The sequence below is a fragment of the Pogona vitticeps genome, chromosome 1, assembly GCF_051106095.1.
Source record: "Pogona vitticeps strain Pit_001003342236 chromosome 1, PviZW2.1, whole genome shotgun sequence".
NCBI lineage: Eukaryota > Metazoa > Chordata > Lepidosauria > Squamata > Agamidae > Pogona > Pogona vitticeps.
The window spans coordinates 342,167,561-342,455,918 of NC_135783.1; the positions used below are offsets into that span (position 1 = coordinate 342,167,561).

The 288,358-nt window shown below is 43.8% G+C and overlaps 1 protein-coding gene, 2 long non-coding RNA genes and 1 other non-coding gene across 6 annotated transcripts; 2 read left to right on the forward strand and 2 right to left on the reverse strand.

Annotated features, from left to right (window-relative positions):
* Positions 1–8,457: 8,457 nt before the first annotated feature.
* On the forward strand, positions 8,458–237,283 carry KIF26A (kinesin family member 26A). Of its 3 annotated transcripts, none has more exons than XM_078383833.1 (16): positions 8,458–8,757; positions 17,173–17,499; positions 99,456–99,971; positions 135,281–135,438; positions 175,401–175,584; positions 195,520–195,729; positions 200,921–201,014; positions 210,176–210,438; positions 210,704–210,887; positions 212,445–212,604; positions 214,278–214,440; positions 215,775–219,090; positions 224,399–224,580; positions 225,084–225,107; positions 227,467–227,611; positions 233,590–237,283. In XM_078383833.1, the coding sequence occupies exons 1-16, from the start codon at positions 8,623–8,625 to the stop codon at positions 233,766–233,768; spliced, it is 6,240 nt and encodes a 2,079-aa protein (XP_078239959.1). In that variant the 5' UTR covers positions 8,458–8,622; the 3' UTR covers positions 233,769–237,283. The 3 variants fall into 3 exon arrangements, with proteins under 3 accessions (XP_078239959.1, XP_078239958.1, XP_078239957.1); XM_078383832.1 differs by having other exon boundaries at positions 8,478–8,757; positions 225,087–225,107; positions 227,467–227,617; XM_078383831.1 differs by having other exon boundaries at positions 8,483–8,757; positions 227,467–227,617.
* Positions 17,760–22,144, forward strand: LOC144586111 (uncharacterized). The gene is made up of 2 exons (XR_013540849.1): positions 17,760–19,035; positions 19,918–22,144. It is a non-coding gene; the product is annotated as an uncharacterized LOC144586111 (long non-coding RNA).
* On the reverse strand, positions 74,951–75,066 carry LOC140703602 (U5 spliceosomal RNA). The gene has a single exon (XR_012082909.2). It is a non-coding gene; the product is annotated as a U5 spliceosomal RNA (small nuclear RNA).
* LOC144586110 (uncharacterized) lies at positions 204,060–209,067 on the reverse strand. The gene is made up of 2 exons (XR_013540848.1): positions 205,848–209,067; positions 204,060–204,351 (listed from the first exon to the last, which is right to left on the reverse strand). It is a non-coding gene; the product is annotated as an uncharacterized LOC144586110 (long non-coding RNA).
* Positions 237,284–288,358: the final 51,075 nt, after the last annotated feature.

The following is a 288,358-nucleotide window of genomic DNA, read 5'->3' on the forward strand; positions in this document are numbered from 1 at the left end:
CATGACATCTGTTTGCCAACAGAAACAAAGTGGATATAATTGGGTGAAAGAGTTAGTGCAGTGATGGGATTTTTGGAGTTTTTGGATGATAGATCTCATCATTCTCTGTTCTGGAAGTTCTACCTGATAGAGAGACATATAGGAGACAGGGATCTAGTGGTCTTATGGGCTCCCAGAGGCCCAATCAATCAATCAATCAATCAATCAATCAATCAACCAACCAACCAACCAACCAACCAACCAACCAACCAACCAACCAACCAACCAACCAACCAACCAACCAACCAACCAACCAACCAACCAACCAACCAACCAACCAACCAACCAACCAACCAACCAACCAACCAACCAACCAACCAACCAACCAACCAACCAACCAATCCCATCTCTAAGTTAGTATGCTTCTAGAGTAACCTTGTCTACTATGGTTCTTCATGAGTTTGTCTCCTGCCCTCATGCTGAACCTGCAATAGTTTTTAGGACTGGTCTACTGAACTGTAGCCATTTTGCATCTGGGGAAGTGGCACCATCTTCCACTTATTCTGACCTGAGGTGGGTGCCCTAGCTCTGCATGAAAAAGGAAAGCGGGAACCACCCTAAGTGAAAGGAAAAAAGTGTATCTTTTTTTAAAAAAGGAAACTGATTGGGGCTAGGAGTATTTTCCAAATGTTCACCAGTAGACTCCCCTCTAAATTTCAGCATATTCTGGGGCAAAGCCTGAGCTGCTTCACCCTATGTACAGTCCCACTGGTTTAAGACTTTGCTTGAGCTTGAGGAGAAGATATCAGACTCCTCTCCCCCAATTCCAGATGCAGAAGTTGATTGGACTACCAGTTAGTTACTAGTATAGGACAGCATGCATCACCAAACTGTGGTTTGTGTCCATCTCTATTCATTGCTCCGTCCTCCAAAAGAGGGAAACAGGCTGGAAACACAGGAAGAAGGCAGATACATACAGGATGAGATCATTCTTCCTGTAAGCAAGATCAAGCCATCCTCCTCGCCATTCCTCTTTTCCTCACCAAGGATGGTCCTACTAGTAGGTAGACAGAGGCGGTTACTTCAGGCAGCATATTTGCAGTGTCATGAAAAGGCAGAAAATAATTCAATATTGAGGTCAGAACTGGAATTTAAGGGGGTTACATATCTCTTGCAATTCTCTTCCAAAAGCATGCAAAAATGTGTACTGTATCTCAAGAACCAAACTTGCAGACTAAACCCGTGTTTACTTTCCAAGGATTAACTGCAAAATTATGCATACTAAATGCAAGATGCATTGGAAAATCACATTGTGACATAATGACATTTTTCACCATTTTGGTGGAGCACCCCTGCAAAATATACTAATTTGTCACCTCTATTCTGGCCCTCCGTTTATTATTATCTATATTAGAGATGGGTTTGTTGCTCAGAAGATTGTCTGCCTCCTGAGTCAAAGCAACTTGGCTGGCATTGGTTCTCTGTATGTAGATTTGGGTGGGTTGGGATTGCCATTTGCTACTCTATCTCAGGCAGCTAAATGCCCTGAGGTGGGCTTTGCTCCTGACTAGGCTGCCTGTGGATGTTTTAAATTGAAAAACACATCTGAGTCTACCAGGAGCTGAGCATAGAAAAGTTGCTCTTTGGGACTACATATCGCAGAAGCCTTCACCTAATATGGTCAGAGTCCATGCTAGCTGCAGGATTCTGGGAATTGTAATTCCAAAAATGGGTAGTTTTTTTCAAGCTCTGAGCAGCAGGTTGGTACATTCATTTGCAGGGAGACATATAGCTTGTTCTTCAGTGTTCCTGTACTCATTCCAGACAGACACCGTGAGCCTCAACTTGGGTGGCCATCCTTATTCTTTGATTGCCAATGCAAACTGCCAGTGCCTAAACCCTGCCAGCCCAAAGAAGCCTTTTCTACTGATAAAACGAGGGCAATGGATTATGTCTCTTTGTGAACTTCCTGCTTGCTTTATGGCCTTATCGGCCAATGCTCTGAATAATGGGAAGTCATTGTCCCGGGGAATGATCAGGAGGTGCCAGGGCAAACCGGCACAGAGACCAGATGGGAGGAAGAAGATTTGAGGAATGCCAAAAGGTCTCCATCCATTAGTAGACGACAATGCCCATCATCCCCCAGGCAATGCAACAATTAATCAATTTCATAATGGATAATACTATAGGCAGGCAAAATCCAGCCATGGGCTACATGTGAGCGCCAAGATGATTTTTACAGGCACTTCCAATGAAAACATAAAGCCTTTTTAGGGGAAGACAACATCCTCCATCCCATAAAAATCCAAAATCAAAATTGGAACTCACTATTCACATACTTATAAACTGATTTGCTTGCTTGCTTGCCTGCCTGCTTGCTTGCTTGCTTGCTTTCCCCCCCTGCCATATTTAGTTATGTCTGGTGCAGAGTGATGGATGATGGCAGTGAATATTTGGTCCTCAGACCTGTGTTAGAAACTCACTCATAGGGGGCCCGTTCTATAAGTGTGCACAGATGCTATCAGCCATGCAGAAAAGGATGGATTAAACCCTAGATTCACAGAAGCACAAACAATCAGGGAGCTAATGAAGGGACCCAAGAACAACCTAATGAGAACTAAGCATGTGCAGTAATCATGGAACTACTAGATGGTGTAGAAATGGAATATGTGAGCATGAGAATGAACAGAACTTCCTAGTGCTGGCCATGGTTGACTGCCTGGCTGGGATCCTCCACACTCCAACATTTTGCTGCAGCATGTCCCATGTGTCCATGAAGAAAGCCAAGTTCCTGATGTTTCCTTCCACTTTCCGAACACTTTGTCAAATTCCAGAGGGATTGCTGTGTGCCCTGTAAACCAGCTTTCTACATTTAAGAGATGTAAAGCAGTGGTCCTCAACCTTGGCCCTCCAGATGTTCTTGGACTACAATTCCCAGAAGCCTTCACCACCACTTCTGCTGGCCAGGATTTTTGGGAGTTGAAGTGGAAGAACATCTGGAGGCCCAAGGTTGGGGACCACTAATGTAAAGGATGCTGTTCAGCAGCCAGCATTGGAACAAGATTTAGCTAAAACTGCAAAGAGCTTCCCCAGGCATGCTGTGGGGTTCTGGTAGTCCCCAAAGTGCCATTCTCAGCCTCTGGATATGAGTTGTGCTGTTTTTCATACTTGGAATGGAGAACAGCTTGATTTTCTCTTTTACCTCAGGTAGCAACATATTTTGGGCAGCAGTATGTCATTAACTTCTTAACTGTTAGAGCAGTATGACAATGGAACCAATTACCTTGGTGAGCAACGTTGGATGCATTCAGGAGAAAACAAGACAGTCATCTGTAAGATCTGCACTGAGCAGGGGTTGGAATCAATGGCCTTACAGGCCCTTCCCAACATCATTATTTTATTATTCTATTATCATATGGGAAGAGGAGAAAGAAGAGTCACATGCAAAGAATAGAACGCAGGCTTGCTGTTGGTTCTTTGCTGGGCTAGAGTAATGGCCACAGTGGTAGACAAAGTAGTGAAACAGAGTGGAAGAAATGAGTGAGGTCATTTCTTTGAGCTCCATTTCTTCACTGGCGCATGCAGAGAAAGAGGGGGAACCAATGTTCCTTCCCCACTTGGAGAGCAGGAAATGAGATCTGGTTATGGAGAAATAACAGGTTGAGGCACAGAAAGTGAAAAAAAAATCTTCATAGAATAATGAAGTTGGAAGGGGCCTATAAGGCCATCAAGTCCAACCCCCCTGCTCAATGCAGAAATACAGATCAAAGGATATCTGCCAAGGAAGTTGTCTACGTTTCTCTTGAAAGCCTCCAGTGTTTCACCACTCAGCACCTCTGAAGATAATTGGTTTCACTGTCACACTCTTCTAACACTTAGGAAATTTTTCCTGATATTCAATCAAAATTTGGTTTGCTATAACTTGAGCCTATTGTTGCATGTCCTGCACTGTGGAATGATCGAGAACAGATCCTGGCCCTCTATGACAGCCTTTCAAGTATTTGCCCCTCGGTCTTCTTTTCTCAAGGCTAAACATGCCCAGTTCTTTCAGCCTTTACTCATAAGGCTTGGTTTCCAGCCCCCTGATCCTCCTTGCTGGCCTCCTCTGAACTTTTTCTAATTTGTTAGTATCCTAAGAAAGAAACAGAGGTTCTTTCCCAGAGCTAGTATGAAATGAACTGAAGTGAGGTGGCTGGTAGAAAGAGAGCCTTTTTGGGGGTGGCGTCCAGTCATACAGTGCCATTCCCAGAGTTATTCTCCTAGTGCCCTTTGTTTTAATGCCAGGGAGTCTTCTCTTCTCATGAGATGGCCAAAGTATTGGAGCCTCAGCTTCAGGATCTGTCCTTCCAGTGAGCACTCAGGGTTGATTTCCTTTAGAATGGATAGGTTTGTTTTCCTTGCAGTTCAGGGGACTCTCAAGAGTCTACTCCAGCACCACCATTCAAAAGCTGTGGGAAAATCAGCATGGCTTCTGTAAGGGCAAATCTTGCCTCACAAACTTTTTAGGAGTCTTTGAAAAGTTCAACAGGCATGTGGATGCGGGCAAACCAGTGGCTGTTGTCTATCTGGATTTTCAGAAAGCATTTGTCACGGTCCCTCACCAAAGGCTGCTGAGAAAACTCCACAGTCAGGGATAAGAGGGCAGGTCTTCTTATGGACTGAGAACTGGTTGAGAACAGGGAAACACAGAGTAGGTGTCAATGGGCAATTTTCACAATGGAGAGAGGTGGTAAGCACTGAGCCCCAGGGATTTGTCCTGGGACGGTGCTTTTCAACCTCTTCATAAATGACCTGTAGACAGGGATAAGCAGTGAGGTGGCCAAGTTTGCAGATGACACAAAACTTTTCCGGGTGGTGAAGGCCAGAAAGGATTGTGAAGAGCTCCAGAAGGATCTCTCCAAACTGGGAGAATGAGCGTCAAAATGGCAAATGCATTTCAATATAGGAAAATGTAAAGTAATGGACATTGAGGCAAAAATTTAGAACTTTATTCATCAGCTGATGGGTTCTGAGCTGTCTGTGATGGATCAGGAAAGAGATCCTGGTGTGCTGGTGGACAGCTTGATGAAAGTGTCAACTCAGTGTGTGGCGGCAGTGAAGAAGACCAATTCCATGCCAGGTATCATGAAACAGGGGATTGAAAGTAAAAGAGCCAACATTAGAATGCAATTGTACAAAACGCTGGTAAGGTCATACCTGGAGTACTGCATACAGTTCTGGTCACTGCACTTCAAAAAAGATGTAGTAAAACTGCAGAAGAGAATGACTAAAATGATGACTGGGCTGGGGCACCTCACTTATGATGAAAGGCTACAGCATTTGGGGCTCTTTAATCTAGAGAAAAGGCGTCTGAAGGGGGACATGATTGAGACATATAAAAGTATGCAGGGGGTGGATAAAGTGGATAGAGGGAAGCTCTTCTCCCTCTCACACAATACCAGAACCAGGGGACAGCCACTCCAATTGAGTGTTGGGAGAGTGAGAACAGACAAAAGAAAATATTTCTTTACCCAGTATGTTGTTAATCTCTGGAACTCCTTGGCACAGGATGTGGTGATGGCATCTTTCCTAGATGGCTTTAAAAGGGGAATGGACAGATTCCTGGAGGAAAAGGCCCATCGCAGGTTACAAGCCATGATGGGGAAGTATAATTTCCAGACTTAAAAAGGAAGGTACCTCAAAATGCCAGATGCAGGGGAATGGTATCAAGAGACAGGGATCTAGTTGCCTTGTATGCTCCCCGAGGCATCTGGTGGGGCCGCTGTGAGACACAGAAAGCAGGACTAGATGGGCCCTTGGCCTGATCCAGCAGGGCTTATATGTTTTTATGTTCTTATTGTATTCTTATTGTTTTGAGATTCGGATGGGCTTTGACTATGATTATTATTGTGCTGGCCTGTAACAGGGACACACTATATCTTGGAGTTTGGGGGGTCCCTCTGGCCTCCACAAAACCCTTTGGGGGCACTGCATATGTGGTTTCACAATGCTTGGTGGATGATGTCACAACACTCAATGCTTGCATTCATACTCCTCACCCCACATATGATCCATTCACACACACACACACACACACACACACACACACACACACGCACACACAGAGAAGGGGAAGGAGGGAGGGAGAGGGAGAGAAGGATTCCTTCCCCTATATTCGCGAAGGCTTTCACGGCCAGGATCTAATGGCTGTTCTGGGTTTTTCGGGCTCTTTGGCCGTGTTCTGAAGGTTGTTCTTCCTGACGTTTCGCCAGTGTCTGTGGCCGGCATCTTCAGAGGACAGCAACAGATGCCGGCCACAGATCTGAAGATGCCGGCCACAGAGACTAGCGAAACGTCAGGAAGAACAACCTTCAGAACACGGCCAAAGAGCCCGAAAAACCCAGAACAACCATTCCTTCCCCTCTTTGTTGTTTTGAACAGCAACTCTGGAATCCTTCAGCCAGCATAGTCATTGGCTGGGAGTTGTGTTTCCACACATTTTCCACTTCTGAATCTGGCACCCCCACAATGCCAATGCAGGGAGCTGCCAGAAAAGAGATTTCCTTTCAAAATCTTTCTTCTCCTCCTTTTGGTGAGAGAACACACTTCTCAGGGCTTGGAATTCTGGTGTTGTCAAGTCACTTCTGACTTATGTTTTCCAGGTAGAGAGTACTCAGAAGAAGTTTACCATCCCCTTCTTCTAGGGTTTCCTGGGATTGTGCAGCTTGCCCAAGGCCACACAGGCTGGTTCTATTCACAAGAGGTACAGTGGGGGAATCAAACTCCCAACCTCTGGCTCTGCAGTCAGATACCTAAACCACTGAGCTATCTAGTCAGCTGCAGCTGATGTGCAGGCAAGACCAAAGGTTAGCTTTACATTGGCATGTACCTCACTTGATCCCTCTATATGGGCAGCTGCATATGTGTGAACTGGCTCTGTTGAAAAGTTCTCCGTGTGAGACACCATGGAGGGGAAAAAAATTAGGGAAGATCAGACGGAGGAGTTTAATCTGGTGGTAACTGGTTCACACATTCAGGTCTTCCCTGAACCTTTAGCAATCAAAAAGCATGCCCATATGAATGAAACCAAAGATGTGGTAGTGACTGACTCCTTCCACTAAATTATCCCTACCCAGGTGCAAGGATGGGGAGTTGATTTTACATCCAAGAGATAAACTCTGAAAGGGAAAACAGCTTTACTGAAGTGCTGGCGACGAATTGCCCAACTTAGATTTACAAACTTTGCGAATTCTTGCTGAGCTCTCTGCCCCCCTCCTTTGCTCCTCCCCAGCCAAACGAGACTAAATCTCTCATTCCGCTCACTTTTCCCCATCCCTCTTGCGATCATGCTTTGGGCAAGAAGGATCTTTTAAGGCTGGAGTGGCGGGGGCGGGCGAGGATCAATGCCCAACGCCCCTCCATCCCAGTCTCTCTCTCTCCAGCTTCCAAAGTCTATCGATTCTGCTCTCCTCCTTCAGTGCACCGTGGCGCTGTCAGTCCGTCCGTCACCGCGAGCTGATGTCACCGGAGGCAGCTGCGCTCCGAGGTTGAACGTTGAGGGGGCGGGTTGACTTGGGGAAGGCTGGGGAACAGCCACGAGGCGCTCGCGGGGAAGACAGCCATCTAGTCCCTCTCGGTCTCTCAATTTCTTCTTGCGTGCTCCACAGGAACGTCTCAGAGTCAGGTTGGCTCTGGCAGGGACCGGGTCCCTCCTCCTTCCCGGCCGCATCGACAGCGAGGGCGCGCCAGAGAAAGAAGCGCGTCCGCCGCCGCCGCCGCGAACAGCCCATCCTGGCCAGGCAAGCAGGCAGGCAACTTTGCTGGGCGGCGCGGAAGGGAGAATGGGTTGGGCAGCTTTCATTGCCGCCGCCGCCGCCGCCGCCTCCCTGCGCCAGCCTCAAGGGTGCGCTCGGCGCGGCTGATCAGCTGCTGGACAGCGACGACTCCGAAGGAAAGAAGCAGCGACGGGGCGGCGGTGGGTGGGAAAAAGGAGGACCCGCGGTGGCGGCGGCGGCGGCCAGAGGCAGCCTGGATGGACGGAGGGGCGGCACGCATCGGGCTCCGGCCGAGAAGCAGCGCCCGCCTAGAGCAGCCCCCTTTCCCCCAAGCTTGGCTCTCTCCAGATTTGGAAAGTGCTTTCTTTGTTTCCTGCCGCTCCTCAACTCCGTTCTTACCTTGAACCTCTCACCATCAGCATCTTCGGTCACCGATCCCGATTTCTTGGATATCTTCCCCTTCACTTCCTTAGCCTCGCAGCCTACAACTGCGCGGGGGAGAGGAGGAAAGCAACCTGATTCTCCAGCCGGGCGCCTCCAGAGCGCTCCTGGTCTCAGCCTTCAGGCGAGCTTGATGGCAGAGGGGGTCCTCTTTGGCTTGGTGGATCGGAGCCGGGAGACGCTGCCGCCTGGATGGGACGCTAAGAGGAGTCCCCGGGAGGTGTGCACTCCAGGTGAGGCAGAGCCCGAGAGACCGGTGGATTGACTTAAGACAGATCCGAGGCGAGGGTCTCATCCCAAGGACCATGAAGGAGTGACATCCTCCCGTCCCCTTGCCATCTCCAGGATATTATCATTGCTCGGGGAGAGGGCGGAGAGAAGTCAGCTCCCTTCCTCCCGTTTCTCCCTTCCCAGGACAGAACCTCCACCTCGAAAGGACTAACTCACCATGGCTTTCCAAAAACCAACGGAACCTTCCAATACGACAAGGAAAAACCCCAGTTTGCTGGAGATCGGCGCTCTCTGCTTAGATTCCGAGATCATCTTTGGATTTACCAGCCACCTCCTCCGGAGGAAAGGCAAGGTAAGCCAAGGGGTGGGGAAGGTGGGTAGGCGAGGGTGCCTGGGAGGCTGCTTAGGGAGGAGTCCTGAGAGCTCCGAAAGGCGAAGGTTAGCAGCCGCCACGCTGCTTGGGACTTTCCCTTGCTGGCTTTTCTTTTAAGGCTGCGCACATGGGGCAAAAAAAAAAAAAAACTTAAGGGAGCCGCGGCGTGGGTGATAAAGAAGCGGGAGGGAAGGAACGCTGGGGAGGAAAAGTTGTGGCGTGCGGCGGGAAACGCGGCTCTGGACCCGGGGCGCGCGGTTTCAGCACCACGGACAGCGCTCGGTCCTGGTCAAAGGCTCAGGTTGGGCGGGAGGCGCGGGTGGGTTGCGGAGGTCGCTCGCTCGCAGCTCGGAGGAGGAGCGCACGGGCAGATTGCAACCGCTCCATCGCGGAGGAGAAGCGCGCTTCTGCAGCTTTCTCCCAGGCCGAGGGAGGCTTCGCTCTCCTGAAGACGCAGAAAATATTCAGGTGACCGGGGGACCTGCCGAGACCTCCCGACGTGGCCGAGAGATGTGGGCGGATGGGGGAGGGAGGGGGATGAAAGAAGGATTCGGACACCTCATTATCATGCAAGGCGGCGGTTCTTTTCCATCTCTCAGGTTAATTGCGAAGCGGGAAAGAGCGGGGGGGGGAGGGATGGGAGAGAAGTCATGCTAATGAAGCATTTTCCCGGTCCAGCTGCGCACCGGGCGGGAGGCTGACCACAGGTCGCCTCCCTGGGCTCTTCCTGGGCCTCTTCCGTTCTCGGCTCCATCAGCTGTGCACAGAAAGTTTTCTGAAGCACCTGGAGGGATTCTTTCAGGTCTCTCAAGCTGGACAAAAGGCCCAGCTTTGGACAGAAATACGCCCCGTTGACACGGACATAACAGCTCCGATCTACTTCGTGGTTCTTATTTCCCATAGCTTTTCCTTTAATCCTAGAGGTGTAGTAACCCTAGCTGGGTAGTCAGCTGCGGAAAAAGAAAAGAGGCATGCACTTTGTACATGCTCAGAGGCACTTTTGATCACTACTTTCGGCTTTCAGCTCGGAACTGAGATTTCCCCACTATAAAACCCTCACCTTTAAACCCTCTGCTTTCTCCCCACTGTTTTCTCCCCAACAAGCCTGATTAGGCGGCTCTCACTCCCCCCCCCCCCCGCGCCTGCTGCTTTTGCAAATTGGATCCGGAGCGTCACATTTGCAGGCGCCGCTGGGCTCAAGGCGGGTGGGTTGGACGTCAGGGGCTGGGCCGGTGTGAGGTGGGAATGGAAGAAAGAGCTGGGGAAGGAGCTTTTTGGGGGGGGGGCATCGAGAGACTGAGGCGGGGAAGAGGGAGGGACGGCGAGTCCTGAGTGGTCCTTCCCACTGGGGACACTGGGGGTGGGGTGGGGTGGGAGGCGAGCCTGGCGCAAGCACGCCCGGGTGTTGCAACGCCGGAGGAAGTGGAGCAGAGAAAGGAAACGACAGATCGCGCTTGACAGAATTGGGAGTCTCTCAAAGCGGGATGTGGGGAGAAGGGAGGGCAAGCGGGTACCTGAATGGGCTCTCCGGGCGCTCTCTGGCCCCCACCCACAGGCTGTGCCGCCATGACGTAGTCTATCCCTTCCTCCACCCACGTGGCATCCTCTGGGAGCCCATCCACACCTTTACTCTGGCCTTTCCCCCTCAGCAAGTAAATGTGCCGCCCTGCCCATGGAGCACCACATGGCGGGGGGGCAAACCTCGGGGGATTAAATGGAGACTCGGTCATCTTTCCGTTGAAGTTCCCAAACCAATGATGGGTCTCCTCTCAGGCGTGGCTGAGGCTGGACTGGGTCGATGGGTCCCCGGCCAGAAGGAGGCTGAGCGTCAGGGAGGCCCGCGTCGGTGCATGCCTGGCCAGATCTTTCGTTTGCAGAGCGCGCCTTCCACCCCCCCCCCCGGAAATCCCAATTACAGAAGCGCGGGCAATAAATGACAGGAAGCCTTACTCTCCAGAACAAGTGGATTGAAACGGAGAACGCGATTCCTGGCTATAATCAGCTCGTCCGTGTGTCCATCCATCCACGCACATGCATATAAATACACAAATCGGTTTTCTGGACCGTAAGAACAACTGGGGATCCAGATGATCCTCAGGGCAAAGACCAAGCCCCCCCCCCCACCAGCGGAGCCGATGACTCTCATGGGGATCGTCCGTTGTTCCAGGAGAGGCTGTTCCAGGAGTTTTAAAAAGTGGGAATAAAACTAAGGGGAAGAAAGACACCGCTCGCGCCTTTCCCGAGGCGGATGACTTAATTTCCTCCCGGCTGCCGGTTGCAGAGCAACAGGAGACCGGCAGATGGCGATCTAGTAACGGGCACCGGAGAGTCCCGGCTCGCAGGTTTCCCGACTTCTGTCCGCAGTTGGAAATGTTCGCCTCCGCTCTGCGGGTGTAGCAATTTCCCAACAGGACACCTTCCTCCCCCCCCCCCCGACCCGCAAGTGCAGTTGCAGCAGGTTACAAATTCTAGCACTTTGCAAGCTCCCATTTCCCAGGAAAATGAAGAAAGAGAGAGGCTTGTTCTCCAGAAAGCACGGATCACTCTTGGATGGTTAAGAACTGTTGAGAACCACGTGGGTGCCTCTTGGCGTGCAGGCGAGGTTCACACGTGCCCTTTAAGCGCTCGAGGATTGCTGCGCCCGAGGGGTGAGGGGCGCCGCAGACGAAACACCGCGCAGAGAAATTTTCCGGTCCTTCTGTCTCAGGTTCAGTTCCGGGGGTGTGTGTGTCGATGGGACCGGTTCACACGTTTGCCACGTGGGTCATCCGGGGGACGAGAATTCAAGCACGGCCCCCGTAAACAGGCAGTGGGCAACTTCGTGGAGAGACAAAGGCCTGGTTCCCCCGTAAAAGTAAAAGTAATCGAGGAGGTGGAATATAATTCCCATCACGCCGACTCCACACTGTGCTTTCGAGGATGATGAGGTTTGTAATCCAGACGTGCCTGGAGGGTGCTGGATTGGGGCAGGGATGGTCTGATCCGCGGTGTGGATCCTGATCACGTGGCGAAACTTCGAGGTAAAGCTCCCTAAGTGGAAAACCTGGCCGGCCGTTTCCCTACCTCTCCCACTCCCCCAAAGGGTGGGGGTTTTAAAACAACCTCGCAATTGTCTTCCATAGGAAACAGCAGCTGACTAGGCAATTAGTCCACTATGCTAATTTCTCCAGCTGCCAGGTCAGGCTTCCTCGTATGCAGAAATCATCTCCATCACCGCATTGCTGAAGTGGGGTGTGTGTGTGTGTGTTGTTGTTGTTGTTCCCGGAGGGAATTGGGCAGATCTCACAGAATCAGTGTGACAATGGAAAGGCGGGCTGTACGGAAGTTTCCCTTATCCCAAGACCCCTTTACTTCCGAGCAGGCCAGTGCTTAAAGAGAAGGGAGGCCAAATCTGGTGTGTATAAAGATGGGAGGGGGAGGCGAAACCACTCCACAGAATACATTTGCAAGGCAATATTGCTGTTAAGAAAGGGTCTGCTTTAAAACCAAATATCCATGTTGGTTTTCCACATTTGGGGAAATCTGTCTCCGTTGGTGGAACACTGCACACCCATAAAGAAATGATGGATTTTGTGTGTGTGCGTGTGTGCGTGCGCTATGGGAAGCACAGCCACTGTTCCACTCTAAGTATATCTCTTCTCATTTAGATTTGGCTGCTAAATTGGGACAGACCCAGTTCCAAACTGGATGGGAGATGCCTGGGAACTTGGTGCAGTATCAGAAGGGATGGTAGCTCAGGTAAAGCACACACTTGACAGATAGAAGAGATTCCCAGCATTTCCAGGTAGAGCTAGGAAAGAATCCTGCCTGAAGCCCTTCAGAACCAAGACTAGTTGGAGCTGATGGTATTGGGCTGGGTGGATCAATGGGCAGAATCGGAGAATAGTGGAGTTGGAAGGGGCCTATGAGGCCATGGAGCCGAACCCCCTGCTCAGTGCAGGAATCCAAATCAAATTATCTCTGACAAATGGCTGTCTAATTTTCCCTTGAGTATCTCCAGCATTGAAGTACTCATCACGCTCAGCATTAGGCAGGGGCTTATGTTCCAAAGCTGGCTAAATAGCTCAGTGAGTTAGATATCTATCTGTGGAACCAGAAGCTGGGAGTTCAGATTGTGGTCATCGTTCTCTGTCCAGAAATGAACTGGACTGTCTGGGCTTGTTCAGGGAATGTAGGGCAGTCAATGGCACACCCAACTCTGCTTCTCCAGCAGAGGGAGAATGGCTCTGAGACTAGGGAGGAGTGGGTAGATTGCTGCCAGTGTTGTAAATTGGTGGCAAAGCACTAGCAAAAGTTCTAGGCTTAACTTTTTCCTAGTTAATGATGTGCTGAAACTGTTTGCCAGTCACAAGAAACACCACTGTGGAGCGATGCTACCAGCCAGTGTGGGCAATATTGGTATACAGTATATAGAGAAATAATATGGCCTGATATATATCAGGTTTCTACATTTCTTCTCAAGTGTTCCGTATGGCAGAGGGTGAGCAGTGGATATTCAGTTGTGAGGACGCAAAAAAGGTGGTGGTTTCTGGTGAGTTAAAAGTGTCCCCCCCCCCAAGTTCTGGGGTGGTGGTGCATGTGCAGACAGCAGGCTTCGAAGAGATGCCAGGCTGACACATGCACATGTGCAGAGACTGCAGGCTGACTTCCCTTCTCAGAGCCCGACCCTGCCTCTGCGCAGGGGCCAGCCGGATCAGCTGGACAACAGGTGTGTGGGCAGAGATGGCAGCCAGCTCTTGGAGGGGAAGCCAGGCCTGCTGCCACTGAGAGTAGTGGCACTGGCGGCAGGAGCAGATAGGAATGTCCATCCCTAATAGGGGCTCTGAAAAAATGAGTCAGGATTCATGAATCCCCATCCCTGTTTACAATCCCCTTCCAACTCCATTATTCTTTTACTCTATGATAAAGAAAGAATAACCTTGAGGTCAATCCAGGGCTCAGATACGACATCTGATTTGATTGTTAGTGTTCTGATTTTCAGTCCACGGTATGTTAATAAGTACCATGGACTAATACTGTGTCTGATGAAGTGGACTTTGCAAAAGCTTACATTAAAAATATATAAGTTAGTCTTTAAGGTGCCACTGTCTGTCTTTTTTTTTCACTTTTACTTTTTTATCTTGTTTTCACCTTTAATAAAACAAGGTACTTCTGGGCATTTGGCAACATGTGTTTCTTGCACTGAATAACTTCATTGCAACTACTTGCAGTGTATCTGGAATCAGGACCATTCCGCCATTGGCCTAAATACTATTGCTGGTATGCTAACCAGAAGAGTTGCAAAGAATCTTTTGCTGAAGGGCAAGTCAATATTTACATAAATCCCTTTGATTCAGTAGGTCTCCTCTAACTGGGACAAGCAACGGGATTCAAGCTGTGATAGGCCCAGTCTTAGGTTTCTTTTTACCAAAAATAGTAGTGAAAGCGAAGGCATCTGTTATTCTGTTATTGAGCTTCTGTGATGGACAAATTACAACCATATATCTGGAACTAAGGACATTCTACTCATTACAAAACTAAGTACTGTGTTTTTCCATGTATAAGACTATGCTTTTGTCTACAGTCTTTAGACTAAAAATTGAGGGTCGTCTTATACATGGAAGTAAGCTGAGGAGAGAACAAAAAACAAGTGGAGAGGAAAGCAGGGATCAAAGTGATCCTGCAGAGCTTTTATCCCTGCTTTCCCCTCCACTTGCTAAGCCCCGCTTAGATTTCTTAATTTTGGGTTAGAAAAATGGGGGCCATCTTATACATTGGGGTGTCTTATACACGGAAAAATACGGTATACTATCTACGAGTGAGTACATTCAAGAGTGGGTGTACCCATGGACACCCATGCCTCTGAGGGGGTGCCTGCTGGAGGAGGTGGGACTAGGAACCATTGAACACTTGTTGGACCAACAGACAAACTGGCACAGACCATCAAAGTGGCAGTTTGTGCCCATCTCTAGCTGAAGATGCCATGGGTAAGAGTATCAGACCAGGAGTCAGAGGTCTGGATTCATATCCCTGCTCGGCCACAGAGAGTTATTGGAGGGTTCCTTGAAAATTTCACTTGTCTCAAAGTGACCCGATGGCATGTCACAACAGTTGCAGCTGCTTTTCAGGACCAAGCGGAATGCATAAGAATGCATGACAGGGTAGACACTTCAGTCAATACCACTTGGGGTCAGAAGCATTTCAAAGCCACTCAAGAATGGAGGAATGGGTTGGAAGGAATGGGTTTTCAAGGCCCGTTTGAAGGCCGAAGGGGCTGAGTGTATCAGACAGTTTGATGACTTTACTGGAGGCCACAAGGAGGACAACTCTTAATATGTGGATTGAATCCTACTTTGGGAGCCAGTGTAATGTGATAAATAGAATATTGAACTAGGATGAAGGAGACCTGGATTCAAATCCCTGCTTGACCACAGAAACCCAGTGGGGGTTGGTCATAGTGAACCATTTCATGAACACCTCACATGACTTAGGGTCTCTGTAAACTGGAAGCAGCTCAATGGCCCAAAACAACAGGACCCTAAATGATTAAGACGGTAGATCTAGTGCTAGATCGCAGTGTGCTTTGCACTTTACGATAGATCCACCAAGGCCTCTCACTCCTGGTTGTTGAACACCTATGATCTCCTCCAGTTTTGGAAGGTAAGCAGAGTCAAGTCTGCTTTAGCACTTGGGCTAAATCATCCACCGGGAAATGCCAGTGAAAGGCTTAGAGAAAGATTCCTGACTGAAAGACTCTGGGCAGCTGCTGCCAGTCAGAGCTGGCAACACTGGGTATAAGACAACTTCCTGAGAAGTCCCTCTGAAGCAGCCATTACAGTTCAGTTCTATGGGCATTTGCTCCAAAGCACCATTCAGTTCAAGGGGACTGACTCCTGAGAAAGCATGCAATTTAATAGAGATGGAGCAGACATCAGGACCTTGGCTTAAATCTGGCCTGCAACCCCCCCCTCCCCTTAACAAACGCCAAAGGATGAATTTGGCTGACTAAATGGAGGAAGAGCAAAGTCCACCTGAAAAAAACAACTTAAAGTCTACTAGTGAGCATAGTCATTGTCCAGGCTGACACAGGTATTCTTAGACTGGATAGCTCAGTGGTTTAGGTGTCTGGCTGTGGTACCTGTGCCTGGGAGTTCGATTCCCCCCTCCCATACCTCTTGCAAGTAGAGCCAGCCTGTGTGGCCTTGGGCAAGCAGCACCATCCAGGACAAACACACACCCCCAGAAGAAATTAATGGGAAACCACTTCTGAGTGTATTCTCTGTCCGGTAAACCTTGGCCAGATTTGACTTGGCGGCATCCGATGAGTTAAAAACAAAAGAAAGGCACCGTTCCCCACTCCTGCGCCCTTCCCATAGAAATCTGAGGCAAGAGCCACAAGCGATCCCCCATCCCACAAACCAGAATCATATCGGTTCATGAGCCAACCCAGCCGAAAGAGCCATCTCCGGTCCCTGCTCCTCGCGGTTCCTTCCCCATCTCTCTTCTCTCTCCCCCCCACCTCGGTCGTCGGAACCCAATTTCCGCGTCCCGCTGTCTTGAGATCCCCGTCTGGTTTCTTTCTCCGTCGGCTCGGTTCGTGTGGGGGGGGGAAAGGGGGGGTTGGCCAGGCGGGCGGGCAGGCGAGTGAGTGGTGGTGGTTGGGGGGGGGGGGAAGAGAAGAGGGCTGAAGTCCCTCCTCCCCGGCGCCCTCCCTCCCTCCCCTTCGCCGCCTCCTCCCCCGCCCGCGACTCCGCCGCCTTTTAACTTTGCAAACCCTCCACTTCTTTGCTGCTTGTTCGCACCATGGGGGAAACAGCGGCGAGCAGGAGGCGCCGCCGGAGCCCAGAAGACCCCTTTGCAGCGGCTTATGGGGCGAAGTTTCCTTTCCGCTCGGCTTTTTGAATTGCTTTCTTTTTAAAGTGCCGAGTGGTGTTTCGTTTTTGTTTGTTTTTGCAAAGGGTGAAGGCAGCCGCCGGGAGGAGGGGGAAAAGCGAGACCAAGAGGGGCTGCAAGATTGCGTGGTTCCTTCTGCCTCGGCTCTCCCGGGACCTTTGGCTCCGCGATGGGCCAAGGGGACGCGGATCGGGGCGCGAGAGGCGTTTCTGCAGCGGCGCTGCCCGTCGCCTCCTTCTAGCCGCTGCAAAGCTTCGGATCCGGCTGGTGGGGAAGCGGGCAGGAACTCCTCCGGACCTCGGAGCCTGGGGTCGGTCCCCGCCATGCCCCCGGGACCCGGAGTAAGTAGGGTCAGGCGGCCGATCCTTTTCCCCGGGAAGGGTTTCTTTGCAAGGGCGAGCCGGCCGGGCACTTTTCCCCGGCGCCTACCGAGGGGGGGGGGCGCGCGCGCTTGGATCCGAATCATTAAGGGCGCGTTCACACGAAACCTGATCGGCTCTCCCGCTTCTGCTTTCCTTCCAGGTGGCCGAAGGCGGCCCGCGGCGCGAACCAGCTGCCCCGCCGCCTCCCTCTTCTTCCTCCTCCTCCTCTTCCTCGCCGCCGCCGCCGCTCTCCCTGGAGCTCCCTCCGCGCAAGAGGCTCCTCCAGCCGCCGCCGGCCGGAGGGGAAGACCGCTGCGGGAGCCGCCCCCCTCCGGAGGGAGCCGGCGCCGCCTCCGGGGCCGAGCCGGGCCACCTCGAGCGAGCCGCCCAAGGAGGAGGATGGTGCCGCGGTTGCCAAGCGAAGCTGGCCGAGCTCAAGAGGCAAGCGGTGAAGCTGGCGGCCGGCTGCCCCCCCCTGGCCCTGCCGGTAGGTCTGCGCCCAGGCTGGGAGGAGGACTGGGGTGGGGTGGGGTGGGGTGAGCGTCGGGAGGGGGGTCAGGCTGGGGGCCCCCCGAGAAGATCGGCGGGCCCCCCGACTCTCCCGGTGTGCTCTTTGCCGACCTGACTTTTCGCATGTGGCAAAAGATCCCTCTTCCTCACATGCACAGGATGTGTGTGTCTGTTTGTGTGTACACGTGTATATAAATGCCGGTACCCAAATGCAGCTTACAGTAGCATTGCCAAAATCCTATTGATGCTTGTGTAAAGTTTGCGTAACTTGCCCTGGCTGTTTCCAGCCCACTGAGGAAGTGCATCTCCAGCTTTCATTGCCCAGCCTGGAAGTTCTCCTGCACCCCATCAGTTATCTGTCCTTAGCCTTGTCCAGTTGGGCCGCTGAGCCGGGACCATTGGAAGTGATTTCAACTCACAGATTGCTTCTAATGCCTTCCTTGAAATGCACCATCAGGACCGAGAAATCTGTGGGTGCCCCTTGAAAATTGCTGGCTCTCCCTGTATCCCCTCCTGCACTTTGGGTGGGTGTGTCTGCTCCTGTCCTTCAAGTCCCTGGTATACCTTGTAACTGGTATCTCTCCAAGGAGAGTAAGATTGCCTTTTCCCCATGGGAATGTTGCTGTCTGTAGTCTTGGGAACCCTTCGGCAGTCGTACACATGCCTGCACGGAGTGTGGTTTCTTTCCCGGCTGCATTGATGATTACAAGGTTAGCTATGCTAGCTAATGTGCATTCTGGAGCCCACTTCCTCTTGGTACGATGGTTCATGACTGGAACAGGGCCGGCACTCCTTCTGTCTAGTTTGTTTTCTTGAATGAGTTGGGTGCCTCCTGCCTCAATCCGTATCAAACCCAAACAATACAGAACTTGACATCTTTTGCTCTCTGTAAAATGCAGCTGTGGACGTCTTTGGCGACACCGTGCCTTCTGTTGCATGCTGTGTCTGCTTGCAGAACGCAGCACTCAAATGTGCCTTGGGATGTGCTCCGTGTGGCATTGTTATCTGTGTGCATTGGCTTTACGCTTGTTTTTTTGCATTGCCCTGGATCACTCACCTTTGTGGATTGCTATGTGAGACTCAGGCCTTTTACCTTTGAAGGATTGCTGCATATACCCCTGGGACCTGCTCATTATCTCTGCACATTAAGATAATCGACGTAATGCCCTGGTATGTTAAGAACACTGCGTGGTGCCAGTAGGAAACACACTGCTTTAGCTGCGCGTATCTCTGAACAGGGTCGTAATTTCATTTTATTCTTTCAGTGCAGCAGGGGATCTGTATATTATTGCAGAAGCTGCCTGATTCTCTGAGTGGGGTATCATTAGCTGCATATATCTTTATGCTGCATACTGGCCTACCGTTAGGATGAATGACTGGGTTTTGGGAGAGCTGAGTTCTAATCCCCAAAGGTCCATGAAACTCACTGGGTGACCACAGGGCACTATTTTTCTTTCTCTTTGTCTCTGGCCAACCTACCTTGCCTGGTGTTTGTGAGAATAAAAATGGGAAGGTGGAGACAACCTTGAGCTCTTTTTTAAGAAGGGCAGGGTAGACATACAATTCATAATAGGTCAATAATTGCAGAGGCTGTCTCTAGAACTCTGCATGTGTTCAAAGTATTTCTCATACACCAGAGGAGGTTTGAGCTGTAACTATACATTTTGGCACCCAGGGCTGATGGCACCATCTCTTACTCAAAAAGTTGTGAGACCTAGGCATGAGACACATACCCCACACTGTGAAAAGGGGAGCAGAATGGGACGCCCCCTGCCCCAAGGAAAAAGTTTTAGCTTAAAAAAACAAGGGATGTGAAGGGTGGGTGGGGGCCATACCTACTTATTTATTAACTACGAGATTCACCCCTGGGTTTTGGAACTCTTTGAATTTTTGTGTTAGTTAAAACTGAAGGCAACAGGAGAGTGAGACAGATTGACTCCATAAAAGAAGGCAGAACCTTGAATGTACAAGAGCTGAGCAGGGCTGTTAAGGATAGGATATTTTGGAGGTCACTCATTCATAGTGTTGCCATGAGGCAGAGGTGACAGGATGGCACAGAGCAACAACAGTAGCAACATTTTGGTGCCCTGGGGTTAAGCCGTGGTCACCCTCCCCTACTTTTTGACTCCACAATATACTGTAGACCTCTATGCATGAGACACAAAATTAGGACACATTTCTCTGTGTTATGGATGTTATGGGGTGGGTTGGTGGATTATTTCTCTTAAAGAGGAAAAAGTCTGACACTTACGATAGGTATGTGATGAGATGGCTTGTGTGTTACTTGTAGACACACACTTTGCACAGATACAGGTTGCATCTACTGTGGGGATCCCTGCTTGTGAAGTCTGAGATGGCTGCAGGGTCAAAGATGTTTTGCGGGACTAAACTCCAGGTTCAGTGTTCTGTTTTGCACCTTTGGTCTAGATGGGCGGGATAGAGATCCAATAAACAAAACAAAACAAAACAAATAATCTAAGGATTAATATCAGTTCTTGAGAAGCAACTGAAGGGAAAGGCAGGAATAAATAAATAAAAGAATGATTTTTAAAAAATGTTGATTTCCCCAAGTTAAGGGGTGCTTCCGGCATCAAGAGGCAGTGTAGTGTAGTGGTTAGACTGCTTGATTCTGCCTGGAAAATTCAAATCACTAGAGTCATATCCCCATTTAATATGAAGTTTGCCAATTGATAATCCTGGTGTTTGTTTTAACCAACTTTATAGAGGTTTTATGAGATACAGTGTGTGCGGGAGAGAAGCATGCATGCTACCTTTGATGAAAAGGTGGGAATATAAACATATAAAATAAATATCTGCTGCTGAGGGGATGTCGATAACTGGGGAGTCACCAGGAAGGTGAGGATTTGCCAGCTGGGCAGAGGTAGTGAGAATGGAAAGTAGCCTGCTGGCATTCACATGCCTACTGCCAAGGTGGGGACCTGTGAATGTTGTTGGACTAGAGCTCCCATCATCCTTGATTGTTGGCTGTGCCATTGCAGTTGATGGTAGCTGCAATCCAAGAATAGCTCTAGGGCCAAAGACCCCTCAGCTCTGGGGTACAGACTTCCAGTCTTACGCATGTGATCTGGGAAGGATGTCTCTTGCTACGGCTCTTTCCAAAATGACCTAACGATGCCAAGCCTGGTCTCCTTTGGCAGAAGAACGAGGGCTGCTCCACTTTGGATTGGATGGAAAATGCTCTGCTGTGTTGAATTTCCCTGCCACTAGAAAACTAGCTCATTGGTAGAAAAGGATTCCAAATTAGCATGCGACAGGATTGCATGACAGAATCCCAAACTGTGATTCTTTATGTACAGTAGGATATAATCCATTTCAAAACGTCTGCCAGCTCACCCTTGCGGGGATTGACCTCGCCTCCTGAAAGGCTTGTCCATCTGGACAAGAAAGGCTGAGGGCAGTTATCTCTCTGAGCCCACACCAGCTCACATTCCTTAAACATGAAAAGGGCTCAGGGGACATCCTTAGAGTCATGAAATTGGGGGAGAAAATGACTTTTTGGATGACCACTCCCAGAACAGCCATGCTGGATGGGGAATTCTGGGCATTGTAGTCAAAAATGCCTTAGTGAGAGGACTGTTCCCAAAAGGGCTCCACGTCTTGTGGAGCCCAACCAGGTCCACCTCAGTTATTACCAGAGAAGGGATTATTGTATTTTTTTTTCCTGAACCAGGGGTATGCTGGAATTGGCCTAGCTAGGCCCTTCAACCCTATCCTTTGATATAATTTACAGCTGATGCATAAATGGGAGGAGGGGGAAATCTCTCCATTTCTGAGTCAGAGGAACTGGCATGGCGAGGCTAAGCTTGGTGGCATTTCAAAGTCTTAGCTTTGGTGGTGTAGTTTCGAGGGAGGCTAACTGTGCACAGAGCATAATGGGCAGGGAGAGTACAATACCCCTAATGCTGTGCAGTGTCAGAGAGCTAGGCCTCCATCCAGCCAGTGTGTAGGCCGTGGAACTCAGAAATGGAGGGATTTTTCCTCATTTATGCTCCAGCCAATGAGGGCCTTCCCATTCTTCCTTGGTACCTACAGGAAAGCCTCATTAGCCCATCAGGGAGCTTTTAATGGCATCGGGAACTCCTGTAGATAACAAGGACACAGATCTGTTGGATTTTATTTTGTAAAGGCCGATGTCTGGGGTATACAGATGTTTATCTAGTCATAACTTTTCACAGTGTGCTGTAGTCACTTGGTAAGCTGGTTGTCCATTTATTTATTTATTTATTTATTTATTTATTTATTTATTTATTTATTTATTTATTTATTTATTTATTTATTTATACCCCACCTATCTAGTCATTTCGACCACTCTAGGCGGCTCCATAGCCGTGTTCACACATTACTCATATGCAGAAGACTATCCTATTTCCGATAACCATGTATCAGTGTGAAAGCTAGAGAGTAAAGAAAGCTAACAGGAAAAAATTGTTGTTGTTTAGTTGTTACGTGGTGTCTGACTCTTCCTGCCCCCATGGACCAGAGGCCCTCCTGTCTTCCACTGCCTTCCAGAGTTGGGTCAAATTCATGTTGGTTGTTTCGATGACACTGTCCATCCATCTCGTCCTCTGTCATCCCCTTCTCCTCTTGCCTTCACTCTTTCCCAACATCAGGATCTTTTCCAGAGAGTCTTCTCTTTTCATAAGATAAAAAAAAATATGTGTTGGAGGAGAGCTTAGTGGACTGCCAGAAACGAAAACAGGTGAGTCATAGAGCAAATCAAGCCTGGACTATCTTTGGAAGCAAACATGTTGAAACTGAGCACCTCATGAGAAGGCAGGATTCTCTGGAAAAGATGATAATGCTAGGCTACTTGGAAGGCAGCAGGAAAAGAGGAAGACCCAATATGAGATGGGCTGATTCTCTAAGGAAGCCACAGGCTTGAGTATGCAAAATCTGAGTGGGACATTTTGGAGATCACTCATTCATACAGTCACTATAAGTTGAGCGCAACATGATGGCATGATAACAACAATAACAGAGAACACTCACAGTGAAGCTAGAAGAGGACAACAATTAGTGCCACCCTTTTGACATTGTAGTACGATGCTAGGTCTGCCATCTGATGCATATATAGTGAGGCCAATGCCTGCAGAGGAGTCCATGCACGTCAACAGATACTACTATGCAAGTGTTTAAAATCCTTGCCTAACTGCTAGATAGCTCATAGGTTTAATTATCAGAGGTTAGGAGTTCGATTCCCCACTGGGCCTCTTTGACAGGGGCTGGACTTGATGATCTATAGGATCCCTTCTAGCTCTGGAGTTCTAATATGATTACTGTATCATTGAAAGGACTTACATAAGTAAGTTTTAAGGGATAGGGTGACAAACCAGATTTGAAGATCTTAGTCTTTTATTTTGAAGAAGCCTGTAGTGTTTTTTTTTAAATTATTGTTTCAGTCATAATAGGGGAAAAAAGAGAGTACACATTGCAAGTAACACATTGTTTTCCAAACAATACTGATCCGCTTATTTGTGAGAATGTGAAGGCAGAGAAAGGAGGGGAAGCCAGCCAGCTCCTCCTTGACCTTCATTTTCATTCAAAGAGTTTTGAGTATGATGGAGTGAAATTCCCACACAAGCTAAATATAGTTGTCTTTAGGGGTGGCACTGTAATCCAGTGTCAGAGGGTAGGGATTGAATTTTCATGTTTCAAGAGCTTGATGGGGCGCCTGTTGAGGATGGGTTGGGGGGGCAAGGGGGCGGGAAGTCTTTTCATGTTGGCTCAAGTGAGTGTTTGGATCCCTCCCTTTTTGTTCCTTTCATGTGAAAGGGGGGGGGGAGGAAGAAAAGAAAAGTCAAAGGCAGGATGGCTAGACTTCCCTTTGTCCGGTTATTGAATAGAAAGTTAATTTCCCATTGTTCCCCCCCTTAAGTTACAAGAGCTTTGGAAGGAGAGATGCAAATGTTTAAATGATCCTTGCTCTGAATGGGGGTGGGCTGGGAAGTTGCTCTTATAGCAGGTAATAGCAGTCCTTTCTATAAACAGGTCTTTGTCCGGAGGAATAAAAAGAACAGTACTTATGTTGGAAGTCAATGGCTTTTACTTAGGTGTCCAGGTAAAGGGACCTCCCGGTTCTCTAAAAGACCAGTTTGTGTGGTCTCATTTGTGCTCTCTTAGAGGAACACCCTCAGATAATGACTTGATGAGAGAGAAGTAAATCATCCTCTTTTCTCAGGTTTCACCTGAAGATAAAGGTGCACTCTGCTTACTTTTGAGGACTCGCCACCAGGAGCCCTGAAATCTTCCCAGAGCATTCAGTAGGGTCAGGATGTGGGAAGATTGCTAGGATATTGCTGGATTGAACCAGGTCCTGATGGAAGTGCTCGGACCAATCAGAGGCCTTCAAAAAGCATGCAAGGAGGGCGTGAAAGCAGTCGCTTTCTTCCAGAGGGATACTGGGACTGTATTGTAGCTGGAAATTCCATGCTGCCATTGATTAAATCATTTCTTTATATCGTAAAGAAAAGCCATTGAGAAAATCCTTCTCTCCCATGAAGTGGCCAGAAAAATCCCTCACTTTAAAAGGTCATTAAGGCAATTGCTTGTCCGAATTGGAGTAGACCCACAGAATCAGTAGAATATAGGTAAGTGATGGGTCAATATCCAACAATTGGTTCAACAAATCTACTCTAGCGTTCATTAGTAGCTGGATTTAGGCTAATGAAGCATTGGAACATCTTGTGGCAGTGAGTTCCGTACATATAGACGAAGGTCCCTTAAGCCAGCAGTCTCCAACCTTTTTGGGGCCACGGACCAGCTCGGGGGAGCGAGCTCCATGCGTGGGGGGCACCCCCACACTTGCGCAGTGGCTGTGTCATGCTTGTGGGGTGTGTGACACACCCCGGCGCAAGCGCGACATGCCCCCCCATGTGGGCGCGACATGCCCACAATGCGTGCGAGGGGGGATGGAGGTCCATATCTGCAGCCCAGTTCCAGCAAGTCCATGGACTGACCCCAGACCGGAGGTTGACGACCCCTGCCTTAAGCAATGTGAGGGTAAGGGTCAATGCAATTTCAAGGATCAATTAAAGGTAGTGAGTATTGGGACAGGATCTGAATAACGTTTGGAAATGATACTTTTTGGGCCATTGTGTGGTTGGGGGATTATGGGGGTTGTAGTACAAAAGATAACTCTTGTAAGCGCTGGGTCTGAGAGTAGGTAGTTGAGGGACTAGTTTGCCCTTTGCTTGGGTTCAGACGTTTGTCATGATCCCATCGTCCCCTGACCATCTGGGTGGGGATGATGGGAACTGTAGTTCAGCACATGTTAAGGTAGCATCTGATTGGGGAAAGCTAGAATCTAGATCTGATTTTAGCAGAGCGTTTCTCATGTTTTCTCTCCTTTTGTCCCCCTTTTGCTTGTTCGATCATATTGTATAATCTCTCGACATATTTCAAGGGAGAGATTTATCTGCAATCATGTATGAAAAAAATTTCAAGGTTTTGTTGCTGATGGGATAGCTGTTAAGCTGTTATTGCACTTGGCATGCTTCCTTTTCACTTCTTACCTTTAGCATCATTAGGCCAATATTATGCTAGTGAATGCTGTCAGGCAGAAATTGAATCAGACAAATGAAAAACTTCGGCAGCCCTAGACTGCCGTGCATTGTTTCAACATAGTTAATGCAGGAGAGAAAAAAGCAACTCATGGTTAAATGAAATGCTACCATTTCACATATAAATTAATCTTCAAGCCAGGTCACATTTATCTCCATTTTATACCTTTGGAATTGATATTAAGAGGTACTGGATGTGGTCACTTAGAATCTGGGTGGCGCTTCAAGGTTAGTATTGCTTCTTCCATACCAGAAATTGGGGTAGTATTCAGGAAAGTGGGATGTATTCTTGTGATTTCCCCCGCTTTCTTAACTGTGAGAATAAAGTATGCAGAGATATATACCCCTAGTGAAAATCTAAGTAAGCTTGTTCAGAAGCAATTCTCATGGGGTTCAACAGGACCTGATCCTCCGGTAAATCTTTTTGCAGCCTTATAGTACAGTGGTGCCTCGCTAGACAGTTACCTCGCATGACAGTTTTTTTGCTAGACATTGACTTTTTGTGATTGCTATAGCCGATTCGCAAAACAGTGATTCCTATGGGGGAATTTTGCTGGACAATGTTTGGACCCTGCTTCGCAAACCAATTTTTGCTAGACGATGATTTTGATAGCTCCCTCCGCGCTCCCAAATGGGTGTTTTCGGGACCTAAGCTTCGCAAGACAGCTATTTAAATAGCTGATCAGCGGTTCGCAAAGCGGCTTTCCTATGGCCGATCTTCTCTAGACAACAACGATTCTTCCCCATTGGAATACATTAAACAGGATTCAATGCATTCCAGTGGGGAAATGCTTTTCGCTAGACGATGATTTCGCTAAACAGCGATTTCAGTGGAACAGATTATCATCGTCTAGTGAGGCACCACTGTATAATCCTCTGAATGTTTTCCTTGGAAGGAATGAGTACAGTATGTTTGCAGATGTTAACTGCAGCTTTATTCTTATTTTCCTGTTTAGCTGCTTTAACAACATTTGAGGAAAGACAGGGAAGTAAAAAAGACCCCTTTCCCTTATAAAGTGTAAAGAAATAGCAAGCATAGAAAAGTCAAGATGGTCCTGTGGCTTCTTTTGCCTTTCTGGTGCAGACAGAGTCAACTCAGGGAGGCTGTTGCTTTGAAACTCGTCTGTGTACTTCAAAGACATATGCCCTTTTGCCATGATAATTAAGGGCTCTTTCATTATATGTTCAGAAAGGTCTCTTCACCTGGTCTTGATGGTGGATGAATGCTTTGGGAGTTGAAAGATGGGTGAGTTTCTGCTGCTGATTAGCTTTATTGATGAAAGGAAGAAACTGTTTAATTCATTCATTTCTGACATTTATTTATTTATTTATTGCATTTATATGCCGCCCATCTAGACATGGTCTACTCCCGACATAATGGAAACCACTACACTGGGCAGTCATTACAATAACACGTGAACCTTGACCCAACCCCTCCATTCCACCCAAGGCATAATAAATAAAAATAATACCAAACCAATAAAACCAGTATGCAAACAGGATAACACAATACAGTATTAGTAATTAGAGTCAGATTTAGAAAAGTGACATTTTTGGAGAGCAGTGTCCAGAGAGCAGTGTCCAGTGTTTTTCAGCTACTGGCCATGCTGGCTTGGGGGGATTCTGAGACTTGTAGTCCAAAAGAGTAACTTTTGCAAGTTTTGATATGTTGTAGCAGATCCTACAAGTCACAAGCCATATCCAGCTGCTAACCATGCATTCAGGTGGAGAATACCAGCCATTTGTTTTGGGTCTGGTTAAGTGCTGGGGATAGTGCTGTCTGGTCTCTTCTTATCTCAAGGAAACCGATAAATGATGTTACCATGCATAATGTGTGTAAGACTAAATTCCATATCTTCTAGCTGGTTCTGGGATAAATTTATGATAGAAAGGAGGTGGGGCTTAGTGGGATTTCACTGTCAAAAGGAGATGGAGATGTAACAATCCATATATTGCTTTCTCTCCCAACTCACATCAAAGTACAGTTGTGCCCCGCTGGACGATTACCCCGTTTAACAATGAATCCGCTTAACGTCTCTTTTACGATCACAAAACGATGGTTTAAATGGGTTTTTTTCGCTGTGCGATGATCGGTTCCCTGCTTTGGGAACCAATTTTTGCTTTATGCATTTCAAAATGGTTGCTGGCTGAAGAAAATGCCCCCCCGCTGCTTTTAGGACTGATTTTTCGCACTACAGGCACCAAAAATGGCCGCCCCATGGAGGATCTTCACTGGACAAGCAGGTATTCAGCCCATTGGAACGCATTGAACAGTTTTCAGTGCGTTTCAATTGGTTTTTTTAATTTCGTTTGACGTTTTCGCTCTACATTGATTTCGCTGTAATGAATTAACGTCGTCAAGCGAGGCACCACTGTATACAGTATAGGCAACTGTTTGCTGGTGCGTGCTGAATCCACTGATTTTCCATAAGCCGAGCATGAAAGTGGGAGAGTTTGAGGTTTTGGTGGGGACTGGATAGGAGTGATTTTGGTACCTGGCTGCAGAGGCTCGGCGTTTAGTTCCCCACTGTGGCTCATGGGAAAATAGCTATCCTGTGTAACCTTGGGAAAGCTGCACAGTCCCAGGATTTTGGCAGGGACTATAATAGACTGGATAGCTCAGTGATTTTGGTATCTGGCTGCATAGGCAGAGGTTGGGAATTCAGTTCCATGCTGTGGCTCATGGGAGAGCAGCCAGTTTATGTAGCTTTGGGAAAGATGCACAGTCCCAGGGCACCCCCGGAAGAAGGAATGGTCATCTTCTTCTGAATAGTCTGTCTAGAACACTGGTTCTTAACCTTGGGTTACTCAGGAGTTTTGGACTGCAACTCCCAGAAGCCTTCACCACCAGCTGTCCTGACTGGGGTTTCTGGGAGTTGCAGTTCAAAAACATCCGAGTAACAAAGGTTAAGAACCACTGGTCTAGAAGACTCTGAAAAAAGTTGGCATAAACCAGAATCGATGGCAGGTAATTATTATTATTACTAACTTCTGCAACAACTCAGACAATGGGAATTCTTGGCATTGTTGTTCAAAAAGGTAACTTTTCTTAAGTCCTGCATTAAATACCAATGGACTTGTTTGGGTGTCTTAGATCTCAGATCTTCTCCTAGGTTGTCTAGCTCTTCTGGCTTTATTGTATGATCAGAAGCAACATTAAACCAACCTGTTGAAAATCGTTATAATAGCTGGAGTGCTGTTCCTCTTCATGTAACAGAAAGTTATGCCTGTATCAATTTGCTGGGCCGTAATTACACATAGGCAACAAGGATTATGCTATTCATTGGACAATCAGTCTCGTGGTTCTGACTGCGATTGTTGCACAACGATTACAGGGAAATGCTTTTTGATTTGAACTTCCACTGTGGTATGATTAGAGCTATCACTTGTATAACATAGAGTTGCATAGCTGCACAACAGGACTTAAGACTACAAGTAACTGGATCAGCAAATAGGGTGGATCTTCAGGCCTAGCTCAAAGATGAACAAATTTGACTTTATTTAGGATTCCAGCCTGCAGAGTTGTCTCAGAATTAGGAATTTTTCTAACCCCTGGCCAGTTGCTAATAATTCTGGGAGCTCGAGTCCAAAGAATGAATTTACTACATATTTGGCCTAAAAAGCCTGGATTCCACAGGGTTTCATAATCATTTGTGGTGTGAGTAGCTGCTCTCAGGAGCAAAAGATTTCCCCACTACAAAGAACACTAGACAGTGAGGCGAGACTGAAGAAGGAATGAGCGTGTCGCTCCTGAAGAGGGATGTACATGGTCTATTGCACTGGTTCTTAACCTTGAGTTACTCAGGAGTTTTGGACTGCAACTCCCAGAAGCCTTCACCACCAGCTGTGCTGACTGGGGTTTCTGGGAGTTGCAGTTCAAAAGCATCCGAGTAACAAAGGTTAAGAACCACTGGTCTATTAAACGTTTTCCCCTCAGAACATCACCCTCTTTCTCACAAGCCTTGCTTCTCTGAGTTGCTGCACCCAAGAGGAGCAAGGAATGTTGTCACCAGAAATTGAGCCTTCTCGGTCATGGCCCCATCATAATGGAGTGGTCTCCCAGAAGAAGTATGCCAGGCCTCCTCTCTCTCATGCTTTAAGAAGATACTAAAAACTGCCTTGTTTCAACAGGTGTTGAAAGGCATCTTTGCTTAAGTTAATCCTTGTATGTTACCGTATTTTTCCGTGTATAAGACACCCCCATGTATAAGACGCCCCCAACTTTTCTAATCCAAAATTAAGAAATCTGAGTCGGGTTTAGCAAGTGCAGGGGAAAGGGATCAAAGCGCTGCAGGATCGCTTTGATCCCTGCTTTCCCCTCTACTTGTTTTTGTTCTCTCCTCAGCTTACTTCAGTGTACAGTTTAAGAAGACCCTCAATTTTTAGTCTAAAGATTTTAGACAAAAGTATAATCTTATACACGGAAAAATACAGTATCTGCTTTGCTATCATTTGTGGGGTTTTTTGTTTTGTTTAATCCATTGCCTTGTTATTTAGGGGTGTTCAATGCCGGCTTGGATGAATAGGTTATTGTTTTATTGTCTCGTAAACTGCTCAGAGCAGCCAGCGGTGTATAAACAAGCAAGAAAACAAACAATTTGCTCTCCACAAAAGTCAGACAAGGACCAGTCCCTTTTCTGAGGGAACCACGGTTGGAATGAATGGGAACGGCATTGCACATATTTGCCACGGAGCGCAAGGAATGGGTGCTTCGTAAAGGCAGGTGAACGGGTCTCATTATGCAGCATTGACCCCAGAGGTCAGCATGGGTTCTCCCCGGCAGGCGATCCAGACAGGAGGTAGCCGAAAGACTTCAATTAATACGGGCCTTCCAGGCTGGCAGTGGGAGGAGGGTAATTACCGTTGTTCTTTTTCTTTCCCTGGCTAATTTCTCCAGCACCCTGGCTTATTAGAGGGAAGGGTAGGAAACACGAACCAGTTCAAAAGTCCTGAGGGATGCAAGGGGTGGGGGGTGGGGGAGAGAGTATGAAGAGCATCTGCTCCTGACATCTGAGGTTACTTTGAACCTGTTGAAATATGTGGTAGGCTGCTTTATTGTTCCTGCCAAATGTTCGGCTATTGCGATTCAGAACTTCTCAGACATGTTTATAGCACAGCTGCAGGAGAGAAAGCTTCACCCAGTGTGACTGCAGAGGATTCTCACACCGGTTCAGCTCTTTCTTTTCCAGTGGAAACACGGGAGGTTTGAAAACGCTTCTCCTATCAAAGCTGGGGGCTTTTAAATCTTAATCTTACGACTGCAGAGCTGGGATGGGGGACCCTGTGGATCTTCCAGTCCAGCCCCCATCAAGAAGGCAAGGGAGACACAGTGGCGAACCAAACTTCCAACCTCCGGCTCCAGAACCAGAGACCGAAACCACTGAGTTACCACCCTTCCTCCCGCCTTTCCTCCACACTTCTTTTCTCAAAGATTGTTTGAGATGTGCTTGCTGTTGGGCCTTGTGTCTGAATTAAAGAAATTGATGGAGGGGAGGGGGATTCTTAGTGGCTAGTCCTCATGACAGATTGGCAAGGTGGGACCTTCATAATGAAGCATCAAAGAACATTTCCTGGGGAATTACAGTGGGAGAGGCTGGTTGTCTTCTTGCCCAGAGCAAAAGTTACTTTTCAGGGTAACAATCCCCAGAATTCCCATGCCAGGATTGCCAAATTTTGCCCTGCACCTTTTGGTGTGGTTTGTGGACATGTCTAACATCTTTATATGCCACGTTTGCTCATCTGGGAGTGCTCTTCTAGTCCTGCTGATAACGAAAAAAACAAAACAGTTAACCCTAGTTCCTTCAGTGTACCCAGCTCCATTATCCCTCTCAGTTCTGGGCCAAGCCCCCAGCCTGGTCTGCCTTGGTGCTGACCTGTTTCATGTCCAATGGAGGTTGCTTTTTTTAAAAAATAAAAATTCTGCAGTTACGGCTGACAGATTGCACTTGCCGCCCTGGAGGAAGCGAGACTGGCTGCAGGTGGACCAGCAAATGCTCCAGGAACTATAGACAAAGGCAGGAACCTGAGGAAACAATCGATTGGACCAGTTAAATTGATTTTAGCCTAAATATAACTCTGGCATTTAGCTGCTGCACATGTTGTTGGAGTGTGTGTGTGTGTGTGTGTGTGTGTGTGTGTGTGTGTAGATTAGCAAGTTAGAATGAAACAGGTTGGCGGCTGTAGAAGCAAACTTGTAGAAGCCACACTCATTGTTGATATATTAACATCAATAGATGATAGGTTAATCAGGAACCAGCCCCCCAAATAACTACTTTTTGGAACCAGAGCTTCCAGAATGTTCCTAAGCATGGCCAGTGACCATCTTGGTTGGGGATCATGGGTGTTGTGGTCCAGCAAAAGTACTGTATTTTTTTTCCTAGCCTCTGATGGTCACTAGCTGAAATCCCACCAATATCAGTTGTTCTACTCTAAGTATGTCTGTGTGTCAGTCTTGTTTCTAATATAAGTAGGCAGTACAGTGGTGCCTCGACTTACGACCATAATCCATTCCAGAAGATGGAACGTTAAGTTGAAATGGTCATAAGTCGAAGCGTGCATTCCCATAGGAATGCATGGGAACGCAATTAATCCGTTCCGCCCCCCCAACCCCCCCCCTCAAAAAATTAATATAAAAATACAAACAGAGCAAGTCCCGTGCTGGGACTGCAAAAATAAATAAATAAAATAAACTACACACACCAAAAAACAAACAACACATCACAGAAACATGACCTGCCCCCCCAGCCCTGCAAAACCAACCCAGAACAGTTTTAAAAAACCCGCACCTTACCTTACCAGGCAGTCCCAAGCTGATGGTGCCGCCACTGCTGGTGTCCGATGCTGTCTCCAGCTCCGGAACCGGCACCGCCAGCACCAGCGGAAATTCATATGGTGGAGGGCGGCAAGGAGTACCCTGGCCAGGCTCAGCCTCCCGGTGCTCGGATACCGCTGTTACATACAGCACTGATGTTACCTGTCTGTCATGGGTTTGGAGGGAAAGTTCCATCCTATGGGGAGTGGAAGGCGGGACATCAGGAGGAGGGGCTGTACTGTATAAATATGTGATGCGTGTGTGGAGAAGCTAAGCAGACGAAGCAGCAGCTGGGAAGAAGGAGTTGTTGTGGTAGTCTGTGTGTCAGACAGGGTACTACTGTGTGTCAGAGTACCAACCTGATAGGTTCAGGTGTCTGTTGGTTAGCCAGAACTGATAGGTTCAGGGTCTGGGCTTTAAGTTAAGGTTCTGGGTGAACCAAACTGTATGCTTGTATGAGTGAGAATAAGCCACGTTACTTTATGTTATTCACCTAATTGTTTTATTTACCCTGTTTGTATTTAAAATAAACCTTATTCTTTTATTGTTTGAAAATCCATCCCTGGTCTGTGTGACTTATTATAGGGAATGGTTGGTGGCAGCTTAGTGTAACTGTGTGACAGGTCCCAGTAGGTCTGGGTTTGTCACATTGATTGGTGGCAGCGGTGGGATACGACTGGTCCAGTTGTCCAGCGGTCCAGCAAAGCCTTGGCAAGTGTGCCCAGAGCAAGGGGGGTCTAGTCAGGGACAGTCTGAGGCGCGTAGGTAATCTTCTAGGTGTACCTCACGGGGAGGTGCGCTAGTAGAAGAACGTGCCAACTGGGGAGACTTAGATTAAGGTGCTCTGAGGCAGCCTAGTTTTGGCGGGAAAAAGCTGAGGCAAAACTGCGTAGTAACAGTGAGCTAGCTTGCCAGCTGAGAGGCCCAGCAGAGGGGGGTAGGCTCTGACTCGATACTGTTGCAAGTTTAGTGCTGAAGAACAGCAGCAATCTCTAGGGAGAGCTGGTTCTGAGGCAAGGAGGAAAAAAGTGGTCGTTTTATTTTGAGGCTTGACTTTTAAAGCAGCCTGTTCTGAGGGGGGATTATGCCCTTGACTCGAAGCCAGATGGCCGAAATGAGTGAAGTGAAAGACCCCCAGATTGACCAAGGTTCTGAGGATGAATTTGGCTCAGTGCAGGGTAACAGCACAGGAGAGCAGAACCCAGAACTCAGAAAATTGATCCTAGCCCAACAGAATGAACTGAGGGTAAGGGAAATGGAAATCAGAAGAAAAGAAAGAGCTGAAATCAGTCAGGCAGAGGCAGATGCCAAGACAAGGGGAATGGACATGAGGATCAAACAGATGGAACTGAAACTCCAAATTAGAATGGTACAATTAGAATTGAAGTTCCTAAATAAGTTTATTAACAATTTATCAGTGGAAGAAATGTCAAAGAAAGAAAAGTATGAGGCTCAGGCCAGACAAAGTGAGCAAGATCTTGAAAAATATAATCAGCAAAAAGACATTAAATTAAAAGAAATCAGAGATAAGACGGAAGAAAAAGTAAAAGAGATAAAAGCTAGGGCTGAGGAAGAAATTTTACAGATCAGGGCTGAGTTTGAGGCCAAGCAAAAGGAGCTGGATTTGAGAATAAAAGGGAAAAGCCAGCAAGGGGGAGGGGCCCATGGTGAAGGGAAGCCCTCAGACATGAAACTAAGACCTCAGATTTTGGAGGGAAAACCAAAACAAGATGAGAGAGAATCAAAATACACCAGAAAATGTTATTTCTGTCAGGGAAAGGGTCATCTAATCTCAGAGTGTGAGAAATTAAAGCAGCTAAAAGGAATGGTGCCTCAGAATTCTAGTGGGACCAAGCCAAAAGCTGTGTTCTGTGTCCAGAAGGAGCAAAGCTCATTGTCACAGAGGGAGCCTGTTGCCATGACTACTCAGTCTGGAACAGCTACCTCTGCTGATCAGGCTGAGGAAAATGGTCCTCTTGTGGAGGTAAAGCGCTGCTTGCTGATAAAAACAGATTCTCAGTTGTTTGAGACAGCAGGGGTGGACGTAGGAATACTTGACCGTCAGTATAGGGGGCTGCGGGACACTTGTTCCCAGGTAACCCTGTGCCATCCAGATATTATTCCCAGGGAGTTTATAATCCCAAATGAGAGCATGAAGGTGGCAGGGATTGAGGGGCAGGTAATCTCTCTGCCAGTAGCAGAGGTACCTGTCAACTTTCAAGGCTGGAGGGGAGCTTGGCGGCTAGCGATTTCATCGACTCTGCCAGCAGCCGTGCTCGTGGGGAATGACCTGGCTGAACATGTGAAACGGGTGCTAGTGATTACACGCTCACAAGCCACCACAGGGACAGTTCAGGGGGGTAATGATGAGCCAGAGACGGAAGCAGAGGGGAGTTCAGAAGCTGTGGTGGAAACCTTAACCACAGACAGCAGATTTGGACAGGAGCAAAAGGCAGACGCCACTCTCCAAAAGTGTTTTGAACAGGTGACTGACGCCCAGCTAACACCTGAAACCCCAGTGAGATTTCTGGAGAAAAAGGGGATTTTATATAGAGAGACCCTGAGGAATATCTCAAAAGGGGGGGATGGGATCAGAAGTCAGCTGGTGGTACCTGAAAAGTATCGCCCCATGATCTTACAAAGGGGTCACTCTGACATGTCTGCTGCACACTTAGGGGTGAAAGGGCCCCTTGATTTGATCAAACAAAATTGGGAGCAGATCACCCAGGATGACCCACAAGACGTTGTGACATACATAGACACCTTGATGAATGACCTAAGGAGAAATCTAGAGCTGGCAGCAGAAAACCTGCAAGCTCAGAAGGTCAGACAGAAAACATGGTATGACCACAAAGCTAGAGAGAGGCACTTTGACCCAGGGGAGGAAGTGCTTTGGCTTAGGCCCTGCAGAGAGAATAAACTGCAGCTCAAATGGGCAGGACCATATAGGGTCATTTCCAAGATGTCAGACCTGAACTACCTAATAGAGCAGGAGGAGAACCAAGCAAGGAGGGTGGTTCATGTGAATGCCCTAAAACCCTACTACAGAGGGGAACAGAGGGTTTTATTCGCGATAAAAGCAGCTGAGAGTGAGGAAGCTGAATTACCCTTCTGGGAGGGTAGAGGGGAAGTAAAATACAACCCAGAGGAGGTAAAGATCAGTCCTGCACTCACCCAAGACCAGCAGCAAGAACTAAAAATGCTGCTTAGTAAATATCAACAGGTGTTTTCCAACAAGCCGGGGATAGTGAAGGGAGTGATGCATCGGATCCACACAGGGGATGCACCCCCGCAGGCAGTATCCCCATACCGAGTAACGGGACCCTATAGGGACAAGGTGCGGAAGGAGCTGGACGAGATGCTGAGGGAGAACATAATCGTCCCCTCTTCTAGTCCTTGGTCCTCTCCAATAGTCCTTGTGGACAAGCCTGATGGGAGCATTAGGTTTTGTGTCGATTACAGGAAACTAAACCGTGTAACCACTCCTGATGCCTACCCAATGCCCAGGCTAGACAACCTGATTGAAACCATAGGGGGTTGTCGGTTCATCTCATCATTGGACCTGGTAAAGGGATATTGGCAATTAAGAATTGATCCCAGGGATCAAGAAAAGACTGCCTTTTGCAGCCCTTTTGGTCTCTATGAGTTTCGAGTCCTGAGCTTTGGTCTCAGAAATGCACCAGCCACATTCCAAAGGCTGATGGACCAGACCTTGGCAGGGCTCAGTGACTTTACAGTGGCCTACATTGACGACATAGGGATCTTCAGTAATACCTGGGAAGATCACCTGATACACCTGGAGTTAGTGCTGCAGAGGTTAAGTGCAGCAGGGCTAACAGTAAAGGCCAGCAAGTGTCAGCTGGGTAGCCCAGAAATAAAATACTTGGGTCACATGGTAGGGGGAGGAGTGATAAAACCCCTGGAGGCCAAAATAGAAGCAGTTCGTGATTGGCCTAGACCCAACACCAAGAAAAAGGTCAAATCATTTCTTGGGTTGGTGGGCTACTACAGAAAGTTCATCCCGAGGTTTAGCGAGATGGCGGCTCCGCTGACCGATCTGACGAGGAAGAAGGCTGATGACAGCATCCCGTGGACCAGCGACTGTGAGGCGGCGTTCCAGAGGTTGAAGGAGGCGTTAATCAACTATCCAGTCCTGCGGGCTCCAGACTTCGACCGGGAGTTCATAATCTACACCGATGCGTCTAACAGCGGGGTAGGAGCAGTTCTGTGCCAGGAGGATGAGAATGGTGACCAGCATCCAGTGTCCTACCTGAGTAGGAAACTTCAAAAAGGTGAGAGACATTTGGCAACCGTGGAGAAGGAGTGTTTGGCCATAGTCTACGCGATCCAGAAGGCCAAGCCTTACATCTGGGGAAGACGTTTTATTCTGTGTACTGACCATTCACCATTGCAATGGTTAAAGACAATGAAAACCCACAATAGCAAACTTATGAGGTGGGCTTTAAACCTACAGGACTATGACTTTGAAGTGAAGGTGGTCAGAGGGTCAGTGAACTGTGTTGCTGACGCCTTATCAAGAAGACCTGAAGAATGAAGACGGCGAAAGAACATGGACTATGTGTATATAAGGATGACAAAAAGTAAAATGTACCTGTTTTTGAATTGGTTTGTATGAATAAAGGTAAATTGATGTAATGTAGATGGTAAATGTTTAAATGCCTATTTGCTATGGTTTAACTTAGAGTGTAAGTATGAGTAAGTATAATATGGTATGTATAACTGTTGTTGTGTATTTTATACAGGTTGTTTTTTGGTGAAAAGCACTTTTAGCTTTCCCCCTACAAAACAACTTTTAAAGAGGGGAGGTGTTACATACAGCACTGATGTTACCTGTCTGTCATGGGTTTGGAGGGAAAGTTCCATCCTATGGGGAGTGGAAGGCGGGACATCAGGAGGAGGGGCTGTACTGTATAAATATGTGATGCGTGTGTGGAGAAGCTAAGCAGACGAAGCAGCAGCTGGGAAGAAGGAGTTGTTGTGGTAGTCTGTGTGTCAGACAGGGTACTACTGTGTGTCAGAGTACCAACCTGATAGGTTCAGGTGTCTGTTGGTTAGCCAGAACTGATAGGTTCAGGGTCTGGGCTTTAAGTTAAGGTTCTGGGTGAACCAAACTGTATGCTTGTATGAGTGAGAATAAGCCACGTTACTTTATGTTATTCACCTAATTGTTTTATTTACCCTGTTTGTATTTAAAATAAACCTTATTCTTTTATTGTTTGAAAATCCATCCCTGGTCTGTGTGACTTATTATAGGGAATGGTTGGTGGCAGCTTAGTGTAACTGTGTGACAGGTCCCAGTAGGTCTGGGTTTGTCACATTACTGTGATCTGTCACAACCGCCGCCACCACCGCATCCCTTTCCCTAACCGTTGGGGCGAAAGAGCTACAAAGAAGCAGCCTGTTCGCCACCAACAGTTTGAATTTCCCGTCTTTTCCCCCTGCCTTTTTTCTGTTCAGAAGTCGAAGCTCCGGCCGCAAGTCGAAGCAAAATTTTGTGGCCGGAGCTGGTCGTAACTCGAAATGGTCGTAAGTAGGGGTGTTCGTAAGTCGAGGCACCACTGTACTATTGTGGAAATGTTACATTTTATGTAATTTATTAAAAATATTTTTACCCCTCCTTTCTCCTTAAAAGGACCCAAGGCAGCTAAATGTAAATGTCACTAAAACAGACTCAACAGTTTGACTTTCAGAAATGGTTTGAGGTCAGGCCAGCTCCAAAATAACCATGCATCATCTCAAAGATAAGCCTTCACCTTCAGTTCAGTTGTTTTTATATGCACTATTTATTTGTTCAAAGTAGCTTGGCCTCTTTTGGGGGTCGCACTCTCACAAAACCATCTGCAGTGACAGCAAGGCACAAAGGTTCAAAAGACAAGTTAGCGAGCATTTTGAGCATGCTGAGAAGCCGGTGAGAAAGTCACAAACCCATTGTGATCTTGGTTGAAGGCAGCACTGAAGAGAAAAAATTCCGTACAGAAAGAGTGAGGTTCAGGTGAATTAGAATTCCTAAGCAGAGAAGGTGCCCAGTTTGTCACTGTAACATGACTCTGATTTCACTGGCATTGATGTAAACATCTGGCAATCCCAAATTGCTTGGGAGTACATCTCCCATCATTCCTAACTATTGGCTTTGCTGGTTAAGTATTGATGGGATTTGTCATCTGAAACATCTGGCCACGCACCGGGTTGTAGAAGAAAAGCCTTGGAATAGAGAATCCCAAAAGATGATAGGGTAACCATCGTCAGACCATCACCACCACTATCATCTTAGAACTGCAGAACTGGGAGGGATCTTATGGATCATTGAATCCAGCCCCTGTCAAGGAGGCACAGTGGGGGAATCGAACTGCCCATCTCTGGCTCCACAGCTAGAGACCTCAACCATTGAGCTATCCAGCTGTTCAAAGATGTGGAGCTTTCCTGTGGAAGATGGAACAAGCTTGGTTTTTGTAACACCAGAGAGTACAACCTGAAGAGCAATGGATTCAAATTATGAGAAAAATGCCAGCTGAACATTAGAAAGAATGTCTTGACAGTTAAGAGCTGTTCGTCAGGGGAATGTACTGCCTTTGGTGGGCGTTGAACTATCTTTACTGGAAGTTTTTACACAAAGGTTTGATGGCCAATTTTCAGGGATGGTTTAATGTGGATTTCCTGCTTCATTGGGTTGGGCTCAATGAGTCTTGAGCTCCCTTTGAGTGCTACAGTTCTACAGTATGATTTTATAATTCCATAACCAAAGGCAAAAATCTCTTATATGACTGTGGTTTACTTCTATAGACCTCCATAAGTCCTCCATACAGAGCACGTTACCATAGTCTCTCGAAACTGAAGGATGCCTAAGAAGGACTTCTATATATATGTATAAACTCTTTTTCGATGTACGCGGATTTGTAAGTTTCTCTCTCTTGATTTTTGTCCAGTTTCAGAATACACTGTACTTTAAAACCAGGGCCTTTTATTCATGTTCATGGAATTTAATAACTATACACTAACATTACCATATGCTAGTTTCTGTACAGAACTGATGAAACAGAAGAGCAGACAGCAGGAGGGGAAATGATCAATTTTCATTTAGCTCTTAGCACAAACTTCATTTAGCTCTTTGGCCTAATAGCCTTTGGAAGGATTTCAGACTGCTCTGTGGATAACACATACAAACCACTTTGAACAAAAAGGGAACATGATCTCTCTGTTGAGGTTCACCACTGACGGCTGGGAAGTGTGCCTAAGCTATGAAAGCAAAAACCTTCATTGGAGAGTTCAAAGAATTATGTGGAACTGAGTTTGCTGCTTTAGTGCAACACTCCGATTGTTACGATGCAGCATTTCCATTGCTGCCATGACTCTGGTGGAAGGTGTGTATTGATTGCTGCGAGTCATGTGGATAACATAGCTTAAATTTTTGCCTACACTAGTAGAGATATAATCTTCAGTCCATTTTGCTTTCTCTTTTGGCTATGGCACTGGAATTTTAGTTCTCACAGTTTAAATTGTTAGTATTTTTTACTTCTTAGCTCCAGCAACACCAAGAACCTTATATGTGAAGGTCCAAAGACTGCACAAACAGATTACAAAATCAGACATGATAGAATGGCAAAATTGGTGCAAAGAATATAACTTGCCAGCTTTCAAAAACCCTTGGGAATATCAGGTAGAGAACGTGTCAGAAAATGACAAAGTCAAGATCTTGTGAGATTTCCAGATCCAAACTGATAGATACCTTGAACATAACACACCAGACATAGTAGTAATATAATGAATAAATATCTAGATCATTGACATTACAATTCCAGGGGATGCCAGAGTTGAAAATAAAGAATTGGAAAAACTAACAAAATACAGTGGTGCCTTGCTTAATGAGCGCACCGTTTAACGACGAATCTGCATAGCAACGCGTTTTTTGTGATCGCTAATGCGATTGCATTGCAATGTTTTCGATAGGGAAAACATCGCATTGTGATGATCGGTAAGCGTTTCGCTTACCAATCTTCGCATTGCGATGTTTTACAAACAGCTGATCGGCGGTTCCAAAATGGCCACTGGGTCAACAAAATGGCCGCCCGCAACATTTTCGCGCCCTGCCCTCGCTTACTGGGTGGCGAAAATGGCGGCCGGATGGAGGATTCCCCGCATAGCGGTGATTTTTTTCCCCAATAGGAACGGATTAAACTGAGTTTAATGTGTTCCTATGGGTTCCCCCCCCCCCCCCGCGTAGCGACCACTGTGCAGAGATCTGGTGATCGAAACATCTTGCTTGTGGGTGAAACACACTTCATTGGTCTCCATAGTCATTGGGGCTTTGGGAACTATATCAAGAAATTTCCCACAGTACTATAATCAGTTGCAGATCTCAGAAGTAAGACTATCAGAGCTACAAAAACTGCCAATATTAGGAAGAGCTCACATACTGTGCCGATATTTAACAGATACTTAGGTTTTTGGTTAAAACTTGTATCTGTTATGTCATAACAATCAGTGTTTTTATAATTTTGATTGACAGTGTCTGGTATTTTTGAATAATAATAGTCATAATTATAATACAGTGGTGCCTCGCAAGACGGGCACCCCGTTTAACGACGAAACTGCATTACGACGATCTTTTTGCGATCGCAATTGCGATCGCAAAACGATGGTCTGAATGGGGTTTTTTCGCTTTGCGATGATCGGTTCCCTGCTTCGGGAACCAATTCTCGCAAAACGATGTTTTTAAAACAGCTGATTGGCGGTTTCAAAATGACCGCCGGGTAAACAAAATGGCCCCCCGCTGTTTTCTGGGATGGATTCCTCGCTGCACGGGCTGCCTAGGCCGCCCTATGGAGGATCTTCCCTGGACGGTAAGTTTCAAGCCCATAGGAACGCATTAATCGGGTTTTAATGCATTTCTATGGGCTTTTTAATTTTGCTTTACGATGTTTTCATTCTACAGCGATTTCGCTGGAACGAATTAACATCGTAATGCGAGGCACCACTGTATACTGTCAGATCAATTCTGACTTTTGGCATTGTTTTTTAGTATTTTCCAGGTAGAGAATACTCAGAAGTGGTGTGCCCGCATCTTTCTGGGGTCATCCTGGGACTGTGCAGCTTGCCCAAGGCTGTACAGGCTGGCTATTCCCCTAGGAAGCACAGAGAGGAATAGAACTCCCAACCTCTTGTTCCACAGCCAGATACCTAAACCCTGAGCTATCCAGCAAACTTTTACCTTCCTTAGCTGTAGGAAATTTCAGGGTCATTTTACAAGGTCATTTTCCTTGCTTGTTTGTAGATCAATAGATTGAACACAGAAACGCACCTGCTTCTTATTAGCCAGAACCCCTGCTTCTTATTAGCCAGATTGTGCAAATTACAGCCTGCTTTGTTGATACAGAAATTCAAACTCCACCCTTTTGTTCTTCTTACTTCTATTCTCATTTCCCTTATTCTTGTGGTACTGGTGGTGGGGAGGCAATATTGGAAGGGGTCACATGAGGAAGGCTACTCCTCTATACAAGTCCCATTTGCCAGCGCAACCTGTGGGTGGTGCTTCAGATGTTGGAGTACAACTGTCCTCAACTCTCACCCTTTTCTCTTGTGACTAGGACTAATGGGAATTATAATCCAACAACATCTGGAGGGCCACACATTCCCGACTCCTGACCTAGGCAGAAGAGTGGCTTTTTTCCTCTTGGAATCAGCCCCAGTGTCTCTTAAAATTGGCCACCTCAAGTTAATGGAGAGACCTACCTGCATTACATTGCATAGTGCCATTTTAAAGAGACATTCCAGGGTTTTGACACTCCAAGCTCCACCAGTCTTGGGCAAACAAAGTTGTGCTTTTCTGCAGTATGTGCAAAAATCTACATAAAATTGGTGTCCTTTTCCTTTGAGAAGCAAAGAATACCCAGACAAACAACAAAAATAGATGGGACTGTGTAACTATTCAAGAAGACATAAGAAATCCACCTAATGCTTCTAATTCTTGAAAGTCCCTGAAATGCTGCTACTGTTTGAGTTAAGAAACTAAGGAGGATCAGGTTGGGTTAGTACCTGGATCGGAGACCACCAGGGACTTCTGGAGTTTTTCCAAGTAGGGTTAGGAAAGAAACCTTCCTGAAATCCAGAAGCTGCTAGCAGCCAGAGTTGTCAACAGGGATCTATATCAGTGCTTCCCAACCTTGGGTCCCTAGATGTTTTTCAACTAAAACTCCCAGAAATCCTGGCCAGCATAGCTAGTGGTGAAGGTAGGAGTTTTAGTCCAAGAACATCTGGGGACCCAAAATTGGGAACCATTGGTCTAGATCAGTGGTTCTCAAACATGGGTCTCCAGATGTTCTTGGACTTCAGTTTCCAGAAGCCTTCACCACTTGCTGTGCTGGCCAGGATTTTTGGGAGTTGCACTCCAAGAACATCTAGAGAACCAAGGTTGGGAAGCACTGGTCTAGATCAGTGCTTCCCAGTTTTTGGTCCTTAGATGTTCTTGGATGAAAACTACGAGAAACCTCAACTGCTAGCTATGCTGGCCAGGATTTCTGGGAGTTGTAGTCCAAGAACATCTGGGGACCCAAGGTTGGAAAACTGTGATCTAAACCCATATTGACCTTTTTGCAGTGATATCAACTTCCAGGATTTTAGGAAGGTTTCTTTAGATGGACCCATAGCTTGGTTCTATATAAGACACATTCCTGTGTTTCCTGTGCTCTTATTCTTCCTCCAGCAAGTTGTGTGAAGTGGGCCTGGGATACTGGGTGGGCACCAGATCATGTGTTGTTGAAACCACTGAGTACGACCTGTCCTAGAATGTTTTCCAAGGTTCAAGTGACACATAGTGACCCGCCAAGGTTTACTCCTGTTAGAAGTCTCTTTTTTAGTGGTTTAGCTGGGTTTTTTCCCTCATCTTCCCTGCTCCAGAAGGTTCCCACTGATGGTGCACAGTCTACATGGCTGGATTAGAGTAATGTCCTATAGGAGGTTAAGGACCCAATGTGGGCTTTGTGTCCTGATACAAAAGGAATAATGGGGCACCTAGCATTTTCCTAAGCAAGCTTGGAGTCAGGCCTTTTGCCCGTATGACTGAATGTCAATGAAATTCAGCCTGCCGCTGTTCTTTTGTGGATTTTTCTAAGGAGAAGCAATTTATAATACATCCAGAATCTCAGCAATCTGTTGGGAGAACCGTTTCCTCCAGCAATTTACCTACGAGATAAAGTAAAAAGCATGCATTATTGATACCCGTGTTCTGCATATTGCAGATATTTCTCCCAGTGTTGTTAATTTTTTATCTGCAGCTTTGAAGGAATGTAGGGGGAAAAAGATAAATGGAAGGCAGGGGAGAACAGAGAAGGTGGGATATATATGTATATATATGTATATGTACGATTTAATGTATGAATTCTGCATAATTATAGGATGATGGATATATGGCTTTTAATTATATTTTAATGGTTAGTTTTTTGCATTGGGGGAAAAAATCACCCTGATGCTCTTTAAAAAAAAAAAAACCCAGACAGGTTTTTCATGCTTTAGGACTGGAACCGGTTGACTATATCTTTTATTCTGAAATAGTTTAGCCTACAACAGTGCATTAAAGTGATATAGCAGAAGTAGAAAAAAGTCTTCTGCAGGGTTAAATCCGGTGTTAGTCCCGACGACAGTAGACCTACTGAAATCAATAGGACTTACCTAAATGATTACTAGTAGTCTCTTTCATTTAAACATGCTCCTGTTGGGACCAACTTTGGACTTATCGTTTGTACTACACATTCCAGAAACCTGACAGCAGCCATCCATGCATTATGTTCTGCCCAAAATTTAATAATCACCTGGCTTTGGTTCCTGCTTATGAATGCAAAGAGTTGGGAACCCACAATATATGGTAGAGTGGCTCCATTTGAGATAACAAATTGTGGAAACCTGCTCTTGCTTAGAACTTCTGATTTTATCATCTACTACTACTACTACTACTACTACTACTACCACCACCACCACCACCACCACCACCACCACCACCACCACCACCACTACTACTACTACTACTACTACTACTACTACTACTACTACTACTACTACTACTACTCTTTAGAATCATTGGCCCACTCAGCTAAATAATTCTGGAAGCTGTGGTCGAGAAAATGAATTTTCCCAAGTACTGCTCTGACTCAACAATTTAACTAACAATTCACATCTTCCTCTTGTTCTGTGTAGTCTGCGGTAGTATAGTTCATAGGTGTGATTCTCACTATGAAATAGGTGGAACTGGGAGACTACTCTTTCACTACTTCCCAGTCATGTTCCCCATCCCATCTCTCCCTCTCTTTCCATGAAGCTCACTTTGAAGGGGACGCAAGGCTCATATTTTAAGTCTCTGGGGTCGCCCTCTGACCCTTTGTCCTTGACTGGGAATTCTTGACTGGGAATTCTTCATCCTTGTTGATGGACCTTTAGTTGGCCATATTATACTCACTCTGATTAGCTAATGCTACCTTTTGCACCTTGCTGAATGCAGCTAGAAGCCTCTGGTGGCTGTACTGTATTGGTATGAACAAGTAACATCAGGGATTAATATATCCTGTTAAGGGGGTACAGGAAGTCCATGGTAACAAAAAATCCCAACTTTGGGGCCTCTAGTCATAGTTATGACAATGGCCATTACTGGTAGTGTAGTGAATGGTTAGGCTGTGCAGTATAGTGGTTAGAGTATTAGACTGGAACTGGGGAAGGCCCTGATCTTCATTCAGGCATGAGAATTCACTGCTTGATTGTCTGTTGGTTACTAGCTGAAATCCTGTTATGCTATTATAGTTAGAACTACTGAGCTGGAAGGGACCCTATGGATCATCAAGTCCAGCCCTGGTCAAGGAAGCACAGTGGGGAATTGATCTCTCAACCTCTGGCTCCACAGCCAGAGACCTGATTCAATGAGCTATCAAAAGTGTAACTTAGAGAGGTAAAATGACTCAAGTTAAGAAATCTTCGTAGACATTGTCTGTTGCATTTAGAGTTGCATGACTTGGTCCATTGCAGGTTACAAGCCATGATGGGGATGTATAATCTCCAGGCTTAAGGAAGGTACCTCCGAATGCCAAGTGCAGGGGAGGGGTATCAGGAGACAGGGATCTCGTCTCTGGTGGGGCCACTGTGAGGTAAAGGAAGCTGTACTAGATGGGCCCTTGGCCTCATCCAGCAGGGCTCTTCTTGTTCAAGGGAGAAGAAGTCTACAGAGATTTCTTAACTTGAGGCAATTTGCCTTTCAAAGTTGCCGTATTTTTTGCACCATAAGACGCACTTTCCCCCCAGAAAACAGGGGGGTAGAAAGTCTTTTGTGGAACACATCACATGATTTCAGTCTCTGTCTCTCAGCCTTACCTACTTCACCGGCTGCTCTGAAGGTAAATATGATGAAGGGGACACACATGCCAACTTGAGCTGCTTTAGTTTTAGAAGAGGTAGCTGTGTTCATAGGCATCCTTCAGCCTCAAGAGACTATGGTAACATGCTCTGAATCGAGCAGTGTCCTCTCCAGAGCATGAAGCCCGGGTAAGGTAATATGGAGGATAGGCTGTTACCCAAGCAGCACATCCCCCCTCTCCACATTGCTGAAATGATCCAATGGAAAGGCAAGAGCCAATACAACTGGTTCCAGCAATGTCGCAGGAGTTGGCAGAACGAAAATAAATAAAAATAAAGAAGACAAAAATCTTAAAGACTAACTGCTGTATTTTAATGTGAACCTTTGTGGACAAATCCATTTCCTAAGACATAAGAGTCTTGACTATATTTTAATGTGAGCAATATTTTAATGTGAGTGTTCGTGGACAAGTTGGCTTCCTCAGACGTGAGGAAGTTGACTTGTCGATGAAAGCTCACATTAAGAGGTAGCAGTTCGTCTTTAAGGTGCCACAATGTGTTTGTCTTCTTTATTTTTAATTTTCATTTTGTTTTTGCCTGATACTTAAGGATGAGGAGGATATAATGGGGTGATATTTAAAGACAAAGAGGGAAGCAAATAAATGCATACTTTTAACAGAACTGCTTTTATCCTCACCGGCACTATTATTAAAGGGCCTTTTCTATTGGAATGGACAGGGTTAGCTTTTTTAAAAAAAATTATATTAGCCTAGTGATAACAGACAGAGTCTTCTGGATTTTGCCCCAATTGCTTTTGATTTCCTACCAGTGAAAACTGGTGATAGGCTAGGCTACAGATTGTCTGTGTTCTGTAGCTATCCTCATGTGTGTGTTCCTGTGCCAACCATATGTCTCATTCTGGGTAGCAGTTCCAAAATAATTCTCATCCTCATTTTTTAATGGGTTTTTTTGTGTGTGTGTTGGATCAAGATCATGGTAATTATGACTAACAATATGCGACTGGTAAACAATGACATGCTGCAATGTTGTAATGCTGAGTGGAGGGACTTAAAACCAAATGATTTCAATTGATGATTGAAGAGTTTGTTCACACATAACATTTATTGGTAGGGATCGTTCATCTTTTGCTGTTTGCTTTCTTGATCCGGTCGCTGGACGTGGTTCTTTCATTTTTATGGATGGCCATGTGTTGCCATTTGCAATGAAGAGTTCAGGGAAGCGTATTTCTTGAGCTCATTTCGAGCCAAATGGTAAAATGGAACAGAGCCTATGGATAGCTCATGGTCTGATCCCTTTATTCCTTTATTGATTTCTCCGAAATCAACACTGTGGCAGTCTTTTGTAAAACATGGCTCTTAGGTTAATTAGAGGCTCTGCCACAAGCATGGCGAAGCAGGACAGTAGACACACAGCTGCTGTTTTCTGTGGCAATCACATGCATATTGAAATGCTCTGTTTGGACTTGACTTGCAACCAGGCACCCCCCACACCGCTGCTTTTTAAAAACAGTAGGATGATGGGAACTTTGATAACACTGGAAGTTGGAAACTTAAGGCAGTCCAATGGGCAGCTTTGCAACCGGAAATGTTAACACATTAATCCCTCCAGAGAGCCATCTGTAAAGCTACCAGGTTTGCAAAAAAATAAATAAATCACATTTGAAAAGCCTGTGGCGACCATATATCACATAAAAGCAAGCAAAAGTGCCATTTCCAAAGCTGTGAAAGGGCTTAAAGAATGAGCAGACATACTTTGCTATTTAAACCAGCTCTCCTTCTAGATGCAAAGCTGTTTGGCTGCTTCAGCCCTTCCTATAAATAAAAGCAACTCTTCAAATCCTTTGTTGTGAACAGTACAGTTGTTCCTTCATCCAATAACCTATTGACATCGCTCACTGTTTTCCTTCCTTCGTTTCTCCTTATGCATGCTGTTTGTGAGAGGTCCTTTGTAAAGTCCCTGAGTGGAGAAAGGGACACAGAAACGTCTTTAGGGCATTCAGTTGCTCAGGAAAGATTCAGCTGGAGGCAAGCAACAGCTGCCGTCCCAAATTAGAAGACGGTCTAACTTCTTGTGAATGTTCACAAGGTGACTGAGAAGAAAAGAAAAATTCTCTCTCTCTCTGTTAGCAGAGTAGGTGTGGCATAAACACAGGAGTGGCCAGCCCCACAACAGACTTAACAAAAAGCAGGAGGTGTTCAGAACTAAAAACTAACTTTTATGAAGAAAAGTTACATTTGAGGTAAATGTAACTTTCTTCATAAAATAACTAAACCCCAATCTTGAGTAGATGAGGCCTGTGTCCTAGAAGGCAGAGGAGAGGAGCAGCAGCCTCTGTGCTTCTTAGAGAAGCAGGAAAAGGAAGGTGAGACTGATCTGCAGACCGTCTGAGCATCAGTCTAACAATAGATGCAGGAGGAAGTGGAGGTTAGAGGATCAAAAGGGATAGACAAGCCTTCCTGGCATTTACTCCCAAATCTCCCTTCTAGATACTGGGACTGGAGAAGTAATGCTTAGATGAGGGATGCCCTACATAACTAAGGCCTCCATATTGTCCTGGATTCATATCTCACTCTGTTGCAGAGTTTTGAATTTTGGTCAGATTCCTTTAGCTGCACAGCAGAAGGGCAGGGATTCCCAGAGCTGCTAGTTCCCCAGTTCAGTCCACCCTCTTGTCTCATCAGCTGTCACTTACCGTCTCAGTTACTCACTATGAGACGTAAGTAGAGAAAGAATAAAAAGTTTCATTTACTTACAGTTGAACAGATCTACAGCAGACTGAACAAATGTGACTGCTTCAAGCAACAGGCCGCAACACTCACACAACTGCTTCCAACAGGCAACAGAGAGGGAAAAGAGACCTGAGCAGAGAGGTGGGGCTCTCTTTGAATTCAGAGGCAGAGAAGGAACAATTGGTTACTGCTGGATAGATTGACAGTCCAGTCTAGAAAGCATCTTCCCAGGCTCGCCTCCTAGAGGCAGCATGTGAAGTTGCAACAACTCCAACACACTCCATCTTCTTTTTCTCCACAGCCGGCTGCTATTTACCTCTTCTCTTAGCTCCATATTCCTCTAGTCTTCTTTCAGCCTCTCAGCCTTTGCTCTCACCTTGTCATCGCTCACCAACAAGAGCATGAGCGATCACCATGGGCCTGTGCGCTATTCTTCCTCTGCCAGCTTTTAATGAAGCTGTCCCTCTGTAATGAGTAACAGAGCAAAGCCCATTACTATTATACCAGCTTCTTAAGAACTTAAGGGTAAATAAACACAGAGTTTATCCCATTACCACATCATGTCCTCTTGGGAGAGGAAAAAAACCCAATTTATGCCTTAGTCCGTTCTTTTCGGTACAATATATAAAGGGATATATGATCAACTTATTTTTGGTGGAAATGAGACAATCGAGGTGTACAATTTGTTAGAGATGCAGCACATTCAGACAGGAATTCTTTGCAACCTTTTTTCTTCACGAGAAAACCCACCTCTTCGACTCTGTGGTGCTTGTAAATTGTTCCAGTAAAATGAGTCTTGAAAGCAAATTTATGTCTCCCTGTCAGTCTTTTCTTAGAGACTGGGAGGAAAGGCACAGTATTCCAGATGGTTCTATTTCTGTTAAAAGAGTTGCTTTTTTGGAGCTTCGATTCCATGGTTGTTTTGATTTGTTTTAAGCTTGTGCTTTGTCATTAATGACTGTGGAGCAGCTAGTGCTATGCAGAACAAGCGGAAACTCTGGCTGGAGGTGCCTCTTATTCTGAGGGAAGCTTAGAAAAGATAACGATGCTGCCCTCTAAGCTTACCTTTTGTGTTAAGTTATAAACAGAACTACATTTTAAAAATGTATTCCACGTGTGTGAGGAAATGTTTTATGTTTTCTGTATTTTGACTTGGCCTGTTGGAAGAAGTGTCTTTCCAATCCTGCACCACTGCCGTTTTTGGAAAACGGAATGTCTCTTGACAAATGAGATGTTATAAATGCACAGCTGTCATGGAAAATGGGTAACCATGCACCTGGCTCTCCTTCCTTTCGATAACATTTCAGAAATCCACTTAATTTCACAATGTTTCAACATGTTAACATTTTGTTACCTCCCCCTTTCCTGCTGCTACTTGCCAAGGTCAGCCAATGGTACGGGGCAAGGTTGAAAAAACACAGAACACCATGAAACCGGGATCTGAGAGGTCTGAGGTAGGTTGCCCACTGTGGCGTTCACCCTCGTGGCCCCTGTTTGTCTCACTAAACGCAGAACTCACAAAGGCAAACCCAAAACACCTTTTGACACAGTCACCAGTTGATCTCCTTATCAACTTAAAAGAAGGTCCATTCAGTACTGACTTTTTAATAGAACAGGTTTATTGATTACAGTTGGTTTCCGGAACAATTCATAAGCACAATCTTCATCAAGCTTCAATATTATCCTTCTTATAGGTATTATCACAATTTCCACTCAGACCAATCACTCCTCAGACCCCAAACTATCCTTCTCTCTCTGATTCCTAACACAGACTGAACTCTGACTTAACTAACCCCTCCTCTCTCAGGCTACGCCGTTTAACGTCTCTTGTGGCTCCGCCTCTCAACCACATTAGCATAAAACGTGAATAATACATAACTTACAACACATAACATAGGGTGTTTGCCACACCCACAGATTGGCAAAGATTGGCAGATAAGTAGCCCTCACTTGGCCTGAAAGCAAATGCAACTTTTCAGGGCTGGCCTTCCATTAAGGAAAGCTAGGTGCAAAAGTTAAAATGGCGACCCCCACCGATGTTGTGGAGAGACTTGCTGACCCGTTCTTAAGTGTGGGGACGGTTGTAGCTGAGAAGTACTGGCCTAGCTTTCTCTCTAGTGAATCTGGAGAGACTTGGTAGTAGGCACCTTTCTGCTGTGGTTGGATGGCATTTTTCTCTTGTCTCTTTCCTACAACCTTCCACCAGTTGCAGCTTGGATATTCTATGAATATCTTAGAAAGTAGGGCCTGATGTCTTCCATGAAGGTTTCCTCTTGAATGTCTAAAAGACTATTAGGTTTTTTTGTAATTTTTTTTCTTAAACTACAACATAAATATAAAATACATAAACCAAAATACAAACTGACTGTGTTCCCCAACACCCTAGTCGGGACCTCTTGCAGTAATCCTCTTCTTCCTCTATCTTTCTTCTTCTTCCTTTATTGTCCTCTTCTCCAGAACTGCATTGATTCTTCATTTGGAGCTTTCCCTTTTCCTCTTGTTAGCACATAATCAAGAAATCTACCCCATATATCATAGAAATTATTCTTTTTCATCTCTCCTTTCTTAACCTTTAACTTACAAGTTAACTTATCATTTATAGCAATGTTCCATATTTCATTATACCATTCTTCCATTCGAAATTCAGACTTTGAATTCCAATTCATAGCTACTATTAATGTGGCTGCTGTTAATAAACTGGTAATCGATTTTCTAGTCATCTTATCATATTCCACATTCTCAAATATTGATAACAGAGCTATCTCAGGATTAAATTCTATATCTTTTTCACATGTCATTTAGTTTTTTAAAGATTAGTTTCCAAAATCTTTGTACTTTTTCACATTTCCACCACGTATGAAAGTATGCACCAATTTCCTTCTCACATTTCCAACAGACATTCAGATAATTAGCATTAATTGTATTCAATTTTGTCAGTCAAATACCATCTTAAATCCAATTTGAAATTTTTTTCTCTTGTTCTCACCGACATAAATCGTAAAACCCTCATTTTCCTCCATTCTTCATCATTTATTCTTTTTCCTAAGTCTTGTTCCCACACTAACATCAATCCTTCTTTTTCAGTCTCTTCTTCTAGATCAAGCAGGAATCTATAAATTTTACTCACTGCACCCTTTACTGCATTGGTCATCTGAATATCTTCATATGATAATAGAAATTGTTTATACTTTGTATATTCTCTACCTTTATTATACTTCTTTACCCATTCATTAGTCCATCTTTCTAATTGCATATGCAGTACAAGATGAAGGGGGGGAGCTCATAACCTCTGGAATGCAGCAAACTAAACATTTGGCCCAAATTTCTAGTGCTTTGGTTTAGGAAGAAAAAAAAAACATGCAGCTGACAGTACATCACTTACTGCTGTACAGTGGTGCCTCACTTAACGATTGCCTTGGTTAATGAGGAAATTGCTTGACGATTAGGTTTTTGTGATTGCAAAAGCGATCGCAAAATGATGGTTTAAATGGGAAAAATCCGCTTCACGATGATAAGTTCCCTGCCTCGGGAACTGATTTTCCCATTACGACGATCTAAAACAGCTGAATATTGGGTTTAAAAATGGCCACCGCGTGTACAAAATGGCCCCCCGCTGTTTTCTAGGATGGATTCCGCGCTTTACAGGCAGCGAAAATGGCTGCCCCTATGGAGGATCTTAGCTGGACGGTGAGGTTTCAGCCCATTGGAACACATTGAAGGGTTTTCAATGCGTTTCAATGGGCTTTTTTATTTTGCTTAACGAGGATTTCATTCTACAGCAATTTCGCTGGAACGGATTATCCTTGTTAAGCGAGGCACCACTGTACTCTGCTAACACTTGAATACTGCCTTCTTCATGATAACTCTTCCCTTGATCGAGAATGAGCTCCTCCCAAAAAATGTTACATTTGTGCCCATGCATGCAAAAAGGCCTGATTCATAATATTTTGCACCAGATCATATGTGGTATAGTTTTTAATATCAATTGCAGAGAAGCCTTGGGATTTTTTGTTTTGTTTTGTTTCTTTTGCCAAAGACTTTTGGGATGTATTATGCAGTGGCTCTAAGCACTACAGATGAACACGAACCACCGAACTTCGTTTATCGGCCTAAACTATAGCACTGGGAATTTGGGCCAGATGTTTAGAGTAGTTTGCTGCATTCTAGAGGTTATGAGCTGTTCCCCCCCCCCCCTTCAGCTTGTACTTTTGCACACACAGGTTTCATAAGCAACTGTGCTCAGGCTTGCAAAATCAGAGAGGCTGCGGATATGTACTTTTCCCTCATGATTCCATATAAGTTGGTAAGTTATATGTTTATCCAGACCCTGGAAGATACGTGCATTATTTCTGTTTCGGATATTACCCAGAAGCATGGGAAAAAGGCGTGCAACTCAGTCACACTACTCCTTTTGGGTGTATCTAGGTAATAAACAGGCTAGGTTCAGAAGCAGGAGAGGAACATGTTTTATAGAGTTGGAAGAAATCTTCAAGGTCATGTAATCTGATCACTTTATTAGCTGGAATCGGGAGTCTCAAGCGGAGATCATAAGCATACTTAATTGGGAAGAAAGTTCCATTTAACAGGATTTATTTCTAAACAAATGCTGCCAAGTTTGAAAAATGATATTTGGGGGGTGGGAGGAACCACCCAAGTTTCTTCTTCTTTTTTTGTTTTCTTTTTTAATAGGATTCTTTTCAAATGTAACCCCTGTTGAGATGGGTGAAAAAAAAGCATTGAGACGTTTCTGGTGTATTTTCTGATCCCATGGGAATTCCAGTAATATTGGCTGAAATCCTGTTGCACCGTTACTCAAGGGGCATAGGTTCTGGTGGTGAATCGCTTTAAGTTAAAATATCGCCATAGGCATTACTGTATATTTTGCATGCTGAGTTGTGCAGCTTGGTGCACAACAGATATAATATTTGTGGGAATTTCTTAACTTACGGCAGTTTGCCACTAACTGTGCAATGGGATTTTTTTTTTGCCATTGAGGGTTAACAGTAGGGTTAGGGTTTGCAGCTGGGTTAAATCTACATGTTTCGTATTTCCTGAGCCCAAAAAATACCCCGCCTATAGATTGGGATATCCTGTGGACAACTGGAAGACATCACATCAACTTCTTACCCTTGTGGTTTTCCAGAAAACCACATGGAACCAATAATATATTACGTTTAGGTAAAGGTAAAGGTTTCCCTTGACATTTAGTCCAGTCGTGTCCGACTCTAGGGGGCGGTGCTCATCCCTGTTTCCAAGCCGTAGAGCCAACATTTTGTCCGTAGACCGTTTCCATGGTCACGTGGTCAGCACGACTAGACATGGAACACCGTTACCTTCCAACTGAGGGGGAATTACATTTACAGTGGAGCAAAAATGTACCTAATCTTTGTCTGTCTGTCTGTCTGTCTGTCTGTCTGTCTGTCTGTCTGTCTGTCTACCTACCTACTGACCGACCAACCGACCGACCAACCGACAGACAGACAGACAGACACACACACACACACACCCCACACAGATATTCATATATGTATATATGTATATGAATCTCTGTATTATAGTCTAATTGTGTGTGGATTCTGAAAAAAAAAGTAACCTGGGGTTTTCAATGTCCTGCCTGAGTGATGGGTTAATGTTCTCTAATTTAATCCTTTAATTCTTGATCTTCACTGAGAGACTGTTCATTGTTTTACTTCTTTTGGTAGACCTTGGGGTATTCTAAAACTTCCCCAACCATGTTGACATGTTTCTGTATATAACTTGAACATATTTGCTTTAGTCTTTGGTTTCATCACAGTTGCCATTCTGCTGTTTGCATTTATCTTTAAATTAAAAAATGTACTGTCCAGAATTCTACTTCACTTTGCCAGATGAGGCTTAAAAAGAGTGCAGAATGTTAGGGATGTAGGCTGTGGAACTGGGACTCAGCTGCTCTCTTGCTGCCTTCCCCATGGGGCAGAAGGGAAAGGAGAGTGGAGCTGGGTGCATTCAGCTGATGCTTACAGAGATCATCCACTCTTTCTTCTGCTTGATAACCCTTGATAACGAAGTGTTCCTGGGCTTCATGCAATTTGTGTCCACACCTGATTAAAAAACCCCACTGCTCTTCCAACAATTTCTCCTCGGGAAATCTTGAATTGTGTATTTTAAAAACAGTACAAACTCCATCTTTCCAGCTGGATCTGCTCTTCAGGAACTATTTCGTTTAAAAGTTAGTTGATAGCTTAACTGGATATTTCCAAGCAGGAACCTGTGAACATCTACTTAGGAGTGTCATAGTATTAAACTCCACCTGTGTGGAACAAACTGAAATGAAAAGTAAACCATGCCTCAGTAAGGGACAAAAAAATCAAGGAAAAATAATGAATGTTGTCCCTGAGACATGCCTGGCATTGTCTGAATGGCAAGAAAAATGCTAGTAAGATTAGGACAGAATCTGGTATACCAAGGAGAACAAATGCTGTACCTGGAAAAGCCCTTCATCTACTTCACTGTTTCCTGACTCACCCTCAATGGGAAGGTGAGATTAGAGTGAAATCATGTGATTTCAACCCTCCACTGCTACTGCTTGTCTTCCCAGTTGGGAGGGTTAGTATGGTCTGGTGGAAGGAAAATTCCTTATATTATGTTGGATTACAGCTTAGTGATAACATGGTATCTCCCTACCCCACTTGCATTTAGGACAGGGCAGGCTTTGGGGGAGACAATGGGGCTGCCTCCAGATACTCTGTGGGTCAAATTAGGCTCATGGGCTAGAGCAGTGGTCCCCAACCTTGGGCCTCCAGATGTTCTTGGACTACAACTCCCAGAAGCCTTCACCACCACCTCTGCTGGCCAGTATTTCTGGGAGTTGAAGCCCAAGAACATCTGGAGGCCCAAGGCTGGGGACCACTGGGCTAGAGGTTTCCCACTTATGATTTAGGACTTTCTGGAACACGATTCTTTTGCTAATGCAGTCCCAATTAACAGTTCCTATTTTGTGGAGCTGGGAGGTGGGAAATACTATCGCCGTCATCATCTTGGAACTGCACAGCTGGAAGGGACCTTATGGATCATTGAGTCCAGCCTCTGTCAAGGAAACACAGTGGGGAATTGAACTCTCAACCTCACATACTGTTTCACAGCAAGCATGTTAACCACCATAGTTCTTGAAAACCACATTGGTCTTTAACTCCTGTGTCCAGCTTGGATCTAGAGAGTCTGCTGTAGGTCATCAAAAGTAGCATAGCCCCAGTGAATTAACTTGCATGGCTTTAGAGTAAGTTTCTGGGTTTAGCACAGCCTTGTTGTTCAATGGATGTACAGCAATCTGAAGACAGCTAGGCGATTATGTTCTGAATCTTTTTCTCATGAAGAAAGACTGTCTTCAGGAAGCAATTTTTCAAAACTCGATTGGAACACGTGTTAATTGGGTGCAGCACCTTCGTGGGTGCCTTGCTTGTTCCACGTTCTGCTGTGATGAAAATGTCAATTATTGTCTTGTAATATTTTGAGGACAAGGTGACCATGCGTGCCCCTGCCGATGATATCCGCCATCTGCGGCAAGTTTAGAAGATGTGTTTAGGATTAGCTTTGAGTACAAACACATAATTAAAAAAAAAAGGTTACAGCTTGCAGAATCCTCTGCCTTCTGCTGATGAGCAGGAAAAAGACCAGATGACAAAATATACTCAGGGTTCTGCGTTTTTAAACAGGAAGAAGGCTTTCCCTCCGGAAATGCAAGAACTATGATCACAGATGTGGAAAACATTTTGAGGTTTTTTGCTTTTGTGTGTGGGACTGCTGCTCCCAGAATTCCATAACCAACAACATGTTATTGTTGTTGTTGTTGTTGCTGCTGCTGCTGCTGCTCCTGCTGTTGTTCTCTGCACTCTGGAAAACAGAGTAATGCTGGGCGTGGTGGGAGGCAACAGGAAAAGAGGAAGATGAAATGTGAGATGGATTGACTCCCTAAAAGAGGGCACAAGCTTGAGTTTGCAACAGCTGAGTGGGGCTGTTGAGAACAGGACATGATGGAGATCACTTATGCATTGTTTTGAAAGCATGGTGAATTTGTTTGGTTGGAGTTGACAGTGTGAAAAAGACACACATACACCAAGTGAAATGAGAACATCTTTTCAGTATATTTAAAAAAGTCCAGCAGCTGCACGGTTAATTTTCCTTCTCTCTCTCTCTCTCTCTCTCTCTCTCTCTCTCTCTCTCTCTCTCTCTCTGTTCTGCAAGAGAATGCTGCTTTATGTGTATCATCTTAAACCCAGTGTCTGCTCCATAGTCTGAGCTCTTCATCCCCAATGGCCATTATAAAGTTGCCATATGCCTAAAAATATGCTCCACACAACTGTGACGGTTCAGGCTGTGAATTCATTTTCCCGTTTTATTGCATGATCCTTGGTTGGAAATAAAAATCCTTCCTCTGCTGTGGCTTGAAGGCTATTTAGGTACATATGGCTCATTATAAAATTGAGGGTAGAGCTTTCAAGTATTTAGAACACTGCGCTGGGTTTTATTTGAGTTTTTAACGACGATTTTTGAAGTTTTGTTTTGTTTTTTGAAGGAAATGCTCAAAAGTAACATCTTGTCATTTTCGTCATGATCAACCCATTAAAGTTGCTTATCCATCTCTTTGGTCCGACTTACGAGCGCATAAAACGGAAGCAGATGCCAGTGCAATAACCCAGGTGGGCAGCGTGACATGCTGTAATTGTGGGGTAGCGCATGTACTTTTAAACAACTTCTGTCACTTGCTATAGGCAGAGGTGCTGGAGGTGAAGGGTCTCCAACCATTAAAAAAAATGAAACCACTGGACTTTAGAAAGTTTAAAACGATTCATTATAGTTACAGGTTTGAAGGCTGGAGAAATAGCTAATTATAACTGCAGTTAAAAGTTTACTTTCTTGATATTCAACAGCAACTACAATAGTTCCTTCTAGTTGCTTTAGATACATCTCAAAAAAGCGGGAGATAGGAAATACCTCTGAGTAACAGTGGAAGTTGTTGTTGTTTAGTCGTTTAGTCATGTCCGACTCTTCGTGACCCCACGGACCAGAGCACGCCAGGCCCTCCTGTCTTCCACTGCCTCCCGGAGTTTTCAAATTCAACATTATCAAATTCATGTTGGTAGCTTCGAGGACACTGTCCAACCATCTCGTCCTCTGTCGTCCCCTTCTCCTCTTGCCTTCACACTTTCCCAACATCAGGGTCTTTTCCAGGGAGTCCTCTCTTCTCATGAGATGGCCAAAGTATTGGAGCCTCAGCTTCAGGATCTGTCCTTCCAGGGTTGATTTCCTTCAGAATGGTTTGTTCTCCTTGCAGTCCAGGGGACTCTCAAGAGTCTCCTCCAGCACCACAATTCAAAAGCATCAATTCTTCGGTGGTCGGCTTCCATATGGTCCAGTTACAGTGGAAGTAATTGAAAAAAAATCCCTAGTCAAGTCTGAGTCAAGTTGCCGGTATGACTCAAATCCGACTGCGGGTCCCACGATTCAAGTCCCAATGGCTGCTTTTAATGCAACTTCTTTATTTCACGGAAAGTGGCTCTTTGCTATGCCTGATACGGTGCCGTCAAAGAGTGCCCCTGAGTTTGTGGACCAAAATCTATATGTTATCTGCTGGTAATTTCCCAAGGTTGGAACGGAGTTGTCACGGATAATGAGTTCCTTGAAATTAATCATGGCTGATGTGTGATCTGGCCTTTCAAAATCCCGGGCTCCCAGAGCCCTTTTAGATAGGAAATGAAAAGGCTGATGAAACAATAGGGGCATCTTCCAAATACTTGTGTTTTTTTCTTGAAATCTGTGCTTGCAACCAGATCTAAATCCAAAAAAACAAGCAACATGTATTTGCATATCATGTGCATTCCTAAATCAAACAGAGAGCGTTTCTGACTCAGTACTGCGGGACTCCAGATTCCATGATGCAGTGGAATGTCAAACAACGCAAAAGTGAAAGTTCAGTTAGCCTTCCAGTTGCCAATTGAGTTAAAAATCAACAAGGAATCACACACACAGCGGTGCAATTTCTGCTCCAATATGCAGCTCAGTTCTACCAGTCTTTGGCCACTTCTTGCACCTCTTAGTACCCGCTGGTGATTGGGACAAGCAATCACTTTTTAATACCAGATGCCTCGGGGTGAAGAGGAGTTGCTTTTGTTAATGGCTTCTCCTCTAGGACCCTTTGTGCACGGCAGGAGAGGAAGCTGAACATGTTCCATATGCGTTGCCTCCGACGCATTTTTGGTATCACCTGGCAGGACAAAGTTCCAAATAGAGTAGCCCTAGAATGAGCTAGAATTTTTAGCATATATACATCACTGAAACAGTGACGCCTACGTTGGCTTGGGCATGTCGTGAGAATGGCTGATGGTCGGATTCCAAAAGATCTGTATGAGTGCAGGGAAATCACCCCAGAGGGAGACCATAGCTGCAATACAAGGATATCTCCAAGTGGGATCTGAAGGCCTTAGGAATGGATCTCAACAGATGGGAAACCCTGACATCTGAGCGTTCACCCTGGAGGCAGGCGGTGCATCATGGCCTTTCCCAATTTGAAGAGACCCTTGTCCAGCAGGCCAAGGCAAAGAGCCAGTCCTGGAAGCAGCAAAACCAGGGAGCTGGACAGGGGACAGATTGGATTTGTCTTCAGTGTGGAAGGGATGGTCACTCTCGAATTGGCCTTTTCAGCCACACTAGACGCTGTTCCAAGTCCTCGATACAGAGCACGTTACCATAGTCTCTCGAGACTGAAGGATGCCTAATGAATGAATGAATCTCCTCTAGGAGGACCAGAGTGGATTAAAGCAGTGCCTTCAAGGACACTGGATTGGTTGGAGTGTCAGCACATGAAAATGTTTAGATCCACTCATAAGCGAGGAGCTAGCTGGTAGTTTTTGTTGTTCTTGTTGGTGTGATTAAGTACTCAGTTGTTTTCACTGCGGAAGTGGTTGGAGGAATGGGGTGGGAAGATGGCAAAGTGCATCTCCCGGAGGAATGGGAAAAATGTGATCAGGGTGGTGGCATCAGGAGTGTTTTGTTTTTTAATCATTTTTTCCCCTGTTTGGTTTGTAAAATACATCAATCTTTTGCAGTTTTCCACATGCTGCCTAGCGGAATATTGGGTGGCCCCAAAGGAAGTTCTTTCTGTAAATCAAATTCGGGATTGTAAAAAGAAAACACATGTGCATATGGACCGTTCGCTTCGGGGTTATTAATTGGTATTTAAGTCTGGAATTTCCTTTGCTGGATGTTAACTTCGCCAGCCTGATTTTGGCAATGTGCACGAGCTGACAATATTCTTTCCTGCTTCTGTTGTTAACACCGGAAAAAAGCGTCAGGTCACTTACAGTTACACCCAACTTGCCATGTGTTTTTAATTTAGGAGGACATATTTCTGTTTTGTTTTGTTTTTTTAATATGTTTTGTGCCAAAGAAAATGTTAAAAGGGTAGGTTAAAAAAAAAGGAAAGAAGATACGTGTGAGAGATCATCTTATCACTATGATGATAATCGTAAAATGCTCAACGCCGCACAAGAACAACCCAGTTTGATGCCTGCCTGTGTTTTAAACATTTTATATCTTCTGGCTTCTGTTAGTGCAAATGCTTTGTGAGCAAGGAGAGCAGCATCTGCTTTGCTGGCAGGTCCAGGAGTTGTTCTTCTCCGTGGCCTCTGTGAATCACAACCTGGGTGATCCGTGCCTGCGCGGAGCCTCATCGGAAAGTTCTAGAGCTTCTGTAGTAGCAAAAACCACATTAGAATAAGGCCCCTCCCCCTCGTATAAATACCTTGGTGCCAAGGCTCCCCTTTCAGTTTTCTTTCAACCGCTGTGTTGACAGCCTCATAGTTCTGCTTCTATGAGTAAAAGAGAAAGAGTTTGTTCTTGATTCCTTCCTGCTATCAATCTTTTTTCCTTTAAACTTTTAGATCATATTCATTATCATCAGAGATTTTTTTCCTTTATGCTTCGCTCGACCTCCGGCTGCAGCACCCCCCCATCATCGTTTTTTTCTCCTCAAATTATTTTCTCCTATTCATGGCTCCTTTGGGCCCATTTAAACAAAGCGTGGTCTTTGATAACAAAATGCCACTCTCCGACGGCCACGCCAAGTGTCTTTTTTGCTCGGGAGAGGCACACCAGACGTTCTTCTGCCAGCATTGTAAGAACTTCAAGCGCAGAGTCCTCCGTTCTGACTTATCCAGATTAAAACTCCATCTTTGGGAACAATCCCTTCAACCAACCAAAATGGCCAAACCTCCTTGTAAGGCCACCTCACAAACCAAAGCAACGGAGAAGGCTCTTTCTGAAGCCTCAAAACAACATCCATCGACCACACCATCCCACTCTGACACTCCATCCACTTCGTCAAAAATTTCAAAAACACATAAATCAAAGCGCTCAATACCGAAATCCTTGATATTGAAGGACTCCACTAAATGTCAAATGTCCACTGAAGCCTCTTCGGTTCCAGAGCCTTCTCTGCCTAAAAGACCTAAACAACATAAATCTAAAGCTGCAATCATTTCTCAGCAACCTCAACAAACCGTCGAATCAATCTCTATTGGTTCGCCTTCTGATGATGATGGAATCCCCTCTCATCAAACCTGCTCCCAATCACCAGAATGGGATGATAGAGTTGATCAATTAACATCTTCTCCTCCCAGTCCTCAACACTCTGTTGTTTCAAGCAACACTTCTGTAGTTGTTTCTCCTGACAGGGTCAATTCCGAACAACTAGAGACCATACCTTATTCGGTAACATCTGATTGTCTACCATGACTGCCTCAGAGACATTGGCCCCAACAGTCCCGGGAGCCGACTATTTCATCACATGTTGCTCAGGCCCGCATTCAGCACTTTCACTGAGTTGCCACTGCCCCAACCAGTGCTCGACCGGAGAAACCGCAACCACCAATCAGCCAGTTGCTCTATCCAGCTCGGCCTTACCTTCTCATGGCAGGCCTTGATCTCAACAGTCATCGGTGTTGAAATGACCATATCGCTATGACCCACATGGACTCCAACCTGCTCCCTACCTGGCACCTAAAAGACCCAGGATGGTCAAGCAATTTTCTTCTACATTCGAAGCTTTTACAGCTCCAGCCTCCTGATATTTCTCCCCTAATCCAGATTAGGGAAATCATCTCGCTCAACATCTCCAGCGTCTATATACCCCACTGCTTTACCAGCTTGTCAACAACCTCTGTTTTGACATCACTAAGACACAGGCTCTGATATAGATGATCTTCTATCCATCCTGGTCCAAGGACACTCTTTCTGCCCCTCTATCGATGCACAATTTCCATCGCCTGATAGAACCAAACCATCGAACTCGACATCACTATGACCCCGAGTTTGACACTGGCGTGCAACCATATGAAACAACGTCCATGGACACTCGGATGACATTTCTCGGTATGAAAAATCCACGACACTGACAAATGCCCATGGACATGCCAGCTCCATCAACATTGAGCCACACACGTCACTACTATGAACCTATCGACACCCAATTCGGTCGACAATCCATCAACTCCCAACGTTATCCGAATTATTCCAGTCATGGATCCAGACCTCAGACGCCATCAGTATTACCTCAGTGGAATCCAACCTTGTCGATGCCGACCCACCATCACCGGCAGAAAACTTCTAAACCTATGCCCAACTTATTATCTGTATGGCTAAGTCTCTCAATCTCCAAATCCAGCGTACTTCGACAGAACCGGCTGATCATCTATACAACCCAATCTCTAAAGATACAACTACTCCAGTATACATCTCAATGCTTCTGTCTCTACTCTGCACCGTTCAACAATCCTGGACAAAACCAGCCTCTTCCCATACCATGTCTAAATGAATCGATAACCTCTACACGATTCAATCAACCCTGAATGCTCACTTGAAGGACAGATCCTGAAGCTGAGGCTCCAGTACTTTGGCCATCTCATGAGAAGAAAAGAGTCCTTGGAAAAAACCTTGATGTTAGGAAGGTGTGATGGCAAGAGGAGAAGGGGACGACCAAGGATGAGATGGCTGGACAGTGTCTGCGAAGCAACCAACATGAACCTGACACAACTCCGGGAGGCAGTAGAAGACAGGAGGGCCTGGCGTGCTCTGGTCCATGGGGTCACGAAGAGTCGGACACGACTAAACGACTAAACACACACAACACACACGATCCTGGAGCTCTATTTCTTCAAAAACTATCTGCTCCAAACTCTCTTTTTGTTGAAGCCTCACAATCCAGATATCGACATGGACAAACCCTCATACCACCAAATAAAGACAGTAGAATGATTGACTCAATGGGAAGATGGCTTTATTCATCAGCAGCGTTCACCATGCGTGTTGCTAACTACCGAGTTGCAATGGGTGCATATCAATGTTTCCTTCGGGACAATATGTCAACCTTTGTTAAATCTTTACCAGAAGATAAAAAAGTACTCACCCAAACCTTTCAACAAGAAGGTCTTTCATTGCCGAACAACAGATGCTTTCTGGTAGGCACATGGTAGACGCCAGAGCAAAGTCTATGGCCACTTCAGTAGCCTTATGACATTTCTCTTGGCTAAGGACAGCGGGCCTGGCTAAAGATTCCCACGCACATATCGAAGACCTTCCATTCAACGGGACAGGCCTCTTCAATGCTGAAACTGGTGATATTTTGGAAAACTTGCAAAAGAAAAGATCAGCAGCTAGACATTGGGGAGTTTATCCATCTTACCAGCAATGCCCCCAACAAAATCAGTGGAGACGACCATACAACTCATATCAAAAATTCCAACGTGATCCTCCAAAACAAACATCTTATACACCCTATTTCAGAAATCAAAGAAATAAACCCCACCAATAACCCATTACTAGGTGCAACAACCGCAAGCCCAATCATCACGTTTGATGCTCCCATGACTGAGATCAACACCACTCCACCCATCCTGCCCTCTGGAAATACCTACCTGTCTAGGAATCTATCACTACAGATGCCTGGGTACTGTCCATCATCTGCGACGGCTACCACATCAGTTTCTTCCAATTTCCTCCGGCAACACACGTCATCACTCCACCATCTCCAACCTACCTACAAGACGAAATAAAAAATTTACTCTACAGAGATGCCATACAACCCGTCTCACAAGACAACAAAGGGGTTTTCTCTCACTATTTCACCATACACAAAAAGGACAGAGGTCTTCGACCTATCTTACACCTACGAGAGTTAAACAAATACATCATTACCACAAAGTTTCGTATGGTTACCCTTGAATCAGTTCTCCCCTTACTCCTCAAAAGCGACTGTTTCACTGTCATAGATCTCAAGACGCATACTTCCATATTTCCATACATCCTTCACACAGAAAATTCCTTCAATTTCAGCTAGGATCACAATCCTACCAATTCAAAAGGCTTCCTTTCGGCCTTGCAACAGCTCCAAGAGTATTCACCAAGTGCATGGCACCAGTAGCCGCTTACTTCAGGTTGCAAAAAAATTCTCATATTTCCATATATCGACGATCGGCTCCTTGTAGCTCATTCCCGTCGCAAGGCCCAATGAGACACTCACTTTACCCTTACCCTCCTTTGCGATCTAGGTCTCGTTGTCAACAAGCAAAAATCAAATTTGAAACCTACAAAGATTGGTTGTTGTGGTTTTTTCGGGCTCTTTGGCCATGTTCTGAAGGTTGTTCTTCCTAATGTTCCGCCAGTCTCTGTGGCTGGCATCTTCAGAGGAAAGTGCTGTCCTCTGAAGATGCCAGCCACAGAGGCTGGTGAAACGTTAGGAAGAACAACCTTCAGAACACGGCCAAAGAGCCCGAAAAACCCACAAAACCGTTAGATCCCGACCGTGAACGCTTTCGTGAATACCTACAAAGATTATTCATTATATAGGCACATGCATCGATTCCACACAAGCTCGTGCCTTTCTTCCTCCAGACAAGAGAAAAAAATATCTCATCACATTACTTCAAGTTTTCACCCCTCGTGCTATGGTACTCGCCTTGACTGTGCAATATGTACTAGGCAGCATGGCCTCTATGACTTCAGTAGTGCAGCACGTACGTCTCAAGATGAGATCTCTTCAGTTGTGGTTTCTAGCCCACTTTGACCCGCTCACAGACTCTCTTCACACCCTTTTAGGGGTCAACCCAGAACTCACCTCCCAACTTCAGTGGTGGCGTTTTCCTCCCAACCTATCAGTCGGGTGGCCGGTCCAACAACCATGACCACAAATACAGGTCCCCACTGACACCAGGCTGGGGAGCTCACTGGAAGTCTCCCAAAATCCATGCCAAGTGGTCTTCCAGAGAGAAATTGCTTCACATCAATGAATTAGAGCTGTTGGCAGTTATAAAAGGTTGCAAAGCTTTCAGAAATCTCGCTGGCAAGATGGTACAAATCGCCACCGGCAACATCATGGCGATGTACTGTATTCTGAAACAAGGTGGCACCCACTCTCCAAGTTTCCTCTGTTTAGCAGACGACCTCTGGGAGTGGTGCCTAGCACATCATATCTGTTTCACGGCTTTAAACATTTCCGGCCATGACAACGACTTGGCCAATCTACTCAGCCACACAAACTCTCAAGCTCACAAATGGTAGTTAGACCAATCAGTTTTTCTTTGCCTATGTGAACAATGGGGCAAACCAACTCTCGACCTCTTCGCCTCCTGTGTGAATCGGAAGTGCAAACAATACTGGCAAACACTCCCAAGGAGATGCATTCGTCGGCCAATGGCCCAAGACCCTCACTTACCTTTTTCTGCCATTCCCGCTTCTCCACAAGGTCATGGTTTGCCTACAACAAGACCAACCTGATGCCATCGTTATGATGTCTCAAACTATATCTAGATGGATTGCTTCAACCATTCACTTCGCATATCAGCTGGCATGCAAACCAGTCCCGAAGGTGATCCGCGGCCACCCCACCAGAGCAGTAGCGATGTCTACGGCATTCCTACGCAGCGTACCTCTTCCAGATGTCTGCGCCTCTGCCACCTGGGCACAGCCGTCCACTTTCATCCGGCCTTATAGACTTGATCTTTGGCAGAAGTCTGATGCGGCCTTTGGACGTGCTGTTCTAGCCTCTGCCTTGGCATGACCCCCTGCCTCCGGGTAAGACAGCTTTTTAGTCACCCAGGGTGTGATTCAGAGACGCCATGAAGAAGAACGAGAAGTTACCCACCTGTAATTGCAGTTCTTTAAGTGGACCTCTGTAATTCACACATCTCACCCGTCCTCCCCACTGTCACGCCATTCTGCTTAATGTAGCGGCGGTTGACACAACTGAAAGGGGAGCCTTGGCACCAAGGTTCTTATATGAGGGGGGAGGGGCCTTATTCTAATGTGTTTTTTGCTACCGCAGAATCTCTAGAACTTTCCGATGAGGCTCCGCGCAGGTGCGGAGCACCCAAGGTGTGAATCACAGAGGCCCACTCAAAGAACTACAATTACAGGTGGGTGACCTGTTGTTTTGATGGCTCTGGAGATAGATGCCTTTGAACAACTGTGGAGTTAGGTGGCTCTTGTCATTCTAAGCAGTTTCCATTCGCCTGTATTCTTCCTTCAATTTCTCCCTTTAAAAAAAAATGCCCCCACCTGTCTTCCTACATTTCAATCCAATAAATCAGCTCTTTCAATCTCGTAGAAATAGCAGTTGAATTTATCAGGCAGGATTACAGAGGAAAATAACAATCTAGAAAAGCAGCTGAAACTGGAACGTGGTTAGAGGATAACCTCTTTGGGATGTCAACGCCGGCATTTGCTGTGATATGAATGAGCCTGATTCTGGTGTGCTTCCCCCCACCCCAGATAATGATGGTCATTTTTTAATTCTAGAGTTTTTGCAAACCATAGTGTTCTGGCCGTCTAAACTCACCAAACAGTGGATTTTGCAAACCATATTTTGCCTGATTTAAATTAAATGTACTTTACGTCAGTCAAGCGTCTGCTCACGACTTGAGTTTGATCCTGATGGGTTCAAGTAGCCAGCTCAAGGTTGACTCAGCCTTTCATCATTCTAAGGTCAGTAGAAGGAGCACCCATCTCTCTCTCTCTCTCTCTCTCTCTCTCTCTCTCTCTCTCTCTCTCTCTCTGTGTGTGTGTGTGTGCGGCAAAGTGCTGCTTGCTTAATTATGTTGTAAACTGTGTAGAGAGTGCTCTAGTATTATGGGGTCATCTATAAGTCAAAACAACAACAATTGTTTGTTGAGAAACCAATAATATGTGATGAAATTCACATGGGGCAGAGGTGCAAGGTATGTTTCTGTAATGACAGACAATAACGTCGTTCTGTATACGAGCCACACCAATTTTATCTGTTGTGGACTGTGCTCCTGTGAGCAAGCTAATTATTCTGACAGGAATGCTTGCTGAGAGCTTGAGCGTAATTATATTTTTTGAATAACAACTCATAGAATCTCAGAGCCAGCGTTACTTTTTCAGGTTGTCCTAACTTTCAAAATCCTGACACATTCATGTAGAATACGTCTCAGAACTTGCAAATTTCTCTGGAAATCTGCTGGAAAGAACGAGAGATTTAAAAGACATGGAGAGTGGAGAAAGCAAAATTGAGAGATTTGTCTTGTCTGGGTAGAGAGTTTTATATACATCTGTCCTACGGTCTTAGTTTATATTCCTGTGTATTCAATTGTGCTGGATTAGGACTGCCATTTCCACCTCTTTCTTCTTTTGAGCTCCCCATTTTCAGCTCCTCATCTGTCTCAAGTAAATTTTGGATGTACCTTTGCTAGGTTGTAAGTCAATACCTTTTCCTGTTTAAAAAAAAAGAACATTGACTTCTGTCAAAAGGTCCGTAAGGGATTTTGGGCGTTTCACCAATGTAAGCAGAAATACTAGGAGTCTGAGCTTCCATAACGGAACGATTTTTATTAACTTGCAGCAAAGGAGTATCGATTAGAACTTCTGTGGGTGCCAACGTGTCCCAGCCATATAACTTTCTCTCTGCTTGTCCATATGGCTTAACCACATAGTCTAGTTTCAAAACCGGGGAGCCGGACCAAAGCGCTCCTTGTCGGTGGGCTTCCAAAGGGGGGCACTTCTCCCCGCGCATATGGTCCCACAACAAGGGTGGCGTGCCTAGTCCCCCTCGGCTGGAGGTTTGTTGAAGGTCGCATGGGGGCGTACAACTTTCCTCCAAGGACCGTGACCTCGCGGGAACGCCACCACTGTCCATTCTGTGGTCTCTTGGATGACGACACCTTCTTGTTTCGGTGTAGGGTCTGGTAACAGCCCACCGGCCTTTAGATTCGGGAAGTCCTCTAATAAGTTTTTACTTCCCTTGCCTTGGTCTCCTCTTTCGAATCTCGCCTCACGCCCGTTACCACTTGAAAATCCCACGCACCCGTGCCCTCCTTTATATCCTCCTCCTACACATCAATCCATTGCTCCTCCATCTTACTTTTCCCCTCCTCCGACAGACAAACCTCTGTTTTAACCCTCTCTTGTTTGGTATCTTTCTCTAATTTGTCTCTCTTTTCCTCCCTCCTCTTTGATGTTCTTTTCAACAGGAGGAGATGGCGCACCAGCTGCCTCTTGTCCTTCACAGCTCCATAAACACAAACAAATAAGTCCGAGAGCATCTCTTAAGGATCAAAATAGAGATCAAGCTTCTTAGCACACGACATGTATTAATAATATAATCCAGCTTTCTGTAATATCTTATGGGTATAAAAGAGTCTCCCTTTGCAGACTCTGACCCAGAAACCACCCTTAGGATTTCTGTAAACAACCAAGTGCACTTGGTAGACATCTTATTACCCTGGCTGGAGCCTGATACTTCTTAGCAATTAACAGGTTGATTGTTGAATTCTGTTAACAAATTATCACCACTGTTCCTGATATTTGGAGCCTCATGTACTAACACTGGGTGTCAATGGGAGGGGGCTTTTATAGGCTAATGCGCTTCTTCTTTGCTACTGGCCGTGTCTTGGGTTTGAGGCAACCCCCTGCCTTCTTTTCCTGTTGGTTTGCTTCCTTCCATTTGTTGTTGTTGACAGCCTTCTTCCTCTGAATTCTGACTCAGATACGGAGGTCTTTCCACAGGCTGGGGACTGCATTTCCCCCTTTTTTTATTCTACTGACTGTAACCACAAATGGTAACTGGAAGTTAATAAACCATTTTCTACTTTAAATGTTTCTAGAGTGGTTTAATCATGCAAAGTCCTGACTGGAGGTTGTGTGTGGAGATGGGCTTCTGCTCACACTCCACACTTCAAGTTGACCCCTAGACCTAGTACCAGAAACTGGCTTACTGTAGAGTCTTCTATGAATTTTACAGCTCTCGTTCAGCAGAGTCCTTCAGTCATGAAGCTACAGTATTTTTTTCTACCTTGGTCTTCTTTGTAGCAGTAGGCAGGATTATGAGGGCATAAACATACACTCCATAACTGTTTCTTCTTTTACCAGCACCACCAGAACAGAAAGTATCCCATTATGTTTTGTAGCCAGGGCACAAAATAGCCAGGGTAGGCAGAGGAATTTCATCTATGATTCCAGTGATGCACTTCTACCTTCAACGACACTGGGGTTAGGAGTGCCGGGCCCCCCGTGTAGTTCAAATTCCATATATAAGTCTTGAATCCCCCCCAAAACATAACTACAAAGTATAAACATTTGATTAACACACAATTTTCTTTATCAGGTTCTCATCCTTTCCATACAGTACCATATGTAATGAGTCTTAAAGGTCCTTATGACACCAGTCTAGAGGCTGAGTTAGAGATGTGGTGTTTGTCAACAAGAGGGCCGTATTCATGCCTTTAGTGCTGAACCCGTGGGATTCTGTGTGGCTAGGAACACAGTACAGTATAGATAAAGTTTCCCCTTGACATTTAGTCCAATCATATCCGACTCTAGGAGGCGGTGCTCATCCCTGTTTCCAAGCCATAGAGTCAGTGCTTGTCTGAAGACAGTTTCCGTGGTTACGTGGCCAGCGCGAATAGACACGGAATGCTGTTACCTTCCCACCATGGTGGTACCTATCTATCTACTTGCATTTGCATCCTTTCGAGCTGCTAGGTTGGCAGGAGCTGGGACAAGCGTTGGGAGCTCACTCGGTCTCGTGGATTCGATCTTACAATGACTGGTCTTCCGACCTCGCAGCACAGAGGCTTCTGTGGGTTAACCCACAGCACCACCACGTCCCCTTAGGAACACAGTATTTATTGAATATTTATTTATTGGAATATTTATTTATTGGGGCAAAAAGTATGTGTGTAATAAAAACCATGCTGTTCAAACCCATGCAATTCAAGGGAGAAGGAAACTTCAAAATTTAAACCCTGACTCCTTCCTATCAAGGCACCTGATCTCACTGAGAACGGTTCCAAAAGTTTCTCCCATCCTCAGAAGGATAGTTTCCTGTCTGTGGCGCCCTTTAAAGGTGCCATGGCCCCCATTGATCATTGCTGTTTGAAATAGATTTCAGGGTTTAACACTACAAAACTATCACTTTTTCAAAATTGGAAGTGGATATCAGGCCATTTTTAGTTCCCTCACCGCACCCAAAACTTTTGTATTTTGAGCATTGCATGTGGCCCCCAGACCTGATGAAGTTGCCCATCCCACTGTGTACTGTGTGGCTACCAGATACGCCACACAATATACAATTTATGGCATACACAGACATATTACAGTGGTGCCTCGCTAGACAGTTACCCTGCATCACAGTTTTTTCGCTAGACATTGACTTTTTGCGACCGCTATAGCAATTCGCAAAACAGTGATTCCTATGGGGGAATTTCGTTGGACAATGTTTGGTCCCTGCTTCGCAAATCAATTTTTGTTAGACAACAGTTTTGACAGCTCCCTCCGTGCTCGCAAAACAGGTGTTTTCGGGACCTAAGTTTCGCAAGACAGCTATTTAAACAGCTGATCGGCAGTTCACAAAGCGGCTTTCCTATGGCCGATCTTCGCTAGACAATGACAATTCTTCCCCATTGGAACGCATTAAACAGTTTTCAGTGCATTCCAATGGGGAAATGCTTTTCGGTAGACAATGATTTCGCTAAACAGCTATTTCAGTGGAACGGATTATAATCGTCTAGCGAGGCACCACTGTATATGAATTAAGAGGGGGATTGTCCTACCCTGGTTTAATTGATATCATATATGAGTGTGTGTTCATAAAGGAATTTATGTGTATACCACCCACCCACTCACATATACATGCACACTTTTTAGGCATGGTAGGATCTCTCTAGTTTTACAAGCCCCATATTGGCTACAAAGCTAGCTGTGCTCACAAGCTGAGTTTGTGGTTCAGAAGAGCATTGGTTATTGAAATATGCAAATTAAATGCAGGCTCATTTCTCCAGCTGCTTAATGACATGCCAGGTGACCTATCCTTTATTCTCAGGTTTTAGTTTAACACATCTGCCCCTGTGCTTTTCTCTCGTGGAATACTTTTTTCTCTAGCCAGGTGGAATGGAATATCTTTTAAATGCCTACCTCTCTAATTGCAAATGTAATGTATAAGGAGTGAGGTCACCCACCCTACCTCTTTTCCCCTAAGCAAATAATGGCTTTAACATTCTAGACACAATTGAAGTGGTTTCTATAGCTGTCAGGCTGAATCACCTCCATGTTTGCGAGCTACATTAAATGTACATGCTGTTCTCTCTCTCTCTCTCTCGCTCTCTCTCTCTCTCTCTTTAAAAAATGAATATTTGCCTATAACAGCAGGAAGATACTTTAAGGAGTGGATCTTGGAGCGATTTATTGCACAGTTGAGACAACATAATCTAGTGCCGCAAAAACCCATTTGTGGAGTAGGTAGAAATTTCTGTTTTAACTCAATCTGACATCTAAATGCTATACATATTTTACAGCATGAAATTCTTATAAAAATCAGTAGGCAGTCTAAATAAAAGCAGGCGCGATCTCTACTAATGTGGTGCCTTATAATCTAAGGGTGTTTGAGCTTGAAAGGTTCGCTGCGTTCCCCCCCTCCCCATAAGTCGCTATCTTGTGATGGTATTTCTCAGTCACCTCCCTCCTCCCATACTAGAAACACAGTGGGACTCCAATTTGTTTAAAGCTCATTAGGAAGAGCCCTTGGACATTCATTTTGGACCCTCGTACATTCAACTGGGAGCAAGCCAGTTAAACACAGTTAAACACACCCTATCCTATGTTTAGGATAGTCATGCATGCCACACACAAAAAGCAATTTGTTGTTGTTAGGTGTTTCCATAATGACTGACATTCAGAGCATCCTCTCATTAACATTGCTGTGTGGCAGCTTTAAAGTCTACCAAGCTTAATTGGACAACACTTGTTGTGGACTGAAGCCTATTTCAAGAAAGCTTGTCGCAAATGAAATGTGTTAGTCTCTAAGAGGGCCAAGAGAAGTGCTCCAACAGATTAACCCCCCCCCCCGAAATCATTATCATGATATTCCTCTAAGAGTGGTACCATCATTTACTTACGATAGTGGCAGCAGCAATCATACCCCAGTAGGTGCTACTGTACAGTATTTCGGTTTTCCCTTATAAATATACTATTTCATGGCATGGGAGCACTTAGCAGAAAAAATTAGAAGGTGGGCTCTGTATTGTTGGTGAAGCATGACAGTCTTTCATCTTGGCCAGTCCTCCTCACAGTGTGGTCATGGGGGCAACTGGTGGATAGAGCTGAGCTCTTGAGCCAGCTAATTCTCTAATTGTTAAATGTGCACTGTATGGCTTAAGCATGCTTGATGGCATGCAGGCACCTGTTTTGGGTTTGCTTCTCAGTTTCCCACACAGGGAACCTCTCACTATGTAGGTTTGATTCTGACTTCTAGTCATCCAGCTTTGTTTGCTGGTTTGGATTTAATGGCAAACTAAAGCCTTATATTAGTGTTAAAATAAAGATTTTTAATCTCAGTGTAGAAGGAGACAGTCCGAGAGAGACAGTCTGTGATAGTTTCCATGACACACAGCGCCTTTCCATGTGATCAGAAATCGAGACTGTTTTTAGGGTTCTAACGCCGAGGGAGGCCTAGAAGGAGAAAACTAGAAACCGGGCCTTCTCGGCGGTGGCCCCTCAGCTGTGGAACACACTCCCCACTGAAATTCGGCTGGCACCCTTGCTGGGTGTTTTCAAAAGCCAACTAAAAACCTGGTTATTCAAACAGGCCTTCCCCCCCAGTCAACTAAGTGATTTTTTCTTTCTTTTTCTTCTGTTTTTTGAGTTTTGCCATCTTGGATAGTGTTAATTATAATAATTGTCCTATATATGTTATTTATATGCTGTTTTAATGTGTTTTAACCTATTTAAGCTGCCCCGAGTAGATGTTGTCTAGAGGGGCGGGTAAAAAATAAATAAATGAATAAATAAATAAATAAATAATGTGGAAAACCTCTGTATATCTCGGAGGCTGTTCTCTCTGGACTGTAGCTCTCCACAAATATGAAACCGTGGATAGAGGGGGTGAGGCACACTCTTCCTTACATGTTTACTTTAGTTTGTTTTTTTTTTTTAACTGAATGCCTGAACTGGCTTCATGTTTTACCTCAAAGTGGTCTTAGAGCTTTTGTGAGCAGGGAGGAAGATGGGGAAGGAAAAGGCAGAGGATGGAATATCTTCATCCGAGGATCCCAGTAGCTTTACGGGATGTCAAACTGTGTTTGGAGATGTCTCTTTATAGAGGGGTTGAGAAGGATGAGTGTATGGAGTTGAAGCCACCATGTTGTTTATCAGTGGTGAAGTGGTGCTTCTGTGGGATTTTGTATACCTCTGAGCACTCAAAGAAGCTGGTTCAGTGTGTCTGTTTGCTTTCTCTCTCTCTCTTTCTCTCTGTGTGTGTATGAGAGAGAGAGAGAGAGAGAGAGAGAGAGAGGGAGGGAGGGAGGGAGGGAGGGAGGGAGAGAGAATATGTGGGAAGCCTGTATGCCGCTCATAGTGGTCTACTCGACCAGATGGACGGGATATAAATGAATGAATGAATGAATGAATGAATGAATGAATGAATGAATGAATGAATGAATGAATGAATGTCAATGATGGCTCCAGCCACTTTGCTAATAACCTCTCCTGCAGGTGATGTGCAGCCCACTCTTGTTTTGGATTAAAGACAAGCCTTTGGGCCTTTTTGTTTGTTTGTTTTTTTGTTTGCTTGTTTGTTTGGTTTTGAAGGATGTGTTCTTGACCCTCTTATCAGTAAGAAACGTTGGTATCAGGTATGTGCAGGCTATACATAACTTTCTTTGAATGCAACTTCACTGGCAGGTTTCTGACAGTGTACGTGTGCACTGAGGAGCAAAATATATTTTGGTTAGTCAAAGGATTTGGATTTTTAGAAAGCTATTCTGAGTTGCTATCCTCTGATTTTTGCCTCAGCCTTTGTTTATCGTTTGATTCCTCTCTCCAGCTGCTGCGTACCTGTCTGTGTGAACACGAGAGACAAAAGGGTCAGAAAGAGATGGAAAATGTACTTTTTGGGGAATGGTACCTGCTACCTTTGCGAACCTCCCCTAACATATTTCTAGGTCAGCTCTGCTGTGTTTTTGCTTGGCAGATTTTTCAGGGACAGGCCACAAAATCCAGCAGCAACAGGAGATGGTTCCAGAGCTTGGACTATAACTCCCAGAATCCCCTAGCCTAGCCAATGACTGGGAGTTTTAGCCAAAAAAAGAGTAAAAGTTTTGAGCAGTGGGTGATACTAAATTGGCTCCTTTTCCTTGTTCTGCTGTACAAACCTCTTAATCATTGGTACCTCCCAACAAGTGTTTGTTTTGGAAACTAACTGTACCGGCAGCCAAATCCCTTCTGATGTTTTCCTTGAGCCTCTTCTGAATACTCAGCAATCCAAAGTGATTGTTTGTGCATGTCAGGAGAGTCAACCGAAGATATCAGTGACATCATAGTTCTGGGATACAAGTGAAGAGAGAGCTTAGAAAGTTACAGTGATTGGGTTATGTCCCATCAGAGTACTGCATTTGAACGTACAATACTTGTTCCGGTGAGCCTAATAAAGGTTGTATGTAAAGGACTTGTTTTCAGTTGCAGTCGTTCTTGGATTTGTTCAATGCCATCCTGTAAATTAATTGGAAAATAACAGGCTCTTGTTGCTGATAAAAAAATGCTATTTTTAGCAAAAAAGAAAAAAAACCACCTTTTTGGCAACTGGGATTCAGATTCAGCTGTTGTGCTAAAGACTTCTTCCTTCCTTCCTTCCTTCCTTCCTTCCTTCCTTCCTTCCTTCCTTCCTTCCTTCCTTCCTTCCTTCCTTCCTTCCATTTTATACTGCCCAATTAGTGTAACACATTATTCTGGGAGATTAATGGACAAATAAGGCAAATATAGTATATAACAGTTGAAATAAACAGTAAGCAATAAAAGATAAAATGATAATTATCATTTTGTGAATGCGTTAGATGAATAAATTCAAAAACCTTGAACAAAGCCTGAACATTTTTATATGGTATAAGCAAAACACAGATTATGAGCTTGTTACAAGAAGTTCTTGGTAATTAATATGTGTTTCCAAAATGGCTTTTGAGCCCGATTCACACATTAAATTTTAGTTGTACTGCTGAGGGGAAAAAAAATCAGTTGTAAATTTAAAAGTTATCAAGTGTGGCAAAGACTTATGGGCATTTGAAATCAAGGGCACATATAAGTATGTTTCTGTTATTACATATTGTCAAGTCGCTTCTAACTTATGATGACCCTTATGGGGACTTAGAGATAGATGAGATATTGAAGGAGTGACTGAATTTCCATGGCCAAGGGAAGATTTTATGATTCCTAGCCCAGCGCTCTTAACTGCTACATCACACTGGCTCTTGATAGCTATGTAGAAAACAACAACCCCAGAATTCTTACTGTATAGTGTCTGAAATAATTTCAGTCTTACAGAATAGTATCCATACATCTGAAGTGTTTCAAACTAGAGCCAGCCTTGATGCATATCTGGAAAGTACATTTCCCCCTCCCTTTGTTTTTTTTCCCCCCACCGAAGCGGGACCTCAAAAAATTCCTTCAGAACTCTTGGACGTTCCTCTCTACGGAAATCTTTAGTAAAAGGCGAAAGATTTATGTGATCTGAAGAGAAACCAGAGTATCCCCCCTCCCTTTGTGATTAGCCTAATAATGCTATCACTTCAGCATGTAGTTTGGAATTTGTTTTACGTCTGACAATGGCTATCTCTAGTTTTTATCTAGACGAGAGACATTTTAAGAACTCCAGGTGCTGAGTTCAGTGAAAAAAGGATAGGCTGTCAGCTTTGCCAAAATATTATTATTATTATTATTATTATTATTATTATTATTATTATTATTATTATTATTATTATTATTATTATTATTATTATTATTATTATTATTATTATTATTATTATTATTATTATTATTATTTTGGCAAAGCTGACAGCCTATCCTTTTTTCACTGAACTCAGCACCTGGAGTTCTTAAAATGTCTCTCGTCTAGATAAAAACTAAAGATAGCCGTGTCAGACGTAAAACAAATTCAAAACTAGGATCTGGTAGAAAGAGTTTTGTGGTGTAAATTACCCCTTGGGATACTCTACATGTCTGTGTGAACATGGAAAAATGCATTACTGGTACCGCAGTTAACAGCTGTAGCTGTGACAGTCGAATTAGCATGCAGGATAAATGTTAAGTGATGTTGTTCCCAGAGGTAGAATGATCTAGGGAACTACTGTGTGTGCTGAATACAGCTTTTCTTGCAGCTTGTGGGAGGAACAGAAGACGGGTGTTCCACCTCCTTCTCCATGTGGTTTCTTCTCGTTTACTAAAGGAAGTCATAAAACGGGCATGTGAAAGGTATGTTAATACCTTCTGCCTTTTAAAGTTAGGTTTTACAGATGTGAGAGAGGGCCCCTCTGCAATCTGTGAATGGACCTCCTTTAGGAAATGAGCTTCAGCTTTCTCTGGAGCATTTGAGCTTCCTGTTCAGAATGGCATTAGATAATTTCAGACCCCCCCCTCCCTCTTTTTTTCTTGTTTTTTTGGTTGGTGGTGTGCAAGCTAGTGCCTAAAGCCTTACACAAATAGGCACATGCAGGAGGCACAATAATCTTGGGAAAGGCCTCTGGAAAAAAAAATTGGATAACAATAACTTAACCGATTGGTAAGATTGTGAATTGGGTAAATTAGGATAATTATGCCGAGAGTTTTCTTTGGAGAAAAAGCGCTACAAATGTCATGACAATGATCGGTTGCTGTGATGTTGCACCGTGAAGGGACTGAGCAGAGTTGAACCCATGCGCTCTCTTAGAACCTTTGGGATGGCTTCATTGCTGGGGGCTTCACGTTCCCAAAGTTCTCATGTGAGGGATCTCTGCGAAATGTCAACTAGCAGGTTCTCTGGACTTAAACATGTAGCCTTATGACACAGTGGTTAAACTGCAGTACTGTACTGCTCACAACCTGAGTTTGATCCCAAAAGGCTCAGATAAATTGAGTAGAGATGGTGTTGCGTGTACAATTTGGCACAAGCCTCCAAATGTTCCCTTCCCCTGCCTTCCCAGCTGTGCGGGCAAACTGGCATGAATCTCCATGCATTCGCTTCCCCGGCTGGATCCCCCATTCACTAGCCAGTGCACACTCTTCTCCTTCTCTTTGACAGTTCAGCCAGTCTCCGACAGGAACCATGGGCTTTCCTGCCCTGCTTCCTTGGATGATTGCCCACTCAAGACAAGGAGGCAGGACAGGCAAACCCATACTCCTGCCAGGGACTGGTCAAACAGCCGAGGAGGAGGAGAGAAGCATGCTCTGACTGATGAGTGGGTCGTTGACTGAAGAGGCAGGGGGAGAGAACAGGTGCTGATGCGTATGAGCTCCTAATCGAAGTTCGTGCCCATTTCTAAAATTGAGGGGGCAGAGAGAAGCAATATGTAGCCTGCGTAATTAAACTGTAAAGCACCCAGCGAGCGTTTTAAGGTTGATGAGGTGGTATATAAGCAGCACATTTTATTTTTACCTTATAAACAGAGGACATTGGGCCTGGATCATTTGCCCAGCTGTTAAATACTGTGAAAAAAAAAGAGAATAAAAGTGAAGCAAGTGTGATCTTTGCGGTGGCATTTCTAGTATAAATGATAGTACTTTAAAGTGAACCAGCTGAGTATTCCCTATCATTTCTTGAACTTGGAGGAGGTGCCTTGAAGATTTTAAAAAAGCAACTTTAAACAGACAGCCTTGAATTTTTTATTTAAATTCTGTCTTCTGAGAAGATTCTGTCAGAGTATTTGACTAAAATGCAAATTTGTAGGGAAGCATCTGAAAACACAGCGGGTTAGCTTTAAATGTGGTGATCGCTTTGTAATTATTTTTCCAGATGCGTAAGCCATAAACGACAGTAGTGTGGTATAGATAAAGTATAGAATAGATGGGCATTTAAAAAAAAATGCTGCATTTCTCTACAAACCAAAGTATAAGGCAGGGATGGGGAATCAGTGGGAAGAACTAGTGTAGAAAGTTACACCAACTGAAGGAACAGGGATAATGCAAAAATTACTTAAAACCAACAAAAGATCTACAAATGAAAGCTCATAAAATTACTGACTAGTTTGTGTGTGTAGTTTATAGAATATGAGGAATGGTAAAACAGAATCAAATTAAGGAGAAAGAAAAACATTTTGCAGATGCAAAATAAAATATCTGTTTAATGAGGTCATAAAGAAAGGAGATTAAAAGTAATATTTTGTAGATGGTAATTACTGTTTTCCAGAGGAGTCTGGTCTCTGTTTTTCTTTAGATTTCCACAGCAATAACTGATCTGGGGTTCTGGGCTTTGTTTGTGTCTCTTTAATTACTTTCAAACCGCAGCTGCTGCCTTTATTTTGTTTCCCTTCCCTTAAATAAACTTTACAATGACTTGCTGAAATTCTCTCCTTGTTTGTTAGAGGGATGATAGCTCTGAAAGATTTGCTTTTCCGTGCTCACCCCCAGCATAGCTGGGGGTTATAGGAGAAGTCATCAGAAGCGGTTCTCTGACAGCAAGATAAGAGGGAAGGATGTTATAGCAATCAAGTTACTGACAGGCGTCTGAGATGTAAAGATACCACTTTGCACTCATTTCCTGCTTCCAGTGCAGTTCACATTCCAGTAGCGAGACCTTGCCTCCTTGTATGTGTGTATTTTGTTTTACAACTGAGAGATAGAACTTCAAAACTTTATAGGAGACCACCAAAGTACTTGAAAGCGTTCGAGTCGCTTCACATCGCAACAGCCTTAGGTTGCCAGATTGACATAAAAAAGAATAAACACGCACACACAAAACCCCCCACCAAGCACATTTTATAGGAAGGCTGTGGGAGGTGAACTTCATCTGGGTTCATTTCTGAAAAAAAAGGGAGTCTGTGAACATTTTGTTCACAGTTTGGGTGTCTTATAACCTGCCCTGCAGAAGCCATGGAGTCAAATGAAGCCCCTACGGTTGTGGTTGGGGAATGGGGGAATTCCCCACTCTCTCTCTCTCTCTCCCCACACACACACACACACACACACACACACACACACACACACACACACACACACACACACACACACACACACACACACACACACACCACTCTCTCTCTCCCCCCCCCACACACACACAGAGAGAGAGAGAGAGAGAGAGACACACACACACACACACACACACACACACACACACACATCAACCTTGGGAAGAGCTCAGGGCTCATAAAAGTTACTTGTTTGGACTACAACTCCCAGAATCCCAGGTGCCCTGGCTGAGAGATTAAAGGAGCTGAGTAATTTTTTGAAATGACTACTTCCATAACCATCCTGCCAGTGTGGATGGTTATGGGGATTATGGGAATTTTAGTGCAAAAATGTAACCTTTCTAAAATCTTCTTCTGACTCAGTTTCTGAACTTCAAACCAAGCCAAGACCACCGATGAGGCAAGATTATTCTGGACACGAGCAGTTATAAAAATGGCTGTTTACTTCCTTACACCTTTGTTTTGTCATCATGGAACTTGGTCTCTTCTACTTTATCCTTTTCATTTCCCTTTATCTTTTACTTTTTGATTGGTGATCTTGGGGCAAAGGGTCTTTTTCAGTCCTCAAAGGGAGGGATTTTAAAAAGAAGATTAGATATGGGTTCAGCCAGTTTTTGTATTGCGTCTTGTCTTGACCTGATCTTTTAATGACTTACTTGCAACAGTTCATAACAAAAAGCAGTCTTATGTTTTTTGGTAATGATACAACCCCACGTGGTGAACAATATCTGTTTCTCACGACACCTAGTTTTCTCATGGTGGGCACAACCTATAAATCTTGCATTTAGTGTACTTTGTTTTGTTAATGGAGGATAAAGTGGCTTTACTGTATTTGCAAGTTTGAGGTGTTTATATATCTGAGGAAGTTTCATGTGGAGATGGAAGCACTGTAGGAAGGAAAACAGGGTGCTGTTCTCCGACAGAGAGTTTGACCCTGAGATGATTTAAATAGGTAAGCACTATGGCCAAGTGAGGACTTTGGATAGATGGAATGTTATTTTCTCAGTAGAACAGTGGTTTTCATCCTGTGTTTCAGACAACCCCAGAGCCCCTTACAAGCTTATCTTGCTTGGTGATGCTGAATGAACTGGTCCTTCTTCACTCAGTGATGTTCGTTAAAGGATTTGCTTATTCCCTTTCTGCCCATGAGGATGAACAAAGTAATTGTCAGTAGATCTGAAATAGTAATTTAAAACAGATTGTTTTTAAAACGTAGATCAAAATACTTTACAAGTGGATCAAAAACATTCTGCAAAAGCTGGGTCATAGAGACTAGAGACTTTTTGGAATAATGATGTTTTAGCTGCCCGACAAAGGTCGGTCCACATAATCAAAGCTATGGTTTTTCTAGTTATGATGGATGGAAGTGAGAGCTGGACCATAAAGAAAGCTGACTGCTGAAGAATTGATGCCTTTGAATTGTGTGTTGGTGGAGGCTCTTGAGAGTCCCCTGGACTGCAAGGAGAACAAACCTATCCGTTCTGAAGGAAATCAACCCTGAGTGCTCACTGGAAGGACAGATCCTGATGCTGAGGCTCCAATCCTTTGGCCATCTCATGAGAAGAAAAGACTCCCTGGGAAAGACCCTGATGTTGGGAAAGTGTGAAGGCAGGAGGAGAAGGGTATAACAGAGGATGAGATGATTGGACAGTGTCACTGAAGCGACCAACATGAATTTGACCAACTCTGGGAGGCAGTGGAAGACAGGAGGGCCTGGTGTGCTCTGGTCCATGGGGTCACAAAGGGTCGGACACAATTTAATGACTAAACAACAACAACAAAGCTACCCACTTAGCTAACATTCTTGCCGTGCAACACACAGTCACAGAGAAGTTTGGGATGTGTTTCTCCAGGATTCATGCAATTCACATTATCAGGTAATGGTGACAACTGATAAATCTGGCCAGTGAATCCACAAGAAATAGCTCTGTCCCTTAAGAAAATAGGTATTTTTCTCTGAGTTTTTGAGGACATTGATTGAATGACTGAATTGCATTGCAACATTGGAAGCGATATTGATTTTCTATTTTTGGACTATATTTCAGATGTTGTCCTTTTTCTTTCATACAAACCTTTGTAGCTTAAAAAATTCCTCACTCTGCATTTATTGGATCTTTCTAAAGCACTGAGTGGCACGAATTTACAGCGTCGTTTTACTTTTAGACACATAACTCATATTCTAGCTCTCTTGGGAAAATCGGCAAATGCCTTTTGATGCCACTTGTGTGATGCATTTGGTAATCTTTTTTTAAAAAGCAAACCATTAATCCTTCTCTTTCCTTGATTGCCCTGAATTGCCTCTGGTTTTGCTGATCGCTCTACTCTGTTTTCTGTCAAGGAATAGATAGCAGGAAACAGGCCTCTCGTTTCAAAGTGTTTATCAATAGAGAGGATGATCATGGATACTACAGCATGTCATCTTAGGTAAAAAACTAATTTGTAAGCAGTAACAGCAGCAGCATAAAACAAGAAAGACAATTAAGTTAAAAAGTCATTTAAAATTGATTTCCCCCCCCCTGCAAAGCAGTTGTATTTTTGTGTTTGTACATTGTATTTTTAAAGAAGAAACCACTTACGGTGCCTTTAAGATTTATTTAAAAAGCATGTTTGGTAGGACATGGTGTCAAACTTTATAAATTCAGATGCTTGCATTTAGAAATACATCGTATTGACAGGCCTTGAGTCAGAAAAAAAAATGACTTGCTATTTGATAGTAATTGTATGCTGTCAAGTCAATTCTGACTTTTCAGGATTTTCTGAACATCTACTGGTGTGGAAAGGTAGAAAGTACTCAGAGATGGTTTACCACTCCCTTCTTCTGGGGCCACCCTGGAACTGTGGAGCTTGCCCAAGGCCAGGCAAGCTGGCTGGCTCTGTAGGCTAGCTGTTCCCCTAGGGCAGTGATGGTGAACCTTTTTGGATCCGAGTGCCCAAACTGAAAAACAACAAACCCAGCGGGTTGCGGGCAGCAGCGGAACTGGAAGTAGTAGTGGTGGAACTGGAAGTGGCAGCAGAAGGGGGAATCCCGGGCACAGAGATGCCTTGAGACTCCACTCCAGATCTTCCGTCAGGGCCAGCTGATCCAGATCCTGGCCCACCAGGTGGGCACCAGCACTATGGCTGCAGCCACCTCCTCAGGTTTGGCCATGGGGGGGAGTAGCGATCTGGCAACTTATGGCTCACGTGCCCACAGAGAGGGTTCCGTGTGCTAGCTGTGGCACACGTGCCATAGGTTCGCCATCGCTGCCGTAGGGGCACAGTGGATAATTAAACTCCTAGCCTCTGGCTCTGCAGCCATATATCTAAACCACTGAGCTATCCAGCCAGCTACTTACCTTTTAGGTCTGTAGAAAACAGTGGAATTTGAATGAATTGTGGCCAGTGTCTCTTAATATGTTTCTGTGGATTTTAAAATGCAACTTAATGTATTGGAACGGGAAAGAGAAGGCATTCCATTACCATACCACCTGTCTAAAGCAATTGACTTCCATAGAAAATCCAGGGATTGGTCAGACATTCTGTGTGTATTTCCCATGGCTTCCCAGTTCTCTGCATAAATGTGCAAATTTATCTGCCTTCTCAGTTGCACTGCATGATTTTTATCTGCTGGTTTATTTGAGGTCGCTATTGTTTTTGTGAATTTTTATTTTAGTTGGGTGTTCATGCTGTGCACAATGTTACATTACATCTTGAGTATTCCATTAGACTGCCGACTATTCAAAGAGGAACCCTGCAGACAAGAATATATAGGCACCTTGACTCGCTTTTTTGCTTTATTTCTCCCTACTACACTATGGAATATTTGGAAACAGGAGTACAGCATGAAGTCCTCAGCTCTGACCAGGTCTGTGCTAACGTATGAACTCCCGCAAGAAAAGGGCAGCCCTCTTGCCATGTATTGTCTTATCCAGAGCTGGATGGGGAGGTGGTATGACTTTTGGGCTTCAACTCCCAGAATTCCCCTATCAATATGGCCACTGGCATGGACTTGTGGTCTCAGAAAAGTGAGTTTTACAAACTCTGATTGTCAGGGCATCAGAGAAACCTTGATGGATTGGACCAAAGTAGACCAGGACTCTTTTCTCGTATTGTCCAATAAGATGCATATGGGAGGATCACAAGTGGCGCAGAAAGGGGTTAGAACAGTGGTTCCCAACCTTGGGTCCCCAGATGTTACTGGTTTAAACCTCACAGAAGCCTTCAACACCACCTACAACCCAACGTTGGGAACCCCTGGGTTAGAAACTTTCTAATTTGCTTCCCCAGGAATTAGGAAACAGACATGTAAGACAGGGGTCTAAGGCAGAGGTCTACCGGCCATAAAAACCAGACTGGCCATCTAGTGATGTGGAAAGAACAGTGGGTGTGACCTGTTGATGCCCTCTTCCCTGGACCGTGGTGGTTGAGATGGTGACCAACTTAACTTGACTCAGGCGTGCCATAAGAATTGTTTGTGAAATCTTACACTTGAGAGTAGATTGGCCAGAGTGGCTGGTGTGTTTTTAGGGTCTGCCCATTTGCTCCTTCTCCTGACTGGTGGTCCAGGTGACAGCTTTAAGACCTTTTCAAGGTTTGAGGGTGTATGTGTATATCAGAGTTGTCAGCTGGATTTTTTTTTAGACAGTTGTGTCATTTTTCAGTTAGCAATAACTTGAATAAAACATGCATATCTCAATTTGGCAGTATATCTGATATTTTGATAGAGCGCTTTTCCTAATTTTCACCAGATATCATGGATGTGACTTACTCAGTGTGGTGTACTGGATAAAGTGATGAACTAGGACTCTGGAGACTAGGGTCTGAATAAATGCTCAGCCATGGAAACTCACTGCGGGTGTGACACTGGCAAAACTACTCCTTAAATATCTCATTTACCTAGAAAGCCCTGTTAGGTAGGGTTGCTGTAAGTTGGTTTCAATTTGATGGCACATAACAATAACAACAATCATGGGTTCATGATGGGAAGCTATGCAGAAATCTATGGAGTACAGTTATTTTCCGGCTCATCTTTTTAGTGTATAATTCCCACTGGTTTCTTAAAGGGATACAGATCCTTGCTTGTTTTGTCTTCACATATGAGGATAGGGAGCTTCAAAATCATTCTCTGCCAGTGTGTTTAACAAGATATGAGCATGAAAAGGAGAGATTGATTTTTGTGCGAATTTGCACAAATAATGGTTCAAATACAAATTGCACAAAATGACAATCAGTGTTGCTTTTTTGGGTTGACTTTGAAGGGCTGTTATGGTTGTCTGTATCTTTTAAAGAAATCAGTTGATCAGTTCTGGCCTTTTTGTGTGTGAATGTCTGCGTGTACATCTTAAAGTAGGTGTACTATAAATAGCATTTTCACAGTTTGCAACTGGTATTCCATTTTGATAACAAAATTTTTTGATTACACTGCTGATTTGCTTTTTGAAGGATGGAGCAGGAAAACTGAAGCTAAGTGAGATGTCTGCGTACATGTGTCTACAGAAGGAGCTCCCCCAGTTCCTTTTCCATTGATTTATATGTAGCTGAAATTGGACAGTCTTAGATTAACCTGAAGTTTTTGATTGGCCAAGTATGAATAAAACATGGAGGAAAGAAAAAGTCATTTGGTGAGTGAAATTTTCATTTGGTGAATGACTTGGCAGTAATTCCCAGAGCCACTGGCCTTCACGACTGAGAGATTCTGGGAATTATAGTCCAAACAAGCAATTTTGAAACTCTGCTCTAGTTGCCAATGCTACAGACTAGCCATCCACAATCTAAATTCAGTCGAAGTGAAACAGCATCTTCTCTGAGATTTAGCTAATTTCTTGACCAGTTATGTGGACAATTGAGTCAATTTTTTCGCTATATTCTTATGGTACAGGGAAGGACAGTAGCTCAGGGCTTGATTTATAGATCTGTACAACAATTAACATCTGTCTGCAGTTCAGATGGGCGTGTGTGAGCTTTCTGGTTGGGCGTGATTTGGAATGCATTTTGATGGGTATTTTTCCATGAGTCCCCTGATCTATAGCAGCTGGATAGTTTAGTCAGGAGTGGATTGTGAACAGTCACAATATACCGTGTTTGCATTGATTTAGGCTATGCAATAAGACATCTAGATAAGGAATTTTTAATTTCTCACCTCCAGTGTGAGAGTGAGAAAAGGACTGCTTTTGTCCCTGAATGAGGTTTCTGCAGTTTATCTGCCCCAATCTATGTGAAAGTCTCTTCCCTTTAAAACAAAGGCGTTCCCACACAGCAAACACGGAGACATAACTGATTGTTTAAATAAAGATGCAAACAACCCTCTAATCATTTTTTTAAATGATATGCTGCAGCAGTTTTCCAATTTTGTGCAACTTGTGAGAATTAATAATTTTGCAAGTGATTGCAGTTTGGCTAAAAGGTCAAGTCAACAGCACAAGAAAATATCTGTCTCTTTCACCAATCAGGGAGAAAAATATTGTAATTCTTTACTCTTGCCTCCAAGGGCATTTAAGGATTTGCTCAAGAGCAGTGTGGATTTGATTTAAATCAAATTGATTTAAATCATGATTTACATGTTTTTTTTAAACCAGATTTTTAAATAAATAAATGATTCTTTTGATTTAAATGGAGATTTCAATCAATCTGCTTAAACAAAATAATAATTGATTTTTATCCACCCTGCTCAGGAACTCACCGAATTTTACTTCCAAACGAACATGTGTGGGAAGGAAGAACTTGGAAAAATTAGTTTTGGCACTGCAATTCCATAGTTCCCTAGGCAGCATGGGCCTCCTTACACAGAAGTAAATTCCCCTATGTTTGTGGAATGTAACTCCTAAAGAAAAAAAAGGCACAAGACCGGGGACCTTGTCATCCTGTGTATTTCACTCACAACTAAACCCTATTGACTAGAAACTTGTCTTGTTGCACTGTGGCGGAAGGGGAATTGCTGCAGAGGTGCTCTGGTTTATTGTATTTCTGGCTCCCCATCCCCTGTGCCTGGCTGGGTCCCAGTTTTACCAATCCACAGCGCAACCATTTCCACAAGGGGCAGCTGGAGGACTGTGAAAACTGCTTGGATGATTGTCAGTTTGTGTTCGGAAAAGCCCAGATGGATTTTGGTTACTGCGTTTAAAGTGGGATTTATTTCTTACTAAGGGTGCTTAGAAGGGAATTCGCTGTATATGTTCCAGAAGTCGTTTCTGAATTCATCTCAGTTTCCCACCAGCATGTTGATTCTTCTGTTGCTGCCTCTTCCCATTTTGCCTGGGAGGTACTTTTTTTGGGGGGGGGGAACTGAATACAGTCTCCCGAGCTCCCCACGGCCCCTGCTCTTTAGCACCTTGGGTAGCATTTGGTTGTGGTCTTTTAATGCCTTCCTTGTGTAAAACCTGAGGATGCAACTCCCATACAAAGGTTTGCATAGAACAAAGACTTTTAGAGTGAGGATTCACGGGGGGTGGGGTGGGGGAGAGATGATGCATGGAGGGGCGAGGTGGGGATTGTTACAGGATCATAAAAATCCCTTTAACCGGCCAGCCCGAATGTTTCAAGTAACATTGAATGCTTCCAACAGTAACTTGTGTTTCTTTCACACCCACCCATTAGCCAGGTGTTTTCGCTGCACCAACTGGGAAAACAAAAGTAATCACCTCACACAGCTGGATCCTCCATGGGAAGGAATGTGTGTGTTGAGGAGGCATGGAGGGGGTGGGAGAATTCGTTTTTTGGGGGGGGGAAGGGGCAGTGCTAGAAGGAGAGATTTATCCCTCTTCTGATTTTATTATTTATTAGTTTCCCAAACCAGCTGGAGTTGTTGAAAAAGCCCCTTTGCAATTCACTGAGAAAGCTGTCCCCTGGACAGTAAGGGGTTTTCCCTTACCGGTCTTGCTGTGCGTTCACACATTACGTGCCAACAGTACGCCACAGCCATACCTTTAGAAGAGGGGCATCTGCAGACCTTTGGAAAAGACTTTTTAAGGGTCAAAAAGCATTTCTGATGTTTGCACATTTGCTTGTTTTGTAAAGCACCCTGGAAACATGGATGAAAGCAGTGGGTAGGTCTTTTAATTCAACAGACAGTGACTGAAAGCTTGTTGCTTAGTACAGTACATTGCAATTAGAGTAGACCCATCAAATCTGGGGATTTGGTGTGTGAGCTCATTTGTAAGTTGCATGGATTCAATCCACCTACTCTAGCAACAGGATTTCAGCCATAAATAAGGTCTGGTTTTCAACTGAGATGCTAAATCTGACGTAGGGGCTAATGTTAGCAAATGCTTCTACATGCATGGTCCCTGCATATAGAAAATTAGCAGGTTAGGCTAGAATTCTTCTCCTTGATAACTAGATTTCTGCACCAAGTGATTTTAAAAAATCCTTTGGAGGGAAGTTAACTTTCATAATGCACTTTCATAGTATCTGTCCCCTACGTTTCCTGTATGTGCTGATAATAGATGCTCAAATTGGGTTGGTTTTTTGGAAGGCACTGAATCACAAATGCTGGACCTGATTTGAACACAATGACATTTCTGCATCACACTTGCTTTCTAGCCATTAAGAAGCATTTTCCGAAGCAGGAAAAAAGGCAGGAATCTCAAGTATCTGTTGGGAGCAGGTGCAACGCTTATTGTACATGCCAGTCAGTTGCAAGATCAAGCTGACTCTTGTTTAAGGGAATGAGCTGGCCCTGATTTTGCTCTTGTTGGGCTTCTGGTGGGTGGGGAGGATGAAGGAGCAAATTAATGTGCAGCTGCATGCATCTCCTGTGATGAGGGATCCAGTGCCACATCCCGTTCCACGACACCTCTGGAAGCAATAGGAAGAAGGATGTCAGATTACATGGTGGAACTGGCAGAAAATCACTCTCAAAGTGCTCCCAGCAGCCAGTTGAGACTTAGATTGGAAGTTTTGGCTGAGAGTAAAAAGTTATTTAATTTATTTGTTACACATTCCTGTACTATTATTGATTGATTGATTGATTGATTGATTGATTGATTGATTGATTGATTGATTGATTGATTAGTGTTAGATGAGGTCTATGAGGCTACCGAATCCAAGCCCCTGCTCAATGCAGGAATTCAAGTCAAAGTATATTGGAGAGATGGCTGTCTATCTTTTTCTTGAACGCCTCCAGACTGAGAAATAGAGTCTGTTCTAAAGATAGCCAGTGAGCATCATGGCTTAGTCTAGACTGATCTCCTAAATGGTATAACCGCTTGCTAAGCAGTGTACCTCCTCTGGAGGGATGGAAACCACAAACAACACCCCAGGGGTCACTCTTGAAGAAGGCTCAGAGCCAATATTTATTTATTACATTTATACCCCACCCATCTAGACTGAAGTCTACTCTGGGCGGCTGAATATTTATTTATTTATTTATTTATTTGATTTTTACCCCGCCCCTCTAGACCATGTCTACTCGGGGCGGCTTACAAAATAAAACAAAACAGTATAAAAATATATAAAATCATAAAATTACATATTTCAATTTAAAACAATTAATTTAAAGAGAGGATTACCAAGATGGAATAGCCAAAAAAAGAGAGAGAGAAACAGAGAAAAAGACTTAATTGACTGGAGGGAAGGCCTTCTTGAATAACCAAGTTTTTAACTGGCTTTTAAAAACACCCAGCGAGGGTGCCAGCCGAATTTCTGTTGGGAGGGCATTCCACAGCCGAGGGGCCACCGCCGAGAAGGCCCGGTTTCTTGTTTTTTCCTTCCGGGCCTCTCTTGGCGTCAGACCCCTCAGCCGCCCCTGCTGGCTATATTCAATATATATATATATATATATTCAATATTCAAACAGCAAACAAAACATGTACTATGAGCTATTTATAGTGCTCCTCCATAATTCTCCTTACAAACTTGTGTATAGGGGGGATCAGCTGTTCGATAGTGTCCTTTCTCAGCAAGTGGAGGAGAGTAACCTTTGTTGCTCCCTCAGCCTGGCTCTCCAACCCACCATCAAAGTTTACCAACCATTGACTTCCCTTCCCTAATGTCTCTTGCCAAGTGGCACAAATGTTTGAGCTACTACTCCCATCAGAAATGAATCGGTTGAATTGCAATCACCTCCCATTCAAGCTGGACCTTTCTTGGCTTCTTGGGTGACTCTCACCTTCATTGGATCTTCTGAGGTTTGCTCTGTCAGGTAGTTGGGAATATAATCTGCTAAGGGAATATAGTCTGCTAGGGGACTACCCAGTCTTCTATCTCACTGTCTTCTCCCTTCCCAATAGCTGCCTCTAGCTCTTCTTCCTTCCTCTTTGTATTCTCCAGTTGGCAGAGCTTTCTCTAGTTTTTCCCCCTCTTCCTGCTCTTCGGTATCTCTCCAGCCTCCACTGGAATGTTCAATCCTGGAGAAGGTCCAGAAGAAGGGGTCCACCCTGTGTGTGCTACATACCTTTAGCAGAGTCTGTTGGAGGGCCAACGAGATGTGGAGGTGGATGTTTCATGATTCCCCAAGCTCACCCACTCACACCACTACATGAACATTTAAGAACAAAAAAGAGAGGTACCCATGATGGCTATAAAAGGAGTTTCCAAATCCATAGTGAGAGAATAGCATCAAAAGGCAGCCAACAAGGCCTTGAAATGAGTGCAGCTTCTCAAGACGGCTGTTTCTGAAAGCTTGTCTCCTTTTTTGTGTGATGGCTGCTCTTTGGTTGGTTTCATTAAGGTATTCCTGCACAGGGACTGGAGTTGAATTGAGGGGACTTCTTGGCCACGTGGAGGAGGTGGGCCTTTGGGGAAGGTGTAGGTTGGTAGTGGTGGGAGTTTGGTGCCCCACATTTTGGCCCTCTTGCTGGCTGAATTCGACTAGGGGCTAGAGAGGCACCTCCCTCTTTCAGGCACTAGGAAATGGGGACATCATCTTTGCTTGGAATTCATTACCTCCTAACATGTACTAGATTCTGACTTTTAACCAGATAAGGCGTGACTTTCTGAGCAACTGCATTTAATAGATGAGGATGAAAACAAGCTTATAGTAGCAGTTTTGAATGAATGAATTAAAGGATGAATGAAGAAATGAATGGGTGGGTGGGTGGGTGGATAAATGACTGTTTGGATACTATAGCTATATTCTAGGGCCAGTTTATATGTGAGAGACTACTGATTGCATCTTCCAGTGATTCTGTATTTAGCAAAAAGCAGCTGAGAAATCGAACAAATAAATCATTCTGATTTTCCCCCCATGAGAGTTCCTGTGTATAATTAGCTATCAAGAATATGTATCAATAGCTTACAACTCACATTGGATCTAGTAAGTGTGGCTATTGTTGAAGGAATTGTGGTCCAACATCATGTGAAGAAGGCTACACAGGTACTATATATCCCTATAACTGCCTTTGGGTTAGGTTGGACTTTATGTTTTGCTGAGAATCATTCAGACACTTCACATCTGTCATCCTAGAATTTGAGAAAAACCCTATAAAGTCATCTGTGAGATGGTGCAAAAATGAGAGGACAGGAGCTTGCGAAGAATATTTTGGTAAACTAGCACATACTTTCATGAAGTGAAATGTGACTCCATTCTAATTCACGAAGTTCCTGCTGTTTTAGGGCCAAACCATACATTATGGATAACAGGTCTCTGGAAGAGGAAATTCCTTAAAGGCTAAGAAGTCTGATTCTCATAGCAGGAGCTTTTTGAACCTCCTCTAGTCTGCAAATCACCTTGCTTTGTTTTGTAATTAGCCATGGCAGTGGGGTGGCCAGGTTGATAAGCACAGACTCCACTTTGAAGGATTATCCCTCAGTCTCAAAGGCTTGAATGAGATCTGTAGAAGACTATGACTTATGCTGGGTGGGGAGGATGGAGGTTGTAGTCAAACACATTTCAATGGTGTCCGGTGAAAGAAGGCTGCCCCATGACTTTCATGAAAAGACATTTTTCTGCTCTCTAATATTTTTCTCACTTCTTACCAGTTAATTGGAAACATGCTGTGTCAGGCGTTCCATGTGTGTTGGCTGATAGTATTTTATAATCTACTGTATTTTAGTCTGTCTGTTTTGGGGTTTATTTTTGGCATAAGGGTGTGTGTTTGTTGTTGTTTTCAATGGCTACTGCTGCCGTTGCTGAGTATGACCTAATCTGGCTTTAATTTTCTCTGTATATTTACAAAACCTCTCTCAGCAGGTTGGAAAAGTCTTCCTTTGCCCCCCCACCCTTGGTAATTTCCTATAAAACTTCAAAGCCTCCCTCTTTCTCTCTGTTTTGCTTTGCTTTGCTTCTGGTAGGGTCTCCAGCTCCAGAGGAGACAGAAAAAATAATAATCAAAACGCCTTTCAGCAAAACCCATAAATCAAGTCACTAATGGGGGTGTGTGTGTGTGTGTGTGTGTCAGGATGAGATTTTGTGGAACAACTAACAGTCCTATTTCAGATTAAGTCCACTATTTGTGGATAGAGAAGGTTTAAGCACCCCCTATTTTCTTGCAAATTTGCACAAGGTAAGAAACGGGATTCTGTTCCATTTGAAGTCATGGTTTTTATTTTCCTTGGGAGGGGGCAATTTTTTTAAAAAAATAGCAGCCGTGAGGGGAGGGTTTAACCCTCCCAGTACACACAGGCAGTGATTTCAGTTTGGATAATAACTCCACAAAGTGGAGCAAGTTACAGAAAGGATATAGCGGAGTGGGTCTGTTGGATCGGATGAAATTTTAACTTTGACTGACAGTCTCCAAAGACGGATGACTGAAAAATATAAGATTATGCAGCTGCGTTTCTGCTACATTTGGATCAGTCTGTCGTTTGTTTCTGCTGCACTACCAAGACACACTCCTCCCAGTTCTTTTATATGAAGAACTGCAGGTTTCATAGGTAAAACATTGCAGGCTGAAGATCCAGTTGTAAATTGCAACTAGAGCAGACCAGCTGAATCAATGAAACCTATGGAAGAATTGACTCTGTAAATCCCCGCTTATTCAGTGCAATTCACCTTGCTGACCAAGAGGATTTCGGCCACAGTGTAGAGCTGGTGAAATGTAAAGCAGTATTATGATGGCTTCCTTGAAAAGCCAATGTGAGCCAAATTCCTCATTAAAGATAACATACAGTGGGGTCTCGACTTACGAACGGCTCGACATACGAACGTTTCGACTTACGAACCACTCTCATAGGGCTACAGTATATGGACTCGACTTACGAGCTTAGATTCGAGTTACGAACTCTTTTTTCCCCTTTTTTTAAAAGCTAAGTCATCTTAGGTTAAAAGAAAAAAAAAGAAAAAATATCCCCCTCTAGTGGCAGAAGGCGGAATAGCAGCTTCCCATTAGTTTCTATGGACGAAAAGAGCAGATACGAATTAAATGGTTTTCAATGCATTCCTATGGGAAATGCAGATTCGACTTAAGAACTTTTCGACCTGAGAACTGCCTTCCAATACGGATTAAGTTCGTAAGTCGAGACCCCACTGTACCATTCTAGCTGAAAGCCCCATGTTTTAGAGACCAGATTCTTTTGTGTGACAGATTAGTCCTGCAAGCAAATTATGTGTTTATGTCTGAAAGCCCAGTCACAAAAAGAAAACAGGCATATTAGCAAACTGTGGGAGATATGGAAAGTTCATGCTGTGACAATCAGGTATTTTCAGCATGTAAAGCATTCCCTCTTTTAATAATACGCTGAGAGACAATGTAGTTTCAAGGGCACAACGTCAGTCTACAATTCGAGGAGATCTGGATTCAGATCCTCACCTGGTAATGGAACCTCACTGGGATGGCTAGGGGACAGTGATAAGCCATTCCTTTGAGCATCTTGCATACCTAAAAACTCATAGGAAGGTCTCTGTAAATCAGGAAAAACATATGCTGTAATAGTTTAATCTTGAGCATAATGGGAAAGGAGTGGACTCTGGGGAACCTGTAGTTATTCTCCTCTCTGGGCCAATTTACTTCTACAGCATAGCAAAAAGAGAATTTTTACCTGAAATTCAAAACTTTGCAGCAGAAACTACATCTGTCTGTCAGGGGAGAGGGAAGGCAGGAGTTCTGCCCTATAGACTGGTTTCTTTGGGGCTGGAAACAGAAGCATAAGGGATTGGTAGAAGATGCGTTCAAGCAACAAGGACCAAAAGCGGGCATTGTTGGGTTTGTTCTTGTAGGGAATGGGATCGAGTGAACATCTGGATGCAACGCTTGCTTGACTGCAGGCAGATGTTAACCCTCCCAGACGAGCATACAAGTGGCGAGAGACAAGGCCTGCATACTTAATTTTGTTTTTGTGATTTAAAAGACAGTTTAAAATACAGTACCGTAGAAGGCTCAGCATTTATGGCTATAAGTGTCTCTTAACCAAAAGAAAATCATCTCTAATTCCACGTATCAGTGGCTGAGCGTTGAGAAAGCAACCTCCAAGCTCTAGATGCATTTCCTAATTAAAAATAGAAAGGAGGTGACTTTTTAATAGGATATTCACTTCCTGGAGAGCGATCACAGTATGCTGTTAAAACAACATAGATTGTGTGTGCATGTACTGAAAAAGATACTAATTTCGGAAGACAATTTAGATGCGGTCTTAACCCAGAAAGGTGATTTGCTTTGTCTGCCAGTGAAATTAAAAGACACCCCCTTATTTTAGAATTAAATCAGTCACCTATCCAGTGTGTTATGATCTTCCCTTTAAAACCTTAATTGTCTCTAAAGGGCTCCGTGTCAGCCCTTGAAGTTGACCAGATCCTTGGAGGGTGTTAGGGTTAGCCACAGATTTACAAGGAAGGTGGATTTAATATTCTACTTTAATCAGCTGTTTGGGGAAGCCAGGCCTAATGAGTTTTAGGCCTCTTGATGGAGTAGCAAGAGGCCTAATGCCTTTTACAAAATGAGGGACTTGGAAAGGATGGTGCTGAAGGTTAAGGAGAGAATTTGCCAAGCTATGAAATGAATTAAAAGACAAGGGAGGTTTGCTCACTGGAAAAATAATAGGTGATGCTTGTAAATCAGCTGACACCAGCTGCATTTCCCACCAAATCAAGTTGTAGTATAAAGATATGGTAGCAAAAAAGGTGTAGTTTCCGTAGATAATTTGAAAAAGAATGAACCCAAACAGTAGCTTTAAAAGAAGATGAAAAGTTTGTTCAGACAGGCCTAGTTTCTGAGTCCACCTCTTTATCATTAACTGGCACTTGAAGTCTCAATAACTCACTTTAAGACATTTGTAGGAGAAAGAATAAAAACATTTCTTTACTTATAACTGCATGAAATTACAGACTTGTGTATGCTGCTTTTTTACTGAACATATACTTAGCAGCCAATCAAACAGATCAAGAGCAAACAAACAAACTGACACCAATTGAGTAAAGAGATGGAAAAAGAACACTCAGCAAAGAGATGGAGCACTCTGAATTCAAAGGCTGGGAGGAATTACTGATTAGTGCTGGATAAATATACAATTACCCCAGCCCAGAAAAGTCCCCCCCCCCGGTCGTACAAACTACAGTCAGGTTGCAAATAAAACTCCAGCAGCTTCATGTGGTTTATATGTTTGGTTATTATTCACCCAGTGCCTCTAGAGCCCTGTTAGGGCATTGTTAAAGAGAGTGGAAAGAACACAGTAAATGGGAGTGTGCTGGCCTTACTCCTCCCCTTACCACTGTTATGTTTATCATGGAAAGTAACAGTCTGAAGAGGGAGAAAATCTTTGGTGACTCTCTAATAAGCTAGAACCCTATTGTTGATAATTACTGAATAGGGCTTGGATTGAAGAGGTATTGCAGGTTTTTGAACTAATCTAACATACTGAAAGACTCATCTCATCCGGGACATCAGCTCTTTAAACTATTACCATCGAGAAGGAGATTCAGGGTATTGAAAGCAAGGACAAGCAGATTCAAGAACAGCTTCTACCCAAGTGCAGTATTGGGTTTAAATGCGGGGTCATAAGTTTTTGGTGGAATTTTAATTGCTGGGAGAAACGGGGTATCTATATTTGTATGGTGAGTGTTGTGTATATTGTAACTTTTTTTTGTAGTGGTGTTGTCCAGTTTTACCTTGGGGAAGAGCACCTCATTTTGTTGCACCCACTTGTGAGTGCAATGACAAATAAATTTCTTATGTCTTATGTCTTAATACAAAAAACTGCCGAACTTATTGAGCAAGATGAAAGGAACTAGTGGAAGCATGCATAATGTGAAAATAGTAGGCTTGTTTAGACTGCCTCAGACTGTCTAGGAAAGGTTAAGTTTAAATACTGAGGTTAATTTTTGCTTGGTTTTTTTTCTTATGCTGAACAGTGAGAAACACAAACTTTTCCTCCCTTGTCTGTGAGATGGCAAGATATTTTCTACTGGTATCAATGAGAATTCTTGCATTTGCAAGAATATGTGCATAGGTGTATACAAATTACTGTACGTAAATTGTGCAAAGCGAGTGAAACTGACCTACAGTACTTTCTTGTTGCTTTGGACTTTTAGAAATCAGAAGCATCAGATGGGTTATTCTTGTCTTTGTGAGCAATCAGTCAGTCATTCTGCGTTTCCTTTGCAAAATTCATTTATGTAGAGTCAGTTTGTACAAATTGCAGAAACCTCAATACGGGGGGGAGGGGGGAATCTTGTCACATTCTTGCGCTAGAGGCGAGAAATCTTATGGAGGGAATCAGCAATTCCTAAACATCTATCTGATCCTGTAATTTTTGAAGAGTTCCTCACATCCCTGTCTCTAATTTAGCCTTCACACACAAGATGTGAAAACTGTGAGTAGTTGTTTTATCTACTCTTATTGATTCATTGATGAAAGACAGGAAGAAAAAAATAACAAGAACAGTAGCAAAGTTGTCTATCAGGTCATGCCGTAATCTTTTTTTGAAGCCTTAATGGCATGAAGGTCGTGTGAATATTAGATCTTGCTTTTTAAAAGAAATGGAGGGTTAATTAAAAAGCAAGTAAATGAGCTATTGTCAAGTGCACTACAAATTTTCACTGTTAGCATCAACTAAACTATTTTCATGCTGGGCATTATAGACTGCAGTTTCTGTGCTGAACTCGTGTCTGGACCTGATAATGGATTGGACGAGTGTTAATAAATTGAAACTCAATCCAGACAAGACGGAAGTGCTGTTAGTGAGTGCTTCGCCGGACAGGCTAGAGTGCCATTTCCCTGCCCTGAATGGGGTTACACTCCCCCTAACGGACAGGGTGCTCCTGGACCCCAGTCTAACTCTGGAAGCCCAGGTGGACTCGGTGGCCAGGGGAACTTTCCTTCAGCTGTGTAAATTATACCAGCTACGGCCCTACCTGAACGAGCGGAGTCTCATGACAGTTACACACGCACTGGTAACATCTCGTATAGATTACTGCAATGCACTGTATGTGGGGCCTTTGAAGATGGTCCAGTGACTGCAACTGGCTCAGAATCGAGCTGCGCGGCTGGTGAGTGGTGGGGCTGCTAGGGAACACATCAGGCCGATTCTGTTCAAATTATATTGGCTACCAGTCGCTGCCCGGGCCCAATTCAGAGTGCTTGTTTTGACGTATAAAGCCCTAAATGGCTTGGGCCCTGGATACCTGAAGGGCCGCCTCCTTCCATATGAACCTACCCGGCAGTTAAGATCTAGCCAGGGGGGCCTTTTGAAAGAGCCGTCCCTTAAGGAGGTAAGAGAGACGGCTTGTAGACAAAGGGCCTTTTCGGCAGCTGCCCCCAGACTATGGAATGCCCTCCCGACCGAGATTTGTCTGGCGCCGACGCTGATGACATTTCGGCGCCAGGTCAAAACCTTCCTGTTCCAGAAGCTTTTTAATTGAAACTGTGGGTCCTGATGGTAATTTTTGGAGCATAGTATTTTTAATGGTATTTTAATTGTTTTTATCTTTTTATTGTATTCAAATTGTTGTATGCCACTCAGGGACCTTTGGGTAGTGTGGGTGGCATAGAAATAGATAGATAGCTAGATAACTAGATAGCTAGCTAGCTAGCTAGCTAGATAGCTAGCTAGCTAGCTAGATAGATAGATAGATAGCTAGCTAGCTAGCTAGCTAGCTAGCTAGATAGATAGATAGATAGATAGATAGATAGATAGATATTATTAATTAACAAGAGAGAGTCTTCCGGGGAGCTTGAGTGGATGATAGCATGATTCATATATGAACTATTGTGGGAGAAGAGATAGTGTAGTGAATTAAACTCAGAGGCACAACTTACACTTAGAAATCCTTCTAGAAACAAAAGTGATGGATTGTGGTTTAAGGTCATTAGCTGATCCCCCTGACTATGCAGCTAGTCTACTGCTATGGCAGTCCTGATCCCTGGGTTATCTCTTCTCTCCCAAGAATTTTGAAGAAAGGAGAATTCACCTCCTTTCAAAGTAGCCTGTTTGACTTTTGGTATTATCAGGAAGTTCTGTCCTGTGTTTACCAGTATGAGACACTATTTTGAATACGTACTTCTCCCTGGAAGGAAGCAAGCCTTTTGTCATGACTCTTAACGGAGATACAATGGGCACCTCCTCAAAATGTGGTTACTGAGAAATCTTTTCCAGAAATGCAGAGGAATCTGATTGCTTTTGGGTACCGTGAATCAGCAAAATCACCTACTCGAAACAAGTTGATGGCTGCTTTCAAGAGGGGAATAGTGCATGAGTTTTTCAGAGGGGTCATGGGTCTGCTGTGATCAAGCATATGTTTTGAATGAGGGAAAAGTCCCAAGTCCAGTTTCTGGCATTTCCAGTTAAAAATATCAGTAAACAAGGACAGACACTTACTGGAGACATGGGAGAGCTGGCCTAGTCAGAGTGGAGAATGTGGGGCTAGACCCGTCAGTTGTGAGGGGCATAATTATTTTTCGCCCTCCCATACCTTCATGGGCTTTATTTGACTCTCCCCCAGTATCCAGTGAGAAGGGACTGGAATGGCACTTCCAGTTTTTTTAAAAAAATGCTATTTCAGACTCCCCAAAAAGTATAGACCTGTCCTCTCCCAAAATATCATTAAATAGAAGAATTTGGGGGCATAAGTCTCCACTTTGGGGTGAAATTTTCCCCCCAGTGGCAGGAGGGCTGAGGGTTACACTGGAGTCTGGCAGACCCCATACGGCCAGCAGGGTGTCGCATTCTCACTCTGGGCTGTATGGACACAAACGGTTTGTTGTTTGCCTTGGCTTTTAGAGAGCAGCCGTATGCCAGTGTCAAGCTCATGTTTTGTAGGCAGGATGCCTCATACCCGGTCAGCGACATTAAGGAACAGGTGATGGAAAAGACCCTGGGGAGCTACCATCTTTTCAGCATGGACCTTTTTAAGTTTGCTGGGCAAGTAACCTGACCCAGCAGAAGGCAGTATCTTATGTTGTTGGTTTTTTTTTTTTAAACCAACAATCTGGCACGTACTATAAAATTAAAACTTGATTTTAGAAGGCCCCGGAGTATGGCGCTTGCAGCTTTGGAGTGGAATTTCAGAGGTCTAGATTCTCATCTCCGTGAAACATGCTCAGGGGCCTTGGCCTGGGCCTATTTATCAACCTATTTATTTTTATTTCTTTATTTTAAATGTTTTTCTTTTTACCCTGCTTTTGTCCTCAAAAGGACCCGAGGCACTTTACAGCAATTAAAAGACAATATTTAAAAGCTAAATACTGTAAGTATGTTGTGAGGGTTCAACTTTAGGCTCCTTCCGTCGTTCAAATAGATCAGGAGATTTTTGTAATTTTGAAGCAGGGGTGAGGTTTATTGAAGTATTTAACAAATCACCGGTATCAATGAAATTGTCCCATCGTTTCTCTCCTGCCCATTACGGGTCAGTCAGGGGTTTCCATCCTTCAACTAGGAATGGGTTCCCTTCAGCCCGCCTCTGTCTCCACCCTTTTCTTCTGCTCTGCTCCTGCTGGTTTCCCCTCAGTTCCTTTGACAGTTAACTTTCGTATTTCTCCCTCCATTCCCTGTGTGTCTGTCCCTCACAGCTCCATTCTCTCAGGAGATGAGGTGGGCAAGGTCTGTACCTCTTTCTGGACTGTAAGGGGGAGGGACGGTACTCTGGAGAGAGAGCTACCACCTCACATATGTACATTTTAAAAAAGAATTAAACAGTTATATTAAAAACAGTCAATAAAATCAATACTAAAAACACCTTTAAAAACAACAAAGCACAACAATCCATGTAAAAAATCCTCTCACTAAAGAAAAGCCTGCTTGAAGAGAAAAGTCTTTGCCTGCTTGTGGAAGGACAGCAATAAAGATGGGTCCAGCCTGGCCTTCTGTGGGAGGGAGTTCCACAGTCTGGGAGCAGCAATAGAGAAGGCCCTCTCCTACATCCCCACCAAGCATGCCTGTGAGCCGCCTCTGATGATCTTAATTCCTGGTCAGACCCATGAGGGAGATATGGTCTTTTAGATCAGGGGTCCCCAACCTTTTTCACCCCACGGACCGGCTGGGAAAGGCAGGGCACCCCTGCGCTCATGCACATGCGTGAACAAGCGCACACACTTTCTTGTGCAAACAAGTGTGTGCTCAGGCACATGCGCAAATGGCAGCGTGGCACTTGTGCGGGCATGCACGTGCGTGTGCGCATGCACAAACAGCAATGTTGTGCTTGTGTGGCCGTGGGCGTGCCCGTGTGCATGCGCAAATGGCAGCACGGTGCTTTTCTGGATGTGCTTGCACTTGTGTGTGTGCGCAAATGGTGGTGCGGCACTTGCACAGGCACGCTGGTGTGCACACGCATGTGTGAATCAGCTGTGCGGGCAGTGCATGCAGGAGGCAGGGTGGGAGGTCTGTCTCTGCGGCCCAGTCTGGCTCAGGCCATGGACCGGCACCGGGCCGCGGACTGGGGGTTGGGGACCTCTATTTTAGATAGCTTGGACCCAAGCCATTGAGGACCTTATAGGTTAAAGCCTATCTAACTTCCAAGAGGTTTGTGACGTTAAAAGTAGGGAGGAACAGAGCCACATACACTTTCTTGAGCTCTTTAGTGGGGGTGGGTGGGTTATATCTGAGAAATAAAGAAACCACACATCTCTTCCTCCTCGTCTTCTCCTTTCAGCTCTTCCACCTTGATTCATTTTGCTCCTCCTCTCTTTCTGTTCCAGGATCCCCGATTATCAGCTTTAATTTTCGACAAGCTTCAAGTGCCTGAATATTTGCAGAAACCCAGGAGCGAAGGGGAGAGCAGGTGCGATGTTTGCGCAGCCCACCTAAACCAGCTGAAGCAAGAAGCCATCCAGGTCGTCCAGGGCCTCAACCAGGCCAGCTGCCAAGAAGGGGCAGACCCCTCGCAAAGTGCCGTGACGATGGCTACCATTTTGCCGAGGCTGGCTTCTCAAAATGTGGTCACGGTGTCTTCTCAGAGGGACTTGTCTCTTGTGCCTGGGCAGGGGGGTAGATCGTCGGCCAAAACTGCAAGCCTTTTCTCCGGCGCTGAAAGGAAGAAAGGGCTTGGGTGGCCTCAAGGCCCGGGTGGGTTCCCGAACTCCAGCGTCCAAGTGACGGTGTCTCCCAGCGGCCTTAGCGGGGCCTTGAGTTCAGTAACGATCCAGGCTCAACAGTATCTTGAAGGGATGTGGAGTATCTCCAGAGTGAACAGCTTTCTGCCTCAAGCTTGCCTAGTAAGTAGATGGTTGCTTGATTTCCAGAATTCAAAACTGTTACGGTATATACTGTATGTCTTTTGAATGCAATGGTTTTTATGTATTGGCTGCATTTGAATCTTAGGTACCTTGCTTTACCTCCCAAATGCAACCCTCCAACAACTGTAGTGATGGTATGACACCAGTATCATTCCAGGAGGGGTGCATTTTATCAGTCACTGGTGCGTTCCTGCAGTCCTGCATTCTGTAATTCCATGTGGAGTTTATTCCGACAGCTGTGCATTGCAGAATTCCAGGAGGGATGTATTCTACTAGCTACAGAAGGAAGAAGGAGGGTCAAGGAGAACAGAGACTTTATGAGGAAACAATTTATAAAGAAAGCAAGGGAAAGAGTTAACGGCCTTAACATCAGAATTGTTTCAGACTTCAACTCCGGAAAATTAGTGAAATTCCTCACTGAGTGGGAGCAGGTAGAGAGTGGAAATCATCTTGCTATAATCCTGCAATTTTTAAAATTTATTTATTATCTAAAATTCTAAAATATTTAAATGTTGTTTTTCATTTGAGAAAAATCCATGTGTGGTTTACTATAGGAAAAATGAACAACACGATAATAAAAACAATGAATGCATTTTAAAAACTGTGGGGATTTTGTAGTCTAAAGTTCCATCTTGTCAGTAGAGAATTGCAGTTGATAGCCATGGCGTAGCTAAGATAGCACATGAAAGAGGAATGCTCTCAGTAGGCAAGCGAGCTTGCAGTCGAAGTTGCTGAGAGATCAACTGTAAGAAGCTTTCATCGATGAAGTTATCAGGATGATGTCAGCTGGAGTTACCACAATAACAATAACAGGTGAAGAACGACCAGGGAGTGCAGAGAACAACGGTGAGAGATCATTAGTAGACAATACCAAAACTGATGTGCCCAATTGATATCTCAATGGTATAGATGCAAAAGTTTATGCCCAGTCTGTTGTTTTTTTTTCTCTGGGCTGCACAAAAAACCCTTCTGCAAGAAGACTGTAGGTTGCCAAATGATTCTCCATTTAGACTGTCCGAATACAATGGCATTCTCTTGGCAGAACGCCCAGAATCGCTGATAAGAGGAGAGAACTAAGTCTGGGCATTGCGCCAGGTGTGGACCTTGAATTTGCTACTTCACAGAGGAAGAGAGAACAATACAGACTTTATGTCCTAGCAGGCTGCACTGAATCCGTGGATGAGATTAGAGATCCCATCACGCTGAGATATTCAGGAAACTGCTAAGCAATGCAAGGTGTGATAGAATTTGTAGTTCTAGGAAGAACATGGAACATAGTGTCCAGGATGTTGCAAGTGGCTTGAGAGTAACAATGCTTTCTCCAGATTGGAAGGTGATGGGGGAAGCGCTTTAAGGAGTTGGCTCACCTCCTCCCACCCCATATGCATTTTTCTCTCTTACTGGCCAGGTGGGGGGGCAATCTTTCTCAGCTATGACTGTCCAGCTGAGTAGGATTTTTCCCCAAACCTGAATGTTTGCCATGCGAGTTATCAGTCCTGGCACAACATTCAAGCTGAGACAAACAAAATCAGCGCATGTAAAAACCAGAACAGTGTAGCCTTGAGGAATAGCGGCACATTTAGCTTTAGAAACATAGACCCATTGTGGCAGTTCAAAACAGGCCTCCTGTTGGGCTGCCCCCCTTACATTTTCTTCCTCCTCCCCTTCTGATTTCTCACAAGACACATGGCATGCTTGTAAAGCTTCTTTTGTATACCAGCCGGTGACATCACATGAATCCTGCAGATCCCCTATTATTCTCTCTTGGCCTGGGGGCGGCCCTGGGTCCCATTTCCCTGGGTCCCATTTCCCATGTGCCCTTGGCTGACTGAGAACTGCGTCCATGAGACGGACTTGAACAGCAGAAGTGAATATACCTTCTCCCATAGTAATTGGCTGATGTACAGAACCAACAGCATTAATTTCTGCTTGCTTAGTTGCTAAATCTCGCCATCCTTGAAGGCAAATGAGTCCTTCTGCTGGTGGAAGGAGACCCCTACTCCAGTCACTAGGGGCCGGCTGTTGGGCAGATGAGGATTCCGGGAGAGTCTGTGTCTGTTTGTCCTTGAGACTGAGTTGCAGTTCGCGGACACCTTGATATGGGAGCAGTTCAGAACTATGAGAAACTGCTGCGGCATCTCCCTGTGCCTGTGCTTGTGTTCCCTGAACGCCAGGATAAGCAGTTTCTAAAGCAGCACCCATTGTATCCATTAAAGGACAGTTAGAAATTTTGTTCTCAGTTGCCTGATGAATGGCAGGACTGGGAGACAATGCTGAGGTGTTCCCAGGCTGAGGCTCGGTTGGCTGGGCAGAATGAGACAGAGAGTCCAGCAGTGGAACCGAGGGGGCTGGTGTGAGAGGAAGGGGAGGCAAAATTTGAGGGAGTTGTTTGAACAGATTATTTTCAAATTCTTGATCGAAAAGAATGTTCCGTGGTGGTGCCAAGCCTTGAAGGCTGGTACGCACTTTGCAGCATGTAGAAAGCACTTTTGCTGTAACTCTTGGATGTCCCTGTAAACAGCTGCCTATTTTAGACCATTCCTTGAGGTCCAGTGTCCCTTCTTCGGGGATCCAGGGGCATACATCCCGAATAGTATGAACTAAATCTTCCACTTCTGTGCGTGTGGTCGTGTGACCATTCCTTTTTAATAAGAAGTGGAGGTCCTGTACTTCCTGAAGATTAGATACAAAGCTCCCCATGTTGCCAGGAGGCTAGGTGTCTAACTTGACAAATTCAACACTCACCCGGGATCCTTGCGGATGTGTGACGTCTGAAACCCTTGCCGGGCGAGGGCAGTGTGAATTGTCGCGCTGTTGCGTTGCTCAGCTTGTCCCGTGCTTCTTGCCTCACACGGGCTGCACCAAAATGTGGGGAAATCCCCAGGGAACCCTGCTTGGAAGCCAGCCAAGCAGCAGTTGCATGAAAACCAGGGAGAGATCTCTGATAAATGAAGACACTGCAGACTTTATCTTGTTAGTATTCAGGTACCGGTAGAGAAGAAGAAGAAGATGAAGAAGAAGAAGATGAAGAAGAAGAAGATGGCTACCTTCTTCCCCCCAGACGTTTTTATTAAGCACGCAAAACAAGCAAAATTAGCATAAGATAAGAATTTGGCCATAGAGGCGTTGTGTGGTTATCAGTCTTAAGGCATTCCACGCCTGCGCAGAGAGAGAATCATAGAACAATGCATCTTTATACTACAATAACTTGATTATGCTAAACACCAGTGATGTATCCCTTAATAGCCACAAGATGGAACTTTAGACTACAAAATCCCCACAAAAAACAAGAGAAGATTCCATTAATATCCCCAGGGATGACTGACAGGGTTAATGGCCAGGAAAATGTGTAGTTAAGCAAAAAGGCTATTTGGATTTTGTGATGGAAACACCTCACACTGGGAGCCAAGCACCCATAGATGCTGCAAAATAGCAGAAAAGGCTTAGAGCGCGGAAAAATTCCTCTTTTCGGTCTACAATGTGCAGAATCTCCCAGCCAAAATGGCTGGCAATTCCAAGAAGTTCCTTCTCTGCATTCCAACAAAGCTTCATTAGGCTGTTCTACGGTAAGCAAGGCCTCACCTTGAAGATGTAAAGATCAGAGCAGTCTATACAAAAGAAACAAGCTTCTTTCTTATACATATTACTCAGAAATCAAGCTCAACATTTTTCCTTTTTTGCATTAAAGGATTCTGGGAGCTGCTGTCCAAAAAAGGAACTTTTTTCAGCTCCACTAGCTATGACAGATACCATGCAGCCTCTGAGCCATCCGTGTACCATGGGACTTTTACACAAATAATTCATGGAAGACCTCTATGTGGAAGGACTTTATTTGCATCGTTCTTGCCAACAAAGCAAAAAAAGACAGTGCAAGCAAAATCACATATATATCAGGACTCCAAGTTACAAGTTGCTACCTGTTTCTTCACTCTGCAAAAGAATCAGTTGTGTAAGGGTCAGATTATATACTAAGGGCATATTTCCTGCCTTTACTGTGTTTTCCCTCCAGGCATGCAAATGCTTCAGGCTGTGCTTCCTGTCCAAGGGACGTGGTGGCGCTGCGGGCTAAACTGCAGAAGCCTGTGCCGCAGGGTCAGAAGACCAAGCAGTTGTAAGATCGAATCCACGCGACGGAGTGAGCGCCCGTCGCTTGTCCCAGCTCCCGCCAACCTAGCGGTTCGAAAGCATGCAAATGCAAGTAGATTAATAGGGACCACCTTGGTGGGAAGGTAACAGCGTTCCGTGTCTAAGTCGCACTGGCCATGTGACCACGGAAGATTGTCTTCGGACAAACGCTGGCTCTATGGCTTGGAAACGGGGATGAGCACCGCCCCCTAGAGTCAAACACGACTGGACAAAAATTGTCAAGGGGAACCTTTACCTTTTAGTATGTAATTCGACTCCTACACAACTAATTCTTTGGCAGGTAGCAACTTGTAACTCTGAGTCCTGAGATATATATATCTATATATCTATATCTATATCAGGACTCCGAGTTACAAGTTGCTACCTGTTTCTTCACTCTGCCAAAGAATCAGTTGTGTAGGGGTCAAATTATATACTAAGGGCATATTTCCTGCATTTACTGTGTTTTCCCTCCAGGCATGCAAATGCTTCAGGCTATGCTTCTTGTCCAGGGATGCAAATATTTCTGACGCTAACTACCTCATCTGCTCAGGATTATTTTTTGGATTTTTCTCTTTCTCCCTCAAGCCTCTCAACCTCTTCAGTGCCCGGCTTGAAGAGGAGCCAGGCTGGACTTGAAAGCTCACATCTTTTGATGTTTTAGTAGCCTAAGTAAGGTACTGCCCATAGGTTTTGTGCAAGGACTGGACAGTTTTTTCCTTCTCCTTTGTCCCTATGTTAGGGCCATGGTTCCTGTTAAAACCATTTCCCTGAATAAGCACGGATTGGAGTGGGAACGCTAAGCTGCCTTTTGTTGATTTAAACATAATCTGGATGGCGGCAGAGCATTCCCAATCAAAACACCGACCTGTTACAGTTTCACTTTATGTGATCAGCCTCGAAACTTGTCATAAAAGTAGGAAGTAATCCCTTTTGACGCCTGTGTAAATAGCTACTGTCTCGAATGCCTGCATTTTCTTTGTCCACTGAAGAGTGTAATTATGAATGCTACCTTTTCATAATAGCTTTTGATTCACCCCAAAGTTAACAAAGTGGAATACAAATTGTATGCCGTTTAAGAGATAATCCTTGGATGAAATATGACAGCTGTTCAAACCTAAATGGCTTGACGAAACTCTAGGAAAATATTGAATTAAAAAGTGCAGGAATGTTTTGAAAAAAAATGTAATTACCTGAGTTCAGCTTTAGTAGGGATTCTAATGGGCGTTGATATTAATCTGTGAAATGTGCGGATAGGTGGTTCTGTATGTGTGTGTGTGTGTGTGTGTATAACTGGTCTTTTGTATATTGCTAGGAAGCTATACTTATCTGCTACATAAAAGAAGAAAAAAAGATAATATGGCTATCAGGAGAGAAGTAAAATCTTCATAGTAAATAGAGCATGGTTTGCAGATGGCTTTTTCATGCATTATATGTCAAAACAAAATTAATGTCATGTTATACTGGGTCCAGATGAAAACCCTGTATCGCTTTGCTTGCAAATGTGAAGCGAGGCTGCACAAAGTCATGTTGCTGCTTGACGTGAAGGGTAAGATGACAACTCCTCCATCTCTGTTTGATCTACCCATTCTCACTGGACCGCCAGGTGAATAATGGCAATGGGACGCCGTCGGACACCTCATCAGAGAGCATCAGTGCGGTTTAGAGCAACAGGACAACTGAGGAGGAACAGCAAAGGGACTGTTGCTGCTGCTCCCCAGCATCTGCTAGCTTGAGTCCTTCTGCCTAATGATTGGGCCGGTTATGGTGCTAGGGATCTGTAATCCCCTCTGGTTTGCCCAGAAAAGAACCTAATCCTGTATTGTACGTAGATTTCCTGCAACACTTCTGGATTTCTATCATCGAGTTGTGGTTGAATTATAAGGCCCACAGTCTATCTCCCCCTCCAGTTTTACAATTCTCTCATCAGTTTTTAATGATCGCTGCTCGTAAACAGTAGGGGGTTATTTCTTTGGTGACAGTAGAGATGCACAGCATCATGTGTCATGGAGGTGCTGGGACTTGTAATCTCAGTACACCTCTCTGGTGGGAATGGGCAGCAGGAGGATTCTTTTGGACAGCAGGAGTATATGGCTTCACAACCATTCCCAGATACGTTTTGTAAAGCTGAACAGACAGCAGAATCAGATGTAGCCACGTGCACTTTGGAGGTGACCTCCGTTATCTTCTTTCCTAGGAGGTGGTTGCAAGCATTAATACAGCGGTGCTCACATCTATGAGTACCATTTCTGCAATATTTATGCATTCCCTAGCAAATGTAGACGATGCTTGTTTAAAAATACCCTCTGAAGGTGTTTGCACTATAATTCTCACAAATCTTTAACTCTTGTTTTTTCTCGAGTAGCGTTTTTGTGATGGTAGTCTATTGCCTTAATCCAGTGATCTGGATACGAATATTCCATTATGACGGCTTCTGCATTTGGTGGAGAGAGCCAGTGTACACAATTCTATATTGCAAAGTGCGACTGGGTTCTAATTTTAAGACAGGCGGTTCCTCTTCAAGAAAGTCATCACAGGAGATGGTGCAGCATTATACAATGGTTTAATTTCTTTTATTGGAGTGGTATGAACAGCAGGGATGTGCTGGTGCTGTGGGCTAAACCGCAGAAGCCTGTGCTGCAGGGTTAGAAGACCAAGCAGTCGTAAGATCGAATCCACGCAACGGAGTGAGTGCCCGTCGCTTGTCCCAGCTCCCGCCAACCTAGCGGTTCGAAAGCATGCAAATGCAAGTAGATAAATAGGGACCACTTTGGTGGGAAGACAACAGCGTTCCGTGTCTAAGTCGCACTGGCCATGTGACCACGTAAGATTGTCTTTGGACAAAACGCTGGCTCTGTGGCTTGGAAACGGGGATGAGCACCACTCCCTAGAGTCGAACACGACTGGACAAAATTGTCAAGGGGAACCTTTACCTTTACCTATGAACAGCAACTTAATGGGACCAGTGAACATCAATGTTTTGGCCCACATCTCTTGTAATCCCAACATTTTGAAAGTGTCCTTTAACGAGGGGCCATTCCAAACCTCGCACAATCGGTAGGTTTCCACATGGGATGGCTCCTCGCTGTGCAGAGTCCTACAAAACAGGTGTTGAGTCTAACCGCCTTCAGGATGTGTTGCACCGGTGGGTATTGGGTGCAGACACCCCACCTTCTTCCAGGGACCTTTCTCTCTCGAGTAAACATAGACATCCATTCTAGCGGTTCTACCTCCCCCAACTGTATTTTGATTCCCACACACTTTCCGTGCCCTTTAGAACCTTCATCTCTCAATCATCTTTAACCTCCCCCTTATGGGTAAAGGAGAATACATAGGGTCCTTCAGCACTTTGGGGAACTGACTTATCTTCCTCTCTACCTCCGGACCTTCCCACGCTTCTGATCCTCAGCTCCTCTTTTCCCTCTTTATAGCTTCTAACCTGTTCATGTCCTTTTCCTTCTCTGTCCTCAAGATGCTCTCCGCTCTTGGTTGACCCTTAAGTGCCACAGACTTCCCATCCTCTTCTTTTCCTAACTTCTTGCTTTCTCCTCCCAATGACATGGCTTGGACTATTGAAGGTAACAGTTTAAAGACATGGCCGAATCCTTCAACCTTAAACGAGTGAGGGGACGGCTTACTTCTAAGCTCAGCCACTTGCGCTGGTTCATCCTCACACAAAGTTAGAGCAGTTTGATTCCACTGTAACAGCCATGGTCAAGGAGACTACACTAACACTGTCTAAGAGAGGATTCTCTTACCAAATTATTAAGAAAAGGTTGTGTGGTCCTAAAATTTATACAAATGCAAGAGTAGGGTGATACCTTTATTGAACCACTAAAAAAAATCATCAAACTAATGATAATCTTTCAAGGAGGAAATTGCACTTCATTGGACTGGGCACTTTCCATTCATGGATAGCACAGAAAAAATGTAGTCACAGAGTAATTAGCAAACTGTATTTTCATATGCTTTCATGGCCCGGAACCAATGGTTGTTGTAGGTTTTTCAGACTGTTTGGCTGTGTTCTGGAGGTTTTTCTTTCTAATGTTTCACAAGTCTCTGTGGCCGGCATCTTCAGAGGACAGGAGTTAGAACTCTGTCCTCTGAAGATGCCGGTCATAGAGACTGGCAAAATGTTAGGAAGTTAGGAAGCCAAACAGTCCGTAAAAGAACTAATTGTATAATTGCATTTTATATGTCATCTTAACGTGTTTTAACTGATGTAAGCCGCCCCGAGTAGACGTTGTCTAGAGGGGCGGGGTAAAAAGCAAATAAATAAATAAATAAATAAATAAATAAATAAATAAATAAATAAATAAATAAATAAAACCTACAACAACCATAGTTAGCAAACTCTTTGTATGAGGTTTGGAATGGAAAATTCCAACCATGTTGTGATAGATGGTGTTTGAGACTGCACCGCCCAGTTAATGTTTGCAACCAAAGTCTGAACTCACCTCACGTGAGCAGGCCTGACACAAACCTTCACCATGGCTTTTTGGGACTAACCTAGCCATTGTTCTGCCCTTACGAATAACACAGAGCTTAGAAAGTTATTAATATGGACACAGGCTCCCTCGAGCGCAGCACTTCTGGGTGTTGCAGTTTGGAAAATATGCCTTCCAAACTTGGGGAGTGTGTGAGTTTCCAGTGGACAAAGAAAACAAACAGTTTTGTTCTGAACTTTGTTTTCTGGCAAGCCAAAATTCGTATTCAGTTCTCGTTCAGTAAAAAGACACAGGTCCAGGAAGTAGAAAGTTGGCGCTCCTCTAAACTGGACCACGAAGTGCTGCTGAATAAGAATGAATTGAAGATTTTCAGCCAAGACCCTTTGACTTGAAGTTTGGAGAGGGCAACAAAAGGAAACAAATCACGCCCCACTCTACTGTGCTTTTGCTATCATAGCTTGCCAGCTTCGTAATGGCAAGAATAGCTCTTTCTGAGTCCCACCAAATGGAAGCTGCCACTTTTTCACTGCATGAGAATGATTTCTATTTATTTCCGTTTATTCATTTGTGTGTTGCATGCCTGTCACATCCAATTTATAGCAACCCTAATAGAGTTTTGGGGGTAGGAGGGATATTTAAAGAGCGATTTTTCTGGTGCTACTCCTCCCTCCATGGGTTTTGATGGCCGAGTGACAATTCAAATCCAGATCTCCTGTATCATAGTCTGTCACTCTATCCACTACACTAGTGATCCCCAACCTTGGCCCTCCAGATGTTCTTGGACTACAACTCCCAGAAGCCTTCACCACCACCTCTGCTGGCCAGGATTTCTGGGAGTTGAATTCCAAGAACATCTGGAGGGCCAAGGTTGGGGACCACTGCACTACACCACATGCAGTACTTTTTACTTATTATTTATTCACTAGATATATTTATATCTCACCTTTTCTCCAGTGAACCCAAGATGACATAGGTGACCTTCTTCCTTGCTTTGTTCTCATATCAGTTCTGCGAGATAGGTCAGGCTAAGAGAGGGAGAGACAAAATTACTGCTCAAAGGTCACTCCATGTGTTTCATGGCATAGGGAGACTGATTCCCAAGGTTCTTGCCCCACACTCAGTGTACTACACTACAGTGGTGCCTGGCATTGCGACATTAATTCGTTCCGCAAAAATCGCTGTTGAACGAAAACGTCTCTATGCGATATTAAAAAGCCCATAGAAATGCATTAAAACCTTATTAATGCGTTCCTAGGGGCTTAAAACTCACTATTCAGCGAAGATCCTCCATAGCGCGGCCATTTTCGGTGCCTTTTAAGCAAGGAATCCACCCCAGAAAACAGTGGGTGGCCATTTTGTTTACCCGCGGCCATTTTGAAACCGCCGATCAGCTGGGCGAAAATGGTCACTTTGCGATGACCGGTTCCCGAAGCAGGGAACCGATCATCACAAAGTGAAATTTCCCCATAGGGAACATCGCAAAAAGTTCATAGCAAAGCAATTTCGTCGCTAAACGGAGCGCTCACTAAGCAAGGCACCACTGTATATTGGGACACTGATGCTGTACAGTAGTGTAATATTACATGATATATACTGGCTGAAAGTAGCAAATGAAAGGAAAAAAAAACTTGTTCTTGTTACTGCTGTTGGTAAAGCCCCTTATATTTCACCACTTTGCAGAATATGTTTTTACCGGTGGCTCTCATTTTGACTCCTGCAATCAGAATAGTGAAATAAATGTGTGTGCTTGTGGTTTCGGCTTGGCTGTAAAGGAATTAGACCTCATGTTTGCCAAGGCACGGGGTGGACTTAGTACCATGCAGGATTTCCAAGAAAAACAGAGTGGATTTAATGTCTTATTTGTATCTGAAGAGTATCTGAATGGAGATAATGGTGATGGAGCAATCAGGTTGACAGTAGGAAGAGATAAGATGAAAAAGCCATTGTTTGGGAGAGCCAAAATTCTGGGAATCCTTGAAACTCAAGGTTGCTGTTTGTAATGTTGAGCCCTAAAAGAGAAAGCAGTTATGGTGAAGCAGTAACTAACACTGAGTGGGCAAGGTTGAGATTTGCCTAGTCAGCAAATCAGGTAATAAACCTTGGTCAGGGAATCAACCTTGGATTTAGGTTACAGAGGTTTTCTGCAGGAATGAAGTATTGATGGAAATACGTACACTGGCATACGGAAATTAAATACCAGGGGTAAGCCAGCTGTGTCTCTAGTTCTGTTAATGTGTGAAGCACAGATAGATGAGTTTAATGAAAACACAGCACTAAGAACATACTGTATGGATGGTGCAGTAGAGAGATTGTGTTCCTCACCCACCCGCCCTCTTAATGTTGTCTACTAGAGCAGTGTTCTTGAACTAAAACTCCCAGAAACTTTCACCACTAGCTCTGCTTGCTGGGATTTCTGGGAGTTGTAGTCCAAGAGCATCTGAGGAACCAAGGTTGGGAACCATTGTACAGTACTTAGTACTGGACAATGTCTGGCTCTACCAATAAACTATACATGAATTCAATACTTGCATAGGGTGGGACTCGAAAACCCACAGTGTTATAGGTATTTCTGAAGTCTTGTTCTCAGGAGCCCTAATTGGCCTAGTTACTGGTGAGTCACTGCGGTTCATCAACAGCTGGTAGGCCCCACTCCTGGCCATAAAAGTTTCTTTTTTGGGGCCACAGCTCCTAGAATGCTTCAGACAGCATGCACCACCACCTCCAACCTAGGTATTATGTGTGTAAAATCTAAAATAGGATTCTGGAAATATTGATTGATGGTGTTTTATTGTTTTGTTTCAATATGGAGGCCTTATCTGGTGAGTATATATGACACAAAAGAAAACTTGGGCTAATTAATAATTATAGCTTAGTATATTGTTCAGAAAATTTCAGTGCAGTAAAGGAGAATGAGGCAGGATTTCATACACTGATCAGCCACAACATTAAAACCACCTGCCTAATATTGTGTATGTCCCCTTCGTGCTGCCAAAACAGCTCTGATGCATCTAGGCATGGACCCTACAAGACCTCTGAATGTGTCCTGTGGTATCTGGCGCCAGTTCATTAGCAGTAGATCCTTTAAGTCCTGCAAGTTGCGAACTGAGGTCTCCATGGATCAGATTTGGTGTTCCAGCACATTCAATAGATGCTCAATTGGTTTGAGATCTGGGGAATTAGGAGGCCAAGGCAACACCTTGAACTCCTCTTTGTCACGTTCCTCAAACCATTCCTGAACAATTTTTGCAGCATGGCAGGGAGCATTATCCTGCTGAAAGAGGACACTACCATCAGGGAACATTATTACCATGAAGGAGTGTACATGGTCGGCAGTAACCTCTGGGTAGGTGGTATGTGTCAAAGTAACATGTATGTGAATGCCAGGACCCAAGGTTTCCCAGCAGAACATGACCCAGAGCATAACACGGCCTCCATTGGCCAGCCTTCTTCCTATCGTGCAACCTGCTGCCATCTCTTCCCCAGGTAAATGATCCACATGCACTTGGCCATCCATCTCCTCTGAAAGAAAACTTGATTAATCAGGCCATGCAACCATTTTCCATTGCTCCACAGTCCAGTTCTGATGCTCACTTCCCCACTGTAGGCGATTTGGAGGTGGACAGGGGTCATCATGGGCACTCTGAGTAGTCTGCAACTATGCAGCCCCATACACAGCAAACATCAATGCCCTCTGTGTTCTGACACCTTTTTATTATGGCCAGCATTAAGTTTTTTCAGCAATTTGAGCTATGATAGGTCTTCTGTATGATCGGGCCAGACGGGCTAGGCATTGCTCTCCATGTGCATCCATGATCCTTGGTCACCTGCAACCCCCGATTCCAGTTCACCAGTTGTCTTCTTTGCATCGCTTTTGGTAGGCCCTAACCCTTCCGTATCTAGTCGCGCTGGCCACGTGACCACGGAAGATTGTCTTCGGACAAAATACTAGCTCTATGGGTTGGAAACGGAGATGAGCACTGCCCCCTAGAGTTGGACACAACTGGACAAATTGTCAAGGGGAACGTATTCACGAAGGCTTTCACGGCCGGGATCTCGTGGTTGTTGTGGGTTTTTCGGGCTCTTTGGCCGTGTTTTGACGGTTGTTCTTCCTAATGTTTCGCCAGTCTCTGTGGCCGGCATCTTCAGAGGACACCACAACAACCATGTCAAGGGGAACCTTTACCTTTTAACCACTGCATATCAGAAATACCCCACAAGACATTTGAAAATACTTGGATCCAGTCATCTAGCCATCGCTATTTGGCCTTTGTCAGCTCTTTTTGCTTGCCTATATTTCCTGCTTTCAATACATAAAATTGAAGAACTGACTCTTCATTTGCTGCCTAATATATCCCACCCCTTGGCAGGTGCCATTGTAATGACGTGATCAATGCTACTCACGTCATCTGTCAGTGGTTTTGGTGTCATGGTGCTCAGTGTATGCCAACTGGCTTTAAATGTTTGCCCTATGCTATATTATACTTATTGCTGTCTGGAGAGCTCAGTGGTTTAGGTATCTCGCTGTGGAGCCAGAGGCTGGAAATTTGATTCCCCACTCTGCCTCCTGAAAGTAGAAACAGCCTGTATGGCTGCGGGATCCCAAGGTGCCCCCAGAAGAAGAGACTGGTAAACCGCCTCGGTGTTTTCTACCTGTAAAACCCTGGAATGGGTCGCCATAAGTCAGAACTTACTTGACAGATGTGACCAGCCCCAACCCAGACTTGTCACTTTTTAAAATAACTTACCCTTAAAGGGCTTGACTCCAGCCATTAACCACACCAGATTCAGTTGTTAAATAATGAAAAATGTTCCTGTTATTAGATCTGGAAACCAGATCTAAGCTTCGGTTAGAACCCAACAACCCCCAAACACCCTCCTTTGTCCCTTACACTTTTTCTTGTCCTTATATTCCAGCCCTCCAGACCCTCCTCCTTCAGGCTCTCCCGGATAGGCTGTTCACATGCACCACCCAGCCAATCACCTTGTTTCCCTGCAGCACATGAAAAAAAATTATTAAACCTGCCCTGTAATCATCTCTGAGACAGTACATGCACTTGTGGTGATGAGCAGGAAGGCATAATCTCATACCACTCCCTTTCACAGTCCTCCATAGTCCATATTTCACTGGCCTAGCTATCATTCCAGGAGTATTATCTGAGGGAGAGCTATTCATCTAGCCCTTCTGAAGGACCGATTGCTTTTTCCTCCTCCTTCCCCTTCCCTTCTTCCTTTTGTGCTGTCTGTTTATATTGGGAACATGTGTGCAGAAACTGGGTTGTTTTTATTGTCCCAAAACGTCTCTTGATTCCCAGTGTAGTACTAAGGAAAGAAGTAGGGGGAAAAAGATTTAAATAAATAAAATCAGCAAAAGCAGCAGCCTCCTGCAGAAAGTGTGTCTGGCTGGTTGTTAACGTGGCAAGTTAACGCTTTGAGAAAAGGACTTCATTTCATTTCAACTTTTCAGGTACTTTAAGGAGAAGGCTGAAAGCCTTAAACACTTTCTAAAGCCAGGCATTCTGCCAGTGAGAAAGCCTCCCAAACAAGCAACCCCCCCCCCTCCATTTGATCTTTTCTCACCCACAGGCCAAGGAGTTATAATGATAGTCACTCATAAAACGGCATGCCTAAACTAGCTGTAGCAGCCTGTGGAGCTAAGACAAGCAACACTCATCATAGCAAAAAAAGAGAGGTTGCTTTGTATTTTCCTTCACCTGTTCTTCTCAGGGACCAGACTTAGTATGAGGTTTGGATTAAGATTATTCACAGAGGAGACACTGTGCATGCCAAAAAGGGGGGAAAGGTGATGTTTTCAGATTCTAGCTCCTTGTAAACCCGCAGCAGCATAGTTAATCCAGAAAACTTTCCCCATATGTGCTGCTTGTATTAGGACCCTTGCATTAGGCAGTGACAATGCTGATTATCTGTTAATACTTCTTCCAGATGCTCCAAAAGCTGCATGCATGTTACCTTGATAACTTTTGGAACAATTCTGTGAGGTAGGCCAACTATTATTATGGCTATGTTTTGGATGGGGAAGAGTAGTTGAGATAGAGCAGTTAGCTATAAACTAGCTGCCTGGATAGCTCAGTGTGTTAGATACAGTATCTGGCTATGGAACTGGAGGTTGAGAGTTCAGTTCCCTGCTGTGCATCTGAGAAATGCCAGCCTGAGTGGCCTTGGGCAAGCTGCACAGTCCCAAGTTGTCCACAGAAGAAGGGAATGGCAAAACCATTTCTGAGTACTCCCCACCTAAAAAATGTCTGAAAAGGTTCACCATAAGTCGGAATTGACTCAATTACAGTGCACATGATTATTATGATAGATAGACGTTGTGTGCATTTCTAGTGGAGACATGACTTGTGTGTAGATTCAAGAATCACTGGTTGGAGACCCCAACAGTACAACAAAACTCATATCTGCAAAAAGTAAGAGTAGTAGGTATTTGATGCCGGTTTTATGGTGTATCTATTCCTCTGTCAATCAAGAACAATATACATTCTGATAGAGTTGCCTTCAACGTAGACCAACCCTAATACAATTTGCAAGGTTTGTAAGGTATTTAAGGAGTGGTTTTAACAATGCCACCTTCCAGTGGGGTTCCCTGGCAGAGCATGGATTCGGACACATCTCTCCTGAGTAAATCACACTAGAGTAAGCTTATTGAAGCTTATTGAATAAATGTAGATTTGGTGAGTCAATACCTTCATAAGTTTCACTGAGTCATATGGATCTACTCTAACTGTAGTATAGTAAGACCAATTTTGGCCCTAGTCAACGGAACAAGCTTGAGTTGAAATATGTTTAGTGAACACAATAGCTGAAACAGTAATTTTTAAAACATACGCAGGAGGTCAGCATTGTGTATATTGCCACTGTGATGTCACTTTGTTTCTTTGTAAAATGTATAAACAGTACATAGAAGTTTCTGATCCAGTTTTGTGAAATGGGACTGGTATTGTTCATGATTCTTAGTTCACTTATCCAGGAACCATGAAACTATGCTGACTAGTTCATACTTCTGGATTTTTATGGACCTTTCCAGCATTGGGTATTAATGCATTTAAAGGGATTTATTGCAGATTTAAAAAAACAGTTTGGTGGTGCTAATTGAAGAAGATTTATGGTGCTCCTGCTAATGATGTGGCATTGTTTTGTGAGAGAATGTATATAAAATAGCACTGTGGGTTGTAATACTATTTGGTGTGGGCTTTTAGTTCCCCTTTTCGACCCATTTATGTGTGCTATTGATTTTATTTCACTGTTCAGGCGGTAATGGATTTATAATTACAATACAGTCACAGTAATCAATGATGAGATTATTAGGCATATAAATAGAACTTTTGAGACTAAGATGAGGTAATTTCCTGCTATAACTGGGGATCAATCATAGCCTTGTTGTGAATTTTTAAGTAGTGCTTGTAAGATTTAAGATAGAGCTTTCATTAAAAGGAGTCAGCATACTCTCCCTCCACGTTTTAAAATAACTGAGTAGATAGCTTTATATCCATGACTACTAAGGTTCGTACATTGAACTGTGCGTTGGTGCACCATCTGAATGTACATTCACTCATTTCTTTCTTGGATGGAACCTCTTGAAGGTAACCTGTTTAGCTTTCTCTGCTCTTTAAAAAAAAGATGTTTAGGTGTAAGCCAGTTTAGCTGAGTGAGCAGAAGCACAGAACAGAGATTAGACATAACATGTTGAAAGAAATGACGTTACCTGCGCTGTGTTATTTTAGGGGGTAACAGCATCACCACAGTTTGATTTAATGTTATTGAAATTACGTAAAGACTAGTAAAGTCATGATTTTCCCCTTTGGGAATGAGTGATGTTTGCATGTTGTTTCTCATATGTTGTTTATGGGTGTGTGGAATATATTATTCCAGGGGGAAACAGTGAAGCCACAATCATTCCTGGATGGGATGAAGAATGATTTTGCGGTTCCTTATCCTCAAGACAAGTGAGGATTTTAAATTCCATTAGAAATTAGGGATTGTGAAAGCTGAGATTTAACAACATTCAAGGACCCTTAAGCTTCACCATTATGGTTTAACGTAGTGGTTCCCAACCTTGGGTAACCCAGGTGTTCTTAGACTAAAACTCCACCCTGTGAGAAGCAGGGCCATGAGCTTCCCTGCCTCCTCCTGCAGGTGGTCACCTGCACAACACCTGTGGGCCTGATCCACTAAACTACTCCAAAGTGTTGAAGCATCAAAGTGCAGTAAGTGCCCATGAGTTTACAAATTGCTTTGATCTGTTTTCATGTGCAATAGTTCTACCTTTTCTCTATTCCACACTAAGATGTAGCCAGCATCCCAGACCTCCTTTCCAATCCAGAATGGTTCAGGGTGCACCTGACAGAGCAATCTCTGGGAAGACAGATATTTTAGGGTGTTTCACAATGTTGTACATGTTCTTCACTTGGAGAGCATCTCCATCTAGCACCTCTGAATGAGACAACTTGAGGAAGAGCTGAGCTTCTGGAATGTTGGACTCATTATAGGGTTTGCACTGTATTTTAGTAGGGAATGCAAGCCAGAAGCAAACCAGTTTCGTCCAGAGCCCTGGAAACATTTGCTTTCCCCACTCCAATTTTCTCAGAAATCAGTTTTTGTCAGTGGCATGAAATGAGCAATCCGTTGGTTGTGTATTTGTATTTGTCTTGGGCAAGTGTTTTTTGCCCTGATCAGAGTGGTGCCACAAAAGTATATTGAGCAGTGGCCGAAGCTGTCCCTTTTCCACTTGAGAAATGTGAGTAATTCTAATTCAAGTGATTAATTCCAACCTGTGTCAGCGAACAGTGATGAGGGCTCTCCTTCAGTTCCATCTTCCCTGTTTCTGCCACTGATGAACCTAAAATGACTCAATTCAGGTGTAATCCTATTGCATCCATCTACATCAACAATGAGGTAGCAGTTCTAAACTAGAGGTACTATGAGCACTTTGACGTGTTAAGGTGTTTTATAACCCTTTGTACAGTGTCTTGCACCTCACCAATCACTTTGGAAAGATTTAGCTTCTACCATAATAAAATCAGAGACCACCACCACCACCATAATCTTTGAGAAGGCAGTCCCTATGTTTGCAAGTATTCTCTTGCTGAATTTATCACTTTTGCTAGGTTTTAAGGATGGTGATGGGACAGCTACAGTTGCAGCATTGGGTGTTGTGGGTTTTTCGGGCTCTTTGGCCGTGTTCTGAAGGTTGTTCTTCCTAACATTTCGCCAGTTTCTGTGGCCGGCATCTTCAGAGGACAGCACTCTGGTCAGTGCAGAGGACAAAGTGCTGTCCTCTGAAAATGTCGGCCACAGAGACTGGTGAAATGGTAGGAAGAACAACCTTCAGAACACGGCCAAAGAGCCCAAAAAACCCAGAACAACCATTAGATCCCGGCCGTGAAAGCCTTCGCAAATAAATTGCAGCATTGTTAACAAACTAAAAATAGTTCCGTTAGTACTGGAAAATTGCAGTAAGCCAGTCTGACTTCCATTGGAGGGAATTTCACCTTTGGGGTGCTGCTACAGAGAAAGTCTTATCTCATGTACCGTAATTACCAGCCTAGTTACTCAGAGTAGTGGGACGTATCAGTGTATTTACTGAGATGCTCAAACTCCATATGGGGAACAGCAGACTTTCTGATATCATGACCACAATCTGTTGAGGGTGTTCTGGATTGAAATCAGTGCTTGATTGAGCTTGGAAGCAAATTAGAAGCCAGTGGCAGTTAGTTCAGTTCTAAACTATGCCAGACAGTAGGCTGGCAACCCTGTTTTATACAAATGGTGGCTTTTGAAGACTTCCTAAAGGCAGCTCCAAGTAAAATGTATTACAGCGGTCTAACCAGGACTTAGTTAAGGCATGGATCATTGTGGCTAGAAGAACCCTAAAAGTAACGGAGTACATTTTTTTACATTACTCCTGTCAAAACATTTCTCAGTAGCTTGGAGATTAGCCAGGTTGTGGATAGTGTAGAAAGAACTCTAGCTGCACCACAATCTTGTGGCACTAGCACTCTCTTGTGCATAACTGACACAACATGTATGTACCATGCAAAGGGGCTTAGGTTCAAAATCTGGCATCTCCACTTAGGGCTGGAAAATTCTCTGTTGAAAACCATGGAACATGCTCTCCATCGGTGTGGGTAATATTGTCCTAATAATCTGACAAGGAGTAAGTAAATTCCTATTATAGGTGGTTTATAACCAGACTAGGGGTTCGTCCTGATTTTTTATGGGGGGGGGCTTTGATGAAGATGAAGGTGATAATTATGAGGTACAGTGCAGGAGTCGTGCTGGAAGTCAGGAATTCAGCTCTGAGATGGAGAGGGATGACTTCTGTGGGATAACGCTGTCGGTTTAGATTCACCCAGGGCAACTAGTGCACATAAAAGCCAGAGAGGTACGTGTTTAAACACAGACAACAAAGGCAAAGTTTTTGTCAGCAGGCCACAGCTGCAGGTACTAAAAGAACTACAGAAGTGAATTTTAGTCATAAAGTGCCTCTTACAGTATTTTATAACGAGCCCCGATGGAAACGTTGGCTAGGAGCTGTAAAAAAGTTAATGCGGTGGAATGTTTCCCCACAAAAAAAGGCACCGACAGCAGTGTGTGTTGTCATTTTTTGTGACGATTGGCCTCGGTTTCTCAGAGACATCTCGGCCAAGTGTGCGAGTGTCTCATCCGTGCTTGCAGGGTGGGGAGGGTTTATAGCCTTCGAAATTATCCACAGAGAGCCCGATTTACGTCACATATGTTCTGCATAATGGTGATAGGTCATATGAGGTTTGAGGTGAGGCTGTTTTATTATTATTATTTCATAGGCAAGCAGCTCCTCCTCTTAGTAATTGGCGGGTTATACTTCCATACCATGAAATGTGACTGCTGTGTAAAGTATAAGACGAAAGCAAGCAAATGAACATTTTAAAAAAACTGCTGTACTTTATATTTCTGAGTCAAAACCAGATTGAAATCTGTGAAAAATGTAAAATCTTTCGGTGTGTTCCTTTTCTAACAAACTTCATCTTGATTTGCACTATTGAGTTGGCAGCATTAGTGGTGAGGGGCTTATAAGACTCAGTGATATATTTTCTGGGTTATTTTGAGGAATTCTAGGGTTCTGAGGAAGTTTTTCTTGGTCCCTGATGAGGTCATACATGGCAGACAAGGTTTTCTGAAAAATGGCTTAATCGGCATTATTCGTTTTCTCTGGCAAAAAGTCTGTTGCCAATTACCGTTCTCAGGAAGCCCTCACCAATATGCATTCTGGTAGCTGTATTCCAGACAAGTAACTTTTCCAAGTTCTGGGCAAGAAGTGGTTTCAGATGTCTGTTTGAAGGTACCATTCACACATCTTGCAAGTCAGTGACAGCTTAACAGAGGTAGTCAAATCTCCTGCATGACCTGGGAGCCATTCTGTGCAAACATTCTTCAGGATGAGATGGTAGACTTTCAGATGATAGCTTGGCCACCTCAAACTGAGAGGAAGGGGGTTGCTTCCTCCCCTATGGAGAAAACTCCTCTGAGTGAGGCAGATAGTTATATAGGAGATAAGTGTGTTCCAAAGTGTTAGCTAATTCTTTGGAAAAAAATGTGCTCTTTTGATTAAAGCATGGCAGAACATTAATAAATATGACACGTATTTCCTAGCTGCAGTGGCAGAGTCCAGAATTTTTCCATTTCAGTTGGCTTGATATATAGCAGGCCTTGTATGAGACTATGAGCAGCTTTTTCAACTTGGCACCCTCTAGATGTTTTGGAAGAGTCCGTCACTCCACCCTGCATGGGCTGCATTTACAGGCGAAGACATGCTGGAACCTCCTGGTCCACAGCTTTGATCCCCTATTAATTCTCCCTCTGTTACCAAATTGATACCACTTATTTAAGCCTAATTATTTAAAAGTCAGCCTAAAGTTTGGTTCCTACCTTAGGTTTAGATCACCTTTTTTAGCAAGCGTGATCCTCACATTTGTGTTTAACTGTTTCTTCCATTGATACCAGCTAGTTGCCCTAACAACTTTGAACAGCTCAACGTCATTCTTTGGTCATTCTTCAAGGTCTATAACCATTGCTCCACTGAACAGTTTTAACCCAGGTTGTTCCTGTAATATCAAAGTTGCAGTTAATACTAAATGTTGCACTTACTCATTCACAAACTAACTTACCTAATGTACCTTACCTATAACTGCTAATTGTAGGGATATTATCTGTGATTTATAGCCTATACTCTAAGCCTGTATTTTATACTTAATCTCATTTTGTCCTTAGCTTTGCGGCCCATGCCCTGTAATCTATATTTATTCTAAGTGTAGCAATATATACAGTACTTTTGCTTTGTACTTATGGCCTAGGTCTGCCTTTGTATATTTATGTGTAAAAGAAGAAAGGCTCTTATTTCCAGAGGTCTACAAATTATTTAGTGGAAATACCATTATAACTCAAATAACGCAACCACACAAAACAATCTTTATTGCTTTTTTTTTCCTTGTTTGGATTTTATCGATTAGAACTGTTGGAGAGAACCTTTGTGTCTTTTTTTTAACAGTCAGCTATTGTTCTGTGTTTGCCTTGGCACATTTTGATTCTTAAATGTAGTTTTGTGTAGAGACAGTTTGTGCATTTATGGAAAGTTTGTGTTGCCTGGTGATAAGGAATCTCTGAAGATCCCTTTTTGTCAAGATGTCTTTTCAAATAGATAAAGGTAAAGGTTCCCCTTGACATTTTTAGTCCAGTCGTGTCCGACTCTAGGGGGCGGTGCTCATCCCGTTTTCAAGCCATAGAGCCGCGTTTGTCCGAAGACAGTTTCCGTTGTCACATAGCCAGCGTGACTAGGGAATGCCGTTTTAACTTCCCACCGAGGTAGTCCCTATTTATCTACTCGCATTTGCATGCTTTCGAACTGCTAGGTTGGCGAGGAGCTGGGACAAAGCGACGGGAGCTGACTCCATCACGTGGATTCGATCTTACAACTGCTGGTTTTCTGACCCTGCAGCACAGAGGCTTCTGCGGTTTAGCCCGCAGCGCCACCACAAATAGGGACAGCCTAAATCGGTGAGAATGAATTTTGTGGGTATTCTTTATTTCCTTAGTTTGTACATGTATTGGCTCAGCCACCATTAGAACAGGCGAGGATTCCTTGGCCATGGAAGTTCTGGAGAAGGTTCCTCCTCACTCTTAAGCTCTGTTTCATCCCCTGCCTAAGTTTCACCCCATCCTGCTGACTTGTGCATTTGAGAAGGTGCACACAGTGATTCTCCTCATGAAGGAGCCTCGTGGCACAGTGGTTAAACTGTAGTTCTGCAGCCAAAACTCTACTCATGACCCCAGGTTCAATCCCAGGTAGCTGGCTCAAGGTTCATTCAGCCTTCCATCCTTCCGAGCAAATAAAGTACTCAGTTTGCTGGGCAGGGGGAGGGCGGGGAATACGCAATGTGTACCCTGCATAGTTAAAATTGTAAACTTCCCATCAAGTGCTTTAAACATTGTGAGACGGTACACAGGCAGCACTTCTTGTGTCTTTTTCGCTTTTTGCTCGAAGGGTTTCTTTGCCTACAACACCTAGAATCACACAGAGAGTGTGGCTACTATCATAGTGGTTGTGATATTCCAGGAGTTATGGCCAAAAAAGTAAAATTTTCCATCTCTGGGAGAAACTGATTTTGGGCTTGGGGATGGGGATGATGAAGAAGATGTCAGCACATGGGTGTTGGCTTGTAGAGGCAAGCTTTCCCTGACTTAATCCAACTCGGTAGATTGGTTTTGGGCCAGTGGGGCAGACCAAATCATCTCGCCTGTCTTACAATCCATCTAGTAAGGTTGATCTTTTTTATTATCTGTTTAACATGGCTTCTACCACCTAGGCAGCTCATGGCTGAGATGAGATGCCATTTCTCGGCACTTATCCCTCTTTTGCTGCCAATTTGCTTTTTTTGTTCCTTTCCCAGCAAGATTGGACAGTCCTTGTGCACCTGGGGCTCAGGACTCAGTGTCTTCTTGCAAAACTGTCACAAAGGACATTTCCAACGCCAGAGCTGAGGGGGAAAAGTGTTTGATTTCCATCACACTCTGTCAGTACATGGCAAAACTTGTTTAACCTCTGACTTTAAGGGTGTTAATTGAGTAATTAGAGATTTAGTGGAGAGATATGGATCATCTGTAGATGTGTGATTTTGCTAATTAATTTATCTTGGCAAGCTTGGTTCCATTTCCTTCTTCAGACACACATACACACACACTCCACCTCTTCTACAATCAATACACACATTCTTGAGAAGTTTTCCTCCGGTTGATATGAATCACGTCTGGAGAACATGGCTTTGTTTTTAATGACCTTCCAAGGTTTATAGGAAGGGCTGTGAAAAGTTCATGTCCCCAGTTGTGAAAAATAAAGCTTCTTTACGCCATTGGACTGTTGGTCCAAATAATCCTGTCAGGACATCTTTTAAAAACTCCTTTTAGCTGGAAGCAGGATGGAGAAAAATCAGTGATTTTAAAAAAAGTTAAATCACTATTGAAATAAATATTATTTTTAATTTAAATGATCAAAAATCAGATTCTTTAAAATTTAAATTGTGATTTAAATAAATTTGACCAAAATCAAATCTACTCTGGATGAAAGTATCCAGGATTGGATATTTGCCCCCATAAATGCAAAATGAATTTATCTCATGTTCTCCTAAATTCTTCCCCCTTCAGTGTTATTTTCTTTGTGATTCCAGTTATTTTCCTAGAAAGCTGCTGCATGGATCAGGGCAGTGCTTTGCAGCTTAGAACTCTGCTGCAAAAATACTGAGCTATGTTTGAAGGCTAGGAAGCTGTTTCAGTAGGGCTTATTCTTTAGTTGTTCTTGCTTAGTTGTTGTGTCCGACTCTTCGTGACCCCAAGGACCAGAGTATGCCAGACCTTCCTGTATTCCACTGCCTCCCGGAGTTCAATCAAATTCATGCTGGTTGCTTCAGTGACACTGTCCGACCATCTCATCCTCTGTTGTCCCTTTCTCCTCTTGCCTTTACACTTTCCCAACATCAGGGTCTTTTCCAAGGAGTCTTCTCTTCTCATGAGATGGCCAAAGTATTGGAGCCTCAGCTTCAGCATCTGCCCTTCCAGTGAAGCACTCAGGGTGGATTTCCTTCCAAAATGGATAGGTTTGTTCTCCTTGCAGTCCAGAGGACTCTCAAGAGCCTCCTTCAGCACCACAATTCAAAGGCATCAATTCTTCGGCGGTCTGCTTTCTTTATGGTCCAGCCCTCACTTCCATACATCGCTACTGGGAAAACCATAGCTTTGACTATTCGGACTTTTGTTGGCAAGGTGATGCCTCTGCTTTTTAAGATGCTGTCAAGGTTTGTCATCGCTTTCCTCCCAAGACGCAGGTGTCTTTTAATTTTATGTCTGCTGTCATTAGGACTAGCTATGGACAAATATTTTCTTTGAGTTGTTTCTCTGTGAGATGCTCCTTATAACTGCAACCTTCTTTAGGAATTTGATGGAAAGAAGCTGAGTATTTAGAAGAAGAAAACTTAAGGTGAGAAAAAGCATTATCATAGGTCCAGCCATTAAGGGAGAGGTGCCTTGTGACACAGTGGTTAAAGAGCAGTACAGCAGTCAGAACTCTGCTCATGACCTGAGTGCAATCCCAATGGGCTCATGTAACATGTTGACTCGTGTGTTCCATCCTTTTGAGGTTGGTAAATTGAGTACCCAGCTTGCTGGGACAGAGGGGTCAATGTGTAGCCTGCATAATTAAGTTGTAAACCACTCGTAGAGAGCTTTAAGCACTATGGGGCCATATGTAAGCAGCCCACTTGCAGGAAGCCAGATTTCACTTGACTATCAGGAAAAACCAAGATAGTCAAGTGAAATCTGGCTTCCTGCAAGTGGGCTGCTTACATATGGCCCCATAGAGCAGGATGAAAATTGAGCCAGTTACCTCGAGAGGTGGTAATACCACTGGAGACATTCAAGAGAAATACAGTGGTGCCTCGCTTAACGATGTTCCAGGAAAATCGCCGTTAAGCGAAAACATCGTAAAGCGAAAAATCTCCCATTGAAACGCATTGAAACCCATTCAGTGCGTTCCAGTGGGGTAAAAACTCACTGTCCAGCGAAGATCCTCCATACGGTGGCCATGTTCGCTGCCTGTATAGCGAGGAATCCATCCCTAAACACAGCGGGGAGCCATTTTATTTACCCGGTGGCCATTTTGAAAGTGCCGATCAGCTAAAAACGTCATTTTGCGAAGAATCGGTTCCCGAAGCAGGGAACCGATCATTGCAAAGCGAAATTCCCCTATTTAGACCATCATTTTGCGATCGCAATTGTGATCGCAAAAAGATCATCGTTAAGCGGATTCGTTGTAATGTGGGGCAATCGTAAAATGAGGCACTACTGTACCACTAGATGCATTAAAGAGAAAGCCATGTGTTTAGCTGTATTATTCCTCTATTGAGCAGGGGATTGGACTCAAATGTCTTATGGATCCCTCCGAACGCCATTATTCTATTATTCTGTTTCTACCAAGAACTCTGGCCCTCCTATCGAGCAGTTGAATGATGTCCTTCTTATGAGTTACATGTCAATGAGACCTACAGTATGTCTATGTGTAGCAAATTCAGAGCTATAGTGGAAAAGCTTTAGCATATCACCTTAGGAGGTGGTTATAAAACATGATCTATGGTGGCATGGAATTTAAAGTTTGGTGGCATCCCAGGGAGTATGTAATTGCATTTTTGCTTCATTACAACACTGTCTCTTTTTGCTTTAATTTATTTTAACTAATTAGTTTGAAATGTCAGAGTAGTATTTCAGTTGGCAGAAACACCATACATTGTCACTTGTGCAGCCATTAACCCTAATGGCAAATATGTATTATGGTATCCAATCTAATTAAACATTTTAAAAGAATTCGTGGACATTACTTGTAACAATAATTCCTCAAAATGCTCCACAAAAATCTGTGTTTTCTCTTATCATCATGTGTTCGTAAAGAGCTCCTTCTCTTTTGGTTATCTGTGGTGAATAAACTCAGATTGGAGTTGATTAGTAGTGTGTGATGGTGGAACTCATCTTTGAAGCCACAGCACGTAAGTAAACAAAGCTGTTATTCTAAAACAGAATTGGATGCATTTATGATTGGTGTTTTTAAAAAAATCTCCAGGGATTGAAGCCTTCTAGAATTGTGACTATAGGGAAAGCCGTTAGTCTTGTAACAAAGTAACATTTTACTTTGATCAAATGTTAAAATTAACAATGAGTCTATGTTCTTCATTGTGCCATGTTTCTGTAGGCCATTGGGGAGGAACTTCTGTTCTGATGGTGTGACTCGACAGTAGGGAAAATGCATATAGATCCATAGTGATCCAGTTTTTCAAAGCAAGTCTCTAATGGTTTCCATGAGTGATATTTTGTGGCCATACTGACAAATACAACAAATGTCCCATGAAAGACAAAGAGAAGTGTCTTATCACTCTGGACTAACTAAAAGAGCTTGTGATCTGACAAGGTGCTAATTGGTGGTTTCTACTTCTTTTTATTGATTTATTTTTCCAAAGTGGCTTAGTGATAATTCCTTTCAGCACTGACTTTAAACCATTTTAGGCGGGGAGGGGGAACGTATTTGGAGCCATTAGGCATGCAGTTCAGGGGAGCTGACACCTCAGTAAGCACCATTTTGTATCTGATCAGGCAGTTACACTGGACAGAACATGTAGAAAAGCAATGCTCGTTCGTTTAGTCGTTCAGTCGTGTCCGACTCTTTGTGACCCCATGGACCAGAGCACGCCAGGCCCTCCTATCTTCCACTGCCTCCCAGAGTTGTGTCAAATTCATATTGGTTACTTCGATGACACTGTCCAACCATCTCATCCTATGTCGTCCCCTTCTCCTCTTGCCTTCACACTTTCCTAACATCAAGGTCTTTTCATAGGATTCTTCTCTTCTCATGAGATGGCCAAAGTATTGGAGCCTCAGCTTCAGGATCTGTCTTTCCAGTGAGCACTCAGGGTTGATTTCCTTTAGAATTAATAGGCTTGTTCTCCTTGCAGTCCAGGGGAGTCTCAAGAGCCTCCTCCAGCACCACAATTCAAAGTATAGCCTTATCTCCTGACATCATGCTCTCTGTGAAGGTCTATAAGGTGAAATCTGTTTTCCCCAAATAGCTCCCCACCCCTGCTTTCTACCTTGAGAGTCAGATACTGTATCTGCTTCCATATGACTTTACCTGTGTGAGTGGTCATCTCTAGACACCTCTGGTTACAAAGACGTTTCCTTCTCTAACTTGGGATGTGATCTCATAAATGGACAGGGTGCTGTATGACGTAGGGGAAACAAGTCATCAGGAGAATACTGGACAGAGTGAGGAGAGATTAGTTTTACATCTAAAGACTCATTTATAACTACAGGTCAATAGTTGGAAAATTTGGATGCTAGACAATCTGAGCCAGTAAGTTCAGGGGGCATACATTTACTTTGTAGTATTAGAACTCATAAGGTAGCTAAAGTAGCTTTTATAGATCTTTTAGATGAGTGCTATCAAGAAAGTCATTCAGAGATAGAGTTGACCAGTTTAAGTATACGTAATTACCAGTTGAGGAATCCCTCATGTTTCTTCATTGGCAAAGGAGCCCTTTTGTAGGATCTTCATAATTTGATGAACATTAACCTTGCAAGGGAAGAGGTGGAACTCTCCAAAATATATTCTTCTATTGGACTTAAAGGAACTGCCGTTTAGAAATGTGTAAATGCTAAAAGCTGTCAGGAGATGTGGGAAGAGTTGTATTCCTTGGGAAATCACAATTAAGTCCTGGAACAGGGGTCTTTACATTAAAAACCTTTCTTTCCACACTACTATCACAAAAGTGATATCAGAGGTTAGGTGTCTCATGCCCAGATACAATACTCAGCCGGATCCCTGGGGTGCTGCCTGATGCACCCTGTCCACCCACACAGGAAAGTCAGAAATTAAAAAAACAACAACTGCATTACAGAGTCAGTCATGTTTACAGTACTTATGATTCTCCTTGTCTGAAATCTAATAATATTCCAATTAGGCAATATCATCTCTGGAGGCTGTTTTCTTGTTGCTTGCAGTTCTGCTGGTCAGGGAACTAGAGATAAGGATGGAAAATAATTCCATTGGATTTGTCAATCTTACCAAAAGTAGCATTTTTTACACCTCCCAAGACTTGTATGGTGCCAGATGAGTAAAGTCTAATAAATTCCTCACTTGCTTAGCTGATGATTTCATTTTTAGAAGATGGGAAAAGGAACAGGAGGATCAAGCTATTCTGTCCTTAACAACAAAGAAGAACTGGTGGAAATTACGGGGAACTTTGGTTGGAAGTGATCATTGTTCTTGTTAGATTTTTTTATATTGAAAGCAAGGAAAACTATGAGTAGTACAGGGAGGCGCTGCACTCTAAGAAAGTTGATACCTGTGAGCTAAGGATATCCTTCACGACAACCAGGATGGTGTAGTGGTCAGAGTGTTGGACTAAGATTCAGAATAGCTGGGTTCAAATACAAGTGTTGACTCTTTAATTATTGGCAATTCACTGCAACCTACACTATCCTACTTATACTAGTACGTGTATGTGTTGTTGTTGTTTAGTCATTAAGTCATGTCCGACTCTTCGTGATCCCATGGACCAGAGCACGCCAGGCCCTCCTGTCTTCCACTCCCTCCCGAAGTTGGGTCAAATTCATGTTGGTTGCTTCAGTTACACTGTCCAACCTCTGGACAGCCCTCTGCCGTCCCCTTCTCCTTTTGCCTTCACACTTTCCCAACATCAGGGTCTTTTCCGGGGAGTCTTCTCTTCTCATGAGATGGCCAAAGCATTGGAGCCTCAGCTTCAGGATCTGTCCTTCCAGTGATGTAATAGCTAGTAAATAAACTGTCTGGATTTTTTTTCCTAAAATCACTGGGTGGGGGGACCACAATGGCCAGACACTTCTAGAACGTCTTGTATAACTTGAAAACTCTACAAGTTGGAAGCAGCTTGACAGCACATAACAACAGCAGGTAAGTACTGGGTGGGATCGCATGATCAGAAACACTAAAAAAATAAGGAAGTGCATAAGAATCAGGGATGTTGTAACTCTGGCTCATAGTGGGCTGCTCACCAGTGACTTTTCTTTGGACAGCCAGTGTTGACCATATTGATTGTGTCATCTTGCCTATGGAATGCTATACATGCAGTTTTTCCCCTTGCAGATATCCACATGTAAGGTGTCGATGCTTGGGGGGGGGGAATGGACCAACTGTGCATGAACAAGCATTGCTTCATCAGAGCCTTAGTTCCAAGCTCTGGGACACTGAGCCTCAATCTGTGTATTGGGTTTTGCATTTTCTTCATGAAAAGAGTTATTTTATATAGCACACCAACCAGATTGTGCACTGGGATTACTGTTGGAGGTCACGTTCTGGATGTCTGTACCATCCAAGGCACGGTGTGGGTTGTAGGTGGGAAGAGGGTGTTCCTAGTTCTGGAGACTGGAGTGATGCCTCTTCTGTTTCATGTACAGTAGGACTGTTTCATCATTGCATGAGTTTTAAGTATTGCTCTTTGCTGTGTTGCGAATCCACGCGATGGAGTGAGCCCCCGTCGCTTGTCCCAGTTCCTGCCAACCTAGCGGTTCGAAAGCATGAAAAATACAAAAATGTGAGTAGATAAATAGGTACCACCACGGTGGGAAGGTAACGGCATTCCGTGTCTAGTCATGCTGGCCATGTGACCACAGAGGATAGTCTTTGGACAAAACGCTAGCTCTACGGGTTGGAAACGGAGATGAGCATCACCCCCTAGAGTTGGACACGACTGGACAAATTGTCAAGGGGAACCTTTACCTTACCTACTTTGCTGTGCTACTGATGATGCTATTTTATTATCCGTTTATGGTTTTCGATTGTTTTTCTTGTTGTATTCTGTATCATATCCTGGAAGAGTGACACTAATGAGTAAATAAAACCTTTGGTCTTACGGGAAAATTTCTCCTTCTTCTGACTGGGAAGTGATGAAGGATGTAAGTGGGTTTTAATGGTAGGTTAATCCTATTAAATTTCAGTTGGTGAACTTTACAGTTTTTTTCCCCTTTTACTTCTCCAACCTGTCAGAAATATATTGCCCACTGTCTCATAATGACAGGTTTGTCCCAGTAGCTCCTTCACTTTCTCATGGCCAAAGACCCTGCAGCTTTGAGGCCGGAAAGGTGAATGCATGCCGCAGGCATCATGTCTGTAGCATGGCGCTGGGTTAAATAGGGCAGGCCTATGGAGGCTGCCTTCTCTTTTGTCTAACTTAGAAAGAACCAGTACTCTTCATGACTATCTGGAAGAATAAGACAGCTATGTATGCGGCTTGCCATCATCATACAGAAACACATGGCTGTTGGGTGGCAACAGGCTGCCAGTGCTACTAGCTCAGAAGAGTGAATATGTATGTACATAAGTATGCATACATGTCCTCATGCAATGTTTGGAAAGGTCCCATTGGTTTTTACTTCCTCTGGCTGTTTGCAACAGGAGTGGGGCAACATGTGGTCTTCGAGATGTTGTTGGACTGCAGCTCTTAGAATCTTTCAGAATGGCTAAGGCAGATAAGACTCCCACCCCATCTGGAGGGTGATGGCTAGTTCGTACTAGAACGTATGGGCTTTATCCTGGCTGGGCTTTTTTCTGGTATTTATAAAATGGTTCTCTATGCTGCCGCTTTTGGTATGCAACAATTTCAGTGAATAACAGAAGAATTTCAGGGTTTTTTTCATGTTGACACTGAAAAAGAAAATCAAAATTGTTAAAGATTTTCTAAACCTGTCTTTGATAATCAATGTAAGTGGAAGCTGCAGCCATGAACTTGGAAGAAGAGTGAAACTTGGAAGGACAGTTTGAAGGAAATAGGAAAGATCTCTAATAGTAAATAAATAATAATTTACTATTAGAGATCTTTCCTATTTCTTTCAAACTGTCCTTCTAAATATGTGTTGGTGGCCACCAAGTCCAGAATACTACGGTATTCTCAATTGCTCTGTATGGATGTGAAGCCTACATGTTGAAGAATGCTGAAAGAAAACCTCCATTAGAAATGTGGCGCTAGAGGAGATTTTTATGGATGCTATTTTTTTACATGAAAAAAGTGAGCTGTTTACACGCTGAAATCTGTTTACAAAATGAAAAAAGTGGGTTCATTACGAAATCAAGCCTGTATCAAGTCTCAGTAGAAGAGTATGAGCATGACATTACAAGATTCATGGGAAAGACAGTAATGCTAAGAGAAACTGAAGGCGGCAGGGAAAGATGAAAAAGTAACATGAGATAGATGGACTTAGTGAAGGAAGCCATGATCTTTAGCTTGCAACACCTGAGCAGGATTATTAGGACCTTTTGGAGGTAATTAAATCATAGAGTCACCATAGGTTGGAAACAACTTGATGATACATAATGGTACAGATTTAAGTGATCATATCCTGGACCTTTTCCATATGTAATAATAGAATTACACAGTTGGAGGGGGTCTTGTTGGTCATCTATTCCTGTCTTGGCTTAGTGCAGCAAAACCAGAACCGAGTCATCCTCAAGACATAGGTGGAGATGGCTGCCCAACCGCTGCATGAAGACTTTCAACAAGAGACTGGCCACCATATGCCTAGGATTAACTGATTCATTTCATATAATTGTGCTTTTATGCTGCCTTTCCCCCAGCAATGGAACTCAAGGTGGTAACTGTGTCAAACTGATGTTGGAAGTGTTCCTCTTGTTGGAAGGTGAACCCGTTAATCTTAAGATTTAGTGTCTATGCACGTTTTGTTCTTTAACTCAGGAAAACAACATTTACTTTAGCTGAGTCCTCTTCCCATGCAATGGCGTGGGAACTATTTCATAATTAAAAAGTTGGTATGCTGTTTAGCGAATATGTATCAATGCATGGAGATATAATTCTATCCAGACACATCTGATCTTGCTTGGTTTTAGAAGCTATGCATGATCTAGCCTGGTTAATACTTGGATAGGAATACCAAGAATCACCAGGTCAGCCTTGGAAAGAGTCTTACTTGGAAGCAGTGGAAAAATGCTGCCAGTTAGAGCTGACAGTACTGGAGAAGGACCCATAGCCTGGCTCAGTATATGGCAGCTTATATTCATATCATTGCCTCCCCCCAATCCTCTATACCAGTGGTCCCCAACCTTGTGCCTCCAGATGTTCTTGGACTACAACTCCCAGAAGCCTTCACCACCACCTCTGCTGGCCAGGATTTCTTGGAGTTGAAGGCCAAGAACATCTGGAGGCCCAAGGTTGGGGACCACTGCTCTATACTATTGAGAGGCTGGTGTGACTGCAGTGGCCTTGTGGGTGAGGTCAGTTGTAAGGATCTATTGCATCCAGATGGCACATTTTGCAAATGGAAAAAGGTTGACCTTGTTGCTTTCTTCATACATGTTTCTCACTGGCATAAGATCATACGTATTTCCCATTGGCATAAGGACAGCTCACTTTAAGAAGGATTCCGACAAATTGGAACAAGTTCAGTGGAGGGCAACAAGGATGATCAGGAGACTGGATGCCAAGCCCTCTGAGAAAAGACTGAAAGAACTGGGTGTGTTCAGCCTTAAGAAAAAAAAGACTGAGAAGAGATATAATAGCACTCTTCAGATATTTAAAATATAGTCATACAGAGGAAGGGCAATATCTGTTCTTGATCATTCCAGGATGCAGAACATATAATAATGGGCTCAAATTATAGGAAGCCAGATTTCAGGAGCATATCAGTTAAAACATTCGGACTTTGAGAGCAGTATGACAGGGGAACCAGTGGCATCGAGAGGTGGTGAGCACTCCAGTACAGGGGACGTTCAAGACAACCCTCTGTCAGATCTGCTTTGATTTAGATTCCTGCACTGAGCAGGGGTTGGACTCCATGGCCTTAGAGGCCCCTTCCAGTTCCATTATTCTATGATTCTGCAATCCTATGATCTCACTTTAGGGCTTCCGTGGCTGTTGTTAGTTCATGACAAATTGAAACACATTAAATAGATGTTTGGCCAAGTGGCACAAAAAAAATGCTTATATCACCAGAGTATATTTATGGCCTTGCAAGACGCTCTGTTGGTTTCTTGCTGCAGGAGGCTTATACATCGACCCCTCGTGTATAAAACACCCCAGCGTTCGATAACATTTGCTAGATTTCTGATTTAGAGTCATGCCATTGCTAGAGCGTGTTGTGGGTCTGTGTGTACCAGGTCACAATGCCAGAACCGGTAAAGAAAGATAATTTTTATACATTTCATTCTCCAAATACCATATTCAGGAGGGAGGGGAAAAAAAACCCCTTTCAGTTATCCTCTCCCATGAGGGCTGAGAAAGAAAATGCTAGGAGAAATGTGAGTTGTATAAAATGCAGTGCACAGACGCCTTTTGTCATTTTTCTTTTCCTTAAAAAGAAATCAATGTTTTTTTCGCTCTGTTCTTTTGGTCGATCAGGCGGAAAGATGCCACCAACACATCTATTTGTTCAGTTCCTCTTAAAAGAGACCAAGCCCATCGTTGATGCAGGACTGAGAAATAATTCCTGACAGTTATAACTGAAGCAGATAAACTGTTTTGCCAGCCACCAAATAACGCTGCAAAACCAAAAAGAACTCTTGCTTATTGTTGCCTGTGTTTTTATGCTTGTCAGATGGCTTAATAGCACATTATCTGTAACAAAGGCGCTCTGTATTATTCCTGTTGTCTGCCTCTGGTCATGCTTTTAACCTTGTTGCGTGCTGGGTCTTTGTTGACATGCTTTCCTTTTATTACTTATTACTCTGGCTGAGTATGAAACACAGGAGTGAAAGGGGTGTGTTGTGGTGAGTTAGGAAACACCATGGGATAATGGACTAAGAGAATCTGTTGAAGACAGGCAATTACTGTGGTAGGTCTCCCAAGATCAGATGAGAGTGGCTCTTAGATAATTTTGCAAAGTCACTTTCTACAACATTGCTGATATGTTTCTCTGGATCACACAGTCTGGATATCAGAAGGAACAGAACAAGGAGGGACAGAGCCGCTTTGACTCCATCTCAAACACTTCCCCTCCACATATCTCTTAATTAGTTGGGAAGTCCTGGAGGATCAGGCTTGTTTATCTTTCCAGCTCCTAGCAAAACTATGGGCTATTCTGGGTGAAATTTCACACTATTGTGTCACCCGATAAGCACCTAATAAGCCATTTTGTAGAACTGTCCTCCTCTCTTCTGTCTCAAAACTTCATGTCAACTACAGGGCTTTAACGTCCAGCTGCCTCCTCCTTTCCCTCTTACCTATGTAAGTATGTTTCTTTGAAGTTGGCTGGATAGCTCAGTGGTTTAGATATCTAGCTGCACAGCCAGAAGTTGCGAGTTCAATTCCCCACTGGACCTCACGCGAATAGAGCCAGCCTATGTGGCCTTGGACAAGCTGCATAGTCCCAGGGCACCCCCCAAATAAGGAAATGATACACCACTTCTGAGTACTCCTCTCTATATAGAAAATCCTGAAAACGGTCACCAGATGTTAGAATTTACTTACAGCATGTTGTTGCTATTGCTGCCTTGCTTGAAGAATAGATCTGTGGTCCTGGAAGCTTGCACACTTTTTTCCCCTACTTCTGTGACTGGCCAAATAAAGGATTATGGAATTTGTTTTGTGGCCAGTATAGCTTATTACTATTTTTGTATGTTCTCTTCCATGTCTTTGAAAGACATAAAACTGAAGTCACCTTTGATTCCTCCCTCCTTTGTCAACAAGATGTCTTCCCCTTTTCATCAAGGTGTCTTCCATTTCTCTTTCAAGTCTCTTGTCAAAACTTGTGTCTTTATTGTAGTGTTTCCTCAACAGTCGCCCATCTCCTGCATTCGTGTTTGATGTTGTCACTGCCTTTCATCACCTCCGTTCTCTGACATCCTGCCCTCCTTCCAGTTGTCATGATTTAAAGTAGCTTGTTCACTCAGTCCCCTGGGCAGAAACTGCCTCATGTTTGTGTGTCCACTCAACATGTTACCAGCTTTCTTAACCACATACTCTACAGATGTGTGACTAGAGTTCAGTTCATCCCCAGCCATCATCACCATTGATCATGTGAGCTGTGCCTCACAAAAAGGCAACGTGTAACATTGCTGACACTAAATAGATAAGACCTTAATGATATTAAATGCTAAGAATTCTGAAACTTACTAGAACAGTGGTTCCCAACCTTGGGTCCCCAGATACTCTTGGACTAAAACTGCCAGAAGCCTTGGCCATCATTTCTGGGAATTGTAGTCCAAGAACATCTGGGGACCCAACGGTTGGAAGCACTGCATGAGATCAAGAGTAGGAAGTTGTGGCCCTCCAGGTGGACTGGACTACAGCTCCCATCAGTCTTTGCCAGCACAGCCAGTGGTGTGAGCTCATGAACATTCCCATCCAATCACCACCTTGGGGGTTTCACAAAATGGCTAATACCTCTCTCTGGTGTGCAGATGATAACACTTTGAATACTTAAGAATCTACCACTTGGAGAATGAATTTGCCATTGAGTATGTGAGTTCATTGGGGAAATATTTGCAATTCCCAGTGTGTAGTACTTTTTTAAAATTGCAGTTTTAATCATGTCCCCGCCATTGTTCGCCATTCTTTCCAGGTTCATGTTGTTCCAGGTGTGTACTAATAAATCTGTCTCAGTGTATATATTTTTAAACACCTGTTTTTAATTTTGGTTTTCCCACAGGAGGCAACAATGGGAGAGTGTGGAAAGGAAGGCTCTAATATTCAAGTTACCTCAGGACAGAACAACTGTGACCAAACTGGGATTGGGGTTTCCCAGAGTTTGGTCACTCCTGCTGGCGTCCCCACAGGTACTTCAGCGGCGGCGTCCTTCTTCATAAGGTAGTTTTTCCTCTTTATGATTTGTAGAATAGCTCTCTGGTGTTCAGTGACTGAAGGTATGGTTTAGGTATCTGGCTAAGGAAGTTGGGAGTTCGATTCTTCACAGTGCCTCCTGTACAGACCCAACCTGTAAGTAGACCCCACCTGTGGCCTTGGGCAAGGTGCACAGTTCCAGAGGATTCCCCAGAAAATGGGAATGACAAACCAATTCTGAGTACGCTGTACCTAGAAAACTCTGAAAAGGGTTGCCATGAAATAGAATTGACTTGAGAGCACATGATGATGATGATGATGATGATGATGATGATGATGATGATGATGGTGACAATGGTTAAATGACTACAAGCATTACTCTTCAGCTTATGCCTCTTTAAGTTTTTGCTGTTTTTGAACCACTCAGTTAATACATTATTATATCTTTTTCAATTTCTGTAAATTACCCAGAATAGTGCTTGAGGAGTTCAGGAGAGATCTATAGCACGTTACAACCAGAAATCCCCAGGTTTTATCTCTGATTGGTTAGGGAAACATACTTGCCTGAAACTCTGATAATATTAAGTTAGATTACCAATGTTTGTTTGTTTATTTATTTTATTTTATTTTATTTTATTTTATTTTATTTATATCCCGCCTATCTGGTCAAGTGAGGACCACTCTAGGCGGCTAACAACCTTAAAAATAATACAGTAAACAATGTAAATAGACAGTTCTAAATCACAAAAACACTACATTATGATGCCAAAACACAAAACACAGAACAGTAAAGAAGGAAAGAAAGAGGTCATGAGTTATGGGATGGAAAGGCCTGCTGAAACATCAAAGTTTTTAATTGCTTCTTAAAAGTACCCAGCGAGGGAGCCCCGCTGATATGAGGCAAATCAGTTAACCTTAAAGAGACATGGGCATTACACGAGACAAGTATGGTTGAGAGAGGGGCAGTTTGATGAAGCTTTCTTTATCTTAAATCTGGGGAAGCACGTATAATAATAATAATAATAATAATAATAATAATAATAATAATAATAATAATAATAATAATGATGATGATGATGATGATGATGATGATGATGATGATGATGATGATGATGATGATGATGATGATGTGCCACCAAATCAATTCTGACTTATGTTTACTCTTTTCAGAGTTTTACAGGTAGAGAATACTAAGAATTGGTTTACCATTTCCTTCTTCTGGGGGCTCCCTGGGACTGTGCAGCTTGCCCAAGGTTACATAGGCTGGCTCCATTCACAAGAGGCACAGTGGAAATCAAACTCACAACTTCTGGCTCTGCAGCGAGATACCTAAATTACTGAACTATCCACAGGTCCCAAAATCCTCCAGGCAGCACAGCCACTGGCTTTTCTGGATAGAGGATTCTCAGAAATGTAGTCCAAAAAGTAACTTTTCCAAGCTCTGCCAGCTTTTCTGGTACTCAGTGCAAGAGAGGTAGTATCTAAATATGACAGGGCAACTGTAGCCCTGAAACAGCTGGATTTCCTTGTTATTTCCAGAAATCTCTCTATCTTTTTCTCACACTGATTCGATCTTTCTTTTAATACAGCACACAACAAACCGTTGAATAACTTGGACAGAATTTGCTTTGTAATACTAAACACAAGCACTCTTCTTTTCGTTTTGAGTCAAGAGTTTTCATTTAGAAGCGATGGCTCAACTTCAAGCATAATTATCTACTACTCTAACTTTGGTTCATTAGCCTCAAGGCGAAGTAGACAGAATTTGTGTGTGTTTCTTTTTTGCATGCACAAATAAAACTGGCACGAAGATAAAATATGAAACACAAATAAATTCCCCAATTCTTATCTCCCTTGAAATGAAAGGAGCACCTCAACTGGTTGTCAGACTTAGCAGAATGAAATGCCAGAGCAGCAGCCCTTAATCATCAAAATGTTTCAGCCTAAGTGTAGACCTCAGGGTTTGGCAGATTGAATTGTTCCCTGGCTGGGAGCTGGCGAAAGAAGAAAACTTTCCTTTTAAAAGCATTAAAATAGGCAACTAAGTAGGCTGTAGGTGTAAATACAAATAAGATTCTGCCAACATTGAAAGAGAAAACTTACAGCTCTTCAGAGTGTGTAAGTATTATGTTAAAGATATTACTTGTAACTCATTCCTTTTTTTCCTGTATGTATGTATGTATGTATGTATGTATGTATGTATGTATGTATGTATGTATGTATGTATGTACGTACGTACGTACGTACGTATGTATGTACGTATGTATGTATGTACGTATGTATGTATGTACGTACGTACGTACGTACGTACTCCCCTTGGGGACTCAAGGCAGCTCACAACAACTAAAACTATACAACAATCAATAATTTTAAAATACAATAGAAATAAATGAAAAACAATTAAGGTTACATCAAGATTAAAAACAAGATTAAAAAGAACTTTAAAATATGATCCTTTTTTTAAAAAAAAATCTACATTTAACATAGCATTTCAAGACAATTATTACTTAAAAGCCTGTCTGCAAAGAAGGGTGTGTTTGGAAAGTACGGTAATTTAATAATTGTTAACATGTCATAAGATCAAATCCACATGGCGGAGTGACCTCCCTTCGCTTGTCCTACCTCCTGCCAACCTAGCAGTTTGAAAGCATAGAGAAAATGCTCAGACCAGTCGTGTTCGACTCTAGGGCGCAGTGCTCATTGCCGTCTCCAAGCTGTAGAGCCAGCGTTTGTCCGAAGACAGTTTCCGTGGTCATGTGGCCAGCGCGACTAGACATGGAACGCCATTATCTTCCCACCGTGGTGGTACCTATTTATCTACTTGCATTTACATGCTTTTGAACTGCTAGGTTGGCAGGAGCTGGGACAAGCAACGGGAGTTCACTCCGTCACGTGGATTTGATCTTACGACGGCTGGTCTTCTGACCTTGCAGCACAGAGGCTTCCGCGGTTTAATCTGCAGCGCTACCACGTCCCACTACCTATATTAGACCCCTGTAAAATCATAAACAAATACTAGCTTTCAGCCTGGTTTGTTGCAGTGGCTGAAATCTTGCTTCTTAGTGTAGTCAGTCAAAATTAGAGTAGGCCCATTGCATCCGAGGTGTGTTGGATTTGATGGGTTATTATCTACTCAGTTCAATAGGCATACTAAGAAACATGCTTGACTAAGCAACATTTCGGCTTTTGTTTACGCATTATATAGTGGATTTCTTATCTCTTTTTTGGGGCTTAATTGTGAATGCTCTTTCATGATTTGGAAGATTAAGAAAACTGCAGGATTCCTCCCCCCACACCACTGATTTATGGAAAAAGCGGTCTGAATTCCACCCATCCCCTTGCACATTTTATGCTGTCAGTCTTCGTAGATGCCCAGAATAACCATTGGATGTTTTATCTTCAAAGGAAGCCTGGCGTAGACTTATTTCTCGAATTGGGATGCTCAGTCATATTTGTATTGCCTCTGAGTTTGTGGATAAAAGAATCTAATTATTCGCTAATGAGCATTAATGGTACATATAAACGGAGGGTCACTCTCCTATTATCGGCACCTGATGGTTTTGCTGATGAGCGTTTGACCGTTAGATTGACCATAAAATACAGTCAATAATTGAGGTGACTGAAAGAGCAGGCACCTTATCTGTTGTAAGCCTGGCAGGGACAGCTTGACAAGACTCAGGATACTGATTGAGGAGTGACTGAGCATACGATTAGGCCTTTCAGGCAGGGAGCCTCTAATGAAATGGTGTGGCGCGCATCGCAATATTAGCACAACGGCTAAATGGCTAGTGTGTTTTTCGTCTGTATCGCAGATGTTTGAGTGACTTCCAAGAAATTGTTCATTTGGCTCTTCGTTGTGAGCCAGCTTGGGCAGGGGGCAGGGAGCAGTCCCAAGGGGCCAGAATACCTGCAGTGCCCTTTAAGGATGGTGACTGCGCCAACCCAAGACTACCTGCTGCCTGAGGCACAACAGCAAATGGCACTGACAGTACCCACTCAAGTCAAAGTGCATAGAACCCAAAGTGGCAAAGCTGGCCAAACTGTTTTCATGCGTGAGGCAAAAAAATCTCATGGATCATTGTAGTCATCGTTGTTGTTGTTGTTGTTGTTGTTGTTGTTGTTGTTGTTGTTGTTGTTGTTGTTGTTGTTGTTGTTGTCTTCTTCTAAGAAGACAACTGCAGAGCCAGAAGGGATCATGTGGATCATTGAGTCCAGCCCTTGTCAAGGAAAGAGCCACAATGAGGAAACGAACGTTCAACCCAACCACTGAGCTATCTAGGATATGTCCTATTAACCTCTGCCTATCATTGTCAGTGGTTAGAAAGTGGTGCTGGAGAAGACTCTTGAGAGCCTCCTGGACTGCAAAGAGAAGAAACGTATCCCTTCTGAAGGAAGTCAACCCTGAGTACTCACTGGAAGGACAGATCTGAAGCTGAGGCTCCAATACTTTGGCCATTTCATGAGAAGAGAAGACTCCCTGGAAAAGACCCTGATGTTGGGAAAGTGTAAAGGCAAGAGGAGAAGGGGACGACAGAGGATGAGATGGCTGGACAGTGTCATCGAAGCGACCAACGTGAATTTGACCCAACTCCGGGAGGCAGTGGAAGACAGGAGGGCCTGGTGTGCTCTGCTCCATGGGGTCACGAAGAGTCAGAAACATCTTAATGACTAAACAACATTCTCTGTCAGTCAGAATACAACACTAATGAGTGAAATAACTCACAATGTGCCTCCTTTTCATGATGCTCTCTCCCTGCATCCCCAGAGGCAGCAGGCCCAACTTCCCTTCCCGGAGCCCACGCACCCACCGCCCAGCTGAGAGGCTGGCACATATGCAGAGGCAGGGACCACCTCCGGCAAGGGAATTCGGCTTACTGTTTCTGTACATGTGCTGGCACATGCTTGAGTCAAGTGTATTGTTCTGAGTCTGCCTGAGGACAACACATTGCCCTCTCTGGATGCTTCCAGATGGAAGCGCATTGTACAGTGATTTAACCTCATTAAAAAAGAGAGAAACGAAAAGGGATCATGGCAGTGGAGGAACACTCACATATAAGTGTGATGTACTTCTAGATTTCAACCGTTGAATCTCAAGTCTAGTGGAACTAATGAAGACATGTGCATATGACTGCTTCTGCATTTTCAGTTTTCTTTGTTGTTATACTAATCATTGACTACCTTCAATCATATCTGCGCTACTATATGGTGTTCAGAATATTTTTAGTGACTGAAGGGCTTCAGGTACATAATTTTAGTAATGCAGCCTTCAGTGGTCTCATAAGATATGCTAGTATGATTATAGGTTTAGGAGCATGTGCTTAATGGGGAGGCAGAAGCAGAGTCACTCATTAGCCTTCTCCTCAGTGTAATTTCCGCTAAAATTTAGTGGCTCCTGGCTTTAACTATTACTCTGCACCTCTGCAAGGTGACACTGTTTTGATTCCACCGAATAAGTAAAGAAGGATGAGCATGTCAATGCTTAGAAAAGTATCAGCTTTTTTAAAAAAGTACAGCCTCTGGAATTCTATAGCTAGTATGGCTAGTGGTCACGTTAACTGGGGAACTTTGGAAACTAGTTCAACAACATAATATTTCCAAGCTCTAATCTATGTTTGGTCCAACTCAAGTTTTTTTAACATTGGGTTCTAGCTTTCAAATGGCATAGGGTTTGGTGGCCTTTATTCTCTCAAGGTTCCTGCAAGGTCTTTTTGCTAGCCTACTGGCATGACTTAACATTCTCTGTCCCAGAGGTGTATTTCCTCCCACGTGCATTCAGGGCCAGTTCCCGTGATCCATGTAAGAACTGATATTATGGACTTCTCACAAGCTTGCATAGGCAGTGGTCAAGATGCCGTGACATTGTGACCTTTTTTTTACAGAGGCAGTCATCTATTTCAAAGGATCCTCTCTTTAATGTGATCATAAACAATCATTGGAGGGAAGAACAGGGATCTTGATGTTTTCTATAAACAGCATCCGCGCAGCAAACCAAGCGGGCACCTTTGCATATGAGACTTATAGAAGTCTTGTGCTTGCTGCCTTCTGTATTGTGGTGGGATGCATTATATTCCAATTCCACTTACAGGGATAATTACTTACTGTTGAACCCATTACACTGCGATGCATTTTACATTATAGCAAATATTTTAAAACATTGGTCTGTACCTGCACAAATCTATTACACATCTTTTATCTAAAACTTCATAAGATTAGAGGAGTGAACCCTTTCTGAAAGGAAAGTTTGGGATAGTCTCTGGCATACAGTGGTGCCTCGCTTAACGATGTTAATTGGTTCAAAAAAACCCACATCGGTATGGGAAAACATCGCTAAGTGAAACACGTTTTCCCATAGAGATGCATTGAAAACTGGTTAATCCGTTCCAATGGGAACGGATTGCCATCCTTAAGCGAAAATCCCCATAGGAAACATCGCTAAGCAAAACAATGTATCATCCATTGGAATGCATTGAAGCCTATTCAGTGCATTTCAATGGTTTTGCGATGTCCGTTTTTGCAATTTTAAGTGTGTCTTAAAAGGTTCAAAAACGGTTTTAAATGCTTGGGATCATTAGTGCACCTTCTAAAATGTGTGCAAACTTTGACAGCTGTCAAAATCGGGTTCAATGCATTTCAGTGGGGGGAAAAATGCACCAAAAATTAACGAAGAGTCAGAACAAAGCCAAATTAGGTTTGCACACATTTTAGAAGGTGCACTAACAATCCCAGTCGTTTAAGACCGTTTTGAACCTTTTAAGACACACTTAAAATTGCAAAAACGAATCATCGCTAAGCAAAACGGGGACCTAAAACTGTCATCGCTAAGCGAGGCAAGGTCCCGAACATCGCTATGCGAATTTTCCCCATAGGGAACATCGTTAAACGGAGCACAAAATCACTCCAGAAACCTCATTGCTAAGCGAATACATTGTTAAATGAGGCAATTGCTAAGCGAGGCACCACTGTACCTGCAAAATACTCTTTTCCTTTAAAGCAGGATGGGGAATCTCATCTCCTGGCACCATATGTGGCTCCTTTGACAGAGCTCTCTGGGGGCAGGATTTTCTTCCAAAATAAGGCGTGCAACCCACTGCTTGTGTTAGTAAAAAAGCCCAGTACATTGGTGCCTCGCTAGACGATGATAATCCATTTCACTGAAATCGCTGTTTAGCAAAATCATTGTCTAGCGAAAAGCATTTCCCTATTGGGAATGCATTGAAACCTGTTTAATGTGTTCCAATGGGGAAGAATCATCGTTGTCTAGAGAAGATCAGCCATAGGAAAGCTGCTTTGCGAACCACCGATCAGCTGTTTAAATAGCTGTCTTGCGAAGCTTAGGTCCCGAAAACACCTGTTTTGCGAGCGTGGAGGGAGCTGTCAAAATCGTTGTCTACCGAAAATTGGTTTGCGAAGCAGGGACCAAACATTGTCCAGTGAAATTCCTCCATAGGAATCTCTGTTTTGCGAATCGCTATAGTGATCGCAAAAAGTCAGTGTCTAGTGAAAAAACTGTCATGCGGGGTAACTGTCTAGCGAGGCATCACTATATTTTAACAACTTGTTTCACAGAGAGGTCCTGGTGGATACCTTGGTCTGTTTGCGGTGGAACAAAATATGAGTCCTGGACCTCCCCAGGCTACTGACCTTTCTTTTAAACTAAGGAAGCTCACACTGTAGTCATCCCTTTGGTTCATTTCCATGAGCTCGGACAGGTTTCTGAGCATGTTACCTGTGCGGTTCTGAGGTCAAAATGTATGTTGGCTTCTGCAGTTTATGCCGAGCAGAACTTAGTCAAAGCACTCTGAGTTATTAAAATGCCTTCTGTGTTGCCTTTGACAATGGAAACCTCTGGACTTAGAGGTGTATACTGTTTTCTTTATCAACCCTGCTTTCCCCTACCACGTGAGTGCCTTAACATTCATACATTATTTAATACAGCAAAGAATGTGAACTGCCTTTTGTCTTTCTAAACCACTTGCTGTCCAGGCTTCTGTGATGTGACCTTGGGTAGTAACCATAGAAACCTGTTAAAAGCATCAGCCAAAAAGGGAAGGAACGAAGAAAGGAAGAAAGGAAGAAAGAAAGAAAGAAAGAAAGAAAGAAAGAAAGAAAGAAAGAAAGAAAGAAAGAAAGAAAGAAAGAAAGAAAGAAAGAAAGAAAGAAAGAACCAGTAACACTACTTTGGAATGACAGGGATTCAAAATCTTGGAAAGATGGAAATGATGTATTAAGATTCCTAGAAGCGCACATTACTTCTGTCCTGTTAAACCTGATTATTTTAGAATCATCAGCGTGTTCAGAATTTTTACAGGTGATGTGATAAGGGAAGAGAATCTGCACAGAGAATCTGCATGCTATACAGTTCAATGGCCGCCTCCATTGAAATATTTGCAAGCAAATCTGTGAAAGCTGTCATCCCAAGTCTTTCTTTAGCCGTTAAATGCACGCATTGTTTCCCTGTTGAGTTGACGATATAGTCCTGCAGCTTTTTTAAAAAAAATATATTTAATAGCTAGAAACATTTACTCAGCACCCCCATCCCTCTGGGAGTAACTGGCATTGCAGTTTTATGTAGAGCTGGCATGATTTAAAACCTGTCTTGACAGATGGAGAGTAAATAACTGGGTTAGTAGTTAAGTAGGTCAGTAGAAGCAAATGGATTCTGTGACTCATCAGATACAGAGTTAGCCTGTTCACAGTGCTGTATGAGTATTACTGGAGGCCACGGACTGAGCTGGTAGACTCCACTGGAGAAGTTTATATGCTTGTCCTTGAGTGTTAATAAGGGTGACAGTGGAAATGTCTCTTTAAATGAAGGGTGGTTTGTTAAACCCGGCACAGATTTTACCATGTCCAGAACCTGGAATGTTTTTATTATTATTTTTTAACTCATTTTTCATTGGGTAAGGGAAGATCATAGGGAAGGGGATTTGGATCAGGGACGTGGTGGTGCTGCGGGCTAAACTGCAAGAAGCCTTTGTGTGCTGCAGGGTCAGAAGACCAGCAGTCGTAAGATCGAATCCACGCGACGGAGGGAGCTCCCGTCGCTTTGTCCCAGCTCTTCACCAACCTAGCAGTTTGAAAGCATGTAAATGCGAGTAGATAAATAGGTACCACTTCGGTGGGAAGGTAAACAGCGTTCTGTGTACAGCCGCGCTGGCCACGTGACCACGGAAACTGTCTTCAGACAAACGCTGGCCCTAAGGCTTGGAAACGGGGATAAGCACCGCCCCCTAGAGTCGAACACGACTGACTAAAATGTCAAGGGAACCTTTAACTTTACTGGGGTAAATAAAAAAATAATACAGAATTTGATAGAGAACAGTATATATCATTATTACATTTGGCGACATGTTTCTTACTACGCTTACTTCACACTTATTATTTTTTTCAAAGACTTTAAATTCTAAAATTGTATCTTATATTTTCTTTCTCATAATTTTAAACCCATTCATGTTTCATCTCTCATCCAATTATACATAGATTCCCACTTTTTTCTAGCCTCAGCAAATGGAATATTTTTGAAAGCCGTTGTGTTTTGTATTAACATTACTTTGTTTTAAAAAGGTGAATTTATACTCATTAGATGTTGACTAAAAAGGGGTGTCTTACATTATTCATTATTTGCATGTTGCTAACTTTAAATTTCTTTAAAAATCATACACTTACACCTTGGCCTGAATCTATTTATTTGACCCAACTGCAGAGGACATATTGAACTGACTGAACTTACATATGTTGAATTACTGTGTTCCCATTTTAGGTGGGTTTAAGTCATGAAAAATTCCAAAATGCACCATATTTATCTCAAACTATGGAAAAAATAACATTTAAGAGTAATGTCTAACTTGCTCAGTAAGTGAATAAGATAATTCATTTCTGCTAATGTTAAAATGTTAAAAACTGAATATTGTTTCACTCATCGCAGTAGCCAAGGTAATAACCTGTCTTGTCAGCTATAGCTGACATAGCCATTAGTGATAGATTATAGAAGCTGTAGTCCAAAAGTAGTTGTCTATTCCTCCACATTGGAGGCAGTGGCAGATTTTACTTTCTTAGGCGTCATGATCACTACAGATGTTGACAGCAGCCACGAAATTAAAAGACGCCTGCTTCTTGGGAGGAAAGCAATGACAAACCTAGACAGCATCTTAAAAAACAGAGACATCACCTTGCCGACAAAGGTCCGCATAGTCAAAGCTATGGTTTTTCTAGTAGCGATGTATGGAAGTGGAAGTGAGAGCTGGACCATAAAGAAGGCTGACCGCTGAAGAATTGACGCTTTTGAATTGTGGTGCTGGAGGAGGCTCTTGAGAGTCCCCTGGACTGCAAAGAGAGCAAACCTATCCATTTTGAAGGAAATCCACCCTGAGTGCTCACTGGAAGGACAGATCCTGAAGCTGAGGCTCTAATACTTTGGCTATCTCATGCGAAGAGAAGACTCCCTGGAAAAGACCCTGATGTTGGGAAGTGTGAAGGCAAGAGGAGAAGGGGGTGACGATGAGATGGTTGGACATCGAAGCTATGAACATGAATTTGACCCAACTCCGGGAGGTAGTGGAAGACAGAAGGGCCTGGCGTGCCCTGGTCCATGGGGTCACGAAGAGTCAGACATGACTTAACAACAAATTCCTTCACATTAATTCCAAATTCTGATTGTGTTATTGGATTAAGAGTATAATTTTTTAAACTCAGTTCCATCCAGTTTTTGGATCTTGCCACAGTATATAGACAGAGCTGCACATTTGTCAATTCCAAACTACTACCCCTTCTGGTCACTTTTATTCAATCATATTCAAATGATGAACATTTCTTCAGAATTTCTTCTAAACCGAATACCCACGGGATGGGCTTCTCAGACGTAGCAATGCTTCGGAGGACTGAAATTTCTGGAGGAGGTGTCAAACCTCAGATTTTGTTGTGTGAAAGAGGTGAACTGCATTCAGATGAAACATTTGCTCCTTGAAAATAAATAGTGGCAACTACCCTTAATGTATGAACATTAAGATCTGTATGTGCTAAATCCTAGAGTCCTTCCCAGATCTTTTAAACAGTAAGATAGCTGTGCAGACTTCTCACTATAGATCTAGCAGGATGAAGTTTTTTCTTCTTCCTGGTTCCTGTCTGGCCATGCAAGAATGTGAGGGAGGTGACAGCTACATTACTTAAAGACCAGGTGGCCCCAGAAGCATTCTTTGAAATCCAAGACCTTTCAGCATGTTCTGAAAATTCTCTGTGAGGCCCTAGTTCCTTTCTGTTAAAGTAGATGAACAAAATTTTAAATTTTACAAGTGTATTGCATGGTGACATACAGTGGTGCCCCGCATAGCGAGGTTAATCCGTTCCGGATTAACCCTCGCTATGCGAAATCGTCGCTAAACGGGTAGGGGAAATGTATTGGAACGCATTAAACTTCGTTTAATGTGTTCCAATACCTTTGTTACTTACCCGTTCAGCGAGGATTCCAGGTGCCGGCAGCCATTTTCGCGCCTTCGCTAAGCGAGGGCAGGACGCGAAAACGGCTGCTGGCAGCCATTTCCGGGCTTCCGGCGGCCATTTTGGAACCGCCGATCAGCTGTTCGGCGGCTCCAAATGGCCGCCGCAATACCCGATCTTCGCAATGCGGGTTTTCCCCATTGCGACGATCGGGGATGTTTCCGTATAGCGATCCCGAAAAAGGGATCGCTATACGGAAACATCGCTATATGGTGCACTCGTTAAGCGAGGCACCACTGTATTAGCATTTCCCTTGTGTTGGTCTGAAAGGAACTGGTTTAGATTTCTCCTCAGCTGAGAGGCTCCTATATGACAGCCTTGGAAAAGAGACCTCTATGAAAGGGTGATTGCGAAGCGAAAACAATGTTCTGATTTCCCCAGAAGTAGGGTGTAATTTAAATACAGAAACAAATAAACAAAAACAACACCAACACCAAATGGTATTCAGATATTATGAACGGTGTGGCATACTGCTGCATGCAAAGTGGTCTTCTGCGACATTTATAGCTTTTGTGCTAATACTTGACTTGAGAATTTGTGGCCTCTGGCTCCATAGAACATCTGGAAAGCCAATTTCATTTTTGTGAAAAGCAATTAGCCACCTGGGATTTAACCTCTTCCAGTCAAGGGTTTATTGTGAAAAGAGACCCAAAATCAGAAAGAAAGTCTACTCAAGTTTATTTTTTTATTTATTTTTATTTATTTATTGTATTTATACCCCGCCTATCTAGTCATTTCGACCACTCTAGGTGGCTTACAACATAAGGATAACAAGTTCTAAAAAATTTATAACAATTAATTAATTAAATGATTATATAAGATGGGAAAAATAAAAATAAATCAAATAAAGAGAGAAAAAAAGGAAAGAGGACAGGAATTAACTGGAAGGGAAGGCCTGCCTATACATCCATGTTTTTAGTTGGTTCTTAAAAGTACCCAGCGAGGGTGCAGCGCGAATCTCCGGAGGTAGGTTATTCCAGAGACGAGGAGCCACCACCGAGAAAGCCCGGTTTCTAGTTCTTTCTTTCCGGGCCTCCCTCAGCGCCAGGCTCCTCAGCCTCACCTCCTGGCTCGCGCAGGTGACACGGGTAGAACTAGTTGGGAGTAAGCGTTCCGCCAAGTATCGAGGTTCTAAACCGTTTAGGGCTTTATATGTAAGCATTAACACTTTGAAGTCAGTGCGGAAACGGATGGGCAGCCAGTGCAGCATGGCCAGAGTAGGAAAGATCTGTTGGTATTTTCTCACTCCAGTAAGGAGTCTGGCCGCCGCATTCTGCACCACAAGTTATATCTCTAAATTCAAGCAGGAGTGATCAAGTGATCCCAAAAATCTCACATTAATGTATTAGTTGGTGAAAGTCCTAGTGTGCATGTTGGCAATTGATAGAAACTCCACATGCTTGGTAGGTAGCGATGGCATCAGTATGACTGACTTTAGAGTAGCTAGCCTAACCAGGACTGGTCTAGTAGTAGCATAATGGTAAATTTGCAAGTGTATGTGGTAGTCCTGACAATCCTTATATCCAGACTCTGCATAAGGAGGGCCCAGAAATGCAGGCATTTGGATTGGCCCATATCAACAAATGTGAAACCCTTTTGTAAAGTAAACAGCTCTTAATTGCCATGCAACTGTCCTGCAGTCATTTGCATTACAACATAGATAACTTGCAACAGTAAACTTTTCCTAGAAAAATCACTCTCTCTCCCAGCTGTTGAGAAGTTGAAGCTAAGATCAGAGGAAAGTTGGCAGGGATGGGTGATGTCACTGCTGATGCTTCTCAAAAAATCTTAAGGGTTTGATTCTGCAGTATCTGGATATCACTGAGTCCAACCTTGTCATCTGGAAGAATGGGATAGACAGTAATTATGGGCTGAACTATACTATGCAAATAGTCTGTCATTATAAGAGGGAATTCCTTAAGTGCTAAGAATATCTGATCAACACTGCAGGAGCTTTTCACACCTCCCATAGTTTGCAGTTCAGCTTGCTTTGCCATTGGTCATCTGGAGATAAACAGGTGGTTTCTTTTGATTGCTCATCCAAAAAGGCCCATTTGAGTTATGGCTCTGGAATAGTAACTTTCTGCTAATTACGAGGGGCTGTCCATAATGTGTAGTTGGGTCTTCAGCAGTAGAGCACATGGATTGCAAGCAGGAGATTCAGAGCTTGGTAGGGTGTTGGTCCATCGTTCTGTGTTTGGTGTCTCCAGGGAAAAGGTTCAGACAGGAAATGGTGTGAAGAAATTTTGCCTGAAATCCTGGAGAGTTGTTGGCAGCCAGAGGATAGAATATCTGGCAAGATGGATGAGTGAACTCATTCTTGTTCTAACATGGCCCTTCCTAACCATTTGCTCCCTGTGGTCTTAATGGTTCTCCCCAAGATCCTTTTCAGTGTTTCCATTAAGTACCTTGGAGTGCACACAGTGTTATTTATACCGGGGTGAATTTGATTTATATTGGATTTAAATCACCATTTAAATTTTTCTAAAATGATTTTTTTAACGGATTTAAATCATGATTTAAATCAAAATCAGTTTTTAAAAAAAACATTGATTTTTTGTCATACCCAGGGATAGGAAAACATATTCTTTCACTTTGTCCTGCTTTTAATTTTTTTTTAAACCTCAAACTCTTTCCCTCTCAAATATGAAGACACAGTCCATGCAGTTCCATAATGTATGCAAAGCAACTCCCTTAATGTCCAAGCTGGCCGAAGGGAGTAGGTGTTTTACAGCACAGAGAAGGCTATTTGATATTTATCTGCCTGATGAGGAAGATGAACCTGTCAGGAAGAGGAGGAGAATCGGTATTGGATGCTGCTTGATTTGAACTTTTAAAAACAGAGCTGCTATAGGCAGCTCCCTGGACTATAGACACATTCAGACCTTTGGCATCTTGCAGCGGCAGAACATGACATAAAGTTAGCCCATGGGAGCATTACGGTATCTTGTATCTCTGTGCTGTTACTGCCTGGCCTGTGTGTTCTTTGTCACTGCGGCAGCCGAGTGGCGCCTCTTTCTGATCAACAGCAAACAGAAATAACATTTGCTCGATGTGTGTTCTGTTTCATGCTAGCTCTTGAAAGATAGCGAAGTGGGTGGCTGTGGCGGAGAATTAGCCTTTGGGAGGGAAAAGCAAAACAAAACAAACAAAAGTCAGGGCTTAATCTGAATAACCTAATGTTTAAAAAACGAGGCTCAGAAATGGGATTGTTAGCTTTGTCACTGCAGCTTTGCCCGTTTCCCGCTGTGTTTTAGGAGTACAGATAAGGTACCCTGCCATACTGGGTTTGCGTTCTTAGGATAGGCAAAGCCTATGAAGAGGATGTGTAGAATAATAACCCGGTGAAGGCATGGTCGTAGCGTGGGGGGGGGGGAGATTAGAGGAAGAGATCTGTAGGTGTGCTGAACGGGAGGGCTGGAGTGTCTGCTGCAGATGGCAGTCAGGAATGGGAGGCCTCGTGAAGGCTGACAATATCAGAGAAGTCAGGGAGGTTAATAGACTGAATATCAGGAGAGGGACTGAGCTATCGGAGAAGGGAAGGAGGGGTGAGAGAAGTAGGCAGTTTCGAGGGGGGGGAGAGAATGGAAAAAGAACAGCCAGGAGGGAGACCGTGACAGTGAGTGGGAGAGTCGGTCCAACACTGGAGATGAAGGTTAACAAGGGAGCCATGCCATGGCAGTGGGGATCAGAAGGGCCCAGTGGACAGAGAATGAGATGGATGTGAGAGCAGGAGGGTGCATGCATAGGTGTATGTGGTGGGTATCCATTGTGTCAAGAAAAGGATACAGTATGGATGAAGTGAAAGAGATGCGTGTTGAGGGTGTGTAGAAGGGCTTGAGAATGAAAGAAGGATAATAACGATGGAGTTTGGGGAATTTTCTGCCTCTCTTCCTCCCTCAAGCTCGGCCCTGCTCAACCTGAAAAAGAGTCCCCAGGTCTGAAGAGACTGCCTTTTCCAGGGCATTTTAGAAGTCCAGTAACGATGCCCCACATTGATTTTAACCACAGAGATGTGTTTCTTCAGCAAAAGAAGGGACGGTCCTTGTGAAGAAGAGAAACAAAGTGAAGAAGACATGGTGTGTGGGATGTTGTGTGTATGAGGACCACCTGGAAAACTCAGGTTGAGGGACCCACCAAGTGGAAGCATTTGACATCTTTTTTATAAGGGAACTGTAAAGGAAAAGAGGGAGTGGTGGACTAGATAGATAGATAAAACTTTATTACGGTCTGTGACATTCCACCCAGTGTTCTCGGTTTGTTTTCCCCAAACCAAGGTTCACTCTCTGGATACGTTTCATCTTTTTTTTCCGCTGCCACCACGGTGAATATCTCTCACCCACACTGCACCATATATGCATCAGACACGTGCTGCCATTATAACTTGTTTATTTATCTTTTGGTATTTAAATCACAGATGTTCTTTTATCATTGTGTAGGATCTCTCATTAAAGCTTCTTGTATTTGATTACACGTTTGTTTATTCAGGTGTTGTATTCACTTATTCACATTAACCAACTCGTTAATAATCTCTATCTCTTTCTCTTGACTATTCAATTTATCTCCTTCACAACTCTGCTTCTTCTTCACTCTCCAACTCTTCTATTCTCTTCTCTAACTCTCCTTCAATTCCTCTCCCCCTTTTTTTCTCTGTCTCCCTCTCTCTAACTTTGCCCCTCCTGCCAATGGCAGATCATGAACTCAGTGGGGTTGGGCTCATCTTGAAGTAGTGGTGAGGAGCTGACACCCATTCAATTGAAAAGCTGCCCATGTTTGACTCTTCCTCCCTCCAACCTCCCTTATTCATTTTCAGCTGCTCTTCTTGCCTTTAAATCCCCCCTTCTCCTGCCCCTTCCATTTGTTGCATGTGCTTTAACCCCCTTTCTCTTCCAAGACTCATCCTCCCAATCCCATTTATTGCACTTGTTCTCACCAGATTTACTTTTTATCCCCCCCTTTCCCCAGCCTTTTACTTTCACCTTGTGTGTCCAAGCTCAAGGCGACCTGTCCATCTTGCTGGATTTTCTTTTCCTCCCTTCCCTTTTCCTCTCTGTACCCCTGTTGGTCTGTTAGCTGTCTAGATTGGAGCATCTCTCTTCCCCACACCCTTCAGTCTGGGAGCAGCAGCTGTTGTGCTCAGTGGCTTTGCTTCACTGGGGATTGTGGTGTTCCATAGTTAAAGTGATAATCTTGACTTTCCAAGCAGGCGGTAATTTGACAGCCTGCACCTGTTTCTCCTCCTTTTTTTTTTTTTTACTGGTGACATTCCAGCTCTCTGGTACCATTATATATTTAACTATTGTAATACCTCTCAGGGGCTGACAGCCTTGACAGGGCCAGTGATAAAACATCCACTCAGTGCAAATCATTCTGGTTTCTTATTATTGTTGAAAGTGAGGAAGTGTTTCAGCATTCGTAATATATGCACTTGTAGGGTCATCAAGCCAGGCTGGCTTTTTGATGGCTCCGGCTTGGTTTCCTTGCCCCTGGGTACTGTTTGCAGAAGAGACGTTAATCTTCATATTACAGATGATACTATGTTATTATCTCTATAGACGCCCCACATCAAGATTCGTAATAACAGCGAGACCAAAAAGGAAGATGGTTTCAGTGCTCCTGTTGGCTAGTTTCATCTTTTGTGTTCTCCATATGGGATTTTGCCATTTTTGCATTTTCTGTTGTTATTAGTCATTATTAGTCCTCTTCAGCACTAACAGTGCATCCAGTACTTTAGACTTTATGGCTTTGATTCTAGTTCTAGAACTGGTCTGGATGATAGGCCTCCCCTTAGTTTTTCACCTGACCAGTTTGCAGCCTTTTTAAAATCTAAAGTGGAGGCCATCCGACGGGACCTCTCTCCTTTTTTGAACACAGTAAGTCGAGCAGAGATGTCCAGCACTCCGTCTTGCCCGGTAACCCTTGACTCCTTTCAGCCTGTCACGCCTGATTCTGTGGCCAGAGTACTTGACCGCTGCCGAGCCACCACCTCCTCCTTGGACCCTTGCCCGGCCTGGCTAATCAAAGCAGCCAGGCCGATAACAACAGAATGGGCCACTGCAATAATAAATGGGTCTTTCCTTGAGGGCAGGTTTCTTCATCGTGGTCTTCTGTGAATGCACACATAAAGGGTTAAGTCAGCGCCAGCGTCGGTCCCTTTCGGAATCTTCTAGAGCTCTGCAAAGGAAACATAGTTAAACATTACCCACACTGCGCATGCTCCGCCCGCCCAAACCTCAGTTCCATTTCTCCGCTGTGTGAAATGGTTCTTTTCGCTTCGCTCTGCTAAAATTTCTTCTTTGGATTGCCTTTGCTGCGCTTTTTCGGATCTATTCTCCTGGTATTGACCTCGGATTGCCTACGGACATTGCCCTTTCTTTGCGGACTTGTTTGGGTATCGTGAGTGAAATTCCTTCCCTCCCTCCGGTTTACCCTGTTTTTCCCGCCCTTTTTACCGGCTTTCCTGGCCCCTTGGATTCCTGCCTATGCCCCCTCCGCCATCCGGACCCTTTAGCCGTTGTGTCGTCTGCTCGGGCAAGATCCCTTTTCAGGACGGGCACGACACGTGTCTTTTTTGTCTGGGTGAATCCCATTCTCCCCAGAATTGTAGGCATTGCCAAGCGTTTACTAAAGCGGCATTGAAAGCTAGACAACAGCGCCTTAAGCTGCACTTGTGGGACTCTGCCCTATCGGCGTCCAAACCTTCGACTATGGAGCTCCCATCCACCGCCTCCCCGCCTGAACCCCAAGCTACTTCGGAGGCTACGGTTTCAGAATTGCCTACTGCTCCTAAACCGTCCAAAAAACCAGCTAAGAAAGCGTCTTCTTCTAAAGCTGTACCCACTAAGCCCCCCAAGAAGGCTAAGCCACCTTCGAAGAATAAGTTTTCCACCGATTATTTAGACGCCGTCGGGACTTCTCTCCCCTCTTTAATCTTGGATGATGCGTCCCGGGATAAAGAGTCTGTGTCGGAGGCGACAACTTCACTCCCTCCACGACAGCCTGAGCCTGTTTTACCCCTTGGCGTACAGTCTCCTACGCCAAGCCAGCTTGTCCTTGCAACCACAAGCTTGGGTCTAGCCCCTTTTAGCCCTGTTTCCACCGGGCGGGCTTCAATGGCTCATTCCATCTCTCCGTCGCCGTCGAGAGCGAGTTCGCCTCCGGCCAAGAAAACGGAGAAAAAGAAGCACCTGTCTAAGGATCGACGTCGAGCGGCTCACAAAGAGGATCGTCATCGAAAATCCCGCCGCCGACGTCGTTCCTCCTCGGGGGAGCCGTCTTCATCTAGCCCTCACAGGAGGAAGTATCGTCGACGTCGACGACGCGACTCTTCCTCTCTCTCGTCGTCGTCGTCTTCATCCTCTGATAGACGCCATCGACGTCGACGGGTGAAATATGTCTACCTTTCCTCCTCCGGGTCTACTCCTCCCCGTCGTCGCAGACATCGTCGTAAACACGACGTCGACGACATTCATCGGCCAGTACCACTCCCTACCAAGCCGCCTGCTCCACCAACCCTACCCGCACCGCTTCCATCAGCGGGTTCGGCTGCGCCTGCGATTTCTGCTCCTACCGTCGGGGTCGAGCATCGACCTCGGAAAAGAGCCCACGAATCCTCATCTGATGATGACCAGCCCTTTTCATCACAGCAGTCGGGCTCCGATGACGACCTCCCTCCACAGCCTACACCTATTCCATTGCCAGTGGGGGAGACGGTCGAATCTGATACTGGTGATCCTCACGACCCCTCCCCCTCGGAGGACTTCTCTTCATATTCTCAAATGTTATCTAGACTGGCAAAGACCCTTAAACTACCAGTGGATGAACCCCCTCCTCCAGAGGAGGACCTTATTTTTGGGGACATCACCAAGGAACGTACTCCGCCTCCTAGTCTCTCCTATTTGCCCTCTTTACTCAAGATTATTAAAGAGCTATGGGATCGCCCATCATCTTCAATTCCCTTACCAAGGCGTACTGAGAATATGTATAAAATCATTGGAGACGACACTAAATTCCTTTTGAAACATCCCATTCCCAATTCTCTGATTGTTGAGACCAGCTGCTCAAAGCCTACAGGACGCTCGCATGTCATCCCCACCAATAAGGAAGGTAAAAAGTTAGAGATGATTGGGAGACGGATCTACTCTTTGGTCTCCTTTCTACTTCGCATCGCTAATTATCAAATGGCTTTAGGTGCTTACCAGAAACAGCTGTGGCTTAAACTCCTCCCAGGATTACAGCTGTTGCCTGATGATGTGCGGCAGGGCTATCTTAACACCTTTGAAGAGGCCCAAACGGTGTCCAAGCATCAGAGGATCGCCACTCGCCATTCCGTCGAGGCAGCAGCTCGTATCCTCGTCTCTTCGGTCACCTTACGCAGGCATGCCTGGCTTCGATCAGCAAATATTTTAGACGATGTGAAGTCAAAAATTGAGGATTTGCCATTCGATGCCTCTGGTCTGTTTAATGAAAAGACAGATAGTCACCTTGAAGATCTGCACAAAGCCAAAAAGACTGCTAAATCTTATTTCATTCAGTCTCAGCCGAAATTTACCAGGTACCAATGGAAAAGATCTCCTCACCAATTTGGTCAGTCGCAACCCTTTAGACAATTTAAACCTCAGTCTCAGCCTACGTCCTCACAGGGCAGTACTCCTACTTCCACCTACCGCGGACAGCCTTCTCATCGTCGTCAGTCCTTCAAACCACCCGCTAAAAAACATAAACAGTACCTTTGACTCCCTGCAGTTCCCTCCAACGCTCTCTGCCGTCACAAGACTTCATTCTTACCTTCCCAATTGGTCCACAGTTACAACCGACTCCTGGGTCCTTGGCATCGTTCATTCCGGTTACCGTCTGGAGTTTACCGAATATCCACCTTTAGGTCACGCAGAATATACATCTTTCGACCCTTTCTTGCAGGAAGAGGTTCGATCTTTGCTAAAAAAGCACGCCATCCAAAAAGTTCCAAGAAAGGACATTTGCAACGGTTTTTACTCCAGATATTTCGCCGTGCCCAAAAAAGGCGGCGGAATCCGACCTATTATGGACCTCCGAATTCTAAATACTTACCTTCGTCCTCGCAGATTTCGCATGGTCACCCTAGAATCCATCATGCACCTGCTGAAACAAAACGACTGGTTTGTGGTGATAGACTTGAAGGACGCGTACTTTCACATTTCAATTCATCCCAGCCACCGAAAATTCCTTCGGTTCATCTTTCTGGACACCATTTATCAGTACCAGGTCCTTCCATTCGGCCTGGCAACAGCTCCCAGAACATTTACAAAGTGCATGGCCCCTGTGGCAGCTTACCTGCGGCTCCACGGGGTCCAGGTCTTCCCTTACATCGACGATTGGCTGGTGGTCTCTCCATCCAAAAGCAAAGCCCTGCAAGACACAAAATTCACACTTCATGTACTTCGGAACTTAGGTCTTCAAATAAACTACCAGAAATCTCACCTCGTCCCCTCTCAGACCGTAGACTACATAGGGGCAACCTTAAATGCTCTAGAAGGTCGCATTTTCCTTCCCCAGGACCGTATAACGAAGATCCTAAGGGCAGTACGGAAGTTCAAACCGGGAGCAACGGTAACAGCGTTGCACGCCCAACATCTTCTGGGCTTAATGTCCTCCACAACACCGGGACTCGCCCATGCCCGTCTCAAACTCAGGTCACTACAGTCATGGCTTCTAGCTCTGTTCGACCCTCTCGCCCATCATCAGCTGCGGCGGCTAAGAGTCACCCCAGAGTTAGCGCGCCAGCTAAGGTGGTGGACGTTCCTACCACATCTACAAGTGGGGCGTCCATTTCGTCCTCTCCGTCTCACGGTTCAGGTCACCACAGATGCCAGTCCCTCCGGCTGGGGGGCACATTGCGGCCCGCATCGAGTTCATGCGCTTTGGTCACCGCAAGAACGGCATTTTCACATCAATCACTTGGAGATGATAGCTGTTATCAAGGCTCTCAAATCTTTTTTCCCGATAGTACATGGTCGTGCTGTACAGATAGTCACAGACAACACCACGACCATGTACTATGTCAACAAACAGGGAGGCACGCATTCCCAGTCTCTTCTATACCTAACAGTGACATTGTGGGAATGGTGTTACCGTCACCACATATTTCTAGTGGCGGTCCATGTAGCCACACAGGACAATGCTCTAGCAGACGAACTCAGTCGTCGGACTATGCAGATGCACGAATGGGAGCTCAATCTGCAAGTGTTTCAAGACCTGTGCCGCCGGTGGGGTACGCCTGTAGTCGATCTTTTTGCCTCACCTGTCAACGCGAAATGCCCTCTTTTTGCCTCCAGGGCGGGACTCGGCCCCCACTCCCTAGGCGATGCCTTCATGATCCCGTGGACCAGGGGCCTCCTATACCTCTTCCCCCCGTTTCCTCTGCTACAAAGAACACTAGTGAAACTTCAACAAGACAGATCAGAGGCGATCCTTGTCGCGCCTCGTTGGCCCAGACAACCGTGGTTTCCCACATTGATGTCAATGTCACTGGATTCGGTGAGGCTCCCTGTCTTTCCAGCCCTGCTTACCCAGGACAAGGGCAACATATTCCACCCGGATCTGCAGACGCTCCATCTCGCAGCGTGGAGGATATCCCCGAGATAAAAGAAGTCCTCGACAAGTCCAGAAAGGACTCCACGTCCTCGCTTTACGCATATAAATGGAAGGGCTTTCTTAAGTTCACACAATCTCGTGGCCTCTCATCCTGCCCAGTTGATCTCTCAACTTTGCTGCAATTTCTACGCTACTTATTTGACTTTAAGTTGTCTATATCTACACTGAAAGTATATATAGCTGCCATTGTTTCTTTCCAACCTAGGGGCTCGCCGGCCTCGCGTTTGTTTTCACATCCGACTGTGAAGGCATTCCTTAAGGGACTTGTACATCTACGCCCACCAGTGAGGCCTCCACTTCCCCAATGGTCTCTCCATTTGGTACTGCAGTCCCTTATGCGACCCCCCTTCGAACCTTTGGCGACCTGCGATTTAAAACTGTTGTCTCTCAAGGTGCTGTTTTTAGTTGCTATTACCTCTGCTCGTCGGGCCAGTGAGTTGGCTGCTCTCCGAGCTGATCAACCTTTTCTCCAATTTTTTCCAGATAAAGTTGTTCTCCACACGGATATTTCTTTCTTACCCAAAGTGGTCTCTGCTTTTCATCTCAACCAACCTCTTGTGCTACCTACACTGTTTGCTTCTCCTACATCGGACATAGAACGCATGCTCCACACACTGGATGTTAAGAGGGCCCTCGCCTTTTATGTTTCCAGGACCAAGGACTTTCGTTCTTCTCCCAGGCTTTTTCTTTGCTACTTTGGACACAAGAAGGGCCTTCCAGCTTCTCCATCGTCACTGTCTCGGTGGCTTGTTTCTACAATCTCTTTAGCTTACCAGCTTCATCATTTGACACCTCCTGAACACCTCCGCGCTCACTCAACGAGGGCTGTTGCGTCATCTACTGCTCTTCTTCACGGCATTGATCTTCCCGATATTTGCCGCACTGCCACCTGGTCTCAGCCGTCTACTTTTATTACACATTACCGGCTCGACGTGAGAGCTAAGAAAGAGACCAGATTTGGGAGAGCTGTATTGGCTTCCGCTCTACAGTGACGGCCCGCCTGCCGGTGAGTTAGCTTGTCAGTCACCCTTTATGTGTGCATTCACAGAAGACCACGATGAAGAAAGTGGGGTTACTTACCTGTAACCAGGGTTCTTCAAGTGGTCATTCTGTGAATTCACACATGCCCGCCCTGCCTCCCCACTTCCGTCACTGTTCTTAGCGAACCCACTCTTTTTGTGGCGGATAAATGGAACTGAGGTTTGGGCGGGCGGAGCATGCGCAGTGTGGGTAATGTTTAACTATGTTTCCTTTGCAGAGCTCTAGAAGATTCCGAAAGGGACCGACGCTGGCGCTGACTTAACCCTTTATGTGTGAATTCACAGAATGACCACTTGAAGAACCCTGGTTACAGGTAAGTAACCCCACTTTTCCCTCTGCCCTCAAGGAGACACTCATTAGGCCCATAAGAAAGAAACCTAATTTGGCGGTGGACGAAATTGGTAATTATAGACCCATCGTCAATATTACTTTCATGAGCAAAGTAGTCGAGAGGGTGGTGGCTGACCAGCTTCAAGCACATCTGGATGAAACAGATGCCCTGGAGGTCTTGGAACAACATTTGGTGTGGCTGAGAAGGCCAATTCGAGACTGACAATCCCTTCCACACTGAAGACAAAACCAATCGGTCCCCTGTCCAGCTCCCTGATTTTGCTGGTTTCAGGACTGCCTCTTGGCCTCGGCCTGCTGAACAAGGGTCTCTTCAAATTGGGAGAGGCCATGCTGCACTGCCTGCCTCCAGGCTGAACACTCAGATGTCAAGGTTTCCCATCTCTTGAGGTCCATTCCTAAGGCCTTCAGATCCCAGTTGCAGATATCCTTGTATCACAGCTGTGGTCTCCCTCTGGGGCGCTTCCCCTGCACTAATTCTCCATATAGGAGATCCTTTGGAATCCGACCATCAGCCATTCTCACGACATGCCTGAGCCAATGTAGACGCTGCTGTTTCACAGTGGTGTCTAGAAAATGCATCTGTTGCACAGATTGTTCCAGGGTGAGGTTGATGTTTAGGTGAAAGTTATTGAAATCATGGTGGGATTATTCTAGGGATTCCTTTCCATGGATCCAGATCAGGAAAATGTCATCCATGTCACTCCTCAAACAGAGGAGTGCCTTTTGGGTGTAGCATTTAAGAAAGCATTCACTTGATCTTCCTGAAGCTGCAAGCAAGAACCATAAGGAGAGCATAGAAGAGTGTCTGCCACTTGCTTTTTGTTCTCCCTCTGCGTAATATGTGGTGTAGTGGATAGAGTGATGGACTGGGTCTCAGAAGGTTCAAATCCCCACTCAAGTCATGGAAACCCGTGTGTGTGTGTGTGTGTGTGTGTGTGTGCGTGGGTGCGCGCGTGCGTGCCTGCACTCATCTCACTTAGCTTAAAAGCCCTATTATAGTCAGTGTAAGTCATCTCTAACTTGATGGCACATAACAGCATAACTGGGCAATGATGCTGATGCAAGTTAGAGGAAAAGTGCAAATGAATGAACAGGTATAGGTGATGAAAGCAGTTGGGAAACGGGCCATCTCATAGAGGCATCTTGCCAAAGAACCTTCTGAAATCTGGCACTGGCACTGATTTGGAAAAAGTTCCTTTCTCGTTACCATTGATTTTACTGCCACTAGACATTATCCTGATGAATATGTCCTGAACCCCATATTTGCTATGATGGTTCACCATTCCTGTGCCTGATGATTTGCCATTGCTTTTCCCCTCACTCACCCCCCTCCCCCAGTCCACAGCCCTGACTTCTTCTCTCCCATTTGGTTGCTGTTCTGCTTTTGGAGCATACCAGGGATTCGGGGAGAAGGAACAAACTAGATGAATCTGAAAAAGAAAATTATCCCATAGGTACAGGTTCAAGCATACATACTCTGCTGGTCTGCTGCATTCCCAGGCAAATGTCCCCCAGCCCCTGCACCAGCTTTGTCAAGAGAGAGAGAGAGAGAAAAAAAAAGACAGGGATTGGGAACTGTGTAGATACAAGAAGTGTGCAGCTTTGTGATTTTGTGCTACAGCTTGTAGTCCAAAACAAACAAAAATGTGCTCACCTCTAATAGTTACTGATGCCGTGGTTCCCGAACTTGGAACCTGGGGTGTTTCTCAGCAAGAATTCCTAGAAGCCTTAGGCAGCCTAGCCAGTATTCAGGATTTTGGACAAAAACAGCTGAGGACCCATGTTTGGGATCCACTGTTCTAATTGAGCTTGCTTCTTAGGTGCATTTGATTTTCTTGGCCTTTAGGAACCTTCAAACATCCGTTTATGGTTGGTGTTTAGACTAGTAGGAGAAATTTGAGCAAATAGTGTCTGGATATAAGATCTGAGTATCTTGGGAAACAGGGTTTTAAAACATCTGCTTGAAGTTGTGTTTCATTAATGCCTTTGTCTTGAATATTTGCAAAGGTTGGGGCAATCCTATGAAAGTTTTGTATGGTTATCCATTGAAGTGTGCAGTAAAAATCCTGAGTGTGATTGATTTGGATGGTCTCCTGCAACTGTCTTTTACAATGCATTGTATCATTGCATTCTGGACCAAAAATAGTAAACATGAAGGAGTCTCTGAAGCTACCTACTACGCAGAATTAGAATATTAGCACACCTATGGTTTGTGATTCATTGTTTATTGCTGTCAATGCCCATTAAAGACTATAAATCAGATAATAAGTCAAGTGTACACTTGCATAAGCCATTTGGCTGCTGGTCCGAAATGTTCCAGTGCTGTGATGAAAGACTGGGAGAAAAATCACAATAAAGTAAAGGATTTTTCCAGTGGTCTCTTGTGTATTTATCTATGTGAGAGAGCAAAGGAGTAAGTGAGACACACATGCATTCATACGATTTATTCATATGTTTGAGTTGTTTAATGGTAGAATAGAATACATTTCCCCCAAAAGTGAGGTCTGACTGACATATTTGCTACCCAAAAGCGTCATATGTTGGAATTGATGCCCTTGTGTGTTTCACCCACTTTACACAATGCAATGTGTTATAGGGGGTATGTACTATTGTAAAGATATCCAAGTAGTTGGCTAGATAGCCAGTGGTTTAGTCAGAGCCAAAGGTAAGGAGTTCAATTCCCCCCACTGTACCTCCTAGGGGAAGAGCCAGCCTGTGGAGCCATGGAGCAGCTTCACAGTCGGAATCCCAAGCCGGAATTAAGATTGCTGGAAGAAATATCAACAACCTCTGATATGCAGATGATACCACTCTGATGTCAGAAACTGAGGAGGAATTAAGGAACCTTGTAATGAGGGTGAAAGAGGAGAGTGCAAAAAACGGTCTGAAGTTCAACATCAAAAAAACTAAGATCATGGCCACTGGTCCCATCACCTCCTGGGAAATTGAAGGGGAAGATATGGAGGCAGTGACAGATTTTACTTTCTTGGGATCCATGATCCCTGCAGATGGGGACAGCAGCCACGAAATTGAAAGACGCCTGCTTCTTGGGAGGAAAGCGATGACAAACCTTGACAGCATTTTAAAAAGCAAAGGCATCACCTTGCCAACAAAAGTCCGAATAGTCAGAGCTATGGTTTTTCCAGTAGCGATGTATGGAAGTGAGAGCTGGACCATAAAGAAAGGAGACCGCCGAAGAATTGATGCCTTTGAATTGTGGTGCTGGAGGAGGCTCTTGAGAATCCCCTGGACTGCAAGGAAAACAAACCTATCAGTTCTAAAGGAAATCAACCCTGAGTGCTCACTGGAAGGACAGATCCTGAAGCTGAGGCTCTAATACTTTGGCCATCTCATGAGAAGAGAAGATTCCCTGGAAAAGACCCTGAAGTTGGGAAAGTGTGAAGGCAAGAGGAGAAGGGGATGATAGAGGACGAGATGGCTGGGCAGTGTTACCGAAGCTACCAACATGAATTTGACCCAACTCCGGGAGGCAGTGGAAGATAGGAGGGCCTGGCGTGCTCTGGTCCATGGGGTCACAAAGAGTCGGACGCGACTGAACGATCAAGCGAATGAACAAAACCAATTCTGAGTAAGGCAGAACTGACTTGATGACATATGATTATTAAAGACATCCAAAGTATATTTAACCTGGAAAATAAATGGTGAGAGGTGAAATGGAGCTCTAGAGAGAGCACAGGAGTGAGTGAGAGGACAGAATATAAAGTAGGAGTTTATTTGTTTTACAAAACAGTTGGGTAGTAATATGTGAGAGATGCTTGATTTCTGACTTTGTAAGAAAGCTGGTCCCAATGACTGATGTTGGGGTCAGTGATTCTTCTCCTGAATTGTTTAATCCATTTTTTTTTGTTTTCTTCCTTTTCTCTGGAACAACTGGGGGCTACTTCTCAAATAAGAATTTAAATAGACAGAATAAAACACATGTCTCCCCCAAACGATACAAATGTGTTTTTGTAATGGGGTGATATGCATGTCTATCTTCCAGTCAAACCTAAGGAGTGTCACCTCTTTGCTCAAACTTTGAAGTTCACAGCTCTGGTTGACAGCCAGCAATATGTATTGCTCAAGAAAAATACTTGTTTGTTTTATTTTATTTTAGTTCAAAATGGACATGGTGGAATCCTGTGTCTTTGAAACATTTTTGTAGGAGATTGCCTTCAGTCAACATGAGGCATCACTTAAAATGTCACTTCGGTCTCCGTCATGCCGGTTATGCATTTTGTGAGTCATTTCATATAAGGAAACAATTTTGTACAAGAAGCAGTTGGAAACTTTTGTTGGAAATACGTTTCCTTTCTGCACTTTAGCAAGGCAAAATGCCAGGTGCTCTCTTTGCAGAGTTGACTTTGTTAGAGAAAGGTTAGTAATGCCATCCATTGTTGCCCTTTCATTAATGTGACCTTCATCCAAAAATAAAATTAAAATAAAATAAAATAGATGCTATGCAGAGAATCTCAAGATGAGATCAGGATTGGAGAATGAGTTTTAGTCCGCTCCATGCCTGCGGTCTGATCCATCTACTACCCAAGTGTTTGCTTTGCTTTTACATAGGCACTTTCCCATATTTGCACTGAGGGTGACACTCAGGGGCTTCCACCTGAACTGATGCTCTCTAAGGTTAACATTCTAGTGCAGAATTGTAACTAGGAACTTTGGTGCCTGAGTTTTAGGCTGAATGCACGATGGCTGTATCTCTCTCTTCCCTCCATTTACCTCTCTTTCTATCATATCCTTCCCCATACTGACTTACAAAAACATATACAGTGGACCCTTGACTTACAGACGGCTTGACTTACAGACTTTTTGAGTTACAGACTTCTCTGGCCGCAAAATTTAGGTTTGACTTGCAGACTGAGATTTGACTTACAGACCAGAAAAAAACCAAAATGGAACAAAAACAGCCTGTTACGGGATTAATCGGTTTTCAATGCACTGTAGGTCAATGGAGACTTGACTTACAGACTTTTTGACTTGAGAACCGCCTTCCAATACGGATTAAGTTCTCAAGTCAAGACCCCACTGTATAGTATTTAAAACTATTAATGAAATTAATTAAAAATATACTAATTAACATTGTAAAAGGATAAAATGCAAATATTTTGCAATTATTATAATGTCCCGGGAGCACTGTTAGTGGTGGTCTTCTTGGCCATCAAAGGTACCCTCATCTCTGCTTCTGCTGTTGCCATCACACTCTTTGGCTGCTGCTGCCCACCTGCCTGCTGGATGAGCAAATCTTATGGAGCAGGAAGGGCTCTCTCACTCTGGTTAGCTGCAGAGGAAACCTTACTGTGGTTTGAAACAGTGTGTACTGGGTGCCATATTAAACTGCAGTGGGCTTACGTCATGTGACATGATGGAAGTCACTTCAAATTCCACCTAGTTTGTACTAGGCATGTACTTGTGGCATTGGACAACATGAAATCTGGCTCGAAAAATTGTAAGTGGAAGAGAAGTTACTGACTGAAATCCTATTGCTGTAACTTATGCTATGAAAGACACGGCAGTTGCACGGCAGACACACATTTTTTGGAAATAAAACATTTCCGATTTCTCTCTTGAAGATCCTGAGGCTCCCATGGAATGACTTCCATCATCAGGAAGCTATTGGAAGCTGCAGGATGGGAGAGGGAAGTCTTTAATTACCAAAAATTACACCCATTGAAATGACTTTGCCAGGGGTAAGAAGTTTCATTAAAGACCCCTTCTCTGAAGAGTTTTGGATAGCACCGTAACGTTTGTTACATGCTAAGGTCTGTTTAGTCTAGTATTTGGACAAGAGAAGATGCTGCAATAACTAAACTTCTTATTAGAACTTCAAAAAATAGGTTGAAGTTCGGCTTCCCTATTAGCCTGTATATTATATAATAGTACAACTAGTTCACCTTTCAAAATACAGCGAGGTAAACCTTTTTATTTTTGGTCTCAAAGAAGCAAGCATAGGTTGATGTACTTCTGCCTGCTTTAGCTCAGCTGGTTCGTTCAACAGGGTGTGTAAACATTGTTGACTGTTCAGTAACTGCATTTTCAATACCCCATTAAAGAGTCCATATCAGACCTAGGACCTGATATATAGTTTTAGCTTAAGGGTTGACAGATTTGCTTACCTAAAGATTAAGGTACACAAGCTTCTGCTTTGGTAGTTTGTCTTGTGGTGAACAAGCAACCCTAAGGCATAAAAGTTCAATCACGTTTTTTTATCTCTTTTGTGTGTATATGTTTTTAAGGTACAGATTTGTTGTACAAACTTTAGCAAAAGGAGAAGAGTATTTACTATGTTGTTTATAGCAATGATGCCTAGTTACAGACCCTTCCTCTTGAAAGGGAGTTAGAAATCTGTTACGGCAGAAGAATGTTCAGGTTTGTTTCAGTTACTGAAGTAGTGAAAGAACCAGGAAAGGGATCATGCATATCCTGAAGATTACACAAATGCAAGAGTAGGCAAGACTTTTTATGGAACCGCTAAAAAAATTACACAAATAGCAAGTGACCAAAACAATTTCCGTCCCACAATCCAGGCCTTCAGCCAGATTGAAATTGATCTAGATAATCGGTCTCATTCAAGAATCCCTGGAGTTGTGAAGCTATGACGTGTTCTAGCACCTTGCCCAAGAATGGGATACAGTGGACCCTCGACTTACAGATGGCTCGACTTACAGACTTTTTGAGTTACAGACTTCTCTGGCCGCAAAATTTAGGTTCGACTTGCAGCCGGAGAATTGACGTACAGACCAGGAAAACCCAAAATGGAACAAAAATGGCTGGTTACGGGATTAATTGGTTTTCAGTGCATTGTAGGTCAATGGAGACTTGACCTACAGACTTTTTGACCTGCAGCCACCGTTCCAATACGGAATAATTCTGGAAGTAGAGGGTCCACTGTATTAGAAACTGGTTGGTGATTGTTTAGTATTCTGGGATTCAAGGAGCGCTTTTTAAACAGTGATCTTACTGTTGCCTCTTTTAAGCATGCCGAGGTCCTATCGTGTTGCTAATGTATGCTGGTTGCGGAAATCTGTATTTTAAAACACACACACACACACACACACACTTTTCCTTACAGCTTGGAAATGTGGCTATTGGACTACCAGTCTTCAGCCACTGCGCTACATGGGGATTCTGGCAGTTGTGGTCCAAGAAAATAATATTTCTGAGAACCACTTTTTGCAGCCCTGGAATATATTTTAAATACGTTAGGCTGCTTTGATGTTTTCTTGTTTTGTTCTCTGTTAGCTAATTGGCTTTCCCAGAGTTTCTGCATGCCTCGTTTCTCTCTGTGCAATGGCACCAGCTATCCCAGGCAATCTGTACATTCTGTAGAGGAAAGAGCAAGTTAGAGACCCGTCCCTTGTCACCTGATATTTGAGAGGTCCTCCATGTGCTATATATTAATTTTTATTTTCTGCTGTGACACCTAACAATGAGCAAAGAACTCTCTGGAGCATCTTAAAAGGCAACATCTATTAGAGATGAAAAGAGTTAAGCAAAATGCAGACAGTTGGAAGGGGAAATAATATGCAGTGGCATTTCAGAAGCATTTACTGGGAATGAGGAGACTCACAAACTGGTGATGCCTCTGGCTTAGGTTTCCTTCCTTCCTTCCTTCCTTCCTTCCTTCCTTCCTTCCTTCCTTCCTTCCTTCCTTCCTTCCTTCCTTCCTTCCTTCCTTCCTTCCTTCCTTCCTTCCTTCCTTCCTTCCTTCCTTCCTTCCTTCCTTCCTTCCCTCCTTCCCTCCTTCCCTCCCTCCCTCCCTCCCTCCCTCCTTCCCGCCTGCCTGCCTGCCTGCCTGCCTGTGTGTGTGTGGGAACCAGCCGGGGAGGCAGTGAAAGGGAATGTGTGTATGCACTGGTACGAACCCCAAAGCAAAGTTTGTGCATATCTCTATTTAGAAGGCTAGGTACGTAAACATAAGGAAAGTAATAGGGCATATATATCAAAATTTATAAGGATGTGGGTGGTTCCTTGACAGTGAATCAGATAAGTGATCCATCTATGACATTGATGTGATGCTTGACTCCAGCTCTTCATAGATTCAAGAGTGAGGTACTTCCTAACCCTGCTCATAGAATCTGAAGATGTAGCCAGGTTTTGAATGATGAGAAAGCTGAGAGAAGAGATTTTTGTTTTTTTCAGATAAACAACTCCCAGAATCTTGTAGTTCCGGCCCAAAGGAGCAACTTTGCCAACCTCAGACAATGAGAACTAATTACATGCATCCATTGCATGAGTGACTAAGCAGCCATGGGCTTTCCCCCTTTGAAATATACCAATGGTGACTTCAAAATCGGAGGTGGGAGCCGTGCGGTTTCTCAGAAGCATTTGGTACAAATGTTAACCATTTTTACGAACAGAAACGGTACCACCTCACTCAGTGTTCTCTCCATCAGTGGTGAGGAATCTCTTGCCTGCCATATGTTGCTGAGCACTAACTTCCATTGAGCCCCAGTCAGCAGGGCCAGTGGTCAGAAGCAATGAGATTTGTCTTTGAGAAACATCTGGAGCACTAGGCTCTTCCTGGTGCAATTCACCAATGGAGACCAATGGCTACTTTATTTTTTGGTCAGATAGAGTATTCACCCTGGGTTTCAGTCCATACTTTACTGGAAGGTTTCAAGGCCCTGGGGGCTACTGTCAAAATAGGGCCAGCAGCTCCTTTAAAGTTCAGGATCAAAGCTAGAGTGGATTCACTGCCCTCCGTGACAGAAGTATCACCAGCCTTATGGTATCATTTCTCCAGGGGTTCAGGCAGGATTGTTCTCTTCACTGAACCTGGAGATGGTGGGGAGAGTATCAGGGAAATTTTGCATGCAAAAGGTATTCTCTAGCACTGAATTACAGCCCTTTCTCTTCCACAAAGGCTCCTGTAAACTTCCAGATAAAGAAGATACTTGTGGTGAACGCTGGCGGTTTCGATGGCTTTAAAGGGTGATTGGGCAAATTCATGGAGCAGATGTTTCTCATGAAGGCAGTCATCCATGGGATACTAGCAGGATAGGGCTGGCCCTGACATGAGGCAGAGTGAGACAGTTCTCCCATTCTTGTTCTTGGCCATTTTGTCTGCTGAAAAACATGTGACTGTGGTAGCCATTTTGTGGGATTCTTGGCCCAAAAAATAATAATAGTGCTTTCAAGCTCTGGCAGTCAGCTTTCTCCTTACTCCTCAAGCTGACACTGGGCTTCATTGGTAGTGAAAGGCAAAGCCAATGGAGGTTTTCTCACTCTGAACTCCGAGGCATTACAAGGGAAACAAAAAAACTTCACCCACACCTGTACAATTTCTCCCCCCCCCGGCCAAGGAATCAAGTACTTCCATGCTTATACCGTATGACTGTGGCACTTAGAATATTTTAGATTTTCTGGCCTCTCGGGGCAAAAAGAAAAAAGCATACATAAATTAAAAAAGGATTCTTCTTTGCTGTTTCAGGCACAGTGCCATGCTAGTCTGGGTTACAGCAGATCCTTCTTAATTCCTTCAAGGAAGGCCTTCAAGATAACAGCTGCTCCTTTTGCATCAGGAGGTAGTGCGTGCCTGTGGTGAAAGCTGTGGTTTTCTCTCTTTGATAATTGGTCCCAAACTCAACATTTGGCCTCTTAAAAGGCCAAGGGTTCAGCTGGCTTCTGTTTGATGTATAAATAGTTTTGCTTTTGGCTTTCCTGAAGCTATCCAAGAGCCTACGGTAAGGAGTAATCCTGAGCTTTGATCACTGCATTTTATTTATTTGTGTCCTCCCTCTCAATTCTGTCAAAGAATACTTGTGTCTCCTGAATTTGCTGTTGCTAGAAATTGTCACTGCCCAGTGCCCTCTAGAAAAGCATCACCAGATCCTTCTAAGGTGTGAAGAATATGCACACAAATCCTTGTCCTCATAGTTTTTGGTGTTTTTTTTTTCATTTGAGACCCATTGAGATGACTCAACAAGGAATCTGTCAGCCATGCAATATTCCTAATCTCCTGCCACAAATGGACAAATGGACTGCACAAATTATCACCAGAGGTTAGATCTATTTGTTGACTATCAGTCATTTTAACTGCTGGCTGGATAGCTCAGTGGCATCTAGCTGTGGAATCAGAGATTGGGAGTTTGATTCCCAGCTGTGCCTCTCAGGAGAAGGGCCAGCATCGGTAACCTTGGGCAAAGTGTCCGGACTCAGAGCATCCCAGAAGAAGAGAATGGTAAACCACTTCTGAGTATTCTCTGCCTTGAAAACCCTGGAAAGGGTTGCTATAAATCATAATCAACTTAATGACACATCTCTGTCGTCATTATCAGTCATGATAACTAAAGGGAACTTCCAGGTTCAGAGTACCAGACACCAGCATATGCCACTATCAGTTGCTTGGTAGTACCAAAAAAAGGGCATTTGTAATCTTCATACTGTGTTTATAAGCTTTTCAGATGCATCTGGTAGGCCAGTAGCAGAGACCTGATGCTGTATTAGATGAACTTTGGTCTACACATGTTTTCCCCTCAAACATTTCTACATTGTCATTCAGGTCCCACGACCCTGAATACTGACTGCCAAGCTTTCTACTGTGCTAAACAAAGCAAAACTAAACAAAAAGAAATGAAAGGCTATTTCCTTTGAAAGTGGTGAGGGAAACATCTGGGGGGTACAGGGTGTATATCTGTTTTCCTCTAGAACTTGAAAGATTGTATGCCCTTTTAAAGGTCCAGTTTCCGATTTTGATTAACCAGGATTGAAATTAGAAGGAGATGGCAGACGGAAGCTTCAGGTGGCACAATTTGACATTTTTGAGGCACATTTATTTTCCTCAGGGAGGGTTTAGGGAATTGAGGGGTGCCACTCCAGATCCAAGATGGCTGCTTGTAGCCCATGGATTGCACTTCCCTGCCCCTGCCTTAAAACAAGGCATGTCCCCCTAATACTTTGATTACAAGTGGAGATAGGAGACTGTAGTGCCACTTCTAAATGAGGTATTTTAAAGGGGAGAAATGTGGCACCTGTGAGAAGTGAGGCCCCAGGTGGATTTAAGAGGTACCAGAGTGGCCCCGTGGCCATTGGAATTGCACTCCAGTCTGCTCTTCACAGGCCCATATTTGTGGCGTTTCCATCTGTGTGCGTTTGTCCACAAGCGTGCTCTCACAGGGAGCTCTGTGCACAGGGCCTCTTATTTTCCCATTTAATAAGTGATATGGTATGCTGGTGATAAGGACTGCGTTATTAATTCATGCATGCATTCAATTCGTATCCTGCTCCAATTACTCAGGGTGATTTACAACACATAAAATAGAACACAAAAATAAAAATAGAAACATTAAAAACAGCCTCTGGAACAATCTACCTCCTGAGATTCGTGGGGCTCCCTCGCTGGGTACCTTTAAGAAGGAATTAAAGACATGGATGTTTCGGAAGGCCTTCCCATCAAATAACTCCTGACACCCCTTTCTTCTTTACTGTTCCTTGTTGCACATTGTGGGTTGTAATGTAGTGTTTTATCACTTAGAACTTTCTATTTATATTTTATTGTATTATTGTTTGACTGTAAAATAAATAAATAAATAAATAAATAAATAAATAAATAAATAAATAAACAACAACAACAACAACAACAACAACAACAACAACAACAACAATAATAATAATAATAATAATAATAATAATAATAATAATAATAATAATAATAATAATAATAATAATAATAATAATAATAATAATAATAATAATAATAATAATAATAATAATAATAATAATAATAATAATAATAATAATAATCCTAAAAACATACAAAACCAGATGGCACTGAATAATCATACAAGCCCAGAGCAGATGGAGGAAAAGAGGGGTGGAAAGAAGAAAGGGTGAGGGGAGGTGGTCATTTGGGGCTGGTGTGGAAAACCTCCCTGAAAAGCAGTGTTGTTAATTGCTTCCTAAATGACAACAGCGAGGGGGATAAACGGAGCTTCTCTGGAAGCTGGTTCCATAAAGTTGGGGCTGCCATGAAGAAGCCCTACCTCTTGTAGAGGATTTATGGGCCTCCCTCTGTGTGGCCATCCCTAGGAGCCTCAACTGGAATGACCTTGCAGGTCAGGCAGATGTTGGAAAGATGCGCCAACAAGTAAAATGTGGGCCCAAACTGTGGAGAGCTTTGTATATGAGTGTCAAAGTCTTGAACCTGCCGGGAGGCAGGCCAGAACAAGAGTGATGTGGTCAAATTTAATTGCACCCACTACCAGTCTGGCTGCTGCATTCTAGACCCGCTGAAGTCTCCGGATCAGGTTCAAGAGGAGCACCACATAGAGAGCATTTCAGTAGTTAATGTGGAAGGTAACCAGGGCCTGCACCAGAGTCCTGAGGGAGTCCTCATCTAGGTAGGGGTGAAGTTGGTTGATTAGCCTAAGCTGGTTAAAGGACACGGCTGCAATCTGGGACTCTCAAGAAAGAGCTGGGTCCAGAAGAATGTCCGACTTGCACACTTGGTCTCTAAACTGGAGGGGAGTACCATCCAACCTAGGGACCATCTCCCCCTACCTATCAGAGGTCCCCCCCAGGAGCAAAATCTCTGTTTTGTCCGGGTTCAGTTAAGCCTGTTAGCCGTGGTCCATTCCAGTACTGCAAGCAGGCAACGCTCAAGCGTCTGGATGGTGGAAATCACTTATCATGATAATTTCCTGTGAATTTACTGGGGAAATGAAGCCACGGCCTCTCCGAAGTTGTTAGATATGTGTCATTGTATGATATCAGTGTTAGCAATCACCTGTTTGTCACATTCATTCATTCATTCATTCATTCATTCATTCATTCATTCATTCATTCATTCATTCATTCATTCATTCATTCATTCATTCATTCATTGTACCCATATAGCTTCAAAGGCCACTCTGGTCGGTTTACAACAAAACACATTCCAGATATCCATGCTAGAAATGTAGTATATTAAGTGATATAAGGTGATGGCTTATATAGAGTCAGTGACAAACTGTGTGCCCCAGGTAGCATGTCATTAGAAGTAGGCATTCCTTAAGTGCTGGAAGATATCTGGTAGTCACAACAGGTCTTTTCTGACCTCCTGTAGTTTGTGATGGCTTTGTTTTGTGGTTACTTCATTGAGAACTAGGCACAGACTTCATTTGCAATTATGATTGCTCAGTCATGAAGGAGGCTTGTGTCTGAAAACTTTAGAATTTCAGCTTGGGATGGCATGTAATTATTGGGGGGAGGGAACCCACTGTTCCATCAAGCTTAGTGATCAGTAGCAACTCAATAGGATTTCAGACAGGTGTCATCACCAGACCTACTAAGAGATTCTGGGGATTGAACTGGACCATGAACACATGGAAGAGATGCTCTGCTAAGCAAGTGGTTGGTAACTCATGTTTAGTAGGTGGTGGTGACTCTTGCTCTGGGTTATAGTCTGAACACTAACAGAGATATCCAAAGTGCTGAACCTTTTTGAAGACAGAATTCAGCATGCTGGGTATCCTATCTAAAGTTCAGAGTCAAACCCTAAGCGGACTCATGATCCCTGCAAAATCAGAGTCATACACTCTTGTGCAAATGCATTTGTCGAGCCTTTTGGAGTGGCCATCGCAATTTCAGTTCAAAACGAAGAACTTGGTTGCTTGATTGGAACACCCCTCCTCTTTTTAAACACACCTGTCAAGCTGAATGCCATAGTGGATTTTACTATGGATTTTAGCAGTTTAAGCTTAAAACTTGGGCTTCCATCGTCAGGGGTTTTGATGCATTCGAGGCTATTGAGTTCCAATGGGTTGAAGTGTGTCTAGATTTGAGTTGGATTGTGGTCTTGCTTTTTATATCTGATCAAACACCTTTGTAGTATGCTTGACCTACATCTTCGGTTACTTGATCCCCTTGCGTATGTGAAGCAAATCTAGCTATTAACACTCGGCCTGGGTGTCTGAATAAACACTGAATGTATAAATTCAATCTTGGCATCCTTTCCTCTTTTTATATATTTCTCCCAGGGGGACTCCAACTGCAGACTGCATTGAAGCCATCATTAATCTATCAAGATTCTGTGTAGCCCTTCATAGAGCTGTGAAAGCATTCTCCCTGTTTGTTCTTTCCATGTTACAGCACATTGTTGTTGTTGTTTAGTCATTAAGTCATGTCTGACTCTTTGTGATCCCATGGACCAGAGCATGCCAGGCCCTCCTGTCTTCCACTGCCTCCCACAGTTTGGTGAAATTCATGTAGGTCGCTTCGATGACATTGTCCAACCATCTCGTCCTCTGACATCCCCTTCTCCTCTTGCCTACACGGTTCCCCAACATCAGGGTCTTTTCCAGGGAACAGCACATAATGGAAGCCAAAATATGTGTAATTCTGCCTATTTATCAAAAATATAGGATCATATATAAAGTGGAGAACATTTCAGGGCCGACTGTTTGGCCAGTAGAAGCAAATGCCGCAAAAGAGGACCAAAAATGTGTCCCCAGCATTCCAAAACTGCAAGCCACTCTTTTGCCAATTGTCAAGTACGTTTAGTAAACGTTATGCAAATTGAACAGTGCTATTAAAATGGATCTCTGTGCTGTGGCCCTTATGTCATGCCACTGTCTTGCTTTTGGACTTCCTCTATCTTCCTTTGTGCCAAAAAGCGGTCGCCAAGCAAAGGTTATCTACAAATTTTCTCATGGGCAAATGTTCCACTACTTCTCAGTAGAATGCACTGAGGATCATGTTTATTGATGTCAAGAATGCATGCTTGCTCGCTTGCTTGAAAGTATTTATATAGCACCTTTTCCTCTCATATTTTTAAAAAATTAAATGCAACTTCGTATATATGATGGAAATTGGGAAAAAGGGGGAAGGGGAAAAGGGAAAGCAAATAAGTTCTGGGATCAATTATTTTACAGTCACCTCCTCTACTTCCTAGCGATCAGGATGAGTGCTATTTTTGGTGTAGTCAAAACAGGACTATCCAGGCAGTAGAACAGGGCTGGTCTGCAGGTGACTTATAAGCCACATATGGCCCTCACTTGTTTTTATGTGCCTCCAGAACTAACACACCCCCACTCATGTTTTTGGTTAAAATCTGGAGAATCATGCTCCAGGAGGCATAGTTCTATTAATGAAGGCACATGGCCCCTGCACCTTGTTCTGCTAGTTTTCTTTTTCTTTTAAAGAAACAAGGGTTCTTTGTCATGGTGTATCAGGAGACTGGAGGGAACCCCAACATTTTTGCTAGTACAAATATATATAAAGGGTGATTAGAAAGGGGTAGCGAGGTAAAAACTGTTCCAGTGCACTTTTCTTAGGGAGCAAGAAAATAGAATCTTTTAAAAGCAGTATTACTGGGTCTCCCCTTTTATTTATTTAATAATTAAATGTATTCCCACCATCCAACCAACAAATTCAATGTCACGCAGCTGCTCCTCCCTGTTCCCTGTCTCCATTATCCTCTCAGCAACCTTGTGAAGTAGGTCAGGCTGAGAAACTGGGATTGATCCGAGGTCACCAGGTAAATGTTATGGCTCAGTGGGGGTGGGTGAAGCTGCATTTCCCAAGTCCTATTGAGAGTTTTTACACCCCACTGGAAATACAGTGCCTCCTTTTATGTGACAGGATGATATACTAATGAGAAATCTGACCACCTTGTAAAAACGGGAGCTGCTTAACTTCAAGTTGGCTACTGTGGCAGTCTAATTTCAACCCTTAAAAAAGCTCTTTCTTAGTGCGGATAAAAGCCCTTTATCAGTAGTCCTTTTGCTTTTGCACCTAGCTGCAGAAGCCTCTGTGCTGCAAGGTCAGAAGACCAGCCATCGTAAGATCAAATCCACGCAACAGAGTGAGCTCCCATCGCTTGTCCCAGCTCCTGCCAACCTAGCAGTTCAAAAGCATGCAAATGCGAGTAGATAAATAGGTACCCCCACGATGGGAAGGTAACGACGTCCCGTATCTAGTCACGCTGGTCACGTGACCATGGAAACTGTCTTTGGAGAAACACTGGCTCTACGACTTGGAGATGGGGATGAGCACCGCCCCCTAGAGTCGGACAAGACTGGACTAAATGTCAAGGGGAACCTTTACCTTTTACCTCAGCCCTGCAATCCAAAGGACCGCAAGTCATTTTCTCTTTGTCTCTTCAGAATATTAATCTCTATGTAAATGTTAGTGGCAGCAAAATCCATCTGGATTTAGGCATAATAACAGGATGAGTTCAGCATTATATGACTTAAGGTTTTGGCAACCTTTGATTCTTCTTTTAAAGTCTTGCCAAACTTCTCCTTCCTATTAAGGTTAGATCATAATTGAAATTCTGCCAGGGGAAGAAAATGGTGTGTGTATCTTGCCAGTTATATTTTGGCCCTCCTTCCTTCTATTGGTCTCCTCTCAGTAGCGTCTCCTGAAATTTGATTATAGGATGAAATGGCTTGATTTCTTAAAAATGCTCTGCTGAATGTGTTGGAATTGCTCCTCGTGGATAATAACTGTGTCCTTTTCCACCTTGATCTTATGTTGTTCAGGGCTGCCCAGAAACTTAACTTGTCCTCGAAGAGAAAGAAACACCATGGACCTTTGCTGCCATCTCGCGATTTCTCCATCTATCCTACCAATTTCAGCGGCATCCTGCAGACGTGTCCTCCGTCAGCACCACCATGCCTTTTGAGAGCTGTGTCAAAAGTCAAAGACAACCCGGGGATCGGAAAGGTATTTGGAGATCTCTCATCTCTTAGTTTGCCTGCACTGTGGCTGTAAAAATTTCAGTAGAAATGTGTAAGAGCTATTCTTCACTGAGACAGGATATCAGTGCTGTAGGAGAGCTAGGATCTGTAGGATGTTTTGATTGGCAGGGATGATGACATCACACACACCCCACTTTTTGCTCCTTCCTTTTCTGAAAAATACACACGCAACCCAACAAATGCTTCTTATTTTTAGAAGTCCAGGGAACCAGGAATGTTGGCAAGTGTTTGAGTCTGAGTCTCAAGTATGAGTCCAAGTCTTTGGCATCAAGTCCCAAGTCCGAGTCTTAGGCATCAAGTCTCAAGTCCAAGTCTTTGGCATCAAGTCCCAAGTCAGAGTCTTTGGCATCGTGTCCTGAGTTCCAAGGCCTAAGTCTGAGTCTCTAGTAAAAACAAGTTTTTTTCCCTAGGATAAAAGGGAGGCAAGGGGTGGGTTCTGAGTTGAGAGTTAAATCCAAGTCATTGTAAAAAAACACAAAACACCCAAGTGGAGTTGAGTCAGGTCACCGGTCCGACTTGATAGCAAGTCCCGCAAATTGAGTTCCTATCCCTTCAGGGAAGAAGACAGCAGCTATCATAATTTTGCAGCATTTGAACAGAAAAGCAAACAAGCCCTTTTTCAAATATGTGAGGACTCTTCTTAATACCAGCTTAAATTTATAGGTGAGGGGGCAAAGGTGTGGTTGTTTTATTCTCACATGTGTGAATGAGACAAGCACATTTTTCAGGCAGTTGACTTGGGATTTTGACTCACTGGGCCAGAATCTTATTACATCGTTACAACAGTACAACTCTTGCAGCGTAGATTTAATGGCGAATTGTCATGGGCATGTAGTAGCAAATGCCTGTGTTGACTTCATAACTTGTGGCCAATGTTCCTTCTAAGCTGTATGGGTGCACAGTGCTGCATCAGGTGCATGCAGCCGACCCAGTGTTTCTGTCCATTTGCTTCTGGTCATAGCCAGAACTCCACGTGCAGGTGATGGAGATGCCATGCAGTGCTCCGGAAAATTAGAGGGAACATTGCTTGTTGTGTTGGCTAACTATAGCATGTGTAACTAACAGGATTCTGTCCATTGTTATAATTACCAAACCCTTCAAGAAAGTGTAAGCTGACAGATAGCCTTACTGTATGGGCTGGTCTAGATAATTCCCTGGATTCCTCCAGGATCAGTGAAACTCTGATCTCATGGTTGGTGCTTCAGGGATGAATGTGATTTAGAGTATTCTTAGGTGTTAACAACAGATCATGGGGGGATGACTCCAACCCGTTCAGGTATGTGAACAACACCTAGTTGAAGATCAAGATTCAGCAAGTACAGGCCTTTACAGACCACATAAATGCAGTGGACCCAAATATCAAGTTCACCAGGGAAGACACCAAAGACAACCCCGGCTGGGTTTCCTGGACTGTGCAGTCATAATAGGATCCAACAACAGCTTAGAAATAGAAATCTACAGAAAACCTACACACACTGATCAATACCTGTGATTTGACTCTCATCACCCATTACAACACAAACTAGGGGTCATCAGGATGCTAAACCACAGAGCAAGAAACATCTCCACCTCCACAGACGCCAAGAAGAAGGAAGATGGACATCTGAGGACAGCCCTTAAGGCCTGTGGATATCCAAAATGGGCCTTTAACAAGGCAGTGGAACAATAGAACAGTCTGAGCCCCAGAGCTGACGGAAGAACTTGGTCATTCTTTACATGCCAGGTGTGTCTGAAAAGCTCAAAAGGACTTTTGGTGAACACCACATGTCCATGCACTTCAAATCCATGAACACACTAAGCAGAGACTGGTCCACCCAAAATACCGGACACCAGAACACAACAGGGGCCATATAGTATATGTGGTCCAATGCAAAGAGGAGTGTTTAGAACTCTACATTGGAGAAACCAAACAGCCACTAAAGAGGAGAATGTCCCAGCACAGGAGGGGCAATGTCTCAGGACCACGATCCACAGTGTTCCTTCATTTGAAGGACAAAGGAGGCTCATTTTATGACCAAGATGTACTCATTTTGGACTGAGAAAATAGGTGATTTGAGAGAGGGGTCAGGGAGGCCATACATGTGCATATAGAAAATCCCTCATTCAACAGGGGTCGAGGCCTTAGATACAAACTGTCTCCTATTTATCATGCTGCCCTTTAACAACTGTTAACGATCCATGATAATGGGTGGAAAAGGACTGCAGAAGTGGGATTATCCCTCACCCCCAGCCTTTTGTCCTTCTAACAACCCTGTTCAGACCAGGCGGAAGTGAAACCAAAGTGAAGGATATATCACTCCTACCAGATCTCCTCAAACTGAAGAAGCTACTGTACTTGAATGAGTTGTGAAATGTTTCGACCTAAGAAGAAGTCCAGTTGCCATGGCTCAGCTTTCAGATAATCTCACCTGAATGACTGACAATCTTCATAGATAAGCAGATCATAGAATTTGGTTCTAAGTAAAACAATTCTGAAGTGGTTTCTTATAAGGGTTGTGTTTTGCGGGTGAAATTCTGAAGCACTTAATTCATATTCCCAAGAATTGGTAAGCCTATTATACAGGTTTTGAATTCTTAATTATATAGTTATTGTGAATTTCCATTTCAGGCAGGTGCTAAAGTACCAAGGAGAGTTTCAAGTGAATCCCTACTCAGTGATCATACACATTAATATGGAGGTCAAGAAGCCTGAATACTACTGATATTCTCTATCACATTCTCTGCACGATTGGGCAGTTTTTAGAGGACAAAGGAAGACAGCACAGCTTGGACCAAACTAATAACACAAAGGATGGGCAGTTTTCTTCTTTTGAGATTCAGAAAGACAGAAGAGAAAAATGAAACAAAAGGCTAATTTGCTGTATTTATAACATGTCTAAAAAGTTTCTCATCTGATGAGAAAAGTGGTAGGGCTGAGACACCCAGTGAGCATCTGAGAAGGAATAGAGGACGTTCAGGAGCCTTATTCTGAATTATGGGCTCCCCCATTTTGGGAAGCTCCTCTTATATGACAATGCTTCCCAGCCTTGGATAACCCAGGTGTTCTTGGACTGCAACTCCCAGAAACCCTGGGCAGTATAGCTAGTAGTGAAGGCTTCTGGGAGTTGCAGTCCAAGAGCAACTCACTGGAATTGGGATCCCTGGATCATGTTCGTGACTCAGGTTTTCCCACTAGCCTAAGGGTTTCTCCAGATGTCCATGGTTTGGTGTGGAGCAGTTGCCATAGTGTGTAGATTTCTAATCCTGGTTTATTTTAGAGTTTATTGATGCAGGGGAATGAGGGATAGTGTCCCCAGCTTCATGTGTGGCATAAAACAAGGACAAGATCATACAGCTTGCTATTTTCAACTGCAGCTAGAATCCTACTTTGCTGTACCTTCTTTAGTTGACTCTGGAAGCATATATGCAGGCAAAAAACCAAGTAGGGAGATTATTTAGTTTGAGTGTGGAATATAAACATGTGTTATTCTTTAACAAATTAGGCCCCAGTTGATTAGATTATTGTCAGTCACAAGATTTCTCCCCCTCCCTCTTGTGAAATAATGTCTCATTTTTTAAAAAAAAATCTAATAAAGGAGCAGAAGAACGATAGAAGCATATTACAACTTGTAAGGATTTCCCCCAGTGTATGTATCACCAAATTACCTTGTCAGATGAAAGCTGCTTCAATGATTGAGCTAGAGAAATGGTTACTGCATTAAATTTCCAAATGGAGTTCAAAGATAGCTAGGAAAAAAAGAATATAAAATGTTAAAATTTTAAGCTCAGTTTTGGAAAAATTAATTTATGGAATCCAAGAGCTGGAAAAAGCTGATTTAGCTGATGAAACTCCCAACTTCTGGCTGCACATCCAGATAGCTAAACCAGTGGTTCTTAACCTTTGTTACTCGGATGCTTTTGAACTTCTACTCCCAGAAACCCCAGTCAGGACAGCTGGTAGTGAAGGCTTCTGGGAGTTGCAGTCCAAAACTCCTGAGTAACCCAAGGTTAAGAACCAGTGAGCTAAACCACTGAGCTATCCAGCAGTTCACGGCCATGCTTGGCTTGCAAAAGAAAAAATCATGGAAGGATTCGGTTATGGTTCTCCTGTTCCCTGTCCACTTGATCCAGGAGCGGCTGGAGCAGTAAAGAAGCTTTCTCTTTAAACCAAGCAAACTCCCTCTTTGGAGATATTGCTCTCTCTTTTTGAGTGCATTTCCTATAATTTTGGAAGCAGCATGGCTACTGCCCCATGCTGGCGATGGCTTTTTAGAGTTGTGGTCCAGGAAAGTTAATTTTTGCAGCTTTGAGGACTTTTTTTTTTTTTTTTTGCCTTGGGAGGGAAAAATGTAAAGAAATGGAAAAATGCTTTAGGACATCATTGTTTAAGACATTGTTTCTCTTTGGAGTTGCTCTTGGCTTCAACTGCAATTTATTTTCATGTGTTCACTCATGAGATTCTCCGGCTTAAGGGAAACTATAGGGTTTCCAGATTCTGGATCATAGTGAACCCAATGATTAGCAAAGATGAAAATACTGTATAATATTAAAACAGGTAGGAACAACATATGCATTGCATTGCATGTGACACCCTGTCCTCCCTTTTACCTCTGTTGTTATTGACAAGTGTAACAAACCCCCTGCTCCCCTGTTTGTTTTCCCTAACACCCAGGTTTGCCTTTGGGTACTTATTTTTTTCTTCCTTTTTACGCTGCCACCAGAGGATATTCTCCTCACTGTACCAAATAAGAATACTGAATTGATGCTGTCAATTATAATAATATTTATTGAAGGATATGAAGGTGAAACACATAAGGAAAATCACGAAGGGTCTTGTAATATTTATTACCCCGCCCTTCTCGACAATGTCTACTCGGGGCGGCTTACGTAGATAAAAACACATCAATATAACATGTATAAAATCATAAAGAATACAATTATAACAATTCCAAACAACACATTACCGAGACGGCATGAATTTTTTAAAAAGAGAGAAATTAATTGACTGGAGGGAAGGCCTGCTTGAATAGCCAAGTTTTTAACTGGCTCACTTTTAAATCCTGCAGTCATCAGATACACCAACTTTCCAAGTTCTTGTTTTAATCTTTTTCTAACTATCCTTCATACCCTTTCAATCTCTCTATAAATATATCTTGTCCTTCTTCTCTCTAACTGTCCAACTCCCTAACTCCTCTAATTGTCCCAAACTGTCTCCCCCCCCTATTTCCGTTGGTTCCGCCCCTCCTGTCCTGTCATAGGCTCCCACACCAGAGCTCTAACCTGACAGACAGGAGTGATGTGTGAGCTGTCCATCACAACAAGATAAAAAAGCATGCAGAAATGGTAGATCACTTTCAGGACTGTGCCTAAGAGGCAATGCAGAAATTACAGAGCAGGTTTTGGAAAAGTTAGTTTTTAAAGACTACAACTCAGGAAATTCCCCAAGAAGCATGCTGGCTAGCGATGCTGGGATTTGAGGTGTAGAAAAGGATCTTTTCTGAGTTTTCTGTAGAATACTTTTAGCCTTCTTGTAGAAAATGACTATAACCCTGTTGATCTATTGTACAGTACACTTCTTACCTTCCTCCTTGAAAGTGCCCGAAACCTCCAAATCTAAATCAATTAAGCTGTATCCTGGTTAAGAGGCAATGATCCGCAATGTAGATTTCTTTTGAACCCCTCCCTGCCGAATGCTTTCTTTGTGTGGCCTCATTGGATACCATTAAATTTAATGTCAGACCAGTAGGAAAGATGTTTGAAAGCCGTTTAATATTGCTACCAAAAGAATTTAGATTATGCTCCATTTCTGACATTAATGTGCTGCTTAAGATAATTTATCAGATTGTGGCATTAAAAAAAAGACGTCTTTTTAACAATGACTGCTGCACTGCATTTTAATTTGTCTCCCCGCATCCCTTCTAGAGTGGAAGGGTGCTGTTCTCCCACCCATGCAAAATGTTATTTTTTCATGGGGTTCCATTCAGTACACACTTGGTAATGCAACATCACTTACGACAGTAACTGTAAGTGCTTGTCTTATTCTTGAGCGCCTGTCAGTCATTGTAGGTTAAAATACAACAGTTCTTACAATGACAGAATCCTTTGACATGAGACAGTTGAAAATGGAGTATGTGTGAATGAGGACGTAGACAGGAGAGAGATAGAGAAAAAGAAAGAGGCAGGCAGACAGACAGACAGAAATAACTTCACCCAACAGGATACTTGGAAAAATCCATTACTGAGCCTTTTATCATTTCCTACAATGACATTTGTTTTTGTTTTTATTTGATATTTCTTTTGCTATAATCCTAGCCCAGTCCCAGAAAGAGAATTTATTCATTCTTAAGGCATTTTCTGTTAAGCTCTTTGTGTACCTTAATCGCTTTTCTTTCTGATAGTCATTTGATGGATAATAAATAGCTATTTAATTTTGTCATCTTTATTGCTGCTTGTTTCCTAATGACTGGAATGCCATTTCCAATATAAATCATCTTAGCTAAGAGGACTTCTGTCACGGGCTGTAGTTTGTTTGAATCTCTTCCCCACCCCGACCCCACCTTTTCTGTTCCTTCAGATGTTGAAGGACCTTATTGTGCTGTTCTGTAAAATGTGAATGTTAGCAATTTCCCTCATGGGGTTGTTGTGAAGTAGAATGAGAGAGGATGATGATGATGATGATGATGAAGTCAATGACAATTATGTAATAATCCCTAAACACTTTGATTCCATAAGGCTCTACCAATAAAAATTAATTCACATAGAAATATATCTCTGTAGTTAATACATATTAACTAGACGTTAAGGTTCTTATTTCAAGGTAAGAGTTCTTTTTTTTTGGTCCAGTTAAAAATAAATGAAATAAAATGGTCTCATGTGTGCCTTAGGGGAAGAGATGGGATAAATTCATGCTTAAGAGAGGCTACCTTCCTGAAAGAACAATATAAAAGTGCATGTCTTAGATTTTCCCAAGAGAGTTTGATAGTTTGTCATAGCACAGAAATTTTTGCATATAAATTTGCTGTATCTTATCAGAAGCAGTGTACAAAGGATGTCTCAGAACTGTGCATGGTAAACCAATTTTCCAAGGGTTATATATCTTGCCAGTTGCAATTAAGTCGATGAAACAGTCTAGTGGAGAAGTAAGGTTCCAACTGCCTATTACGGTGGCACAACCCCGTTGGTTAGAATGTTGATAATTTCAAGTGAGGAATATTTAAAAGAGGAAATGGAACAGGTAGAAGAGAGTATTTAGTCCTTTCTCCACTTACTCCTCTTAAACCGATTTTCATGGTTTGTTCTTCAACAGAGAGAAAAGCAATGGGGAATGACAGTTTTGGGAGAAGTGCAGGCAGTGGAAGGTAGTCAAGACTGGAGTTCCACAATTAAAAATTGAACTACAGTGGGGTCTCGACTTACGAACTTAATCCGTATTGGAAGGCAGTTCTCAGGTCGAAAAGTTCTTAAGTCGAATCTGCATTTCCCATAGGAATGCATTGAAAATCATTTAATCCGTATCTGCTCTTTTCGTTCATAGAAACTAATGGGAAGCTGCTATTCTGCCTTCTGCCACTAGAGGGGGATAATTTTTTTATTTTTTCCTTTTAACCTAAGATGACTTAGCTTTTTAAAAAAGAGAAAAAAAAGAGTTCGTAAGTCGAGTCCATATATTCCTATGAGAGCTGTTCGTAAGTCGAAACGTTCGTATGTCGAGCCGTTCGTAAGTCGAGACCCCACTGTACTTAAACTGTACAAAATGTTTAATTATAATTTCAAGCAGTGGTTCCTAATCTTACATGCCCAGATGTTCTTGGACTAAAACTCCCAGAAGCCTTCACCACTGTCTGTGCTGGCCAAGATTTCTGGGAGTTGTAGTCCAGGAACATCAGGAAACCCAAGGTTGGGAAGCACTGCTTTAAACTCTTTCAAATTATCTTGTTTTTTTGGGGAGGATTGGTCATTGAGAGGAAATGCTCCCTTAGCATGTTGATTGTCAAAACGCAGCAACTGTGAATAATAATGTGTAATACATTCCCCCTGTGTAATTCATCCTCTAATTGTGATGTTGCCTTTCACATCAGTTTTAGTCCAGTGTCTCATTTTAATGCTGTCATAGAATTGGGGAGCTTGCATGCAAACCTTTTCACAACAAACTGATTTCTGATTTGCAGAGGATTGGACTACAAATCCTAGAATGCCCAGGCTAACATGGCCAATGCCACCTCCCCCCAAAAAATCATTTCCAAAACTTCCTCAATTTCAACAGCCTAATTTAGGAGTGGGGATGGAAGAGGTTGTTCTTATTATGCCGTCAAGAATTGTGATCTCTTGCTGATCTGTGGCAAACCAGCCACAGACAGATCAGTTGATCCCAATCTACCATCTGCTGCTCTTGTTTGAAGGAATTTGGATGCCAGACAATGGCAGCTGGTGGTGTGAAAAGAATAGTAGCGAATGGTAGTGAAGGTGGCATGGCAAAACTAGGTATTCAAAACGGATATACAATTCCAGTTATTGATCTTACTTATCTGGTGGCTGACATATAATATGAGTCAGGGAGAAGAAAGGCCACAAGAATTTGAGGTGGAGTTTTGGGAGTAGACTATAATTGCCAGGAACCCCCAGGAATGCAGGCTGGAGCCTTATGAGAGTTGTAGTTCGATCTTTGTGCACCTAAATAAATAATAGAATCATGCAATTATTGAGTTGGAAGGGGCCTATAAGGTCATCAAGTCCAATCCTCCTTTCAATGTAGGAATCCAAATCAAAGCAAATCTGACAAATGGTTGTCCAGTTTCCCCTTGAATGCCTCCAGTGTTGGAGCTCTCACCCCCTCCCAAGGTCACTGGTTCCATTGTCATACTTCTCTAACAGTTAAGACATTTTTCCAGTTAAGACATTTCCAGCTGAAATCTGGCTTCCTATAGCTTGATCCCATTATTACATGTCCTGTCCTCAGGGATGACTGAGAATAGATCCTGCCCTTCCTCTGTATGACTACCTTTCAAGTATTTTGAAAAGTGTGATCATGTCTGCCCTCAGCCTTCTTTTCTCAAGGCTAAACATGTCTAATACTTCCTCAAGTGCAGGCAGACAGGCAGGCAGGCAAGAACGAATGTATACATGCATATGCACATAGAGGGCACATATCCAGATGCTGCTTCATCCCCCGCTCATTTATTTACTCCCTGACTTTGGTGAGGAGGGGAAAAACTCATCAACATGAAACAAAACACATTTTGCAGGCAAATTAGAAATGTTCTTACCTGTTGCTACTTCCTTCTTCTCCTTCCCTCTTCCCTGTCTCTTACATTTACTCACACCAAGTATGATGCTTAGAGTTCCGCAGGAGGGGGATTTAGCCAGGCCCCTTGCCCTCTGCCCTTGCTGAGGACATAGGCAGGATCAGACTGGCTGAGAGTAACTTGATGCTGAGATGGGGCAGAACCATGTTTGCTGTAATAGACCCACCTCCATTGATGACAGCCCAATTTTTACATGCTCCCATCCTATCTGGTCAGAACTCAAGGTGTGGCTTTTTGTGAACAAGGGATAGTGGGGAGTTCTTGAGTTTTGGACCATCCTTGTAGAAATTGATGGAAGAAAGTTCAATGGCTCAGTGGGAGAAGCAGAAGGTTCTTGGGGCCCGGGAAGATTGCCGTTGAAACCCTAAAGGTAAAGGTAAAGGTTCCCCTTGACAATTTTTGTCCAGTCGTGTTCGACTCTGGGGGGCGGTGCTCATCCCCGTTTCCAAGCCATAAAGCCAGCGTTTTGTCCGAAGACAATCTTCCGTGGTCACATGGCCAGTGCGACTTAGACACGGAACGCTGTTACCTTCCCACCGAAGTGGTCCCTATTGATCTACTTGCATTTGCATGCTTTCGAACCGCTAGGTTGAAACCCTAGGGGTGGGCAAATATGCTGCTAGAATGCTGCTCCCATTAGCCCTGGGCAGTATAGGGAAGGATGATGGGAAGTCCTTCTGGAGGATAGCAGCTTGATGTTTGTGTTGCTGACAGCAATCCAACACAATACAAAGCAGTTCCTAGGTTTTGTGTGGTTTAAACACCCTATACTGTACATTGTTTTTTGTATGTGTTCTTACGTGGCTCTTGATTATTCAACATAGGAAAGTCTGTTGAATCAGACTGCTTTTCTTTTTGCTGTTTATGTGTCTCATCATCATCATCATCATCTTAGAACTTCAGAGCTGGAAGGGACCCTATGGATCATTGAGTCCTACCCGTGTCAAGGAGACTCAGTGAGGAATTGAACTCACAACCTCCGTCTCTGCAGCCACATACCTATGCCACTGAGCTATCCAGCAGTTATGTTTTGCTGAATATGCATAAGTGAATGTCCTGAAGGAAAGGGAAATCTTTTTCTTGTTGTGGTTTTGCTCACTCCAATATTTCTCCAATTAATTTACCCTTAAAATGGTAAGAATAGGAGGATTCCAACATCTCTGTGTTTGTAGGATTTGCTTTGCTGACCTCCCCCCCATAAAATATGTTGGCAACCAGATAAATGAAATCAAAAGACATTCCTGAGATGGCTGTAATTCTGTTTGCTATCCGTTGCCTTAACATTTAAATAGACACTCGGTATTAACACTCACATGGACCCCCGTAATTTCAAGAAACTTTCCAAATTCTTTGTTTACATCAAACCCCTGCCTCCTGAAACCTTTTCAAGATATGCAATTTTACTTCTTGTCTTCCTTCCTTCCTTCCTTCCCCCTCCCTCCCTCCCTCCCCCTTTTTTAAAAACAGGCCAGGATTTTAATAGGATGTCTCTCATTACTGCTGGCCCTCCTCCTATTTCCCCTGGACTTGAATGGAAATAGATAAATCTGGGAAGTTCAGCAGTTTAATGTTAACCTACAGTGTACAAAACCCACATGAATTACCGAGGCTGTTAATTAGGCAAGAAAGTTGTGTGATTTGCATAATACAGACGGCCTCATGAATAAAGACAAGCATTCGTTCTTATGAGGGTGCTTAGTGGCGCTGCCGTGCATGCGTTTGTTTTAGGATAATTTGCAGAAATTACAACTTTGGTTGTAATGGAAATCTTTTAGCTTGACTCCTAAGTAGGCAAGTTGTGATTGTGCACCGAGCTGAAAGGTGTGTCTATTGTACAGAAGATTACTGTAGTTTTTTAAAAATATGCATGTATTTATTTTGTTTTAAGCATATCCCAAGGTTGGCAGTGTTAACGTTAAAACAACCAAAGAATCACATCAATATATTGATGTAATGATGCACGGTATTGCTTTATAAGAGATATGAGCAAAACCCATAACTGAATGGCAGGAATCTGCCCCACGGAGCTTACAGGCTATGTTTTGATGATGGGGAAACCAAGGTTGAGGAGATAAATATGAGTATACAGCATTAGGCATATGTAGGAAGATATACAATTTGATAAAATATAGCTTCAGCAGCTGGGTTTAGTAAACCTGTTTCATCTTCTTGACCTCTGTCACCCACATATATGGGCTATTCCCCAACTCTTTCATTGCAGATTTTGGGCCGGGGTGGACCACTTTGTTAAGACTTTGTCATCATAGATGTTTCTTGACATTGCCAGGCATTAGGCTAAGCAGCACAGAATGCCATGCTTAAAAACTGTCCTTCCAGGTTGGACTCTATCATAGCTTTGATTTTGCTGGGCAGTCATTCTGCGCCAACTTTAAGTCTGAACTTCAAAGAAAGCTATCCAAGGTGCTGAACCTATCTCATGGTTGGGATTCAGCATGTTGGAGAAACATCTGTAAAGTTTGAAGTAAAACCCAGAATTGAGTCTCTGCCCCAGTAAATGGGAGTCAGTGGCCTCATCTGCTGAGATCACAGCCTAAAATTGATCTCTGCATACTGCCTCTGCTAAGCTCTTGTTCAGAGGTGATGCAGTACTTAGTGTCTCAGCTAAAGGTTCTTTCCTATTTTGTACTGTGAAAAAAAAAGAATTTAAATTCTGACTTGATTTGCTTTCACACAATAAATAAAAGAATTTTGGAGAGAAGGGGATGCAGATGGTTACACTGAAGAGGAAAAGAGGAGTAGAAGGAGAAAGTCTCATACTGAAGTGAATGCTCAATTTTACCCGTTAAATCAACTTTCTATATTTGCTCAGCATCCCAGTTTCTAAACTAGTTCTGATTATGTTTTCTCCCTGCTGTTGAAATTTGTTGCTTTGTTTTGACTACTGTCATGCAATCTTTATGTCCACATAGTTCTATATTTGTTTTCAGATATCATTTGTTTTTATTATTTCAGCATATGGTGCCTTGCAAGTTTGATGCGGAAGACAAGCATAGGAATCTTCTGTGTGGCTATGGATTATGAAAATTAGGGGCTTGTTTCATTCCTCTGATGATTTGCTTTGTGCTGCTGACTTTGCAACTGTAGCTCTGTTTTCTTTGCTCTGTACGTGCAGATGATTATGGCCTGAGATCCTCAACTGTGGGCTTTTTTCTCTTGTTCTTCTTGGCTGGGCAGGTTCTGACCTCCAGGGATAGACCCTCATCCCTAGAGGAATGAATTGCGAGAAGCAATTTTAATCATCACCAAGAATGATCAGCCTGCTGAGTTTTTAAGAAATTGTTTTTCCCCTTGAAGTGTCCTTTTGATCTCCATTTTCTTCCTCCTCCTCCTCTCACCAGTACCTCCTTTGAATTGCCCCTTGTTACAGGTTACACATCCCACTCTGGAAGGCAAGGGAGCCCGACAGGAAAAAGGTAGCATGCTTGATCCACAAAGCCATAGAAAGTGCTTTTTTAAAAATCCAACCTCCTTAACAGTGTTTGTCTTAAAGACTGTGGAGAACTGATAAGGTTTGGTGAAAACAGCAGTCCATAACTAAGGAATTCCCAGTCACTTTTTTTTCTTTTTAACTAGAAGGGGCATAATTGGGATTTTGAGGCATCCAGGATGACATCACAAAATGGCTGTTCTGTCATGGTGCTTCTTCACAAGGACTGCTCTGCTGTGTGTGGTCGATCACTGACTAAAGGGAAGCTTAGAGAAGCTAAGCAACTCTTTCTGGAACATCTCGGGCATAAGTTAGCAGATAGTCAGGTGTGTAGTGCCCTTACTGGCAACCACCGCCTGCCATCTTCATTCCCAACAATAATTCTGGGCCCAGAGGCATTCTGGGAAAAGAAACTGAAGAAGCTGGGCTTTGGCCTGTCGCCATCCTAGCTAATTGAAAAAACAGGTAATAAAAAATCAGCAGAGGCCAGGCAAGTTGGTTTGGGTTGTTATAATGTGTCCTTGCACGTGAGGACAAGGAAACACAAAATCATTCTTACCATCTAACAGGTCAAAGTATTTTCTGGTATGCTCACCAAAAGATGAGAATGTGAATGTTATTCATTCATTCATTCATTCATTCATTCATTCATTCATTCATTCATTCATTCATTCATTCATTCATTCAGTTTGTATCCCGCTCCCATTAATGTCACAGCACTACTTTGGGCGGGTTACAACTCATAAAATAGAAAATAAAAATAGAAATATTAAAACCAAGAGCAATAACCCTTTAAAAAAAAGATGCATCTGACTAATCCCAGAGCAGATGGAGAAAAAGAGGGGAGAGAAGAAGAGGAGGAGAAAGGGGGAAAAGGGGGGGAGGGAGGTGGTCAGCTGGGACCAGTGTGGAAAGTCTCCCTGAAAAGCAATATCTTTAATTGCTTCCTAAAAGTCCATAGGCAGGGGGCTAGGCAGAGCTCCTCCAGAAGCTTGTTCCATAAAGTTGGAGCCGCCACAAAGAAGGCTTTACCTCTTGTAGAGGATTTATGGGCCTCCCTCGGGGTGGCTACCTGGAGGAGCCTTGATTGAGATGATCTTGTGGGTCAGGCAGATGACATTAAGGAAAGAGGTTCCAGCAAGTAACAAAGTGAGCAAGTCCCCCCCCCAAAGTAATCCTTTAACATAAATTATGTTTTAATGCAAATAACACAGTTCTCAGGGAATGGCAATGTCACTGCTTTGTTATTACATGCCTTTGAGGATCAGAAATACTGAAGCAGTTATTTGCATCTTTTAAAACAAACAACCAGTTTTTCTGTGCTCTCTCTCTCTCTGCATTCTTTTTCTCAAAGACAAAGGATACTGTTTGTGCAAATTACAGAGGAAATGTAACACAATAAGAAGGAAAAATACTGCTTTGCAGTCTCACTTTGCCCTAAATGCCAGAAGTCTCACAGAGCTGTAAGATTTCTCACTGAGATGTCCTGTTGAGTATGGCCTATATTGATGAAAAATTTATAAGTATCCCTTACATCTCTATTCTTGGTGAATGCTTGTGTTATGTTGGGTTCCACAGACACTCGTGGCTCCTTGCTTAATTTCTGTGTTTCAGTAAGTAGATGACTAACAGGAGACAATGGTTTGATTTTCATTTATTATTATTATTATTATTATTATTATTATTATTATTATTATTATTATTATTATTATTATTATTATTATTATTATTATTATTATTATTATTATTATTATTGGTGGTGGTGGTGGTGGTGGTGATGATGATGATGATGATGATGATGATGATGATAATAATAATAATAATAATAATAATAATAATAATAATAATAATAATAATAATAATAATAATAATAATAATAATAATAATGTGCTGTCAAGTCAGTTCTGACTTATGGCAACCTTTTTTTAGGGTTTCCAGGTAGAGTTCTCAGAAGTGGTTTACCCTTCCCTTCTTCTGAAGGTGCCCTGAGACTGTGCAGCTTGCCCAAGGCCACACAGACTGGCTCTTCTCCCTGGAGGCACAGTGGGGAATCGAACTCCCAACCCTTGGCTCCACAGCCAGATACCTAAATCACTGAGCTATCCAGCCAGCTCTTCATTTCTTAGCTGCTAGAAATAAGACATGCATATTTTAAAGTGTTTTCTCTCAGTCTCCTTATAGTGCAACCACTTAAGCTGTTGAACACCAAATTGCAAATAGATAATCACTCATGTGTGTGCACACATGCATTAGTGCACACACACACTCACACACCCCTTCTCATATTCTGAAAAATTGGTCTTGTTGCTATGTATTTATGTAGATCTGTGTTGTGCTTGACTTATGCAGATTGCCGCGAAAGGGTCTGCAACTCTTTCGTCATTCATCTTTGGGGGAGATTCATTTATCATCATCTTCCTCCCCCTGCTCTTCCACTTTTTCTTCTTTTAAAGGCAAATCTTGAAAAATGATTCTTCAGACCTCTAGCACTTAGCCCAAGATAAAAACATGTACCTCCGGAATGGGGATAAGACACCGAGAGATGCTCAGAGGCACTGTCTTCTTACTCCATCCATTCCCATGACTGCGTTTTGGCGGGTTGCGACTCCATTTACCCCTGGATGGCACACCTTCCCATACTATCCCATCCTGTGGTTTGCTTTTTCTTCTTTTGTACCATAATGTCTTCAAGCCTGGCATAGTTCCTTAGAAACCTACCTGTACTATATGTATGCTGGGATGTTTTTTGAAACATTTCTCAAATATTTGTATTTGATCTTATAGGTGGTACAAAAGTGCCCCCGGATTATGAATGCCATGGGCCATACATTCCCATTTCATTATTGTTGGAAACCTTATATTGAATTAGATCAGGGGTAAGCAGAGATGCTCCCAGACCCTTCTCAAGTCCCTTCTTTTTCCAGCATAGGAAAAATGGATTGCAGTTCCTGGAACCCCGCAGGAGTGGAAATTCAGCATTTAAATACAGTGGTGCCTCGCTAGATGATGATAATCCGTTCGACTGAAATCACTGTTTAGCGAAATCATTGCCTAGCGAAAAGCATTTCCCCATTGGAATGCATTGAAACCTGTTTAATGCGTTCTAATGGGGAAGAATCGTCATTGTCTAGTGAAGATCGGCCATAGGAAAGCCACTTTGCGAACTGCCGATCAGCTATTTAAATCGCTGTCTTGTGAAGCTTAGGTCCCGAAAACTCCTGTTTGCGAGTGCGGAGGGCGCTGTCAAAATCATTGTCTAGCGAAAATCGGTTTGCGAAGCAGGGACCAAACATTGTCCAGCGAAATTCCCCCATAGGAATCACTGTTTTGCGAATCACTATAGCGATCGCAAAAAGCCAATGTCTAGCGAAAAAACTGTCATGCGGGGTAACTGTCTAGCGAGGCACCACTGTAGTCAGATCCTTCAGCACCATTTAAAACTCCAAAATACAATTTTTTTAAAAAAACTGCAAGTGGACAGCTAGCCCCTACCCATTTTCCTTTTCGGCTGGCTTTTGCAGCCTCCAGAGAGGATCTTGGGAGCAGAAAATTGGGACTCAGTGTCACCAAATGTTCTCTATCCCTTGGACCAGATAAAAATTTACCGGGGTGGGATGGGAAAGGTGCCCTTGGTAAAAAATATGTTGAGTTTTCTAGTGGCAGGGAATGTCAGTCTAGAGTCACTTGTTTTGAAAGCATGAAATCAAATTGCTTCAGTTGAAGGTAGCATTGGACTGAAGCAGGATGACTCTAGTAATGCTTCATGTGCTGTCTGTAAAACATGATAGGAAAATATTCAGAGAACTGTTGTACGATTGGACGTTCCTTATATATAATCCAGCACATTTTTGAAGTGGCTTCCTCTTTGTATACTTTTCTTTGCACAGAGAAGATTGTTTTCTTACCCCCTCAGCGATATGTCAAGGTCGGAAGAAGCTCTGTAGCACGCAATACTAGGAGCTTCATGCAGCTTTTATGGGAGCGTGGCCTTGGAAGTGTCACCTACAATACACTTTTTTCTCTTTTGAAGCAACTGCTTCTTTTATTTTAAGGTTCGCTTCTTTTCTAGGACTGTCTTTTCATATTCATATCAGCATAGGTGGTGGGGGAGACAGCAGAGGGAGAGAAGCCAAGCACTAAAATAAGATAGCTACTTTACAGGCTAACCTGATTGAAGGATGCTATATTTCTTGGCAACCACGTATTTCATGGCAAAGAGGATTCAGGAACTATTTAACCCCTTTGTTCTTTGGAACAAAGAAGAGCACTGCCACGTGCCAAGAAATATTTCCTGAGATGTAATTAAATTGAGCGCAACGTGCCATTCTGAATTTATATTTCTTTCAATAGCGTGTGCTTGTTTTGCTTTTTCTTCTTTATAAATATCAGGAATTCTTGTCTTTTCCTATGTTTAAATACGCTGACCCTGTCTGCAACTGAGTGGTTCAACAGAATCTGATGTAATATAGAATTGTTCATGTGCATTTTGTTACTGGGAAATGTTTCCATTTCTGATACATAGGAAGGCAGTGATTTGATAAGAGTCATTGACAGAGCACATGCTTTCCATACAAAAGAACCCAAGTTCAACCTCTGAAAAACCAGGGTCCTAACCAGAGATGAACACAAACCAAACCACGAACCAAGAAAAATTGAGCTGCTTCATGGTTTGGTTCACAAACTGGTTCACGGATCCCATTGTGTTGAAGCAAAATGAAGTGCTGAACTTTTTCCCCCCCTCTTGGTGCTCTGTTTGTTCTGCAACAGTGGATGCCTGTCCATACTCTTCCCATTACCACCATCACTTCTCTACCTGGTCCTGACACCACCGCCACCATCAGAGACAGCAAGCCTGGTTTCCCTTCCCAGAGCTGGTCCTGCTGCCTTCGTGCACGTGCCCGCCGCCCAGCTGATAGCATTGGGTCGGCTCGTCGAAGCCAGGACAACTGCCTTTCAGGATTGTGGTGGGCAGCAAAGGAGGCAGGAGGCGTTAGGTCCCTATCTAGGCATGAACCGAAAAAAATGGACTGTGAACTGGTTTGTTTTTCCAGAGCTTCATGGAGATTTGTGGTTCGTAGCTAGCCTTAAACAATCACAAACCACCCATTTTGAGTCTCCAAACTATGGCCCGTGGGCCACATCTGGCCCGCCTTGCCGTTTTATATGGCCCTTTTCCTTCAGCCTGTGCGTGGGCGGGTGGATGGGCGGGCAGGGGCATGTGTGGGCAGGCAGGCATGTGTGCATGCAGGTGGCAGGCGGGGTGTGTTTGTGGGGGCCATGAGTGTCCAGGAGTGGGGGGCGCACACACATTCTCCTGTTTGCTTAGTCCTCAAATGTGATGAAAATATCCTGTGTGGTCCTCATGGTCAGAAGTTTGGAGACCCCTGTCCTACACCATAGTGAGCTGCCACAGATGCTGGCAACTGTGCTGGTGGGATGAACTTTACTGCCTAATCAATTTTATTGATTTATTTTATTTTATTGTTAAACTGCCCCATTACTGCAATGCACTATTCTGGGTGGTTTACACCACAATAAGAATGAAATTATAAATAAAACAGTCAGAGAAATAAAATACCAAGAGGCGTATTGCCCTGGTAACAGGCAGGACATGAGACATGGGATCAGGCAGGGTCGCTTTGGAAGGCCTCTGTAAAAAGCAACATCTTGAGATGCCTCCTAAACATTAGGAGAAAGGGAACTCCACCGGGAGCTGGTTCCAGAGAGTTGGTGCCACAGTGCATTTTGGCAGAGGTAGTAGGAACATCACTGATGGTGCGGGCAGTAGTGCAATGGTTTCCAGTATTGGATCTCCAGATGTTCATGGGCTAGAACTCCCAGAAGCCTTCACCACCAGTTGTGCTGACCAGGATTTCTGGGAAATGTAGTCCAAGACCATTTAAGAACCCAATATTGGTAACTACTCATTGCACTAGTGAGTTCAAGTGGGTACTTGAGTTCAACCCGCCCCCTGGGAGGTTGTCCACTGTTGATGTAGAGAATAGAGGTAGATGGGCCCCTGGATTAGCTTCATGCAAGACAGATTTGTGTCAACACCTGACAATTACACAAATCTGTGCCTGGCTTCTAAATGTGAAAGAACTCAGCTGAGAGGCAGAGGCTCTGAAGTGATATAAATACTGCTTTTGCAGTCTTTAAATGAAGGATGTCTGTGTGGCAACCTGTAGTACATTCTGGCTGAAATCCTGTTGCTTAGCATAGTGTGTCATAACTAGAATAGGCCCCAATAAATCAGTGAAAGTAGTAGAGGAGTCGACTCCTCAAATCCCTACTGATCCAGTGGGTCTATTTTAGTTGCAGTTTAATAGCACTAAGCAACAGGATTTCAGCCTCTGTTCGTGTAAGGCAGGGAGCATAATATGTAGGTATACATAGGCATCTCCCTCTGCAGCCCCTCATGGCAGCAGGACATGCCTTCCTTTTTCCTGTTCAAGTGATATTTAGAGTTGAAGGGAGATTCCAGGCTTCCAGAATTGTTGAGGGACTGGATCAGATAAAGCCTTTCTCAATCCACAGCAATCTTGCTTCCAAACATGTTTCTTTTCCACCATTAAAAGCCAAGGCATTGTTACAAATACATGAATGCAGCCCTCATTTCTTCAGCTGATTCTAGACATTCTCCTCAGAGCCCCCATAGACTCCACTATCCTACAGGGCATGGTTGGGGATCCAGGACTGTCAGTTCCTCTTCTAGACAAGGTATTCCTCCCGGGCAGATATTTAATGTTTTTTTTAAAGAGAAAGACAATATTTACACAGAACCTAAGATGGGCTGCCAGTTATCTCCAGTAATGGCTCCCCCTCCTGCCATTTGGGTAATTTTGGAGGTTAGCGCAGTCCCTGGTGGTGGGGTGGTGGGGTTTGCTCCTGGACCTCAAGACATTCTCGTGCCCGCCACTGTTGAAGTAACACATCCTCTGCATACAAAGAGCCCCAGATGAAACCCTTAGCATCCCCAGGTTGAGTTAAAAGAACTACTGCTTGGAAGTCTGGAAAGCCCCTGCCACTGAATTGAGACAGTACCGAGCAAGATGGGTTAAGCGATCTTGTAAGGCAATTTCCTGTGTTGATGGAGAAATGACTGAGAAACAAAACAGAGAGAGTGTTTTTGCTTGGCATTAAAATCCACCTATTTTGATGACTCTCCCAGGTAAAAGTGATGGTGAGAATTTGCCCGTCGGATGGAACGCATGACACGTCAGAATCCATGTCATTTCTGAAAGTGGACCCACGGAAAAAGCAGATCACGCTTTATGACCCATCCACGAGCAGTCCTTCCAATGCAGGCCACCGAAGAGGAGCTGTAGCCGTTCCAAAGATGTTTGCCTTTGATGCAGTGTTTCCCCAGGATGCTTCCCAGGTACAAGAGCTAAGCATATAATGCTAATAATTTGGGTGGCTGCCATTTTAAATTGAGCAAGAGAATTCTTTGCAGCTTTTAGGTTCCCCCCCCTTTTGAATTGGTTGGTTTAATTACTGGGAAGGCATGCTAATTAATAGACAGTTCGCAAGGTCTCACGCTGTTTTAATTTAGCCCAGATGTGAAATTAAGAAGCAATATCTACGGAGATAATTCTGCTCAGTGAATACATTTGCCCAGCACTGCTTTCCTGCTATTTAAAGCAACACATGCACAGATTGTGACTCACTGTTGCACCTTACGGAACAATCGTGCTGGCCTTATATCTTGGTTTTGGCAGAATTTGTGTGCTTATACATGGCAGTTCAGGTGTTGCTTTAGATTTGAGTGTTTAGATGAATGGGACCAGGAGAATTATTTGCAGCTTTTAGAGCAGCGGTTTTCATACTGTATAGTTTGTCCCAAAATCATGGCAAATGCATTGCCTCAACCTGGAAGCTAGGGACAGAATCAGAATCCATAAAGGAAGGGAGAAAGTAGAACGGGAAGGAGGGTGAATCATAAATAGAATCATAGAAATGTAAAGTTGAAATGGACCCACAGCAAAAACACCTTTGACAGATGAGCATCGGCAATCAAAGACTGTCCACTATTTTCCTGGGTACAGTACTCTATTCTGCCATCAAATAGGTATAACCATCAGGAAGTCTTTCCTGATGTTCCATCTTTGTTTATTCGTACTTTGAATCATTTGGTTCAGATCTTAATCTCTAGAATGGCAGATCCGTCTTCCTTTAAATGGGCTATCATGTTACTGCTCAGTCTTATTTATTTATTTATTTATTTATTTATTGGACTTATATACCGCCCCATAGCGCTACAAGCACTCTCCGGGCGGTTTTTACAATTTTAATTATAAAGGCTACACATTGCCCCCCCAGCAAGCTGGGTACTCATTTTACCGACCTCGGAAGGATGGAAGGCTGAGTCAACCTTGAGCCGGCTACCTGGGATTTGAACCCCAGGTCGTGAGCACAGTTTTAGCTGCAGTACAGCGTTTTAACCACTGCGCCACGAGGCTCTTTTCTTCTCCAGGCTAAACTTATCCTGTTCTGTCAACCTTTCCATGTAAGGCTTGGTTTCTAGACACTTTACCATCTTCATTGCCTCCTCTGGACATGTTCCAGCATGTTGATACCCTTCTTAAAAAGATGAGGTAGAAGACAAGGAACAGTTCCAGAAATCAAATGATACTTTGACTCTGATACAGGCACCAGGGTGTGGTAGCCCCTAATTAAAGGAACTAGCTTAGCTTGGAGAAATTACTTCTTTAGCCTGCAGCCCCCAAATTCAACACCAGCATTGTTATGGCCATGTAGTCCAGAAGAGTCACTTCACCAAGTTTTGGAAATTGACTACAGACTGGCTAGAGTAAGGTATAGCAGGAACATTTCAAGTTATAGTTAAGAGTAGCAGGTCTTCTGTCCTCCACAGAGCTGGCTTTGAAATGAAAATTCATCGGTTTTGCTTTTGTTGCATTTCTCAAAAGTATTCCTGTATTTTCTTGTTTAATATTGGATTGAAACCTATTATCTTTCTACATTAGCATTCTTATTTTCCCCCGCACACATTAAGTGCATTTGTTCACACATTTAACTAAGGTAGACACTTGTTCACGCATTTTGTCTACTTCATGCTTTTGTTCTCATATTTTTTCCAGTTATATGTAGTTTAACATTATTATGGGCCTTCTTTATTTTCCACAATGGCATCAAAGCTATGCATATGTCTGAGAAGTATCAGGCACTGGAAAAATATTACATCACTGTAGATTGTAGGAAAATACTTACCCATCCCTACTCTGTAAAAAAAAACATGTACAGAGAGGCTTCCTTTTAGTAGCTATGAACAGAAAAGAAGCAAGCATTACATTTGAGTACAAATCTTAAATTTGTGATTTAAACACTGAGAAACGGAAGGAAGGAAGGAAGGAAGGAAGGAAGGAAGGAAGGAAGGAAGGAAGGAAGGAAGGAAGGAAGGAAGGAAGGAAGGAAGGAGTTTATGATTTAGATTGATTTCAGTCAGTTGTCCAGTTGGATCAAAACCTCATTTGGAATCGATATCTGACTCTCAAAATATTAAGCATTTGACCAGTTGGAGTATTTTACTTGCTTTAAAGATGAGTATGTCCAGAACATTTGGTTTTTGACTTCTAAAGAAATAAATATACTTAGAACACAAAGCAAGCCAACCTCCTTCTACCCCTTTCACTTTTACAGGTATTCTTATTTATTGTGATTTAGATTCTGTGGTTACAGTAAAATATTTTTTTCAGCTATTCTGGTGGGTTCACATATCCTTTGGAACTGTAGTGGAATGACAGCTGACCAGTGCTATATTGCATACAGGGCAGGTAGGGTCAAAATACTGGCACATTTTGATTAGCAGGGATGATTATATCATTTGCACCTATCTGCTGAATGTCCTCATTCCCTCTTGAGTTGAGCTGCCTTTCACAAAGTAGCTGAGACAAAAGATTTTTTCCCCCGGTGTAGATATATCCTTAACCAATCAAGACTGGGAAGTGGAGACAAGCAGTTGGTCAAGGACAATGTTTGTTTTACAATGCTTGAACTTTTAAACCATGGTCAGGAGACTAGGAGCACACTGTAACATTGTGGTCTCCTTCTTTGTCTGCTGTGAATTTCTCAGTCTCTTCCCTAATACGGTTGACTTTCATTCCAGGTTATAATTACATGGGTTTAGCAAATAAGCATGTAATAAAAAGTTACCCAGAAAACCAACCCTAGTCTACAACTTTACCAAGATATGAAAAGTAGGCTTAAAAGTGGCTTGTAAATTGAAGGCATGTTGTTAGCATTAATTGTGGTCAAGACTGCAAATTATTGGAAGCCAGATTTTGAAATTAGCTTTCAAATGCTGTTTAGAAAGGAAGTTAGCTTCAGCCATAAGATATATGTGACTGCAACTTTAACCATGGTTAATAATACCAGACGAAGGATGACAAAATCGTTTGTGTCTGGAAAGAGAGGCTAGGGTTAATTTATTTTACAGTGTTGCCTCGCTTAACAACGATAATCCATTCCAGAAAAATCGCTGTTAATTGAAAACATTGTAATGTGAAATAAAAAACCCAATTGAAACGCATTGAAACCCAATCGGTGCATTCCAATGGGGTAAAAACTCACTGTCCAATGAAGATCCTCCATACGGCGGCCATTTCCGCTGCCTGTATAACGAGGAATCTGTCCCTAAACACAGTGGGGAGCCATTTTAATTACCTGGTGGCCATTTTGAAACCGCCGATCAGCTGTTTAAAAAACATCGTTTTGCGAAGAATCGGTTCCCAAAGCATGGAACCGTTCATCGCAAAGCGAAATTCCCCCATTTAGACCATCGTTTTGCGATCGCAATTGCGATTGCAAAAAGATTGTCATAAAGCGGATTCGTCGTAATGGTTGGCAATCATAAAGCGAGGCACCATTGTATTTTATTTTATCCCACCCTTCTCCTTAAAAAGACCCAACATGGCTAATCTCTGACTATGGTTAAGAGACTGAAGTATGTCATCCACACCAAACCAAGACACTTGGTGGTGAGAATGTACTGTTTGTTTAATGGCCTCCTGTCCAACATAACACTGGCTGGAAATGGTGCACTGATGAGAAAGCCATGAGAGAAGTACAAGAGCAAGCTTTAGTGACCCGCTGTTTGGTTTTGCTATGATTCTGTTTCATTTGAACTGAAAAGGTGTTCAAAGAAAAAAAAGGGTATGGACAAAGTACAGGATGTGCAGAGGAGAACGAGAAAGTGCATTAAGGGTCTAGAAATCAAACTCTGTGAAAAACAGTTGAGGGACTTAGATATATTTTGCCAGAAGAAGAGACAATTGGGGAGGGGATATGTCAGAACTTTGTATGGAAGATGGAGCAAGCATGTTTTCTGGTACTCCAAAAGTGAGGCTTGAATCAATGGGTTGAAATGACACATAAGGAAATATTAGTAAACGCTTTTGGCAGTCAGACATAGTACACCAGAGGGTGGCGAACATTCCCATATTGGTGTTTTTAAGCATAGGTTGGATAACTATCCGTCAAGATGGCTTTAGCCATGGATTTCTGGGATAAATGACCTGGCTGTTGAGTGTACCATCTAATTCTGCAATTCGGTGGCTGAAATCCTATTGCTTTCTTTTGCATGTGGAATGCACAGAGTGTAGCATTCAACCTGTCAGTTATTGCAGCCTAGCTGGGATTCTTGAATGCAGGCCTACCCAGGGGGCAAACGTCCCCCTAACAATCCTAGGGCAGCTTGTGATTTGCCAGCTAGAACCAGCTGAATTTATGCATTTGCTTTCCATCTGCGTGGCAATACAAGAAGGTTTCGGACAATGATTCTGTGTGCATTTTTCCCTTGGGAAGATGTGCATTCTATCCATCTTGGGGTACCTTGTATGTCCCCCCAACAGTGAGATATAAAAGTGTGTGAAGAGGAAACACAAGTGACTCATACCCCTGGGGACTGTACCAAATACTCTTCTTTCTTTTCCAAAGGATGTGTTTCTTACAAATAAGGTAAAACAGAAATTAGTTGTTGTGGGTTTTTCGGGCTCTTTGGCCATGTTCTGTAAAACAGAAATTGTTCATAATGTTCTTTTGGGATTCTTAGGCTAAAATCCAGTAGTGCATTACAACTAGAGTAGGACTATTGAATCAATGGGACTTACATAGGTGTTGACACATAAACCCTGCCTGATTCAGTGAGCCTACTCTCATTGTGACTTACTGCTGGATTTCAGTCGTAGATTCATTACTCTTCCCCTAAGCTGACTTCTAAGAGACCTCTTTTGCAGCAAATCTCCTGCAATTTCTAAGGAGGCATGGCTGAAATATTATATTAGTTCTGTGCTTCAGTGGATTGCATTTCCTTTGTTACCAGAATCATAAAACTGAGACTCCATGGGGGGTGGGCAGGATAATGGGATGGGAAGCTATTGCCGGCTTATATAGTAGCTTTTATTAGACAAAAGAAATGGAGTATACGCCCTAAAATAATATGACTTGTGGTGTGAAATGTGCAAAAACACTGTATTCAAAATTAGCGTTTTTCATATGAGAGGACTGTAAGGTGCATACCGACACATGATGTGGTTTCCCACCCTGTCTTCTAGGCTGAGGTGTGCTCTGGAACGGTAGCGGAAGTAATCCAGTCTGTCGTGAACGGTGCAGATGGCTGCATCTTTTGCTTTGGCCATGTCAAGCTTGGTGAGCTCCCAAATTCATTACAGTTAATTACTATGTCAGCCTGGTAATTACATGCTGTCAGCTCCTGGAACAATAAACCTGGAGTATATGAATAGATTAGAATTTCTTTTTAATTAGCTTTGCAAACTTCTCCTGCTTTATTTCTGCACTGGGACCTTAAGTTTTGTATGTCTGTTCTTAAACAAAAGGCATTTGACAAAAAGGGGGAAAGGCAGCCACAGAGATCCTTCTGTCTATATATCTGTGCATAAATGTCTTTAGGACTTAAGCTTCTACAGTGCCAGGTGTGACAAAATTCAAAAGATTGGAAAGGCCTTGAGAAATTAATTAGCTTTGGGCCGAAAAGTTAGCCAAGACGGAGAAATTAATTAACTAAATATCAGAGGATTAATAATGAAATATGCAAAAGCCAATGTTTACATCTGTTCTTCTCCATTTGTTTGCTCCAGTGTGTGGCATTAACTATAATCAAAATGACATGCTCAAACAGGTTAGTTTTTTTTTCAAGATCCCACTTGCCTGTTCTAGCAGGCCAGGGGACATCTGCTCATTGGCCATTTTGTACCCTCTAGTTGCGCAAGGGTACTCCGTGCAAGATTTGCAGGAGCAGTTTGGGTGGTAGAGTTGATAGGGTGCATATGGGTGTGTGTATGTTATGTGCCATCAAGTCGGACTAATCTACAGTGACCTTAAAAGGGCTTTCAAGGTAAGTGAGATACATAAAGGAGCAGTGTTACTATTTCCACACAATCCCCTGTAAGTTTCTATGGCCAAGTGGGGACTTAGGTTTCCTGAGCCTGAATCTGCCACTCTGTGTCCACCACACCGCACTGGATATTAGTACAGTGGTGCCTCGCATAGCAATTGCTCCATTTAGCGACGAAATCACTTTGTGATGGACTTTTTGCAATTGCAAACGCGATCACTTTGCGATGTTCCCTATGGGGGATTTTTGCTTTGCAATGATCACAGGGAAGTGATCATTGCAAAGCCCCCATTTTCGCACAGCTGATCAGCAGTTTCAAAATGGCCACTGGGGAAAAAACATGGCCGCCCGCTGTTTTTTGGGACGGATTCCTTGCTTTAGAGGCACCGAAAATGGCGGCGCTATGGAGGATCTTCGCTCAACGGTGCGTTTTAAGCCCATAGGAATGCATTGAAGGGGTTTCAATGTGTTTCTATGGGCTTTTTAATATCGCATAGCGACGTTTTTGTTCTGCAGTGATTTTTGCGGAATGAATTAACATCGCTAAGCGAGGCACCACTGTAGAGTTAAATGGGAAAACCACATTCAGAACTTGAAAATTGTTTCAGATTCTCATGGGGGCCATTGTAACTACCTCCCCTTGGATTGCCATTTGGCAAGGGCAGGAATGGGACAGAATTTTGTCTCTGCCAGTGGAGGAGAGCTCATTTTGCAGAGGAGGACATAGATGCCAAGGGAGGTCTGTGGCATGCTTGGTAAAAGTTCCTAGGTTATAAATCTATCGCTGGCACCATCATCCATTGGTAGAATTGTCCCAGACAGGTTGGGTTGGAGGTGACTTTGGGTTTTCTGGATCTAAGGCCCCTCCAAACCTATGTGAGGCTCTGGAATTGGAGCTGTTGCTTATGCCAGCATTGGGTGGGGGTAGGCCTTCCCTTTCCTTTTGGAAGCCTTCCCTCCCTGCCTGCTCTGGATGGCATGACTTTGGAATAAGTGAGCTGTCTATTTCTCATGACCCTAAGACCTCCATTGAGGCTTGTTTTAGCCCTGTCAAGTTGGGTTGCAGGATGAATAATTAGGAAAGAGAGAAAGATTGACTCCGCACGGTTCCTTGAGCCATCTAAGCAGGCATCTGGAGAGAGAGGTTTGTTCTTTTCTCCATCAGCAAGACATTTGAGGAAGGGGACAACTGCATTAGAGACAGTTAGTCACCCGAGAAAGGTTTTCAGCCTAGCAAGATAGAGACAGCAGCCTCTTCTCTTTCTGCTCGCTTTTCATTTCTGAGGGAAGACAACACTTTGCTTTGGACACCTATGCCGTTCTTATCAGGAGCTCCACAGGTGAGGAGGTCTCCCATGAGAAGATGTACCTGATGTGGCATTCCAACCACGGCCCCAATAGGCTGAAATAAGATAGGAGGTGGTTCAGAGGGTTCAGCACCTGGGAGAGCACCAGATGAGCACCTTGCTCTACTAAGATTGGAAGCCCTTCTCTACCAATTGGTCAAGACTTCTCTTCCCAGGCTTTCCCATTTGATGGGCTGTTTGTGGCCCTGGAGCTACCTGTGGCTCTCCAAGTCTGCTCTTACTGCAGCTGCCCACACAGGGCGTGCTTCTTGTATTGTTGCGCTAGCTCTGGGGATTGCGTAGCTCTTGAGAAAGGGCATCTTGCCCCATGGCAGGAACTAAGTGAAGGGCTGCCAATGTTGGCCTGATCTTGGGCATAAAGGTCTTAAATTCAAGGTTCTGAGGTTTTTCAGGATCAGGATGCTCAGAGACTTCAGTGGTGATGGGGCCTGATGTCTCATCTGCTGGCATCCTAGTTCCTCAGGTTCTGGGTTCGAGCAGCTATTGTATAGTAATCCTGAGTCATGACAGTTGTTATATGCATGGTGGGGCAGACTGTATTCTACCTTCTCACACAAATCTCTTTCCTCCCTCTCTCTTGACTCTTAAGTGGACTTATGTATAATTTCTCTAGTGCTTCACCTGTTAACCAGGAATCTCTTTACGTGATGCTGGCAGGATATGCTATGCTGGTCAACAGGGCCTTTTCTGTGGTGGCCCCATCCCTACCCTAAGATCTGTGTCTGGCTCTGTCACTAAAGTTTGGGTAGTTTTGGGCTGTTTTTAACTTAATGTAAGCACCTCTTTTACTGCCCGCCCCCCTTTTAAAACACATAGAGACGTTAGTTATTTTTACACTTACAATTACTCAGTTATAACCGCCTCTTTAATTAACTATGTTTATGTACCCGGGAACGTGTGTGGTTCGGGTGCGTCTTTATCTCTTCTTTGCAGAGTACAGCAGAGTACGGCGCAGATAAACAACCACAATGCTGCTTTTTCTCGGTGGTGTATTTACAAATAATTTACAGTATTTACAGGACATACATACAGCTTTGTATCATCAACAGCATCAGCATACAGTGTTCAAACCGACAGAGTGACACGCAGAAATTGAGTAATAGAGGAGAGAGTGAACAGTGTTCTCTGACTACTTTTATACATAAGTCCAGCCTAGTCTGTCCAATCATAAAGTGGTGATCTCATCTACTCAGGTGTGTTCATCAAGTATTGCAGTGCAGTTGCATCAGCCAGGTCTAGAGGAAGTGATGTCATCTGTCTTGTTCTGTGCACACACACACACATATATATCAATTTTCAGGCAATGAAAAATATACCTTAACACTCCCCCTATTTTGAATTGCATGAATCCGTTACTTATTAAACATTACACATTCCCATTGCATCTATGCACATTTCATGTTTCTGAGCACATAATGGTTTTGTTAAAATGTCTGCCACATTCTCTTCAGTGCTACAATACTGTAACTCAATTAACTTTTCTCTAATAGCTTCCCTCACATTATGATATTTTATATCAACATGCTTACTTCTGCTCTTTATTCTATCAGAATTAGCCATGTGTATGCATGTTGTATTATCCTCCATTACCTTTATCGTGTCATCAGTTTTGCATTGCAGATCTTTTATTAACTGTTTATACCACATCAATTCTGAACATAATTCAGACAAAGCTGCAAATTCTGCCTCTGAAGTTGAGGTAGCCACGGACCCTTGTTTCCTTGACTTCCAACCAATTATGCTGTTTCCAAGTCTGACGACAAACCCAGTCATTGATTTCCTGTCAGTTTCATCGTTCGCCCAATCGCTATCTACATAGGCTGACAACTTTAAACTCTTTGATGCCTTCAATATTAAGTGGTAATTACACGTTCCCTTTAAATATCTAAATATTCTTTTCACACCTTGCCAGTGTTTTTCTTTTGGATTTGCTACATATCTACTAAGGATGTTTACTGACGCTGCAATGTCAGGACGCGTCCAATTGGCCAAGTACATTAAACTGCCAATTGCAGAGTGGTATAACTCTTGGTCCTCAAATTCTTTGCTTATTTCATCTTCTTTCTGAAAATCTACTACCATAGGTGTACTTACACATTTGCACTCTTCCATGTTATACTTTTCTAGCATTTGTTTTATTTTTAGTTCTTGGCTTAACTCAAACCCCTTTTCTGTTTTCTTTATTTGTACGCCTAGGTAATTTTGTATGGGGCCCAGACTTTTAAATTCAAATTTCTTTTTTAATTGTCTTTCAAATAGCTCTACTTGACTGTGGTCTTTGGTTATGAAACATAGGTCATCTACATAAGCAAGCAGTACATTCAACTCATTACCTACTTTCTTGGTGTACATGCAAGGATCCGCCAGACTGTTTTTGTAACCTAAATTTACCAATACATGATGTAAACAGTCATTCCAGTTTCTGGCGGATTGTTTGAGGCCATAAATGGATTTATTTAATCTGTATACTAATTCTGGTTTGTCACCTTGGAAACCTGGTGCTTTCGCCATGTACAATTCTTCTTTTAAATCTGCATTCAAGTAAGCAGTAGTAATATCGTAATGGTGAATCACATAATTTTTGGCGGCAGCAAATGTGAGTGCAGCTCTTAGTGTTTCAGACCTAACTGCTGGCGAAAATACCTGGTCATAATGTTCAAATCTTTTCTGTGTGAAACCTTGTGCCACTAACCTTGCTTTATATCTGAAATTTCCATCATTTTGTAACTTCCTTTTAAACACCCACTTACATCCTATTACCTTGTTTTTTGCTGGCAGTTTGGTCTCAGAGAATACATTGTGTTTCTTCATGGACTTCATTTCCTCATCCATGGCCTCCATCCATTTCTTCTTTTCTAAATCAGGTAGCTTTAAGACATCTTTATAATTTTTAGGCTCAACATACACATTACATACTGTAACGCCACCCAAACCATATCTTTGTGGTGGAACCCCTTTGTTAGCCCTCTGAGACCTTCTGGGACTATGTGTCTGATTCTCTGACTGCCTACTTGTGTGAGCTTCATGTTCTTCATCTTCTTTTCCTTCATCATCTGTAGCAGGCCCTTCTTCTTCTGCAGTAGCTTCTTCTTCTTCATCGACATCTGCCTCGTTATCTGTGGCATCTTCATCATAGGGTTCCTCATCTCGCATCTGTGTTCCTGCCTTTCTAATTTGGTTTCTTCTTGAGTGCAGAGGAATGTATAATTGTGAATTGGCATGTACCTGGTCCCAGTTCTCACCCTCATTGAAACTAGCAGACCTTGATATGATCACGCCCCTGTTGCCATCAAAAAACCTGTAAGCTTTGCTGTTTGGTTCATAACCCACAAAAATTAATTTTCTCGTTTTACTTTTACCTTTTCTTCGTAGCTGTCTTGGTATGTGCACAAAAGCCGTGCACCCAAACACGCGTAAGTACTTCATACATGGCTTCTTACCGTATAATAGAAAGTATGGCGTTTCATCTATGGCAGAAGAATAGATTCTGTTAACAATAAAATTACTTGTGAGTATTGCTTCACTCCAAAGCCCATGTGGCAGTTTAGCATCTGCAAGCATTGAGTCTTTCATCTCCTGCAATACTCTGTTCCTTCTTTCTGCAACCCCATTTTGAAAGGGACTATAAGGGCTTGTCAACCTGTGTCTAATGCCTAGACTCTCCAACCACCTCTGAAACCTGTGGTTTGTAAACTCTGTGCCCCTGTCTGTTTGTAGCTGAGCTACCTTGAGGCCAAATTTTCTCTCTGTTGCAACCAACCATTTTCTGAATGTGTCAAAAACTTCTGTCTTAGACTTTAACGTATAACAAAAAGAAAATCTCGAAAAATCATCAGTAATTACCATACAAAATCTCGCTCCCCCTAGCGATGGTGGGAATGGTCCCATTAAATCAGTATGCACTAATTCAAAAGGTCTAGTAGTAATTCTATCAGTTTTCTTTCCTTTTGGAGCTATACATGTTTTACTTGCTTTGCAAACTGCACAGTCCAGGTAATTATGACATTTCTTCAAACTTACATCCCTGGCTAAGTGCTCCATCTTTTGTATTGTTCTAAAATTTGCATGACCCAACCTCCTATGCAACAAGTGTATGCAATTATCATGTTGTGGTCTGTTCACTTGCAATGTGTTTGCACCTTCATGTGCCTGGCTCTGTAAGAAATACAATTTATTTTCTTGCCTCACTTTTGCAATTAAAGTGCCCTCTTTCTTTATCACACACTCCTGTTTTTCAAAACTTACAGCAAACTTCTGATCTACCAAAGACGCAATAGAAATAATGTTAAATTCTAAACCTGGAGTGTAATAGACTTCCCTTATCTCAGTTTTCAATGCAGAGACGTACACAGTTCCTTTGCCTTTGACCGCCACCTGCTGGCCGTTCGCCATCGTCACATGCCGTAGATCAGATTTACCTATAAAAGAAAACATTTCTAAAGAATTAGACAAATTTTCTGCAGCTCCAGAATCTAACAGCCATCTAATCATCTCTGTTTTGTTGCTGCTTCTTGTGTCATTCGTTACTGAAGAGATTTGTCCCACGTTGTCTCTTCTTTGAAATCTCCTGGAGCCCTTTTTTCTGTAGACTCTATGGTCCGGAGGACTTCCGGTCACATCTCTATGATTTGGAGGACTTCTTGTTGCATCACAGTCTTTCCGGAGATGATTGGTGGAACCGCACAAGAAGCAAGCTTTTGTCATCAGGACTCGCCCCTTTTGTTCTTCCGCGGCACGTCTGCTGGCTTCCGGATATCCATCCCGTCCAGCCTCCACGTGGCTTTGGCGTTTATTCATTTTTCTTTCCTGTAAATGCTGTTCCTCCTGCAAAATTCTACTCGAAACATATTCCAAAGTTAGCTGAGCATCTGTTAACGATTCCAAGCTTGTTATCAGCATAGAATAAGAGTCATTTAACGAGCTAAGAAGTATATAAACCTGCTGCTCTTGGGGAAATACAACGTTCATGAGTTGAAGCTGATTGAACATGTCTTTCATATTTTTTAAGTGCTCCGATGCACTCTGCCCCGGCTGCATTCTGCACTGGAACAATTTTCTGGTAAGTGCTATTTTTGTTCCAGTTGTTTCTCGCTGATAAATCCCTTTTAGTCTATTCCAGACCTCCCGGGCTGTTGTTAGTCCCTGTATATGAACTAAAATGGTATCTTCAAGGGACAACACTAAAGTTGCTAGAGCTTTCTCACTCTGCTCCAATTCCTCATCATCGGGCTGCGCTGGGGGGTTAATAATGTAGCGCCATAATGACTCTTTTCTTAGCAGCATCTCGGATTTTACTGCCCACGTTTTATAGTTCTGCTCATTTAGCCTGTTTATAGCCAGAGCACCAACTCCTGAGCTGTATGTTGCCATTGTCCTGTCTCTCTGAAGCCTTTCTGTTCTCTGTACCTTCCCCACAGACGAACTAGCTTCTGTCTCGCTGTCACTGCTCTCCTCCTCCTTTTTCATTTATTTATTCTTCCCACGTTGCACAACGTTTACTCACCACCTTTTATCTTGCGCAGCGGGAGCGTGCTGGGCGCATAACCTCTGTACCCGGGAACGTGTGTGGTTCGGGTGCGTCTTTATCTCTTCTTTGCAGAGTACAGCAGAGTACGGCGCAGATAAACAACCACAATGCTGCTTTTTCTCGGTGGTGTATTTACAAATAATTTACAGTATTTACAGGACATACATACAGCTTTGTATCATCAACAGCATCAGCATACAGTGTTCAAACCGACAGAGTGACACGCAGAAATTGAGTAATAGAGGAGAGAGTGAACAGTGTTCTCTGACTACTTTTATACATAAGTCCAGCCTAGTCTGTCCAATCATAAAGTGGTGATCTCATCTACTCAGGTGTGTTCATCAAGTATTGCAGTGCAGTTGCATCAGCCAGGTCTAGAGGAAGTGATGTCATCTGTCTTGTTCTGTGCACACACACACACATATATATCAATTTTCAGGCAATGAAAAATATACCTTATATAAATATACCTTTATATCCCATTGTTTACAATTTCATCTATTCTGTAAATAACCCTGGGGAAGCTTTGCCTCACTATAGAAATTATAATTATATTATTCGTAATTAGGGGGAGAATTTCTGTGACATTTCACACTTTCTCTGCAACCTCTACTTGAACCCACAAGCAAGTTTAAACATGTTTATGAGTAATCTGGCGTTTCTCACCAGATTACAGTGGTGCCTCACTTAACGACGTTAATTCGGCTCAGCGAAAGCGTCGTAAAGCAAAAATAAAAAACCCATTGAAATGCATTAAAACCCGGTTAATGCATTCCAATGGGCTAAAAACTCACCATCCAGCAAAGATCCTCCATATGGCGGCCATTTTTGGTGCCTGTATAGTGAGGAATCCATCCCTAAGCACAGCGGGGAGCCATTTTGAGCACCCGCCGGCCATTTTGAAAACCCGACTATCAGCTGTTTTGATCTTCGCAAAGCGAAAAAAAACCATTTAAAACATCATCGTGAAGTGGGTTTGTCGTAATGCGGGGTAATCGTTAAGCGGGGCACGACTGTACTCATAAACATGTCCAAACCCATTCTGCACAGGCTGCAGAAAAAGATATGACATGTCATAGAAATTCTTCCCTTATTCATAATAATAAGATAATAATAGGAGCCTCTTGGGACAGTGAACCAGTTGGGACAGGGAGGAGGAGCCCCTTGCGAGAACAAGGAATGTATCTCAGTGAGTTGGAATGTGGGCCAGAGATTCAAACCTCTGCTATGCCTCCCAGAAAGGACTCATAGGATCACAAGGAAGGTGTGTGGCTGATGAGGTTTCGTTTCCTGCCACTTGTACAGCCTCTTGGTCCCAGAGCATCACCAAAAGGATGGTCTGGTAAACCTAGAAAACCCTGGGAGGGTCACCATAAGCCAGCATCGACTTGAGAGCACATAATTATTCATGCTGGGTTAAAAATGGGGAAGCTGGAAAGCATTACGTCTTCTTTTGACCTGATAGAAAGAACTATGGGAGCCCTTTCTGTACCAGAGGGCAAGCTGAGGCCACTGTGTACTCAATGAGCCAAGGCATTTTTCCTCTTTCCTTCCCTTTTAGGGAAATCATATACAATGTTTGGAAAAGATAACTCCACACAGAGCCTTGGGATTATTCCTTGTGCTATCTCGTGGCTCTTCAAACTAATCAACGAGCGCAAAGAGAAGACCGGAACTCGCTTCTCGATACGAGTGTCTGCTGTGGAGATCAGTGGCAAAGATGAAAACCTTCAGGATTTGTTAGCGGAAGTCGCCACCGGCAGTCTTCAAGACGGGCAGTCTCCTGGGGTTTATCTGCGGGAGGATCCGATCTGTGGAACGCAGGTATCAGATCGCAAGGCAGGTTTAGGAGCCTGGCTTTCCCCTTCTTTTTCCTGATATTTTTCAAAAAAAAATCCTTTTGTCTGACAACAATTCTGACCACTTTTTTATTTAAAATAATATTATATTTTAATTGCTTTTTTATTTTTAATCCCCAGTCCCAGAGTGTACATATTTGTATCCGTTAGCACCCTCGAGGCTTGCTCTGTTCGGAAAAGGGGAATCGTTCACCCCATCTTAATTAGTTGTTTTCTTCTTTATATTCCAGCTGCAGAATCAAAGTGAATTAAGGGCCCCAACAGCAGAGAAAGCTGCCTTCTTCTTTGACGCAGCTCTGGCAGCCAGGAGTACGAGCAAACCGGAGTGTGACGAGGAGGATCACAGGAATTCCCACATGTTCTTTACACTCCATATATATCAGTATAGAATGGAGAAGAGTGGTAAAGGGGGAAGTACGTTGACCTGGCTCAAGTTTGTTCTAGACTTTCATTGTTTTGAAAAGAGCTGCTAAGCGTTAGCCGAGGTGCTTCTGAGCAAAATGCCTTTTGAATTGCCATTTTGAGGAGCCCAATATTTATTACTTTGTCATCCTTCCAAGGATCTCAAGCTGGCATGTGTGGTTTCCCAAAGTATCTTCAAAACACCCCTGAGAGATGGGTTAGACAGACCTATAGTGAATGGCCTAGGATCACTTAGGGAGCATGACTCAGAGCAGAATTCAACTTTGATTTCCTTGGTTCCCAACCTTGGGTCCCCAGATGCTCTTGTACTAAAACTCCCCAAACCCTTCACCTTGAGCTGTGCTGGGCAGAATTTCTCGGAGTTATATTCAAGAACATTTGGAGGCCCAAGGTTGAGAACCACGGCTCTGACCTCTTCGTCACATAGCATCTCATCATGTTGGCTACAGTTGAGTTGAAGTAATGGACGACTAGATGAATCTAGTAAGCAGTAGCTTTGGGTGGGGAATGTGCATTTCCATATGAATCAAATCACGTGTGTGGAAATGTGGATTCTCAGACTCACCATAAGATCCATTCATCCAGTTCCTTTGGACCTGGAATCTAGAAGAGAAGATGCACCTCCTTCAGCAGTGCAGGGACCCACTTCTGGATAAGAATTACTCTTGCTTGGTTGGGCAATTGTTTGTGGCCACAGGGAGTCCAAACATCCCTGATCCTGGACAACAGCTTTATCAACCAATTTTGCCTCTTGCAGCATTTGGCATGTCACCTGACGTTGGTCTTTGTTACCTGAAAGCAAGTGGAATTTGTAGGAACCCTACAAGGATTTGGGGAATTCTTATGATTTGTATTCTTGAAAAAGTCAACAATGTCTACATTAGAACTTTAAAAATAACACTTTTGATATGGATTTGGGATTAAGACATCCAGGGTTACATCCTGAGAGCAACCGGTCTTAAGAGTATTAGTATTTGTGTATTCTGTTACAGAGATGGCCAGATTTCCTATCTATTGTTAATTGAAGTAGCACTTTGTTAGACTATGCCCTGTTTAAACTAAGAATTTAGATGTTAAACCCAAGACTTCCTTCAATGCTATTGTGGGTTAAAACAGTTTCATTGTTTAAAAACATCTACGTGTTTTCTTCCCAAGCCATACCTTACATCTGATCATTTTTTCTTTGTTTGTTAGTTTTTTATTACTTTGTCATGACAGTGAGATGGCCAAAACTGAGCAGAATAATACAGAATTGATGTTCAGAGCTTCTACGTTTCTTTATCATCCCATATCTTCTGTGTTCCTTGTTGGTTTGTTGTTTAGGGTAACTTTGGCCGTGTTACTTTAGAATGCCATTCTTGCTTATTTGTTAACTTTGATTATTTTTGCTGTGTAACTTTAGAACTCTTAATTTTCTGGTTCGTTCATTTGTCCAGTTTTGATTAGTAAAGAGCATCCATCTGCATCCATCCACATTTAATTTCCTTGATTCCACCGTTTGAAGAAGAGCTGGATCAGTGAGTAACCTGGCTTGCTGTTACTTTGCAGTGTCAGGTGGACGCAGCCGCTTGCATCTCATTGACCTAGGAAGCTGTGAAAAAGTGCTAAGCAAGAATCGAGATGGAGGGGGCTCCCTCTGCCTATCCCTGTCCACCTTGGGCAGCGTCATTCTGGCCTTAATCAATGGCGCCAAGCATGTGCCCTACAAGTAAGTGAATTAATCATGTCATGCTCACAACCATTGACCTGATCTTTAGATGCTTATTCAAAGCTTTGTCCTGTAGACAGAGCAAGATGGTGTCTTATGAGGCTGTTCCACTAGAGATGAGGCACTTTTGGCCTCAGTCACTTTCTCCTCCATGTGGCTGGAAGAGATGTTGCTTTGTCTGAGTGAGAAGCATGTAGTTACTTCCTTTGACTCTTCACCTAGTCTAATGAATATGTTTTTGAGAAAAGTAGGCTTTACTTTTGGGTTGTGCACTTCCCAGCAACTCAGCTTATGATAGAGCGCTTTTCTTCCATATGGGCAAGAGTGGGCAAAGTAATGGCTGTGAACCTTCCTATCCCCACCAAAAATGGGCTTCCCCAGCAAAAAGGGGAGCTACTGGTCTTAGAAGAGTCCAGCAACAGCTGTTTGTTGGGGGGGGCATCCTTGCTGTGCTCAGCACTACAAAGTACCTGTTTTTCAAAACTGGAAGTGCATTTCCAGCCACTTCCAATTTTGCTCTTTTCCTAATATTTCTGATAAACTGTGTGCTCCCTGCCCCTGCAAAGATCCTAGGAGCAAAAGAATGGCTTCTGGATCTGCTAAAGTTGCACATCCCTCCTACAGGCCCACCAAAAGGCCATTTTCAGAGGGGCACTTGATGTGTTTCATGTGCTGTAGCCCAGTGAAGTTCATTGGGCAGTGTTGCAGAGTAAGTATTCAGCTGTCCAACTGGTAGAATGATTCTCATGCTGGGAATGGGTGGGTTCCCCCTGTTGGATGTGTCTGTACCGAGCCCAAGGTGCATGCATTTCTTGATGGTTAACGTTGTTAACCCTTGTTCACCCACACCCACCAGTGTGTGTACTGAGGTTTATTATGGTTTGTTTTTGTTATTTTATAATTTCATTGATTGGATTTACTTACCGGTTTATTTATTTAAGAACTGTTAATGGCTTTGGGATTTGTTGAAATGAAAAGTACAGAAATGTATATATGAACATAGGTAAATAGGTAGATAATTGGATGAACAGTTGGATAGACAGTTGGATAGAGAGAGAGTTAGAGAGAGAGAAAGAGAGACATGGTTTTGCCATCTTCTCCGAGATGGTCAACCTCAGATATCTTGGGAGCCAGATTGTTGCTTCCAGCCACCACTGTGGGCCATACTATAATACGAAATGGCTGTTCTCAGCCATTTTTAAAAAGAAAAATGTAACCTTGAACTGCCTGGATAAGCTTTTCTTTATTTATTTCTTTATTTTGGAGGGTAGGTGGACCTTAGGGGACCTCAAGGCCTCTTATTCAAAACCTGCTGTTCCTAGAAGACTGCAAGTGCAGAAATAGGGATTTTTTTTAAAAAAAGCAAATCCTTTTGCCAGTTTTTAAAATGGGAGAGACTTCAGAATGGGGATGAGAGGGGAGCTAAAAGCACTGTGGAACAACCCATGCAAAATTCAGGTTGCCTGTTGTCCCCTCTTAGACAAGTATATATTGATTCTGTTCTGTGGAATTAGGGCTGAATTTCATTGCTCTTTTTTGAAAGGAGGTTTCTTGTGTCCATGAGATCTTTGTATGTGAGCCTGTGATTAGGCAGAAAAAGCCTGCTTAGAAAGCCCACAGAAGGAACAGTAAATATTTATGCCTACCATTCGTTTCTTGCTATTGTTCTTTAGGGACAACAAATTGACAATGCTGCTCAGAGAATCTCTTGGGAACATCAACTGCAGAACCACCATGCTGGCTCACATATCAGATTCCCCAGCCAATTATGCTGAAAGTCTCATGACAATCCAGCTTGCCTCTCGGATCCACAGGCTGAGGAAGAAGAAATCCAAGGTGAGAAGCAGCCGTCAGTTTGGAAAGAACCATCTTCTCTTCCTACCTAGAAAGCCTACTAGTTGGAAAGCAGTAGCACAGGAAGATTTCAGCTAGGCATATGCACTGGCTTTTGGCAAATGTATAAATATGAACTGAGTCAAGAATATTTGTGCATTTCCAGAGGGACCACAGGGTAGAGCCAAGAGCCAACGGTCACCTGGTGGAGTACTACCCCACAGAATCCTCATATTAAATCCAGCATTCACATGTCACTAACCAAAGGAGAGAGAGAGATGAATGAATGAATGAATGAATGAATGAATGAATGAATGAATGAATGAATGAATAAGAATATGCTCCGTATCTCAAAAGCAAACTTACCTTGCCTTTCCTGCTGCAAAATAATTGATTAATTCCTCCAAGTCTTGTGGCTGCAGCATCTTAATTCCAGATCCAGAGAATATGGGAATTAGGGTAGAGAGAAAGGTAGGAAATTGTTGAGGAACAGGCTCTCTGTATTACCCCTTTAAGAAGGAATCAAAGGTATCTTCCTTTTAAAGGTTCTGACTCAGCTGATAGAGACTCTGAGGTTGTGGCTGGAAAAAGGGGTAAAACAGTGCCCAGTGTACCTAGCTCTGAAGACTACTGCTCATGCTTTCTGTCCTGTCTGCACTATTCAGTCTGTGCCTAGACTTGCTATTCAAGTTTCCTCATTTACGAGAAGGGGTCTTCATAGGGAACTGCAAATGTGCAAACACCATGCTGAACATGGGCAATATTGGGTTGGGGTGTCACCAGAAGGAAATTGGAAGGGGGCAATCTGTGTGTCCTTTATTTTTGCACATAGCCATTTGTGTGGACTTTTACATACCCCTAATTTCAAGGATTAAAATTATTTAATCAATATACTCTGTAGCATAGATGTTTTATGATTAGGACACAGAGCACCCACTTGGAAATGTGGGGATGACTTCATGAGGTGCCAAGCAGTTTCACTGCACCATGGTTTTGTTGTAGAGATAGTAGTCCACATATTTATATGCTAACTATAGATGTATGGAGAAACTGAAGATTTCTGATTGTTTTTGGCTTACAAGACCCCTGATCTCCAAAGTCATTATCCATGATCATTGGCCATGCTGGTTTGAGCTGATGGGAGTTGGTGCTCAAAGACATTTTTACCACCATAGGGTTTTCTACCACTGTTACCACCATTACCTGTATCACCACCATCATCACTGTAGACAATCGTCATAAATTATTGCTAGTAGATAGCAAGAACTGGCCTCATGGTCTAGTCACTTCTTAGTGCATTTAGTGCCATAATGCCTTTTTATGTCTTCCACTCACAGTATGCATCCAGTTCATCTGGAGGAGAAAGCTCATGTGAAGAAGGCCACATAAGAAGACCTCCTCATCTGAGACCATTTCATCCTAGGACCATTGCTCTTGATCCTCATGTTCCTGTGCTGAATCTTTCCAACGAGCCTGACTATTCCTCAAGCAGCGAACAGTCCTGTGACACCGTCATCTATGTTGGCCCCAATGGTACAGCCTTGTCAGACCGAGAGCTGACAGATAATGAAGGCCCTCCAGAGTTTGTCCCCATCATCCCTTCCTTAAACAAGAAGAGAAGCAAAGACAACTCAGGTCTCCTGAAAAGTTCCGACAAAGACCATTTTAAATGCAACACATTTGCAGAGTTGCAGGAGAGGCTAGAGTGTATTGATGGAAGCGAGGAGCCGGTTAAGTTTCCATGCGGCGAAGTCTCGACTGCTTCTTCCACCAACACAACACTGACAATTACAGAGAACGGTCAGTCCAAGTTCAACCCATCCTCTCCTCCTGGAGGGTTTAATAAAGCAGTCTTACAGGAAACGGGGCCTGCAAAAAAGAGCCAGAACCTTTATTTCCAGCGTAATGGAAATGGACAAGAGAAGAAAACATCTTCCTTAAAACTAGCCAAGCCTGAAAGCAAGAGAGCAGATTCAGATGGCGAAAAAGAGGTGATGAATGACTCCAACCACTTACCAGCTTGCAGTGTTGGTAGAGGTCAAGATTTGAGTCAAGTTGCTGGGGCTGAATTGGTTGTAAAAGAAAAATCTTCATTTGCTAAAAGACCCTTGCCTTCGCCTGCACCTCCTCCGCCACAGCAGCCGGAATCCCCAGTGAAGAGCAAGATAACTTCTCTGAACAGCAATGCCATCAGGACGCCCCCTGTGGGAATGAGTAAGCAGGCAGTGCAGGATTCCACTCCTGTCAATGAAGGAAATAAGTTCTCAACAACCAACAACACAGAGCACCAAGGAGATGGCATAGAGGTCCATAGGTTTCAGTCCTCTTTCCGGGGCAAATGCTTTGACCGGGATATACTGACCACGACTGTGACTTTGCAGCAGCCTGTGGAACTCAACGGGGAGGATGAACTTGTGTTTACTGTGGTTGAAGAGCTGTCCATCAGTGGCATCTTGGATAACGGAAGACCTGCCAGTATCATCAGCTTTAACAGTGACTGCTCTTTGCAGGCTCTTGCATCAGGTTCAAGACCAGTTAGTATCATCAGCAGTATAAATGATGAGTTTGATGCATATACCTCCCAGGCAGGTGCCACTGGCGTCAACATTGATATTGTTGTCCCTTTTGCTGAAGGTCCATTCTCCAGCAGCAGCAGACGTTCCTCCATCAGCTCCTGGCTAAGTGAAGTCAGCATCTGTACCATTGAAAGTGATGGAAGCCGACCCAGTGATGGGTTTCTTGCTCAGTCTGCTTACGGCAGTGGCAAGTCTGAGAACCCCTTTAACTTGGATTGTCCTAATGACCCTCTTCCATTGAAAGCCACCTTGAGTGACAGCGGCTTTTGCTTTTCAGAACTGGAGAGTGAGAGCATGAGCTCAGGCAAGACATCACTGGGGGCCAACAGAAGTCCTCAAAACTGTGACATAACCAAAGCATCTCAGACAGAAAGTGCTCTTTGTGTTACTGATCAGCCAGCAAAGGTTAGACCTTCTAACTCACAAAATACACCAGTGATAGAAACTATACACTCTAGTCTTCCCCGGAGAACAAAAACTACCTCATCTTCAACCAATGCAACCAATACTCTCAGTTATAAGGAACTGCAAAAGCCCCATGTGATGTTTGAAGACCCTTGGCTGGTCCGTACGGACAACCCGTTGGAAGCAAACGTGGCAGACACATCAACTTCTCCAAACACTCGTACATTTAATGCTGAGAAACAGGTGGCTAAGTCCCCGCAACAGTACAGCAGTTCCGTGAGGCCAGCCAAATCCCAGACAATGCTTTCATGTTCCCAGAGGGTTGTAGACGGTTGTGAAATGGCCTGCAAGTCCTCCAGTGCAGCTGCTAAAAAAACAGAAATTGCAACAAAAATGCCACAGCTTAGAAGAGGAGCCACCACCTTGGGTGTGTCACACAGCAGTAGTGGAGCTATAGATGGTATCAGCAGGGGCAGTTCAGAAGTTGCGTTTGCCACTGGTAGTCTGAAAAAAAAGAACGGGCAGCCCAAATCAAGCATGTTGCCCAGGCCAAATGGAGCAGTCCCTCCCATGCCCCCTGTGCGTAAGTCAAGCCTTGAGCAGAAAAATGGTGGGATAACTAGTGGAGGAGGAAAAGCTGCAGGATTGGACCCTGGTAAGGCTGTTCCAGTAAAAAATGAGGATGACATTGATTTGCGACTGAGAGCTGGGTCTTATGCTCTTGAAAACACTAGCAGCAAATACAACCTCAAGGGAGACCACTCTTTGCCCAAAGCAACCTCGAGTTTAAAATCAAAGGCATCAAAAAGCGAAGCCATCCATCGTTATGGGAGCCACATGTCCCTTGAGAGATGTGAGAGCTTGGTGTCTGTCGGGCCGAAGGCCAGCCCAAATAAGGAGAACAGCGGTGGCAGTGTTAACAATGGCAGAAATGGTCGACTGGTCCCTAGGCTGGGGGTTCCACCTGTTGCTTCTGGCTTGACATCACCTCCCTCTTACACCACGCCGTCACCCTGCAAAAGCAGTCAGGCTAAAAGCAGCACAAGTCAGAAGGCTCTAGCCGGTGGGAATAAAAGCCGCAGCCTTTCGGCCAGTGGGTCCAAGTCTCTGAGCAACTCAGTGAAGTCATTAGCCCAGTCAGTGGGGAAGACCTCCAGCATTCCCTTGACTGGGAAAGCAGCCCCACGGTCCATACAAGGTGTCAGCAGCAAACCTGGTCGGGGGACTATCATGGGAACCAAGCAAGCCATTAGGGCAGCCAACAGCAGGGTGAATGAACTAGCCTTGGGCAGTTCAGCCAAGATGAACCATTTCCGGGGCTCAACAGATTCCGACAGTGGCAACGACAGTGGAATTAATCTCAGTGATGAGAAGTCCCAGGTCCTGGCTCTGCCATCTCCTTACAGCAAGATAACAGCTCCGAGGAGGCCTCAGCGCTACAGCAGCGGACATGGGAGTGATAACAGCAGTGTCTTGAGTGGGGAGCTACCGCCAGCAATGGGCAGGACAGCTCTTTTTTACCACAGTGGCGGCAGCAGTGGCTACGAGAGCATGATCCGCGACAGTGAAGCCACAGGCAGTGCCTCCTCGGCCCACGATTCCATGAGCGAGAGCGGGATGTCCTCACCAGGCCGCATGAGAAGTTTGAAATCACCCAAGAAAAGATCCACAGGTAACCAATCAAAACCCAACCCTTCAGGGAATGAATGTTCATTGAATTGGCTATAAATGGTGCTGAACAGGTCTGTCGATGCCATGGGCTCTGGAGTCGGTCGGAATCGAGGATGGAAAGAGAATGCACAATATTCCTTGTTATCATTTGTTTAGAGTTTCCTCCTGAGAAGTTTTAAAGCCCAGAGTGATTCCTTCTCTCAATCCAAGGGTGAGACAAGGAGCTTCCCCTCTGTGTGTGTGTGTATACTTGCAAACATATCCTGTGTTCTTACCCTTCAATAAGCAAACAACACACACACACACACAGAGACACACAGAGCAGGCACAGAAGGACTCGCTGATTGTCAAGCATGATGCAAAAAAAAAAAATCCAGCCAATGCTTTAGTTATATAAGTAAGCTGCGGTTGTTGTAATATTGGGCAACTGACATAATTTTGCACATTGCACAATTTTGTGTAGACTAAGTTCTGCAGAAATACGAGCAACTGTTTTGCAAAACAGTTGCTCACCAAGGTGAGAATTCTGTCAGGAACACCGGAAAAATCACTTGCTTTCCTTAACAACCTTAGCAATGAAGGTTGTTCTTTGCCATCTGTTTGTGTGAGGCTGAGACACAATACACAAACGTTGGGTCAACAAAATGCTGGATGAAATCGCCCAAATGGCGTTAAGTAGCTGTGATGCTTTGATTCATAGGAGGTCTGGATTGAGGGGCTAATGAGAAATGCTGATCTTCAGTTTAAATGTGGAAGAATGCAAAAGTGACAATTTTTTTGCCTATTGCTGGCAATAGGTATACTTGGGAAGGAGAGAAAGGGAGAGTTAGGGTAGAGCGGTGATGACGGGTGACCACAGCTCACAAGTCGATATGTGGGCAAATAGGGTGTATGTGGATGTCCTGTGATTCTTTGGTAATTGCCAAGTATCCTTTGCGTACAAAACTTTTGATTGGCAGCTCTCCAATTATATAAGAAAGGGAGATAAAAGAATTCGGTTAAAAACAATGCACTAAACTTTGTGATTAATGCTACTAATTAACTACAAACCTAAGGCTTTCATTAGTTTTACAGCGCATTTAGACAATCAACTGAAATTAGAAATAGATTGGAGATTCACTGGAGTAATCAGTTCCGAGAGGCTTCCTTTCGTAGAAGACTATACTAAGACTTCTGTGCCATCCAACTTTAAACAGAAATGGAAAAGAGTTGATCTAATTTGGCAGGGAGCAACCTAAGTTAAAGAACAAATCAGTCCCATGGGAGACTTGAGCATGTCTGCCAAAGTACATTTCTTAAGTACAGAAATGATTTTTCAGAAGAAAAAAAAATGTGTACTAATGGAAGGGTATGGCAACAGGAACAATAACAATATCAACCCTCTCTTCCTCCCATCAGTCTTACAACATTGTCCTACTAAAATAAGTCCCTTGTGCATTTCCAGAGTAAATGTCTTTCCTCTTTTGAAACATTAAAAATTTATTTTGTATTTCTTGGACTTAGATCGTATTGCACCAGCCATCATCTGTGGAATTTTAAATTAAGGTCGTGCTGGTGAGGGGCCATTTTCACCTTTATTTATAATTGTAAGGAGCCTTTACATTTTTTTTCACCTTTATTTATAATTGTAAGGAGCCTCGTGGCACAGTGGTGAAACTGCAGTACTGCAGCCAAAACTGTGCTCACAACCTGAGCTCAATCCCAGGTGGCTTAAGGTTCACTCAGCCTTCCATCCTTCCAAGGTCAGTAAATTGAGTACCCAGCTTGCTGGGAAGGTGGTAGTGAGTCAATGCATAATTCAATTGTAAACTGCCCAGAGAGTGCTTTAAATGCTATGGGGGCGGTATATAAGCAGCACAGTTTGCTTTGTACTTGCATAATTTAAAAATAGATGTATTTAACTGTGGCAGATTGAACCTAGTTGTGCTCTCTTATTAATGGAAAAGGCTTCAGATCCAGTGGATGCTTCTGTTAGTATTTTCAGAATCAGATGTTTTATGAACAGACAATAGCATCCTTCTGCAGATGGAAAGAAAATTTGCATGGAAGCTGAAGAAAGGGGGATTTAATTTTTAAAAAACAGCTTTTCCTCTGCTTCTGATAGGGACTGCCTCTACTAAATGAAAGACATTTCTCTCTCCCACAAATATTCACCCCTTTCTTCTAGGCTTTCTTGCTCATCCACCCTTGCGTACACCAAAATATATGGTTCTGTCAGTGTTCATCATAATGCACTTCCAGTCCGAGTGACCAGTTTGCCTCCTTGTGCAATCAGTATAAAGGCCTGATCTTCAGCTTTTGTGGTTTCTCTTTTTCCATAGAACATCACCTTCCTAAGTCTGTCCCACAAATCAATATTAACAGCTGTGTAAAGTTGCACACCTATTGAGAAGGGATTACTGGGTAATGGATTTGTATTCGGTTTTGCCTCAGGAAATACTTTATAAGGGCTTTCTTTTTAAAATGACAAACAGTTCTTTTTCTCAATTGGAACAGTCTTTTTATCAATAAATTATTGCTTGCCCTTTGGAATCCTTAGTGCTTTGACACTTCTAAGTCTTCCAGATTTTTGTCTGGGAATTATTAGCAGGGAGCAAATTCTTGTAAATGTCTACCAGAAGGAAGGTTCGCTGGGTTCAATGGGGCTCCTAGGTGAACTGTGGGTGAGACTGTAATCCAGTACACTGGGAGTGAAAAACTGGTGGAGGCCCACATTTCTATTTATTCCATTTCAGTCAAATATTCCTTCAGGAGTAATCTGTCGGGACAAAGTAAATGGGTGGTCCAGACCTTTTTCTACCACCCTCTTTATTTGGTTTTAACCGACAAAGCCCTGAATAGTTTTTGACCCTGTTCTCTGTCAGAACGTCTTTGCAAAGACTTCTTGGTTATGGCCCCATCCTCTCTCTCAACCTTCAAGAGGATGTTAAGAACATTACTCTTTAAAGAAGTTTTTAAAGACATCTTTTCTTGACTTTTCAATATATGAGTCTCCCAGTCCAGCCATCGTTTAGGTTCTAGTTAGGTTTGTTTTGCTATTTATATTTGGATTTGTTGATTTCCTCTTTGGTTTGTGTGTGGAGGGTATTTGTGAGGCTATTATTAGAGATGGAGATATTCATATTCATAAACGAATACAAATATCCCCATCCCAGGTGCACCTAATGTGGGTCTGGCCCTTGGAACCGGCCTGTCTACTCATGCGCTGTCACACCACCAGCATCCCGCTCTTTCCACCAATCGCTGAAGGAGCTCTGCTGTCTCTCTGTTCAGCTGGCCACTTAGCAGCCATGTAGGGAGACCTGTCCTCCTGCCCCCTGCCTGGAGTGGCCAGCCGAGACAGGAGACAACAGAGCTACTTCTGTGATTGGCAGGAAGAATGGTATGCTGGCACGTGAGTGGATGGGCCAATTCTGAGGGCTGAACCCATCTACAGTAGTCCATAAACTCAGATTCAAACAAAACTCATAATACATCCAGTGTTCCTCATCCCCCTCGGGATTTCCCCCCCTCCTTTTAAAATTTATATGTCCTATTTCTCTCCAAAAATATAGTGATTCCTGTCCAGGGGTATAACCTTTCTTTGCCTTTCCCAAATACATGTACTAAAAAAACCCCACATTCTATATATCCTTAAAATAATTTGCTTTCAATATTCTTTTTCTAACTTCCATTAACGTGTTAATGTATTGTTGATAGCCATATTCCACATTCCTTTATGGCAATCCTCCATATTAAACTGGTTACAGTGGACCCTTGACTTACAGACGGCTTGACTTACAGACTTTTTGAGTTACAGACTTCTCTGGCCGCAAAATTTAGGTTTGACTTGCAGCCTGAGAATTGACTTACAGACCAGAAAAAAAACCAAAATGGAACAAAAACGGCCTGTTACGGGATTAATCGGTTTTCAATGCACTGTAGGTCAATGGAGATTTGACTTACAGACTTTTTGACTTGAGAACCGCCTTCCAATATGGATTAAGTTCTCAAGTCAAGACCCTACTGTATTCTTCTTCTAATTCCTTGCAGACATCAGTTTTGTGATTGTTACCATAATAATAATTAACTCATTTTTTCGTATTCTAATTGGGTACAGTATTTCTAAACATGTTTAACAAAGCTCTCTCCCTCTCTCTCTCTCTCTCTTCTTCTCCTACTATCCCTTTTACTCTCTCTCCTCGCCCTCTCACTTCATCCCCATCCTAACACATCTTCTCTCAGTAACTTCCCCCAGTGAACTGCTAACAGCTGCACACATTGTTCTGAATGGATGATTAGTAGAGATCTTCTCAAACTGAGCAAGTTGCTATCTTGGTTTAGGAATGTGTTATTTATGCTGACTTCAGGGCTTCACCAATAAAACCTTGTTGAAATTATGGTGGGTGCTGGGGACATGCACTCCCTTCTCTTCCAGTCTCCCCACGTTGATGGAGAGGAACGTAACATAAACACATGTAAGCAGAATGGACATGCACAGCTTCAGGTTGTCAGCAATCCTGGATTGTTGCACCCTCCCATCCATCAGCATGTGCTGAAGCATCGTTACACTGTTTCTGCAGGCTTTCCCTGTGAATGCAGGGAGGTGGGGAGTGAAGGAGGTACAGCCAGAGTCTGTGTCTTTGGTTCCCTCGATAGTAGGACTATGGCTCACTTTGGCAAAGTCTTCGGAAGGTTACAAAGATGGATGGATGGGTGAACAGATGAGTGGAGATGTTAGGCCATATGATGATCCAAAGGAAGGTTTGATCTGCCCAACCCAGTCTGCAGTTTCATTTCATGACCATGCTTCAACCTCAATCTCTTGATTTGGATCTAGCTACCCTTGGGCCTTGGTCTGTTCCCTTTCCAGCTGTTGTATGCCCCCTCCCCATTTGATAAGACTTCTACTGGCGCTTAAGTCCTGGCAGTAAAGCTTTCAGGTTGAACGTGTTCCTGTTGTTTGTTTGTTTGTGTGTTGTTCGCACCCTCCACTGGAACAAGCCCTTCCTCTCCCAATTTCCCTGAACTTAATTACTTTTTTATTTAAAATATCCCCCCCCGCCTTATTCCCCAAAAAGACCTAAGGCAATTAACTTGAAACTTGAAAGCAGTCCTTGGCTTGAAAGAGATACAATGTGAGAGAAGGGTGAGAATATCGAAACCCAGTTGTTCACTATGACAAAGAAGTAATTATGATACTATCAAAATAGTAATTGTCTGCAGCTGGGTGGAAGCATTGTCTGGACTGAAATGTGTATGGCTTGGAGAGCAGACCAATGCACACGAGAGACCCTGTTGGCTTTCTCTTCTCCCCTCCCTCCTTCCAGGTTTCCAGCGTCGACGGCTGATCCCAGCCCCTCTTCCTGATTCATCATCCCTGGGGAGCGTCGCTGGTCAGTGGGTTGATCTACCACCCTTGCCGGGGACTTTGAAAGAGCCATTTGAAATTAAAGTTTATGAGATTGATGATGTGGAACGATTACAGCGACACAGACAAGAGGAAACGGAGGTCAGCACATATTTTACTGTGTGCTGGACAATTTAAATCACACACGCACAAAACAGACAAAACAGGAGGGTTGCTTCTGATCTAGTAGATGGCATTAGAGAAGAATGGACGGTGATTAGAAACACAATTTTTTTTTTTCATTTTTACAATTCATATGTTGGGGTGTCTTGTCCATTGAAAATAATTGCAGTCTGCCATTAATTGTGTTTAACGTAGCTGATGGAGTGAGCGGAGAATATCAATTAATACGTTACGAGAAGGCTTTATAATCATTGCCTGCCTGATGAAACTTTATGGGCCTTCCTTCACGATTGGGTCATTAACTCTTTATGTAAATGGCATAAAGTATCCCAGTTAGAATTCGGTTACATTCAAGATGTTGTGAGTTTAATTTACTTGTAATTGGCAAAACAATCCCGTTAATTCTGAATTGGTGACGGGAATGGCAGCTATCTGTCTGCTACCAGTTTTTTTAAAAATATATTTTCTCATTTCTTTTCTAGCAGCCCTTCCAGGATGTTGAAAAGGTAAGTCATATCTTTGGATCTGCCTTGTGTTAGCCAGAAGAGAGATGTTTGCAGAAACATGGAGTTTTCCCATTGCCCTGTTGACTTTTTTTCTTTCAAATCTTTAGAGATATATTTGCATCCCTTAACATAACGAAATATATGAGATTCAAGGATATGGGTCAAAAGCCAGAGGGAGAAAAACTCAATGTGGAATGGGAGTTTCCCAGATATTTTCTCCCTCCTGCAGGCTCCTATGATCAATCGTCTTGAGACTAGTTGTGTACTGGAGTTTGCAACTAGTGCGACATGGAGGAGATCCATGATGAGACTAACACAATTGCCCTTACAGGCCTGCATAAGTGACTAAGGTTCTACTCACTAGAGATACTGGAAAATCCAGTAGCATGCTCCCTTTAATTAACATGAATAACAATAATTGTGTGTGGTGATTCTGAATTTATAGTCACCCTTTTCAGGAATTTCTAGGTATAGAGAACTCAGAAGTGATTTGCCATTCCCATATTCTGGGGTTGCCCCGGGACTATGAAGCTTGCCCAAGGCCACACAGGCTGGCTCTTCTGGGACGCACAGTGAGGAAATCGAACTCCCAACGTCAGTCTCTCCAGAGACCTAACTCATTGAGCTATCCAGCCAACTACCCATTAATTAGGGATATTTAAATCAAGAGGGAAACTGCAAAGAAGCTTCCTACCTTGTTTACATCTGGGTGCAGGATAGAAAGGGGGTAATTTTAGGAGAGAAAAGCAAATAACATGAATTTTCATGGGTGAAAAATGCTTTTTCTCTCCAGTCTTCTGATTTCCTTCATGTTTTAGAACTGTCCAGTTACAGTTTAAAGTTGCATTTTAGAGCTTCTTTTATCTCTGCGGGTACTTTAGATCTTACATCACTGGCTGCTTTTGAAGTTTTCATGCCTGTTACCATAAATTGTGTTGCTCAGCTGTGTTTAATTATTACAATATTTGCTTGGTTTCCATTGCTTCTGATGTTTTAAAGTTTTGTATAAATGCGCCTGACTTACAGGGGCAGCTAGGGGCAATGTTTTGCCCTCCAGATATTTTGGATTGCAATTCCCATCCCCCTGACCCTTGGCCATGCTGTTAGGGCAGTGGTTCTTAACGTGGGCGATAATGCCCCCCCAGGGGGCGATTTCATTTTTCAGGGGGGCAGTAGAATGAAAAGGGGCGGCGTGGAGGCGCTGGAGCAGAAGGGGGCGGTAGGGGGGCGCTGGAGCAAGCCAAACCTGTGAAGATGGCTGCAGTCTTTTTACAGTGTGCATGAATATATATTTTCCTCCAGTCTTAATTTAATTTCAGAGTTTTCATCTTGAAATTTTTAGTTCCTGCATTGTGGTTTGTTTTTATGCCCTTTTTATATTTCTTTTTCCGTCTTAAAATTCGCTTGCAACTAAATCATTAAATGTTACTTTTTTGGGGCATTTCATTTTCTTGGAATTGAATTTTGTTTTCAGGGGTCATTGGATTTAAGTGTCTTAAACAAACAAACAAACAAACAAACAAATAAATAAGATATCATCACCGTGGGGAGGGGGGCGATGATAATTTCCTCAATGGCTCAAGGGGGCGTTTCTTTCAAAAAGGTTAAGAACCACTGTGTTAGGGGCAGATGGGCATTGTTGTCCAAAACATCCAGAAAGCATCGTGTTGGGAAAGGCTCCAATAGGATTACTTGTAAGACAAGGATGTAAATAAAAAATAACACATAACATTGAAATAGAACATTTGTAGTGAAGATGCCATACTGGGGGGCTGGGGTATATAATATCCCCTACTTCCTGTGTGTCTTCTCCTCTCCTGCATCCTTTCTTCCAGGTTCCAGTCACTAAACTGGTGAAGGACATCTAGGGATAGGGATTGCAGAGACAAAGAGACGGATGGGGTAACAGGCTGTGCCTCCCCCCCCCCCGTAGGTTATGCATCTGTAGTTCACCCACAGCTTTTTTTGTGTTTATTTTGCTAACCAAATTATATTTAGTCTTTGCACTGGAGGGTGTAAACCATTTCTCTGCATAAGGTTGTAATTTAACAGTATCCTCAAGAAGTACATTAACTCAGGGAATGGCAATAAATGCCTTAAGTGCTTGTAGCATGTTGCTTTTATTAGATTAGCATCTATGAAAGTCCACTTCCAGCGAAGGTGGGAGGATTGTAAACAGGATCCTTCTTCTACTTAACGGGTTTGGTCCCTGGGCTGTGTATCTGATGAAGCTGAACAATGAGGGCTATGGGGGAGGGGTTTTTTTTTGTTTTGTTTTGTTTTCTTTGAGGAAAGGAAAGAAGGAAAGGAGGGTGACCCATGTAAGTCATAGATTGGTCCTTTTTGTCTTCCCCCAAAGGGCCTGATCTATTTTAATACAAAGCTGAAAATCCTGGAGAGACGCCACCAGCGAATTAGAGAAGTGAAAGCAAAGCATGAGCTCTTGAAAGAGGAGTTGGAGGAAACTAAGGGCAGGCTGATGTTGGATCCCAGCAAGTGGAAAGGCGAGTGTAAGTATTTCTCAGTTGATGAAGACCAAGGTTTCTAGCAGAGAAATCACTGGCTGTGGCGAGAGGGGCAGACTGACAGCTACTGGCCTCTAAAAACTGTGTCGAATTATTGTGACAGACTGGAAGCAGGAGTGAGTGGATTGGCTGTCTCTATATTTTGTGGATTCATTCTGCCCATTTTCTGCTTTCCCTCTCTTTGAGTTTAAAATAGTCAAAGACTGGCTACAGGTATCTGTGGAAACATATACGTGGCACGTGCTAAATATGCCTTTGGTCATCGTGGCCCCTTTGAGAGCTCATTAATGCCGGTGCCATCCAAAAGGCCCCGTAATGAAAAGGGGACCAAAACCTCCTTCCGGCTCTTCGAAGCAGTGTCAGCTTTATTTTGAAAACAAACAAAAAATATAGGTCTTCAGAAAGTCCACTGAGACTTCACCGGGCTCACCATGACTTCTTTATTCTGCTGCACATCGGAACTGGAGCAGGAACTGGCAAGCCACTCCAGTATCTTTGCCAAGGAAACTCCATGAACAGAAATCATGTTAATATCTGGAATCACAGTGAAGTCCTTTGCTTTCAGCTGACGCAGGGCTTGAAGTTGGGTAGCCCATCCCAGATTCCAGCCCATCCTGATCTTGCTAACCTCTTGGCATTCTTACCCATGGCTAAAGCATGAACAAGTATGGAATCTCTCGTCCTGTTCCATGTCATTGTCTGCCACTGGCTGAGGGTGGGTGGAAAAATGATACCATGTGATATCCCCATGCTAAATGTGGCTAAACCTTTTTGATGGAATCTGACAAACAGGTATTTTTCATAATCATATGTTTGGGATTTTTTCTCTCTGTCTCAGCCAGTTTGACCAAATCAACAAACCTGAGTACCATACTGCTCAACTTTTGCCCCAAAGCATTCATGAATACGTTTTAAAAAAAGCACTGTCCCCAAAGCAGGTTTTTGTTAATTTAATGTGTCCCTAAGTCACATCTTCATGGATTGCACTTCTTCATGGATTGCTGCCTTGTCGTGGCGAAGGGGCTTGAGTAACTCAGAGAAACTATGGGCTATGCCGTGCAGGGACACCCAAGACGGACAGGACATAGTGGAGAGTTCCGACTAAACGTAATCCACCTGGAGTAGGAAATGGCAAGCCACTCCAGTATCTTTGCCAAGAACGCCCCATGATCAGAAACAAAAGGCTAAAAGATATGACGCTGGAAGATGGGCCCCTCAGGTCGGAAGGCGTCCAACATGCTACTGAGGAAGAGCGGAGGACAAGTACAAGTAGCTCCAGAGCTAATGAAGTGGTTGGGCCAAAGCCGAAAGGACGCTCAGCTGTGGACATGCCTGGAAGTGAAAGGAAAATCCAATGCTGCAAAGAAAAATACTGCATAGGAACCTGGAATGTAAGATCTATGAACATTGGGAAGCTGGAGGTGGTCAAACAGGAGATGGCAAGAATAAACATCGACATCCTGGGCATCAGTGAACTAAAATGGACAGGAATGGGCGAATTCAGCTCAGATGATTATCATATCTACTATTGTGGACAAGAATCCCGTAGAAGGAATGGAGTAGCCCTCATAGTCAACAAAAGAGTGGGAAAAGCTGTAATGGGATACAATCTCAAAAATGATAGAATGATGTCAATACGAATCCAAGGCAGACCATTCAACATCACAATAATCCAAGTTTATGCACCAACCAGCATTGCTGAGGAGACTGAAATTGAACAATTCTATGAAGATTTACAACACCTTCTAGAACTGACACCAAAGAAAGATGTTCTTCTCATTCTAGGGGACTGGAATGCTAAAGTAGGGAGCCAAGAGATAAAAGGAACAACAGGGAAGTTTGGCCTTGGAGTTCAGAACGAAGCAGGACAAAGGCTAATAGAGTTTTGTCAAGAGAATAAGCTGGTCATCACAAACACTCTTTTCCAACAACACAAGAGGCGACTCTATACATGGAAATCACCAGATGGGCAATATCGAAATCAGATTGATTATATTCTCTGCAGCCAAAGATGGAGAAGCTCTATACAGTCAGCAAAAACAAGACCTGGAGCTGACTGCGGTTCTGATCATCAGCTTCTCATAGCAAAATTCAAGCTTAGACTGAAGAGATTAGGAAAAACCACTGGGCCACTCAGGTATAATCTAAACCAAATCCCTTATGAATACACAGTGGAAGTAAAGAACAGATTTAAGGAACTAGATTTGGTGGACAGAGTGCCTGAAGAACTTTGGATAGAGGCTCGTAACATTGTCCAGGAGGCAGCAACGAAAACCATCCCAAAGAAAAGGAAATGCAAGAAAGCAAAGTGGCTGTCCAACGAGGCCTTAGAAATAGCAGAGAGGAGAAGGGAAGCAAAATGCAAGGGAGATAGGGAAAGTTACAGAAACTTGAATTCAGACTTCCAAAGAATAGCAAGGAGAGACAAGAGGGCCTTCTTAAATGAACAATGCAAAGAAATAGAGGAAGATAACAGAAAAGGAAAGACCAGAAATCTGTTCAGGAAAATTGGACATATTAGAGGAACATTTTGCGCAAAGATGAACATGATAAAAGACAAAAATGGGAGGGACCTAACAGAAGCAGAAGATGTCAAGAAGAGGTGGCAAGAATACACAGAGGAATTATATCAGAAAGATGTGGATATCCCGGACAACCCAGACAATGTAGTTGCTGACCTTGAGCCAGACATCCTGGAGAGCGAAGTCAAGTGGGCCTTAGAAAGCCTGGCTAACAACAAGGCCAGTGGAGGTGATGGCATTCCAGTTGAACTATTTAAAATCTTGAAAGATGATGCTGTTAAGGTGCTACATTCAATATGCCAGCAAGTTTGGAAAACTCAACAGTGGCCAGAGGATTGGAAAAGATCAGTCTACATCCCAATCCCAAAGAAAGGCAGTGCCAAAGAATGCTCCAACTACCGTACAATTGCACTCATTTCGCACGCTAGCAAGGTTATGCTCAAAATCCTCCAAGGTAGGCTTCAGCAGTATGTGGACCGAGAACTCCCAGAAGTACAAGCTGGATTCCGAAGAGGCAGAGGAACTCGAGACCAAATTGCTAACTTGCGCTGGATTATGGAGAAAGCCAGAGAGTTCCAGAAAAATATCTACTTCTGCTTCATTGACTATGCGAAAGCCTTTGACTGTGTGGACCACAGCAAACTATGGCAAGTTCTTAAAGAAATGGGAGTGCCTGACCACTTTATCTGTCTCCTGAGAAACCTATATGTGGGACAGGAAGCAACAGTTAGAACTGGTCATGGAACAACTGAGTGGTTCAAAATTGGGAAAGGAGTACGGCAAGGCTGTATATTGTCCCCCAGCTTATTTAACTTATATGCAGAATACATCATGCGGAAGGCTGGACTGGAAGAAACCCAAGCCGGAATTAAGATTGCCGGAAGAAATATCAACAACCTCCGATATGCAGATGATACCACTCTGATGGCAGAAAGTGAGGAGGAATTAAAGAACCTTGTAATGAGAGTGAAAGAGGAGAGTGCAAAAAACGGTCTGAAACTCAACATCAAAAAAACTAAGATCATGGCCACTGGTCCCATCACCTCCTGGGAAATAGAAGGGGAAGATATGGAGGCAGTGTCAAATTTTATCTTCCTGGGCTCCATGATCACTGCAGATGGAGACAGCAGCCCAGAAATTAAAAGGCGCCTTCTTCTTGGGAGGAAAGCGATGACAAATCTGGACAGCATCTTGAAAAGCAGAGACATCACCTTGCCAACAAAAGTCCGAATAGTCAAAGCTATGGTTTTTCCTGTCGTGATGTATGGAAGTGAGAGCTGGACCATAAAGAAAGCAGACCGCCGAAGAATTGATGCCTTTGAATTGTGGTGCTGGAGGAGGCTCTTGAGAATCCCCTGGACTGCAAGGAGAACAAACCTATCAGTTCTAAAGGAAATCAACCCTGAGTGCTCACTGGAAGGACAGATCCTGAAGCTGAGGCTCCAGTACTTTGGCCATCTAATGAGAAGAAAAGACTCCCTGGAAAAGACCCTGATGTTGGGAAAGTGTGATGGCAAGAGGAGAAGGGGACGACCAAGGATGAGATGGCTGGACAGTGTCTGCGAAGCAACCAACATGAACCTGACACAACTCCGGGAGGCAGTAGAAGACAGGAGGGCCTGGCGTGCTCTGGTCCATGGGGTCACGAAGAGTCGGACACGACTAAACGACTAAACACACACAAGTCACATCTAACAGCAACCCTCAAGTTGAGATAATTAAAGAGTAGTTTTGTCATTGCCATACACCCCCAGTGAGTATCCATGGCCAAGTTGTTATTTGAACCCAGGTCCCCAAAGTCTTAGCCTTTTGCTGTATCCATCGCAGCCCAGTGGCTCCCATAGTTTTCCGAGGGACACAGTTTTTCTCATTTGACTACTGTCCTTCTATCAGCTTCAGACATTGGCCTGAACTGAAAAGTTCCCCCAGGGACTGTTATTTGGACAAAAATGCTAGTCGGTACTGGTTGCCCCAGTGGCTTACTAGGAATGTCACACAATTTGACAGCACAAACCTAGTAGGCTTTCCAAATGATGATTTTTCTATGTTGCTTGAGTGGTACGGCACTGGGAATAATAGCAAATTAATTAATAAATCAAGCCTGTGTAGACATTCAGACATCTTCCCCCAGCTGGGTGCTTGCTAATATAGTAACAGTTGTCAGACCAAATGAAGAAAGAAAGCAAAAAAACCCGGCAGTAAAAACCATTTCCCACTGCTATGGCTGTTCCTCTGATCAACGAAATAGTCTGTTGCCACTCTATATAAGCCACGGCCATGCCTGCTCTCAGCAGAAGTCCTGCTGACATTCTGTGGTGCAGCCCCAGCAGGAGTGTGGAGTGATGTTATTAGCTCACCCCAGAAGGCTAGGGGTAGCTAAGGTCTATTTGCATTCTCCTGATGCAGTCACATGGCATGGTATCACAGCCAGCATGAAGCAATTTGGGACTGGTCCTACCATTAGAACGTGGTGGCACTGCGGGCTAAACCGCAGAAGCCTGTACTGCAGGGTCAGAAGACCAAGCAGTCGTAAGATCGAATCCACGCAACGGAGTGAGCGCCCGTTGCTTGTCCCAGCTCCTGCCAACCTAGCGGTTCGAAAGCATGCAAATGCAAGTAGATCAATAGGGACCACTTCGGTGGGAAGGTAACAGCGTTCCGTGTCTAAGTCGCACTGGCCACGTGACCACGGAAGATTGTCTTTGGACAAAACGCTGGCTCTATGGCTTGGAAACGGGGATGAGCACCGCCCCCTAGAGTTGAACACGACTGGACAAAAACTATCAAGGGGAACCTTTACCTTTACCTACAATTAGGCAAAGTTGAAGCAGTTCCCTGCAGGCAGCAAAGTTGGGGAGTCATGAATGGATAGCAAGTGGCTACTTATATAATTATTGTTTTTATATTTTTATGGCCAAGATGGGGAAAATGCTTTTTTAAGAAAGCTGACTTTGGGTACTATTTGGCTTGACTTGGGGTACAAGGGTGACATGTGTTGCTTTGTTTAGTGTATCACGGTATTTTTGGGCTGATCATGATACATTTTTGCTGCCTGTCTGGGGAACAGTGCACACAGTTTTTATTCTAAGAGCACAAATGAGCTAGGATCAACACCCCAGGACTTTCTGAGTAACAAGGACTATGACGTTATCCACCACCCTGCTTAGGCTTTCTTATAATATAATGCAAAGAGTTTGAGGGTGGTGTTGCATTGGATGGGCAGTTAAGAGCCATTAGCTTTACAAAATACCTGCTCCTCATTTGTTAATATAGACTGACTGGGCTTGCATTTTTGGATCCTCCTTATGTTGGGGTGGTGGTAGCTGTGGGGACTCGTGACGAGGACCTTCACTTCCACTTTCACTGAAAGAACAGTACCCATAGAGAGCATTGTTTGATAGTGACAGATGTCTGTTTATCTCTTGATCTTAACAGTTGAGGTTGACCCAGATCTTGACAAGGAGTCGCAAGATTATCTGGAGGCACTGGAGCAAGTGACGGAGGAACTGGAGCAGTGTGTGAATCTCTGCAAATCGCATGTCATGATCGTCACCTGCTTTGATATCGGCGTGATCTGCGACACCCAGGAAGGAGCACGTGAAGTGGAAGTTTGAAGGTGGTTTGTAAATGGGACTCAAAGAGATGGAGCTGAACTAACAAAGGAGGAGGGAAAGGGGAAATACGTGTGTTGGAAAGAGGAAGGTGGAAAGGTGAAGACGCAGCTTGGATGAAGAATGTTGTTAAAGCCTGAAACTATCAAGGAATTAGAATGTTCTAAACCTTTATGGTGCCTCAGCAACCTATGGATTGTACAAAGATCGACCTGAGATTTCTAAAGGAGGAAAGCAAACAAAAAAAACAAAACAGAACAGAACCTGTTAAGAACCAACTCTGTTTCAAAAGCAGAAGTGCCTTTTCTCATGCATTTGTGACTTGTTTTCTTGATTTTTTTTGTATTTGTTGCTTAGAATCGAAACCAGCAAACCTAAACAGACCATAAAATGTATTCCTATGAAAGATTTTATACTGTATAGTGTAATTTATGATTATATGTAAAAACAAAACAAAAAAACCAGACGAACAAAAATTGTAGCGAAAGCAATAAGTAAATTATGTTCTTACACCTGAATTTGCCTCCTTGTTTCATGGAAAAGCTGGCTTTATGTAGCAGAACAAAAAAGAAAATAAATTGTATTATAATTGATTTTCATGGTTTAGGATTTGAGATATTTTTATGAGCGGTTATCTACTGGAAAGTTGTATTATGAAATTTCAGAATGCTTGGTTTGTATTCCATTTTTTATACTCTTCCTTTTGCAGATCACAATGAACTTGGGTTTTTTTTCCATATTTTTCTTACAAAATATTAGGGCTGAAATGTTTGGTTGATTAATCAGGTTTGATTAATCAACTAAAAAAACTCTGTACAACTGATCAAAAAAGGTGCCTCCTGAATTACCATGTAGCCGATATTTAAAACAGTGTCTGAACGTATTTTTAATATAACCACTTAGCAGCATCTGAGACTGGTAGATACTGTCATTGAAGTTTTCTGTGTTCTTCCTCTCACCTCTGCAGGTATGCCTCTCTCAAGATGGCACATTCAAGATTTTAAAATGTAAGAAGAATGCATTTCCTTTGAGAATTATTATGTGTTCAATTCCTGTGTAACTCCGTGTGGTTTTTACCCATTGCTCGACTAGTGGATGGGCTAAAACTGCATTATAATTTACCAAGATTTCTTTCATCAGGTGCCAGTCCTCATAAATCAGGGGCCACTTTCTTCAGACTATTTATTCTAGGTCAGGGGTGAACAATTTTGGTGGACGGAGTGGGGCAGCACTGTATCCCACTAAACCCGGCTGCTGTTGCTCACTTCTGCTTCCACAGGAATTGCTGCCAAGCTGTTGAAATATAGTAGCATCGTGGTGGCAGGGAGAAAAGGCTGCAGTGTACCATTAAAAGGAAGAAATGCACAGGAGCGTGCGCGTTATTGTCAAGTTGAACTGCGTGCCAAGGTTTCTGGGAGCACCATTCAGCTTGAAAACAAAACTCATGCTCCCCATGCACTTCGTTTTAATGGTAAATTGGAGCTTTTTAAAAAAGGCACTGCCGAAATTCAGTGGCATGTATTAGATGGTACGTATTATCTATCAGGCAACGGGGACTAAACTAACGGGAGGGACATGAAGTCTGTGGGCTACATGCTGCCCCCCTGTGCTCTAGGTGGCCGAAATGAATTTCCACATCCAAGTATCGTCTCCAGGAGAATAAACGTTGTATATGCATTATTACGCTCAAGAGCCTGCATAAAAATCCCAGCAACTTCTGCCTTGAGTCAAAGCTGCTTTGGGTGTGGGTGACTTTTAGCAGAGAGGTGGTGATAGGTAGGATTGTGTGCTTACCTCTTTCTCCACCTCCATGCAAACTGCCGCTTCAGCTGCTCCCTCCTGAAGGTGTTTCGGAGATGTGTTGATCCTTGCTAACACATGGATGGAAACCTGTAGTTGGGGAAGCTGCTAGATGGGGAGTAAAGGGAAGAACGTGGCCTCATGCCAGTTAAGCACTGCACACTGATCCTTCCTTTGCTGGAATCTGTCTCAGGTAGCTTTGACTATAACAAATGAATGGGAGGGCTTCTTTTTATACACCGATTTGTGTGATTTGTCCCTAACTTTGATATTGACCTCATTCTTCACTGGTAAACTTTTCTAGATGTTCTAAACCTGGGGGGGCATCATAAATACCCCCTGTTGTATCCATCCTGGATAAGGTTTTCCACTGGAACCCCAAGAAATGTGTTCCTTTTGGAATGGATCAGAGATGGGAAAAGTCCTTTTTTGGGACGGGAAGTGACAGAACACTCTGTGGTGCCTCGCTGGACAGTTACCCCGCATGACAGTTCTTTTGCTAGACATTGACTTTTTGCGATCGCTTTAGTGATTCGCAAAAAAGTGATTCCTATGGGGGAATTCCGCTGGACAATGTTTGGTCCCTGCTTCGCAAACCGATTTTCACTAGACGACGATTTTGACAGCGCCCTCCACGCTCGCAAAACAGGTGTTTTCGGGACCTAAGCTTCACAAGACAGTGATTTAAACAGCTGATTGGCGGTTCGCAAAGCGGCTTTCCTATGGCCGATCTTCGCTAGACAACGACGATTCTTCCCCATTGGAACGCATTAAACAGGTTTCAATGCATTCCAATGGGAAAATGCTTTTCGCTAGACAATGATTTCGCTAAACAGCGATTTCAGTGGAACGGATTATCATTGTCTAGTGAGGCACCACTGTACTCTGACTAGGGTATCCGGGGAGCTGCTGCCAAAAAGCAAGGAACTTTTCTCATCTCTGGGACTGATGTTAAAACGTTGCTTCAAGGTTTGGGCTGCCTTGAGTTGGTTACGGCCCACAGGATTTCTAGTTGCCGGTCAGTCCCTGCCTTAATCTTACCCGAATAAGTCTGTAAGCAACACTGTGGCTTTTTCCCTCTCTCTTCTGTGTGCTGGAATTGAGAATAATGGGTTAATCGTGGACTTAGTCCCATGTAGAGTAGGTCTACTGAAACAGAAGTGGTTAGGATTTAACACAAAGATCAAACGTATCCGCACTACTACTAAGTCTAGATTCAGCTCTATGTTTACTACCAAAATCACAAGGAAGTGGGGTAAAAAGTTGTCTCTCTTTTGTTTTTGGTAAATATTACGTTACTTCCATATTTTTGTATCGTTTTGACAATAAATATAGCATTTGCATTTTTATGAACTTTGAAAGACAAATATATCTTTTTACAGTTTTTTCTAAGGAAGGCAAACACTCAGGATTGTTTCTAGACATGCTGCATGACCCTTGTCCTTTATTCCTCTTTTCCCTCCCTATTTTCTTTTTTAAAGAAGTCCACTGTTTCAGGTGGAGATGGTTGATAAATTGTTGCCAAACAAAATGACTTTTGAAAACCTTTGATAGTGTATGTAATGATCACATTTCATAAGGAACCATATTTTCTGATCATCTTGCTTTGTACGGGGTTGTGTTTTTTTCTCCCCCGATATCCTTTGTAAAAAAAAATGTATACAGTAATGGCTTGCTTCAGCTTTTCCATGTGAATAAAAAGATGCATCTATTGTTAACCTGGCTCTTGATTTCAATGCCTGGGTATTGGTTTGTCTAGTCAATAAGTAATGGGGCGTTTGTTTTTGTCTTTTTCAAAGTACAAGTAGTATAAAATATTCTTCAATATAGTTACGGTGCTTCTATCTTGAGAATGGAAAAAGCTCAGGCTATGATCACATGGGGAAACGGATCATAATTTGGATGCTTGTGGAGCAGTCCGATGTGATCAATTTCCTGGCAACCATGTCCTCCAAATGTGTTCTGTCCGATGCATTTTTAGTATCACCTGACAGGACAAAATTCCAAATAGAGTAATCCTAGAATGAACTGGAATTTTTAGCATGTATACATTACTGAAACAGCGACGTCTACATTGGCTCAGGCATGTCGTGAGAATGGCTGGTGGTCATAAAAATATACCAGATAATTTTCACCCTGTAAGAGCAACATAAAGAGCATCTGAGACAGCTAGCAGGACGTCTTCTATAGTACCTGTTACACAATACAGTGACATAGGTTTGAAGCTGCTTCTTCCTCTCCACGTACACAAAGGACTGTGCCAGTGCGAAGTCTCCCTTTTCTTAGGTTCATTTTGCTTCTGCCAACTCTGCTCTGTATCCTATTAAGTGCCATCCAATTAATTAGTTCTCCTTGTGATTAGGGGCTAGACTTTTCTGGGGTTCCATCCATTTGAACAAGTGGATAATTATTTCTTTATAACAAAGCAAAGCAAAGTGTGGTGCTTATATCAAGCTCCATAGCGCTTAAAGCACTCGCTGGGTGGTTTACAACATAATTATGCAAGGAACACTTTGCCTTCCCCCACCCCCAGCAAGCTGGGTATCCGTTTTACAGACTTTGGAAGGATGGGAGGCTGAGTCAATCTCAAAGTAGCTACCTGGGCCCCATAAGATCAAATCCAGGTCAAGAACAGAGTCTTGACTGCAGTACTGCAGTTTAACTATTATGCCACAAGGCTCCTGCAGTCCTTGCATTCTCTGGCGTTCCTTCAGATGCCACAGATGTTCTGAAGCCGTGATCCTTTTCAAAAACAGCAGAGCCATGAGCCAAATAATGCAGGCAGTGGAAGGGAATTTAAAACCAAATGCAAAAAGCCAGAAAGCCATACTAAGTCCAGTTCTTTCCCCAAAATTTAAGGAGAACATGGCCAGAGGAGAGCGAGCATCAGGGTATGGGAAATAAACTATATGAAAAATGATTGAGGGAGCTGGGTACACTTTGCTTGGAGAAGAGAAGATTGAGAAGTGAAGGTGATTTTCATAGGCTACCACGTGGAAGATGGAACATGCTTATTTCCCTGCATCAGACAGAGCGTGGGAACCAAAATAATGGATTCATTCGCATTACAAGAAAGGAGAGTCCAACTAAACACGAGAAAGAAGTTCCTGATGGCAAGAGCAGTTTGAAAGTTTGTTTGTTTGTTTGTTTGTTTGTTTGTTTGTTTGTTTGTTTATTTATTTATTTAATTAATTTAATTTAATTTATATGCTGCCCACTCTACCCAAAGGTCTCTGGGCGGCTTACAACAATTAAAATTCAACACAATAAAATATAAAATGATTAAAATACGATTAAAATACAAATTAAAATTTAAATTGCCGTCATTAAGACCCACAGTTAATGTTATTTCAATTAAAAGCCTTCTGGAACAGGAAGGTTTTGACCTGGCGCCGAAATATCATCAGTGTCGGCGCCAGGCGAATTTCAGTTGGGAGGGCGTTCCATAGTCTGGGGGCAGCTGCCGAGAAGGCCCTTTGTCTACAAGCCATCCCTCTTACCTCCTTGAGGGATGGCTCTTTCAAAAGGGCCCCCTGGCTAGATCTTAATAGCCGGGTAGGCTCATATGGGAGGAGGCGGTCCTTCAAGTATCCAGTGGAAGAGATGACACTAACAATGGACTTGCCTTTGGTGAAGGGTTTTAAAAAGAGATGGGCTGACCATCTGTGATGGATGCTTGCACTGTAGACTTTCCGCATGGGCAGGGTTTGGACTAGATGACCCCGAGGTAATGTCCAATGCTACTATCATTCTAAGAAGTGGTTCTCAATCTTGGGTAACCCACGTGTTCTTGGACTCCCAACTCCCAGGAACCCTGGCCAGCATGACTGGGGCTAATTCCTTAGACTGCTTCTAGGAATTGTAGTCTAAGAACACCTGGGAACCTGCCATGAGTTCAGCTTAAGAAGATCTGGAATCTGAGGGGTTAATTACAGCTGAGGAAAATGCTGGGCAATCAGAATCACAGGCAACTGAATCTCCACCAGATTCTCCTCCCCCAATAGCCAGGGTGAGGACTAAGCTTCGGCAAAGACTCATGACATGAAGGGCAGAGGATCACATGAATGCTTCCCATAGGAACATCAGGTCGACCAGCCCTGAGTTTTAGCAGGATGAAGTGTTTAGATGACTGCTGCTGCTATAAAATCTGCACCCAGAGGCTTGCAAGTTTGTGGAAGCAATACGTCAATACTCTGGATTGCATCCACACTCCTGCACCTTGTTCTCTGGACCCTTGGCTTTGGACTTTGACTTCTGACTACGGTTTGTGTTTTGGCTTTGGCATTTTGGTATCTGCTTTGCATCTTCTGGACTTCTGATATTGGACTTACTCATTGGACTTTTGCCTGTTGAAACCCCCTGGGAATGAGACAGAACCATTGCTTGATGATATAACTGAAAGGCAGGAAAGAGTCATTTTTGTGGAATCATAAACAAATGGGTGCAAAATTCTCCCCAGCGAAACCAGAAGGGCCCCCTATACCAGCAACGCTCCCCCCCCCCCCCATTTCTTGCTCTCCCTGGGATCCGACAATTCACACTGCAGTCTGGGAGGCAAGACTGCAATCAGGTTAGACAAGCTGTCAAAAGCAAAGTGGAATGGAAACGCCTCAAGAGAAGATTATAAAATTAAAGCTATGTAGTTTTAACTTTTAATGGATTTAATCTTCTCATTCTATCTTTTATTTGAATTATTCACTATATGTCACTTAATTATACATTGCCACCCAGAGGCATTTGGTACATTTGGAGAGAAGTACATTTCTTATATATTCTCTCTCTCTCTCTCCCTCTCTCTCTCTCTCTCTCACACACACACAAACACTTTTAATACATCGAATATGGTGTCATGTTTTGTGTGTCAAACTATGACTCTGAAGACCTGGTTTCAAATCCTTGCTAGGTCATGAAACGTACCGCTTAACACTTTCTCACTCTGGCCTACATCACAAGGCTGTCGTGAGGATAAGGGAGAGCAAGGAGAACCATGTATGCTGCTTACAGCTCTCTGAAAGAAAAGCATAGAAACGGGACAAATAAATAGGATCAAAACAGGGTAGAACAGAGTAATGGTACTCTATGTGTTACTGCCTAGGGAAGTGGCCTTCAGATATCTTGGACTCTAGTTCCTGGAAATCTCCAAAAAAATATTCCCAGTCAGAATTCTGGGAGTTCTAGGCCACACCTACAGACTCAAGAGTATAATAGGAAAAGGCAGCAACACAACTTGAAGTGATGTTGACACTGATATGACATAGTGACTGCAGCTTCAATGGGTGAGGTTGGTATAGTTCCACATGCTGTTAAACACAGTGTCCACCCTGCAGGGGGTGAAATCAAGTTCATGCAAGTGCAAATCAATCTTTGGAGATATGCATGCACACTCCGCTCCCCTTGAGAAATCTTGAGGTATTTCATTGTCTTGGGATGTTAGTCTCTTGATCACCAAAACAAACAAACACGTCCACTGAGTCAATGAGAAATCCAACAGGTCAAATATTAGAAGTAGAGCTAGCAGCATGGTAAAGGTTATATCTTCCATTTTCCTTGCCACCAATGAAAGCACCAACAGCCATCCCAACAGGACCAAGGGTAACACTCATTCTTTGTGGCTTAGCTCTGAAAGCACAGCATGTGTTGTCAGAACATTATGCCGTATCTAGCTTTCCTAGAGAATTGACTAGGTGGTCATGAGGGATTGGCAGATATGTCAAGTCAATTTCGGCCAACTTCCTCCTCTCCCCGTTCCCCCTTTCTGGGCTTTGCTAGTTCTACATGCTTTTTTTTTTTTTTTTTGAAAAATGGGAGGAAAAGCATATACATATTTGTCTGCACATCGTTCAAATGTACATTCCTGGACATCGGTTCCCCTTGACTGAAGAAAGTTGCACATTTCAGAAAAGTTAAAAAGTGTTTTTCAGTCCATTTGTAAAGAATCCCGGAGTTCCATCATAAACATTTTCTGACACTAACAGGGCAATTTTTTCACACAGCTGGTCCTTGCCCTGCCTTTGCTTCTTCTAGACAGCCAAAATAGAATTATATCATGTGACCAGGTTCTTCCCTTCATATGGGTTAGCATCATAATTTGCCTGTGATGAACGAGTTACACAAAGCATGAAATAAGATGAAATGGATCATGTAGACTTTAGAAAGTTTAAAAAACAAATCATATGGAGGACTAATCTAAACTTTCAGCTGTTGACAGTGTTTGCTAAGGACCCCCACTTAGAAGCATAAATTCTAATTATTTGTCCTTTTGTATGTATACAGTTATTTGCAGAGATGGCAATTACTCAGAAGGCAAACAGCCTAAATTACAAAATCGTTATGCACACGGCTATCAGTTAAAAAAAGATCAATCCCCTTTGCAGAAAAAGAACACCACAGAGACAGATAGATCAATGGGCAGATATCTGTAAAGGAAGAGTGGGAGAAAGCAGTGCAGTTTGGGAAGTTTGCAAGACAGCCCTGCACTTCTTCCTGGGGCTGCCAATGACACATACTAATATGCAGTAACACATTTATTACAGAAAACTATAAGCAGATGGAAAATTCTAAGCATTTCAGGAAATCATAGGCGATACAGAAGAATGTCAGTGGATGGAAAGACCACGGCTTGGTTTAGTTATAGCAGAAGAGTCTTGGCACAGTATCAGGAATGGTGACCCACTTGCCAGCCAATGCCATCCTCCCAGCCCCTGCCAGGGAACCATGAGATGGTTGAATACCAAGTGGGTATGAATACCTTCTGGGCACAAGACTACTAGAGGTGGTCCATTGTCACCTGCTTTGGGGGACTGTGGCAGCCCTCCTGAGCTGGGCATGACTCTGATGGGGGGGGTCTTCTCTAGTTGGGGATTAACGATCAGTTCATAAGGCAGGACAGTTCAGGACAAGGTAGGTAGGTCATCATTGCTGAACCCCGACACCATATGATCCCTGTCTGAATTTAGGCCTGGAAGACCAAAGAAAAGTACAGTATAGATACATCTGTTAATATCTCAGCCTCAGCTTCCCATTTACTGATCTGATGGCATGTCAGTCAAGTTACAGGAAGCCAGATTTCAACTGAATATCAGGAAAAACTTCCTAACTGTTAGAGCAGTAAGACAGTTGAACCTCGGGATTTGGTGAGTGCTACAACACTGGACGTGTTGGCGCTGCAGGTTAAACCGCAAAGCCTCTGACCTGCTAGGTCAGAAGACCAGCAGTTGTAAGATCGAATCCACGCGGCGGAGTGAGCTCCCGTCGCTTGTCCCAGCTCCTGCCAACCTAGCAGTTCGAAAGCATGTAAATGTGAGTAGGTAAATAGGTCCCACCTCGGTGGGAAGGTAAGAGCATTCCGTGTCTAGTTGCGCTGGCCACGTGACCATGGAAACTGTCTACAGACAAACGCTAGCTCTATGGCTTAGAAATGGGGATGAACACTGACCACTAGAGTCGGACACGACTGGACTAAATGTCAAGGGGAACCTTTACCTTTACCCTACAAGACTGGAGGAACTCAAGAGAAACTTAGACAACCACCCGGCAGATATCCTTTGATTTGTATTCCTGCATTGACCGGGGGTGGGGGGGTGGGGTTGGACCTGGTGGCCCTATAGGTCCCTTCCAACTTCACTATTCTATGATTCTATGTGAATCAACATGACATAGTGTTACTATAGCCTTAAATTTACAAGTCCTTTGGTAATTAAACCTATAAGGTCAAGGTAAAGGTTCCCCTTGACATTTTTTGTCCAGTCGTGTTCGACTCTAGGGGGTGGTGCTCATCCCCGTTTCCAAGCCATAGAGCCAGCTTTTTTTGTCCGAAGACAATCTTCCGTGGTCACATGGTCAGTGTGACTTAGACACGGAACGCTGTTACCTTCCCACCGAGGTGGTCCCTATTTATCTACTTGCATTTGCATGCTTTCGAACCGCTAGGTTGGCGGGAAATTAAACCTATAAATACCAGATATTTCCCTATAACAGCTGCTCTTGAATGATCATCTTCAACCTGGCATCAAATTCCTGTTAAAATCTTTTTTTTTTTTTTTTTTTTTTGAGAAGGGTTGTCATTAAATGCTGTTGTTTTGAGAAGGCTTCATAAAACAGAAAGTCCCTCTACTGTGGTGCACATTGACCACTGGACAGAAGACATCTGGGTCACTCACTTTCAGGGGATGGATCATGGTTGGAATAAGGAACGCCACCCCAACATCTGGGAGTGGGGTACCTCTCCTGCCCCAGTTCATGCTCCAAATGAAGTCATTTCCCCTCTTCCTTCTCCACCTCAATAGGAAACCCATTGGCTCTTTGTCTGTTTTATCTCTTATCTGTCTCTGTTTGCCTGCAAGCAAGAACCGCCAGAGGTAGTCACAGTTATGAGTATATCTAGAGAGAGCTGTCAACAACCACAGGGAAGTGATAGGCCAAGGAGCAGTAGCTGAAATGAGGCTCAAAGGAGAACATAGTTTTGATGTGTTTTTAAAAGCCTCTGGGTTTTGTTTTTTAAACCTGGATTTAAAAAAACCAAACCAAACCCAGAGGGTTGATCCATATCTTCTGTAAATACACATGGAAATTCACTCGGGGGGGGGGCGGAGGACAGAGCTGCAAAGGCTAACTAGCAAGTGAGGCAGTTAAAAGATAACTGGAACAATGAAACCAAGAGATAATTTACCATCTCCAGGCTAGCGGGTGACAAACTGTATGGAGGGAGCCCAGCTTATTTGCTACGATCCTCGCCTTCTGTAGCATCTCTGTGCTATATTTTCAGCGTCACTGGAGAGAAGCGATGGGTAAGCTGTACAAACAGGATGCAGCCTGAAGGAGGAGGAAGCAGAAAACATCAGGGAGACAGAAGGAGAAAGATGTCAGTACACACGACAGAAGCTGGTGAAGTGGTTTGACAGCAAAAATCATTGGCTACCTTCGTGGAATATATATATATAGATTGGCTGCATCCATAGTCTTTAGTTCTTTCTTCTGATGATCTCAAGGCAGCACACAACAGCCCCACCTTTCTGTCTTATCATTAAAACAATGAACCTGTGAGGTAGGTCAGGTTGAGAATGGATGGCTGGACCAAGGTCACCCGAAGAGTTTTATGGCTCAGTGAGGACTAGAACCTTGGTTTCCCAAGTACCAGCTGAATACTCTGAGATGTGGACCCATATCGTCTCTTTTGCTCAATGCTTTTTGATAGAGGATGTGTGAGGATTCCCACAATTATAGTGGGAGCACAGGAGGTACCCTTTCAGCCAACTGCCAGGAGATAGCAGAGGAGGCAAGTAGTAACTTAGCTAGAAAAGCTACATTGATACCCCGTGGCATATATAGTGATTCTCCTCCCCAGTTTATATTCAGAAGAATCTTGTGAGGTGAGCCAAATTTACTTAGTGAGTTTACAGCTTTGGAGGTCAAGACCATAGATTCCCCAATTCCCAGTCCCGCTCTCTAATGATGATGCACACAAAATTTGCTCTTGTTACCCAAGAAGCCAGATCATGTGACACCACAGGGGCCCACTCCAGATCTCATATGTTGGCTGGGAAATCTCAGAGATTGGAAAGCTGCTGATTTGGCCATGCTACTAGGTTAGAAGGACCAAGGATTATGCATCGTAACGCAGGTCTAGAAAAGGACCAGCAGGTTACACAAAGATCTGTTCTCCTATACAATGAGGGAGAATACATTGCCTTATGCAGAGAGAGATCTGCAGGAATGTGTTTGTAAAATACATAGAATAAGACATAACCCATGACAGGGTGTGTTTTCTGCAAGATTCATGCCTACACCTTAAGGGAAATTGCCTCCAAGGGGCAGGCGCTCATACCGTAGATCTACACGACAGCTTGTTTTAGAGTACATTATCTCTTCTGCACTCTTTCCACAGATGATTATAACTTGGAGGGGTGGGGGAAATGGGAGGCTCACAGTAAGAATGAACACAAGGGATATTTGTGTATTTATTGGATTTACATTCTGCCGTTCTCCCAACAATGGGACTTGGGTTGGCTCACAGGGAGTCTGAACAAAAGTGCAATTAAGACATGTAGCAGGCTTGCACCGTGAAAGGACATATAAAACATAATGTAAAAGACAACAGTGGAGTATAAATAAATGAAATACAGCACTCATACAGTAAGGCAAGCAAACAAACCGCCACTTCTTGTTTAGCCAGCTGCCAAAAGCAATTTTAAATACACATCAGTGAGAAAGTAATCATCATTATCGTCTTAGAACTGTGGAACTGGAAGGGACCCTATGGATCATCAAGTCCAGCTGAGGGAATCAAACTCCCAACTCATGGCTCTGCTCTAGATACTGAAACAATGGAGTTATCCAGTAGAACACCAGTACAGTGGTGCCTCGCTAGACAATGATAATCCGTTCCACTGAAATCACTGTTTAGCGAAATCATTGTCTAGTAAAAAGCATTTCCCCATTGGAATGCATTGAAACCTGTTTAATGTGTTCCAATGGGGAAGAATCGTCGTTGTCTAGCGAAGATTGGCCATAGGAAAGCCGCTTTGTGAACCGCCGATCAGCTGTTTAAATCGCTGTCTTGCGAAGCTTAGGTCCTGAAAACACCTGTTTTGCGAGCATGGAGGGAGCTGTTAAAATCACCGTCTAGCGAAAATCTGTTTACGAAGCAGGGACCAAACATTGTCCAGCGAAATTCCCTGTTAGGAATAACTGTTTTGCGAATTGCTATAGCGATCGCAAAAAGTCAATGTCTAGCGAAAAAACTGCCTAGCGAGGCACCACTGTATCTGTTAAAAGCTTTTCCCACAGTAAACTCCTGTCAAAAAACCTGCCTGGACTAAAAGAGACTTACTTCTTGGTAAAAGGACAATAAGAAGGAGCCATCTGACAGACCCACACCTTAACTGTGTTCACCTGGAGAAAGACTGGGCTGGGAGGCTTTATGGCCTGAAAAAAGCTTGCTGTCTTCACTGCCTCTTAGAAAAAGAAGTTGCCCCAATGTTTGCGGGGAACTGGACACACCCAATGTGAAAGTGATAATTCCACATGCAACCCCCCTCACTCCAGCAAGATTCTGACACAATCAATTCTTTTTAAAAAGGTTTTGGCATTATCATTAAAATATGTGTTTCCACAGTTTTCAGGAGATTTCTCCTCCCCCCCTTGCTTATTAAGAAACGCAACAGAAGCTGTCTATATTTTTGTAATTAACATTTTATTAATTCTTCAATCTATCTACATTCAGTTCATGCTTGTTAAACATCGTGTTACTTGGGTTACTTATAATTATTTGTTTTTGCATCTTGGTGTCTTCTTAGTTGTCCCTTCAAAATCTACACATTTTTAAAAAGGCATTGGAACCAATCATGTGTATATTTTTGCGTACAATATTGGCTACTATCATAATAATGCTCTCGTAGTATACAGTATTCTCAAAATCCTCTAATAAAATGCCTGATAAAAGAAATTCTGGTTTCAAATCTATATAATTTTGAGGCAATTTAACCAACCAACTTTGTATATTTTATACCAATAATAACTAAATAGGTTCCTAACACACAATAAATGTTAACTAAAGCATTTTATATAGACTTTCTTTATATAATTGTTTTGCCATTTCTATCTCCACATTTTTCTGTCATATCTATATCAATATACAGTGGTGCCTCGTATAACGAGTGCACCGTTTAACGACGAATCCGCATACCGATGGCCCCTATGGGGAAAAATCGCTTTGCGATTTTTCCCCATAGGCACCATTTCCCCCCAGTTGGGTGGTGCTTGCCTCTGAGCACCAGCGGTGGATGCTTCCCTGGAGGTTGCTCTGAAGGCAGCGCCGCCCATCTGGGCGGTGCTGCCTTCAAAGCAACCTCCAGGGAAGCATCCACCGTCGGCGCTTGGTAGGGCTTGCCTCCGAGCCCCGGGGTGGATGCTGAGGTTGCTCTGAAAGCAGCGCCGCCCATCTGGGCGGTGCTGCCTTCAAAGCAACCTCCGGGGAAGCGTCCACCGCTGCTGCTCGGAGGCAAGCCTCGCAGCTAGGCGGGGCTTGCTTCCGAGCGCCCCAGTGGAGGCTGAGGTTGCTCTGAAGGCAGCGCCGCCCATCTGGGTGGTGCTGCCTTCAAAGCAACCTCCAGGGAAGCATCCACCACTGGCGCTCTGTAGGGCTTGCCTCCGAGCCCCACGGTGGACGCTGAGGTTGCTCTGAAGGCAGCGCCACCCATCTGGGTGGTGCTGCCTTCAGAGCAACTTCCAGGAAAGCGTCCACCGCCGGTGCTCGGAGGCAAGCCCTGCCCAGCTGGGGGGAGAAGGCGGCGAAGGTTCAGGGCGCCCACGGTGGACGCTTCGCCGGAGGTTGCTCTGAAGCCTGGCTTCAGAGCAACCTCCGGGGAAGCGTCCACCTCAGGGACTCTGAACCTTCTCCCCCCAGCTGGGCAGCGCAACCTGCGGGGAGGCGTCCACAGCTGAAGCAAGCGCCGCCCAGCTGGGGGAAAATGGCCGCCCGCAGCGTTTTCGCGCCTCGCTTATCGAGGCGGCGAAAATGGCGGCCAGATCGGGATTCTTCGCTTACCGGTGAGTTTTCCCTCAATAGGAACGCATTAAACGGAGTTTATTGCGTTCCTATGGGTTTTCCCCTCCCGCATAGCGAAGAATCCGGATAGCGTCGTTAATCCTGGAATGGATTAACGTCGCTATGCGGGGCACCACTGTAAAATCTAATATATGTTAATTAAGAATTCACTTCTTCCATGTGGAAGGGATGGTCACTCTCAAATTGGCCTCCTCAGCCACACTAGACGCTGTTCCAAGTCCTCCATACAGAGCACGTTACCATAGTCTTTCGAGACTGAAGGATGCCTAACTAAACTAAGAATTCACTAAAATATAAAACAATTTTGCTGATCTTATTAAGCCTGCTCCAATGTTAGGATATCCAGTTGTTTGGGTAGCCTACAGGTGTTTTTTCTGAACAACAATACCAAATATCTCCATTATCGGAACCTATGTTTGTGTGTTGATGTTACCTGCCTGCCTGCCTGCCTGCCTGCCTGCCTGCCTGCCTGCCTGCCTGCCTGCCTGCCTGCCTGCCTGCCTGCCTGCCTGCCTGCCTGCCTGCCTGCGTACGAATAAAAAGAAAAATAGAAAGTTTCTCCAAGTTTTCCCTTTTTTGTTCTTGGAGGCTGAAGACTCAAGAAAAAGTAATGTTAAAATTACGTATAAAAATATATCCACAACACACTAATGCCAGCTGCTGATGTGTGCATATATTTAGCCAAGTTCCTGTGGTTTTTAGTCCTTGGACTTATTTGACTCCCAGCTGTACAGGCATCATCTTTCTGCTGCCCCTTGTTGCTACGGCAATCGTGGGCTTGTTTGTATATGTTTAAAACTGCTTTTCTTCCCTGCCCTGACTTTGCCCATTCCCATTGCTTTGTGGCTCTCAGTCAAATGGGGTAATATCCATACAGTTTGCTCATATGAGTCCAGTGACAGACATATTTGTGGTAGACACTGGCCTCCCACTTACCTATCACCAAAAAGGAAGCCATGCGGCCACGAAAGAGGAAGACCAACAAATAAATAAAATGAAGGAAGAGATTGGCCTGCATCTAATTTCATGGGTTTATTCATATACAACTTGTGTCGTATACAGACACAAGATTAAAAATGACTTCTGTAATTTAAATGGCGTTGCAATGCGTCTCATGCAGGTAGGGGAGAATATGACCAGATGACTTGCACGCCAGTTAAGTCCATTGCCTGAGTGGATAGGCAACTCCATGGTCCCTAATCTCCATCCTTGAAGCTCTGTATTTCCAAACAGTTAGGCTAGGTGGTCCTTCAAATGGAGGATGCCTTCAAAAGTTGGATTGTTCTCTGGCAGCCCTTTGAATGGAAGATTGCTCTAAAAGAGGACCTGTGCCAGCTATATGCAAGGATCCATGCACTGGTCTTCTTCAGCGTGGCAACACAATATGAGGTGTCGGTGTTAAATGCGCAGCAGGCTGGGACACAGGTAACTGCCCCCCAACCCCGGAATAAAGAGACGAGACAAAATAAGTATGGATTAAAGCAGCACACTCATGGGCCACACTTTATTAATCATTCCGAAGAGATATTTGCCAATCAGTTAGCAAGGGGGGGGGTCTGCAGTAGTGCGGAAACAGATAAATCTGTCATCATACAGGCGAGTCCCCTGGCCCCAGGTTCTCGCGGTCTTAATGACAGCAGAAACCTGGCAGGCCGCTACTGAAACACCCCCAGACCTCGACCCATTTTCAATCGATGACTGTTGGCCTCGGAAGTGGCCCAGCACATCTTTCCCGCCCAGGAGCTGAATCGCATGATTCGCAGCCCTGGGAAGTCTGATGCGCTGTTGTTTCGGCAGGCCTTCCCCTCAGATAATTCCTGGTGCCCTCTTTTCCCTCTCCTATAGTTCTCCCATTTTGTTTAATGTTTTTGTTATGTAAAGACTGTTTTATATATATATATATTGTATTATTTTATGTTGTTAGCTGCCTAGAGTGGTCCTGATCCGACCAGATAGGCGGGATATTAAATAAATAAATAAATAAATAAATAAATAAATAAATAAATAAATAAATAAATAAATAAATAAATAAATAAATAAATAAATGTTAAAATTGGGACTCACCGAGAAATACCTGTTTTTCCGCACTACCCACCAGTGTGACCAAAATTTCACCCTACAATTGACAACAACCCTTACTAGTGTGGGATAGGCAAAAAATCCCCCCATCCCAGAGCCAATCGGGATGAAGGTCAAAAATTCCTATCCAGCCCCAAAAGGTGACCAGTAAAACTCACAGTAGAAATAGGACGGGCGGACGGGTGCATGAGAAAGAAGAGACGGTTAGCCAAGAGGACTCCCCCTTTTATACCTGAGGTAGTCTTCCTGCTCTTTTCAGCCTCTCAAGAGACTGAGAGAAGTCTCACTCCTCTGTGGGGTGGGGCAATTAGTCGTTGCACTGATAAAACCTGGGTCTGTTTATCAGCGACATTATCACTCTTTTAAGTTTTAACTTGTAAACCACCTGTAGTAGTGTGTGTACTAACGAGACGATATGTAAATCAAATCCATCCATCCAGTAATAAAGGAGCTACAAGTAATATCTTTAACATAATACTTGCACACTCTGAAGAGTTGTCAGTTTTCTTGCTTTCAATGTTGGCAGAATCTTATTTGTATTTACACCTAGGAAAATCAGAGTCTACTTAGTTGCATATTAAGACATAAGATACATGAAATTTATTTGTCATTGCGCTCACAAGTGGGTGCAACGAAATGAGGTGCTCTTCCCCAAGGTAAAACTGGACAACACTACAAAAAAAAGTTAAAATATACACAACTTTCACCATCCAAATATAGATACCCCGTTTTCTCTCAGCAATTAAAATTCCACCAAAAACCTATGGCCCCGCATTTAAACTCAGTACTGCACTTGGGTAAAAACTGTTCTTGAATCTGCTTGTCCTTGCTTTCAATACCCTGAATCTCCTTCCTGATGGTAATAATTTAAAGAGCTGATGTCCCGGATGAGAGGAGTCTTTCAGTATGTTAGATATCTTCCTCTTACATCTGTTCTTATACAATTCTTCCAAAGAGAGGAGTGAACAGCCAATGATGTTTTGGGCCGTCTTAATCACCCTTTGAATTGCCTTTTTCTCTGCCACTGTGCAGCTCATGAACCATACACATATTCATCTCTATCTAACAATTTAATGCTGTTCAAAGGAGATTGTGGCTTCTTTCACCAGCTCCCAGCCAAGGAACAATTCAGTCTGCCAAACCCTGAGGTCTACACTTAGGCTGAAACATTTTGATGATCAAAGGCTGCTGCTCTGGCATTCCATTCTGCTAAGTCTGACACCAGTTTAGGTGCTCCTTTCATTTCAAAGGAAAGGATAGGACTGAAAGCTAGGACTGAAACATTGAAATAGCAATTCTAATTGGCCAAAAGGACCAACAGCCATCAGAGCTCAACACTAGACCAGGTGAAGCTGTGCTGAATGATAACTTGAATGGATGGAAATTACTTACGTGGTGGCGCTGTGGGCTAAACTGCAGAAGCCTGTGCTGCAGGGTCAGAAGACCAGCAGTCATAAGATCGAATCCACGCGACGGAGTGAGCTCCCCTCGCTTGTCCCAGCTCCCGCCAACCTAGCAGTTCGAAAGCATGCAAATGCAAGTAGATCAATAGGGACCACTTTGGTGGGAAGGTAACAGCGTTCCGTGTCTAAGTCGCACTGGCCATGTGACTACGGAAAGATTGTCTTCGGACAAAACGCTGGCTCTATGGCTTGGAAACGGGGATGAGCACCGCCCCCTAGAGTCGAACACGACCGGACAAAAATTGTCAAGGGGAACCTTTACCTTTACCTTTTACTTACAACTAGTATTAACCTTGTGCCAGCATGACACTTCTGAGTTTTATAGGGCTATTTGCTTATGTAGATATCTATTGTTGAACCTTACAAACACAATTTCACAAAAATGAATCTCTTCTTATTCACAGTGATATAGCAGGCAAGATGAGCAATTCTAACAACAAAATACTGTACTACAATTTGGGCACTTAAGTCCTTTGCAACAGCCCCACTAGTGTCCTTTTGAATTTCAAATTCAGACAAAAATCTAAGACATCTTCTTCAACTGGGTTGGGTATCCATAACATAGAAGAATCAGCTCCACATTCAGCGTACAGCAGGGGGTTCCACAGGCAAAATGACATTTCCATTGGCAAAAGACGCATTTTTAAAGTTAGCAGTAACCACACCCCTTTTTTGGGTTTTGATTTGGTGCAGTCCTAACTCAGTTTAGGAAACAGGATTAAAGAGCAACCCAGAAGTTATGACCAAAAAAATAAAAATAAAAAAATAAGGAACATACAAACTTTACTCTTCGAGCATGGCTCAAGTCTATAACAGGTCCAAGAGGATCTAATAGCCAGTCAAGGTAGTTTACACAGAGGCTGACCTCTGTAGTTTAGCAGCTTAACTGTCAGGGCCAATTCAAGAAATGTTGCTGCTTGAAATAATCCCAATCCGTGTGCAGAAGCTGATTGGATGGGCAGCTGCATTGTACAGTGCAGAAAATGACTAATGGTGGATACTCACCTACTATTTAACATTTACCAATAGTGTTGCTCAAATAAAAAATGCCTTCAGCTTGTTAAATGAAAAACTAGGACGCTTAACTGCTTCTGCTTACATCTTCCTCTTTCCCAGACATGTACAGATATTTGAACATGAATCCTACCCCATTACAATTCTCCTTACCTTCTTGTGACTGCTTGGTGATGGCAGTGGGAATCATTTACCAGCTATTAAAGCACAGTGTTTAGATCATGGAAACCAACTGCTTTTCTTGGCTTTTTAGTTCAAGGATGGGCTCAATTCGTTTATTAATGTTCCCTTTGCAAAGAAACCGCAAAGAGAAACACTGTGAGTCAGCAAGCTCAGATTGAGTTCATTTTATCCTCTTGGCACTTACAAGATGCTAATACAACAAGTTTGGAAATAACTTGCCATTCATTTCATTTCAAGTATTTTTATTTTTGCTTTTTTTGCTGTGGGATCCAGCCAGAGATAATGATGTGGTTTTAAAAAAAAATCTCCGTGGCAGAGACTTAAGGGAACAACATCCCTACGGGTATGAGATGTCAGTGATATGTTTCCATAGACACACCTTGGGCACTTTCTTTGCTTTTTAGAAGATACACTGTCTCCAAAGAAAATTAGCTGGGATTACTCCCAATATCCATTTCAGAATGTTGTGGTCACAGCCTGGAGCACCATCCATGAGGCCGCCAGCTTTCCCATGCTTTCTAAACGATCACATTCATGAGACATGTTATTGTTTAGTTGTTAAGTCGTGTCCGACTCTTCGTGACCCCATGGACCAGAGCACGCCAGGCCCTCCTGTCTCCCACTGCCTCCCAGAGTTGGGTCAAATTCATCTTGGTAGCTTCAATGACACTGTCCAACTATCTCGTCCTCTGACATCCGTGCTTGTGTTTACGGAAACCTTACAAGTGCTTGCACCCACTGGCTCTCTCTCCAAACATTTCTTCTTGCTCCTGGCTTCTTGTTTACTTGTTTGTTTTTGTTGCATCCACGTTGTGCACATGCAGCACATGAATGCCTTTCCATCACGACAATGAGTTACTGTTTCAACTGCTAATGCGTGGAGTGGATTGCACAGCAAACTTTCACCTCTATTAATGCTAACCGCCCTGAGGTTTCTTTCCCCCTTTGGAAATCCTGAGAAACATAACAGTTATCTTCTCTGCAAATTACAAGTGCCTGGAAAATCAGGTGATATGCCTGTAAATGGATAGATCCTGCCAAGGTGAAAGAATATCCAAAGCGATAGCAAGCTGATCTACTGGGATATATTGTACAGAATCCAAGGAGCAAGTGAAAGAATTGTTGAAGTCCCAGTCATAGTCAGCCCTCAAATCAAATCCTTACAAGGTAGACAATATAGACAGGGAGCAATCACAGACATGGTCAGGAAGCAGTCTAGGTCAGGGCAGCTGCAGAAGGAGACAAGGCATAGTACCCACAATCAAGTCAGACTGGGCAAGGAAGTTCTCAGCACTGCATTGATGTTTGGGATCTGGGCACCTCCCTTCTACAAGCTAGCACATCTGGAGGGCATGAGGTCAAGACCACTGTAGTCTTTCTCCACTGATAAGTTATGCATGGTGTGTATCTAATGCTGCATCACTCTGAGTACTCATCAGTAACTTGTCTGAGTGTATCTCTTGGTAGCTGCAGATGGAATGCAAAAACAAACATAGAAAGCCCCTTGTCCTGCTAATTGTGGAGGCCATCTGCTGGGATGAAATTGCTCAGTATTGTCTTAAGTTTGTGTAATCCATTTTTGTGTGTGCAAATGTTGCTTTTAATCTTCGCAAGTCTCACAAAACAAGGCATCTGTTGTGAATTTAAGCAGCTGAAACTAATCAGACTAATTTGACCTTTTTCCCCTCTTGCAAGAGACTTAATTGATCACCCTAATTTTGCTGCAAAGGGGGCATACATTGTTTATGTACACATTTTAGAGGTTTTCCTGCTGAAAAAGCAGGGCGACAAATCTTTTAATCACTTTATATGGGCTTATTCACCCAAAACTACAGAAGGGAATTTGGTTTGGATGTAGTGTGTCAAATTCTAAGTACGGAAAGAATTGCCCAGAGTTTTTCACTTCGACATAATTCGAGTCTTAAAGTGGGTGCAACTTGTGTCTGGAAGAGCTTTTCTTTATAGACATCATTATGACTCCATCTGAAAATTCAGAAGAAATAATTTACTGAAATTATCAAGCGTGTCTGATCATTTACCTTCCTGTTTGAAGTTTAGACCAAAAGGTAGATGAAAATATTTTATTTATGATGTAATATCCCTTAGATGCACACACCCTAACGTGTTGTGAGGATTTAATTGTGTCATGGAACTTGAGAGCTTGAGGGGGCTAACTTTTTGTGACTCTGAATGCCTAGGAGGTTCGCCCAAGGTGGAGTGGTCAAAGCTGTGACATCAGGCTAAGATGCGTCCATTGTCACATCAGCAGAAGAGAAGTGATAGTGATGGGGCAGAGAAGTTCTAAAACAGTCGTGAGAAGAGAAGGATTCATTTGGAAGGCTCTTCTAAAATTTTCTGATTCAACTTTGTTCTGAACATGTTCATTCGTTTATATACCTCATTCTGTGTAACTATAAAGAGACCAGTCATATAGGCAGAAGATGCAGATTTATTACGTACATGTGCTGTGTTGTAGAAATAATATATTTAGGGGTGTCAGAATATAGAAATTTTGTAGGCCTGAACTTGAATAAATGTATTATTAACTAGCTGCCATTGTGCACAGATGTGAATATGCTGAGTCACTCTGAAGATGATGCAATGTCTGGAAATAAGAAGACACCAGGTGCAGAGGATGAAGTCATGTGTCCTCTGATTGGACTAGAGATGCCATGTATATGTATATAAGTGGACAGTGTCTGTGTATCATTCTCTTCCTTCTTCACCATTTGCTGCTAGCCACTATGTCCATTTGTGTAAAGAGTTCCTGCCATGCTGATGTGATGCCTGCCTGCAAAAACCTTTTAAATACTTGTAAATACAACCGTCTTGTAAAAGAAGAAGAACTTGTAAGTGTCTTCAATAATGTATTCGCGAAGGCTTTCACGGACGGGATCTAATGGTTGTTGTGGGTTTTTCGGGCTTCTTGGCCGTGTTCTGAAGGTGGTTTTTCCTAACATTTCACCAGTCTCTGTGGCCGGCATCTTCAGAGGGCAGCAGAGGACAAGAGCACAGTTTGCTGTCCTCTGAAGATGCCGGCCACAGAGACTGGCGAAATGTTAGGAAAAACCACCTTCAGAACACGGCCAAGAAGCCCGAAAAACCCACAACAACCATGTCTTCAATAACTCTGCATTTTTCCTGTCGCCAAATCTGTGACAAGGGGTAACTGAGGAGTATGTGTTCTCACTTTGGATTGCTCTTCGGGGTAATTTTTGACTGTGCACCACCTCAGGATGAAATGATTTTGGTGACATAAGCAATGGATTCATACCCGAACACTGGAAACTATTGGAAGTGACTGGGCGTAACTCAATTTACACTCAAGACACATATTTTCGTGTGAGGAAGAGTAGATAGAGGACCTCCTCACACTTCCTAGACTGCCCTTTGCCTGTTACCTGTGGTGAACTTTCTTCAACCTTAGATTGTAAGTCTTGAGGCTGCTGATGTACCTTCCTCCTTTCTCATAACCTTCCTCTTGTCCCTTCAAGAAGGAGACGTTGTGCTCACCGGACAACCATGGCTTCTTATATATCCAATTCAGTTAGAATTGGGACTTCTGTCACCTTTCCAATCACAAGCGTACTTCTCTATTGAACACGGGTCATCTTATTTTCTTAGGAAGAAATGTGGATGTGATTCCTTTACAAAGAAGGAAGTGCGCTGAGGTGATCCTTCCAAGTTTCAGTGCTGAATCCACAAGTTAAGAGCTGCTCCTGTAGCACTGCATGCTTACTCTACAACAGAAACAGAGGGAATTATTTTGGCTCACATAAGCTCCCTGGTTTTTGGGAAAGTAGCTTCCTGTGAGGGAAAGCTCTTGTCAGGGCATTCAGACTATTGCTGACGCCAATGCATTCCAAATACAGTTGACATTCCTTTCAAGAGTACCAGGCCTTTAAACAGAGACCTCAAAATGGTGTGTGCTTCTTCTTTCTTGCTCCCCACTCTGTCCCCACAACGTCTCTGTGAAGTAGGTCAGGGGCTGGGCCAAGATCACCTGGTAAGCGTCCTGACTGAGCAGGGATTTGAACATAGGGCTCCTCAGTCTGAAACCGAAACTCTTGACTGCTGCACCACACTGACTTTAAATGATTAACTTTTACTTGTTTTAACTTTATTTAGACTTATACCCCGCCCCTCTAGACAAAGTCTATTCGGGGCGGCTTACATAAATGATAAAATATAATAGAATAACATACTTAATAATACCTAATAATAAAACCAACTAACTGATGGAGTGGTCTTAATTGACTAGATAGGCGGGATATAAATAAAATAAATAATAAAATAATAATAATAATAATATATACATTATCAAGATGGCATAATTGAAAACACAAAGCAATTAATTGACTGGAGGAAAGGCCTGCCTAAAGAGCCAAGTTTTTAAATGGCTTTTATTCCACAACCAAGGGGCCACTGCTGAAGAGGCCCGGTTTCTTGTTCTTTCCTTCCGGGCCTCTCTCAGCGTAAGGTCCCTCAGCCGTCCCTGTTGGCTTTGTTGGGTGATTCGAGTAGACCTGGGTGGGAGAAGGCGATCTGCCAGGTACAGTATTAATTAATCATGAAAGGGATGAAGGTTAACAATTAGATTACTGATCCTAATAAGGTTAATGAGGTGGTAAAGTCCTAGAGCTAAATCTGGAGGACCTAGGAGTTAAAAGATAAAACTGTCAGTCTCTGCTAGTTATGCTGACCACGTGACCACCATGATCAGAGGTGGCATACCCCTCAACACAAATTGAGTTGTGTTTGTAGGGATCACAAACAGGACGGTGCTATGGCACTCAGGCCACGCTAGTAGGCTTCCTGTAGGCATCTGATCGGCTACTGTCGAAGAACAGGCTCTTCTTTATGTTAGGGCACAATATTGTTGGAAATGTTTGTTCCGCTCGGCTTGAGAATTAATAAATGTTGTGATTGAAATTGACAGAAATTAATTGATTTGTTTGAAATGTGGTGCCGGAGGAGAGCTTTGTGGATAGCCAGAAAGACAAACAAGTGGGTCCTAGAATAAATCAAGCCTCAATTATCTCTAGGAGTCAAAATGTTGAAACTGAGGCTGTCCTACTTTGGGCACATCATGAGAAAGCAAGAATTCTCTGGAAAAGATCATAATGCTGGGAAAAGCTGAAGGCAGCAGGAAAAGAGGAAGACCAAGCATGAGATGGACCGACTCCCTAAAGGAACCACAGGCCTGAGTTTGCAAGAGCTAAACAGGACTGTTGAGGACAGCACGTTCTAGAGATCGCTCATTTATAGGGTCACCAAAAATGAGAGGTGACTTGACAGCCCATAACAAGAAGATGAAAAGCATCTGTAATGGCTACTGGGCTGGATACCAGGGAGAAAGGACAGTACAGTTAGAATACTATAAGTAGTGCCAGAAAGAATAAATTATAGAAAGCCGAGTGAGAGAATCTCTTTATTTCTTTCTGTGCCTCTCTCTGTGTATAAACCTTCTATAGTGAAATCCAGGGCTAACTGCTCACCCTCTGCCTCCTAGCCTGTCCCAGTTCCTGAAACAGTGCCATTAACACATTCATCTTAAACTTGCCACCCCAGCAGACAGATCCTGTTAATGTCCCCAGTATTTCCAAGCCTCTGGAGACTACAGGGCAGAGCTTGCTTTTGCTCAGCTCAGCAGCCTCCAAAGTGTGGGCGTCTGTGTCTAGTAAGGTATAAGGAGTCTTTCTCGCTCTGAATAAATTACACCATGTGTTGGGAAAATCAGGGGGCTAATTAAAATTGGCACCCCGGCCCCGCTGCCTGCTGGTTCCCTGCCCCTTGCTGGAAAGTAACTTAATTTATGAAGCAGGAAGTCTCTGTCAGGCAGTCACTGTGCTGTGAACTGCTCGGAAAGGTGATCCATCCTACTTTAGTGTGGGTTTAGAATACATGCAAAGGGATAAAGATGTGCAATGGCCAAGTGAGCTGATAGCAGGCCAGCTAAAGCTGGGTGGAATCCAGTCCTCTCCTAATGAAGGAATGCTAGAAATGACTGAGGACGGCTACTGAAGACGGGCGCGAACCAGAAAAATGACAAATCAAGGTGGTTTGTGGTTTCCCACGAACCCCCCACCCCCAAGCCCTGGAAAAATGAACTGGTTCGCAGTTCATTTTTCTGATTCGTGCCTGGGGAGGAGGGGAACCCAGTGCCTCTGTTCCCCCTACCCACTGCACCTCTCTGCTCCTAGCTGGTCCAGCGTCCTCTTCTGATGATAGGCTGGCACATGCGCAGAGATGGCAGGCCCAGCTCCTGGACGGGAAGCCAGGCCGCTGCTTCCCCTACCAGAAAACGGCTGTGGTAGAGAACAAAGAAGAGGAAGAAGCAGAACCAGGCAACAGGGGCAGTGGGAAAGGGGTGGGGGCATCCGTTTTGCTCAAGCAAAATGAAATGCTGAGCAGAAAAAGGTTCGGCACTTCAACAAACCAAACCAGGAACCATACCGTCAACCACCCCGGTTTGTGCCCATCTCGAACTACTACCTAACCTTGTTCTGGCATTGCAGGTGGGTCTTTGGGCTGGATCTGGCACAACTTGGCTTCTCTTTCACCCTACCTTTTTCTGACCCCATTTTTGGGCTCTTCTGCTGGCAGATTTTATCCACTGCAGCTGTTCTGCTGGCAGATTTCTCTGTGGACAGAGATTTCTCCCCCATAAAAAAGAGGCCTGCACCTACTTCTAATCTCTACTTTGGTAATTTTTTTGATTTAAGAATGCCCTACTCATCATCTTGAAGCCCGGAGCTTTGGACCTTTGAACTGCAACTGTCCTTTGGTGGAGAATGTTGCAGCCACTGCTGAGTCCACGGATTTCGAGCAGCGAGGCTGGCTCTTTGCTCTCCACCCGGGATAACGCAAGACTGGTTCAGTCTCACAAGACTTATAAGTAGGAGGGGGGAGCACAGGTTACTTAAGACGTGCTCCCCCTTCACATTGCCCTCTTCTTTTTTTCGGGCACCCACCCTATTTCTAGTGTGAGTTTTTCTGGTTGCCTTTAAGGGGCTGGATAGGAATCTTTGACCTTCATCCTGATTGGCCTTTGGATGGGGGGGATTTTCCGCCTATCCCACACTGGAAATGGTATGTTGCCATGTAGGTGGAAAATTTTGGTCACACTGGTAGGTAGTGCGGAAAAAACAGGTAGTTTCGGTGTGTCCCACTGCAATTGCAGGTAAGCCAACAGCGCATCTGACCTCCCAGCACTGCGGATTGTGCAATTACAGTGCCTGTGGCAGGAAGATGATCTGGGCCACTTCTAGACCAACAGTCATCAAAGAAAGATGGCTGGGGGTGTTTATTAGTGGCTGGCCGGGTTCCTGCTGTCTTTAAGACCACTGGAATCTGGTACCGGGGACTCTCCCATTTGTTGATCAAGGCATATTGAATACCCCTGTCATTTACCTGCTTCTGCACTACAGCAGGCCCCCTCCTTTTTCCAAAGGATGGCAAATTCGATTTTGAATTTATATCAATAAAGGGTGGCCCATATTTAACCCATATCACTGTCTCGCGTCTTTATTCCAGGGTTGGGAGGGCAATGCAAGAAACCAAGTACAAGTGTTTACTCTCATTGTTCAAAAGCTGCCTCCAGGCAATACAGGCCTTCTGCACTTTTCCAGCTATCACAGAATACAAACTGTTATTCTCATTTGTTTATTCTGTGTAGCCCATCATCCATCTGTGTGGATGGCTCTCATAGGTTGTGGTTTTGCTGCCTTTGTTTACAATGCTTTTCTCCCACCAAAATTTTTAGAAAGCAAAACAATGACATCTCTGCTTTGTCCAACAACAGAATGTGCAAATAAAGAGTTTTCAAACTCTCCTTCCAAAAATAAACCTTTCAGACTAGGGATGTGCACTATATTGGAGCAGATGTATGAAAATGGACCAAATTAGTGGTATTTGTATAATTTTGAGATGAGTATGAGATGAGCATTGGGGTGTTACCCACAGATCGGAGGGACTCCTCCTTGAATCTTTCATGATATCCACCTGGCTTTTGTGGAGTTAAACAAGTTTTTAACTAAAGATGCTAAGTGATTTTGAAGGAGGGAAGGAAACATGAAAATGCTGTATGTCACCACACCCTCACTCAAAAAGTGAGAAAGTAGGGATGTAACATCTCAATGGACCAACAAGGCCAGGACCAAGTAATCTGCCTCAACTGTTTCGGACCTTCTGGGCTGGTACTGGACTAATTCGTCAGCTACGTGTCATCCATGTGCCACTGTTCAAACTTAAGCCTCACTTCTTTTCTATGCTCACCATGGTGAATCTGACGGAAACAGCCTTCTTCAAAAATGGAGAATGAACTACATACATCATTAAGTAGACTGTGCTGCTGGTGCCAAAAGGAAACATGAGTGATTGTTGGACCTCTCCCCCCCCCCCCGTTAAACCCACTCCAGCTGAGATGCTAGGGAGGTTATCACATTGTATAAATATCCCTCTTGAAAAGCTAAAAAGGGAAGTGTGCTGCTTATATACCACCCCACAACACTTAAAGCACTCTGTAGATGTCTGGGAGCTGAGTCATGGAAGTTGAAATATTTCACTACTCATTGAAGTAGCTTCTTCAGTCTGACGAGAGTTGGTAGGAGATCCCTGATATATCCTCCACACTGGTTTCACTTCCCCCTGGTCTGAATAGGCTCTTTAGATCAGGGGTCCCCAACCTTTTTAACCCCATGGACCGGCTGGGGAAGGCAGGGCACTCCCTCGCACTCAAACGCATGTGGCAAAGGAATGCACTCTCTCTTGCACAGGCCTGTGCGCTCTTCCACGGGCATACTCGCGCTCGTGCGCATGCATGAAGGAGTGGGAGGGTGCTTGTGTGGGCGCAGGGCACTCATGCGCATGCATAAATCATGGCACAACGCTCATGGGGGTGCACAGGCTCATGCGCAAAAGGGTGGGGGAGTGGTCGCTTCCTGTACATGTCTTTTTTTTGTTTTCAGGTCCTCCCTGAGCTTTTTGTGAAGTCCAGCAGAAGTGTGCGGCTACAGTCTGCATTCGTTTCCTTTGAAATCAAGAATTCTAGAAGGACATGGTCACTCTCTCCTAGAGTTACTTTCCTAGTGCCACTTCCCCCACCAAGTCGTCTCTGTTGGTCAGAATCAAGTGGAGGATAGCAAATCCTCTAGTTTCTTCCTCCACTTTTTGTAGGAGAAAATGATCAGCCACACAAGCCAGGAATTTCTTGGAAGGGCCATACTTGGCAGAATTTGCCTTCCAACATATATCTGGATAATTGAAATCTCCCATCACTACTACGTCGTGTCTCTTTGAAAACCCTGCAATTTGTTTTTCAAAAGGTTTGTCCGCTTCGTCTCTTTGATTGGACGGTCGGTAGTAGACTACAACTACCAAGTTCCCTTTGTTTTTTGCCTCAACTAGATTGATCCAGATGCTCTTGATGGGACAGCCATTCTCCTCCTCCTGTATTTCTGTGTAGGAATGCGTACTTTTGACATATACTGCAACTCCACCTCACTTTTTATTTTCTATCTTCTTTTTGATCAGTTTATATCCCTCAATTGCAGTATTCCAGTCATGGGAGTCATCCCACCAAGTTTCAGTTATTCCTATGAAATCATACTTACCCTCCAAAATTAACATTTCCAGTTCTTCTTGTTTGTTTCCCATTTGTTGTTTAGTCGTTAAGTCACGTCCGACTCTTCGTGACCCCCTGGACCAGAGCACGCCAGGCCCTCCTATCTTCCACTGCCTCCCGGAGTTGGGTCAAATTCATGTTCATAGCTTCGATGACACTGTCCATCCATCTCGTCCTCTGTCGTCCCCTTCTCCTCTTGCCTTCACACTTTCCCAACATCAGGGTCTTTTCCAGGAGTCTTCTCTTCTCATGAGATGGCCAAAGTATTGGAGCCTCAGCTTCAGGGTAGGTCCTTCCAGTGAGCACTCAGGGTTGATTTCCTTCAGAATTGATAGGTTTGTTTTGCTTGCAGTCCAGGGGACTCTCAAGAGTCTCCTCCAGCACCACAATTCAAAAGCATCAATTCTTTGGTGGTCAGCCTTTATGATCCAGCTCTCACTTCCATATGTCAGTATTGTTTCCCATACTCCTGGCATTTGTATACAGACAACTGAGGTTGTGTGATTTGTGGCCTGTTTGTCTTTGTAGGAGGAGGGGATATTTCTTGCTCTGTGGTTTAGCGGCCTGTACTTCCTAAATCTTGATCTTCACCCAGATGTTGTCCACATACCTGAACCAATAGGTCGGAGTCATCCTCTTGAAGATATTTAGTGCCTTCCTTTCCACGTCTTCCATGTATATGTTGGGAACAGTGGGTGACATCAGGGAACCCATCGTGCAGCCATGTATCTGTCTGTAAAAGTTACCTCTGTAGCTGAAGTAGTTGGTGCTCAGACACAGGTCCAGGAGCAGCCCCAACATGGGCCAGATCAGAATGTCACCAGAAGGACACAGGGTGGGTTGGACACCAATCTGTGTACCCTCATTCAGACATGGAATGGGTTAGGGGGCTCGTGCACATCCCTATTTTATACCAAATGGCTTTACTTGATAGCTTAGCCCACATTAATTATTTGATCCTTGTTTTCCAAGAACAGATGAGGAAGTCACTTGTCGAAGTGACCCTGTTCCTTCTCAGAGTGTCTGAGCCCAATGCAGAGTTTGGGAGTTTGAATCCCCACTCTGCCTCTTGCGAGTACAGTCAGCCTGTGTGGCCTTGGGCAAGTTGCATAGTTCTAGGGCAGTTTTCCCCAACCTTGGGCCTCCAGATGTTCTTGGACTATAACTCCCAGAAGCCTTCACCACCACCTCTGCTGGGCAGGATTTCTGGGAGTTGAAGTCCAAGAACATCTGGAGGACCAAGGTTGGGGACCACTGTTCTAGGGCACCCCAGAAGAAGGGAAGGGCAAACCCTTCTGAGTACTCAACCTGGAAACCCCTGAAAAGGGTGACCGTAGGTTAGAACTGACTTGGCGACACATGACTTTTATTATTGTAGTGACCAAGGAAGCACAGGCTGCAATCCCATGCCCACTTAAATGTGACTACGACCCCTTGAACATAAGGGTAACTTACCTGTGAGTAGACATTTACAGGATGATGTTGTAAAGACTGGCTGACTGGTATGAATGCCTCTCTCATCTAGGTTCAGTTCTATGCCCCTTTCAACTAGGCGTCCCTTCCTTTCCGTTGGCACATGCCATTTTAACACTACTGCCCTTTTCTTGCAATATAAGTGGCTGTCTAGAGACTGCAACTCCTGTGTTCTTAGGCAGAATTGTAGGAAAGGAATGCATTGCTCTTTTTTAAAAATGCAACAAAATAAGTTTTGGAAAATCCAGGCAGTGTAAAGATGGGTAGTTGGTTATATGTTTAACACAAATTCCATTTGGCCATTTCAGTATAAATTATGTGTGATGGCTGAAAGATGAAGAATGTGTTCGGCTTAAAGCCTTCTTTTGATGTTACAAGATCTAAAAGCATCCCTAATACATTGAGTGAGATAGCATCATGTTTGCTAAAGTCTGAGATGTAGCCAGGTGTTTCATTAGGTGCTGCTGCTTTGAACGTTGGACCAGATTCTGCACAGAAGGGCCTTTACCCAGTTGTAAATTAAAAAGGAAACCCAGGAGGTATGTGGTGAAATCCTGACATGATTGGTGAGATATTCACAATGTCTTGGTATATTTCAAACAAGGTCCTCAGGATTTAGAAGTAGCATCCTCAGAGCAGACACCCTTCAATCTTTGCAGGATTGAAGGTATGATAGAGTTGTGTCACTCAGTCCTAAAGAGCGAGTCTTAAGAAGCTGCCACCAGCTTGACAAGACAGTGGGTCAGGATTCTACCACACATGTCTGGAAGGGAACTGCTGGAAAGTTTGACTTGTTTACTACACAGTGAGAAAGGCAAACATACACATACACACTTAACAACTGAAAAACTGAATGCAACTTTAGGAAACATTAATAGAATCTTTATTTCTAAATAGGGATGGGTGAGAATATCCTTTTAGTTTAACTCACATTTTCTCACCTTAGAGCTGGCAAGAACTTGAGTATTTTTTTAAAAGAGGAATACAGGTGCAAATTGCTTTTCTCATTCCTATTTCCAACTCGCAAGAAAGAAGAGTAGCACTAGTATTTTATCTGGTGTTTGTCAAATCTCAGCTGCTATTCCTTATCCAGTTGGATGTTATATGGTTTGAATGGTGCAGAGATACCTGATTGTTGTCAGAAAATGGTAATGAAAATGGTCCAACAATTTGAAGAAGATGTTGATGTAACTGGGGTTGAGAAGAGAAGAGAACTCCTGTCTTGGGAAATACAATAGTCTGGAGAAGAATCAGATGAGATGCATTGTGACACTACTTTTCAACTACCTGCAGGGTTATCAGAAAGGCCCACTTGTTTGCTGCTTCCCAACAAAATAGGGGAAACAGCAAAACCTTTTGCTCTTGTTGTTATGTGCTATCAAGTCACCTCTGATGTATGGCAACCCGATGTATGAGCAATCTCCAACATGTCCTGTCCTCAACAGCCCTGCTCAGCTCTTGCAAACTCAAGGCTGTGTCTTCCGTTAGGGAGTCCATCCATCTCACATTGGGTTTTCCTCTTTTCCTGCTGCCTTCCACTTTTCCCAATGTCACTGTCTTTTCCAAAGAATCCTGCCTTCTCATGATATGACCACAAGCGGACAGCCTCGGTTTCAACATTTTTTGCCTCCAGAGATAGTTCTGACTTAATTTGATCTAGGACCCACTTATTCGTGTTTCTGGAAATTCAGGGTATCTGTAAAGCTCTCCTCTAGCACCATATTTCAAACAAATCATCCCCCCCCCCGTCAGCTTTCTTAACTGTTCAGCTTTCAAACCTGTACATGATGATCGAAAAATAGAAGAATGTGGATGATCTTGGTCCTTGTCTCCAATGACACATCCTTACACTTGATGAGCTTTCTAATTCCTTGCTTCCTGTCCCATTCCAATTGCAATGTGTAGCCTGCATCATTCACTTGTAAACCGCCCAGAAAGTGCTTTAAGTGCTATGGGGTGGAATAGAAGCAGAATGCTTTGCTTTGCTTTATAGATTTAAAATCAAGGATGTTGGATTTCATTTGAAGAGTGGAGGGAAACCTCTTGATTGATAGGAGTTGTTTGATACCTGAACCATCTCTCTCAACAATGCCATAGACTTTCTCACTGACTTGTCTAAGCAAAATTTGGACAACGACCTGTTGAGGTTGTTCTAGCTCTGAATTTTCTACACGGAGGAGGAATTTAGACTATACAGCATACAAGGCTCATTCTAATGCTACGGTTCTCAGAGTGTGGGCCAGGACCATCACGGAACCTGATTATACAGCCGCAAACAATCAATATCAGACATCATTGCCAACGTGGAATCAGCATTATATCATCTGCCAGAAGAAAAAGCAGAAGAAATAGGAGGTGAAGTGACAAGGATCCTACGAAAAGCAAACCCCCCAAAAAGCAACATAACAAGAAAGGAGAGAAATGCTATCTGTGACAAACCCAGACCTACTGGGATCTGCCACACGTTAACTAAGCTGCCACCAACCATTCCCTATAAGAAGTCACACAGACCAGGGATGGATTTTTAACAAATAAAAGAATAAGGTTTATTTAAATACAACACACAGGGAAAATAAAATGATCAGGTGAATAAGATATAGTAACGTGGCTTAGTTTCACTCATACATACACACAGTTTGGTTCACACAGAACCCTTAACTTGAAGCACAGACCCTGAACCTATCAGTTCTGGCTAACCAACAGACACCTGAACCTATCAGGTTGGTACTCTGACACACAGTAGTACCCTGTCTGACACACAGACTCCCACACCAGCTTCTTCTTCCCAGCTGCTGCTTCTTCACATCCCAGCGTCTCCTAAACTTCTCCACACACGCATCACATATATATACAGTACAGCCCCTCCTCCTGATGTCCCGCCTTCCACTCCCCATAGGATGGAACTTTCCCTCCAAACCCATGACAGACAGGTAACATCAGTGCTGTATGTAACACCTCCCCTCTTTATAAGTTGTTTTGTAGGGGGAAAGCTAAGGTGCTTTTTCCCAAAAAACAACCTGGATAAAACACACAACAACAGTTATACATACCATATCATACTTACTTATACTTACATTCTAAGTTAACCATAGCAATTAGGCATTTAAACATTTACCATATACATTACATCAATTTACCTTTATTCATACAAACCAAGTTCAAAAAACAGGTACATTTAACTTTTTGTCATCAATATATATACATAGTCCATGTTTCTTTCGCCGTCTTCATTCTTCAGGTCTTCTTGACAAGGCGTCAGCAACACAGTTCACTGACCCTCTGACCACCTTCACTTCAAAGTCATAGTCCTGTAGGTTTAAAGCCCACCTCATAAGTTTGCTATTGTGGGTTTTCATTGTCTTTAACCATTGCAGTGGTGAATGGTCAGTGCACAGAGTAAAATGTCTTCCCCAGATGTAAGGCTTGGCCTTCTGGATCGCGTAGACTATGGCCAAACACTCCTTCTCCACGGTTGCCAAATGTCTCTCACCTTTTTGAAGTTTCCTACTCAGGTAGGACACTGGATGCTGGTCACCATTCTCATCCTCCTGGCACAGAACTGCTCCTACCCCGCTGTTAGACGCATCGGTGTAGATGATGAACTCCCGGTCGAAGTCTGGAGCACGCAGCACTGGATACTGGACGAGCGCCTCCTTCAACCTCTGGAACGCCTCCTCACAGTCGCTGGTCCACGGGATGCGGTCATCAGCCTTCTTCCTCGTCAGATCGGTCAGCGGAGCCGCAATCTCGCTAAACCTCGGGATGAACTTTCTGTAGTAGCCCACCAACCCAAGAAATGATTTGACTTTTTTCTTGGTGTTGGGTCTAGGCCAATCACGAACAGCTTCTATTTTGGCCTCCAGGGGTTTTATCACTCCTCCCCCTACCATGTGACCCAAGCACTTTACTTCTGGGCTACCCAGCTGCAGTTTGTTCCCTCTGCAAGGCCTAGGCCAAAGCACTTCCTCCCCTGGGTTTAAGTGCCTCTCCCTGCCTTCCTGGTCATCCCAAGCTTTCTTTCTGACCTTTTGAGCTTGCAGGGTCTCTGCTGCTAGCTCTAGGTTTCTCTTTAGGTCACTCCTTAAGGTGTCTATATATGTCACACCGTCCTGTGGGTCATCCTGGGTGATCTGCTCCCAATTTTGTTTGATCAAATCAAGGGGCCCTTTCACCCTCCTCCCAAATAAAAGTTCAAATGGACTGAACCCGGTACTGGCTTGTGGCACTGATCGATAAGCAAACAAAAGGGATTGCAGCTTCTGGTCCCAATTGTTTGGATTCTCTGCCAAGTAAGCCCTAATCATGCGCATTAGAGTCCCATTGAACTTCTCAGTTAACCCATTACTTTCAGGATGATAGGCAGTGGTTTCCTTGTGCTTAATTCCACAGATTTGCCATAAGCGTTTCATGAGCTTTGATGTGAACGATGCGCCCAAATCTGTGATTATTTCTGAGGCAAATCCCATCCTGGACATATACCCCACCAAGGCATCTGCCACTGTGTTAGTTTCAATGTTAGTCAAGGGTATGGCTTCAGGGTACCTCGTGGCATGGTCCACAATGGTGAGAATGAACCTGTTCCCCCTCTTTGTGGCCTTGGGCAAAGGTCCCACTATATCCACCCCTATGCATTTGAACGGAGTGTCAATCACAGGCAAAGGGCACAACTTTGCTTTGGTCCTGTCGCGGTTATTCCCCTGCCTTTGACACACATCACATTGTTTACAGAACTCCCTGATCTGCTTCCCTATGTCAGGCCAGTAGAAATTCTGTGTGATTCTCTGCTGTGTTTTGTTCACCCCTAAGTGCGCAGCAAACATGTCAGAGTGCCCCCTTTGTAAGATCATGGGGCGATACTTTTCAGGTACAACTAGCTGACTTCGGATCCCATCTCCCCCTTTTGAGATATTCCTCAGGGTCTCTCTATATAAAATCCCCTTTTTCTCCAGAAATCTCACTGGGGTTTCAGGTGTTAGCTGGGCGTCAGTCACCTGTTCAAAACACTTTTGGAGAGTGGCGTCTGCCTTTTGCTCCTGTCCAAATCTGCTGTCTGTGGTTAAGGTTTCCACCACAGCTTCTGAACTCCCCTCTGCTTCCGTCTCTGGCTCATCATTACCCCCCTGAACTGTCCCCGTGGTGGCTTGTGAACGTGTAATCACTAGCACCCGTTTCACATGTTCAGCCAGGTCATTTCCCACGAGCACGGCTGCTGGCAGAGTCGATGAAATCGCTAGCCGCCAAACTCCCCTCCAGCCTTGAAAGTTGACAGGTACCTCCGTGACTGGCAGTGAGATCACCTGCCCCTCAATCCCTGCCACCTTCATGCTCTCATTTGGGATTAGATATTCCCTAGGAATAATATCTGGATGGCACAGGGTTACCTGAGAACAAGTGTCCCGCAGCCCCCGATACTGACGGTCAAGTATTCCTACGTCCACCCCTGCTGTCTCAAACAACTGAGAATCTGTTCTCACCAGCAGGCAGCGCCTGACCTCTACAAGAGGACCATTTTCCTCAGCCTGATCAGCAGATGTAGCTGTTCCAGATTGAGTAGCCATGGCAGCAGGCTCCCTCAGTGACAATGAGCCTTGCTCTTTCTGGACACAGAACACAGCTTTTGGCTTGGTTCCACTCGAATCCTGAGGCACAATTCCTTTTAGCTGCTTTAATTTTTCACACTCTGAGATTAGATGGCCCTTTCCCTGACAGAAATAGCATTTTCTGGTGTATTTTGAGTCTCTCTCATCTTGTTTTGGTTTTCCCTCCAAAATCTGAGGTCTTGGTTTCATGTCTGAGGGCTTCCCTTCACCATGGGCCCCTCCCCCTTGCTGGCTTTTCCCTGGTCCCTGAGAGTACTTGCTGTAGGTTTCTTTGGGTTTTCCTACAGATTTCTCCTCACCTAAGGGCTTTCTTATCTGGTAAATAAAATCTGCGATCTCGGCTGCTTCTGCCACAGATTTTGGTTTCCTTTCCCTCACCTGGAATTTCAGTTCCCCATGCAGGACTGAATAGAACTGTTCCAGCGCTATCAAATCTTTAAGCTGCTGAAAGGTCTCTGTCCCCTCCTGAGATAGCCATTTCTCTAGCAGCCTCACCAATTGGGCCCCCACTTGGGTAAAAGTCTGCTCTGGTTTCTTTGTGAGGGACCTGAATCTTTGCCTCAGCTGTTCCGCATTTATCCCATGTCTTGCAAACACCAGTTTTTTAAACTCTGCAAAATCTCTCATCAGTTCCTGTGGCATCTCTGAATAAACCTCAGCCAGGCTACCACTGATTAAAGATCGCATGATGGTCATCTTCTCAGTTTCCCTCACTGAGAAGTCCACAAACGCTCTTTCCACTAAGGAAAAGAACACCTCAGGACAATCTCCCTTGTGGTACACAGGGAATTTCTTCAGGTCAGCTTTAGACAATTGGCCTCCCTCAGAATCCCTATTGTTATTATTGTTCTGGTTCATCATTTCCAATTTTCTTAATTCAAACGCCATTTTCTCTCTCTCCAATCTTTCTGCTCTTTCCATTCTCTCTATTTCAAATTGCCTTTGTTTCTCTCTTTCCTCCATTCTTTCTCTCTCTAATCTTTCCTCCATTTCCCTCACCCTCAGTTCATGCTGTTGGGCTAGGAGCAATTTTCTGAGTTCTGGGTTCTGCTCTCCTGTGCTGTCACCCTGCACTGAGCCAAATTCATCCTCAGAACCTTGGTCTACCTGGGGGTCTTTCACTTCACCCATTTCTGCCATTTGGCTTCGAGTCAAGGGCATAATCCCCCCTCAGAACAGGCTGCTTTAAAAAGTCAAGCCTCAAAATAAAACGACCACTTTTTTTTTTCTTTTGCCTCAGAACCAGCTTTCCCTATAGATTGCTGCTGTCCTTCAGCACTACTTGCAACTGTAGCCAGCCGGAGTCTACCCCCCTCTGCTGGGCCTCTCAGCAGACAAGCTAGATCCCTGTTACTTTACAGTTTTGCCTCAGCTTTTTTCCCGCCAAAAACAGGCTGCCTCAGAGCACCCTAATCTAGTCTCCCCAGTTGGCACGTTCTTCTACTAGCGCACCTCCCCGTGAGGTACACCTAGAAGATTACCTACGCGCCTCAGATTGTCCCTGACTAGACCCCCCTTGCTCTGGGCACACTTGCCAAGGCTTTGCTGGACCGCTGGACAACTGGACCAGTCGTATCCCACACGCTGGACACCAATCAATGTGACAAACCCAGACCTACTGGGATCTGCCACACGTTAACTAAGCTGCCACCAACCATTCCCTATAAGAAGTCACACAGTCCAGGGATGTATTTTTAACAAATAAAAGAATAAGGTTTATTTAAATACAACACACAGGGAAAATAAAATGATCAGGTGAATAAGATATAGTAACGTGGCTTAGTTTCACTCATACATACATACAGTTTGGTTCACACAGAACCCTTAACTTGAAGCACAGACCCTGAACCTATCAGTTCTGGCTAACCAACAGACACCTGAACCTATCAGGTTGGTACTCTGACACACAGTAGTACCCTGTCTGACACACAGACTCCCACACCAGCTTCTTCTTCCCAGCTGCTGCTTCTTCACATCCCAGCGTCTCCTAAACTTCTCCACACACGCATCACATATATATACAGTACAGCCCCTCCTCCTGATGTCCCGCCTTCCACTCCCCATAGGATGGAACTTTCCCTCCAAACCCATGACAGACAGGTAACATCAGTGCTGTATGTAACACTATCAAGTCCCGAAACTCAGATCCAGACATCATCATTCTGCCAGCAGACAAAGGCAACGGCACAGTAATCATGCAAACAGAAGGATACAAGGGCAAAATCAGGGAACTTCTAGACCCCACCACTTATAGAAAACTGAAATGGGACCCAACCAACAAAATCACAAAACATGCTGACCAGGAGTTCCTCCCTGCATCCCGACATCCTCCAATGAATCTGCAAGAGAGAAGCTCTCCCACTAACACTATACGGACTCCCCAAAATCCACAAAGACTCAATCCCACTCAGGCCCATTGTAAGTGCCATCGGCTCCCCAACGTATGAATTAGCAAAATACCTAGCCACCCTCCTATAGACCCACATTGGACAAACCTCATCCTACATCAAAGACTCAGGACATTTCATAAGCAAGATCAGCACCCTAAAACTCAACCCTGGAGACAGACTGATCAGCTTTGACGTAGTATCCCTATTCACCAAGGTATTGATAAAGGACACTCTGACACTCATCCAGCAGATCTTTCCAGAAGACATCAAGGCCCTTTTCCAACACTGTCTAACAACCAGCTACTTTCAGTGGGATAATGAGTTCTATGAACAGACAGATGGAGTGGCCATGGGGAGCCCACTCATCCCGGTTATAGCAAACTTCTCCATGGAACATTTCGAAAAGCAGGCTGTAGCTTCGGCACCCTTCACACCCACAGTCTGGTTCTGATACGTGGATGACACCTTTGCAATTTGGAACCATGGTGAAGAAAAACTGGAAGAATTTCTAAAACATCTCAACAGCATCCACTCCAATATATAATTCACCTTTGAAAAAGAAATAGAGAGCCAACTCCCTTTCTTAGACATCACAATCATACGCAAACCTGACCTCCTAATAGGACACAAGGTCTACTGAAAACCCACCCACACAGACCGGTACCTACACAAAAACTCCAACTACCACCCATGATAAAAAAGAGGCATAATCAAAACACTGGTAGACTGTGCAAATTGGAACTGTGAAGCTCAATTTCTCAGCACTGAACTCAACCATCTGAATTGGGCCCTACAGGCAAATGGCTATTCCAAGAATGAAATCACAAGAGCCATCAAACCAAGAAAACAACACCAAACTGAAGAGGAAAAGCAGCCACCCACAAATAAAGTATTTCTGCCATACATCAAAGGGGTCACATATCGCACGGGGAAACTTTTGAAAAAACACAACCTACAAACAGTATTCAAGCCCACCACAAAAATACAAAAAATGTTACGGTCAGCAATGGACAAAAGAGACCCTCTCACCACTGCCAGAGTATGCCAGATACCTTGCAGTTGTGGCCACATATATTGTAACCACAAAATGCAGCAACCATACCAGAATCAAAGAACATGAGAGACACTGCAGACTAAAACAACCGGAAAAATTGGCAGCAGCTGAACATGCCTTAAAACAAGCTGGACATGAAATTCTATTTCAAAATACTGAAATACTGGACAACACCAGCAATCATTATGTTAGACTGCACAGAGAAGCCATTGAAATCCACAAACACCAGCAGAGCTTCAGCAAAAAAGAAGAAAGTCTAAAACTCAACAAAGCCTGGCTCCCAGCACTGAAAAATACAGCCTACAAAAGGTCAAAGAACTCTACCCAGCCACAAGGACTAGTGATCACTGCACACAAACGACCAGCTAACAACACAGATAATCTCTCCCCCTTATCACAACAATACACCCACAACGAAAAACATGCTGATCACCATAATCACCCAATCTCCTGAAAAGGACAAAAGTTGATCCCACAGCTATAAATACTCAACTATCCAACAAACTGCACCAGAGCACAGACAGAGTTTTGACTCCTGTCCTCTGAAGATGCTGGCCACAGAGTCTGGCGAAACATTAGGAAGAAAAACCTTAAGAACACGGCCAAACAGCTCAGAATACCCACAACAATCAATCAATATCAGATTAAGCATTTTACACTTCAAATCATTTTCTTCTTCCTCCAAGGAGGATCATTGTGATAAAAATTAGGGAGATCTATGTGAGAAGCCAGAAGTCTCTCAGGTAGAGAAGAGCAGATAAAGGCCTCTGAAGATCAGACAGTCAGGTGGTACAAGGGACGCAGAAAAATTGGACTAACTTGTTGTTTATGGTCAGCACAGGCTTCCTTGTTACGGTGAGACAGCTTGTCTCTGATTCTCAATTTCATGCAAGAGACTTTGCCTCCAGACTGAGATAACAAGCATTCTCTCCCTATTGTGGTATGATAATTTGTACAAAATGATACTGGAGTCTTTTCCCTTTGAGAAGGTAAGCACAGAGACACAACACACACAAAAGGACAGGCTGGCTGCTGAAAAATATGCAAGCAACCCATTCAATATTTCTGTTTGTAACAGACCGCCTAACAAGGCAGCACTCAGTGTAGTTTAAAATTTTGTGCATTTATAGACAAATCAGGCTCATAAATTATCTTCGAGGTTAACAAATCATAATAATGATTTATAGATGGGATTTTCAGATTCTTGAACCACAAGTCCCACAATTCCATGTCCTGGGGGTTCTGCCTAATTTATACACAACTTACAAACACCTACATGTGTTTCACCTGAGAGAAAAAGCCTAAACTGGAAGGTTTTGAAGTATAGAGGCACCCATGTTTCTTGTTCCTACCCCAGTGCTAGCTGGGAGCTTTTTTTAAAAAACAGGAAGCTAGGCCTAGCTAAGCCTCAAAACCTTCTAGGTTATGCATTTTTTCCCAGATGAGCCACATTTAGGTATCTGGAAGGTAAATGAGCTAGAATTAAAAGAATGGGGAATTATAGGATTTGTAGTTCAAGAAACAAAAAAAGAAAAAAGAAAAAACCCACCCCTAATAATCACACTTCTTGCCCTCTCAAGGCAAAGAGATTTTTTGTTGTGTGTTCCCATTGAGCATTAATGGATGAAACAGTTCAAAATCCGTGTAGGAGGGATCATTGGTCTTTCTCAGCAGAAGACAGCTCTAAATGTTCTTCTTTAGTCTTTTACTCTTGTTCTTGTAGCCTCCTGAATTCCACAGACCTGACTAAGAGGATTGTAATCAGAGATACTTGAAACTGTAAATGCTGCCGCTTAACAAGATTTTCTGTGCCATGAGGTCATCCTGATGAGTGACTGATTTCTTTGATTGCCGTCCAAAAAAAAGAGTCCATTATCCATGTATAGAGTGATCAGCGGTGGGCCCTGGGCAAGTGTCATTCCTCTATATTTAGAACCAGAATGACGTGAAATGGGGAGGGGATGTTGATTTTATAAAAACCAGAACAGAGTGGGTGAGAGAGATAATCATCAGGAGACACAATATCTGCAGGAGATTATGCCCTCGGGAGTTAAAGAAGTTTAGGTCATCAGGAAGTGGGTTCAAGAACACATTCCACGTTTGTAGTGGTAGTTTGGAGATGGGAGGGGGAAGGAAACCACAGAACTTTTTTTTTTGGTCCTTTAGTTTTCCCGAAACATAAGTAGGTGCACACATACGAATCTCAAGGTTTCTATGGGGCTGAATTTTAAAGGAGTATTGCAGACACAATTATAAATATCCAACGTTTTCATTTTAAAAACCCAGGTAACTAGCATCAGAATGTAACCTTGATGTGTCTTTCTTTAGAGATGGGCATGAACCAATCTACAAACCAGAAAGAAAACACGAACCAGGCTTGTTCATGGTTTGGTTTGTGCAGCCCATTTTGTTGAACTACAATTTATCAGGTTCGTGCCTGATGTCCCTTGCATCAGAAAGGTGGCTGTTACAAGTGCTAACTATAAAGAATGACCTACAAGTTTTCTGTACTTCTGAAGTCCAGAATTCAGCTTGTCTCTGAAACCTTGCCTTCTTAACTCCAGCATACAGGTAATCCAACAGTGGGAACAGATAAAATTTTACACACCGCAGCGCAAAAACAGTGCACAATGGCCAATATCCTCTTGCTTAAGTTATGCCTGAGGAAGAGTGATGATGTCCCAGGCAGAGGGAGATTTTAGGTAATTAAAGACTTCCTCCTTCTCTTTCAAGGTTTATCTGACACGTGAGTCATCTGTTTTATTGCTGTGAGAGCGATGGGAAGGAAAGAGGTTATTTTTTAATTGCTGAAAATCTCCCCTGCCAAGAATATTATCAGTGATGTTCATTCATCAAACATCCTCCTTCAAACCTGTGAATGTCTCACTGTCTTGTAGTTGTTACACGAGATCCTTCCACTCCAGAGATATCACAGAGCTCACTCCTTATTTTAAGTTCTGGCCCTAAAATCTCAGGGAATGGGAAGCTGTCACCATTTTATCGGTAATATTGCTGTTGGAGTGATGCCATATCTGGAGATAGTGTCATTCCATAGGAATGCTGTGTATGTGTTTGTGTGTGTGTGTGTGTGTGTGTGTGTGTGTACACGATTACATTTCTCTCTGTGGAGGCACCATGCCCCCCTCCATGGTTCTGGAGCAAGAATGGGCAACCTACAGAGATCTGGGAGCCACATATGCTCATTATTGGAGGGCCATACCTGCCCCTATGAAGTCCACTCCATGCGTTTTACTTAATGAAAGAAGTCTCTTTGCACCTTCAAGTGGGCAATTAAAAAACTTGAATTTGGGCACAGGGGTCCTGCCTCCCTCGAAAACATGGCAAAATTGCCTTCCATGTTCACCCCCAGAAGCACAAAACTGAGCACTGAAAAAGCAATTGGTAAAACTAACCTGGTAAAGGTTCCCCTTGACATTTAGTCCAGTTGTATCCGACTCTAGGACGTGGTGCTCATCCTTGTTTCCAAGCCGTAGAGCCAACGTTTGTCCGAAGACAGTTTCCGTGGTCACGTGGCCAGCACAACTAGACATGGAATGCTGTTACCTTCTCATCGAGGTGGTACCTATTTATCTACGTGCATTTTTACATGCTTTCAAATGGCTAGGTTGGCAGGAGCTGGGACAAGCGATGGGAACTCACTTCGTCGCATGGATTCGATCTTACGACGGCTGGTCTTCTGACCTTGCAGCACAGAGGCTTCTGTGATTTAACCCACAGAGCCACCACGCCCCCCCTAAAAACCAACCTACTGCTAGGTAAATCTGGGAGAATCTTTTAGTTCTACTTTCTTTCATATTCAGTTTTCTATTACATTTCAAGCTCTTTCTCTTTGAATATATGAAAAATGTGCCAATTATGGGAAGGTTTTTTAAAATTTTTTTAAGAACAAAAAAAAAAAATCCAATCCACCTGTACAGGCCATTTTTTAAAATTAGTACTGCTATTCTCTCTTGGATAAGGGTCATGTTCTTTGCCCATAGCCTGGCAGTGTTTGTTATCTGGACTACAACTCCCAGAATCCTGAGGTGCCATGATCTTTTTGCCTAACATGTAGGGGATTATCAGAGAAGAAAAAGAAGTGACAGCCCTGTGTTGCAAGAAGAAAGACATAAGGATTTAAACAGCTGTTAATGAGTTAAGCACTTAAAATCCACTTGGATGGGGCAAACCTGTTGATTTTGCTTTTTCCTACAACTGAGATCTTTTCATCTTGAATTCTTTGCATCCAGTTGATTAGGGAATTTAAGAATTTTGGACAGTGATTAAATAAATGAGCAAACAGACAGACAACAGCAAAAAAGGAAAAGGTACAAACGGGGAGGCCCGAAGGAACATTAATCTACTATTCTATTACTATTGATTATTACAATTCCTCCTCCACCCTTGTTAAAAATAAGACATTAAGATTTTCTAGATGAATTTTGCTCATTATTTCTGAAGTTACTTTTTCCAGAGGGAAAGATCTTGGTTGATATCTTTGGCATTTCAAATAGTCTCTCATTTTGATATGCTCTTCAGACTTATCAAATGGAGCTAGAGATGGGCACACATCATCACTTTGGTGGTTCATAGTGGTTTGTTTCTCGGCTGAATACATGTCCCGTGCTTCAAAGCCTCGCTTCCTCCTCTGGCAGGTCCCACTTAGCTTACCTGCTCTGCCTCCTCTACGGGATGCCTCTGAGTGGGTGCCTGCTGGAGGAGGCAGGATTTTGAAGCATTGAACACCTGCTTGGCCAAGAAACGAACTGGCACAAACGGCTGAACTGGGGATTCACGTCCATCTCTGCACACTGCTCATCTAGGCAAATGTTTTTCTTGCACGATTTTCCTATTTTACGAGTGATATCTGCATTTGCCTCCTGCTTCTTCTTCACCCTTTGACTTGCTCCCTTTCATGCAGCTGGCTCTTTTGACTTTGTTTCCCCGAGTCTACAACGTCTGCCATCGTGTCAGTTTGATCAGACTGAATAGCGGTGACGGTAAAAGAAGCCGAGGGCCAGGGAAGGCAAAGAGCAGGAAAGGGTGAGAAGAACAGCATCGATCGAGCCTCGAAAAGGTTTGCAGCCAGCTCTGAAAATCGCCCTGAATTGGAGTTTTCCCCCCTCAACTGTTGTCAAAATGAGCATGAAACAAGGCGAAGATTTTGGGCTGAACTGTCGTTTATACCAAACAGTCATCGTCTGGTGTGCTCAGTTGTGGCTAAAAAAGTCTGACAGTAGTTTACTGCCATTTGTCTGTCTGTTAAAATAGTGATTGTGTGTCTACGATTTGGTCCTTTTCCATTTTCACTTGCAGCAGTGGCGGCGCCTTGCAGGACCGTGGGCAATAGCATTGTCTGTGATAAATGCCATTCCTTCTTCAGAAAATCTTCATGGGGATGACAAAGGTGTTAGATTCTCAGAAGAGCTTTTTAAGAGACATTAGAAGAAGAGGATCACTGTATTTTTACAGATGGGCTGTCAATGGAGAGGTTATTGTAGCTCTGGAGAGTGCATTATTTATAGTGCTTGGGCCTTGTGAATAAAAGGCCGTATAAATCTCCACGCACCACTTCTAACCCTCTTCCGTTTATACAGTTCTTTTTCATTGGAATAATTTTTCATCTCCCTCACATACTGCAGCCTTAACTGCTTAAAGCCAGTGGTTTGGCCTGCCGCACGGATCATACACAATCGCTTAAGCTGTTTGGTGTACAGGCCTCTTTCTGAGGCTCACATCAACAGTAACCAGGGGAGTAAATCCTCCCTTCTCCTTGTTTGTAGGCAGGACAGAAAACCGCAACATCTCTCCTCTCCCCAGCAAGAAGACGAATAATTTCTGTTGGTCTCAATACACATTTTGGCCTTTGTGAGGACAATTTGTCCGCAAATAATGCAACAACACACATTGCGCAAACCTACGGCGGCTGTGGTTTTGTACCAAGTTAGGAAGATCCCCTTTTACTCTCATCATGACTTGTCATTACCATGGATGTTCCCAAGTCTTTGAGTCCAAGTCCCAAGTCTGAGTCTTTGGCATGAAGTCCGAAATCTGAGTCTGAGGATTTGGTATCTAATCCGGAGTCTTGAAGCCCGAAGTCCAAGTCCCTATTAAAAGCAAGACTTCCCTCCCAAGGAAAAAGGGAAGGGGTGGGCGGGCTCTGAGTCACAAGTCAAGTCAGAGTCATTGGAAACAATAAAAACAACAACAACTTGAGTCCGAGTCAAGTCACTGGTGTGTTGTTTTGTTGTTTCGTTGTGTCCGACTCTTTGTGACCCCATGGATCAGAGCACGCCAGGCCCTCCTGTCTTCCATTGCCTCCCAGAGCCGGGACAAATTCATGTTGGTGGCTTCAATGACACTGTCCAACCATCTCATCCTCTGTCATCCCCTTCTCCTCCAGCCTTCACACTTTCCCAACATCAGGGTCTTTTCCAGGGAGTCTTCTCTTCTCATAAGATGGCCAAAGTACTGGAGCCTCATCTTCAGGATCTGTCCTTCCAGTGAGCATTCAGGGTTGATTTCCTTTGTAGTCCAAATTGATAGCGAGTTCTGGACTCAAGTCCCCATCCCTGCTCACTAACTCTACACACCAAGGAGGTTGCAGTGTTCGGCTATATGTTTGTATTTTCATGTTAAGTCATCCAGAGCTTGGAAAAGTCACTTGTGACCAGAAGAGAAAGGGCTTTTCAACAGTCACCTTCCCCTTCCTCATTATGAACCTCCCCAGAAAAGTCTGCTTGGAGCTTATTTTATTGTGTTTTGGGTGCTAGGCAAATACCGTATAATTTTTATCATTTTTTAAAAAACCAACAACTCTAAATTCATTGTTTGAAGTTTTGGAGAGAGTCTTCATGAGCAGAGAAAGCTTTCATTTGCCAGCATTCACCCTGTGTACATGGGAGGGCTACAAAAAAAAGGGACAGAGGAAGCCATCCACTCTCCTTCCTCTTGTGTAGAGATCACACATTCTTAGAATGCCTAAAAAAGGCTTCTGCATAATGACCGAGATCTTACAGAGGCTGTGCTTGCATAGTAGGAATGATGGCACTGGCCATGGCAGATTGCTGCTAATTAAAGAGTCCCTGCTTGGATCTCAAGGTGGGCGCAATTTCCATGCAATAACATGAAGGCCTGAAGCTGAAGCAGGGCTTCTGGCAGTCTGCCGCTGGCCGTGGCTTCATTCCCGCTGTTCCAGCAGAAGCCCTGAAAGAAGACATTGCTGTGTTTTTATGTTGAAGTTTTTTTGGTGTAATTTGTTGTCATTGTGGCTTTTAGTTTCTGCTGTGTTTTGAGTCTGATGCTTTACAGTGGTTCTGCTTTTCTAAATGTATTTCTGGGGACATTTGGATATTATTTTCTTTTTTATTTCTTTTGTAAGTTGCTTGGAGAACAGTTACCACTAAGCAAATAATAGGTCAGCTCGATGAAAGTGTCAACCCAGCGTGCAGCGGCTGTGAAGACGGCCAATTCCATGCGAGGTATCATTAAAAGGGGGATTGAAAATAAAACAGCCAACATAATAAGGGCATTGTTCAAAACAATGGTAAGGCTGCACCTGAAGTATTGCATACAGTTCTGGTTGCCGCACTTCAAAAAATACATTATGGAACTGGAAAAGGTGCAGAAGAGAGCAACTCATGAGAGCGACTCAAATGATGATTGGGCTGGGGCACCTCCCTTATGAGGAAAGGCTAGAGCATTTGGGGCTCTTTAGTCTAGAGAAAAGGTGCCAGACATGATTGAGACGTATAAAATTACAGTATGCAGAGGATGGATAAAGTGGATAGAGGGAAGCTCTTTTCCCTCTCACGCAATACTAGAACTGGGGTACACTCCAGTTGAGTGTTGGGAAAGTGTGAAGAGACAAAAGAAAATATTTCTTTACCTCATGTGTTGTTAGTGTGTGGAACTCCTTGCCACAGGAGGATTTAAAAGGGGATTGGACAGATTCCTGGAGGAAAAGGCCATCGCAGGTTACAAGCCATGATGGAAATGTATAACCTCCAGGCTTAAAAGGAGGGTACTTCAAAATGCCAGATGCAGATGATGGGTATCAGAAGACAGGGATCTCATTGCCTCATATGCTCCCTGAGGCATCTGGTGGGGCCACTGTGAGATGCAGGAAGCTGGACTAGATGGGCCCTTGGCCCGATCCAGCAGGGCTCTTCTTAGGTTCTTATGTCCAATCTGGCCCAACCTGTTCCATTCCATTCCACCAAGCCTTGCCCTGATTGATCTGACCTTCTGTGAGGTCTACAAGATCTTCCACCAAGGGTGGCTCAGGGACTAGGGCAGGGGCACTACACCCTAAAATTTCAGCGAGACACCCCACCATCTGTCCCTTAATCTTTGGTGCAGTCTTCCAGGGAGCACATGCCTGTATTTCCTGGATGGCTCTGTTGATTCTCCCTTTTTGTTTCTTTCCACGTGATCTAAGCAGTTTGGAGCATTTCGGGAAAGCTCTCTGGAAAGACGGTCCATCCATCCATCAACGAATGAATTAATCAGTCAGTCAGTCAGTTTATCAATCCGTCAACTGGTCTTTATAGATTTGAGAGTTTGGGCTTTTCATAAAACCTACCTCTCTCTCCGCGGCAGTCCTCCTGAAGAAAGAAGCCCCTAAGTGCTGACTGACCGATGAGCTAGCTTCCAGCTAGAAATGCTGGTGACGGCTGCCCCTTGTAAAAACCAAAGAGGGCAGGGACAGAATTGTTTTGTGAGAAGGTCAGGGAAGGCCACCCCCCTCACCTTCTCTCCCCCCCCACCTTTTCTTTGTGGCTTCAGCATTGTAGGCTGAGCCAAAGTACAAGGAACACACCCTGGCTATTATTTGTACACACCTACACTATTATTTGTATTTTTTCTGTATTTTTGTTGTTATGTATGTTTTTTGTGTGTGTTTTTTTGTATTATAAAATAAAAATTAATTATTTTTTTTTAAAAAAGGAACACACCTGGCAGAAGCAGCTGCAACACAACCAGTGAAAGACAGACAAAAGGTGAGGAGGAGGATTAAGCGTCCCTCCTCTTGTGTTTCAGTGACTCACGCATCTGAAGGAAAACTAAGCAGAGGGGCAGCAAAAGGGAAGGGCAATAACAGCTGAGCCAAAAAAAGAGAGATTTTTTAATCTTGAGAAAACCCAATAGCTTTTTTTAACAGATAAAGCCCTACCCTGGGTAAAAAAAGGCCAATTTGCAGATTTTTCACCCCATTCTAAAAATGCTCACATTCTTCCTTGGGTTTTCCTCATGGCTAACCTGTCCTGCTTTCCCATGATGCTTTGGGTCCTTCAGGAGAAAGGTGGCATATACATATTTAAAATAAGTAAATAATGGAAGGGAGGCAATGTGGAAGGCACAAAAGGGCAGCCGGGCTGCTGCAGCTGTAACAAAAGCAACCCACAACAGCGTGAAAAAGCTGCTGCCAAAGAATTCCCCCTCTTCAGGAGAAATTTGATGGACAACGCCCCCCCCATCTCATTTTACTGCTGTTCACACAAAAAAGAGATTTTTCAGGGGCCATTTGGTTTACAACAGTACCTGCAATACGAATATACCTAGGTTTTCCATTCAAGTAATATTCAGATATCAAGTAATATCCACCCCCCCCTTATTTTACGTGGGTCTCTTCTACCCCACCCTGCTTGGTCTTTCTCCCCCCCCTCAGAATCCTCCAGCTGCTGATGGCTGAGGGTGCCATTTGGTGTTCTTGTATCAACTTTTCCCGGGCAAATGAAAATAGCTTGCTTAATTCTTCCAGCCACATCAGAAGGAAAGCAAATCTGCTAAACTCTTTCAAACACTCAGTTCTCAGATCACAGGCTGCAGTAAAAGAGGTGAGCAGACCGCCTCAGCGAGTCTATCCGAAGGGAGATTTTTATGAGCATACTTTTGTTAAGTAACTGCTGTGATCTTGCCTACTGAGTCTTGAAATTAAAGTGTAGGGGAAAAAAAGGAGAGGTTTAAAAAAAAAAGGGAGAGAGAGATGCCCATAAGCAGTCAGCAGCTGAACAGAGGATGATTAGGTGGATTACTGTTTTTATGGGAGCCAACAAGTTGTTATCTGTTTTGGTGCACTTTCCATGCCTTTTTTTTTTTTGCAAAGGGTGCAGTGAAAAATTAAAGGCAGAAAGGAATCATGTGAAAAGGGAGGGATCAAACCACTTGAAATGCTATGGGAAGAACGGTAATCGTGGTGGAATCTGCAGGCAGGCATAAAGCAACCAGGATGGCTGGCCAATTGTACAGTCATGTTTCGTTGGGTGATTGTGGAGCGGTGACTAGAGCGTAGGGCATGGAACCAAATACCTGCAAGCGCTCCGTGCGGCTTGGCTGGATTACCATTTCTCAGCAGAACCCATCCCATGAGAACGAGCTGCTGCCAAATTCTCCTCGAAGATGAAATTAAGGGTGCAGTTTGGACTCTTCTACAAGGCAACGTGCACTTCAAACCCATTCATTTATTTGTTTGCTATGGGCTAGAATCTCTATTGTTGACTCATGTGTGTGTTAAGAAAACTGTGTAAACCAAGATGGCAAATTGCTGCTTGTGAACCAGGTGCTGGTTGCATTCCTAGGTGACTGCCCAACTGTACATGGCCAGAAACACACCTGAAAAATCAAACATTGCCCGTTTCACTCAAAACCTATACCACATTTTTCTAGTATTTTGGCTATAGACAGAATGTTAGAAAATATTATTTTTTTTCCTATGCACCCACCCAGCCTCAGTAAAAAATTCCGAGTGTGGTTGTCAGCACGGTTGACATGAAACTTCCATCTGTTGCTTTTTTTACTTTGCTACCCTCCATGAGCCACAGCCAGGCTCTAAATTATTGGTTCAAACCGCAGACTATGGGAGATGAAAGATTTCCTAAATTAGGTTTGCTGGAACAGTCAGCTGCAGAAAAGGCTGCATGTAAAAGATTCCTGGCTTGCATCAGTAATTAAGTGCATTTATCACTTTCTGTTGTTGGAGACGTAGCTGCTGTAGACGAGTCTTATATCCACAGGCACACAGATAAGAAATTTGGCTGCAGGACATAGATGTTCAGTGAGGCATGGTTGCGATTCATAGCCCAGGCGGTCCCTGTGGCTTAGACCACTTGAAGCGCCATCACTGAGGGCTGCTTGATGGAATTGTCCAAGCAAATGAAGGAGGGTGGGGGAAAGAAACACACAGCATCTCTCCAGAGAAAAACTGTGCTCACTGTTTGAAAGGCGGAAGACTAAGGCATACTCTAGCCCAGTGGGTTGCAACCTTGGGCCCCCAGATGTTCTTGGACTGAAACTCCCAGAAGCCTTCACCACTAACTGTGTCGGTCAGAATTTCTGGTAGATATAGTCCATGAACATCTGGGGACCAAAGGTTGGGAACCACTGCTCTAGACTCCACATTTGTGCAATGTGTTGGTAGATGACCTTCTTCACTATCTTCTCCAAGACAGCAGGCCGTACCCCTTCCTGAGCACCATACAGAGTCCAATGCTTACCTGCTGAATTATAGTGTTATACTACACTTTTCCTTTGTTCTTATGGGAAATGGACATAACTCTCACACTGCACATGCAGAAAGTCCCAGGTACAATTAACAGCCATGGCTAGGAGCATGTTTTCCTGAAACCCGAACAAGTCTCTGTCTTTTCATATTAGCTGAAATCCAGTAGTATGTTGCAACTAGAGCAGGCCCTTTGAACTGGTGGAGATTTGGTGAGTCAATTCCTGCACACGTTTCATTGACCCAATGGGCCTACTGTAGTTATGACTTAGTACTGGATTTTGACCATTAGCATTAAAATAAAACAAAACAAAATACAGTGGTGCCTCGCTTAATGAGTGCACCGTTTAATGACGAATCTGCATAGTGATGCATTTTTTGCAATCGCTAATGCGATTGCATTGCGATGATTCCAATGGGCGAAAATCGTATTGCGATGATCGGTAAGCGTTTCACTTACCGATCTTTGCATTGCGATGTTCTAAAAACAGCTGATCGGCGGTTCCAAAATGGCCACCGGAAGAATAAAATGGCCGCCTGCAGCGTTTTTGCGCCCTGCCCTCACTTACCGAGGCGCCAAAAATGGCAGCCGGATGGGGAATCTTCGCTTACCGGTGAGTTTTTGCCCCATAGGAACGCATTAAATGGAGTTTAATGCGTTCCTATGGGGCTTTACATTCCATATAGTGATGTTTCCGGATAGCGACGTTAATCCTGGAACGGATTAACGTCGCTATGCAGGGCACCACTGTACAGAGTTGCAAGTGTTGGTGTTGTTTTGATTTGTATACTATCCCATAGTGCTCAGGCACTGACTGGGCAGATTACAACATAATTGTGCTTACAACACTTTGCCCCCCAGTGAGTTGGATACTCATTTTATTGACTTCGGAAGGATGGAAGACTGAGTCAATCTTGAACCAACTCCTTGAACATATTGTGATTGAACTCAGGTTGTAATCAGAGCCTTGACTGCAGTCTTGGAGTTTAACCACTGCACTACAGGACTCAGTTACGCATATGTAGTGTGGATTCATTAAAAACTTCAGCAACTCCCCAGGCTAAATAATCTTGATGTAACAATGCTTTTAGACTGGCTTTTCCCAGCCCTACTTGAGATAGAAAGAGTTTATTCTGGAATTTTCTACTATTAAAGTACATGTCCTACTGCTCCTACTCACTGAGCCATGGAACTCGCTGGGTAAGCTTGGACCAGTCACATACCCACAATCTGACCTAGCTCAAAGTGTGGTTCTGAAAACAAAGCAAAGAGAAAGAGAACTAGCAGTGTATAAGGTCACTGAAACAAGGTCAAGATAGAAATAACAACCAATGAATAATAACAATAATAATGCAAAGAAAATAGATACCCTTCCTAAATTAAATGTTAGTGTGCAGCTCACAGTGAAACCAATCAGATTCTCTTGTGTCACTCTGAACACACCAGATCTTGTCTGATTCTGGAAGCTAAGCAGGGTCAGGGTGGGCGAATACTTGAATGGTAGACTACCATGAAATATAAGGGATCTCCAAGTAGATTTTCCTACATTGAGCAGGGAAGTGGGGTTTACTTTTGTTCACTTAAATGCGAGTAGAAGCCTTTATATGACTAGGAATTGTGACACAGACGCCTCTGTGCTGCAAGGTCAGAAGATCTGCAGTTGTAAGATCAAATCCATGTGACAGAGTGAGGCCCCGTCGCTTGTCCCAGCTCCCGCCAACCTAGCGGTTGGAAAGCATGCAAAATGCAAAATGCGAGTAGATAAATAGGTACTGTTACATAACAGCACTGATGTTACCTGTCTGTCATGGGTTTGGAGGGAAAGTTCCATCCTATGGGGAGTGGAAGGCGGGACATCAGGAGGAGGGGCTGTACTGTATAAATATGTGATGCCTGTGTGGTGAAGGGAGATGCTGAGACAGACTGTGAGACACTGGGTTGGGACGAAGCAGCAGCTGGGGAAGAAGAAGCTGTTGTGGGAGTCTGGGTGTCTGACAGGGTACTACTGTGTGTCAGAGTACCAGCCTGAAAGGTTCAGGGGTCTGTTGGTTAGCCAGAACTGATGGGTTCAGGGTCTGTGCTTTAAGTTAAAGGTTCTAGGTGAACCAAACTGTATGCTTGTGTGTGTGAGAATAAGCCACGTTACTTTATTTTATTCACCTGATTGTTTTATTTACCCTGTTTGTATTTAAAATAAACCTTATTCTTTTATTGTTTAAAAATCCATCCCTGGTCTGTGTGACTTATTAGAGGGAATGGTTGGTGGCAGCTTAGTGTAACTGTGTGACATATCCCAGTAGGTCTGGGTTTGTCACATTGATTGGTGTCCAGCGTGTGGGATACGACTGGTCCAGTTGTCCAGCGGTCCAGCAAAGCCTTGGCAGGTGTGCCCAGAGCAAGGGGGGTCTAGTCAGGGACAGTCTGAGGCGCGTAGGTAATCTTCTAGGTGTACCTCACGGGGAGGTGCGCTAGTAGAAGAACGTGCCAACTGGGGAGACTTAGATTAAGGTGCTCTGAGGCAGCCTAGTTTTGGCGGGAAAACGCTGAGGCAAAACTGCGTAGCAACAGCGAGCTAGCTTGCCAGCTGAGAGGCCCAGCAGAGGGGGGTAGGCTCTGACTCGATACTGTTGCAAATTTAGTGCTGAAGAACAGCAGCAATCTCTAGGGAGAGCTGGTTCTGAGGCAAAAAGGAAAAAAAGTGGTCGTTTTATTTTGAGGCTTGACTTTTTAAAGCAGCCTGTTCTGAGGGGGGGTATGCCCTTGACTCGAAGCCAAGTAACAGAAATGAGTGAAGTGAAAGACCCCCAGATTGACCAAGGTTCTGAGGATGAATTTGGCTCAGTGCAAGGTGACAGCACAGGAGAGCAGGACCCAGAACTCAGAAAATTGATCCTAGCCCAACAGCATGAACTGAGGGTGAGGGAAATGGAGGAAAGGTTAGAGAGAGCGAGAATGGAGAGGGAAGAAAGAATGGAGAGAGAGAGAATGGCGTTTGAATTAAGAAAACTGGAACTGATGAACCAGAACAATAATAACAATAGGGATTCTGAGGGAGGCCAATTGTCTAAGGCTGACCTGAAGAAATTCCCTGTGTACCACAAGGGAGATTGTCCTGAGGTGTTCTTTTCCTTAGTGGAAAGAGCGTTTGTGGACTTCTCAGTGAGGGAAACTGAGAAGATGACCATCATGCGGTCTTTAATCAGTGGTAGCCTGGCTGAGGTTTATGCCGAGATGCCTGAGGAATTGATGAAAGATTTTGCAGAGTTTAAAAAACTGGTGTTTGCAAGACATGGGATAAATGCAGAGCAGCTGAGACAAAGATTCAGGTCCCTCACCAAGAAACCAGAACAGACTTTTACCCAAGTGGGGGCCCAATTGGTGAGGCTGCTTGAGAAATGGCTATCGCAGGAGGGAATAGAGACCTATGAGCAGCTTAAAGATTTGATAGCGCTGGAGCAGTTCTATTCAGTCCTGCAGGGGGAATTGAAATTCCAGGTGAGGGAAAGGAAACCGAAATCTGTGGCAGCAGCTGCAGAGATCGCAGATTTTATTTCCCAAATAAGAAAGCCCTTGGGTGAGGGGAAATCTGTAGGTAAACCCAAAGAAACCTACAGCAAGTACTCTCAGGGACCAGGGAAAAGCCAGCAAGGGGGAGGGGCCCATGGTGAAGGGAAGCCCTCAGACATGAAACCAAGACCTCAGATTTTGGAGGGAAAACCAAAACAAGATGAGAGAGAATCAAAATACACCAGAAAATGTTATTTCTGTCAGGGAAAGGGTCATCTAATCTCAGAGTGTGAAAAATTAAAGCAGCTAAAAGGAATGGTGCCTCAGAATTCTAGTGGG

Excerpts from the sequence above, each read along its gene's own strand:
- KIF26A (XM_078383831.1), top strand. The coding sequence starts at position 8,623 with ATGGCTTTCCAAAAACCAACGGAACCTTCCAATACGACAAGGAAAAAC. Across the intron at positions 17,500-99,455 it reads GCCCCCCCCTGGCCCTGCCG|GATCCCCGATTATCAGCTTT; the intron begins GTAGGTCTGCGC and ends TTTCTGTTCCAG. Across the intron at positions 225,108-227,466 it reads CCTTCCAGGATGTTGAAAAG|GGCCTGATCTATTTTAATAC; the intron begins GTAAGTCATATC and ends CTTCCCCCAAAG.